Source organism: Ursus arctos, unplaced genomic scaffold (genome assembly GCF_023065955.2).
Source record: "Ursus arctos isolate Adak ecotype North America unplaced genomic scaffold, UrsArc2.0 scaffold_36, whole genome shotgun sequence".
In the NCBI taxonomy this organism is placed as follows: Eukaryota; Metazoa; Chordata; class Mammalia; order Carnivora; family Ursidae; genus Ursus; species Ursus arctos.
In genome coordinates this window covers 4,937,690-5,226,047 of record NW_026623050.1, presented here as the reverse complement: position 1 = coordinate 5,226,047, position 288,358 = coordinate 4,937,690, and the positions used below count along the sequence as shown (strand labels likewise).

Below are 288,358 nucleotides of genomic sequence, written 5' to 3'. Positions count from 1 at the left end.
AGAGCCCAGAAGCCAGCCTACCATGTTCTCAGTGCCTGATGAGGGGCTGAGTGAGTAGGACCAAAGATGTCTGTTGTCTCCAAGCAGTTGTGAGAGGAGCTCAGTTTCCTATCCATTGTCTGACTCACGTATCTGCCAATTCCAAAACCTAACCAATTCCTACTGTCTTTGGATTTTGAGAGACTTGTACAGGAGGGCCAATTCCAAAACCTAACCAATTCCTACTGTCTTTGGATTTTGAGAGACTTGTACAGGATGACAGAACATAATGTTTCCCATATGGCTCCTCTTCTTTACTCTGAGCCAGGTGGGGGAAGGAATCATTGAAAAACAGAGTGGAACCCAGAGACTCATAGCTCTCTTCCCTCACGCGGGCTTAGACCCCTGGAAGAAGAGTCCAAGTGCAGGCATTTCTGGCAGTGGGGGGCATTTGTCTAGAGGTTGCAAGTAAATGCTGACAAGAAACAAGACTCCTGATAGGCATAGCATCTGTTTTTACTCAAAGGCAGATTGACCATGGCTAAATGGTGGCTATGTTCTTGGGTTTCCAATGCCTAAGTGTGGACTTAAAGGAATGGACCATAACCCTAATGGAGGGTCAGAGCAGAGATCCTGACTTTATCTCTCTCTGGTGTCTCTGGTCATCGACTGGGGAGTAGACAAATCAGCCCTCACCGTAAAAGAGAGGGGACTGAGTTTCTGCTGCTTTTTATGGCTCTTGAGGCCAATTAGACTAGGAAATAGCACATGGGCTAATTTTCTTCAGACCCAAGGCCAGTCACCATCAAATCTTACTCCCAGAGACAGCCAGCAATGCTGCCAGAGTTGGCTGAAACGCCTCTAAATGGCCACCAGTTCCCTTCCAAACACACACACACACACACACACACACGCACACACACCATGACACAAGATTGGGCACACTATATTAAAATAATTAAACCTTCCTTTATTCTATCACCTAAAACCACTAAAACACCTAGAATTCCAATTAAATAAGAATGACCATGTAGACAGTTTTATTTGAAGTCAAGTCTCAGATTTTAAAACTGATTCCAGTTCAGTTTTGCTTCTTTCCCTGGGGGCTTATTCTGTTGATTTCTGGGCAGTTTTACACGTCTCCTTCCTACCAGCTAAATGAAGACGGTTTAATCAACCTGCCAGCCATCTCCACTAGCAGTAAGTACAGAAACAGAATACTAAGTCAAAGCCAAGGGCTTCTATTTCCTTTTTCTAAATTTAAAAATGAGACCAGATGAGACAAAAAATAAACATCTACCAGTCAAATTCTAAATCCCAGCTTAGGCCCACTTTAGAATATATTTGTATCACATAGTAATTATCTAGTAAGCTGAGCGGTATGAAAGTCTACATCAGTGAGGCTCCCAGCTGGTATACTGAAGCCAACTAATAAGTGAAAAACCTAGCTAGTCACTAACTTCTGTGGCACGTTATCCAGAAAATCTACAGGCTTTATCAGTGGGAAGGAACATGTCGTTCAATGGCACTGACCCACTTCTACCCCCTGCTAAATGACATCACTGGGGCCTTGGTGAGAGTGGCCAAAGCTGGTGAGAATAAAGAATAATATTTCCCTGCAACATGGAGAGGGGCTCCTTGAGCTCTGTCATTCAGAGAAAAACTAGTTCTCAAGTAGTTTCAAAATTAATTTCCAAAAAGTAATTTTTAAGTCTGGTCCAGTATGATCTAGATAATCACTTCTGTTTTCACTTCTTACTGTCTCGATAGATAAATTCTTCCTAGAGTTTTCTGCAAATATGAGTCATCTTGGGTTTCAGTTATGATGTCATTCAGTGAGGAATCTTTACCAAACTACACCCCAGTACCAAAATAGAGACCATTTAATATAAAACTGTGTTTTACCCAAGACTGTGCTTCTTAAAGTGTGGTACCTGATGGCGTCGTTGGTTATATTCAAAATCACCAAATAAACAATGTGCAAGATTATCAATTTTACTTAAGTATTTGAAGGAAAATATATACTTCAATGCCGCACACCAGATCACCCCAGACTGCATGTCTACTCTTGCCTGAGGTGAGGAGGTGGAGAAATAGAGAGAAATAGAGAGCATGCCTCCTCTCTTGTGCTGTGTAGAGTATTTTAGTAGAGATGTATAAGAAATACTAACAACATCTTTAAGAGTAAGAATATTTTAGAGGAAGGAAAATGATGGCTTTATGAAAGCCCTGGAGCCATGTTTCCTAAGAGTGCCCCACTCACCATCAGTCACACAGAAATAATTTTAAGCAATATAGAAATAAACACTTCATATTTCAATGTGTTTGAACGTTGTTCCTCTATTCAGGAATGGCAAGTTACGCACGTGTTGCTAATTTTCTTTTAAAAAATTTTTAAACTATTTTGAGTAAAAGAAATGAGTTGAGCTAAAAAAAAAAGATTAAATAATAGTACATGTGGTAACAGATACAATAAAATCATGAAGGTGGCAAGTGAATGATTGGACTTATACAACCTAAATCGATCTCTGCCCTCACAGTATTTCTCTTTAGAAATATTGTACATAAAAGCATTAGGAAATGCCAAATTGCATCAGCCCCATGACCCATCTATTATATCCAAAAATAGCCCCAAAGAATACTTATTTCCTCATGAAACTGTGGAATGCATACTGCATCCTACGGACAGCCTTGCTTAAAGTAGCTACAAGTCCAGTGAGAAGACAGACTCATCCGAAGCCACTGCAAGGCAAGGTCACCATTGTCATGACGGACACACCTAAAAAGTTCAGAGACCAGATGGAGCAACAAATTTGCTGAATTTGGGTCAGGGAAAGCTTTACAGAGGAGGCGATATTTGAGTTGAAGCCTAAAGAGGAGTAGAAGTTCACAAACAGCATTGCCTGAGAGAACATGTTTGCCTTTCATAAACAACAATGACAGAAGTTAATGGGTAAAACTTAAATATTTGTAAATTTTTTAAAAGCTCCTGATTCTAGTTCCATTACAGATTAGCTTTTATTAGTTTGTTTATTTTTTCCCCAGTCCAAACCGTGGTAATTTCTGTCCCTGTCAAGGAAGAAGATTTAGGAGAGCTAGCAGTCTCCTTTCTTATGCATGTATTCTCCCCTTAACTTACTCAGCTGACATCTTGAAATAAAGACCTGAACTTGTGTATCTACAGTCAACCCATAAACGTCCCCCTCTGTGTAATACTAAGATAATGGAGTGGGCCAGGGGTCCTCTACCCCCCCCCACACACACATACACACACATCATCACCTTTTAATACATGTGTCCTGTTAATTTCCTTCTTCCTACTGCTTTAAACCTGCTTGATGCTTTCATAAAAAAGAAAATTAGCACTTAATATGTCAATACTATAGAAATAAGTAGAAGTAACCTTCATAGAGCTTATCATTTGTTGATCAAGACAAGAATGTAATAACTGTAGAATACAAGGCAAAAGGAAAAAGTCCTAAAAGGGCCACAGGACAAAAGAAACCATTAATTCTAAACAGACATCAAAATGTTGAGGAAGCGAGGAGGCAAACTGATGAAGCTAGGAAAACTGTCCTTTGGATGGAATCTGCTAGAGATGACTCTAGGGTCGGCAGGGTCCTAAATGCAGACATGGTCAAGGCAACAAATACTACTTATAGAATATTAATTATCAATTAACTTGATTTCATTTCCTATTGTGTGACAGTGACATATTCCCCAAGTCACATCTGGCCAGCACTTCAGAGGTCCAGAGGTCCTCTCAGTAGCTCTACAAATAAGCACACTGGCAAGAAGCTCTAGGGGAGAGACCACGAGTCCTCGCCTTGGTGGGAGGGTTCTCCTTTAGGCATGATTTGCGGTAACTCCTCTGCCACCACCAAAGAGCATCCAGAACGTACATTCTTGTTTTCACTAAGGATCTGTTGAGTACCCAAAAAAGGTTAAGAGACTGAAGATTCCTTCATGACCTCATCCTCAAAAACAACTATGGATAGAATGAGTTTTATTTCCAAGGACCCTTGGAAGAAGTTTCCCTTGGAGGAAGTTTCCCTTGGATGAACCAGAAGAGTTGAAGAGATCAAATGAGATCAAATGAGTTCAAACACTAACCTCAAAACTTTCAGAAGCTCAAAGCTGCCTCCCTCTTTCCCAAATAGATATAGATATAGATATAGATATAGATATAGATATAGATATAGATATATGAAATGCTGGTGTCAGCATTTCTGAGTCAGACGCCAGCATTTCATATATCCAAATTCCTTTCTTTCTGAATACCAAAAATGGCTACTCTGAAGACATGTAACAATGGGACATCTGATGACTTAAGCATATTTGCATTAGAATTCTCCCAGGCTAGGGGTGCCTGGGTGGCACAGCGGTTGAGCGTCTGCCTTCGGCTCAGGGCGTGATCCCGGCCTTATGGGATCGAGCCCCACATCAGGCTCTTCCGCTATGAGCCTGCTTCTTCGTCTCCCACTCCCCCTGCTTGTGTTCCCTCTCTCGCTGGCTGTCTCTATCTCTGTCAAATAAATAAATAAAATATTTTAAAAAAAAAAGAATTCTCCCAGGCTAGCATCCTTTCCAGGAATGATCCACAAGGAAATTCCAAATAAAAGGGCATATATATCTGACATATTGACCTGGTACCAAATGCTACCAGCCACCTACTCAAACTCAATGCCAAGGAGCTCATAAATTGAAAACCCACAGGGTGTGTTCCAGATGTCTTTGTTCTCTGTGTATAAAAGGTGGCAGAGAACATTCTAAATTGTCAGCCCTTATGTCCACTCACAATCCCACCTTCTGTAACCATAACACAATGAATATCTCTGCAAAACTGTGAGCCAAGGAGCAGCTGGAAATACCTCTTTGGATGCCCACCTGTGTCTCCTTACCGTCTTGCTCACTAGATTGCCAGCTCTTCATCATCCTTAGCTTCCCCACCCAGAACCAGCACAGTGCCTGACGCAGAGTCGGGGCTCAAGAAATGTAAGGACTAAAGAATGATTCAATTCTAATTCCTTTATTTGGTATAGTCCCCTAAATTCAGTTCAGTTCAACCCATTTTTCAATATGTAAAATTTACTTAAATTTATTTAGTACAGATCAAACCAGAGATTGGACAAATTTGCAGATGGTGCCAAATCATATGCAATAACAAAATTACAGGCAGAAGCCACTGGAATGATTTGAGTTTCTAGAGTTTCCTACTATAGTACTATATGAGTTCATCTGGTACAATCTATTGCTCAATACCATTTGTGTGTATACAAGATTTAGTTGACATTCATAATAAGAAATCTTACTTTACGTTCTCAAAAGAACGTAAACTAGGTTGGTATTAGAACCAAATTGATTTATCTGGCTTAATGTGGCCCTTGACAATGTCCTTATGTATCCTTTTCAAAGACTGTACACCACACCTGGGAACTGTGTGTCCAAAGTAAGAGAATAAAAAATGGTTCTGTTCAGAAAGGAGAACCATAGAATTAAGATCTCAGCAGTGGAGACATTTCTAATAATGGTCATGCATGTAGGGAGATGTAGTGGAATGAAAAAGAAATAATCAAAAGACAGAAACCATAATGCGAGTATTGGAAGGTCAACGTGGTTGCTGAAATTCCTGAGAAAAATGGCAATGGAGAGACTAGAGGGGAGGACTGAATCACAGGCTCAATTCTGTCAGGGTAGAATTATCTGGGAAGTAGACAACGGGTAAGATACTAAGATATGAAATCCTAAAGTGGAAAAATTGCTAAAAGCTTATGGTGTAACAAAAGTTTAAAAGCAATAATGGAGATTATTATAATGTTTTATTGATATATTATAATGCTGCGTCACCTTTCTTGCCTAGAAAATTTCCTAAAAATAGAAGTAAGAATAGGAAAAGAAGTAACATTTATTATATGCCTACCATGTGTCAAGCCCTGGACCGGTAGTTTTTACCATTATTATTTCATTTAGGTTATCATTGAGTTGGCATGGTTTGTGCTTGGTCTTCAAATGTGAATAGAGATTCTTCAAGTGTGGTGTTTTTAGTGTAATTTCTTCCTGTAGTGATTTAACATAATTATTCCTCTCTGAAATTAAGTGCGGAGATGTGCTAAAGAAAAAAAAAAAAAACAGCAATACTAACACCGATCAGACAACTATTCTATTCCTGACACTGGCCTGTATGTTTAACCTACATTTATTTTCATATCCGCTCACTAGCTTTTTAAGGTAGATGCTACTGTTTCCACTTTCCATACTGTGAAACAGAGAGTCAGAGATGAAGAAACTTGCCAAAAGTCACATAATTCATTAACAGATGAGGGATTCAAATGGTTCTGTTTGATTCTTACTTATCTTTTTGAAGGACAGCACACTACCTTTCAGCTGGAGGACTTTCAAAGAAAAGTGATCATGGTGCCATTTATAGCTGCAATGAACAGGTAGAAATAATTTTCAAAGGGAAAACTTGAGACCGTTAACTCTTCTTCACAGTGGAACAGGAGTAGCACTAGTAGCCGGAGGGAAAGGACTAAGATGAATTGGCCTTCTTATTTCAAGATCAGAAAAGAAAGGCCAAGGATGAGAGAGGAATTCTAGAGGTATATATATATTTTTTTGAGTAAAAGGGAGATTTTATTGTGATAATTTAAATTGTAAGCTTTAGGAGGACAGCATAGTTTGTTATATCTCTTTAAATATGAGCAACACTACGTCACTATATATAGGTACATACATGGTCCTTTTGCTTAAAGAGTATTCCAGTGAGAAATTACTGGAGCGTTAAAGCCTAGCTCCCATCCGATAGCATAATTAGAAATTATCTTTCACTCTGTAAACAACCCTGATAGGACATTTGCCATTCTCAAAATAAGTGTACTGTCAAATGGTCTCTTTGGTGTTTAGTATTTCTGTTGGTAGTTTGAATTTTAATTTGTGGTCAGGACACTGTATTATACTTTCCAATAGTATAGCTTAATAAGACAGAACTTCCCAATTGAGGTATAAAATCCATTGATTTCCCCCAAGTTTTAACTAGAGTTTAAACACACATGAATTCTGGGAGGGGGGGCGCCTGGGTGGCTCAGTTCATTGTCTGCCTTCAGCACAGGTCATGATCCCAGGGTCCTGGGATTGAGCCCCATGTAGGGCTTCCCTGCTCAGTGGGGAGTCTGCTTCTCCCTCTACCCTTGCCCCTCCTCCTGTTCCTCCCTCTGCCCCTCCCCCTGTCCCAGCTAGTGCTCTCTCTCTCTCACTCAAATAAACAAATAAAATCTTTATTTTATTTTTTAATAATTTTTTGTTATGTTAGTCACCATACAGTATATCCTTAGTTTTCGATGTAATGTTCCATGATTCATTATTTGCATATAACACCCAGCGCACCATGCAATATGTGCCCTCCTTAATAACCATCACTGGCCTATCCCAATCCCCCACCCCCCTCTGAAGCCCTCAGTTTGTTTCCCAGAGTCCATAGTCTCTCATGGTTCATTCCCCATTCTGTTTACCCCCCTTCATTCTTCCCTTTCTTCTCCTACCGATCTTCCTGCTATTTCTTATGTTCCATAAATGAGTGAAACCATATGATAATTGTCTTTCTCTGCTTAACTTATTTCACTAAGCATAATCTCCTCCAGACCCGTCCATGTTGCTGCAAACGCTGGGTAATCGTTCTTTCTGATGGCTGAGTAATATTCCATTGTATATATGAACCACATCTTCTTAATCCAGTCATCTGTTGAAGGGCATCTAGGCTCCTTCCACAATTTAGCTATTGTGGGCAATGCTGCTGTGAACATTGGGGTGCATATGGCCCTTCTCTTCACTACGTCTGTATCTTTGGGGTAAATACCCAGCTAGGCTCTTTGAGCAACTAATCTTTGACAAAGTAGGAGAAAACATCCAGTGGAAAAAAACACAGTCTCTTCAATAAATGGTGCTGGGAAAATTGGACAGCTATATGCAAAAGAATGAAACTTGACCACTCTCTCACACCATACACAAAGATAAACTCCAAATGGATGAAAGACCTCGATGTGAGACAGGAATCCATCAAAATGGTAGAGGAGAACATAGGCTGCAACTTCTTTGACATCGGCCACAGCAAATTTTTCATGACACGTCTCCAAAGGCAAGAGAAACAAAAGAAAAAATGAACTTGTGGGACTTCATCAAGATGAAAAGCTTCTGCACAGCCAGGGAAACAGTCAAAAAAAACTAAGAGGCAGCTCACGGAATGGGAGAAGATATTTGCAAATGACACTACAGATAAAAGACTGGTATACAAGATCTACAAAGAACTTCTCAAACTCAATACACGAGAAACCAAAAAATGGGCAGAAGATGTGAACAGACACTTTTCCAATGAAGACATACAAATGGCTAACAGACACATGAAAAAATGTTCAAAATCATTACCCATCAGGGAAATTCAAATCAGAACCACATTGAGATACCGCCTTACGCCAGTTAGAATGGCAAAAATTGACAAGGCAGGAAACAACAAATGTTGGAGAGGATGTGGAGAAAGGGGATCCCTCTTACACTGTTGGTGGGAATGCAAGTTGGTACAGCCACTCTGGAAAACAGTGTGGAGGTCCCTTAAAAAGTTAAAAATAGAGCTACCCTATGATTCAGCAATTGCACCACTGGGTATTTAGAGGTATGTATTTATAATGGATAAAGAAAGAAGGCTTATTTCTGATATGGCTTACTCCTTCCTGTGTACACTTCTAGAATACCTCTGAACATAGATACTTGCTCCGGGCCTTCCACCTACGGTTCTAACAGGAAATCAATCCATTGGCAACACACATAATTAGTAGTCACTTCTGCCAAAGATACCCGTAGTGCACATTCTTGGGGGTCCCTGAAATTGTCTGCCTCCCTTTATTTCAAGATTAACTATAGTCTTGTATTACTTCTCCCAAAGATAGTACCAGGGAAACAGTTTGTTTCTGGCTCTGGTCTGGTTAGTTTTCCTACATTAGTTGTTTCAACACCAGAGACACATGAGAATGACCCGAAGCGTTTTTTTTTTTTAATATCAATTCTCTTGGCCCCATTTCAAGAGATTCTGATTCCATTGGTCTGAGCACTTTTTAATTCTCCCCAGGTTATTTTCATGTATAGCCAGGATTGGGAATCACTGGCTTCTGACCATTACCTCACTTCTGCCATAGACACACATACTCCCACCATCTAATATCCCAAGCTGCTGGAAAATGCTGGGAAATAATGAAGGGCCAATTACCCCTCTCCTTGAATATTCTCCTTTTCTCCTCTTTGACTCACCACATCTCTGTCTTTTGCTTACACATGTCACTCAAAACTACACTCAAAAATTTTACAGGCAAGTAGCCGAGAGACACAAGAAATACCTTGCTTACCTGCCTTTTCATATGTCCCCACTATTGCCTATTTTTATAATACTTTTGGATAGCTAACAGGAAGATTAAACTTCCAAGAATCTGAGGAAAATGTCTACATAGTTTGGAAACACGTTTGATGGTTCCATGGACTTAATTTCCTGGAGTAGTAATATTGTAGTGACAAGCTTCCATTTGAGAAAGAATGCAGTAAACAAGACCAGACAGCCCCATCCCACAGGATGGACAGTGTGTCACAATGCCATGCTACTAGGCATATCCAAAAGGACAGAATGAGAATCTAGAATTATTACAATCAGGTCATCCCCTTGTCTTTACATGCTGTGTTACACTACTAGCTTAAGACCTACAGAGTTTCTATGAACTAGAGCCACCATATACAGAAAAGTTGGGATCTAGGTGAAAATTCTGTTTTTAAACATGAGAAGATACATGATAGCTTATGATAAAACTCTAAGTGGGGGGAGGAAAGGGTTACATATACATATTTTTTGAGATTTTATTTATTTGAGAGAGAGAGAATGTGTGAGCATGAGCAGGGGGCAAGGGTCAGAGGGAGAGGGAGAAGCAGACCCCCTGCTGAGCAGGGAGCCCAACATCAACACGGAGCTCAATCCCAGGGCCCCGGGATCATGACCTTAGCCAAAGGCAGACGCTTAACCAACTAAGTCACCCAGGTTTCCCCATATACACATATTTCTAAACCAGCATTTTAGGCTTTCTCTCTCATTGAATTACTACAGTTGCCCAAATTTCTCTGGTTCAAAGATGCAAGCACTAAGGTTCAGAAAAGTTAATCTGGAGTCAGCAGAGCGCAATAGGTGAGAAATCCAGGTTCAGTTCCGACAGCATTATCACCTATAAGCCATGTGATTTGAGGCAAGTTTTTTCCCTGAACTTCTGTTTCCCCATCATAAAAAGTAAAGGTAATAAGAGCCCCTATGCAGTTGTGATGAGAATTAAATACAAATAGAGAAATAAGATAACAATCACCGATCATTTAGTAAGCCCTGTCTATATGGTTATGGTAGCTCAAATTTACTCAAGATAACATAACAAGGGTCCTAGCTGAAATATGAACTCTGGTCTATGAAATCCCATTTCCTTTCTGCAGCACAAGAGATACAGACTGAGAGAGTTCAAAGGAGGGAAAGGGGGTAGACTGAGAAATTCAGGGAAGATCCCAAAACTGAAGGGGTAAGAAGTTAGCTGGGTTTCCAAGAAAGAACATAGATAAACAAGAAGACTTGTATGCTGTCCCCTTTGGAATTGGGCTAATGCCAGCAAATACTGCTTTGTGGCATCCCACATCAGAAATCATATTTTAATTACTCTTTGATACACAGCTACCAGCTTCAGCATGACATTAAGCAGCTGTGAGAAAGAGCAGAGAACAAAAATTAGGATGGCAAACTCACCAATCCCAATTCCAAATCTCTCTGCTAGATCTATTAACACACCAGACATTTGTTCCCCAAATTCTGGTCAGTGTGAGCCAGGCAAAGGGCAAGGTGTGGCCACACTTCCCTCTGCGGGCAGACACAGAGAGAACAGAGCCCCCTGGAAACTCTTGACATCTGTGAAGTCTTTGAGAGAAAGGGCAGGGCGAGTCTTGGAGTGTGCCGGCTCTCGCAGCTACCTTCCAAGGTGCCTGAACCACTCCTCGGACTTAATGAACTCCACATGCTGCCATAGCTATTTATAGAATCAGCCCCGTGTGTGTTTTGTTAAAGCCTCTAGACCATATTTTTTAGCTTTGCAAGTTTATTTCCTACAATTGGTCCATTACATTTTGCCTCCCTTTCCTCCTCCACCACATTCTTGGAAATCCATGGTCAACTATACAAACAAATGTACGGGATTATCAAAATATTTTTGAGCCATTATTTGCCCTCTCTGTTTTTCTTGTGCTCCCAGAAGTGTGAATTTCTATAGCATCACTCTTCCTGGAAACTTCGATCTGACAGGGCAATCTGACAGAAGGGTAATTCAACCCAAGGGGGTGGGGGAGGAAGAGTCCTAAGAGATCAGCAAGGTTGTCAGTGACCCTGCTCCTACTAAGTGGAACTAATCATGGAAAGAGCCACAGGAACACAAGAAAAATCTTCAGACAAAATCAAAATGCATGGTGATAGGTATTAAGGAGGGCACGCATTGCATGGGGCAGTGGGTGTTATACCAACGAAGCATGGAACACTACATCAGAAGCTGATAAAGTACTGTATGGTGACTAACATAATAAAAGAAATCAAAATGCGAACAAAAGGGAAAACAGGCTGAAGTGAACTAATCGAGAAACAAAAGAACATTTACCTGCAGGAAGATGGAGAAACTGACAGTGAGGTCCAGGCTCTAATGAAGCACCAGAGAAAGGAGCCAGGTGTGAGTAATAGTGTAGACCATGTCTTATGAGTGGCCTTTCTCTCCCTTTTTGTACAGTCCAGAGGAATGTTTGTACCAACTGTTTTGTAAATGCAAGTATCTTAGTAGCTTTAGAAAGCCATTTTTCTCAGGAGGGAATTAATTCCACCTCATCCCACTTTTAAAACATATTTAGATAAGTTCATGTGTTTTTCTTTTCCCTTTTTTTCTTTTGTCTTTAAATTCCGGTGTGGATAACATACAGTGTTATGTTAGTTTCAAGTGTACAATATAGTGATTCAGCACTTCTGTACTTTACTCTCTGCTCATCATGATAAGAGTGCTCTTCGGTCCCCATCACCTGTTGAGCTCATCCCCACACTTACCTCCCTCAGGTAACCAGCAGTTGGTTCTTTTCAGTTAAGAGTCTGTTTCTTGGTTTGTCTCTTTTTTTCCCTTGTTTATGTATTTTGTTTCTTAAAATCTGCACATGTGTGAAACGGGATTTGTTTTTCTCTGCCTTATTTCACTTAGCATTATACTCCCTAGCTCCATCTTTGTTGTTGCAAATGGCAAGATTTCATTCTTCTACGGCTGACTAATATTCTAGAGTGTGTGTGTGTGTGTGTGTGTGTGTGTGTGTGTGTGTGTGTATACCACATCTTCTTTACTCATCCTTCTATCGATGGACACTTGGGCTACTTTCAGCTATTATAAATCATGCTGCAATAAGCATGGGGCAGCTTATATCTGTTAGAATTGGTGTTCTCATATTCTTTGGGTAAATACCTGTAGTGGCATTATTGGATCACAGGGTAGTTTTATTTTTAATTTTTTGAGGAACCTCCATACTGTTTTCCATATTGGCACTTCGCATTTCCACCAACAGTGCATGAGGGTTTCTTTTTCTGCACATCCTTGCCAACACTTGTTATTTCTTGTCATTTTGATTTTAGCCATTCTGACTGGTATGAGGTGGTATCTCATTGTGGTTTTGACTTGCATTTCCCTGATGACGATTGAGCGTCTTTTCATGTGTCTTCTATATGTCTTCTTTGGAGAAATGTGTGTTTATCTCTTCTACCCATTTTTAATTGGATTGTTTGGTTCTTTGGGTGGTGAGTTGTATAAATTCTTTATATATTTTGGATACTAGCCCTTTATCAGATATGCCATTTGCAAATGTCCTCTCCCATTCCATAGGTTGTCTTTTAGTTTTGTTGTTCCCCTTGCTGTGCAGAAGCTTTTTATTTTGATGATTTTTTTTATTTTGTTGATTTTTGCTTTTGTTTCCCTTGCCTCTGTAGATATAGCTAGAAAAATGTTGCTCTCTTCTACAATTTTTATGGTTTCAGGTCTCACATTTACATCTTTAATCCATTTTGGGTTTATTTTTTTGCATTTGGTGTAAGAAACTGATCTGGTTTCATTCTTTTGCATGTAGCTATCCAGTTTCCCAACACCATTTGTTGAAGAGACTGTCTTTTTCCCATTGCATATTGCCTCCTTTGTCTAAGAGTAATTGCTTATATGATTTTGAGTTTATTTCTGGGCTCACCATTCTCTTCTTTTGATCTGTGCATCTATTTTTGTGCCAGTGTCGTGCCATTTTAATTATCCCAGCTTTGTAATATACCTTGGAATCTGGGATTGTGACGCCTCCAGTTTTGTTCTTCTTTTTCAAGATTTCTTTGGCTCTTCAGAGTCTTTTGTGGTTCCATACAAATTTGAAGAGTGTTCTAGTTCTGTGAGAAATGCTTTTGGTATTTTGGTAGGGATTGCATTAAATCTGTAGATTGCTTTGGGCAGTATGGACAGTCTAACAATATTCGTTCTTCTAATCCAGGGGCATGGAATATCTTTCCATTTGTTTGTGTCCTCTTCAATTTCTTTCATCACTGTTTTACAGTTTTCAGAGTACAGGTCTTTCACTTCCCTTGGTTAAGTTTATTTCTAGTTTTTTAAATTATTTTTGGTGCAATTTTAAATAATTTTGTTTACTTAATTTCTCTTCCTTTTACTTCACTCGTATATATAGAAATACAACAGATTTCCTCATATTGATTTTGTGTCCTGCGACCTTACTGAATTCATTTGTCAGTTCTTGTAGTTTTTTGGTGAAGTCTTGAGGGTTTCCCATATATAGTATCATGTCATCTACAAATAGAAGTTTTACTTCTTCCTTTCAAATTGGATGCCTGTTCTTTCTTCTATTTGTCTAATTGATGTGGCTAGGATTTCCAGTCCTATATTGAATAAAAGTGGTTATAGTAGACATCTCTTCATTTTGTCTTACTCTCCGTGTCTGTCTCCATGTGTTAGGAAAGTCACCTATGTCTCTTGCTCTCGCAAGTAGTGGCCTTGTGAATAAGAGGTCCCACAGTGTACTGCACTGCATTGTCCTCTATTCACCAGAACCTGGCCCTTCACGGGTGTTTCCTGTGTGTGTTGTGTGCCCTGTTATTGTGGCTGAGCGACTTTTGCCTCCGGTCCACTCATCTGCAACGGCTGTCTTTGCGCGATGTGAGCAGAGTTTGGTCCTGTGTTGTTAGCAGGCCGGTCTGAAGTTACCTTGGGCTTGAGTTGAGTCAGACCACGCATTTGCCAGAGATGCAGTAGCACCAGATTTCAGGGTCCTTTCCCTGTGTCGTTGGTGGGTGGGGCCTGCAGGCAGATCAGCTGCCTGCCCCCAGTCCACTGCTGGGACCACAGTCAGACTGGTGTGTGTGGTTATCTTCCCCTTCTGAGTGATACTGGCCCCGTCCAAACTGCTTGCACACTGCCAGGCTTGTGGCGCTGCTTTGGATGGGCTCCGGCCAAGAGCGTATTGGAGGGGGAGGACCACAGGAGAACATGGCTCAAATGCTTTTTTTTAAAAAAAAAGATGTGAAATCTTCTGCTGGTTGTTTATCATTCTGTATCACCAGAAAATAGCAGGATACTTGGGGCGCCTGGGTGGCACAGCGGTTAAGCGTCTGCCTTCGGCTCAGGGCGTGATCCCGGCATTCTGGGATCGAGCCCCACATCAGGCTCCTCCGCTATGAGCCTGCTTCTTCCTCTCCCACTCCCCCTGCTTGTTTCCCTCTCTCGCTGGCTGTCTCTATCTCTGTCGAATAAATAAAATCAAATCTTTAAATAAAAAAAAAAAGAAAAAGAAATAGCAGGATACAAAATCACAGGAAGCCTCAACTGTCTTAGGTGTCAAGTTAACATTCCGTAGGTTGGGGCGGGGGCAAGTTTTATGCCATATAATACAAAGCATACTAAATGACGATTTAGAGTCATAGTCAGGCCAGTGATCCCTGGAAATCTGGTGCTGTCCTTCCCCTCTGCCTCTTTCTAAGCCTCAACCACCACCACATGCTGACAGTTCAGTCCACCACCTGCACCTCCACAAAGGCTCCTCATCCTGTGCCTCCCCCTGCCCTGCAGCAGGCTCTCCTGAGTCCTCACCTAGACCATTGTAGTAGCCCTTACATTTGAAAGATGTCTCTGGATTTCCAAGGACCTCAAAGTAGCCAAGGCAAAAGGGAACTTGATTGGAAGGACACAGGTTGTCTACAGACAGAAGGCTGGGACACCCCTTGGGATGGGGGGGGGGGGCTGGAGGTGAGGAATGTTCACTCCCTTGCCTCCCTACCCTTGTCTCTGCCTCTCTGCCCACCACCTTCCTTATCTCTGTGTAGATGTCAAGAAAACTACCACCTAAGCCTCCCAGGAGTGCCATCCCACAGTTTCTGTAACCAACAGAGATACCTCATTCACAGCATCTGTTTGGAGAAAAGGAAAAAAAATAAAACAATTCCAGAGAAACAGACCTCTAGATCAGTCAAACATGGTCAAGGAGCAAGGTCAGGTAAGGACATGGAAGCACATGCTTGGAATTGAAAGACGACAGTTCCCCACACAGGCTCCATGTTCTTCCAGCCACTATGGACTTGCCCTGCTGCTCCCTCCTCACAGCCTTTATAGGCAAAGCCTATGTTCTCCAAAGGCCATCTTAAATAGCACTGGACCAGGAAGCTTTGCACAGTCACCTCCAAGAGGCCTCTCTTAAAACCCTCAGCCCCTCCTCAGTTGTTTCTCCCTTCGGGCACTTTTCATCATTGACCTTAGGGATAGCGTTCGCAAGCTTTCTAGCACGAATAAGTTCCTAGAGGGAAGAGGTCAGATCATAGTCACATTTATATTGCCCCCGCCCCCCAAAAAATGCCAAGCAAAATCTTTGCCTGCGACAGGTACTCAATAATTGTTTGCTAAATGGTGAAGTGGAGGAAGATAAATGACTGAGAGGAGTTTTAGCAACCACCCTGGAATAATGTCCTTTGCTGGAGAGAGGGTGCACCTGACTTTTCTCTTGAGGAAATTAGCAGGACCCGAATATTCATTTACTAATCTAGGCTAGGTTAGAGTATGGTTTGACAGCCTGGCTCACACATTCATTGGTAATAGGGAGATTCTTTTGGGTTCACTTCAATTATAACTGGGCTCAGATGTTACCTCTGCTTTTACAGGGCATGATGGAAGCTACGTAAGGTCTGTTTCCTCTTCTGCCTGATAGGAATAAGAGTAGCTGTCTTACAGCATGACCCTTGGACCTCATGAGGTTATCGGCTGGGCAGGCTTCAGGGCGCGAGAAATGCGTAGCCACACAGGACCTGGTGCTGAGGGGCGTCCCACATGTGAGGTTTACCACTCTGCAGTCATAGTCCCAGAATTTGAGATTTGTAAGTGAAGTCCAAAAAGGCAGTGAAGCTTAGAGCCTCAGTTTAACTCTGGGTCTGCCTTTCGTCACCTCCCAGGAACAGCATCTTGGCTGCCAGCTTCCCCACTATCTACCGCCCTGGCACTCTGCCTGATCCTCCTCTCCCCACCCCTACCCAGCAAGGTTTTGCAGAATGGCAGGGGTGGGTCAGGGCCAGGCGCACGTGCCAGAGCAGCCCATGGCAATGCCAACCGGGCCTCAGTCTAGCGGAATGGGAGTGCTTGTATTGAGCAACACAGAAGGGGCCAACCTCCCACCCACCCATCCAGATCACCTTTCCACCTTGGTGTGGAAAAGCATAGATGCCAGACTTCACTTGCCCAACTCAGTCAGGCATACACATCAGCCCAGTATTCGGCGGACCTTCCCACCACTCCGACCCTCACCCACCTGCTTTTGAAGACTGTACTTACTCTGCAAGTATCCCCATGCCTGAAGGAGTGCAATAGCAAAGAGCGAATTAGAAAACAAAAACAAAAAAACATGTTGATAGGTAGAGAGAGCTCATGGATGAGAAATAAAAGTTTTATTATTTTTAAATTACTTTTTAAATTGAGATATAATTGACATGTAACATTGTATTCGTTTTAGATGTATACGGTAGTTATTTGACACATGCATACATTATGAAATGGTTACCAGAATAAGTTTAATTAACATCCCTCACCACACAGAATTACTTTTTTTTCTTGTGATGAGCATGTAAAAGACCTGTCTTTGCAACTTTTCAAATATACAATACAGTATTTTTAATTATAGTTTAATATTTTAATAAGTTTATTGGCACTTTTTCCTTCTTTTTGAACGAAAAGACTCACATTTTTCTTTTGTGCTGAGCCCTACCACTGTGCCAAGTACCAAAAAGTGTTTAGCAATTGATAGCTATCATTTTCTTATTATTAATAAATGTTCACACAAAGACTGACAGTTTCACATGGTAAGAGGTTTCCAAAAATCTGACCGCTATAATCTCACTTGATCCTCTAAGGTGGGTGGGATATGGATATTATATCTATTTTGTAAAGGAGGAGATTGAAATCCAGACAAGTCAGGAGGCACACACACACAAAAAAAATCATGTCACCCATAAGCGGCAAAGCAAGCCCTGGAATCCAGGGGCTCTGATTTGCAGCCCCATGTTCTCCCCAGGGGACCTGCCCGGCAGTGACCTGTGGGGCAGCTGAGCGGCCTTTTCCTCCCTTCTCTAGAGGGAGAAGGAGCCAACAGTGTCTAGCCACCCTGGAAACTCTGCCGGGTGCCATGGCGCTATGAGCATTTGCACCGGCCGGAGCAAGGAGTCCCGCCCTTACCCTGCATTTATTTTCATTCCCAAACCTCACAAAACCATAAAAATCAGAGATGACTCCTAAGAAGCCAGCCATCTGACTCTGAAAACCCAGCCCACGGCTGTGGATGGCAGGGCCACAGAGCTGTTTCTGCACTCCTGTTGACTCAGGTCTGTTTACCTGGCTCCATCATTCCCATTTCCTTGCCTCGGAACTTGTACAGCCCTCGGATTTATGCTCCAGGCAGACAGGGAATTTATGGTGTGTTCATCACCCATCCCACCTCAGGACACAGCACCTCTCCCTGCAGCTGTCAAAACCACCCACTCGTACCCAGCAGAGTGTCAGGCAGTTCACAGAGGGAAACTCCTCGGAAATAGTGCCCAGTTCTGGCCCAAAGGTTTTGCCCAGTTGCCCAAGCCCTGGTCATAAAAACGCCAAATAGACTGTGGAGTGAAAAACAGAGGTCAGACTCGCCCAGAGGGCAGGATGGGGCAGGAGTCGTAGGCTGGGACTAAAGGACGGAGCTGATGGGGCAGATGCTATGCTCCTCGGTTTGCCCTCATGTGCCCTGGTCTTGAATGGAGATGTGGGGCACAGAGGGAGTTGCACTCCAGGTGGCCGCACTGGAAGCAGAGGTACTCTGGGGATTGACCGAAACCCAGAAGCTGGCTTCCCTGAGTCCCAGGAAAATCCTTTAAAAAAAAATAAATAAATAATAATAATAATGCCTTTGACTTTCATTTGGGGACCATTCAGTGAGAGGAGTATGGGCTCAGTGGCTAGAATGTGACGGAGGCAGCCATCAACACCAGTCCTTAAGCTGGAAAACAGGGCAATAAGAACTACACATACTGAAGGTTAGCCATTTGCCATCCATTGGACTTGGCATGTGTCATTTGCATATATTATTCCTGACCCTCACAGCAGCTGTGGAATCACATTACTTATTAAGCCCATTTTCAAGATGAGGGAAATGAGGTTTGAGAGGTAGCAGAACTTGCCAAGTTCACACAGTAAGTAGACAGCATTTGAAACCAGGAGAAATATTTCTCCGCAAAGCAAGTTCCACGCCTGCTGTGTCTACTGGGCCTCTTTTTGCTAATCACATGGAAAGAGGAACGGTGGTCCTCACTGCTGATATCATGAGGACTTATCCAGCCTGCTTTGCAGGAAGACAGCCAGGCTCTCCGTGGCTGACAGTTCTGGGCCTCTCTCTGGAGGACGGAAGTAGAGGGTAAGCCTCTCTATCACTGGAGGAGAGTGGATGCAGATGTTGCCAGTTTTCCATTCACCAATTTGTTCTGCCCCTTATTTCTTCTCTGCATTTCCAACCGTTTTCTCTACTTATTTAATGTCTCTTCCAGCGACATACCAATTAAGGCCAAAGAGATAAATTAGAAATGCTGTGATTCTAAAACTATGTCTAGTGGGACTTGGCCAATAGGAAATGAAAATAAAGATCACACCCCTGTTACCACCAGAAAGGAATTTGTGTCTGTTGAAAAAAATACCCATTTGAAAGTTGTCTGAATTTTATTAATCCCCGTTCTTACTTCCCTTATCCCTCAGCTTAGACAATTGAGAAGCTTTGGTAAGTACATAGACAATCAGTAAGGTAGATCCCTATAGAAGAACAGAATTTTTTTAAAAAGAGAGATTTAAAGGCTTTACAATTTACATGGAAAATGAATTTTTTGGCTTTCGTTAACCCTCGTGTTCAGTTTTTTCATCTATAAAACAAGAATCCAATTCAGCAAGTACTTATTAAGAGATTACCATATAAAAGATGTAAAATTAGACATCACAGGGAAGACAACAGTGAAGAGGGTCTGGGCTCTGCCCTCCAGGGTGTGACGGGCCCACTGGCAGAGCTTACACCTGCGTGGTACTTGTAACACTGGCCTGACTATCATCAGGCTGTAGTAGGATCCCACACCAATGTGCTGGGCCTCCAGGAATGACAGCACCTGCTCTGATTACCCTTGGTCCCCAGGGTCATTAGAATGTGTTTGTGATGTATATAAAAGTGCTTGGTAAAGAACTATACAGAACTAAGGGATTTTTCATCGTTATTCTTTTTTTTTTTTAAGATTTTATTTATTTAATTTGACAGAGAGAGAGAGACAGCCAGCGAGAGAGGGAACACAAGCAGGGGGAGTGGGAGAGGAAGAAGCAGGCTCATAGCAGAAGAGCCTGATGTGGGGCTCGATCCCATAACGCCGGGATCACGCCCTGAGCTGAAGGCAGATGTTTAACCGCTGTGCCACCCAGGCGCCCCTCATTGTTATTCTTATTACCAAGCATGGTGGTTAAGAATGCAGCTTCTGGGACCAACCCACCTTGGTTGGTCTCCCCACTCTACTACGTACACTATGTTATCTTAGGTAAATTGCCCAAACCCTGTCTGCTTCAGTTTCCTCAGCTGTAAAAAGGGGATAATGACAGGATCGACCTGTACGGATGTTGTAGTAATTAAATCAGTCTGTATATCTAAAGGACTGTGCACATCGCTCAGCATAATATGAGGCCACCCACATGTTACTGGTGGTGTTATCGTTAATCCACACTCACCGGTACTTCTCGAAACTGTTAAGGTCATCGAAAATGAAGAAAGTCTGAGAAACTGTCATAGCTAAGAGGAGTCTAAAGAGACAGGACCAGTAGATGAGGTGTGGTATCCTGGATGGGACCCTGGAGCACATAAAGGGCATAAGGTAAAAGCCAAAGATCTCTGCATGACGTATGGGCCATAGTTAATAATGACATATTGATACTGGTTCATCAAAACTGACAAATGTTCCAGACTAATGTAGGACATTAAGAGTAGGGCAGGCTGGGTCTGGGGAGAATGGAAACTCTGTACTATATTCACAACTTTGGAAATATAAAACGATTCTAAAATTAAAAGTTTATTTATAAAAAAAATAGTATGAGAATGTAATGATATAAGGAGAGCTTGAGCAACCACAAGGGAGAGTCAGTCAGGCTAACCACTGCCTGCATCACAAATTTTCAAGGAGCCGACACTGGCCAGGAGAATTTTCATTAGGAAAAAAAAAAAAATTGAATAGCCAGTATTCATCTATGTTCTTAAAAAAAAAAAAAAGCCATATTGAGCAATTCGAGAAATAGCCAAGGTCAAGTTCAGTATTATATCACCAGTCAGTATACGATGGCCCGTAGCACTGAGAATGATCAAGAAGTATTTTCCTCTCACATATGAGTAAGCCCTCTAAGGAAGAGGTTAGGAGCTAGCAGAAACTAAAAGTCTACTTCCAGTTGGAGACAGCTATTGAGTATACCTTCCACTTTATTTTTCAGGAGATAGTGAGACCTAATTCTATCATAAGGATCAAAAACACTTAGCCCAAACACTTACCTCCCATCCTGCCTTGTTTTTGCCTTAGAATAGTTTGTCAAAACATGATTTTAATTGCATTGTTAAAATCTGCATCATCTCTTTTCCCGTAACTGCCTCCATCTGGCGCCTTGGCTGGCTCCCTGGGAAAGACAACTGGACACCTCATGGAAAAGTCACACAAGCTCAGAAACAATTCTGCTTAGAGATACTGAACCAGAGCTCAACCCCAGTTTGCTCGGGATAATCTCTGTCATTGTCAAATAAGCAGTTCATAGAGGGGCTTGTATATTTCCAGATAGGATTATAAATGCGCTAAGTTTACAGAATGTTGGATCTGGGAGGAAACTTACAGATTCTCAATCCAATTCAACTCCACATTCTATGGGGAGGAAATAGAAATAGGGAAAGTCACACAACTATTTGTATTCAGGATGGAAACTAGAACCCTGATTCCTGGCTTCCAGAGGAGCAAAGTTGGCTCTAAGAATAAACTTGTTACCCTGAGCCCTTGAGCTGATAACCAGAGGAGCTACTTGACCATGTAAAGGTCACTGAAAAGAGTTTTTCTGATGACTTGCTCTGCAGACACATTCCGGCAGCATCTGCAGTGTTGAAGACAGAGGTAGGACAAGAAGCAGATAAATTATGAGGGATGGGGAAATCTCAGCCGGGGACAGCCATGCCACACCCAGCCCATGTGTGGATTGGGTAATCTATATGTAAGACTAAATTCCGGTTCCTGACTTCCGAAGTGCCCCAGTGGCTATAACTGAATGGCATTCTAGCCACATAGTCATTTCTCCCTGCTCCTAAATTCCGCAGAGCAGGTCTTACCATTAATTCTTCTAGCACTGTGAAAAAGTAAGAGTCAGGGCAGAGAAAAGCCTGGGTCATTTGGCCTGTTTAAAAGTCATAGTAAGATCTCAAATCTTAGCACTAACTCATTTGCCAGTATTACAGGTGGTATATGACATGAATTAATCCATTTCTGTGAGTCACTGATTTCCCTAAGTCCAGCCACACCTCATGGCCTGCCTAATTTGAGTCCTGTTGATCCATCACCAGGAGTCAAGGTAAGCTTGGTATAGTGAGATTTTTTTTTAATTATGCCAATATCAAGAACTCTTCCAGTATTAAAACCTCAGGCAGCAAGCGTGCCTTTCTAGTTCCCCTTTGAAACAGTTTCTAAATGCATTAAAAATGCCCAATTCTGTTTTTCTGTCATACTTTCTGTTTCTATAAATACACAAGCATGTGTCCTAATTCAGTTCTTATGTGGATTGTGTTAAGTCTATGAATTTTGGTGACTGTTGAAATGTTCTGTGGTTTTGTCTTTTATTTCAGGAAATACTTTTCCAAGTTACCCTCTCTGTGGTTTATATTCCTGTATGCAGGAAGCTCATTTTATTGCCAGCTGCTGTTGCTCATTTTCCTCTTGACTGGAGGAAGATGGGTTGGGTCTCCAGTTGTGAGATATGAAAGAGGGAGACATGTACTCTCTACAAAAATGACAAGTAACATCAACATGGTATCAGTTATCAGCTTCCCAATGGATTGTCACTGATAGTTGCCAATGATAGTTGAGGATACAACAACTAGCTCATCTAGAAAGGAATGAATAGAGCAGCCTTCAGTTATAGGCTGTGGAGTCTCAAAGGAGTGGCCAAGATGTCAGGGCAGTTTTTTAAAGCTTCTAAATAGATTTCAGTCTACTTTACTTAATCTTTACACATACACATTATCAACTTGGAGTAGGTAAACTCAAAGACCATGACAGCAGAGGTAAAGTTATGTTCACTATCCTGTTCTAGGCTTTGCCCAGTCCCCTATAAAGTAGACATGTAAAAAGAGGGAGAAGAGAGGCATTTAATGAAATAATTAATTATTGAATATTTATTACTCAGAGAACTCAAGCTTTTCCAAACTCACTTCTCCATTTCTGCTTCTGCCTAGCATTGGCACCTCTTGATGCTTTTCTAAAAGCTCGTCAATTACTAGGGGCTGGAGGAAATCCATTCATATCAAGTCTAAGCCTCTTAAGTCTCTGCCTATTCATGTCTTTGATCAACAGTTGATAGAAGCTGTAGCTTTCACCAGTTTTGGCTCCACTGCTAGAGTTATGTCAGCCTGCCTTCTTTTACATCCTTGTGTTTGGTGGCCAAGGGCACACAGCACATTGAATGGGCTGCTGGGTGTGCTAAGCTCTCAGGCCATTAGAGTGATGGCACAAATAATAGTGTAGTGGGAGGGCAGGGTGCTGGAAGGGAGAACAAATCGTTATGGAAATAATGGGACCAAAGGAATTTCCCTGTTAGGGACGCCTGAGTCCCCAGTGAGTGATGAGGGTCTTTCATAAAGAATCCTAACCATATTCCCATGAAGCCACTCATTTACTGAAAAGTAAACTGGGCAGTGAGATTTCTATCCAAATTAGACCTTGGAAAGTGGAGAATTAAAATATAGTTTGTAATTCAGATCTTCCTCCCTTGATCTCTCTAATGCAGCCCCTCAAATAAATTGAGGTTTGGTAACAGAAACAAGAGCATTCTGTTCTGTAATTTCTACTGATAGGGTGACCAACCTTCTTTGTGTGCCCAGGACTCTCCTGGTTTTAGTGCTGAAAGTCCTGCTTCCCAGAAGCCCCAGAAGCAAACCGGGAAGGTTAGGCACCGTAAGAGAGAGAAAGGGATTGTGCGTACCTTTTAGTGACACAGTCCTCACTAGCAAGAAAATATAGCACCTTGCAGCTGGGTTCAGCCCACCCTAAGGTTTCTAGGTAGTTCAGTATCATGTCGTCCAGCAGGGCCACAGAAGGTAATGAGCATGAGAATCTGTGTCTGGGAGGTGGGGGCACAGCACCTCCCTTTTCAGGATCTCCAGGTGTCTGGCATAGCCTCCCACTGAGACTCATTCTCATGAGGGAAGGCAGGGCAGAGCTAAGGTTCCCTTTCCCTCCATTTTGTAGGTGAAGAAATGGCAATGGGGAGATAGTGCAGCTTGAGATTTCCCAGGTGGTAGCAGAGCCCACACGTGAAACGCAGTTCTGAATGCTAAGTCATGCTGGCTCCTAACAAGCACCTGATATGGCATGGATTCTTTTTTATTTGTTTTAGTTAACATATACTGTGTGGGATAGTTTCAGGGATAGAATTTTTTGATTCATCAGTTGCATTTAATACCCAGTGCTCATTACATCCAGTGTCCTCCTTAATGCCCACACCCCCAACAATCCTATTTGTTTCCTAGAATTAAGTATCTCTTATGGTTTGCCTCCCTCTCTATTTTTATTTTATTTTTCTTTCCCTTCCCCTGTGTTCACCTGTTTTGTTTCTTTTTTTTTTTAAAGATTTTATTTATTTATTTGACACAGAGAGAGACAGCCAGTGAGAGAGGGAACACAAGCAGGGGGAGTGGGAGAGGAAGAAGCAGGCTCCCAGCAGAGGAGCCTGATGTGGGGCTCGATCCCAGAACACCGGGATCACGCCCTGAGCTGAAGGCAGACGCTTAACGACTGCGCCACCCGGGCGCCCCACCTGTTTTGTTTCTTAAATGCAACATATGAGTGAAACCATATGGTATTTGTCTTTCTCTGACTGACTTATTTCACTTAACATAATACTCTCTAGTTCCATCCACATTACTGCAAATGGCAAGATTTCATTCTTTTTGATGGCTGAGTAATATCTGTCAATGGACTTTTGGGCTCTTTCCATAGTTTGGCTATTGTAGACATTGCTGCTATGAACGTTGGGGTGCATGGATTTTTAATGCCTAGAAAAAAACCTATTTGGCTGGACTTAGGAATGAAGTAAAGTAGAATGACCCACCTCAACCCCCTCAATCTCTGGTCTAACGAAGAAGCATTTGCCTATGGAGGCAGGACACACAGCCCCCATCCTAATTTGCCTAACACAATCTCTGACTCAAGTTTTAAGGCATACATTGACACGCTGTATGAGCTGGTCATTATCCTACCGTCAGCCTGAGGCCTTAAAGCTGTAGATTATATTACAGGAGCAGAGGCCTCTGGGAGTTGATGACTGGGGGAGATATGAACCTCAGTGCCATATGCACATCTACCTACTTGTGCACCCACCCGGAGTCTGAACCCCAGATGCACCAGAATCACAGAGCCAGGGACCAGTGCCCTTCATCCCTCCAAGCCTGAGATGGCTTCCCCACTGGGCACCACACTGGGGTCCTGCCAGCCAAGCTGTGTGGGATAAGCATGAGTCTCTCAGATGGTTTCCCTCGGAACTACCGGGTGGCCCACAGACTATTTTGCCTTCATTTTCCACTGGTGTATTTATCCTCCCTTTATCATGTTTTCAAGAAAATGACGTTCAGGAGGACGCAGTGCACCCAGTGTGCTTCCCCAGAGGTTGGGCAGAGGCTTTGCACTTCTGGAATTCACTTCCAGAAGAAGGTGGTGGCTTCCAGCACCCAGGGCCCAGCAAAAAATATCTGTACACAAGTCTAAGGTGGCAGCCATGTTGATCCTTAGGAGGCTTGAAGGGGGAAGCAGCCGAACAGCGTGTACGTGGCTCCTCGGGGTGGGGGAGTGGCTTCCCTGTGAAGGTAGGCTACGCTCGATGAGTGAATTAAGTGTTTTTTTACAGCTTACAGTATATAGAACCTCAGTATATAGAGCTGAATGGAAAGAATTGGAAATTACAACTGAAATAAGTAGACAATGTACTTCCTCAAGGAGTTTTGAGTGCAGCATTGGAAAAATCAAGGAATAATCAAAGGAAGGATTTGAAAACGATGGCATAATGTAGGTTGAGTTTGGGGGTTGTGATGTCAAACAACACAGGGCAAAAATCACAAATTGATCTCAGCCCCAACTCTAGGCTGCCTGGTTTCTTGGGCTCCCAGGGAACTCAGACCAAACTGGGAAGTACTGTGGGCCCCTCTAAATATTATGGCTTGTCAGATTTCTCAGGTTTCAAGCTACTTTTCCCAAGGACTTTTGAAACGAAGAGGAGGCTAGGATTCTCTGTTATCCTGCCTTGACACAGAAGAGAACTTCTTTTGAGAGAAGAAACTGTTCTCTCTCCTTACCCACACAAATTGGAATACAGTCATTTTACTTCCCACACAACTCTTAGTCATGTGCCCACTTCATCTGCTTGACGTGTGTGTGTGTGTGTGTGTGTGTGTGTGTGTGTGTGTGCCCTGTGCCAGCATCTCTGCTGTACTAGAGATAGAGATGAAAAGACTCAATTCCTGCTTCTTCTGAAGTTTTACCACCAAATCGTCTGCCCTCAGGGTTTCCCTGGCCCCAGATCCTAAGACCTTAGAGCTTACTAAGCTGGAAGGTAAAGTGAGGGTAAGAAGAGAGAGAGTGTCCAAGCTATTGCCAAGCTCAGCTTCTTAGTAATGAATTTGCGGACATCCCTGTAGGGACAGAGGCTCAGTTGTAACATAAAATGAGAGGCCTGTGACATTTGATACAGTAAGAAATACGTATTTGACCTTCGTCTCTGGGTCTTGGTACACGGCTCCTAAAACCCTTGTAATTTCCTGAGGGATGAGGGTAAGAGGAGCATCTTTTGTTATTTATAATAAACCTCTTTCAAATATACTCACATTCATGCTAATGAGGTAACTTTCTTTGTTTCTAATGAGGTGACTTTTGATGGGCGCCTGGATAGCTTCAGGATGGGGCATGCTCACCAGAGGAATCAAAATAATGTGTGATTGGAGGGTTGGAATTTTCACATACATACTCCCGCCTACCCTTGACCTCCTGGGAAGAGAGAGGGACTGGGAATTGAGTAGGTCACCAATGGCCATTGATTTCATCAGTTGTGCCTATGTAATGGAAACTCCATAAAAATCCTGAGTGAAAGAGTTTGGAGAACTCCCAGGTTGGCGAGTGCATCCATGTGCCAGGAACGTGGCACACTCCACAGGGACAGAAGTTCCTGTGCTCAGGACCCTTGCCCTGTATATCTCTTCATCCGGCCGTTCATTCACATCCTTTATAATATCCTTTATAACAAACTGGTCATAGTAAGTAAAGTGTGTCCCTTGGTCTGTGAGCGATAATAGCAAATGATGGGACCTGAGGAGAAGGAGGGATGGGGAACACCAAATCCGTAGTCAAGTCGGACAAGCAGGGTGACCCACTACATGCAGTTGGCAGATGAAATGGGGGGCGGTATTGTGGGACTGAGCCCTTCACCTGTGGAGTCTGCACTGATTCCACGTAAGTAGTGTCAGAGTTAAATTATATCACAGGACACCTGGTTAATGTTCAAAGAGAAGCGGAGAATTGCTTGGTGTGAAAAACCCTCACATTTGGTGTCCGAAGCGTTATGAGTAGGGCCAGAATTCCATCCATGATTCTGTCCTTTGCTTCCCCAGGGAAGATTTTTCAGTTGGTATTATAGCCCTGTTTAATCAATAAACGTTTGAGTTCTGATAGTGTCTTCTGGCACAGGTGAGCACTTTGTACTGGGCACCATTTACAACGATGGTGATGATCGCTGCCACCTTCCCAACAGAAAGTCAGCCCCTGTCTACCGAATACATCTGACCCGATCCATCAGAGCCTATGCTGTGGCGAACTACCACCACCGCCCCTGAAGGCCATGAGGAAGGGGTCCCTGCCGTGCAGCTCAGGGTCCAGGCTTCCCTGTCCAGCCACAGATGAACTCCACGATGCCTTCCTGCCCAGGGTCCTCCGTGGGACCGCTGGGATTCCAGCCATCATGTCACACGTTCTCATGTGTTGGCGTATTTCCATCAGAGCACTTGTCCTGCTTTTTAATACAGCTCTATGGGAGCAGGGCTAGATCTGTTTTTATTCTTCATTGCATTACCAAGCAGAGTGTCTCAAAAAAATATATACCTATAACAGATACTTAATAAATTGGTGTTGAATGAATGAAGGAATGAATGAACACGCAAAAGAATGAGTGATGGGTCAAATGAGCTTCTCCAGAGGCATTTCAGTAAGCGAGGTGGGAGTGATCCAGGAAAAACCCCAGCCGGCAGAGTTAGGTAGGCTCTGTTTAGCACAGAATGTGCGGCTTGGCGAATGTCGTTGATCAGAGAAAGAAAACATCTCAAACATGTGCTAGTGAGAAGTAGCGATGAACTTATTTTTCTTCTAATAAAATCAGCCTCATCAGGGATCCTGCGGAGCCCCCAGCTTGTGTGATAAAGCCACAAAATAACTGCAAGAATAGCAGGTGGGGCGGACCTCGTCCCACAGAAGCCCCAGTCCAACCCACCAACCTAATTACAGCACATGCCGTACCCAGCGCTATTCACTGTTTGTCACCCGAGGCATTGGCTGGATCAGTTTAGGGACATGAAAAACAAAGCAGCATTTTTGCCAAAGCCCTTGAATTTCTAGGCCTTGTGGTTTCCATTCAGACCATTCGTAAAGGATTGCAGGCTTCCAATGCCTTTGTTGTTTCAGTCTGTGGTGAGTCCAACAAAAAGAGAAACCTCGGGCCCTCGCCAGCAGAGGCCGAGGAAGGAATTTCTGTGCCTGGGCCGGTGGGCAGGAGGGACAGGGGCCTCTGCTAGAAACCCCACACTCCCAATGCAGCCTGGGTGGTCTCAGTGAGGGCCTCTGCAGCTCCTTCTTCCGCTTAGAGACCTGCAAAAAGGAAAGCAATCTTCACCACGGAGACCCTCTCCGAAGGAAGCTGTGCTATTTAATGAACCTTTGGAAAATGTTTCACTTTTCACACCTGCAAATGGTCCTTCGGTATTTGTCTTATGCCACAGGACTCCCTACATTTCTTCTCAAACCAAATAAACGTGAATGTTAGGGTCTCAGGGTCTTTTCCATCAGGCTCCTTTTTCCTTGGAATTTCTATCCTGCTTATCATATAGAACTAAGGATGGGACCTCTTTGCTGGATCATTACTCTTCCCGGTATGTAAGAATAGAAGGTTTCTTCAAAAGCAGGCTCGATTTATGTCAGTCATGGATAACTTTTGCAGCACCATCTTATAAAAGAGGAAAGAGGAAGAATTTCATCTGTGCTCCTGGCTCTTGCTTTCCCAGCAAGTGCTTTGGTTCATACTGGTGTATCCTTGAGGTCCTAGATTTCTTTCTTTCTCTTTGAGCCTGTTAAACTCATGCTGGCCACATCACTGAAGGGTCTCTAATTTCATAAACATGGTCTGAGAGTCTCATTAAGAAGCAGATTTTGTGGTGGTTAACCAAATCTGAGACGAGTGTGGAATGGTTAAGTTAATGATGGGGAGTCTATGTGATTCTGTTTTTTGAAGAGCTTTAATGACATAGATGAATATTTTTGTGTTAACTAGAAAGGAATCAGAATAAAAATTGTGTCTATGGTATGATTTCAACCATATCCATAAAAGAAAGAAAAACATCGACACATTAGGATAAAATTATGAGTGATTTTCATTCTCTGTACTTTCCTGTATTTTTTAATTTTGCACAGTAAACACACATATTTTCCTTTATTAAAAAATATTTTCCTGATTATAGAAAAAATGTATTCATTACTTTTTATAATTTATTTCCTAAGGCAATATGATAATAGTCTCAAAGATAGTAGAATTTGTATTTAATATACTTGGAATGAGAATCTAAGCAGTCTTTAAACACAAAAATATGTGAATAGAAATATAATAAATTTAGAAATATATTTAAATTTATATATATATATATATATATATATAAAACATAACTCTTTTCCCGAAAGTAACCATGGTGAACAGTTCAGGCTGTAAACTTTTCTATAAATTTACATATGTATATGTTTATATTTGCATATATATGGGTTTGGAGTTTTTAACACTAATGGGATCCTATCATATGCATTGATCTGTAACTTTCTTTTTCTTAATATATCTTAGAAGTTCAACTTGTATCTCTCTGCAGAGATCTACCTTGTTTTTAACCACCATGTTATTACGTAACAGAGATGTGTCATGCGTTCATTCATTCTGACATTGATACACATTTGCCCTACTTCCGAGTTCTTACTTGAGCATAAGGACAGCTACATATCCAAGGATGGTCCCGACAGTATTACAGGGAACATCTTCTACAGTGAACCTCCTCTACATGTAGCTTTGTGCATACACGAAAGTATCTCTGAAAGTTAGGTTTCTGGAATTGGAAATGCTTGGTTACCGAATTGTCCTGCCAAAAGGATTGTATTAACTAAGTCTCTAGTCAATAGCATCAGCACATTATCTTAGAAAAATTTTCTTTTCAGATTTAGAATCTGAAATCCCGGATTTCTTCTGAGCAGTGTAATTTGTAGATCAAGACAATAATTGAAACAAATGCAAACGTGGAAACCATCATCAAGTCCCTTGAAACAAGGTGACAGTACAGTAAACTCAAGTAGTAAGAACACAGAACTGTTCTGGGAGTGGCTAAGGAATTGTTAACTTTTGAAAAATTCAATAATCAACACTTCAGTTCTACCAGTCATGATTTAATAGCTCTTAAATGATTCAGAAAATATGTATTTTTTATTTTACAAGGCCTCAAGAGAAAAGCTACTTGCGTTTCTTCATGTGTTTTGGATAAACGGGCAGAATCCATCCCCCTGTTGATTAAAAGCAGCTGAGGGCTGTGGCAGCCAGGTCGTCTCTGCACCTAGAATAAAGCAGCCACAAGAAGTGTGGAAAAGCCTTGGTGAGCAAGGAGGCTGCATCTTCCAGCGTCCGTCCATTTAGGAGGTACGACATTTTCTGCTGTTACCCACGGTCTGCCTTCGTCAGAGTGCTGGCACAGTGCTTTATGTACATGTCTTCACCTCCTATTCACATTTACAATGTTTTACTTATGCAATAAACTCAACATAGGAGGCTAATAAAACAGACACTTAGCTACCTACTATCCAGATTTAGAAACATTGATCACGTTGTATAATTTGCCTCAGACCTTTTTAAATTTTTTTATTTATTTTTTTTATTATATTATGTTAGTCACCATACAGTACATCCCCGGTTTCCGATGTAAGGCTCGATGATTCATTAGTTGTGTATAACACCCAGTGCACCATGCAGTACGTGCCCTCCTTACTACCCATCACCGATCTATCCCATTCCCCCACCCCCTCACCTCTGAAGCCCTCAGTTTGTTTCTCAGAACTTTTTTTAAAGAAACAAGATATTACTGTTGAATCTTTCAATTCCCAATCTATAATATCTCCCTCCAAAGAGGTAACCTCCATCCTGAAGTCAGTATAGTATCTTTTCTATCCATGTTTTCTATTTTCACAGCATTTGTATATATCCATTTGCAATAAGCATTATTTTATGCATTTTTAACTTATGAAAATAGTATCATAATACAGATATTATGAAACCTGACTTTTTTTACTCAAAAAATTTTCCACGTCATTTTTTTTCCAATGTTGATAGTAGAGTCAGTTCTTTCACATTAACCATTGTATCGTTAGGTATATGACTATACAAATCTGTTATTATTGTCTATTGATTCACATTTAATTGGCTTCCAAAATTTCGCTATTACAAGCTTAGTAGGTTTTACTGCTATTTCAAATGGGGTCTTTTAAAAATATATGTATATTTTTATATATTATGTATATATACTCTACATAAATATATAATACATTATGTCTATGTATATATATTATGTATATGTGTGTGTATATTTTATACATATATACACACACAGTTTTTAAAATTGGCATCTATTAATTTATAAGAATGACAGAAACTTCTTAGTGTAAATAGTTTATAGGATTCCTTGGATTCTGCGTGTAAACTATTACGGTGTCTTCAAATAATCAAGTTATTTCTTCCATACCAAGGTATAGCTCTTACTTTTTTTTTTTTCTCGTCTCACTGCAGTGTCTTGAACTTCCAACAAAATTTTAAGAAGTGCTGGTAACAAGTAATTTTGTCATGGTTTCACTTTAAAGAGAATGTGTCTAACATTCAATCATTACCTATGATATTTGCTGGAGGATTTTGGCACTGATTAGATTTCTTTAAAGGTTATGGGTTAAGACTTACAGGTTTCTTCAGATGATCTATACCTTCAGATTATCTATATACATATTGTCTACATTTTCAAATTATTAGCATGAAGGGTAGTCAGTCTCACAATTATTTTCAGTCTATATGTTATGTATAGTATGTTCCCCTTTTCATTTTATATTCCCTCTATATTTTTGATGGATTTTTCCAGAAGTTTGTCTATTTTATCAGTCTTTTTAATAACCAGCCTTTTTTCTTGTTAATATTCTTTATTGTTTCTTGGATTTCCAGTCCATCGATTTCTGCTCCCATCATTTGTATTTACTCCCATCAGTTTGTTCGTTTTCTTCCTTCTGACTGACTTCAACATTTTGGCAATCCTATCTACTCTTCAGGCCTTGTATTTAACTTGCCTCCTCCAAAAGCACCATTGAGAAGCCCTAATCCTTGGAGAAATGACAAATATCCAAATGTTCTACAGAAGGACTCTACAGGTCAGATACAAATTCTAGGAAAGCTTACTTCAGAAAACCAGGAAGGTGACAGGCTTGGCTCTGCCGGTCCTCTCTACCAGATCCTTGTCAAGATAACACTTGACTGCAAATGGTTTTATAAAGTCAGTCTCCTGGAAAGCCAATTATTTTCCTCAGAAGCTGGGAGAGAGGAGACCGTTCATGCAGCATATGCATTCTAACCACCCAGGGGAGAATCTTTGTGAGGAGCAAACTCTCTGGTGGTGTTTGCCCTGTAAATATAACACTTAGGGCAATAAATGTAGTTTTGTAGTTACTCACTCATCAGACATCTTGCCATCTTATTTTGTGTGTGGAAGCCAGCAGAGTTCCATCCAGTGCGGCTCAAAATGTCCCATCTCCCTGAAGCCCTAGACCTCTTGCAAGTTACTTTGCCCCTTGATATCTAGATTGTCCATCTTTAAAATGTTGGAAATAATGGTTCCTCCCTACCTCACTGTATTTCTTTCAGGCTCTCCTGAGATAATGCACGTAAAGAATGAATGCCAGGCATATGTAAAGTGCACAGTAAAAACTGGTGATTAATGAAAAAAATAAATAAAAATAAAACATATAATTTCCTTGAACTTAGCTCCCCAAATTCAAATAGTCATGCAGTGCTTCCAGTTTTGCTTTAGGTATTTCTAATTCTATCCCCTTTATTGCATCCTCTCAATTACTGTGTTTGTTTATACCCTCAGCCTCTCACCTGAAGTACTGTGAAGTCCTAACAGATCTCCCTACCTCAAGTCTTGGGGTGTCGCCTCCTCTAAATCCACTCACCACACTGCATGCATAGAGGTATGTGTCTAAAAGTCTGCTATGACCAATCATACCTCTGCCTTAAAGCCCAAAGTCTCCCCAAATCTATAAGACCAGACTTTCCTAGTAAAGCATTCAAAACTGTACAGAATTCTTGGGTGCCTGTCTGTTCTTGGCTTTCCAGCTCATCTCCTACTACATCCTCCTGCAAACTTTAGAGTCTAACAATACCTAAATACTTGTAGTTCCCTACATATTTCATGCTATGACATACCTTTGAGACTTTGTTCATGGTAGTACCTTGTACTTAGTGTCTTGCAACACCCTTCCTATTTTTTTAAACACTGAGTAACTCAATCCTCCTAACACTGCATGAATTCTGAGGCTCCTTATAAAAAGCTTTGCAGATTCATCTGGATCTTTTGAGATACTCACTCACTGGTAGTATCCAGCCAGGCTCCATACTGTGAGAAGCCCAAGGACATGGACAGACGAATTATAGAAAAATCAAGTTAACAGTCCTAGCTGACCTCCTAGATACTGACCAAGATCAACTGCCAGCCATGAGCCATCTTGGATAACCAGTCCTGTTGAGCCTGAAGGTGATTCCACTCCTGGCCATCATCCGACTGCAATCACATAGGAGACCCGCCCCAAAGAGAACTTCCCAGGTGAGCCAAATAAACATATGGTAACATGAAATATAATAATAAATTGCTATATTAGCCAGTGAGTTTTAAGGAGGTTTGTTATTTAGCAATTGATAACCAGAGCAGTCTCCTGAAATAGACACTCAATAGTTAGTGGTTCAGCTGAAAAGGAAACTGATGCCTCATATACTTGCATTGGGGTGGCTTACATTTTTGAGTTTCCCGTAATTTATAAATGTAGTTTACCTCTAGAGAAGGTAACTCATGCACAAACTCCATGTCTGTGAGAATGTATACTGAATATATGGACAATTTGTCTTTCAGTGACTCCTTAGATCATCACATTCCTTGAGAATGACAAGCTAGACACCATGTAAAAGTCATACACCTCTGCTTCCCAGTTTGGAGAATTAAATGGATTTTATCCACATGTGAGACAATTGAAGTCCAGGACAATTGTTATTTTCTTATCTCTTTTCATGGTCAATTCTAAAACAGAAATGTTCCTTCCCAGTGTTGGGGTCCCAGTCAGCTTTATACCTCATATCCTGAAGTGTCTGCTTAGAAGACCAGAGAAGGCAAATGGCAAACTGGAGATAGAAAGAGATATCCTTAAATTGTTTGGCTTTACTTTCAAAAAAATGATTTGGAAAATGCTAAGTATTAACTTCAGTAAGAATGAGCATGCCCACCATAAAGGCAAATGGTTTGTAAAAAGGAGTCCTTTATCTACCAACATCGTAGGACCATCAGTAAAACACGTAACTGCAGCTGGGCTGTGAATAAAGTTGAGGTGGTATGAATGTGACGTTCTCCACATAGCTGAAACACAAAGCTTGGCCTGGATTCTGAGGTTTGGTGTGCTAAATATCTTCTTCCATTTGCCCCTTCAGGTTCACTTCTTTCTACCCTGCTACAAACCCAGGGCGATTCCATCAGGGGGTTCCACTGACACCTGACTTCCCACTGGTTCAGACAATGGAAGGCTCTAGCAAGAGGGTAAGAAGTAGAAGGAAAGTGAAGTCGGAGTATTAATTCTCCAGCTCCCCTTTTGATGGAGCTTCGTTGCTGTCATTTGGCTGCTCCCACTCCTGAAGACCACAGCTCCTGTTGGGTAGCCTTACACATAGAGTTCTTTCTGTCTTGGTTCCAACAACCAGTCCTTTCCTTGCTCCTTCAGATCCAAGGGTATTACTACCTCCATCCCTGGTTGCTTTCCCTAAATCCTGCTCACACTTGTATTAAACTCTTTAAATAACCCAAATTGAACACATTGAACCCTGACTGCTATAGATGGTGTATGCTGATGTGGCATTCTGTCCCTATCTCCCATCCCCCCACGACCAAACCTATTTTCTATGCATGTGGTTGAGAGGACCAGGAAGGAGGAGACATGGAGTTTCCTGCCACAGCTTTTGGCGTAGGTCTTTGAGAATCCCCTACTTGAGGATGACACAGGTGGGTTACTGAGGGGTAACCAGACCTCCCATTTTAGCCAACAGACCACAGCATCTAGGTCTTCTGCTCATGCACACTCTACAGTTTGGTGCTATTCCTCCCCTTGCCAAATGGGGACTGGATGAAGTGTGAACCCAGCTGCATGTAACCAGCAAATCAAAAACCAGGTCACTAGATCTGAAGAAGCAGGGGAGTGAAGGAGGATCTAAGACATAGAGCCAAAACAGAGAAATAAGGGGACTTAATAGATAAGGCACATTCCAGTAGGTGGAAGGGAATTGAGCTAGGAAAGTTCCTTGGCATTTTTTTCTATTGTTCCTGGATTTATTATGTGGATGTAGCATATTTAATGGGGCTAAAGAGACTGGACATTGTTTTCCCAGAATTTTCCAATTTCCTCCTTCTTTTCAAACCCAAGAGATTTCTCTCAAGACTCCCTTTAGTGGTTTCGGACTGACTTCCAGGGAGCCCTGGTTCCATAGAGATACCACAGAAGCCTCTTTGAGGGTGAAGGATCTCAGCAGGTGGGACTCCCAAGTCAGTGGCTGCCCCCAGTCCTGACCACTCAAATTAGTTCTTTATTTATCTTCCAAATTGGGTTCTATATAGCATTTCATTTTTCAAAGGTGGGAGGGGGAGGATTCTGCTACTTGAAAAAGAAAGAAAAGTGAGAACCATTGCTCCTCTCTCCTCTTTTGAAGTCTCCTTAGGGTTTGCTGGTTCCGAGGGCTAAGGACAATCTCATGATCCTTTTTTTCCTTATTTCAGAGCCTCTCACAGCCAGAGGCGGAGCTGCAAATACTCAGAAGCTGAGCATCTCCGAGTTGAAGCAACCCTGTGGTCATCTGTCATCTACGTTGTCACAGTATTCCTCACAGCAGGACAACCAGCCTGTGTTTGAACACCTCTAAGGACAGGTAGTTCTCCCACGCCAGCAGCCCACCTTTCATTCAACAGCTCGAATGAGTAAAATGCCCGCAGTTAGATGGTTCCAGATTATACCTCTGTATGATTTGGGTCATTTTGCCTTCTAGCCATATACAAATACAAAGTAAGTCTATGGACAATGCTTCCAATAATTAACTAAAGCTATTAAAGAGTAAGTCTTTCCTCCTACCTAAAATTTCCAGTTAAGTTCTTCACTATCCTCACATGAGTCCTTGTTTATCCATATCCGCTTTAAGAAGGCCCAAACTGGAATAATTTAGATGTGCTGTGACCAACTAGAACTAACCTGGATACCACACTAATTTTAAAAGAGCCTAAAATACCTTGGTTTTAGCAGCCACATCACACTTAGAGTTCATTCACAGTTTGTGGGAAATAAACACCAAAGTCTGCTTTAAAGCCATATACCTCTTGTCCTTAGCCAAAATTTGGGGGGGGGGGGCTAAATGTAGAATTCCATTTATCCATATTCTAGTCATTCTACCAGTTTCAGTCCATCACCATAGCTTATTGTAATCTTTTTTTTAAAGTTTTGATTCCATTATTCAACAGATTCAACATAGTTTTGTGACATACCCATAATTAATGAATAATAAAGTGAATTTATAGCACATGCTTCAACTAACATCCAGGTCATGAAGTTTCCAATCACTGCCATAGTGTATCTATGTAAGAGGTTAAGCAAATATATTAGAAAATGACCATTAATTGTTGAAGGGGAATGAACAAATGAACTTTAAAATTAAATAAGACCCAATTACAGCATGACACCCACAGGGAACATTATCAGGTCTTCTTTAAAGGAGATAAAGAGTTGGGGAGCTTTAGCCAAGGAGCCGAACCCGCTGTAAGGAACAGACAAAAGCATGAGAAGAACTGTTATTCCCAGGCCTGTGGTCCATGACAGCTTCCGGTCAAACAGCAGAGAATGCTGCCTTGATCCTTTCTAATCAATCCACTGAGGCTCCGGAGAATAGAAAGACGGCATCAAGCTGATGGACCTGGCACTAGGTGAGAGTAGGGGGAAGCAAGGTGACTCTTGTCTAGAACCCTCTAATAAGCTGATTTTTGAGTCACTAAAAGAAGTGATGACCTCTAAGATCCTTGTAGCCCTGGATTTGAGGATTAGATGAAGGAAAAAATAGACGAAACGGATTGGACTACATATGTGAAAGATAAAAGAGAAAGAAACGGATAATGGAAACTTGACTGGGTGTGTAGCTCCCTGTGTTTTTCCTCTAACTGGGTTTCTCCTTAAAAATATGGCTGGAAGTACATTATAGGGATGGGAGAAAGCCTTTGGCAAAATTCAACATTTTTTCATGAAAAAAAAAAAACTTTTAACAAATTAGGTATAGAAAGAATGTACCTCAACATAATAAAAGTTATATATGACAATCCCACAGTTAACATCATACTCAATGTGAAATGAGTAGGCACTCAAAGAATAAAGTGAAACTGGTGTTGTGTGTGATGGTTTAGGTGTAGGAACCAAATTGCCTGTGCTTGAATCCTCTTCCATGACGTTATTAGCATGACCTTGGAAAATGTTCTTAAGTTCTCTGATTGTGACCCTTGTCTTTCAAATGATGGTAATTATTGTATCCACCTCACAGGTTTTTTTGTGAGGATTAAATGCAGTAATAATCCAAAAGTGCATACACCAATGTCTAGTGCTTAATGAGCTTTCAAGAAATTAGCTGTTGTTAATTATGGTAAAGCACCAGGTGCTAGAAAAGATTTTGAAAACCCAATCTTCGATTCAAATTCCTTTCAAAGGAAGCCATGGATAAGGTGGATGGAGAGAAGATGATATGAATAAATGGGGAAACTCGCTCTCTTCGGACTCTACCAATTGTCTCCATCGGGGCATTTGAAGGTTGCTCAAGAAACCAGAATGCATGGTAGTTTGAGGAGAGATGTTGGGTGTTACTGACGTGGTAAGGTCCTGAGGAGACCTCAACTTCAGAAAGATGAATTAGATGAGGGACACCATCTTCTACCAACAAGGTAATAAGCAGTGCTCTTGCAGCCCTAGTTAACTCTCTTCCTTGGGTATTTTTCCTTCATGGTGTTTGCCAACAATTAACAGTTGGCAGAGGTTGTCCTAGGGTTTGAGGTGAGGCTGTGACATAAATGAGCTGCTATTTGGTTTTCTTAGAGAGTTTATAAATGTTACTCTTTACATTGAGAGACCTTTTGGGGATGACCTTTGTGTTATTGAAGACAGTCCCACTATTGGTTCTCCATACTCTTCCTTTGTACATACCGATCCTTTGTATCTTCTAATGGAGGTGGCAATTTCCTAAGACACGGTGGGAGGGAGTCCTGGCCTGCAGGTTAGGAGACCTGGGTTCCATTCTGGCTACTTGTATAGCTTTGAAGTCATTTATTTTCTGTAGGTCTCAATTTCCACATGTGTCCGATATGGAATAAGATTAGAAAGCACCCATGGTGCTTTCAGCTGTGATATTCTACCCACTCTTTGTGTAAAATACCCCAATGTCTGGGGTGCCCAGTCATTATTAATTTATTCCATCTATTAGTTATCCCTTGATTATATATTTAGTATTTTCCTTTTCAATATTTTTAAGTTCGTTACACACAAAACACAAAAAATTACAGATTTTCATACATCTGCCATGTAGATCTCACAGATGTTACTATTTTGCTGTATTTGATTCAGATTGGTTCTTTAAAAAGAAATGAGACATTAGAGATAATAAACCCCCATTTCTTCTCTCCCAAGAAATAAGCACTATCCTTAAATTAGTAATTATTCTCAGTATATAGTATTGTTTTTAAATTTTAAAGTGTACATATATAATATGCTATAAATTTCCTCATTTTTGCTGAACTTTATATTTTCCAGATTTATTCACATTACCACCTATGGAATTATTCATTCATTCATTTTAACAGTGGCTTAGTATTCCAGTGTATGAATATACCACAGTTTATCCATTCCCCATTGATGGCCTTTTAGACGGTTTCCAACATTTTGCTATTAAAAATAACATTGCAACAACCAACTATGTAGAGCTCTCCTTGAGCACATGTGTGAGAGTTTCCCTAGGGTAATTACTTAGAAGCAAAATTACTTGGTGGCTGGGTATGTTTATTTTCAGTTTTTCTAGATAATGTGAAATAGCTCTCCAAAGTGCTTGTAGATATTTACACTCTCAGCAGTACTAAATGACATATTGTTTTCCCATATCCTTGCCAGCATGTGTGTTGTAAGACTTTTAAATTTTTTCCAATCGATGGGTATGAAATAATATTTTCTTGATGTTTTCATATATTTATTGGCTATTCAGATTTCTTTGTAATTTTCCTGTTCCTATCCTTTGCCCATATTTTTTTGTTTGTTTTGTGTGTATGTGTGTGTTTGTTATTGACCTGAAAGATATCTTTGTATATTTTGGATACTAATTCTTTTTTTATTATTATTTTAAGAGTTAGAAATATCTTCTCCTAATTTGTAGCTCATCTTCTAATTGTTACGTTGGTTTTTTCACCAAAAATTTTTCCAGTTTTTTGTAGCTAAATTTATTAATTTTTTTAAATTTTTTTATGCCTTTTTTGCCTTGTTCAAGAAAACCTTCCTTATGCCAATATTATAAACATATGCCATATATTCTCACAAATGTTTTACAACATTGCTTTGTTTCAATAGCTAGGCTTTTAATCCATATGGGATTCAGTTTTGCATAGAAGACTAATTTTAATTTATTTATTCTACATGAATAGCTAGTTGTCCTGGCATCATTTGTTAAATATCTTGTCCTTTCTCCATTGACTGGTATTGCCACTACTCTCATTCACAAAGTTTCTACATAGGTGCGGGTCTATTCCATTGCTGGGCTGGACTAGTCCCACTTTAATTATTGTAGCTTTAGGGCAATTCTTGATAGCTAGTATGGTAAGAATTGTTTTTATTCTTTTTCTTCATGGCTATACTTTACCCTCCACTCATTCCTGTGAGTTTTACAATCTGTTCACTCCCACCAAAAAAAAAAAAAAAGTGTCTAGTATTTGGAATGGCATTGAATTTATAGGTACATTTGAGCAGAATTATTATAATGCTATTGAAACGTCCCATATCTCTTTATTCAGATCTTTTTTTCTTGTTTGTAAAATATTTTATAGTGCTTTCCAAAAAGTTTTGTCCATCTTTTGTTAATATATTCCTGTTTACCTTATAATTTTCGTTGCTGTTGTGCATAGGATCTTTATCTAAAATTATACTTTCTAATTTTTTTCAAAAACGAGAAAGTCCATTTTGTGGCCCCTGGAGTAGAAAAATGTTAATGATTTTTTTGTGTATTGATTTTTAGCTTGCAAACTTGTTCTCTGTTCATGCAAATATTTTTGTCTGTAGAGTCTCTTGAAATGTGAATCTCTTGAATTTTCTATGTAGGAAATCGTATCTGCTGATAATGAAAACATTGTTTTTTCCTTTCCATATCTTGTACTTTTTACCTTTTTTCCTTGTCTTATGCTAGCTGGGATCTCGAATACAACATTGAGTGGAGGGGATACTGGTCAATTTCCTGGTTCCAGAAGACCCTCTTGAATATTGTTTCATCCTTAAGTCTGTGATTCAGGCAGGTTCTTGATTGGGATTCCCTTTAAAACAATATAAGCCTGGAGAGCCCCTTTTCCTCTTCTCTCTCAACAGTTATTCATGGTGGTGGGTGAGTACTGATTAGACATACATTGGACACTTCGAGTTGTGGAATTATTGATGAGCTAAGCGATCAGTTGTTTGGTTTTTCTGCTTGTGATTTGGGATAATAAATATTGGGCCAGATGAAACCTACACTGGTGAATTTCCTTACAACAGAGAAGTCACTTTTCTGGATGCTGTAGCTGCAGAAGAATGTAGGTCATGAGCCGAATGCTCGGTTTTGTCTCCAGGGTCTGACTACACCTCTAGATGGAACGTGAAGGTGGTTGTAATGTGGAGGGCTCAGCCTGGTAGAGGACTGGCTTCCTTGGGCCCACCCAGGCCACCAGCCTTCAGTTATTTTGGAGAAAAAATTTCAGGGAGTTTTAGATGATGATTATTTTTATACTGTATGTTGAATGATGGAGCTAGGGAGTAAACTCATATTATGAAAGATCCAGCATCTTTAGCAATGAGTGCAGGAAAGAGAACATCTTGATTACACATGAACATAAATCCAACATGTGTTTAATTCCTGAACCTAACTGCCTGGCAGAAGAACTTTGGACTGGGGCTAATGGTGCAGCAAAGTAATTTTCTACACTAGAAACTCAAAAATCATAACAGGGTGTAATAGTAAAGTCAGGAGGATAAAGAGCCACCATGGCAGACCTGAAGAGAAGAAGTTCATTATAGAACAATCTCACCTGTAATCCAGTCTTCTGGGGTTGGCTCCATGGATGGTGTTTTAAGGGCTTTACAGTGAAGTGCACTGAAATTACCAGAAGAAAGTTTAGGCCAATGGATTCCCAAGGGCACAAGTCTTTCAGGGGATGGGGCACGTGATTCCCCCACAGAATAAATACCAAGAATGCTAATGCTTTTATTATGTTAAGATTCTCTTAATAACTAGTTGTACTGGGGAGCCACTTGTAGAGGAAGGAAGGGAGGGAGGGAGGTTGTGAGGAGGGAAGGAGGGAAGGAGAGAGATCGGGAAGGAGGGAGGGAAGGAAGGAAAAAAGCGATGAACAGCATGGTTTGCAAAAAAATCATCACCAGTCATCTAAAGAAGAAGTAGAAACTGTTGTCGATTTTGTGTCAGTCCTCACCTAATCCTTTGGGGTGAAGGTCTTACCTAAGTACTGTGTGGCCCAGGCTCAGTGGTGACATCGGGGGCTTAATAGCCACGCTTTCTCTTTAGCTAGAATGACCCTGTGTGCTGGTTTGCCCGTAATGGACTTGGCTCATGCATTTTTGTGGGCATATTAGTTAGTGTTGTAACTCTTCACTCTAAGCAGTAGTCCTAGTTATACTCTAAGCGATGGGTGCATCCCATGGAGACCTTGCCCAAACCTCTCTTGTAGATATGTTTTGTGTCACTTACCTGACTCCCTGCTGAAGAGTGACCTCTTTAAGGCTAGAGACTACACATCACTCATCTTCGCGTGCCCAGTTTTTATCACTGTGTCTGACAGTTAGGAGGTGCTCTGTATTTCAACAATGGACGGATAAAATGCTACATTAAGGAGTCCTTCTGTAAGTATTCGAATTAATGAAAGTACCTTTGGGAGGTGATATTTTGTGTCATTTATGAGCACTTGAATGAAGTGCTTAAAACTAGATCAGAGGATGGACCTCCCCACCCCTTACCCAGGAGGAGGAGTGTGGGAACTACATGGGCAAGTACTTCAAAAAGCTGATGTGTACGATCAGAGGCAAACTCTGTACGCTTCTCAGCTTGGCATCAGTTCTGACTTTGAGCCTATCTTCTTCTTGATGGTAAAAAAAAAAAAAAAATGCCGTAGTAAAAATGATTCAAACAGCACTTTGAGATCTTAAAGAGAGCTCTACAGTTCTTATGGGGTCCCAGCTCTAAGCCGTGCAGTCATTCCCTGTGCAGTCAGCGAGAGCAGCTTGGGAAGGGCACGGTCCTCTCTACACTCTGCAGACAGAATCACAGATCTGTAGCTGGAAGTGGTCTTGCACTGTCTAGTTCCAATCTCTCATCCCAGATCTGAGAAAACTGGCTCAGGCAGGCTGAGCAATTGGCGAAGCCCACAGAGCTGGTTCGTGAAAGGAGCCAGTTCAGGTAAAGAAGAACTCCCCCTCGAGTTCCTCCTGTCCTCAAATATCATTGTAAAATCTAATTTACATCTCTTTTTCGAGTATCCTGATTTCAACCCCTTTCCTGCTTTCCAAGACCTCCGGGGATTAGGCTCTGCCAGTTGGCAAAGTCCTGCCTTGATCAGCAGAGCTCAAATTTGCACCAAGTGAGAATTCAGGCTCCCAATGGCAGAGGAAAATGTTGCAGACCAATGTCCAAATAATTTTGGAAGCACTGAGTGGCTCGGGACCCTGCTGACTCTCCCGAGGGCAGGTTTCTTGTCCTGTACAACAACAAAGAGAAGAGTGAAGCGAGGCGTCAGACTCATTTGAGGGTATAGGAGGGCGAGTCATTCCCACAGGGCGGGGGAAGGAGGATTGTGTTTCCACACACATATGAAATTGACAGTAGTACTCCCGTGCGGCTCTTGAGGTGAAGGCCGACACTTTCTTTTTGTGTGTAACCCCAGCACAGAAACCGACGGGAACACATGTTCCATCCATGAATTCTGAAGTTTGGCAGCTAATAAAGGGTCCTGAGACATGGCATAAATGAAGGCAGATCATCTTGGCTGCCCATGCCGTCATGCGGATGGAAAAATGTGCTGGGTAGAAGTAAACAGCCTGCAGGACACAGGCTGGCTCAGGAGGGTGGTCTCCAGGGTGGGTCGGGAAGCTGGCCTCCCCTCCTGTCTCCCTCAGACCTGTCTTTATTAACGACCTCAGGGAGTGAGCAAGGGCTTGAAGATGAAATTCACAGATGATGGGGAATGGAGAAATGTGACAAACACCAGCATAAGCGAAAGGACAACCTAAAGGAATTAGGAAAATGGGAAAGGCCAGGGACAAAATGCGGATCATCATGGAAAAATGCAGATGGACACATCTGAGGCGAAATGATCCACAAACCAGATATTCATGGGGCAGAAAAATTTTAAAGCACATTAAGAATAGAAACATCTGCTATAAAAGGGTTGCTTCTGACAGTTACAGAGACCGAGGTGGAGTGTGCAGGCAGGGAGGGAGGGGGCTGGGAAGGTGGGGGCCCTTAGAGGAGGCCTCCTTACAGGTGTGAAGTGACCTCACTCTAGGGCCTGCTGCATCTTGCTCCTCACCTAACACCTGCGTGGCCTGTTCCGATGCCCCCAGGGGTCGGCTGGGGTGCAGTGCATGTCTTGTTGGTGCGGGGAGATGTGGGTTGGGAGTAAGCAGATAACACTCCAACCTCCAGACATCGGCTTTGGAGTGAGTTTTCCAGACTGTATTCTTTTATTCACTCTTATTTTTATTAGCTTTTTCTTTCTTTTTGTAAAATAGATTTCCTCTATTGAAGAACATCTATTCTTTTTTGTTTTACTTGAGGTAAAATTGGCATATATCATTATATTAGTTTCAGGTGTACAACACGATGATTCAATATTTGCCTACACTACAAGTAATCACCACAATAAGTCTGGTTACCATCATTCACCATACAACCAAGCCTCTTTATCGTTTTCACCCACCCTCAACCCCCTTCCTGTCTGATAACCACCAATCAGTTCTCTGTATCTATAAGTTTTGTCGTGTTTTCTTGTTTGTTTCTTTGGGGGTTTTATTAGATTCCACATATAAGTGAAATCAAACAGTATTTACTTTCACTGTCTCACTTATTTCACTTAGCATAATGACCCCAAGGTCTATCTGCATTGTCACAATGACAAGATTTTCTCCTTTTTATGGCCAAGTAGTATTCCATGTTTACATATACCACATCTTCTTTATCCATCTATCTATTGATGGACACATATGTCATTTTTATATCTTGGCTATTGTAAATAATGCTGCAAAGAACATAGGGGTGCGTATATCTTTTCAAATCAGCGTTTTTACATTCTCCGGATAAGTAGCCACAAGTGGAATTGCTATGGAAGTTCTATTTTTAATTTTCTGATAAAGGTCCATCCTGTTTTCCACAGTGGTTGCACCAATTAACATTCCCACCAACAGTGTAAAAGTACTCCCTTTTCTCTACAATCTCTCTAACACTTATCTCTTGTCTTTTTAAAATAGCCGCTCTGACAGTTATGCGATAACTCGCGGTGGTTTTGATTGGCATTTCCCTCATTATGAATGATGTTGAACATCTTTTCATGTGTCTGTTGACCATCTGTCTGTCTTTTTTGGAAAAATGTCTGTGCAGATCCTCTGCCCATTTTTTAATCAGATTGTTTGGCTTTTGTTATTAGATTATGAGTTCCTTATATATTTTAGATATTAGCTCCTTATCAGATATATGATTTGCAAATATCTTCTCCCATTCAGAAAGTCGCCTTTGTATTTTGTGGAGTCTTTCCTTGACTGTGTGCAGAAGTGTTTTATTTTGATGTAGTCCTGTTCGTTTATTTTTGCTTTCATTGCCACTGCTTTTGGAGTCAGGTCAAAAAAAAAAAAAACCAATAGTGATGTCAAGGAGCTTACTGCCTATGATTTCTTCAGACTATTCTTTAAAAAAAAAAAGGAGTGAAAAATATTTCCATCATAGAACAAACATGTCCTATTTATGTCATGCAGAATAATAAATTTGGGATAATTTTGTCTTTGTTATTTTGCTTTGAGAAATTTGTTACCAAAATTCTCTCTTTTACCCTCACTTGTAAAATTTCAACAATTACAAACTGATGATGACCAGAGATTCTCACATTTTCCAAAACAGCCAGCATGTTTATAACTTTGGAAATTGCTCTGTTTTGGAAAGTCCTGCCTGAGACCCCACTGAAGTGCTCTGTATTGATGGGGCCTTCAGCCTGAGGAATTCTGAAGAAAACCAGAGCCCTCCACTCCTCTCCTATTATAGTGGAGTCAGAGGTCCCTGGCATGGGACTACTTTCCCTGAAAGTTTGTCATCTTGTTTTGAGCAGCTCTTCAGTTTAAGAAAGCGAGGCCAGCAACGAAGGTCTCATGACTGCTGATCAAAGTCACTAAAGAAAGTGCGGGTTCCTGGGAACTTCTGTTACCCCTGCAATATTCTCCAGAGGAATTATTCCAAACATATAAACTGAAATGGCATATTTAACCCTGCATAATTGAAGAACACACCTCTCACTGCAACAGGAAACCGCTTAATAGGATGTTGGGGTTTTGTTTCCAGATCTTTCCATCTTCCTTTAATCACAGTAATTCCCGACAGGGCAGCAGATCAGAATCACCTGGGGAGCTCCTTGATGACTGGGACTTGGCACCGCCCAGAGCAGGGTTGGGGGGAGTGAGGCGGGGCCTGGTGGTCCAGGATGTGGTGGAGAAGAGAGACGGAGGCCGAGTTGCTGTGTGCAGCTGAACCTTCCCAAAGCTACTCCACCTCCCCATTCATGACTTGACCGGGGCTAAAGAACACCTAAGCTAATTAACTCCCGGGGAGTCGTCGGATGGTGCAGCTGGAGATGCAGTTTGGGGAGCCTGGCTTTAGGACTCCCTTCTGAGGCACAGCGTCAGTAGGTGACCATGGGTTCAGGAGCCAGAGGAGCGTGGAGTCACGTGGCTCAGCTTCCTGCCTCTCATCCCCACCCTCTCATGATAACCCTGGAAAGCCCATTCCTGGGCGGTGGCTGGGCTGGCCCAGGCTGGGTTGAACGGGGTCTGGAGGAGGGAGAGAAGGTGAGGGTTTATCTCCAAGAAGTCTAAATCTGTTGTCAATTCCAAGGGGCCAAGAAACAAGAGGCAAAACAACAGGGTCTGAGCAAGGGAAAACACAAGCAGTTGATGTGGGAATGAAGAAAGATAGAGAGGGACTTGTCCTCAGGAGTGAAGGCAAGCCTAAAGCTCGGTTTGTGTTCTCGGAGTGGATGGGGAACAGCTGTTGGCCTGGAGAGATTGGATGCGCACGTCTCGTGTAGAAGTTCAGCGTTAGGACGACTGCAGCTGACTGCATCTTGGCTGAAAGCCCACTTCTGCTTCCGCAGGTCCCACTAAGTATGGCCTGATAGAAAGCCCTGGACCCCCGCGGGGAAAGAAGCGGGAGCAAGGTCAGTCCCAGGTAGCCCAGTATCCGTGGAGTGGCCCCTGAAGTGTCAGAGTTTACACCTCAGGACCAGTTTACTTGTGTTTCTTCTGTCAAAGTTAAAAGCACTAATGATGGCTCTTGACAGACTTACATGATTCTGTTTTTTCTCCAGGGAAGAGGTAACCCTGAGGACCAGCCTCTGCCATCAACTTGTCTTACTCCCAACAGAACACCTGTGGCTACCCTGATATTTTATTTATATTTGTTCACTGTGTCTTCCTCACCCTGTCAGGTTACCTTCATCAAAGAGGAATTGCGAGTCTTTCCCACTGTGTTCTCTTGACATAAGTCCGATAAATGGTTTGATGCCTCGTACGTTCAGAGCAGACGCTGCTCTACCACAGTCTGAGTTCGGGGTACTTTCCTCTGACTAAAAGCAGCTTACAAAATGGACACATGAGGCACTTCCTTAGGATTTTAGTCTGCTTTCTTCTCTTTGGCTCCGTACATATTAATTTATGGTTTTTGTAAGGATCCAAGAGACCGTCTGGTGATGACCTTTTTCCCTAGATAACAATGAGCTAGTGGAGGTGTTTCTTCCTGAGAGTCTGTGGAACAAGGGCCGTGCTGACAGCCACATCCTCACTTCCTTCGCAGGGTGAATGTCTACCCCGCTGAGAGGCCCCAAGCATGGTGTCTGAGTGCAGACTTGTAGTCTCGGGACAGGCTCTGCTTCTTACAGTGTGAACACTGACCCCCGCCTCCAGTTCTCTCACCTGGAGCACAGGATGATAACAACCAACAATACCTACTTCTCGGACAGGTGCTGGAGACGACGTGAGTTAGTCTGTGTGAGGTGCTGTGCCCCAGAAAGCACTGTGCTTCCACTCACCCTCATCATTATTAGTGTGGGAGCAGCCGACATACGGGCTGTCTCATCAAAGTCATTATGGTACTTGTGACTCCTAGGTATTGAAAAGATTTTCATGACGCCCTACATGGTCATTAATGCACATTTGTTTCAGAGCCTCTGTGTCACTGAGTGAAAAATGGTGGAGCAGAGCAACTTTGGAGCTGCTCTCCCCAGGAAAGCTATTTAATGGCATTACCTTAAAAAACTCGTGGTGCTGCTTTTGCTTAGTAGAGGAAACCCTCTTCCAGTTACTATCCTACCTTAAGGACCCTTGTTCACACCCTTGTACAATACCCCTCCCCACACACCCTCAAATGTGGATAGGACATGAGACTTGCTTGTAGCCAGAATATAGCAAAAGTAAAGGAATTTTGCAGATGTAATTAAGCTCCCAAATCAGTTGACTTGAGTTCATCAAAAAGGAGAGCACCGGCGTGAGCCTGACTCAATCAGGGGAAAACCCGTCAAAGAGACGTTGAAACCCTCCCTCAGATGAGAGACTCATTACAAGACTCTGGCCTTGAAGGCTACGAGTTCTCTAGCTGCAAAGAAATAAATTCTGCCGTCCCTCATTGCAGGCTAAGGAAGTATAGAAGTGGATCTCAGTCTAGTTGAGCGAGCCTCTGAGGAGCACGTAGCACAGCTGATTACCGTCTTGTGCGACTCTGCGCAGACGACGCAGCTTAGTCATGCCCAAACTCCTGATCCCTGGAAACTGTGACACAACAAGTGTGTGCTGTGTTAAGCCTCTACACTTGAAGAAATTTGTTAGGCACCAATAGAAACTAACACAGCTTCAATTAGGAAATGACTCTTTTCTCCCCCTACAGTGGCCTGCATCCTTCTTTTTGTTACACAGATAGAGAGATCATACCCAGACCAGAGCACAGCTGTGGGAGAAAATACTGAGAGAGAGCTGTATTGTCAAGCAAGACAAAAACTATTAAGTTAAAAAAGCAGAACAGGAAGTCAATGTGCTGAGGATTGTACTGTAGTAAGAGACCACTGTGGTAATACGCAATTAAAAGTGCGTTTGAGAACGTAGCGAGAGAACTCTTGCAACTCAGTAAAAAAATATTTTTTAAATAGACATCTCTCCAAAGAAAATATACAAATGATCAACAATCATATGAAGAAACCCTCAACGTATTAGTAAAATGCCGATCAGAACTGCAGTGAAACACCACATACAGTCTAGGATGGCTGTAATAAAGATGGACAATAAGAAGTACGGTGAGAATATGGAGAACTAGAAACCCTTCTACATGGCTGGTGGGAATGTGAAATGGTGCAGTCACCTTGGGAAACAGTCTCTGTTTGAGGACAGGTCCTCAAAAAGTGAACATAGCATTATCTCCTGGCTTGGCAACTCCACTCCCACGTATACAGCCAAGAGAATTTAAAACGTGTGTCCACAAAAACGCTTGTACAGCTTTCGAAGCAGCATTATTCCTAGTAGCCAAAAAGAAGAAACAGTCCACCTGTCCATAGACTAATGGATGGATTAAAAGTGTGGTGTATTCATCAATGGAATATTATTCACTTATGAAAAAGAGGAGCGTCTGGGTGGCTCAGTCGGTTAAGCATCGATTCTTGATTTCAGCTCAGGTCATGATCTCAGGGTTGTGAGAGCCAGCCCTTCATTGGGCTCTGCACTGGGTGTGGAGCCTGCTTAGGATTCTCTCTCTCCTTCTCCCTCTGCCCCTGCATACCAACTGGTGCATATACTCTCTTGCTTGCTGTCTCTCTAAAAAATAATAATTATGAAGAGGAATGAAGTAGTGATTCATGCTACAATATAGATAAACCTTGAGATGTAAAAGGCTACAGATTATAGGATTTTATTTATTTATTTTTTATTAACATATGATGTATTATTTCAGGGGTACGGGTCTGTGGTTCATTAGTCTTACACAATATACAGCGCTCACCATAACACATACCCTCCCCAATGTCCATCACCCAGCCACCGCTGCCCCAACCCCCCTCCCCTCCAGCAACCCTCAGTTTGTATCCTGAGATTGAGTCTGTTATGGTTTGTCTCCCTCTCTGGTTTCATCTTATTTCATTTTTTTCCTCTCCTCCCCTATGATCCTCTGCCTTGTTTCTCAAATTCCATGTATCAGTGAGATCATATGATAATTGTCTTGCTCTGACTGACTTATTTCACTTAGCATAATACCCACTAGTTCCATCCATGTCATTGCAAATGGCAAGATTTCATTTTTGATGGCTGCATAATATTCCATTGTATGTATATATACCACATCTTCTTTATCTATTCATCTGTTGATGGACATCTGGGCTCTTTCCATAGTTTAGCTATTGTGGACATTGCTGCTATAAACGTTGGGGTGCAGGTATATAGGATTCTATTTAAACAAAATGTCCAGGGGCACCTGGGTGGCTCAGTTAGTTAAGCATCTGACTTTGGCTCAGGTCGTCATCTCAGAGTCCTGGGATTGAGCCCCACATCAGGCTCCTTGCTCAGCATGAAGTCTGCTTCTCCCTCTCCCTGTGCCCCTCCCCACCCCTACCCCCCCTACTTGTTCTCTCTCTCTCTCTCTCTAATAAAAATCTTAAAAAATAAATAAATAAATGTCCAGAAAAGGCAACTCCATAGGAACAGAAAGTATATTAGTAGTTTGTGGGAATTGAGAGAAGGGAAGGATAAGGCATGACTGGTAATGGATATGAAGTTTCCTTTGTGGGTAATGAAAATTGACTTATAATTAGCAGTAGTGGCTGCACAACTTTATGAATATACTAAAAAACCACTGAATTGTACATATGAGAAGGACGGATTTCATAGCATGTTAATCATATCTCAATACAATAAATAAATTTTGAGTACTACAGCATAAGACCTTCCAGACAAGGAGGTGATCAAGTCCATTGTGGATGGCCTGGAATACGAGCAATGAAAGATACCCAGAGAACAATTTGCAGAGGCTGCAAGAAGTTTACATTGAAACAGATTTGGTCATCCTGACCCAGTGTTTGTTCCCAAAACTTAGCAAGCTAGAACTGGACGGACCGCAGATCAGTGCTGGCCGGCCACGCCCATAGCAGCCTGTGATGGCCTCTGTCCCTCACTCCACCTGGGGATATGCTTCCTTCTTCTCTTCCCTTGTTTGCATTGATTACCACATCATCAATGGCAGAATCTGTTTAGGCTTCAGATGTTCTGTGCGTGAGCTCCGAATCACAAATTAAGTATGTCTTGAGTTCACTGCACATTGATTAGAGAACCAGTGGGTATCTAAAAATTAAACACAAAGGAATTTGGGTATTAGGACATAAAAAATGAATCATCCATGGTCCATCCTGTCTCTCAGCGTTTGGGTTAGTTTGGGAGGTAGCTCGCAGACAACACTTACACAAGGCAGCATATCCCACACAGTGCTAAAGTTATTAATGTCACTCAGGGAAGCCATGGCAGCTAACAGGAGCCTTTCAACTAGACTGTGGTGCCAAGGGAAGTTCCTCTGAGGCAGAGATATTCAAGACACATCTGGAAAGCTGGATTTGATTTAGATAAGCAAAGAGAATGGAACAGAACTCTAAGTTGGGGAAATGGCAGGCATGAATGTGTGGAGGCCAGAATGTTCACAAGATGTCCTAGAGAGTGTGATCTGAGCAGCTTGCAAAGGAAGATTTGCTTTGGGAGGAATAACATAGAGGTTTGGAAAGACCTGGAAGGGGAAGAGAGAAGGGGGCACGGTGAGATGCAGGTTCTGTGACTTCTTTTGTAGGTTGGAACGCGATTGAAAATGCCCTAGGAGGTTCACCCCATTAGTTTGCTCTTCTCTCTCCCTACATGGAGGAAAAATGAATGTAGGGCTTCCAGAACCTTGGGATTAACTACATTTCACCAGAGAAGACTTCTCTGCATATATGGGGAAGAGAAAACCTCAGGCAGCACAAATACAGCACTGTCTCATGTTCATGATGACGTATGTTGAAAGCTTTCTCTGGAAAAGTCTTGGACTGTGGTGGTATTTGAGCCCAGTATTTATTCTATGATGCAATTGTCCTCACACAGGATGCTCTCGCTTACCAGCTTCATCCACAATGACGCCATGCACACATGTTGGTGTGGGTATATAGAACAGGTTTTCAGCCATGCTTGCTTACAACTGGCTGCCAGTCAGATCCGTGATCCACCCCATGCACAAGCAGCTTCCAAAGTCCCAGACAGAACAGCTTTGTACCTACTGCCTCACCTTGAAAGAGAAATGTACCTTTTATGGCCTTTCTTGACCTAAGTTCTTGGCAGTTTGGGGCCTTTTTCCTTGGAGACATGTCACATATGGCTGTGACCATTCGGGGGACTCTGCTTTTCCATTCCGATCCAGGAAGGGTGCCATAGAACACTGGGAGATTGAGTATGACTTCTCTAAGCGCATGAGTTTGTGAATATTTCCTTCAAGTTAGAGATCTGTTGTTTACCGAAGAAACTTACCAATCCTTTAGCACAGGAAAATTCTTAATTTACAAAATTGCCTGTGGAAAATTGATGCTTTAAGCAAAGGATGAGGAAATGAGCTCTTTTCTCCTAATTTCTATCCTTGATTGCTTTATGATGGTGGGAGGGATGGACAAAGGGCCACATGAGTTACTTTCTCCACAAAACAAGTTCTCTGAGCCCTAGAGATCGCGAGGTGGTGTCTCTGGACAGAGTATCTGGATTTCCATCCAGGCAAAAGTCAGCGCTCCAGGTGAATCATTCTCCTTACCACTTCACATGCCACGAATACTTCCGCCTCTACACCTGTACTCAGACTCCTCCTCTAATGAAAATACCCTCCCTCAGCCACATGTCGTCTTTCTTTCATGTTCCAAATCCTATGCCCTCCCTTTCATGAACAGTCACTGGTTATCTCAGCCCACAGGAATGCCTCTCATCTGACTCCTGCCACCTCATATGGCCCCGCCCCCAGATGCTCTCATGTTTGTATTTGTTGCTTCATTGACCATACAGTAACCATCCCTGGCACAGGATCTTTGTTGGATTGAATTGCAGAGATTAGAAGGAAGGTGAAAAACTGGGACTTGTAAGATTCACACATTTATTTTGCTTCTATGAAGAAATGTAAGTTATGCAGACTTTGCAGAAACTATTACCATTAGGAAAACATCACCAAATGGTTATCAAAGAGTGTTGTCTATAGCAACACATTCTAGTTTCGGAAGCAGGTTCTTTGCCCTGCCCAAACATCTCTCTTAGAAAAGCCAAAACTGGGGGCGCCTGGGTGGCTCAGTCGTTAAGCGTCTGCCTTTGTCTCAGGGCGTGATCCCAGGGTCCTGGGATCGAGCCCCGCATCGGGCTCCCTGCTCCACTAGGAGCCTGCTTCTTCCTCTCCCACTCCCCCTGCTTGTGTTCCCTCTCTCGCTGGCTGTCTCTATCTGTCAAAATCGAAGAAAGGAAGGAAGGAAGGAAGGAAGGAAGGCCAAAAATGGAGGGGCTGGAGCCAAGATTGGGCTGATTCAAAAATACTAAGTCACAGTGTCTAGAGGGAGCGATGGATAAGAACAGCAGTACCACCCAGGCTCTGGAGCCTGTGGCCAAAGGTGTGGCATCAGAGGGGCTCCCTGCTTTATGGTGACTTTTTGTTTGTAAAGGGCAGGGACCTGGGACTACTTTGCTCACCATTATTTCCCCACTAGGTAATAAAGGACCTGGCGCATATTTAGTGAATATTTCTTAAGTGAATCAAAAATGACAGAATGATCTATGAGAAAGGACCATGCTAATGCTAAGTTAAGGAAAGGTGGTAGCCCCCGGGGTGTCTCCGTGTATGCAAGTGTACTCTTGAATTGTGGCTTAAATAAGAGTGACCTTTCTGATCCATCCCAAAAGAAGAGCCCGGGTGACTATTTCAAGGTTTCCCTTGGGGAAATTTAGGTCTAGCATTTGCTCGGTCAATTAAGTGTCTATTCAGAACATCAACTGTTCAACCACTGCTTTTGTCTTAGCCCAGGAGACCCTGAGAACTCCAGTGAGCCCCAGAAGGCCTTTACCTTTCAACCTCAAAGAGAACTAAGAAAATGGTAGTTGATCTTGTAAGTCACGTGGACTTGTGGACCAATGCATATTAAAAAGCTGGCTTTTAGAGTGAGCCAAAAACAAATGATAGCTGCCCACATATCTCTGTCTCGATTGAGATTTAGGCTTTCTCTGCCATACCCTAGAATTTTACAGTTGGTATTCGTGTGCGTTATAGGGAATTGGGGGCTCAAGAATTCCCAAGGATTTCCGGTGACCCACTTTTACACAAATGTCTTTGTCGCTCACAGAAGGCATGCGTCCCTGAAGCTGGCTGGTGATCTCAGCAGCCAGGTCTCTCAGGAAATTCCAGGTTACCCACAGACATTTCAAGAGTCCTGGAAATTCTCTAACAGACTAACCCAAACACACACAGGGGCCGGATTTTAACACAGCCAGATTGACCCAGAAGTCACAGAGGTATTTACTCTGTTGGGCTCCTCTGTGGACAAGGGTTCCAGGAGGGGGGGACCTCATGCATTTTGGGGGCCTTTCCTTGGTGTTCAGCAGCTCTCTCTGAGGAAGACCTGTGTTTGCTTGGTGCTCTCCCTTTCTTCCAGGATCTCCAGAAAGTGTTTTTAGTTGCTATTTCCGAGCACATGGCAGGCAGCAAGAGCTGGCAAGACTGTCTTGGCTCTTCTGGCCACAACTCCTATGCTCCCTGACCCCAGCCTGAGTGCATACCTGGGGAGGAGGGTGTCTGGAAGGGTGGAGAGCGAGGGACAAGCTCCCATGCTGTTGGCTGCATCTCGAACCACAAGAAAACTTTCCACCACTTCCCATTATATCTGGCACAGAGCCATGCTGTAGGAAGACAGACTTTCTGTTCTGAGAAGAGGAAAGATGGGGTCTGGTGAGGAAGACCATGAGGCGGTTAAAGAGAAAAGGAGAGCAGGAAAGCAAGAAGAGAGAAAGGCAGAAAGGAAAGCAATCTGTGCTGGCCACGGACAGGCAAGTCCAAACATCTGGACAGGTCTCTGAACAGCATAGTGTGTATAATGAAGTTAGAGTTGTCTAGTTAATTATGAATCGTGTTCAGTCAATGTGTTTTGACTTACCTACACTATGATAGAAATTTCCTTTAAATTCCGTGTCATTCAAAATAACTTCAGTATTCATGAGGGGAAGGGTTATGGAGCTCAAGGTTGCTCGATTCGTTATTGAACAAAATCTGGATATTTTTCCAAGTAGCTCCATGATGCATTTCCCACTTCCCACCTCTAAAAATGATAAACACACATGTGAACACACTGCCTTGTAGGTACCCAGACTGACTGTGGGTTATGCTCATTTCTGATTACTTCTGCAAATTCATGGCTTTCTCTTCTATTCCAGAAAACATGGGAATGCAAAGGGTGAGGATTGCTGAATATAGGAATAACTTGCAATCCTCTCTGATTTTATTTTTCAAGAATCACCATTCACACGCCTGGGTGGTAAGATTATTAATCATTGAAATTATTTGCAGTGCACCTCAGGAAAGATTGAGACATGCAGCTCTGACTTAAGATCCGTAGCTCATGGAGTGGTTGGTCCTAGATGTTCGAAGCACCAAGATTATTGTCGTGTAGACACAGGGGACACAATGAGACACTTTTTTCCCATTCCCAACAGGAACTACAACATAAATGAAGTGATGCCATCTTGAGAGTTAAACTTTAAGATAAAATCGTAATGGACCAAAGCAGATAGGAGCAAAATTCTGAGGCACTCTATGTCCTGAAAAAGAAAAGTGAGGAAAAGGATAGAGAAATATACAACGAAAGAGAGAGAAGAAGGGGACGCCAACGTACCAAACATTTCCCAGACAGAAGGGAAGGATAGTACTTGTGTACAATTATGCAGGACAGAGAAGAATGGAAAGTTGCAGAACAAATTAGGGTCTGGAGAACAGCTCCATCCCGCCCTTGAGGAACTTAAAAATTTCTTCAGATCATGTGCCATCCAAGGGTGAACGTCTATGGTTCTTCTCAATACACAGTCTACCCAGGAAGACATTTCTGGAAAAGACTACTAAGAATTTTGGTCATTAAGACAATTTCTCTATGTTCTTTCATTAAAGATTCACTTCTAACAATTAAACGTTTACCTCTAAGGTACATACTGTGATTGCCTCTATGAGTTTTTTCAAAGTTTTAAATTTAACCAAATTAATTGTTATAATGAAGTAATAAATTAGGCTTTGAAATGTAAGTCAATGCTAATTTTAGCATTTGTGAATATTAAATAAGATTTTCTCTTACCTCTGACACCTCTGTTTGCTATTTAACCTGGAGGCTATGGGATGCTCCCAGGCCTGCCCTTAACAGTTTAAGTCCATTAGGATCCCATTGGTTAGAACTTCCTAATCTACCCAAAGGGCAGTCCAAGTCTGGGTTAAAACTAGGAAGAAAAAAACAAAGAGAGAGGGTTTATTTAGCACTTAACACCACCTAGCGGAGCGAGGGCTCAGCTTGAAGAATCCTAGCAAATTAAACCAACAAAAGGGGCTGGTGCCAGCTCAGTGGGCCAGGGGGATTTTTAAAATATAATTAGAGTCCGTCACCTTTTATCTTGGGTCAGTGGACACATTCGCCCCATTGACAGCCCGTTTCATCATTCACTCTATTCACTTGAATGTTAGAGAATTATTTGGTGGAGGCGAGCTCAAATACTTGATTTAAATAAAAAGAAATGGGAGAGAAAATGGTTTTTAAACTCTTAGGACAATTTGCTTAAAACTCATAACCTAGTGGTAATGATGGCATCTTTCCTGCTACAATCAGGGGTCCTCAGGCTCTATCCTCAGCCCTGTGCAGATCACCCTGTTCTCACTGCCTATGAGGGGGCATCCCCCAAACACCACAGCCGTTGATGGCTCCACAGTGTGCCTCCCACCTAGGACTGGGTTTCGGCATGAGGAAACACCAGAACAAAACTCTAGAAGGTCCCCATCCACACACATCTTGCCCGTTTACCAGTGTACCCCCAGTACCTACCATAGTAGCTCATAGCAGGTATTCAATAAATATTCACTGGATGAATAAATTAATGACTATTTCTAGTTGTCTGTCACCAAGTCTGTTTGCCAGACATTTCCCGGCTCAAACTCCTCATCTTCCCATTTCAACCCCTGTCCCTATTCTACGAGCACCTGAAATTTGCAACTTGCAATCAGCCTATGTTCTTCTCTGGGCCCTATACAGAGTCCTACCAACTTCTCCACTCATGTGTCTGATTCTCTCCTTTGTCCCCCTCCCAGCAACCAAGCCCACACCATACACCTCAAGCTTTTAATATAATAATAGTTCCCCTTCTGGTTTCCTATTTTCTCCCTGTTCAGTACATCCAGCAGAGTGGAACTTAAGCATGGCAGGGCTTCTTTACTCCCTAGCCTTCAATGGCTTCATGTTTATGACCAGACCAAGCACAGAGGCAGGAACGTCTTGAGGAGCAGGCACTGAATCCCTTGAGACCCTGGGAGAGTTGCCTCACCACCCTGAATCTCCATTGCTTCACCTGTAAGATGTGAGGTTTGGAATAGATGGTTTGTAAAGAGAAGCCCACACTAAAATACTGCCATTGGTATCCTGCCAACTTCATAATATTTTCCATTAATTTCATATTCCTCATCCATTTAAACTATGTCCCTACCCTCATTGCACACAGACCAGTTACCTTGTGCTTCTATCAGGCTTCCTGGTCTATACCAAGAGAGACAATTCCAGCACTTACTCTTGGGTCATCTGACTTTTTTTTTCTCCACATGATACACCCCATCCCACACCACCCCCTTCCTTCAAACCTGCACCTCCTCAAGGTCCCACTCAGGTCCAACCTCTACGAAACCTTGCCTAAGTCACCTGTCTACACTGACATCCCCTTCATCCAAGTCCCTGTAACCAAGCATCCCATTGTCTCCCCAAGACGGATACTCTAGGGCAAGAAGTTCTCTGCAAGGAAATGTCAATGACTCTCCAAATGAAAGGAAGTGGCAGTGGGTTCTAAACTTCTCGAGCATGTTCCCAAGTTACACATTTGACACCAACTCTTGTTTGTTTATGTTGTGCTTCGAAGCTATGTGCATAAATGATGTGGAGGAAGAAATTATCCTCTTGCTAGTGAATGTAGAAGAATTTTCCTTTGCAAGAATAGTGGATGTGTTTCAAGAGATAAGGGGGAAACTCAGAAAGGATGAAACCCCAGAGAATATGCTCAAGTAACAATAAATCCCTAAATGCCCTTTCGGGAGGGTATTTCCCGTTAACTATAGGGTTTTCGTTTTGCTCAGCACGAAGGAGAGTGTAGTATTCCACCGTAACAGGATATTGAGTGGGTCTTTTCCTGTTGTCTAGAATTTTTGACATAGTCCCAAGCTGAGAACAATAGAGGAAAGATAGCCTCACATTGCAAGGAGAGATGTTCAGCACACACAGGACTGACTAAAAAGCAGGACCACTGACCCTGTGATTCTTGACCTCACTACATACCAGCTGCCTATTGAAGAGAAGCATGGGGGCATATCTGAACACAGAAATTGAGGCCTACTTCCCATGGACAGAATTAAAAGTATGTAGTCCTGTTTGGGGGAAAAAAAAAAAGAAGAAATCAGATTGCTACTAGGTTTTTCAGATAAGCTATAGACAGAACAGGAAAGGATGGTGTTTAAGAATGTGGCCTTGCGGGGCGCCTGGGTGGCTCAGTTGTTAAGCGTCGGCCTTCGGCTCAGGGTGTGATCCCAGAGTCCTGGGATCGAGCCCCACATCGAGCCCCACATCGGGCTCCTCTGCTGGGCGCCTGCTTCTTCCTCTCCCACTCCCCCTGCTTGTGTTCCCTCTCTGGCTGGCTGTCTCTCTCTGTGTCAAATAAATAAATAAAACCTTTAAAAAAAAAAAAAAAGAATGTGGCCTTGGAATCATATAGGCTGGGCTCAGATCATGGCTCTGCCTCTTACTACCCAGAGAATCCCGGCGAACTAACTTCATCTTTCTGAGCCTACTTCCTCATCCTCAAAAATGCAGTTCTGAACAACACTTACTTCACAAGGTTTGTGCGGATTAAAAGAAGTGATGCTTATACTGTGTTAGCACAGAGCCCATCCCTTGGTCAATGAATGTGTGGTATTATTATGTCCCAGACAGTCAACTAGCCAGCGGCAGAAATTCAGCTCAGGAAGGCACTTTCTTCTTCCTCTAGAACACAAATATTTATTCTTTAAATGAAAAATCCCTTTCCGGTTTCATAAGAGATTCCACTTCCCAAGTAAACAGCTATAAATCTCAAGTACACATCTGGATCGCAGTGGCTGATGGAGAGACCCAGTAGAAAGCATGCACAAAATATGAAAAACCCGTTCGCACAGTTTCCCTAAAATTTTGCAGCTGATGGGGGCCCTCCAGTGGGAGAATCGTCCACTCAGGATTAAACTGTTTCCATTCTGTTAACAAGCATAGTTATCTTTTCATTTCTTCCTAATTGTGGTGTGTAATGGTAAAAAAAAACAAAAACAAAACTTAGGAGACACATAGAAAAAACTCTGAGTCGGGAGCCATAGGTTCATACGATGTTACGCTTGGGCAGGTGGTTGCTCTGTAAAGACAAGATCGGCGCTGCTCTGCAGGATGACATCATAGAATGCCTGTTCTGTTCAGCATCAAGGAACATTGAGTTATGCTCATTATGTTTTTCCATGTTACCAATAAGTCCCGTTTTGCCTGGGTGAAAGCACATTCCTCCTGGTGCCTGGAATACACAGGCTCTCTTTTCTAACTTGACTGATCTTGCCACAGATGGTCACGGTGACCTTGGATGTCTCAGAGCCAGGCTCAAATCATCTGAGCTAATTGGCTTAGACCCTCTTAGGGATGAGGCAGGACCCCCACCTCAGGGATAACAACACCCCATTTCTAAAATGGCCTGTGGGAAATTTACAGGGTCATGGTCATGTTATTTATATGCAAATAGGAAAAGAAAATCCATTCCAGCAGGCCGCACTCTAACTACAAATACCAGAAGAAGTTATAAACACGCAAGAGGAAAACCAAGCAGTCTGTTAGCATTATCTCAGAATGCCTAGGAAAGTGAGCCAGCTGCATCGGTGGTTACAAAGGGCTTGGGCAAAATCCTATGGCCCTTGGCATCAGATGTTTTCCTTATGCTAATTTTGTACATAGCAACTTTTGCCTTACATTTCCATGGCTAAGCCAAGGACAGCATAATGTACACGTATTCTTTAGAACTCCATTTATATTGTATTCACTTCTTTGTGCTGCTCCTAGAGCAGCAGGAAGCCCCAGATCGGTCTCCAGGCTTCCTCCGAAGTTTTTTCTGACCTCTTTCTTAACAACCGGAAGTTACCAGTAAACACTCCTCTCAGACCTCCTACAAGTTCAAGTTCAGTGTGAAGTTCAGATCTGGTGGCTTTAAAAGCTGAGTTCAAAGTCAGTCCATTGTCATTTTTCATCCCTAGCAAAAGTTAATTTTTTTTTATTTTAAAGATTTCGCCTAGCTTGCAGATTTGAGCAGTTTATTAGCCCCAACAGAAAAGGAATGAAAGCTTTAGCTCTTGACATTTCACCTGGCTTCTTGGAAAACCACCCGCCTTGCAGGGTGTGGATGCAGAAAAGTTGACCCACAGCACCATCTCCTGGTCCCATCTGGTGCATTGCACTGAGAGGGAAAAGCATCTGGGAACAGCTGAACCCTTCTGCGTGACATTCAGGCCCTTAAAGTGTGCCAGGCCAGCCATGGTGTCAATGATCCATCCTTCAGATATGAATGTGTGAGTGTGGCCTTCCCATAAATGCCCAGGACATTGATTAGTGCCAATATTAAAATCCAATGTGGTTGTAAAAACAGGCACACTAAAAACTGGCAAGAACTCGGAGGAGGTAAGAGGGGAGATGAAAAAAGCCTCTGTAACAATGTGAGAAAACTTCTAGATGAATACTTGTAAGAGAATAGAGTATTGATTATGATCCTAAGCTTCAGGAAAAGGAATAAGGACACGTGAAAAGTGGGAGGTATGAGGGTGGCAACCAACATGGTTGATCTCTTTTTCTAATATCACTTAATAATGCACATTGCATGTGCATTACATGAGGACACATCGGTAATCAACGAGTCATTTGCATGAAATTGTACAAAACATACAAAAAGGACTGATCCTAATTTTACTTCATGATGGTGTATCAAGGTCACAGGAAACATCCTCCCAAAGGGAAACAAAGGAAGCACACCCGACTGACCCATGGTGACCCACTCTCAACCCTGCACAACACACCATTCCTTTTATCCCCTAAATCGCAACAGATCATGTGGGTAAGGACATCCCTGAAACTGAAAGGATGCAAGAGCATTAATACATATCACTCATCTCCAGGAAATTTTACCTGCCAATCATATAGTCCCTGAAACAGTTATTTCTAACTGGCTTCTACAGAATCCCCTGGAGAACTTACTAAACAGATTTCCAGGTCCTACTCCCACATCTGCTGTAACAGAATCTCTAGGGCGGGAACCCAAGAAACTTCACGTTCAAAATACTTCCCAGGTGATTCTAAGTGCAGCCAGTCCGTGAACTCACAACGAGAGCCCACGTGGGGATCACAACTGTATCTTATTGAGAAGGGAAAACAGACCCAAAATCCTTGTATCGTCAGTGCTGCGTGGCTTACAAGAGACATGGCTTCAGCTCCAGATCATCAAAGGTAAACATTTTTTTACTACAAAAGTTTGCTTATAGTTAACAGATTTTCTTTTAGGTAGACCATTTTTTAATGAAGAAATAACCCAGTTTGTATGTAATCTATGGCTACTTTCTTCCCATAAGCCTTCCATTCGAACTATGAGTTAAGATCATTTTAATGTTGATGAAAGTCTGAATTCAGGAAGAAAAATGTCTTGGATGCTGATGGTGGGGTGCACAGTTACCCAAAGGAGAGACCCTTTCTGGTCCAAAAACTGTGTGGATGATTCTGGAGCATTAATTGTGGTGCGGGGCTAGAAAGCAAGGCTGGGGGCTGGCAGATTCTTTCAGGGCACTTGCAGCAAATTTCTTGCAGTGAATTTGGAATGAATGAGTAAATGCCAGAGCTAAGAGGGTGAGTGAAAGGAGGCACGTTTCCTTCAAAGTCCATGAATCCCCTTCCCAAGAAAGGTCCACCTATGTCCCCTTGTTGAAATTACTCTATCCCACCCTTCGTGTTTCGCCCATTCTCGCGGGTCTATCAGAGTCCCCGTGTCATAGTATTAGCGTTGATTGGGTGATGTACATTCCAGCTCCTAGTCCAACAGAGTCTGATGCCTCAGAGGACAGATCTGCTCTCTCACCTTTGCATGCCCTGACACACCTAGAACAGGACTTTGGAAAGCTCATCAGTGTTGGTTGAATGTTGCAAAGAGGTTGATGACTAATTTAGTTAAGGAGCAAGAATGTGTTGCCCCTGGCGGCGTTGATTAGAACCTGCACTTTGTTTTAAAAAACAGGAATCAAGTTCCTAATGGTATGAGTTCCAAGGGAGATCACAGATGGCCTTAGCAGAGGCTGTCGCGCGTACCCTCAAGAATCTTTTTGGCTGTGGGTTGTTAGCCATGACTGAGAGAGGAGTGTGAGTCCGGGACAGTCTCAGAGACACCGTCTCATCCGGGCATGAGGCAGAACAGGAATTACGAGACTTGTGGAAGCCTCTAGCTTTCCCACCAACCATCTGAAATCTCACAGCTCAGCATACTGACAATGAAAAAAGAAGGAGTGTACATAGAGGTTTGGGGAGGTCCCAGGGAGGGCCGTGGAACAGACGTTAAAATAAAGAGTGGAAATCATGGGCTTTGCAAGCTAACATGTTGTGGCAGTCACAGGAGCTCCGTGGGTTCTGTTGAACAATCTACTAAAACTGCCTATGATTCTGCATTTCCTCATGCTGGTGGGGAGGATGAGAGGAGAGTGACGTCTTCTCTACCCAGGAAATCCAGAAGGAGCAAAACAGATCGAGTTGTTATGACCATAAATCCTTAGTTGTTCTCCTGTCAGTGAAAACATCAGAGTAACCTACCTGTGTACCACTAGTCAGTTTCACGGAACACCATTTTCATTTATTTGACTGTTTCTCCACGAAATCTCTGCTAAGCTAGAAGACCTTTACTTTTGTAACATAATGTCATGTAATCAACGGACAAGTACGTACCCTGAGCACCTACTGTTTTTACCATGTATGCTGGGAACCACAGCTTTACAGAGAGTGAGCTGATTCCTGTCCCAGAGGGCCTTCATTGGTAACTAATGAGACACAGGTTTATGAAACTATCAGGGAGTAAACACCACCACACAGGCTTCACGTGTGATCTAGTCAAAACAGGACAATATACAATAAAATAGACATCTAAAGTACTTACTTGTCAAAGATCATTTTAAGTCACTGTCGCAGAATGCTCTCATCTATTATAATCCGGCCTAGAGGAATGCCCTCCCCCCCACATCAGGCAAAGTTGATATATATAGAACTTTAGATTTATACCAGATCTAAAACAGGGAGAGGTAGTTCTGTTTATAAAATAAATATTCATCTTAAAGGAGGACTTCTTATAGCTCCTCTGAAATTGTGAGCTCATGGGACAATTTGAAAGCAAGTTTTGGTGATTAAGAGCCCAGCCTCCAGAGCAAGACAGGTGGGTTGGATTGTGAGCTCTGCTGGCTTCCCGCCGTGGGGCTTTAAGGAAGACACGCCACATCTCTGTACTTCTGTGTCTTCATCAGTAAAAAGGAAATAATAAAGCTATGTCTCTGTGGGGAAGTTTCAAAGATTGAATGAGCTCATGTAAGTTCAGGTTCTTGGCACTGAGCCTCCCACGCATCAGCCGCAGAAAGCGGGGCGCAGGACTGGCAGGAGTTCTTGGCACTGAGCCTCCCACGCATCAGCCGCAGAAAGCGGGGCGCAGGACTGGCAGGACCGGGTGAGTGGGAAGCATCTGGACAAGTAGCAAAGTTGGTCCAAGATAAAAATTTATTTTCTCCGGAATCACAACATAAATGTTTATGTCTCTCTTTTAAAAGCAAATCGAAGTTATCCCTTTGAGAGATGCCAGAAGAAATCCCAAACACTGTTACTCAGATACGTAGTTTCCCCCTTTTATCTCAATCGGAAAGCAGATGTGCTTCCTCTTTGACATCAAATTGATGACGGGATCTTGCCAGCCACTCCAGAGTCAATCCTCACCAGCTGGAAAAGGAAGGAAATTTCCAGGGAAACCATAGAAATCACATATCTAATCCGATGCTGAATTTCTTTCCATGAGGAATGACAGACAGCCTTTCCATCATAAAGACAGACAGGTGGTTGGTAGATGATAAATTGTTCCTTAAGTGATTGATGCTGGATGATTATATGTAATTTCTGTACGTAGAAAAGCCATGCTTTCTGACCTTCCACTTGTTAGCAGTAAACATTTGGTTGGGGAAAAAAATGACCTTAATAATAAATTATTTTCATTGAAATGAGGCCAACTTAAAACTAAATGTAAAGATAAATTTAGCAAAAACTCACAGCAAATGAAATACTGGTTTAGAGGATGTTCCTTGTGTTTTGATTTTGTCCGGGCCTATTACAGTTCAAAAATCATGGTGCATTTAAGGGTGGGTGTTTTCTTAGAATAGCAAGTAGAGTTCAAAATGTAATAATTTCATAGATTTTTTTAATATTGGTTCAAACCCAATTTATTCTGGGTTTTTATTTCAGTTCCTGATGCTTGTAACTGTGTGTGTGTGTGTGTGTGTGTGTGTGTGTGTGTGTGTCTTACCCCAGCCAAGTTGTCCTTAAAAAATGGGTAGGGGCCAAGTGTTCTATCTTTATAAAATTTTGTATTTGGGTGTAATGAAAACATAGGACAATGTGCAGATCATAAACATAGTACTCAATCAATTTTCACAAAGGGAACACAACAGTGTAATTAGCACCCAGATCGAAAAACAGAACTTGCCCACAACTAAGAAACCCATTTCCTGCCTCCTTCAGGTCATTGTGCACTTTCCAAGAGTAACCTCTATTCTGACACTTAACTACATGGTTTAGAGTATCGGTTAGTTCTTGCTGTATCACAGGCAACCACACAACTTTAGTGGCACACAAAATCAAGACTTTAGGGTTCACTCACTTGAAGTGGTTATATAGGCAACTCTGCTCGTCATGGCTGGGCTCTCCCGCATTTGTCGGGGTTGGGGACAGCTCTCCTCCGGCGGGCTAGCCAAGGCACAGCCGTGGTGATGGCAGAGGATAAAAGAACGTACAGAAATATGCAAAGTTCCTGTTTATGCTGGGTAGGGTCTGACAGAGCCTGGATTAGTGTGGGGCGAATCCAGTCAGTCGTGCAAGTGCAGGGTCAGCTCCTGTCTTTACTGAAAACTCATCATTTGTTTGCTATGATTTTTTTTTGCATTAATTTTTATTAAAAAAAAATTACATTTGAGGCACCTGGGTGGCTTAGTCAGTTGAGCATCTGTCTTCGTCTCAGGTCATGATCTCAGGGGCCTGGAATCTAGCCCCTGTCGGCCCCCTGCTCAGCAGGGAGTCTGCTTTTCCCTCTCCCTCCACCCCTCCTTCTCTGTTCAAGCTCTGTCTCTCCCTTTCTCTCTCTCAAATAAACAAAATCTTTTTAAAAAATTAATTCTTTAAAAAAAATTACATTAAAATCTGATTTCCCTTGACGACCGGGGTTTTGGCCAACCCCTTAAATTTTGTGCCAGGATAAATGTCTTATTTGCATCACCCCGGGGGGCTAGTAATGCAATGAATTACCATTGGTTTTGGCCATTTTTGTGTTTTATTAATGAGGATGGTACAGTATGTATTCCTTTGAGTCCGGTTTCTTTCTGTAACATTATGTTTGTGACGTGCATCCGTATTTTCATGTGTAATTGTAAATCATTCATTCTCATTGCTCCATAGACTTCCATTGCACAAAGACACCACGGTGTTGGTGGGCATTGGAGCAGTCACAGTTTAGAGCTATTATGGTTAGTGCTGCTTTGAACAGGGTAGTGTAAATTTCTGTTAAAGATGTATGCATTGTGGTTGGGCGCATACCGAAGAGCAGAATTGCTGGGTCAGAGGGTATGTATATGTTCACTTTTAGTAGATACTGAACGTTTTCCAGCGATTAATTCCTTTAGCTTTATTTTTTTAAGATTTTTTTTTTTTTTTTTAGAGAGAGAGGAGGAGAGGGAGAAGCAGGCTCCTTGCAAGCAGGGCTCAATCCCGGGACCCTGGGATCATGACCTGAGCCAAAAGCAGATGCTTAACAGACTGAGCCACCCAGGTGCCCCTCCTTTAGCTTTATTAAAGGTCTTGATATCTGGTAGTATAAGTCTTCTAAGTTTTTTTCTTCTTTTTTGAGATTGTCTTGGCTATTCTCGGCCTTTTGCATTTCTAAATGAATGTCAGAAGCATCTTGTCGGTTTCTACAAAAAGAAAAGAAAAACCTGATAGGATTTTTATTGGATGCACTTGGAATCTCCAGACTTACTTGGAAGAAACTGTCATCTTTACAACATGCCCCTGTATCTTCTTACATTTCTGTCAATGTCTCTATACCTTCGTGTATCTACTTTGAATGAAATAGGTAGCCAGTAAGTACCTAAAATAGGTGGTCAATAAATGCATTGTTGGTACTAGGCTTCAGACTGAATTATATTTGTCAAACACGCCACTAGCTTGCTGACACCCGACCTTGTCCTTTTCCTCCACCCTTCTGAGTCTTGCCTGTGCTCTTCCTTGTCAGATGGGATTCCCTTGCTACTCTCTATCCCCACTGCCTGAACAAATCTAATCTTCCTTGATGGCTCAACTCAGATTTCATTGCTGTACAACGTTGGCAGATCTTCCTGTGGTCTCCACTGCATTCTCCTTTCACTGAATTTAAATCACCACATTGTATTGTGATGAGCTGCTCCATGGAACTCTTGGATGCTAACCACAGCCCGCCCAGTACTTGGTAGATATGTGTTGGATAATGAAAGCAGCCGTTCCAGTTTTGTTCGTTTGTTTGGTTTAGGTGGTTTATTGGCTGGTTGGTTTGCCCGTGTGGGACTTCATTTAGATATAAGTATAGTCAAAAAATGTAGTGTCCTGGTTTGGCCCTCCGGTGCGTGTCGATCTAATGTTGTTTCACTATTCATTTTGATTTGAAAATATTCTTACACACTCAGTCTCCTTCCAGCAAGGTTTTGAAGCACATACATTGTTTGATCTGATTCATGTCACAGCGTCTACGTTAGATGAAAAGAAAACCAGCAGCTGAATTATTTTCAGGTACCATTAGCAAGGTAGCTCCTGAAAAGGCGGTCACACCTCCGATGACCACTAGGTGGCAGTTTCACGCTCAGTACGAACAGCTTGACAATGTCGGGTGCTGTCATTTAGGAAGTCTGGGGTAGGCAGGATAAACCATGGGGTGAAGGTAACTAGGCCTCTTAAAGGAATAATGAAGGTCAGAAATCAGCCCTGAAGAAAATGGAGTTACAGAGAATACAGCACATGGAAAATGGAAAGCAATGCTGGTAGATATTATTTCGCTGAAAGGTTAGTAAAAAGCTGAACTAACCATATTCAACAAATCAGTAAAAAAGGTATGTAGGACTGGAGACAGATGGTGTTGGAGGGCGACGGAGTCTCCTGTTGGCCCCCCACAACCGAAGCCCAGCCCCATGGGGCAGGGGAAGGGGACAAAGACTGAGGGGGTATCACTGATAACATTCTTGAATCCTCCTGGGGGGAAGGTTTCCAGGCTTTAGGCAACATCGGATGGGGCTCTGCCCAAGTGTTTTCAGTTGAAACTGCTATCAGCCACAGGGTTGTAGGAGTGCGGTGCCAGAGTTTGCTCTGCCTTTGCGAGGTGGGGGCAGAGGGCATGTATTAATCACCGTTTCCACACAAAGACGTTTATGGATTTTATTGCATTTAGTCCTCACAACAACTTTATGGTTAAGTAGCCTCATCTCCATTTTGTAAACAAGATACCTGAGGTTTAAAGTGAGTATATATCTTCCCTAAAGCCACAGAGTGAGAGGTTGGGGGTTGAAACCCAGTACTCTGACTTGTGCCATGACTGCAGGCTTATTCCCCAGGAAGCCCTCCTCCCTCTCCTGGGAATAATGAGAGCATCTCCCTCGTTGACTTGCTGTGGGAAGAGAGGGATCATGCTGGAAGGGAGCGTTGGTACAGCGTCCGGGGCGCAGTCTCACTCGGCATACGGCGCTTCCAGAGGCACAGGGTCCCTCCCCACCAAATGCCCTCCTTTTCTGGACCCTGAGAAAGGACAGCAGCCTGCAATGAGCCTCCCTATTTTGCCCATGTTGATCTCTTCTAAGAGTGACCGCTCCACCAGCCAACGGAGAATTTCTCCGAGGTCCTTGAGGCAGGAACGGAGCCAGGTAGCAGTGGCTGAAAGCGTCGACCATCTTCTTTCGGGACTGGATCTTCTGATGCCACAAACTCCTCCTGGCCCAGAATAAGGACACTGAGGCCTGGAGGAAGCAAGCGCCGGGGTAAATGGAACCTGTGTGACCAAGAAGGTCACTGACCGCTTGGACGGGCCTGAGGAGATGGGCGCCAAGGACACAGCTGTCCTGCTGATTGATGACTTGGGACTTAAAACACAACATCCACTCATAAGCCTGTGGTGGGGTTTTAATTTTTGCACACAGAGAATCTGAGGAATCAAATGAACTCTTTATTCTTTCTTTGCTGCCGAGCCCACAAAGACTGCTCAGAACAAGGACACTAGAGTCTAGACCACACTGCCAGCTTCAGCTGTGAGTTACTAGCCACTAGGGATTACAGTCTCAGGGAACAGGAATGGCTTCTTTGTTTGTCCCCCTGCTGCCATGTGAGCTGTAAAAGAGACGAAGGGGATGAGGGAGACAGAAGTTTAAAAGAAGAGCTAATAAGAAGGGGCAGGTAGCTTCTGCCCTGCATCCTCTTCACCACCACTGACAGAACCCTTAGGCCTTGCCCTACGTGGGGTGGTGGGGAGGGAGAAAATAGGCAGGACTCCCCACAAAGGATCTGAGGAGAGGGGAGACTGTATGCTGTCATTCGGTTGCAGTTCCCTAAGTAGCAGTCCCCATAGACACCTCTGCCACTGTGTCCTGGGGAGAAAGGAGCTGGGAGGGGGCAAGGCACAGTCAGGTGGGAGGGGCTGGAAACCCCTTCCAGGCTTCCCTGGAGTCATGCGTTGTCATGGAGGAGAGCCACAGTTTCCTTGGACCCAGTGTGGTCTGAAGACATTCGCCGGAACCCGACACAACTTGCCAGCCCCAGGAGGATGTGTGCCAGCCCCTTGGAAGAGAGAAGAGGCATGTGGGGGATGGAGGTGGGCCACCTGCCTGGGGTGAGGGGCCTCCCTGGGCAGCAGAGATGACAGGAAGCAGTGGAGGGTGCTTCATGAAGAGGGCAGCCTTTAGCGGCATGCAGCCCCGGGCCACGTGGGTGGGGATGCCAGTAGCAGATACCAGCAGAGACGTGAACGCAGAGGTGCAAGGAAGCGTAGAGCACCAGGAGGAGAGATGCCCTCCCTGCCACCAGAACACGGACAACCATGAGAAAGGACTTTACCACCGGCAGCCACCAAGCAAATGAGGTGTGTTGGAGGCAAGAAAATTACATTCCGTTATAAAATATACTCCACTTTGTAGCCATGTGTATTAGTATTCTGTGGCTGCCATAACAAATTGCCATCCTTCAGCCCAAATATATTATGTCTCCGTGCTGTGGGCCAGGAGCAACATCAAGGCCTCAGCAGGGCTATGGGCACTCCTGTGGACACTCTAAGGGGGAACTCTTTGCTTTGCTCACTCCGCTATTGGCAGTTCCGTGAGGTTGTAGGACCGAGGTCCCCATTTCCTTGCTGGCTGTCAACTGGAGCTGCCCTTAGCTCTTAGAGAGCCCTCTCTGGTCTTTGTGTGTGGCCCCTCACATCTCAGTTCCAGCAGCGGGGTGTGGAATCCTTCTCACACTCCTAGCTCTCTGACTCTTCTTCCGTAGTCATATTCATCTCTCCAACCGCCCCCAGGGAAGGTTGTCTCCTTTTAAGGACACATGATTAGAATGGGCCTGCCCAGATAACCCAGGATAACCTCTTCACTTCAAGGTCCGTAATGTTAATCCTACATGCAAAATCCCTTTTGCCATGTAAAGTCACATATTCATAGGTTCTGGGAATTAGGACATGAACATCTTGAAGGGGTGGGCATTATTCCGTTTACCACACCATTGTATATTCAACAAGTATTTATCTAGTGCCTTAAGGGGCCAGGGAGATGGCCAGATGCTGATTTGAGTGCTAGGCACTCATTCTAGGGAAGTTAGGCCAGGGTGGAAGCTGGGGTGGGGGTGCAGCACACTGGGACTTGTGTCCTCGGGCTCCTCTGTAGGACTCCAGGGGGCACCATTTATATAAAATGCAGTGTGGGTTGTCCCCACACCCCCACACACCCCACTAACCCCTGGACTGTCCAACCCTTATCCCTGAGTTATGCAGGCTGCAGCCTGGTCTAGAAGTTGCTGGAGATCTCTGGAGGGGGTCCATCCAGTTCTGCTGGATCCAGGCTCATCCATAGCAGAGAGGCAACAAAAGCAAAGTAGGGCTTGCAGCATTCCAGAGAACACTAGAGACAGATGCTTCTGCTGCCTTTTACCCTGTTTTCTGACCTGGCTTCAGGCCCCTCCCCCTGCCCCAGGAGACCAGGAATGGAAATGCTCAGTGTCCTCCTGAGCCCCTTATAACTGCACATCATAAAAGAGTGATGGTCAGAAAAATGTTGGTTTCTCACTCAACTACAGACCTTTCCGGCTGAGGCTCCCTGACCTATAGTTTGCAGCTCCAGACCTCATGGGAGCCACCAGTAGGCTGGTTTTTTCTCAACCACAATCACAGTGAGTCAGCATGGTGTCTGCTCTCAGCCGGGAGGCTGCAGCCCCAGCAGAACTCCAGGTGGAGCCGCCTCCTGATGGGCCTGTCCCCATTGTTCCTTCCAGTCCTGGGCCTCCCCGAACTGACAGGGCCCCCATGTGAGCGGCAGTTCCTCTAGCTGGGTGCTGTGCTTCCAAAGCCAGGGCGTGAAGGGTGAAGGTGACAGATGACACAGAAAAGAAGTCATCAGCCCAGTCCGACAAGCACAGGCTAGCATTTGGCCAAGAGCATCTCAGGCTCTTTGCTGGAGGCCAAACTTGAGATGGGAGGAAGTTGGGAGGGCATTTTGCTTTCCTCGGCTCTAGAATCTTAGGTCTGGAAGCCACGCCCTGACAACTAATATCCTTCAGCTCTGTCCACATCACACCACCTCATTCTGGCCAACCAGACTTCTGGTGGCAGGAAGAGCTACCATAAGGGGGTGCTCAAGGCCCCTCGTTTACATGGCTCTTGGCCACTCACACGGCCAAACCCAAATGCGAGTGGAGGTTGTCACTGCTCCTTCTCCTGCCTAAAATTTGCTGGCAGGGGACACCTTGGAGGGTGGTGGGAGTGATGCCTTCATGAACATAGCATCCCTTGGTTAGGTTTCCTGTATCCCCTCGTTAGGGCTGAGCTGTTGTCTGCCACACTGAGTGACACAAAACCAGTTGATAGTGAGGAGGAAACCTGTCAGCAATTATAAGCTCCAGACCAGCTCCCTTTACTATTAGGTCATAATAAAATAATCAAATCTCCAGTAAAAAAAAAAAAAACAAAAACAAAAAAAAAAACAGTCACCAAAAACACAAGGGTTTCTTGAAAGGTCTTGTACCAGATCCCTACAAGTGGCCTAAGGAGCGGTGGTTGTCCATTTCCACTTACCCGTCAGGGTGTTAAGATGACCCTAATTTCTGCTGCAACAGTACTGAGGAATGGCCTGAAGGGGGCGCCTGTGGGGGTGCTAACAGACCATCTCCTCTGGCACTTTGAGCATCTGGAAAGCAAAAAAGTCAAGGCGGGTCTTTCTTTTCTCCCTGATGAAGTTAATTGTCTTAAGTTAACACACAGCATAAGACTTTGTGGCACAAAAAGGATAACACAATTATAAAAGGTGTAATTTGGAGGCTTTGTCACAGCTGTAATGATCACACCCTAATAGGCATGAACGCTCTGAAGCGCTCACGGTGACGGGTTTCTGGAGGAAGAACAATGCCTGCATTAGTGTTCGGGCTCCGGAGAGGGAAAGCTTTTTGGTCTGCAATTACTAATCTGCTATTCTTTACTTTGGAACACATCGACTTGATGCTTGCTCTTTTCTCAGGCTCAGAACTTTTCCCCTGATAGATTCACATGCACATTCACGTGAGTAAAAGATGCTTTTTACACTTTGCTGGGTGTTGAAGTCACTGCCTGATGGAAACACTCAGATCCTCGCCTTGCTGTGGCTCTTCCTGGCACAGGCTTTGTGAAGCTTCCAAGTTCGAAACGCAGTCATCCAGATGATACCAGAAGGCCACTAAGTTTGCATTTTCTGCCCTATTTCCCATCCTGAATCCTCATGTGTATCCGCTCATATTCTCCCCGCTGAAGCCCTGTAATGTGTGTCCTTGCTTCCACGGAGAGCACGCTGCTTCCAGAGCAGGAACTGTCAACACTTTCTCTTGTATTACTTTGGCAGTAACAGAACTCCGGCCTCCCTTCTTGGTTCCACATTGCCACCGTCCCACACCCTAGTACTTTCCCACCCTGGGCTAAGACCAGCGTGGTGTAATGGCACATCCCCCCACTCTTAGAAGGTCCCAAACTCTGAGCTAGGCTTGCTCTGGTTCTTGGATTCTTCCCTTAAAGATCAAGTCTAATCCTCCTGAGGAGAGCTTTTTGGGGGAAGAAATTGAGCTGAGGAATTCTTTCTGATTCCTTATATCTTTAAGGACCCTGAACTGAGCTGAACTATGAATGCAGAAAGGTGGGCAAAATGGAAGCCAATAGAAATGGACTGCCAGTTGGCATTGCTCCAGCCTTACCCCTTCCATAACTCCTAACGCCACAGCTTCCCATAGGAAGGAAGACCTTCCCTCTGTCTTCTCTCTACCTCCATGGCCTATTGGCCTAGCCTGACTTTCTCTCACCTGCCCCCTTCGTTTCTTTCTTTCTTTTTTTTTTAAAAAAGATTTTATTTATTCAACAGAGATAGAGACAACCAGTGAGAGAGGGAACACAAGCAGGGGGAGTGGGAGAGGAAGAAGCAGGCTCATAGCAGAGGAGCCTGATGTGGGGCTCGATCCCATAACCCTGGGATCACGCCCTGAGCCGAAGGCAGACGCTTAACCACTGTGCCACCCAGGCACCCCCCCCCTTCATTTCTTTCAATCATCCTCCCAGGGTTGCGTCTCAAGGGAAGTAGTTGAAAATGAGGGAACTAGAAAGGCAGACCTGTGGAACAGTGGTGAGCCACCGGGGGGGCCCAAGAAGCCAGGCGGCCTTGGCTGAGGAATGCCTTTCCCCCTCAGGCCTCAGTGCGTTCCCCTGCTCCACGTGCATGCTTTGAATAGAGAAGTGTCAACACAACTCCCAATTTCTCTTCTTTATGACCAATACTTGTCTCCCAGACTAACCAGAGGTCTTTGGAACTAAAGTTTTGATGCACTCGGAACAGAGCCACCCCACCCCCACCCACACTGCTTCCTCTCAAGCCCCTCATCCGGGTCAGGTTGTAACAGCAGTCGTGTCCAGGATAACGGCTGTGTCCCCTCGCACTCCTTCCGGAACCTCTAGCTGTACCCCTGGGAATTGTTATTACTCCCAACTGAGAGACGAGAAGACCAGGGCTCGGGTTAGCTAAATAACGTGTACAGATGCATTCGGCCTATAAGGGAAGAATTTGGGGCCCCAGGGAGGGGGGGAGATAAGGCCAAAGTCCAGCTCCAGAGCAAGCAAGGAAAGTGTGGGCATCAGAGGCAGAGGAAACAGCCTGGACGGGAGTGTGAGGAGTCGTCTTTGGTCACAACCTGCAGACAGGCGGGTGTGCTGGGCACACAGGGCAGGGGAGAGGGCTGAAGGAACATGACCTCTCAGTTAGCTGGTGCAGACACTTGTATGTCATGCTGAAAGATGACTGTATTCTGCGAGCCCAAGATTTTTAAGCAGAGTTTTGTATGATCAAATCTACTTAGTATTAAGACCTTTGACTGGGATATTTCCAGATAATTTTCTATTTTTTTTTTAAGATTTTATTTATTTATTTGACAGAGAGAGACAGCCAGCGAGAGAGGCAACACAAGTAGGGGGAGTGGGAGAGGAAGAAGCAGGCTCATAGCGGAGGAGCCTGATGTGGGGCTCGATCCCAGAACGCCAGGATCACGCCCTGAGCCGAAGGCAGACGCTTAACCGCTGTGCCACCCAGGCGCCCCTAGATAATTTTCTATTTTTGACTGATTCCATTAACAAAACCCATGAGACAGGATAACAGCACTGTCCCCCCCCACTCATTGTACCAATAGGGAAACTGAGGCAGAGACGTGCTTAGGATCATAGACTGTCACTGACAAAGCAAAACCTGATGCCTGATCTTCCAATTCCTGGTCCTAAACCCTGTCCCTAACAGTGACCCAATGTTTGACTCCAAGATCACCACCAACCCGGGGCGTACTTACCCTGTGCTAAAAAAAATACAAAACCCCTGGGCCCCGCCCACCACACCGCTGCCTCGTTCAGTGCCTATTTAACACAACACAGCCTCGGTGCACGCTCTCCACAGTCCTGCAGAGAGGTTCCTGCCACCCTCTGTCTTGTCGTGTTTGTCGGTGCAAACATTTATTCACATAGCAAGAAAGCAAGCTCTGAGCCCCACTGACCTTTATCGTCTGAATTACCTTTTGCACTTGCCCTGTCCAGGTCAGAGCAAACACCAATTGACCTTCAGAAAACTGAGTTTCAACAAGTTTAAAGCATTTCACTGAAGAAGATACTAAACTCTGATGTGGTGTTTGAGTGACACCCTGTAACCCTGCAATGTTGTGCTTCTCCTTTGAAGAATTCTAAGAACCTTCTCACAGGAAAGGGTGGCTCTAGGGCCTCTGGCGGTTCTCTCTGCTGTTCCTTTGAGCTGGGAGTTTTGAAGTGTGAATAGGGCCAAGAAAAGTTGGTTGGGGGGAGGGGAAAGAGTGGGAGGACTGGCAATGAAGAGACACGAGAACCAGCCATGCAAAACCTAGGTTAGCCAAATATATCGCTCTGGGGACAGTGGGTCCCTCCTTCATACATGGCTATGTCTCCAGTCCCAGGGAACTGCGGAATAAATGGGTTTTGATGATGTTGACTGTGGCTCTTTATCACCAAGTAGGCCAGGAAGAGTGGAGGGGTGCAGGAAAGGTGGCATTGAGGAACAAAACGAGTCGCTAGGAACTCTAATGATGCCAAGATCTAGGAGCTGGGATTCAGGGTGCAGGGAAGGACAGAGTGACCACCGTATGAACCCGTCGTGAAGGCCAGGACTCTGGGGACAGCAGGCCTAGAGTGGAGTCCTGGTCCCAGGCCTCCTAGCTGCATGACTTTGGGCAAGTGATAGAACCTTCTTGAGCCCACTACTCCCCTATGAAAAGGGGGTCAAAGCAACATCATAGCAACACAGAGTATCCGTGAGAACTGAGGAATAAACTATCGATTAGCACTGATCCTACTACCTGGCCCTACCAAGCACCCCAAAAATGTGAGTTTTTATTGATTAAAAATTCAAGATTGTCCTCCTTGATTCCAAAAACCCTGCCACCTCCGTGAGCTTTCTCTCATCATTTTTTCTTGATTTTTTTCCAGAGATGGTATTTGCAAGGAATACACATTTGTAATTCTCTGTCCCCCAGCTTATCCACCTTCGGTTCGTCGGTTCCTCCCAAAACAAAGCAAACTTCTCCGCCTGTTGTGCAGTCCGAGGGCTGTGCTGCCCTCTCTTGCTTTCCTCGTTGTTTAACTGCATTTTGTTTCTTATATTCTGGGAAATGGTGTTTGCCTGAGGTTCCTCCTCCCCAGGGCCGGAACAGGGCACTGCGGTTATCTCAGTGCATCCCAGGGCGTCCCGGGGAGATAATGGATTCTAGAGCGCAAGGGGCCACTTACACGAAGAGCCCAGAGTCTCTGGGTAAAAGATGACAGTGCAGAAACCTCCCTAATGCACTCCTTCCATTACTGTTCTCCAATTTTCCCTGTCTCCCACTATTACCTTCAATTAAGCTTTGCTCTTTAAAACCCTCTGTCCGCCCCTGGGGTCATTAGCTTTCATCTGGCACAGCAGCTGGCCCCGGCCCTTCTCAGAAATCTCCAAGTTCAGAGCCAGATCATTGCGTAGAAACCTCCCGAACGTGTTCTTTACCTTGAATGTTTTCATCTTTGACAAAAACCTCTCAAACGTGGATTCGGAAGGAGTGACGGACTAGTGGGGGGTGGGGAGGAAGTCACTTATGTCATGTGTTTTCTGTCCCTGTTGCTGAGGGTGGGCAGGCCAGAGTTCAGGTAGACTGAGAAATGAGTTGATTTTGCAACTGATTTATCAGCTATGGGGAGATTTTGAAATTTTGTTTGGTATGAAATTGAAAGTCCTTTTGTCCCCCAACAACTGTGAAAACCCAGGTTACCTCGGACACCAGTCACACTGGGAAAGAGGGAAGACTGGCTTGGGGGGAGGGGGGGGAACTGAGAGGACAACTACCCATGATTTGCAGACATTCTCACTCTAGGGTGTTTGTCTAGTGAAATCTTGGAGCATCTCTCATTTTCAAACACTCTGTTCCACTTCCCCAAACACCCACCTGCACCCCCAAAAAGGGTTGAAGTTCCAGAGTTCAGTCGCTATATAATTGAAGACAGTGCTCTGTAATACATGGATTTGGCCACCAGATGGCATCAAAGGTCACAGTTCTGTTGGTGTACTTTATGCCCAATACCTTGCTGAGGCATTAAGAACCCAGTGGTGTTATACGTAACTAATGGATCATTGAACGCTACATCAAAAACTAATGGTGTACTATAGAGTGGCTAAATGAACATAATAATAATGAACAAATCCAGTAGTGAACCAAGAAAAAGTCGCAATCCTTCAAAAGGTCCACATCTAGCAAGAAAACAGACATTAACCAAAATGTTATAATTAACTAATTACAATACTGGGAGGCAGCGTCCAGACTTGGGCTGGGAGCAGGCAGAGACAGCAAAGCTTACCCCATGGTCTGTGGGCTTCTCCACATTCTCCGGGCACCTGACAGTTAGGTGGGACCCTGCGACTTGTTCCGGGCAATGGGATGTGAATGGGGATCACATGTGACACTTTAGAGCCAAAGCGGAGAAAAGTGAGTATAATGTCTCCATGCTTCTCTCCTTTGCTGTAATAGCTAGTAATGTGACAGAAGGTAGGCCTCTGTTAGCCCGTGTCCCTGAGCGCCTGTGTGGAGCAGTGCTGTCAATAGTCTCCATGCTTCCTGACCTCCCCTGCTCACGGAGGCTAGGTAGCATAAATCTTTACTGAGTTAAGCCACAGAGGTTTGGGCCTTAATTTGTTTCTGCAGCATAACCTAATAACTTTCTAGTTACAGAGCTAGACTAAGAATGAGTCTTTTAGCTCTAAGGGAGTGGCCTTTGTGCAAGAAGCACAGGCTTGGGAGAATGGAGAAAATAAAAGCAAGCTCCATGGCCACCACCAGGCCTCCTAAGACCAATGGGAGGAAAGGGGAGATTCATAACCAAAGAGGCTAGCTAAGGTGACCATTTCTTACCATTTCCAGCAGGCTATTGAGCCTGTGATAACACACCAGGATGGTATGATTGTTCCAGGAGGCCCGGGTTCAGGCCAGGGATAGGCAGGGGGCACTAGGCAGCTAGTCTGGGCAGAGGGAGCGCATAGACTTGTCCCAGGCTGGCCACAGAGATAGCAATGAGGTCTCTAGCTCCAGCAGCCACATGCATAGTAGAAGAGAGTAGTCAGGTACTTAGTGGTTGGGCTGGCCAGGCACCAGTCACCACAAGGCAGCTTTCTTTTCAGTTACATATATTTTTGGAACTTCTATTTTGATATGATTTCACACTAATGCACAAAAATGAAAGAACAGTAGAAAGAACACCAATTTACCCTTTACCTAGATTCACTAGGTCACTTAGAAAAGGGTTTCTGAAAAGCAGCTCTTTCATAGCAAACATAGATTTAATGCTTAGCTCAAACTTCAATATTAAATTTAAGTTTCATAAGCTAGTTTTATATTTAAGACTTGTAAAACATACAGGATATTCTGACCATATAAAGAGTTGTTTCAAATCCGTAAAGCAAAAGTAACCCCTCCTGGAAAAATACGCAAAGGCCATAAGTAGCCAGTTGGTCAAAAGAAGTAGAATGGACAAATAAAGCTATGAAAAAACTCAGCATCTCTAGTTATTAAATAAATATAAAGTCGAAAACTTATTTCCACCTAGCAGACTGACAAAGCTTTCCATAAACGATAATAGCTGTGTTGGAGGAAATGGACATTCTCATGCAGCAGTGCTCGTTCTGGAAATTGGTGCAGCATTCTGATTGGTCTATCTGGCAACAAACATCAAAAGTTTTAAAAATGCACTTGCCCTTTCACACAGCGACTTTAATTCTAGGAATTTATCAGAGGGAAATAGGCAAATAAACATCCTAGATTGTCCTCCAAGTGGAAGGGTATTCATCACAGGATTATCAGAGAAAATATCAAAAAGTAGGGACTTAGGTTAAATAAATAACGGTGTTTCGTTCAAAGCACTAACACCATCTACACAGCACTCCCAGAGCGCCAGGCCTGTATCTAAACACCTTACATGTGGGAGCTCATCTAATCCTCCTGAAAGACAGTTACTGCAGTGCCGTCAGCCTTTGGCTGCAGGACACAGAGCCTCCCCCAACTCACCCTGCCTCTATGGAGCTAACTCTGGCCCACGGGCAGTCTGGTTCCAGAGTCTTCCCTCCTGGACAAATGCCATCCAGCCTGTCATACGATGTGGAAGCCTTCCTCTGCAGCCATTAAAATGACAAAATAGGTTTATATTCACTGTCGTAGAAAAATGTTCATAAAATAACAATGAGAAAAGGAGATTATGACATGTAGAGTGTGAAACCACTTTTTAAAAAGGCATTATGTATACACTTCTATAAGAACGTATGACACATAGTCCTCAATCAAAAGATTAGCGGTGTTAGGATTGGGGGGGGTGCGTGATTCTTTCTGCTTCACTTTATTTCCTAAGTGTACTACAATGACAGGGTCATTCTTGCAGTGTAACATTTTAAATGACTTCTCCCACTGCCTGGTCCTGCTTTCTCCTCTCCCCTCCTGTGGATATTGGTCCTGTGGCCACTCCCTAAGAAACATGCTAAAGTCCATCTCGGGCTCAGCTTCCCAGGGAAGCCAAGCTTTGAAGGTTGGCACCAGGTGTGGTCTGAGAAAGCAGGCAATGAGATGATGTTTCGAACAGAGTCGCTCGCACTCGGCTGACTGTGCGGACCCATCACTAGAGGTCACTGGGACACAGGTAGACCCTGATCCAACTAGGATAACTCCCCTGCGGTGAATTAGGACAGTGCCTGGGTGAAAGGGGGCGCAAAAGCTGGTGCTCTCTATTTAGCGTTAGAAAAGAATCGGGAGGAGTGCCTGGATGGCTCAGTCAGTTGAGTGTCAGCCTTCAGCTCAGGGTCCTGGGATTGAGTCCAGCATCCGGCTCCTCGATCAGCAGGGAGTCTGCTTCTCCCTCTGCCTGCTGCTCCCCCTGCTTGTGCTCTCTCTCTCGCTCTCTCTCAAATAAATAAAATCTTTGAGAAAGAAAGAGGGAGAGAGAGGGAGGGAGGAAGGAAGAAAAAGAAAAGTATCAGGAAACTGGAGGACAGAGAGGGAGGGTACCTGTTCCCGTATTCTGTGGAAGTTCTCCTAAAAGAAGACAGCTCAGCAAAAGGCTGAGAGCAATTACCAGTCCGCTGAAAGCCAAGACAGAGCCAGAGGTTCTCCGTGAAGGCAAATGAAGAGGTTTTGCTCCCCTGCGTAGGGAGGACAGGGAATGTGGAGACCCAGGCCTTCACAGTAAGGGTAGCTCAAACTCCAAGGAAGGTGAAAACTCCAGTCAAGGCAGGGTTGTTATGCCAAAATCAGAAATTCGGTTGGGGGAAAATGAATCTTGACTCATGAGATGGAATGTCTGGGTTGATTTCCTCCAAGCTCTCAAATTAATTTCCAGATTCCTCTAAACCTTCTGAGCCTAAAGAAATGGGCCACCTGTCATTAAAAGCCAGGACCACTCCCTGCTTAGACACAATGCAAAACCCTCTCCCTCCCCTGCTCATCACCTGGCCTGTTCCTTGGACGGAGTCGCGGCTTAACCCAGCAGATACGCTGTGCCTAGACCTCCTAGCAGGTATACCCGTGGGACTGCGTTCTGAAGGTACTCGATCAAGGAGGCTAGGACATAACACTGAATACAGGGACATATATTGATCTGAAGTATAGCTTTTAACGTCCTGGCAAGGCCCCCCAGATATGGGACGTACTTGCTACCAGGCTGTTTCCTAGATGCATGGACTAAGCAACGGCTCCTAGCAAGGGAGGGTGAAAGGTCAGAACCATAGCAGATGCTGGAAGAAAGGGTCTGGGCGTGCTACAGTAGACGCTCTTCTCTAGGCTACGATACCCACCCAGGGATTCTATTCCACAGGAAAGCCCTAAGCGCACCTGCGAGAGGCAGGCCGGCATCACTAAGAAGTACAGCGGTGGCGCCCCTTTTTGACCAATCTTCAAGTGACAACAATATGAGAAAAACTGCTGACATTACTTGTCATCTCAGAAAAATGCAAATTAAGATCACAGCAAGAAACCATTTCTGACCCACTAACGTGGCTGTTACCAAAAAGACTGACATTACCAAATGTGGGCCATATTCTGGAGCATTTGATTTGGGGATCAAAACGCAGTCTCAGTGTCATCAGATGGCAGGCCTAGCGCAGTCAGAGCCCTGATCGGGCTAACGCCCCCCACCCCCAGACCCAAAGTGTGCAAAGAGTTCGGGTTGTGGGTACTTTCTTCCATGGCTTCTTTTTTCCATTTATTTAAAAAGTCTTTATTCTTATCATGAAGATATATAACCTCTGAAAATTCTTTACTTTTCCTGAAAATATTTTGGTACATAACCTTCTAGACTTCTTTCCATGCTACGCAAACCATTTTTTAGACTTAATTTTTTAAAGATTTTATTTATTTGAGAGAGAGAGCATGAAGGAGATGGAAAGGCAGGCTCCCCGCCGAGCAGGCTCGATCCCAGGACCCTGAGATCAGGACCTGAGCTGAAGGCAGACACTTAACCAACTGAGCCACCCTGGCGCCCCTAGGCTTAATTTTAGATTTATAGAAAACTTGAGAAAATAGCACTGAAACGTTCCCATATACCTCTCCCCCAGTGTCCCCTATTATTAACATCTAACATTAGTATGGCCCATGTATTATAATTAATGAACCAATATTTGTACATTGTCATTAACTAAAGTTCATGTTTTATTCAGGTCTTCTCAGTTTTTCCCTAATGCCTTTCCTCAGTCCCAGAATCCCATCCAGCATACCACCTTCCATCCGGTTGTCATGTCTTGACTGTGGAGTTTCTTAGACTTTCCTTGCTTTTGATGACCTTGACAGTTTTCAGGAGTACTGGGCAGATATATCCCAGGATGTTCTCTATAGAAATTTGTCTGATGTTTTCTTCATGGTATAACTGGGGTTAATGGGGCTTCCTTGGCTTTTTTTATCCTATTTTGGATAACTTTGAAAACAGTCCCAATTACTCACAGAAGACAGAGTTCTTTCTGATCTCTAGAAAATCTCAGTTTCTTGCTGCTTTGGTGGGTTGAGCTAATGTTCAAATTCTGAGCATCAGAAATCGTAGAAGGAAAGTCTCAGAATATTTGCTTTTTAAAAAGACCTACTCTTTGCCGTGCCGCACCTATAAAGAAACTTCGCAATTATCATTTGCTTTTATTTAATTCCTATTTGTTTGAGAGGTACTGCTTGCCCCATTGCAAAAGGCACATAAGTCTTATTTCAACTCAATAGAGATATTGGGCTAATCACTTTATAATCCTTACATTTTAAGAAAATACCAATGAGCAATTCGTTTTTATGAAGGTAATTGGCCTTAATATATTACTTGTGCTTGAGGGTTTTTTTTTTCCCCCTCTTTCAATACACAAAAGCAGAAAGAATCACATGATGGAGAAGGCAGATTCGTGCACGCTTAATTGACTAACAATAGGAAAGCCGGCAGCAGCTCTTCACACACATTTGTGGCACTTCTGTTATCTTACAAATACCACAAGCTGAACAAGTGGCAGGTGGATTGAGGGGAAGGAAAGGTGGCTTGCTGTATGACAAATATGAGTTTTCTTTATCTTGAGGTGTAACTTACTGTGAAATACACAGATCGGTGATGAGTTTGACTACCCCAAACAAAACGAAGAACTTTTCCATCACCCCGGAGAGTTCCTTTGTGCCCCTTTCCAGTGAATTCACCCTTCCCCTGCGGGCCAGACGAACCACTCTCTGATGTGCATCATAGATCTGTTTTGCTTATTCTTGGGCTCCACGTCCATGGAACCCTACTGTCTGTAATCATCTGTGTCCGTCTTCTTTCACTGAAAGAGCCGTCGCAGCAGCTCAGTGCCCGGCTCCAGGGAGATCACGCCCCTCGGCCTCCAGGCTAGGCCAAGCCGGTCTGTGATAGTTATTTGTCCAGGACGAGGAGCGCTGCCAGCCTAGGGTGTTTCCAGAAGAAGAGTCCAGAAGTCAGTGAGGAACAGCGGAGAGAATCCAGACCTAGACATTCAGACCCGAGGAAGAACAGAGAAGAAAATGAGGGGCAAGAAAACGGTCATGCAATATTAGAGGGCTGTCATCTGAAAGAGGAAATAGATTTTGTGCGTGTGGTTCCAGAATTAGAACCTGTGGGTGGAAATTACTGGGAGGCACTCTTCAGCTCTGTATAAAGAGGAACATCTTTGAACAACAGGTCATCGGGGTGCCCCGAAGCGCCGTTGAGTTTGTCATCACGGAGGCTGTTGGAAAGGAAGCCACTAGCCATATATCATGGACGCTATTAAAGGAAATCCCCCATGAGGTGGGAGAGGACATCTTCCTATGACTTGTGGTTTGTTATTTAGGCAAAGCTGGGCTCTACTGCACCGTATTCTGGTTGGTCCGTGTGGTTTGTCATAGCGTGTATTGGCAACAAGGTCACGTGGGTCTCACTCCGAGTATCTCACAACGAGCTGCAGCCCAAGCATTCAGGACCCAGGGCGGATTTTGTGTTCTTATTTTCAAAGCATTCTCCACAAGAAAGAGTCCTTCCCTGCCTTGGTCCCCACAGATCCTGCTGGCTAGCCACAGGCAGTAGGAGGTTTTCATCCCCCACAAACAGGAGCATATCATCCACAAGGGCCAAGGCCGCCGGAGGATTTGCCTGACCCTCCTTCAAGGTCCCGCTTGCAACTACAAATTAAAAAGCAGAGCTTTGTAACTCTTGTGAGCTGCCCTCCGTGAGTTGGGTAAACACAGGAGACAGTAATGACATCTGCCCTGGATACCAGGATGCAGGCTCCATCCCAAGCAACTGTCCTCAGGAGAAAAAACCAGCAGAGGAAGTAAGTGGGTCATCATCTAGCAGACCCTGAGCTGACCTCTCTCCCTGTCTACAACCTGTTTCAACAGCACCTCCATCGTCCCCATAGCTTATTCTCTGTGCGCTCCCTCTCCCACCTACTCTTTTTTTTTTTTTTTTTAAAGATTTTATTTATTTGACAGAGAGACAGCCAGTGAGAGAGGGAACACAGCAGGGGGAGTGGGAGAGGAAGAAGCAGGCTCCCAGCGGAGGAGCCTGATGTGGGGCTCGATCCCAGAACGCCGGGATCATGCCCTGAGCCGAAGGCAGACGCGTAACGACTGCGCCACCCCGGCGCCCCCCACCTACTCTGAAGCTCCAAGCCATTAGTATCTCTGCCATGCCTGGCACTGCCTTCTCTTTTTCCCAAAACTACCGTCTCAGAGAAGCCAGCCAGTGAACCTCACCCCCTTCCCTCCGTGACCCCACCTCCTGCAGTTTGTCAACAGCCAGGGTGTGCCCCGTGACCTCGTTTTATATATTGCCTTGTGAGCACGGCAAAATCTCTTTCAGAGATTGATGCTACTGACTCAACCAAAACCTCACTTATGTTTCCATCTAGACAGTTGACAATGTGCTCTTCAGGGGCAAAGCAGAAAGGCCTCCAACGTTGCAGCCCTCAGCTCTTCACAGAGAGAACACACTTCCAGTGCCTCGTTCCAAGGAGAGTCGGGTCAAAGGTGGCTGTCTAGGCCAAGACAGATTCAATTCTTGTAATGGCTCCTTCCTCCCACGACATTTGCATGAGACTCTGCCCCCGCCACACCCCTCAGGAGAGCTAAGAGGCAGGAAAGGGCTAAATAAGCCTTCAGATGGGCATGCAAAATAGCTAACGCAACCTGGGCTTTCCCAGGGCTTTTCACATGGTCCCTGAGAGCAGAGCCCAAGACCACTGGAGCAGTGGGGGCGAGGGGCTTCTGCAGGTGCTCCCTGGGAATGACGGGCAGAGCTAGGGCCAGAGCCCGTATTCCCCAATGGGTGCATGACTTAACCTTCATCAAGGAGCTGACCAGGATCCAGAAAGGGAGCTGTATCAGCAGGAAGCTGGTGTAACACGCGAAGGGCTGGAATTGACTTGGTCTGTGACTACATGCGTCACCTTGACTCCCTGAGGCCGTTTTCCTATCTGTGGAATGGGGTATTGGTCCCTCACTCAGAGCTTTTGCGAAGGACGGAAAGGACATGGCACACAGAGATGCCTTGCTGCTTCCCGACATTCAGGGCACGAAGAGTTCTGTCTTTGGTTGTCATTTAGCCAGCCTCTGGCATTTATTTCAGGTTTAACGTCACCCCAAAACACACAAAATTGTCTTAAATATTGGAAATCGGAAGGTTTGTGCCACATTAAAATCTACTCGTTAAAGTGAGTGTTTATTTTACGTTATTTTGCTAGATTGTCTGGGCTGGAATCAAAGTTGGTGGAGATTTTTCAAAGCATTTTGTGGCTCTTAAATGCTGTTGGAAACATCTGGGGCTTGTTCGTCACCTTTGAAGAAGATCTTACCTTGTAATTTTACATCTTAAGGCATCAAATACATTGACATGTTGGCTGGAGATAACAAGCATGAAGAAAACCATCCTGATTGAGCGATACCTGGATGGAAACTTCTCCCCCCTGAGAATCTCTTACTTTAATTTTGAAATGCATTTGTAGAGCGGAAAGGCCCTGCCAGCATTGTGAGGGGGGTGGTCAAGAGAGTGGGAAACAACGACTGAACTTTGTTGGGGTCTGTAGTCACCCTTCCGGTGGGATGAGTGGGCCCAGAGCCTGGCTTGGGGTGTGGGGCATCCCCACTGGGACCCTGGCTGAGCTGTGACCCAGGCAGGAGGCATGAAGGAGGTGAGGCCAACAGCTGATAACCTAACCGGCCATCCGTCAAGGCTGAGTAGGTGGGCCCGCTCTACCATACCCCTTCCCCAATAACCGCAGGTCCCCAAGCTGTAGCCTGTCCTTTTATGACTTTCCCTTTCAAGCAGCCTTGGTGCTCTTTGTAACCTGATTTCACGTCTAAAAAACAGGCTGTGGGGGATGAAACGCCCAAAAGGAATCTGCCCCAGCTCTGTGCCACCATGTCTCCCCTCTCCAGATGGTTCTAGCTGCAAAAGCTTACATTCTGGGCTCTCAGGTATATTGATATCCTGCCTCGAAGAGCTGCTGCGCTCCACGTTCCCTCTACCCTTAGTCCTTCAGAAATCCTCACTCTCTGCTCAGAGGGACCCTCCACGTGTGTGCTCTCCCGCATAGGCAATTTTGTCTCTTGGCATCCTGCACACGTTATCACTTTGAAATCCCAACACCGAGACGCATGTCCTCTTGTCTTAACTTTAGGGAGAGAAAACCGAGAGTTAGATCACTTAGTACAGAAACAGAATTCTAACTAGGGTGCCTCCTAATGTTGCCCATTCTACAATCATTTCTCCCTAAGCTCAATCCACAATTTTAAAAAAAGGCATTTTCTATCTTAAAAAAATAAATAGATGCCATGGATTTATTTTTAAAGCAATGCAATGGCATTCTCGGCTGCCTATCCAAAAATCTCTTGACGTCTTTCTTCTTCCCTAATAAAACCCCAACTTCACTTTCCATTCCACGTAGCTCACGTCTCCTGGGGAAGCGGCTCCCACCCTCGGGTCAGCGATGGGACAGATTGGAAGGAATAACCCAATTCCTCTTGTTAGTAATTGGCTCAGAAGTAGGCATGTGACCCAACCCTGGCCAATAAGATATGAGGAGAGATGTGACGGGGAGCTTCTGAAAACTTTCTTGCGCTTAAGAAAGAACCACAAATAGTGACTGTCTCACCCACTGAATGTGAACAAGGAAGCAAGCAGCCACAATTACTACTGGCAGCCTTCCTGCTGTAAGAAAAGGAGTTAGAACAAAGCCAATACTGCAAGTGTCACGGAAGAGGGACAAGAATAATGACATCACCCGGGTACTGGATCAGCCAACCCTGAAGGCAGCCCTCCACCTCTGGACTTCCTGCCTAAGAAGCAAACATGTTTTCTTATGACCTTGACAGATTGGAGTTTTCAGTTCTTCACAACCGAAAGCAGCTTTAACTGAAGCTGGGAGCACTCACATCTCCTGCACCCATGCAACAGTGCACTCACCGTTCGCATCTTGAATGATGGTCAAGAGACACAGCATAATCCTCAATCAACAACAAAAGTTGGGTTTTAAAGGTGGCAAGTTTTGTGCGGTGCATTAAAAATAGCTATACATTCTTTGTCATTGGGAGGTCATTGAGAGACTGAGTCAATGTACCCTTCTCTTGAGTCTGGGCTGGCCATGGGGCCTTTTGACCAACAAAGTGCAGTGGAGTGATACTGGGTAATCCTGGACCGTAAGAGATCTGCAGCTGCCAACATGGCACATGGGACACTGCTTCTCAGAGCCCAGCCACCCTCCGACGACCACGCTATGAAGGAGCCCGAGCCAGCCATAATGGGAATGAGAGAGAGAGAGACCCTATGGAGCAGCCCTGAGGTGCCAGACATGTGGTAAAGTCTTTTCAAATACAGCCAAGTATTTGAAACCCCATCAGACACCATATACATCTAAAGAAACACCCAGCTGAGCCCTACCATATTCATGACTCACAAATAAAATGGTGGTTGTTTTAAGCCGCTGAGTTTTGTGGTGGTTTGTTATACAGCAAAAATGACTGAAACAAGAGGAAAATAGAGAAGCTCCTTTTTCACAAGCTTCAGTAATGGAAACAAAAGACTTTCTGCTGAAATCTTGTTTATCTAGAAACTTCATTAGTGGGGACACTATTCCCCAAGTGCCTCCGCTAATCCCAGTTCTCAGAATACGTGACGTTATAGGAAGCTGTGTATGCGTAGCACGAGAATGTCTGTGAGGAAGGACAGTTCTGTTCTACCGCCCCCCTCTCCCTTCTCCTCACCATAAACAGATCTCGGGTTCTTATCAAAGTTTTCAAAACACTAAAGAAAATGTACAGGGGACTGTTCTACAGCCAAGGGGAGCCTACTTCGTTGGCCTCACCCAGCATTCTCCGTCTACACACGTGCGCATTACGTTCCCTGAATTCTGATTGACTCCTCATCACTGCGCTCGGCTTGGCAGGACAGCAATTGTTCCAGCATGTGTCCCATAAAAAGTCAGAATTTGAATTAGCCACCAGTTTCTTTTTAAGCTGAGCTGATATTTTGAGCTAAATTTATTTGAACTAGGGATTTATGACAGAAAAGGAATAGTTCTAATTAAATAAGTATTAGCCTCAAACAGTGTGAATAATGACCCACTGGAAGTTTCCCAGTCCCCTAATAGCTAATTAACAGCTCATAACTGGGTTCCCTTTGTGTCCCAAGGCAAGTGTGAAAAGGAGGCCTTGATTGATTAATGAGATCGGCTCAAACCAGATTAAAAATGAAAATTGGCTCTAAGGACTCCAGACCTGCAAATCCACTCCATGTGAAAAGAAGGGGTTATTTTTAAGGCATCCTGGGCAATCACTGTGGGAAAAGAGAGGGCACAGCCAAAGGTATTGATCTGTTAACACCCTCCCTGCGACCCCTGTCACAGCAGCCTGGAGGAAAGACAGCCTGCATGAGGAAAATGGCCTCATCCTTGTCGTGGAGGCTACGGGGTTTGAGCAAGAAAGCCAAACAGCCTTTGTGAAGACCCGCTCTTCCTCTGTCGTGTTTGTCTTTCAGATAAATACTAAGGCAGGCAGACAGCAAATTAGAAGCCGGTAAATACCAATTTCCTCTCCGCGATTCCATATTACGATGTGTTAGAGACTCTTCTCCCTCAGCCGTAGCTGAAGATGGGCTCTTCGTTATTAAGGGAGATTGGGCTTGGCTTTCCTGAGGCAACAGTAAGGCCATGTCGCCTCCCACATCACACTTTCTCTGACACTTACCAGAAAATGGTTCTGAATAGGCAATCATGGATTCTGGAAAAATACTGCAGGTGCTTTCAGAAGCCCCTCTCAGCTGGAGAGAATCACGTGGGTCCCTTCTGATAGTTGTGGTCACACTGGCTAAGCCCCAGACAGCCCCCTGCTTTTACCACCACCCCCTAGAAACTTTAAAATAGTACATAGAGCCCATATCTATTTGCCCCCTAAAATTCCGTTCAGCGCTTGGGAACCGCTTTCAGTCCAGGTGGGGAGGGGGAGAAAGGGGTTCCTGTATGAGCATGAAATGTAAACTCCTCTGCGAGCAGCCTGCCCTCTCCTGTCCCCCATTTAAACCGCGGACGTGATCTAAGGGTGCGCCAGAGCAAGGCCACACATGTAAGGGTGCTGATTTGGGGTCACCACAGAGCAGCTGTGGGTCTTCATCCCACGGCTAGCTTGCAGAGGGCGGATTACATGTACAAGGCGGAGGAGAAACACCTTCCAGAGTTTATAAGTAAAGTTTATGATCCGCCAGAGTCAGGAAATGGGATTCTTTCTGTTCACCCCATAGATTGCCACTGTTCAAAGACTAGGAATTATACAGAATGTAATTTAATCTTGATTTGATGGTTTTAAAAAGGTATTGGAAACTCTGTAGTACTTTCAATTCTTCATAACAAACCTTATAAAAAGGTAGGAGCTAGTTAATAGAGAGATTAAAAGCCTTCATATGCCTACCCTGCGTCCCAGGAGAGTCCTAACCTTCCAGCATCTCCAGTTTCCTCCCCTCCATCTTACCATGGCAAGGAGAGAACCACAGCAGGGTCAGACAGTCATTTTTCCTCTCGTCCGACAACGTCCCCTCCAGTCGGTGTGCGTCACTGTCGTCCACCCAGATCAAAAGATGGGAGAGGAATCAAGAACCATCAGAACTTGTACCGGACAGGCAGCCCAAAACACAAGTCCACATGCAAGAAGCAATGTGTGGACAATGCCTGGCCTTTACTTCATCCTTGCGAGGCTTAATGCCAACCTATCTGGCTGACTGCCAAGAAGGCTGTTTGCTCTCAAGCGACGATGGAGACACTAGAAATCCGTTAATTCACGCTCCCTCAAGGTGAACAGAAGTGCTCTCCTAGGCTGGAAAGGATCTCATTTTCTCCCGAAACTGTGACGTAGGACTGACACTTCAAAGTGTCAACGGTAATTCGGGGGGTGGGAATGTGTCTCCTTAGTTATTTTAATCAGCACTGTGTACTGAGCTTCCTTGGCTCGGGGTTCCGTCTGCATGAGCTTCTGTGGGCAGATGAGAAATGGTGATTGTGTCTGCCCTCAGTTAATGGGTCAGGGTAGGCGGGAAGTTAGGACCAGCACGGGTCACGTCGTAAAGAATACGGGCAGGTCCATACATAACGAGCAATATTAGTGTTGTGCGTGCATGGGGTAAGAATGCTTACAGAGGGGCGCCTGGGTGGCACAGCGGTTAAGCGTCTGCCTTCGGCTCAGGGCGTGATCCCCGCGTTACGGGATCGAGCCCCACATCAGGCTCCTCCGCTATGATCCCGCTTCTTCCTCTCCCACTCCCCCTGCTTGTGTTCCCTCTCTCGCTGGCTGTCTCTCTGTCACATCAATAAATGAAATCTTTAAAAATAAATAAATAAATAAAAAGAATGCTTACAGGATGGCCATCTCTTACATTTTAGTTAAGGTCAAGGATGAGGACATCTTAGAATAGTGTACTGGAGGAAATGGTGGGTGAGGATTAAAAGCAGACAAGAGAGCCAGTAAATCCTGTGCAGGGATTGGCCAGAAAATTTGATAGAGTGAGAACATTCAAGAAGTCCATGGCTTTATAGAGCATGAAATAAAGAGAAAATCACAGTATTTAAGGTGCCAAAAGCAATAAAGAGAAGAACAAAAAAATCAATAGCATTAGTACCCAAAATTGGAAAAGGCATAGGAAGTAGGGAGACAGTAGGAACGATCTGATCCTTACCGTTCGTAGAAGGTAGTACATATTTTCCAAAGTGAAGAAATCAGGAAAAAGACCCACTAAGCGCGTGATTTATTTATAGAGGTAACTGCCAGGATGGCTAAAATTATCAATCGTTACAAGAAGGGGACGAGGAGAAGAAAGGAAGCAAACAAAAATTGGCGGTGGTTGTTTTGAACTTTGCCTTTTACCAGTCGGTGTTTCACCGCGTGTGGATATTGCCTTCATGGTTTATAACACGCAGTGGCGGGCCCTGATGTTCCAGGTAACGTTCACGTGTTTACCGTCCCTATGACCACCTTCTTGGTATGCTAGGTATGGGTGGTGGAAAGCAACAGCAGTAACTCCTTCGAAATTCAGTACTTACTAAGAAAAAGAGAAGCTTCGGGTGTTCTTTTTCTATTATTCCTGCTAAAAAAAAGTCCCAATATAGGGTGCCTCGTGCCTGACAGTATATTTTGAATCCTTTACTCTTTTTTTTTTTTAAGATTTTATTTATTTATTTGACAGAGATAGAGACAGCCAGTGAGAGAGGGAACACAAGCAGGGGGAGTAGGAGAGGAAGAGGCAGGCTCACAGCGGAGGAGCCTGATGTGGGGCTCGATCCCAGAACGCTGGGATCACGCCCTGAGCCGAAGGCAGACGCTTAACCGCTGTGCCACCCAGGCGCCCCTGAATCCTTTACTCTTATTTCCCTTTTAAGGGCTCTTGGTTATGGCCCAATAATAAAATTGAGTGCTCTCATTTAGAGCAAAATCAGCAGCATTTCTGGGGCACTTGGTAATATTAGCATTCTAAAATCCTTTATCCCATTAAAACAGTAAATCCAAAGTGAGCCAGAATGTTCCATTTTCTCGAGGTCTCTAAAAAGTTGATCTGATGTTTGGTTTCTAATCTTTTTCTTAGCTCCCTCCTATATTATATTTCCAGAATCCAGAACAGAATAGAATTAAATAAATAGAATTACAGCGTAGAACAGAATAAAGAAAATTCTAGTATTTAGGAGTTAATTTTAAGGGTCATCTGATCTAGTTTCCTCATTTTAAAGATGAGCAAACTGAGGCCTCTCTTTGTCAAGAATATGAACGAATTAGTAAACTTTAACCTCTTTCAGGGGGCTTTTGATACCTGCAGTTCTTTTCCATAGGTCCCTTTCCCCTCTACCCCAATGAAATCCTAGGAGAAAAAGTTTTTAAGAACAGTAAAAGTTACCTTCGCAAGAAAGAGGTGAGTCATATACCAGAATTTCTCCCCCACCCATCACTTCCCATGCACTTCAGCTTAGAGCCTCACTTCTATTCTGTGAAGGAAAAACAGCCTTTAACGGTTGGATATTCTTACTTCAGTCAGTGTGGAAAGGGGGAGGTGAAAAAGGAGCTCTCTGAAGATAATCACAATGAGAACAAAAGCTTTTCCAAATTATGCAATGCATTATAATTATGCCACAAAATTGCTCTTTAGCTGGAGGTGTCAATGGAGAGCATTACAATTTTTAAATAGTTCTGTTCTTGATGTGAATTCACGAACACTGGAAATGTTCACGTGTGTGCATACGTATTTAGGCAAACCATGGGGCTATAAGCATTCATCCAGAACTCTGGCATCCTTCCCACCCTCCACCCCCCACTAAAAATAGAGAAAAAGCAAAACAAAACAAAAAACCAAACCAAAACAAAACGAAACAAAAAACAACTGTCTGGATGTACTGGCCGGCATTGCCCTTAGGTGGGTTTCTGGAAGGCAGAGAACTATAGCTCTAAATTCAACACATCTGAAGATCTGCAGGGCTTCCCAAAGCTGTTTGATTTGAATTTTTTTGCCGTAAGCTGTCTGTCCACCCACAGAGAAAGCCCACTGAGGAACAAGCAGGTGAGTATGTTCCCTAAGTGAATGGAAAAGAATATTAGAAGCAAAGGGATTGATAAATGAAAAAATGCAAAATATTGATGTTAGCTAAGTAGCTCTCTGAGCACAGCTCCATGCTGGACACTTTAGGGAGTACAAGAAAGCAAAGCTTTTTTTTTTATCTGTAAAAAGGAGGAAGTCAGTGATTTTTAACTACTGGCTCTTGCCATGCCTATCGTAAGAGAGTCATGCTTTACAAAGACACTATTTTGAAGGGTTGTTCTGAGTTTTAAATTCCTTCCCTAAGATCTCCCATTTTTCTCCTCCTTGCCTCAAGGTTGGACCAAATCAACAATTTGTTGTTGTTAATGTTTTCGTTCTTATATATAAACGGTACCCAACCTGGCCTCACATTACAGTCTCCGAGGGAAATGTTAAAAAAAAAAAAAAAAAGGCTTCCCCCACCCAACTAATACCAATTATATCAGAATCTCTAGGTCTGGGCATCAGTTCTTAGAAAAGCTCCTTCAATATTTCTGATGTGCAGCCATGAGCGAGAACCCCTCCTGCAATAAATAGTATAAAAAGATTCTGTAAAAACTTCAGTTAAAATCGGTTTTGCCTATTGATTTAGTCAAAAGTTCTGGATATGTGAACACACCTTGTGTGGGACCTGAAATTAATGGTGCCTATTCCAAGACCTCAGTGGATGTCAGTGGATGAATCTAGGGTCCATAGAAAATTCCAGAATTTTCAGGCTTCAAGTCTGGGGCCATTTTCTGTTATGGATAACGCACTCTGATTTGTCTCTAGCAAGCACTACATTTCTACCCCATTATGTGGTTTTCTAAGACAGTCTCTTGTCAAAATCTTCTTCCAGACTGATTACAAGCTGTTTTCTTTCACAATGGCCCTGGAACTCTTTTTGCAAAATGGACACGTTCTAGCCAGAATATATCTGGTAGCAGATATAATGGATCTCGACCCAGTGGCTCGGTTTTAGAACAATTTAAATTGGCAATGTTTTACTTCCAGAATTGGGGCAGAGCTCATGTGATATCAGTTGCTGCCTTCGGAAGCATTTCTGTCTCCACCTTGACCCTGCAAACTGAGTCTGCACTGAGTGTGGGGATGTAAGACTCTAAGATCAGGTGGAGACAGAGGACAAGGAGGACAGTGCTAATGACAAGAGGCAGCAGCATGGAATGATGGCCCATGGACAACACTCTATGTGTGAGTGGCCATGGAAATCTGGGCTTTACGTACTTATGTTAAAATCTTTCCTTGGAATACTTACATACTTCTATTAGAATCTTTCTTTGGAATATAATATTTTTACATATATATTTCTAAACACATATGAATATGTGTGTGTTATATACAATGGGCTAATAGATAAAGAATGGGCAATAGATAAAGAATAAATAAGAAAAGGGGCGCCTGGGTGGCACAGCGGTTAAGCGTCTGCCTTCGGCTCAGGGCGTGATCCCGGCGTTCTGGGATCGATTCCCGCATCGGGCTCCTCCGCTATGAGCCTGCTTCTTCCTCTCCCACTCCCCCTGCTTGTGTTCCCTCTCTCTCTGGCTGTCTCTATCTCTGTCAAATAAATAAATAAAATCTTAAAAAAAAAAAAAAAGAATAAATAAGAAAACAAAGATCAAGGGAGCTCCCATCTCCACCTTTATCCCTACCATCCTCAATCCAGGCTAAAATGCTACACTGAGCCACCACTGCTATTCCTGTGCATTAAATCATTTCACTGATTTAAAAAGAAACAATTTCCCCTTTATCTCCCTTCTTCCTGGGAAGAAACTTAAGTGCTGCCTATCGCCCGGGGTTATAAGAGCAGAAGAATGGAGGATATTTGCAGAAGATAAAAAATGTGTTATGACATCCTGCGTTTGTATTATGCCTTATACTTTTTTAAAATAGACTTTCTTTTTTAGAGCAGTCTTAGGTTCACCACAAAGTTGAGAGAAAAGTACAGAGGTGTCCCATCTAGCCCTCCCCCTCCATATGCAGAGTCTCCCCATTCTCAGCATCCCCCACCTGAATGATGCAGGTGTTACAATTGATGGTTCTCACCCAAAGACCGTGGCTTCCATTAGGGTTCAGTTTTGGTTTTTTACATCTTGTGGTTTGGGACCAATGTACACTTGTGTGCAAATGTATACTGTGCACTTTTTCAAAGTATGTTTACTACACCATTTCTGAACAATCCTCAAAACAAGCTTATGAAGTGAGTAGGAATTTTGTCTACCTTGAAATATACAGGCCAGTGAAGTGACTTATCTATCATTATGAATGGAAAGAGCCAAGACAAGACCACTTGTCACCACGGTGAGGGGTCTTTTAACCACTGTCATTGTCTGGTTATATTGCACGTAGGGATGAACTTAGGTGAGTGCCCTCAATCACCACACCAGACATGAAAGCACTCAGTTAGTGCTGAGACTCGGGTCAAGAAGAGCTGCTTATAAATAGGTTACATTGAAAATGCTATTTCTGAATTGCTATTGGGGGGAGGGAAGTTAAACAAAATGTAATTTCCCAGGTTGTTTTGCTTTTTTTTTTTTTTTGTAAATTTCATCAGGTAAGATAATTCTGTACTGCAGAAAGAGCTAGAAGTAGAGGGGGAGAAGGAAGGAGAGATTGACAGAGTATAAGAATAGAACATTCTAATTAAAAGCTATAAAGTGAGGATCTTACAAGGCTTTTCAGGGGGAGTTACATTCCTTGAAAAGACATATAAATTGAAAAATTCAGAGAGAAACAATAGATGCTGGTGTAGGGACTTGATTCTTGTGGTTTGTTCACATTTATCACCCTAGAAATGCTAGCCACTTGAATAATCTCAGGACCCTAGTTTCCCCTCAACTCAAGCTTCATGACAAAGGAGACACAGATAAAGAAGGAAAGAGTTAATGCAGGGGCACCAGTCCATCAGCAGAGATAGACAACACGGTCATCTCAACCTCCAAGGAGTTACTAACAACCTGAGAAGTGAAAGAGAGGCAGTACCCATGTACAGAACAATTCAAGCCAACAAATAGTCAAGGGCTTTGGAATATAGACGAGGCCAGGATTCCCCAATAGGGGACACATATGCCAGGATCTTTACCTAGACCATATGCCAGATAGTCATGGTCCTGAGGGAAGAATGGAATTCCTACAAGGAGGAAGAGTTGACAGTGGCTGTTGCTTTCCAATAACTGTGACAAATGGAGTTCTGTGTCTCTACTTGAATGGATTTATCAACTAGTTAGTAAAGACCGGATAATAGAACTCCCACGAAGTGGACAAATGCCATGAGCTTTTCTTTTTGTAAATTATCCAGGAGTTGAAAATAATCTTAATAACTTTAGCACAAATTAGCTACAAGAAAATGGCAGAGCTGACATGTCCATCTCTTCTGGTACAAGCGCTTCATCAGCTTCAATAAGAGAGAAACTTAAGGGTGATCTTTTCACATCTGGCAGGGTGTCAACAAAGTTTTGAAATTATCAAAAAAGATGAAGTATTCGAAATGTCCATTTACATGCAGTATTATTAATGAGCCCTACCCCTAAAAGAATATTTCTCCTAGAAATATAAATTGATGAGAACACGAAGATATTACAATTAGCATAATATTTTAAATATTGTTTATTTCATTTTTTATCTCATCTTTTAAAATGTCTCTCATTTCTGGAAAAAGTTTTAGAGCACTTACACGTATGTAGTTTAAAAAATCAGCAAATGGACGTTATCAGAAGATACGCTGAGAAACCCTCTACAGGTAGGGATATGCAATCAGAGAAGCAGAGACCGCTGGGTTAATAGTGAAGTGGCAGAAACTCAGAAGGAGATAAATCAGTTGGAGCCAAAGTCAGGGAGAGTTTCACAGAATTTGGATTTGAAGGATGAGGGGGCATAAAGAAGTTAAGTCCAGAAAAGGAAAGAAGTGTCGACAGGGGCATAAAGAAAAGAATGTTAGATAGAAGACGTGACTGATCTGGGGCTGACACTGAGGAGGAAGAGAAGCACAACAGCTCAGTTTGGGACATACCTGCCTCCCAGTACCAGGAAGTCAGAAAATCGAGGCTTGTAACTCCAACCTCACCCTACAACTCTCCCTCAACTCTGTCCCCCCATAACCTCAACTGCGTCCTACAAAGAAAGCCCCACAGGGCACCTGGGTGGCTCAGTTGGTTAGGCGGAGGGCTCTTAATTTCGGCTCAGGTCATGATCTCAGTGTTGTGAGATCGAGCCCTGCGTGGGGCTCTAGCTCAGACGGAGTCTGCCTAAGACTGTCTCCCGCACTCCCTTTGCCCCTCCCCGTGTGCTCTCTAAAATAAATAAATAAATCTTGGGGGGAAAAAAAAAAGATAGCCCCACAGATATGTCTTGATCTCTAGGCTGGCTTTGCCAGGTGCCTGTTGGTTATCTCCTCAAATCTCTGTGACTCCCCAAATTCCAGAAGTCCAAAAACTTTCATCAGTCTGGAAGAACTTCTTCGCCAACCTCAATCTTCGAAGATTCTACCTTCTTACATTCAATCAAGTAAAGGGATCGTTGCACTAGTATCTATTTATTGTTCCAAAAGCTACAGTTTACATCTTTTTATACAACTAAAAGCAATTATTTATTCAACAAGTACTAAGTACTACATGCCAGGCACTAATCAAGGCCCTCGGGATACAGCAGTGGAAAGAACCGTGGCAAGAACATCTAAATTTAAGAAGATAACTAAATAAACCTATAGATAAAATGAAATGTCAAGTCCACCAATTAACTGATCTTTGAGAGCCATGTATGACCTATTTAGGAGCAATGCCTTTTACTTCATAGGGGCAACATGCTGGGTTTTTTGGTGTCAAATTGATCTGGGTTCAGATCTCAACTCTATCACTAATAAGCTTATCCTCTTTAGGCAAGTCATCTTAAGTCTATTTTCTCATCTTCAAAGTGGGCATAAAAATACAAAATTGGGGCGCCTGGATGGCTCAGTCGATTAGGCATCCGACTCTTGATTTCAGCTCAGGTCACGATCTCAGGGGTGTGAAATCAAGCCCCTCCCCCACCATGGGCTCCACCGTCAGCAGGGAGTGTGCTTGAGAGTCTCCCCCTCTCCCTCTGCCCTGTTCATGCTCTCTCGCTCCCTCTCTCTCTGTCTCTCTCTCTCTCAAATAAATAAATCTTTTAAAAAAAATACAAAATTGAGATATTTTAGGTGTCTACGAAATAAAGTCTGTAAGTGCTTTATACATAGCTGGTGCTCAATAAATGCTAGTTTCTTTTTCTTTCATAAATATGCTCCTGTTGGTTTCACTGAGAAATGGCGCGTATGTGTGGATGTCATACAAATAAACCAAATTGAAAGGACAATTTAGGATGGGAGTGTTGAGAAGCCCTACCCAACCACTGCTGTCTCCTCTATGGAAGCTTCTCGACTTCCCAGTCAGAATTCATTTTCCCGGACCCACAGTATTATTTTTACACACAAGGATTTTTTCCTGTGGTGTCTCTCTATCTCCAGTCTACACTTTTTGAAGACAGTGTCTTGTGCTTCATGATTCCTTCAGTGCCCAATACAGTGCCAACCATAAATATAGGCCTGGTTGAATTCGGGTAGCAATCGACTACATCAGTGAAATATCCTGTTCACTCTACCCTAGTCAGACATTCTGTATGACTAGAGGAGAGAATTGTGGGATGGGCTCTGTATTAGTCAGTGTGAGTTGTCATAACAAAATGCCAGAGACTTAAATATGGCTGTTCCTCTGTGCAGAGAGCTCTTCCTCTTAGAAGGACACCAGTCCTACAGGATTAGGGCCCCACCATTATGACCTCATTTGACCTTATTTTAAAGACTTTAAAGACTCCATCTTTAAAGACTCCATCTCCAGTTACAGCTACTTCCGGGGTTAGGGCTTTGACATATGAATGGGGGGGGGGGTAGAGAGGGACAATACAATTAGGTCCATAATTGGTCCAGAGCTTTATTTTTTGTCTACAAAGAGAAATGTTAATTAAAGAAAACAGGGGATTTTTGGCCCTTGACCTCATGAAGCTCACATCTATCTCCATCTATTGAGACATGAAGACAGAGCTAGAAATGAAGAGAAAGGCAGGAAAAAACGAGGACCCGCTGATTCTGCCAGTACGTAAATTATGTCACCAAGATAGAAAAAAACATTAATCAGGGAATTAGGAGTTCAGCACTAAATGCCAACCAGGCCAATGACTTACAGTGCACTAATCTCATGCAATGCGTCTAACCTCTTTTACCTGATTCTTCTAATCTATAAAATGAGGTTAAGACTTCCTGCTGCAAAAACGATGATTCTGTGATTCAAAAATGATGATTCTGTGATTCAAAAATAAGGCGATATTTTCCATTTTAAATAATCACCTTTCCCCTTATTAATGTCAGCATACTACCTTTGAAAATATATCCAAGCTTGGTTATTTTTTTAGTGTTTAATGCTTCAGATGAATTTGCTCCCCAAATACAGGCAATGCTTTTGTGTTTACTTTTGTTCCTTGACCATATCTGGTATCTGAACAGAAATCGTCGCTCTTGGCCCAGAGCAATTATGAAGCTACGTCTCTGATTTCTTGTCAGAGGAAGGAAAGAATATTGCTCCCCTGTGTCTCCTATTTGAACTTCACCTACCTGAAAATGTGTCTTTCTGGGCCTTCCCTTCCGCAAAGCTCAACATCGAGCTCCTTTCTGTCCTTGGATATAATTTGAGTTTACTTCGCAACAACAAGCCAAGGTCAAAAAGATAGTCACAAGTCCTGTTCACCAAGTGTTCCACCTGTCTGCTTGACTTTTGGGTACATTGCAGAATTGCACTTCCTGGTCATTTTCGGATTGGGTGTGACCATGAAACTGGTTCTAGCTGATGAGGGGAAGTGACTCATGTCACTTCTGGGTCCATCATTAAGTTGTGAGCCTGTCCAGAGCACTCTTCTCCTCTACACTGGTGACCACCAGTGTTTCAGACAGCAAACGCTCTTCACACTGGATCAGGAGCAAGCCTACAGAGCAGTCTCCGTACCCCTCCAGACCCCCTCTTCACCAGTCCAGCTTGGATGCATACCCAACTTTTGTTGGGGAAAGCCACCAACATTTAGTCTATCCTGACTAATAAAGACAGCTATGTTTCTGACCCTTTCGCACATTCTTACAGTCTCCTAAAGGATAGTCTCTCCATCTTGGACAGCACAGCCCCATATATGGTTGTTCAAGCATACACAACTAAATTCTACAAGAGAAAATAAACTCGGAGGTTCAGGAAAAACATAGATATTCATATAATTCAGTTTTCTGGATCCAAATTTAAAGTGCTAAAAGGTTCCATGATTTGAGGGCTCTTGTTCTAGACCTGCACTGTCCAACATGGTAGCCACGAGTCACGTGTGCTATTGAGTACTTGAAATGTATGCAGTTAATGCAACTGAGAAACCAAATTTTTATTTAAACTCATTTTAATTAACATTAAAATTAGTGTAAAATATCTCAAATATTACTGATATTGGTTATGTGTTAATGGTAATATTTTGGATATATTGAGCCAAGTAAAATATATTAATAAAATTAATTTTCCCTCCTTCTTCTTCCTTTTTTAAATGTAGCCACTAGACAATTTAAACTTATATATGTAGCTCACATTGTATTTCTCTTGAATGGAACTGGTCTGGAACCTTATCCTCAGGGTTGCAATTTCTTTATTCGAATCCTGCTCTGTCTTCCAATCCCTCGTAGAACTATGCTGTCAACTCACTTTAGTGTCTAGAGGAGCGAGTTCTTTCCCCAGAAACCCCTCCTTGGCTAGCGATTGAAAGGAGTGTTTCCCCTGCTTCACCAAGTCCTGAAGGACTCCTCCTAGGAATTCTGTGTGGTTCTCCTTGTGAGGTCCAAAGGCCTTCTCAGTCCTGCTGATGGGCCCTTCCCCAGCTCTTCCTCCTTGGACGGAAGATTTCCTCTTTCCCTGTGTGTCCTTTTCTCCGAACTACTGCCCAGATTATCCTGCCTGGACATTATTCCTGTTCATGGCGACGCTATCACTCTGAGACATCGTCATAATCTTCTCCTGAAACATGGAAATTACAGACCCTTGTGTTTATTTATGTTTCAACCTTGGGCTTGTTGTGTAATGTGGGTGGGGGAGAGTGCCTGTCAGCTCACTATCGGCTTTTAGGAAAGAGGGGCATTTAGTCTCCCCTCCTTATGAAGAGATTTGACTTACTTTGCTGTTTTCCTTAGATGGGTCTCAGAAAATAGGATTCTCTTGGAAACATTTCCCCCTGTCAGAATAGCTAGAGAGTAAAAGATTTCTGTTAACCTTAATGTCACAACCTTGACATTCAACAACAGCATTCTGGCATCTGTCCATAGATTTCTCTTGAAGCTCTTATGGTCTCTTGCTCTTCACAGTGAGAATGTAAAGGATCCTGGATGGTTTAAAGTCAGGTCACTAGAGCACGCTTCCAGAATCTGTCAGAGCCTAGGGAGGAGCTAGCATGTGAAGGCCTCGGCCTCTTTCATTACTCTCCTTTGCATCAGATATTTATGTGGCCTCTGGAGCTTGGTCCCCTTTCAGAGTGGCCCCTCTGAATGTCAAAGAGCTGACCCAGTCCCACATTCTTCAAAGATAGGTAGAAAGGTACCCCCACCATGGCCTATCACCTACCAAAGGCCCACTGGAGGTGGTTATCATTTCTGAAGCCTGCAAAGATCAAACAGTTCTTCTACGGTTGCTCAGACAGCCACAGAAAAACTCCACCCCCCCCTCCCCGACCTAACTTCCTGACCCCAAAACCCAGAGTCTAGTCACTGAGCCAATAGTTTTAAGGTTGGGGTTTTGACAGCTACAGAAAGCCAGGCTGCAAGAAAGTGGCTCCCAGACAAGGGCACAGAAGAATGCACAAGAGGGCCTGTGGGTTTACTGACTTACTTGTAATCGGCTGGTTCTTCTCATCTGCAATGCTGCTTTGCACGCACTTTCAGTTTGAGTACCTTCTCCTTCCAGCCCTTGAAGTTACTTCGTTTCAGGGATTAAAGCCAGGGAGTTATTTATTTTATGAATTAATCAGCAGGGCAAGTCTGAGTAGACCCTGCGTGTCTTCTGCTCCAAACGGAGGGTCCCAGAACACAGAGGCCGACGCAGGGCAGAGATTCAGATCCAAGCAGGTTGCACCATGCTTTGGGCCGCGTAACATGTTGAACGTGAGGAAGTAAATGAATGAACTGGATGAATATTGTTATGTTGAGAGGTATCACCAGGCTTCTGACCTAAGCGCATTGACAGAGCTTCATACGACATAAACCTCAAGACTGGGAGGCTAAAGCGACCAAGCGTGCCAGTGATGGATGGCTTGACGGCCTGGGCCCGAGTCGTTGCATCTGCGTGCCAGTTTCGCTCAAATCAACGGTCCCTTGCCTTTCTGCACAGGAGCGTAGGAACAGAGGCCACTTAACAGGGAGTGTTTTATGCATGTTTGGAATGTATTTCGGGCTGTGGACTGCTGTGTTTTTGCACACGTATGTAGGTAGCCTTCATACACGTTTAGAATCCAGAGCACCCTCTCCTCACGCTATCTCCCATTCAGGAATCTCTGCTACCTGTCATGCCCCGCAGAGGAATTTGGCTTAAGGTTAAGAGTATCCCTGGAAAAAAATCATACATAAAAGCTCATTCATTATCTACAGTATAAATGCCTCTATAGTATCTTTCTGTACCATCATGCAAATGCATTTTTATCACACCCGTGCTAAGAGCTGCTTTGAGAGAAGAAAAAACAGGTTTAAGGGACCTGGGGAAGTACTTTAGAGAGAGAAAATGGCGCTGCAAGTTCCCTGCCATCTCTGCACTGGGCCAGCTCTGGGTGGAGTTGGTGAGAGCCGGAGAGGCTGGGAGACAGGGAGTAAGTGAATTGGGCAGGTGGGGAGGACCCCCAGTTCTGCTTTCTCTTCCCTGCCCTTCACTTCAGCTTGCTTACTGCTGGAGCGTTGAGGCCAGACCAGGGGAGGTTATCTTTGTCACCTGGAGGGGAAGGAGGTTTCAACTTCAGCTTCTTTTGCTTTCTGAGTGCAGTTCTCACAAGCGTTCGCTTGCTTTGCCCGTTGGAGTTGAGTAGTTACCACCCGAGCCCACATATATTGCAGCAGAGAGAGGAAAAAACTATCCCTTTGAAGAGAAGGTGGGTGAAAGAGAAAGCCACATTAAACAATGAGCCAGTGTTAAATTTGGGTTTGCTCCTATTTGTAAGAGGTTTAAAAATACCTTGGGCCATTTTCTGCTTTTGCACTTTCTTACCTAGCTACTTGCCCCATTTCCAAGCAGCCCCACGTAAAGGCACTTCCTTTGACTCTCTTACACCTGCCAAGAGCTTTGATATCATTCTCTGAAGGTTCAGGGGCTCTAGAAACTCCTGTTGGAAGCTTGAAGACTCTAGCCCCAGCTAGTGAAAAAGATCGGAATTCAAACATAACAAACAACAATAAAGAACTATCCATCCTGCCCCACCCACCCAACACACACCCCCATCAAACCAAACTAAACCCACACTCGAGGGGTGTGTCCCCCAAAGTGCTTACTCAAAAATAAGTTGATTTCATTGTTATTGTGGGAGAATCGTGTAGTGCACTCATTTGATGGTGGGGTGGGTGGGGGTTTACAACTGGCAAGAGAGTGTCTTGATTTGTTTCTGACAGCTGAACAAGTTGGGAGCCAAGGAGTGTTTGTGGGAAATAAAACCCTTCCTGTGTCCTATTGGAATGAGTTCTTCTTTTTTTTTTTTTTTTAAGATTTTATTTTATTTTTTAAAGATTTATTTATTTATTTATTTATTTATTTATTTATTTATTTGAGAGAGACAGCCAGCAAGAGAGGGAACACAAGCAGGGGGAGTGGGAGAGGAAGAAACAGGCTCCCAGTGGAGGAGCCTGACGTGGGACTCGATCCCAGAACGCTGGGATCACGCCCTGAGCCGAACGAAGGCAGACGCTTAACGACTGCGCCACCCAGGCGCCCCAAGATTTTATTTTTTGACAGAGAGAGAGACAGAGAGGGAACACAAGCAGAGGGAGTGGGAGAGGAAGAAGCAGGTGCCCAGCAGAGGAGCCCGATGTGGGGCTCGATCCCAGGACTCTGGGATCACACCCTGAGCCGAAGGCAGACGCTTAACAACTGAGCCACCCAGGCGCCCCATATTGGAATGAGTTCTTAAATACTGCACTCAAAATGAAAAAACAAATGGGAACAGATATCAGTAAAAAGTGGGTTAAATATACTATGGCATAACCATAAGTGGAAAACAGAACAGTTGCAAGAAAAAAACAAACCAGAATGAGGAAGCTCTCTGGGCACTGATATGGAACAATTACCAAGAGATATTATTAAGTGATACAAAGTAAGGCACAGAACAATGCGGATAGTCTGCTACTATGATTTAAAAAAAAAAAAAAATGTCTCCTTCCGTTTTTACACACACGGATTCTCTAGTATCCACAAGGGAAGTTCTTCTGTACTGTCTCCCAGAACTCCAGAACGCCCAAGCCCCAGATCCCCTCAGGGACCCATCCACTGAGTGCTTACTATTTGCCAGGCACTGTCTTGAACAAATACAATCCAGAAATACTCAACATAACGAACAACACATAAACATCCAGCTACTACAGCCAGTAACTCATCGTCCCTCTAATTTTATCTGTAACTCCATCCATTGCCGAACTTCCCCTGCCCTCCAACGTACTCACACTTAGGATTATTCTGAAGGAAATCACAGACATCATATCATTTCATCCATAAAAATTTCAGTATAAACTTAAAAAACGTAGGGACTAAGGTTTTAAACCTAACCACAATATCAGGGTTATACCTCCAAAAATGAACAGTTCTTTAAAATCACCAAATATCCAGACCATGTTCACTTTCATAGGATGACCAGAGAAATTTGAAAACTAACTAGATTTGCACAAAATTTTTAATTTTGTTCATTTTGACTTGTTCAAATTAGGATCCTTTTTTTATTTTTTATTTATGTAAAGTTCGATGATTCATTAGTTGCGTCTAACACCCAGTGCACCATGCAATACGTGCCCTCCTTACTACCCATCACCGGTCTATCCCATTCCCCCGCCCCCCTCCCCTCTGAGGTCCTCAGTTTGTTTCTCAGAGTCCGTACAGGGTACGGTAGCATCTTTGATATTGACCTTAAGGCTATTTTCATCTGTATACGGCCTTTTTTTTTTTTTAATGCATTTGTTGAATAAACTGGTTTATTTGACCTTGGAGTCTCACCTTCTGGATTTGGCTGATTGCATTCTCACGGTTTTGTTTCAGTTTTGTCTATTCAACTTCCTATGTAAATTGATGTTTGATCTAGAAGCTGAGTTCGATTCAGATTTAATCTTTTCACAAGAATACTTCATCGGGGGTGGTGTGTGCAACCACCGTTCGTCTCTCTTTTAGTGATATTAGCAGCTATTGATGGTTATTACCCAGATCCATTATTTCAATTAGGAGTTGTAAAACAGTGCTATCCCAATTCTGTCATTCTTCCTTATTAGCTGGAATACTCTCATAAAGAGAAAATTCTTCTCATTAACTACTTGTTTACCCTGCGATAGAGTTGTCACGTGATGGCAAGATAAATGCTTAACTTTCTCCTACTTGTGAATAATCGAGGACACTGAGTTGGTCCTTCGGCATCCTCCAAGCATGACCAGTTAGCTTTAGTTGACTCCTGAGAAAGTTTGACACAAGCCTAATAGTCTTTGATAACTTCCCTGCAATCGAATATGGCAAGATATCCAGGCTCCTCTTGTCTATTTTCTGCCTTTAGACCTGGAACATGCACTTCTCCAAAAAGCCCTGGTTCCTTTCACTGGAAAACATTCTTTAGATGCTAGAGTGTGAGCACAAGGGGTATTTACTGCTATTGGGTTGACAGAACCAGGCAAGAAGTATTTTTTTAATGCATCATAAATTCATATTGTTATTTTGAATTCAACTCTAGGATTCCAAGACTTTGCTTCTGTGATTTTGTATCCTTTCTCCATTTATATGGCAAATCTTAGTTTCTAATCTCTTTAACATCATCATTTACTTGCTTTATACTGTAATATACGTCACCATTTCTGGGAACACTACAGACGGTGCCACCCTCGAGTTGTTTGTTTGTTGTTATTGTTGTTGTTTTTTTGCAGTTCTTTTTATCTTCACAGTTTACCACACTAGGGCTATAATATAGTCATATGACCTTTTTAAATAACTTGTTTTTTATTTTAAGGAATTGCCTCTTTAATTTTGATTTCATTTTTTTAATCATTATATAAGACATTTACATTGTACCACTGTTATACCTACAAAACAATGTATATTCAGAAAAGTCTATCTTCCATCTCTAACCTCTTTATCCTCCTCCTTCTTATTCCTTTAAGCAATTATTTTATTTATTTTATGGTTCCTTAATTATCAGCAAGTATGCACACATATACTCATATCACCCTTTCTTACATAAATGTTAGAATACTATTATACTTTGTCATCTTAATTTTCTTACTAAGTATCTTATTGAGCTGATAGCTCCATGACAGTATGTCGAGATAACCTTCCTGTTTACAGCTGCGTAGTATTCCACGGGGTGGGCATTCCATAGTTTATTCAATTAGTTTCCAATTTTTACTATTACAAAAAAATTCTACAGTGTATAGTCATATATAAAAGTCTTTTTTGTATGTTTCCAATATATGATTAGGATAAATTCCTAAAAGTTGGATGACCAGATCAAAGGGCAAATGCATATGTAATTTTACTAAATCTGTCAAATTCCCATCCATGGGATCTGTGCCATTTTGCACCCGCCGGCAATGTATGACTTCACCACAGCCTCACCAACAAAATATATTGTCAATCTTTTATACCTTTGCCAATCTGATAGGTAAGAAAAATGCATCTCAGTGAAGTTTTGGTGTGTATTTCTGATATTGAAAGTAAGGTCTTAACCATTTTCCTATGTTCAAAGACCATTTTCTTTCTTTTTCTGGCAACTGCCTGAGATTTGGAGCACCGTTCGTGTTCTTCCAGGACCTCGCGGCCCTTCTTCCTGGAGGACAAAAGCCATGTGCATGTTGCTTTTAACATATATACGCACTCGCCTTTGCACAGAAGGAAAATACTTGTTCACACTTGCTAGCACGTACACCTGGTCTTTGTCCGGCACAGATCAATAAAGATCCCTTGTACCTTTGCAAGTGGCTTCTTGTGCAAAGTTTCTCTAGGCACTTTCTAAGTTTCCTGTGGGAGTTTTATTTATCTTTTGCACTCTGTGAATTCTTAGAACAGTATCACACACTCAGTAAACATTAGTGGCTGCCTATTTATTAATTAATTTTACTTGTTCAGCTATCAAGAATCTAGTTTCAGCTGCCATGCTGTTCTTGCAAGCAGTAGCAACAATGAGGGAAGCCAAGAAAATGATTCAAAATAAACACTGCTTATGGTTTACCACCCCTGTCCTCCAGTCCCCCACTGCTGATAATAAATGAGCCTTTTTCTACATTAGAAACACCTGTAGAATCTGGACGGGGCAGTGAAGAGCTAAATGAATCACTATAAAACAAAGTATACAACCTGCCAAGAGTACAAGAGACCTAGGACAGAATTTCAAATGCTGGCTCTTTTTTAATAGGATGCTTGTTTAATTTGGGATATTATATATTCCACTTGTGAAATGTATTCCCTAAGCACTTTTCATCTTTGGCTATAAGTGATATTCCTTTTCTTCCCGATGACTATTTCTAACTTAGTAATTAATTTCCATTCCAGCAGACACTTACACACAATTGAAGTAACTATTTACAAAGAAAGCCAAAATATAGATGTCTTCCTTAGATCTAATTAATACTTAATAAGTGTCTACTAGATGCCTGGTACTTTCACAAACACCATTTGATTCAATTTTCACCTAGAGTAGTTGAGTTTTTTTCGGTAAACATTTATCGAGCACCACAAGTGCCAGCACCACGCCAAACGCTGAGGACAGATGTCAGTCAGGACAGACTTGCTCCTGCTGTGGTGTCCCACAAGCCCACATCATAGTGGGTTAAAACAAAGAAAGTCTATTTTATATTCATGCTTAATGTGCACCACAGGTTATCTGGGGATCTGTTCATCTTCATCCTCACTCTGGGACTAGGTTGACAGAGCAGGCAGTACCAGTATATTGCCAGTCAGCTAAGAGAACAGCCAGAGTATTCTAGAAGGTCTCCCACTGGCAATTCACTTTTCTGGCCCAGGGCTTACACACATCACTTTCACACATAAGTCATTGGCCAGAACCGGTCACATGGCTTCAGAGGGATCAGAAGTACAGTCCTACCACAAAGCAGAGAGCTAGAAATAGTCAGCCACCCGCATTAAGGACGTTACAGGATAAACAAACTAACATGGTTCTTGCATTTGCTGGAGCAATCCATCCAGATGGGGAGATAGGCATAAACAGAAAATTTCAAATGCTGTGTGCTAAGTGCCAAAACCGAAGTCTGCAAAAGTGGCTATGGGGTCTAGAGGGAGGGTGGCGAGTTCAAGGTGGGAGGCGTGGAGGGTAGCAGAGGCTACCTAGTGAAGGAAACACCCGGAAGAGTAGTGAATGACAGGTACCATCTAGCCGGTGAAGAAAGCAGGGAATGGTTTAGCCCTCCAGGCAGGTGGAGCCAGGGCCGAGGAGAGAAATGGCAGAGTGTATGGGAAACAAGAAGCAGGGCACTGGAGCAACGTTGCTGAGTGTATAGTACTAGAGCAGAAATCACAGAGGAGAAGACTGTAGCCACAGGCAGAAGCCATACTGTAGTCATCGTAGGGAGTGTGAGCCTTAACCCAGGGAAGAGGGAGCCATAGAAGTACTTTAAGCAGGAAAGTACTATGGTCACTGTGTCATCTCTTGGGGCATACGGTCCAATGTTATTCCTTAAGGTCTTTGGAAATAAAAGGCAAGATGATGCTTGGAGCAACATTATGAAACCAACCCAAATTTGATCAAAGCTAAGAAATGGAAAGTTACCGTAAGGAGACAGAATGTCTCAAGCCTTTGCAGACTAGAACCTCTATTAATCAATCTAAAGGTACTTGGAAGTAGAGGGAATGGAGAGGTATTGTTCAGCTTTCAATACCTAAAACAAGACGTTCACAAAGTCAAATGTAGACTCTGCCTTTCCAGCTCTGTCCCGAGGAGAGAGAAACTTTGCAAATGGACTTGGAGAATTTCCAATCACATTGCCAAGGTCAATCCAATTATGAGACGGCCGCCTCAGGTGTTATCAGAGCCTGATGCTGTTAAAAAAAAAAAAAATCATTGTTTAAACAATTCCACTTAGTCTAATTCGGTATGCACTAAACAAACTTCCCCTTAGGACTTTTCTCCCAGCATTATATAAGCCTGAGAATGTGTCCAACAGCAGGAACATTAAGGTTGCCGAATGCTCTTTTCACTATGAATTGATTTGCTATCAAATCAAAATTTTGAGCCTGAAAGATCTAGGTCCGTGGTAGAATCACCAAGATAATGTCATTCTGTAAAATCCTGTAAAAAAGGCTTGTTATGTCTTCTTCCCTGGTCAACAAACTGACTCTGAATTACCCATGGACATGAATCTCATTCATCGATAAATTTATTTATTTTTTTTAAAGATTTTATTTATTTATTCGACAGAGAGAGAGACAGCCAGCGAGAGAGGGAACACAAGCAGGGGGAGTGGGAGAGGAAGAAGCAGGCTCATAGCGGAAGAGCCTGATGTGGGGCTCGATCCCATAACGCCGGGATCACGCCCTGAGCCGAAGGCAGACGCTTAACCGCTGTGCCACCCAGGCGCCCCGATAAATTTATTTTTTGTTCAATCTTTAAAATACGAAATATTTCAAATATACAAAAGTACAAAAATCATATAACAGCTCTGCACTCATCTATGACCAGATTTAAGCATGTTGATACTTTGGTGTATTTGTTTTATTTACTTTTCAGAAATAACAGAACCATTGTTCTGTGTTCAAATGACACGAATATAGTATATGCTCCTTTTATAACTGGATTTTTTTCTTAACATTAGCTTCAAGAGACGTATCCATTATCAATATACGAAAAAAAATAGTGCATTTTTTAAAAGATTTTATTTATGTGTTTGAGAGAGGGAGAGAGAGAGCATGAGGGGGAGAGGTGCAGAGGGACAACCAGACGAACTGCTGAGCACAGAACCCAACGAGGGACTCGGTCCAGGACCCTGAGGTCATGACCTGAGCGGAACTCATTTGCTTAATCATCTGAGCCACCCAGGTGCCCCTAGTGAATTCATTTTTTCAAAATTCTTATTATTTTTTTAATTCCAGCATAATTAACATACAGTGGTATCTTAGTTTCAGATGTACAATATAGCGAACAGAAACACTAATTCGAAAAGATATATTCATCCCTATTTTTATTGCAGCGTTATTTACAATAGTCAGAATATGGAAGCAACCCAAGTGTTCATCCCTAGAGGAATGGATAAAGAAGACGTGATATATACATATACAGTGTGATATTACTCAGCCATAAGAAAAGAATGAAATCTTGCCATTTATAACAACATAGATGGATCTCGAGGGTATAATGCTAAATGAAATAGTTAGAGAAAGATAAATACCATATCATTTCACTCATACCTGGAATTTAAGAATCAAAACAAATGAACAAAGAGAAAAAGAGACAAACAAAAAAACAGACTGTTCAATATAGAGAACAAGCTGGTGGTTGCCAGAGAGGAGGCGGGTGGGGAGATGGGTGAAACAGGTGAAGGGGAGTCAGAGTATATTTATTATGATGAGCCCTTGGTGCATTCATTTTTAATTGCTCTTTTATAGTGGTTCTCAACCCCAACTCACATTAGAATCTCGTAGGGAAATTTAAAACAACTGATCCCTGAGATCCACCCCAAATCAACTCACTCCAAGAAATCAATTTTTGTAAATGCTATAATTGCCCTTAAAATCAATGTATATTTTCTAATTGATGGATATAGGGTTTTATAAAAATCCATCAGATCTACTATATTAATTGTATTCGTTCAAATTCCTGTGTCCTAACTCGTTTCTTATCTTTGTAAGCTATCAATTTCGAAGTCATATATGTATAAAATTTCCTACTGTGTGGTTGCCGATTTATCAATTTCTCCTTGGAGTTCTTCAATTTGGGGTTTATATACTTTGATACTGTGTCGTAATACCTTTCTCAAAAATTGTTTCTTCTTATTGCTTTTTATTGTAATAACCTTCACTTATAATAATGTGGGGGGGGCGTGATTTAAAGTCTGCTTTATTTTCCTGGTGTCACTTTCACCAGCATTTTATTTCCAAGACACTGTACTTATATACTTTGAAGTCACAGTTATGACTATGAAGTCATTAGATTATGGAGTTGTGGTGATTTTTTAATATAATCTGAGCCTCTGTATTTGAATTTATGAATTTAGCCCCTTTACATTTATCACGATTACTGATCTATTTGGCTGGATCTATTTCTGTGATTTTATTTCGTGCTTCTTATTGACCCTTTTCATTGCTGCTTTTGCTTTTCTTAAATTTTTCTGGGCTTATCGTATTTTCTACTTCCTCTTTGCTTTCTTCTGCTTTTGAAAATGTTTTTATTTCTATATTTTGATTACTCTTAAAATTCTACATACATGATTAATCAACAAAATCTAAATTTAACCAATATTTCTAACTTCCTCATACATGACAGAACACTAGAACTTTTAAACCCGTAACCTCTCCTGCGTATCAGCATTTTCTTCTACTTTAATCCCACCTTGAAATTACATCCCTACAGTAGTTATCATCTTGTTGGTGCTGTTATTGTTTATACCACTGCTTGACAATTTATCACAAAGTTTTACATCATTTATTATGCATTTTGAATTCCTGGACCATGTAAGCAATATAAATTTGGATACCGAGCCTATGCAAGGCATAGGTCTGTAGTTTCATTTTCTCCGGTCAAACTTTTTTTTTTCATCAAGAACCATATAGAAATAGAGAAGTTTCCTTTTAGAGTCTTTGGCCACTATGTAGATTTTTTCATCTTTGTCCTTTTACTGAGATTACAGAGTCAGCCTCTGAATGTCCCGGCGTTTGCAGGTTGATGAAGTTCACTCTCCACATCCCGTAAACTCTAGCTCGATTCACATCGTCTAGTCCTACAAGCCCAAGGCCCTGGTTGCAGGAACCCGTAATTCGCACCCCAAGGGCAGCCAATGTCCATTCATAAGCTTACTGATCTGGCTTTCAGTTCCCTCTTCATTTCTGGGATCTACGGATTTCCCTTTTTTTTTTTCTTGTAGGCTCAGATATAAATTTCAAAGAATTTTTAAACATCTTATTTAGCTTTTCTCAGAATTTGTAGTGGGAGAGTTTCAGGTTCTCTTAGTCTGCTCTTTTTCCAGAAGCCACAGATTTTCTACGTAGTTGAGTGTGTATATATTTATGTATACATCCACATCTTTGTACATGTTTTCTATGCACTTAGATCTTATATATTTTCTATGTCTTCTGTACACTTATGTATACATGTGTGTGTATGTAAACATATATGTAAAAGCATGTATACAACATACCTACATAGCTGTGACAATGACACGTGAACTCTCACAACTGCAGAAGGTCAAATTGCTGTAAAAAACTCCTTGTTATGATAGAATGATCTAGAATCGCTCCTAGTGGTTTCTGCTTCTCTGATTGAACCTTGACTAATACCAAATTTGTTTCTGGAAGTGATTTGGTTGGCTGCTTCTAAACGCACTGGAGGACTTGGAGAAAGAAAATGATGAAATTAGGGCAAGTTCTCCGCTCACGATCCGCATAAGTGGCCCAAAATATATGACTTCCCTAACAGAATCCTTTATCTCCTACAGCCTTAGGGCCAAGATTTCCAAAACCACAAGTCTACCCTTGTAGGTGGCCGAATTATGATGCAAATTGACTTCCCTGTCCCACAGCTTTCCATATTAGAGTATTATTTGGCAAAGAGTGGGACGTTGAATATCAGGATGGGATTTTATGGGTAAATTCCAATGAAGCTGGGCAACTTGAACCCTTGAATTTTACTAAGCCTCCTTTGCCAGGAGAAGCAGCCCATCATTCCCTGTCTAAGGACGTCAGTCTCCTTTTGAGTGAAGAACTTGTAATTACCTCCCCTGAGGTCTGTTGCCTTGCAGAGAATTGCCCATCTTCCTTCAGACCTAATCCCACCACCTCTTACTGCTCCTATAACTAGACTCAAGTCCCAGAAGATCTAGGAGAGCAGGGTACAAAGCATGAGTCGTGAGGAGGTACAGTAAATGCCAAAAGAATTGAATGGTTTTGCCAGTTTACATCAACAGAAATCTAACAACCAATTCCTAGACTTGAGCCAGCTCACAGACCCAGAATCCCCTGAATAAAGAGGGGTCCCCTTGAATAAGAACCCTGCTACACACACAATTTGCATTGTGAATCTTCCCCACTTTCCCCAAAGGCACCCATGGCCGTTTACCAAGGCAACTACACACTGGAGAAGGAAAACGAATCATATTTTCAGGGATTACTGGACATACACTAATTTCCTGGAGATCCAAAGCCCCGCTGTGTCCAGTAGTCAGAGTAAGATTTTATAGGAGATTGAGTGATGAACAGAGTTTTGACTCCAGTCTGTCTCACAGTAGGCACAGTGACTTTTGACAAAATCATCATTGCATGCCCCGGAAATTTTTGTGGTTGTCTGCTACACAACCTTAGTGTGGCAACAGGTACCTGATACAACTGCCTTAAGGAAACGTAGGGTGGGCCAGTTCGAAGGGCCGAATTTTTCGATGTGATAAAGTGGCATCAGCCCTATTTACAAATAATGAGACTGAGGGATAAGGGAAGACCTTACTTGTGTAAGGTCACAAAGGACAATATTAGAAAGTGTCGCACTGTTATTCCCTGGTGTGATGACACGTAAACGTAAGGTATAATTATATTGCAGAGAGGTTATCGTACCCCATTTAACTAATAGATGTTTGCAAAGTAGGTGGTAGGATTTAAAAATCATGTTCTAACTTTCTTTACATTGTGCAATAGGCTAATTACTTTTGGCCATCATATTACTGGTTACCCATCTCTATCTTGACTTCTCTGCTTCGTATCTCACAGAATGGGTTATAACTATAAGACTAGACTGCTAATTTACTTTATATGAAAACATCTCCCAAACTATGAGTTACCTTTTTTCTTTAAGACAAAGTAGCTGTGTGCTTTGACAGAGTAAGGGGCCAGCTACAAGGCAGGATTTTCAGAAGCACAAGAAACTCAATTTATCCTAACTGAATTCCCCAATTAGATTCCCTAAGTACGTGCTTACTACCATTAATCACCTCTTGGGTTCTTATATTAAAAGGAGCTAGTAAAATTAAAATATTCTTTGAGAAGCGTAACATAAGAGGTATGAAAGATTTTCTGCTACTTGGTTAGGTTGTGGGGAAGGGAAATTATGTGGAGGAGAAAGGTCAGGTCTGGTGAGCTTGGCAGAGGAGAAGCCCAAGCTGATGGGCAAGCCCTCTGCTCGGAGTCAGGCAGACCTCCACGAAGCTCCTCAGGATGGAGCAGGGAAGTCAGAAGCAGGTTTATCTTCTACTCCATTTTAAAGAGACAGGTGCTTCCTTCTGGGAGTCAGAGTGGGATATGATCAATTTCAAGGAGCAGGAACAATAGCGGTAAAATAGTAAAAATAATCAATAGATTGGAAATTAGGAGACCTAACTGGTGCTAAGCTCCAACTTGATCCCAAACAGCTGTATGACCCGGGGTAGTCACTTCACCTCTTTGCCCTCATCCTCATCCCCAAAGTGGGACTCCTCAGAGGACCTGTCCTGCATTCACACACCATAAAAAGTCCCCTGGTGGAGCCCCTGGAGCTAGACAAAAAAACACAGCAGAATTTTTTTTAAGTAGGCTCCACACCCCACATGGGGTTTGCATTCACAACCCTGAGATCAAGAGTCACACCAACCGAGCCAGCCAGGCACCCGTGTTTAGTTTTGTTTTGTTTTAATCCACACAAGTCCCAAAGTCTAACTGCAGTTTGTGAGGGCAAGTTTTGTGTTTAGCTCTCAGGACAACCACATTCAGCACTAACAGACCCTGATTCCGTATCACTGAGGCCAATGTGCATGTGACTCATGGGGTCATTGCCATCACTGGTATTGGCGGCCCCGGTTGACTTAACGGCACTGTTTCCAAAAAAGATGACTGCAAAGCCATCCTCGCTGTGATGTTCAAGGTAACAGGTGGTTGTGGTTTCAGCATGGGTCTTTGTACTCAAGCCCTCGCTTACTCAAACTTCTCTTCAAGTCATATCGTCTCCTGGATGATAGAAGCCCTGAATCTTACTACCAGCTATAAAACCAGCCACTGCAGGTCATGCCAAAAGTACTGTTTCTCATCTCTTTGGTCCCAAGCTTCAGAGTTCATTTACCAACGAGGCCCACAGCAATCCATACCCCCCCACCTCGGAGAAATGGCTATTATATTGCACCCTCTAGCTGCTATCCAGTTATCAAAGGTCTTTGTAAATTCTCTGCAAGTGCTGATTAATTTTCTCAATAGACCAGGAGGGAAATTTCTATAGTGAAATATGACAAAACTGAGATACAGAGAACATGAATTCACTGCATCACAACATCGCCAACAACTAGATCACAAGACACCAAAGGAATGCGATCCTGTCTCTCGTGACTCTAAGTCTCTCCCCGATCTATTTACAGGTTTCCCAAATGGCATCATCACTGTTAAGAATATAGACTTTGTAATTCTGCCAGACAGATGTGGACGACACCAATCTCATTCTATGAATATTTCACATTCACAAGTATCTATTAGGCTTTGTTGAGCCTACTCCCACATGCAAAAAACACACCTTTGTTCCAACATGTGGGCATGATACTAAGTCTGTAGCACCTCCCCCCCTTTGGCAATAACATGCCTCCTCCCAGCAAATACATTAATGTATAGACGATGCCAGATGGACCCAAATTTTGCTAGCCCAACTCGTGACTTCAGAGTGAGGAGAAAAGTCTTCCAAACCTGTCCTGCTTGTAATACTCATGTTAATTCATATCTCGTGGTAGAAGCTGAAAAGATTTCTCAGGAAGCCTTTGCCTTCTTTCAACCAAGTGTTCCATAGGCAACCTCTGAACTTCATCTGAGAGTTCTTTAACCAAAGACGCCCACAGCTAATCCATACACCCCTAACTTTGGAGGAAATGGCTAGAGCACGGTCAAAGAAAGAGAAATTATCTACACGTATGCAAAGGGAATGTTCTCTCGAAAGCAGGGTGGGACACCCACTTAGGCTCAGTGGTACCCCGGCAGGCATTTGGACAGTGGATTTGCCCAACATCGTATGGAGTAACTTGAACTTTTTCCAAAGATCCAAGAGGAGTGAATAATGAGCTCTGCCTGGAAATTCAATCAAGTTAATCCAACCCTTCCAGTCGGTGGGCTTCCTGGCTTAAGGCAGGCCTAAGTCCACAGTGGGAGGCTCTCCCTCCTTATACATTCCCTTGGTAAACAGAGAAGTTGTTGCAGGAGATAGTCTCAAGTTTAAATGGATCTTCTTTCATTGTCACTGCCTGTGCCCTAATGCAGGCCCTTGTTACATCTCACATGGACTCTTGCAAAGTCTCCTGCCTGGACTTTGGTCTGTAGTCTTGCCTTCTTTCATCCATGCTCTGCATTGTCACCAAAGTATTCTTCCTAAAATGAATTGTTCTGGGGGACCCACAGATTGAAGCCTGAACTCCGTAACTTTGTTCTCAAGGCCCTTCCAAATGTAGCCATGACCTGAATCTCCAATCTCATCGATCATGTCCAATCTTCATGTGCCTTTTCTGCTGACATGTCTAAGGGGACAGCATCAATCATTTATCGCCACATTAATTCTGTGTCACAATCACCCTAAACTTCATGGCCTGAAACAATAATTTGTTCTCAGGCTCCCCAGGTTTGCAAATTGACAGGAGTGGCTCTGTTAATGTGTGCCCTTTATGGGGCCCAGGCTCAAAGGGCATCAGCTACCAGAGCAGTGGCTGCCAGCTCCTCTTCATGGAGGGATATGGAAGTTCCCAGAAAGGTGGGCAGAAACACATGATCCATCTTGAGGCCTAGATGGCCAAGAATGGACATACTGTCGTCTTCGCCCAGTTTCCCTAGCCAGACCCCGTTACACGACCCGGCTCAACATCAGTGGAGCAGGGAATATAGTCTACCCCTACTAGGAGAAACAGCATTATTATGTAGCACAGGGCATTGATGCAGGAAAAGGCAAAGAATTGGGAATGAATATCTATTGCTGCATAATAAATTATTCTTAAAACAGCAAATATTTATTTTCTGGAAGCTTCTCTGGATCAGGAATTCAAAAGCAGCTTAGCTAGGTGGTGCTGGCTCAGTGTCACTCATGAGATTCCAAGTGAGCTGTCAGCCAGAGCTGCAGCTATCTGAGGCCTGATGGCTGAGAGAGGCGCTTTGAAGCTCACCCCATGCCTGTGGGAGAACTGATCTCCTCCATGTGGACTCCCAAGGCTGCCTGAGTGTCCCCACAACCTGGAAGCTGGCTTCCCCCAGGGTAGGAGAGAGCCCAAGGCAGAGCCACTGAATTTGATCACTTCCACTCAGAAGTGAGGCTCCATCACATCTTTCGGATTCTATGAGTCCCCCCGAGCAAGCCTGGCATAATATGAGAGGGGACTACAGAAGGGCTTGGAAAGCAGCAGCCAAGGATCATTGGGGGCCATCTGGAAGGCTGCCTGTCCCAGTTCTGATTTAAAAGATCTTACGTAGTTGCCCCTATAAGCTGCCAAACTCTTTCTACACCTCTGTTCTACAGGGTCTAAGCCATTGTCACGAGCCAGGGTAAAAAGCAGTTGCACAAAATTCTTTGTCAAATCCTGTTAGTTTTTACCAAAAATGGTAGCCATACATGAATATCAATGTTGTTCATCTTTTGGCTTTTTCCTTCATATCTGTCTTCCTGTCCATAAGCGTATTTCACACTGGTACGTTGTACCCATTATCACTACTCTCCCTCCCCCAGTCAAGCAGATGAGCTCTCAAATAGCTCTCTCTCTAACCCTTTCCTGGCTCCTACACACCTGTGCCATTATCCTCCTACGTCCCCACAGCGCTTGGTATGTCTCTCGATTAAAAACCCTTAGCCCACTGCGGAATATTTGTACTCCTCTCAGGCTCCTTCATGTCACTGTCAGAGTTCCAAGGCCTGGTGTTTGGTGTGATAGCAACTCAGGAAAAGTTTGAAGAAAGCTTGAGAGGGAGGACAGGAGAAATGGAGAGAACACAGGGCCAAATCCCGACAGGCTTTCCAGACACGGGTTTCCTACCATCTGCTGGTTGAGCTCCTCTTAGGGGCCAGACAGTGTCGGATACTTTCCTAGCCGCCCCTCATTATGACCTTGCAATAATCTAGCACATAAGAGTGATTTGGGGGAGGACTTGGTTTTCTTTTTTTTTTTTTTTTAAGATTTTATTTATTTATTTGACAGAGAGAGACAGCCAGCAAGAGAGGGAACACAAGCAGGGGGAGTGGGAGAGGAAGAAGCAGGCTCCTAGAGGAGAAGCCTGATGTGGGGCTCGATCCCAGAACGCCGGGATCATGCCCTGAGCTAAAGGCAGACGCTTAACGACTGTACCACCCAGGCGCCCCAGGACTTGGTTTTCAAGCTCAGAAAAGTTAAATAATTTTCCATGGAAGTGGTAAAACCAAGATTTTATTTTATTTTATTTTATTTTATTTTATTTTATTTTTTTATTTTTTTATTTTTATTTTTTTTTGACAGAGAGAGAGACAGCCAGCGAGAGAGGGAACACAAGCAGGGGGAGTGGGAGAGGAAGAAGCAGGCTCCCAGTGGAGGAGCCTGATGTGGGGCTCAATCCCAGAATGCGGGTATCACGCCCTGAACCAAAGGCAGACACTCAACGACTGAGCCACCCAGGTGCCCCCCAAGATTTTATTCTTGACTCTTGCATTCCAAACCCATGCTCTTCATCGCCGCCCCCCCCCACGCCCACCAGAGACTCTGCTGGGAAGAGACTCATTGCTTTTACTGCCCTGAAGAGTGCATTCACTACCTACTAGAAGTAGTTCTCTCACTTAGTGATCTAGCTATGTCAGTCCCCGGAAGTCGTTCGTTAGGCTTTTCCTTGATTGTTCTCTCTTCCCTGGTGCCTTGATTGGGTTCCAAACCCAGGTAAAACCTAGAAGTTTCCTTTTCATCTAAGAGAGCAAGCTGTATCTAGGGGAGCAGACATATTGCAAAAGAGCCTAGAGAATCCCAGAGCCCCCACAGGGCAGCAGAGCCCAACAACAAAGCCCAGCTCCCCAACACTCTCCCACAAAGAGGACTGGTGGCTGGCTGGCTGCTCCCAGCATTTCCCTGCAGATATCCATCACTGGGGCCAGGCAGAGAGCCATGTGGGCTTTGACATTTAAAGGTCACACCTCCCAGGAAGTCATGAGGATGAAAAATAATGGTATACATAATAGCATTAAGAATTCTTTGAGAGAAAACAGCTATATAAACTCATTATAACATTAGCTGTTTTTGAAAATCACAGTTTGCATTAATTTCTTCTTTTACCAGTTACACTGGGCACATATGTGTGCATACATATAAAAATAAATATGCACATAAAAATATTAATATTTTTAAAGTATAAATTAAATCATGTCACAGATATGGGACTGGGGGTGTGTTGCAGTCTTTTCTTTCTTTTTTCCTTTTTCTGGCCTTCTCTTCCACACTTCCTCAGCCGTGGAGTGCTAAACCTAATAAGAATCCTTCTGTATCTTTTTCTCCATGCTGACATGCTCACTAGTACATATATTGAGGATGGGTCATTACTTATTGGACAGTAATGGAAATTCTATTAAAGGAGCTTTCTAGCATCATGCATTTCTCGGTCCACAATATGTCATAAAAATCCCCCCAAGTCAAATTCTTTTTTTAATTTTTATTTATTTTGTTTAAAAGGTTTTATTTACTTATTTGAAAGAGAACAAGAGCAAGAGAGATCACAGAGGGAGAGGGAGAAGCAGAATCCCTGCTGAGCAGAGAGCCCGATGCGGGACTTGATCCCAGGACCCCCAGATGGTGACCTGAGCCGGAGGCCGACACATAACCGACTGAGTCACCCAGGCATCCCTAAATTTTTCTTTTTAAAGTTGCACAGTATGCAATGGTGTGACGGGCCCATAGCTTCTGTGTCCATTCCCTTCTTAATTGGCCCTCACTGGTCTCCAGGTTATTTTAACAGTACAAACAAGGCTGCGGAAAGAGCTGCAGGGAGAGCTTCACCCTGGATGCTTTACTTCTGTGAAATATACACGCGGGAAGGGGATTGCTGGCTCGGAGGGCACGTGTATTTTGGCTCTTGGAAACTGTTTCCAGTCTGGTGGGACGAAAGAGATAGCTTTTTGTTACTGGTGTATTTCCTGAAGTGAGAGTGAGCCCCTGTTCAGGTGTCCGTTACCATTTTTATTTTCCTGTAGTGAATTGCTTTTCCATTTCTTTTGCCCTTTTGTTACTGTTGTTGTTGGATGGTCTGTGTCTCATGGACTTACAAGAGCTCGTCAAATATTACAGAGAAAATCTTGCTCTGTCTTCTACATTGGAGCTATTTTTCCATATTTATCATTTGTTTTTGGACATTACTCACGGTCTCGGACGTCACTGGTGTTTTTGTATACATATGTATACATTTATCTATTCTTTCATAGTGTCTGGTTTTAGTTATGAAAGTGTCCTCTATCCTGGATTATTCATGACGTTTCTTAGATTTTATCGCATCTTTTGTGGGAGCTTTTTTGCGTGTGCGTCTTTAATCCATCTGAAATTGATTGGATTTTTGAACATTTTCGAACATAAGATCGAGTCTAATTTTATCTCTATCCAGATGAAGAAACAGTTGTACCAGCACCATTTATGTGAAAATCCATCATTTCCCCATTGAATCACCTTTGAGGTATATTAAGTCCTCACATGTACTTCAGTTGTTTTCTGATTTCCTTATTCTGTTATGCTTGTCTATTTCTCTATTCCGAAGACAACATTGCATTTATACAATTACAAATTGTTCTGATATCTGGGAATGCAAATCCTACTCTAGAAAATCCTCCCTTTTATTCTCACTTTTTAAGCTATTTTTGAACATTTATTTTGCTATGTGATATTTAAGATTATATTATCCACTTCCAAAGAGAAAATCTATTGAGGTTCTCATTAAAGCTTGATTCGATTTTTATATTAAGCTTAGGAAAATGTATTTATAATTCTAAGTCTTCTTCTCCAAGAACAAAGTATGTCTTTATAAATCTCTTATCATTGTTATTGCTACTGAGAATAGATTGTTTTCTGCATATTTATTTTAGGGGCTTATGGTAATATGGGAAAAGCTCATGATTTGTATGCACTTATACACAGCCACCTACACAGTCCTTTTATTATTCTAGTATTTTCTAGACACTAATTTTCCAAGTATACAACTGCAGATCCAGCAAAAGGGGTTATTTTTTCTTCTTTTCCAAAGTTGATACAAACTATTTCATTTTTTTTAAAGATTTTATTTTATTTATTTATTTGACAGAGATAGAGACAGCCAGCGAGAGAGGGAACACAAGCAGGGGGAGTGGGAGAGGAAGAAGCAGGCTCATAGCGGAGGAGCCTGATGTGGGGCTCGATCCCATAACGCCAGGATCACGCCCTGAGCCGAAGGCAGACGCTTAACCGCTGTGCCACCCAGGCGCCCCCAAACTATTTCATTTTTAAAACATCATTTCACTCGCTAGAATCCCTAAGCCAATATTAAGTAGTAATACTGATGACAAGCAATCCTGTCTAGCTCGTGATTTTTACTGGGATGGCTTTAGCAAGGTCGCATGATTTGGGAAAATGACTTTGTCCCTCTCCGGGAGCTCACTCCCTAAATACTCTTCACTTGCTGAGAGCTGCCCAGGGACCTTCCAGGAGACAGCTTGTTACTGCTTTCCTATAGGTCCATCTAGAAGGGAGACTTGGAAGAAGAGGTAACCAGAGGGAGAACCAGGAGTGGTGGAAATCCTTCTCCCTCCTTGGAGGAGGGGATGTTCCATGGACCACCACACGTTGAGCAAAAGTGGGCGTAGAGACCAGAGCACATGAAGCCATGTGTGACTAGTAAGAAATTCTTCACCTGCCCCCGAGGCACCAGGCATTCCGTTGCCCCCATTTATAGGCTCCCTTCCTTTCTATCAAACTCTCTTTCCGTTTGTCCCAGACCAAAGGTTTCATTCCACATACCTGTGCCTCGAAAGCCTCGCCCCCGCTGCAGACTTTCCCCTCCCTCACACTACAGACTCCTGAAGTCCTACCTCTGCTTGCAAGGGAGACCCACAGAGAATGGGCTTCGCAAGTCTCACTGCAAGCACATGTGTAGTGTTACCTGGCTGTGCAGACGGATCATCAACCATCATAAAAGAATTGAATTCCTAGGACAGGGTTCTCACCCTTGGCACTATTGGCATTCTTTGTTATGGGGTGCCGTCCTGTGCACTGTGGGATGTTAGCAGCAGCCCTGGCCCCTTTAAGTGCCAGTAGCATCCCCGTGTCCAGTTGTGACAATCAAAAATATCTCTAAACATTGCCAAAGATTCCCTGGTTGGGGGAGGGGAGTACAAAATCACCCCAGTGAGAGAATCACTGCCCTGAGCTCTATGGCCTGAAGCACACTCCCTAGGGTTGCCAGTGTATGAAATAGCTCATTTGCAAATCATTGCCTGTAAACCGAAGCATCTGCCCTTGTCACTTTCAGTTTGAAACTTATTTGAAACTACTGCTTCTTTCTTCTATTCAAAGAGCCTTAATACATATGGCTTGCTTCTCTTGATTGGCAGTCATCCAGGCCTCTCGTTGAAGGATGATGGCTCAGAGATCCTGAAAGTTAATTCTGTGTGTGTCACAGTGGGGTCGCTTCCCATCAATGTTATCTATTTTTGGCGGCAAGAGTAGGGATCATTTTTATTTGGCTTGCCGGCATATCACTCAGCGTGAAGATGCATGTTCTTCAGTTCCTACTGACGATGGCGATCAAGTATGTGCACCTCTGAGAAGGGCAATTTTCAAAAGGAAATTAGCTTTCCCCTGAGCAGCCTGGCACTGAGTTTGGCTGGTGACATCCCAGTAAACAACCTCCAAACAAACTCTCAACTCTAGAAATGAGTAGGAGCTATTTATGTGTAAAAATTGATTTTTGAGTGGGTAGGTCAAAAGAAAAAACAAGCTGAGAAAAGTCAGCAAGGAAACTCCCCTCCACCCAGCATCTTGAAGTGAGGAACCGTAGGGCCATTCACCAAAATGGAAAGTCTGCATCACTATTACTAATGGAGGGATGATGTTTTGGGGCATTTTCAGCTTGATGAAAATGTCAACTCATTTCGTTTGACACAACCACAGACTCCATTTAAAACATACAAACCTGAAGACTTAGCCTTAAGACTCAGGAAACAAAGGGATTTCAACCAGGATCCTGGAAACATCAATCAGATGGCAAGTATCCTAGCAACAGGGCTGCGGGTAAAAGGCCGTCTGCCAAATGTGAGGTTCCCCACTCAGGCTGTTTCAGATAGGTCTCCATGTGCGTGTGAATGTACAGTCACTCAGCATTCTGAAAGGGGGTCGTGCCACTGCCGCTCTGCTTTCTGCTAAGGAAAATCAGAAAACTCTGAACTGTACTTGGAGGAAGTCCGATCTGAGACAGGAGATGGGGTGGCAAGGAGACCGCGCTGTGAGCACAGCAGTCCTGTGGGCTCTGCAAAGGCAAAGATTGGTTCCTGAGGAAGCTGAGCTGTGTGGATGACAATCTCCTTCCCAGTCAGCCTTCCAGAGCTGCGTATCACGGCTTCGACCATTTATGGCTCCTAACTTCGCTGGAATTGAGGACAAGGCTCAAGGCAAACAGCTGCTGGTCGATAGGAAAACTGCAGTCTTGGTTCCCAGACGATTGGCACAGATCTCACCGTCTCCTACAAAGCCACTGATCTGAGTGCCAAGTCCTAGGATATAGACATGTTGTTAATCTTGATGGGGTACCAGCGAACTTTGTAAAGAGTAAGGAAGGAAATCTATTTGGCTTTTCAGGCCATTGGGTCTGGGTCACTACTACCACCTAAGGAGCCACGGACAATATGTAAAAGAATGGGTGTGGCTGTTTCCAAATAAAACTTCACTGACAAAAATCAGGGTGGGCCAGATATGGCCCATGGGCCCTCATTTGCAGACTCCTGATCTTGATGAAAAACGTAATTCTCTCCATCTGAAAAGGCCACTCCTGCAAATCTCTCTTGTCTGTTGATACCTCTTCCTGACCCCAGTCTCCCCCTCCTCCAGCAAATATTTTCCATTGCTGACAGTAGTATCTTCTCAGAATATGCAATTTACCCATCACTCTCCACCTTAAAAACCTCTCATAGCATCTCAGTGCTTAGAATAAAACACCAAAGTTCTTCAATACAGCATTCAAATCCCTCCACAATCCACAGTGCCTTGGCCAATGCATCCTGAGCTCCAACCGTGATGGCCAAGCTACCACTCCCCAAACATGCCGGGCAGCCACCATCTCCAAACTTTTCTTGACATGTTCTCTGCCTCGTGCAACCATCCCCACAGTCTCCATTTGTCAGTCACTCTCATGCTTATGCTGTCACTTCAAATTCACCTTCCCAGGGACACCTTTCCTTTCTGCCCCCTCTATGTGAACGGTCGTTTCATGGGCTCCCATAGTATCCCTCTGGTATCCCTCTCTTAAAACAGTATGCCTTGAATTAAAGTTATTTCCACTTGCTGGCCCCACTCAAGAAATCATGTGCTTCCTGGCCATCCCTTGTTTATCTTGATTTATGCCACCATATGCTCAATTCCATCATTTGATCATTCACCCATTAACAGATATGTTTTGCATACCCACTGTGTGTTTTGTGATATTCTCAGTGCTGGGAGACAGACAGGCTTGAATGGCTGTAGGGGAGGACAGATAGAAAGCAAGCAAGCAAGAAACCAACATGTAAGATCATTTCAGATGGAAATAATCACCACTGAAGAAACCACGCAGGGTAATTACTTAGGAAAAGCGAGAGTCTGGGTACGTGCAAAGCTGCTTTTGCTGCAGGGAACAGAAAGGCTCCCCGGAGAGGATGCTATTTGGACTGATACTGGGTATCGATGATGAATTGAATATGAATGATGAGAAGCAACCATTTATGGCTCCTCACAGAGGAGACTCTGCACAGAGAGTCCCTTAAATAAATGATAAGTGGAAATATTCCTATAAGTAAATAAAATACGGTTGTCAAAAAATTAGGTCAGTACTTCTACATGTGCATATAGGAAAAGATATCTAAGATTACCATTAAGTAAAAGCAAAAGCACTTGCAGAAATGTGTATAAGTTTTTAAAAAACAGAAATTTAAAAAAATCAGGGGCATCTGGGTGGCTCAGTTGTTTGAGAGTCCCACTTGTGATTTTGGCTCAGGTTATGATCTCAGGGTCCTGGGATTGAGCCCTGAATAGGGCTCCACACTCAGCGGGGAGTCCACTTCTCTCCCTCTCCCTCACCTGTGCGTGCACTCTCTCTCTAACAAATCTTAAAAAAAAAAAAAAAAGAAATTAAAAAAAAAAATCTTACGTATACACATTAATTCACAAAATTTCTGGAAGGATACACAAGTGAAAGTTAAGAGCAGTAACTTCTAGGGGTGATAATGAAAGATTGTGACACATTTGCTTTCTATTTTATACCTGTGTGCACAGTTGGAAATTTTTATAAGCATATATCCCTTCCATAACTTTATGCACACACAAAAATCAATTTCTCATGAAAAAAAAAATCTTCATGAAGCCTTCTTTGGTGTTTTCAGTCTATAACTTATGGGTGAAGTTTTCCTGGCATACTGGGGAAAAATTCTTCTCATTCCCTTTACCATTAGTGAAGTTTTCATCCCTCTCTCCCCACTTCCAAAGGCAAGCATCCCCGCCCCTTCAATACACCACACACACACACACACAGCCACTCACCCTCACAGTTCACCAAGGACAACTTTTTTTAATATACCATTGTGTCCAGAAGCATTGATTGAGATTCACTATTCTAAACAGGTGAGGGTTGCCAGATAAAATACAAGACCCCCAGCTCAGTTTGAGTTTCAGAAAAACAGTGAATGATTTTTTAATGTATGTCCCAAATATTGCATACTAGAAAGGTATACTAAATAATTATTTTTTGTTCATCTGAAATTCAAACATAAGTGAGTGATGTGGATTCTTTATCTGCTAACTCTGGCAGCCTTAAAACAGGCACGTGCCCTAAATAAAAGATGCTAAAATCTTGAATGAAGAACTTTAGATCTTCTCCAGAAGCACTCCGTTCACTGAGTTGGAAGAACAGTGGTGCATTTTTTCTAAATCTTGACTCTGTCTGAACCTCGTCCCCATGGCTCCCTGTTCATTGCTTTCTCAAAAAACAAAACCAAAAAACCCGCACAGGATAGGGCTTCATTGTGCACTTCAGTGCTTATTCTGTGGTCCTTTCTGGAGCCTTGTCCACATCCCTGCCGACTTAGAGTCCAGCAGAGAGAGCCCTTGTCCTCGTACAGACCCCCATCCTCATGACGTCACAGCCAATGCTCCAGAGCCGGGACTCTGCTTTCTCTGGGCAGTGGGGCTAAGCCCTGATGGCCCCCAAGAGACTTTTTCGGATATTCCCGCCCTGGGTAAATGCACGCAGAATCCGCAGCAATGGGGCCCAGTCTTTGACACGTTCTAGAGTGTCCCAGGTGATGCTACGGGCCGGCCAGCCTGGTGAGCAATCGCCTTGGCACTAGGCCCTCTGTACCCCACGCTCAAGCTTTCAGCCCCGGAAACCAGTGCCTCTCAAACTTCCGGTGCACACGGCAAGCGTGGGCCGTGGGCAGTGCAGTTCTGATTCCGTCATTCCGGGCGAGGCCCGGCGGTCTGCGCTCGTGACAAGCCCTCGGGTGCTGCTGCTCGCGCCTGAGACCCGCTCTGAGGAGCAAGGCCCTTCCGTGCAGGACGAAACCGCCTTGAAACAAAGTCATTGCCACTTTATCATTCGTATCGGAAGCAGAATAAATATTGTAATGAGGCCGGTAATAAAAACTCTCTCCGGCTCCCCGGCGGTCCGGAGACGGGCACCGTCTGTGCGCTGCGGTTTCCAGTCGCAACTTCTCTGGATGCGTCTCCTGTCTGTGGGAAGCTGACGACGGAATGACACTGGTTCCAGTTCCAGCACACAGATTGTTCTCAGACGCAGACAGTCAGGAACCGCGGGCTGAAGCTCCCCGCGTCGGGGTCACGGAACCCCAAAAGACCGGTCAGACTTAGCCGTGGAATGGCTTCACCCCCAAGGGTGTGCAGACAGGAGCAACGGCAGCCTGGTGTCCCTGTGAGGGGACGGGGCTGGGCCGCAGGAGCTCCCCGGACGAGGGGGTGCCTCCCTGCTCCCCGCGGTCCCTCAGGGAGCTCCTGCCCAACGGGGAGGCAGATGGGCCCCTAGAGGGGATCACAGCGGAGAGTCAGTCCCGGGAAGTCCTCGCTGGCTGTCGGGACGGGTCCCCTCTATTTAGAAGTTAGATGGCGACGTGAGCCTTGACGCCCCTTGCCGAGAGAAGCCGACCGACGGCCCTGGAGCCCCGCACACACCGAGCCCTGCGGCCCTCTGCTCCGGCGTTGGGTTCCAGCCCCAGTGAGGGACGTCGGTTGTGCCCACAAAGAAATACGGTAATAACTGTGTCAAATGGGCCCACACGAAGAAACCACATGAAGCTCGAAAGCAAACAAAATCCAGCAGTTTCTTCCCCCACTTCGTGGCGAAGGAAGCTGCTCTTGTGACCAGGGCTCCTTCCTTTTAAGGCCACGGAAGCGGGACCTGGGGACAGCTTGCCTTACTCTGCGCCCTTCATAGGAGCAGAGCCTTACGGTGTGATGCTATTAGTGGGGTCTGCAAACGGCAGGGGAGAGGAGCCAGTGAAGAGAAAAGTGCCATAGCTTTTTAATATGGATGAGAAGCTGCCTGCTCTCTCCTGAGCTGCTGGGGAACAAGAGCAGCAAGGAATTCGGCCGTGTTTACAGGTAGTCTCTCTGGAATAAAGGGCACACGGCAGAGGTGCCGTTGTTCAGAGCCCTGTGGCAGTGGGAAACCTACCAGTGTTGAGTCTGGCTTCTGGGAGACAATCCCTGATTTGTTTCGGCAAAGAGACAACAAAAATGTAAAAATAGCAGGTAACCCTTGAAATGCCAGTGTCGGCCCCAAAGAACAGCTTCCAGAGATGAGGAGTGGGTGGGCTTCCAGAGACACAGATTTGGATTCTAACTTTAGCCTGGACTTTCTGAAGCTGCACAGCAGTACCCGGGGAAAGCTTTGGTGTGAAGGTGGCTAAGAATAGTAGCTCAAATCAGGCTGTGGAATTAGTGGAGTCTCGATCAGCCGCCTGCCCCCCCGCATCTCTCCCCTCCTCCCCAGCCTCAGTGGGACAGGAGCCTCCGCAACGCTGGAGAGCCGAGACCCAGCAACAACAAGAGCTGACATTTGAGAGAGTAGGACTGCAAGCCTTAGGCTAAGCGCTCCACATAGACTGACTCATTTGAAACTCACCAGAATACTAAGAGTATCACCAGCTTGCAAGTGGGGGTATTTATACTTAAAGATACCCGCACAGTCCTCCAAGGTCACTCGGCTGGCCAAGTGGTAAAGCTGGAAAAAAAACAATGGAGTTCTGGGGAACAGGAAGAAACATGGAAAGAAGTGGAAGATCCGGGACCTGGAGAAGGAGGGCAGACGTCAAGTATAGAAAGGGGTGGACAATGGGGAGAGGCCAGGCTTCATAGGGCTCCAAAGTAGGAATATAATGACTGGACCAGGGCAAGAGTACCAGGATAATGGAAAACCACTGTATAATTTAATGCAGAACGTGACACAATTTGATTTGCATTTTTATGAGAAGACTGGCTGCTATGTGAGAGAGAGACTGTAGAAGGACAAGAGCAGAAACAGGGAGACCAGTCAGGGGCTGATGCAACAATCTTGCACTAAGGTGGAGCTCTGAGTACTGAAGGACCATGTGGAATATTCCTGGCCTCTCCATCCTGCTACCACAGGGGAAATGCAGTCGAGTATCCTCACAGCCCCTCTGTCCAGTCAAAGAAATACATCTGAATTTAGGCCTTTGCAGAGTAGAATATTGCCCTGCATGTCTTTTTTCCTTTTATTGGGTTAAGGTAATGAGAATTAGGATAAAATTTTTCCTACATATCCTTTTGTACCTAGAAATGTGGTGGCTTCGTTTCCTTCCTTAATCTTCCAGGGTCTTGACCTGAACCCAAATTGGTCAGAATGAGCAGAAGGCGAGTGTCATACCGCAGTGAGCTCTGGTGGCAGTTGATGACCCCAGCTGACTAATATGATTTATCTTTGTTCATGTTTTGCATATTTTGGCAAGGTCATTTCTGCTAGCCTTCCGAGATTAAGCAGAAAGAAGCTGCTATATGATTCCTGTCTTCCGGTTTGAACCCAGAATGTCCACAGATGCCTTAGCTAGTGCCCACCCCAACCCCACAGCTACTCCTGGGTTGTGACAGCACTAAGTGACAAAGTTTGCATTTATTGTTTCTAAGGTCATACTTTTAATCCTTTACCTGTTGCAACTTCTGATTTTGCAAGCCACAAGCATGACTTTACATGTTTAATTTTCCGAGATCACCCCAACTTTTATATACTTATTCTCTGCAATAAAGGTGACTCATTCAATATATAACAAAACATAGTTCATATTTATACTGTTGTCGTTTCATGTAAGTTTCAAAATAGGGAACAACTACTTGTCAAGCCCTCTCTCCCAATCTTCTTTCTCAAATATCATCATCATCATCAATAACCTCTGCCCCCGAGAAAGTTGCAAGAAGTGTAACTTTGTACATCGTTGACTCCTTCAAAAGAAAGCATTCGTTGTGTACTTGCTACTTGTCAGGCTTGTGCCAGGTGCCCTCAGGAAATTCACAATCTAATGCAGTTTCAACCAGTATGCTCTAATCAATAAGAACTTAGTAAATAATCTTTGGTTGTCATAAGCTAATTTCTTTCAACTCTGTTGGGTAGAAGTTATGACAAATAGCCTAGGAAAACTACATGACAAGGAGAGAGGCCAGGAGAATAAAAGATCTAGCAAGATATAATTTATTCCTGCCTTCACTGATTTCCCCAAAACCTCTTTTATAGTTTGAAGCTAAGGAGAACAGGCAGTTTGGGTTCTCAACCCTAATGACCACTTTTCTACGAATTGGTAAGACACAAGGGACTCAGTTTCCCCAGGAGTTCATCAATAAAGGCAAAGTGTGGTTTTCTCTTCCTTATTCCTCTGGGAGCTTGGAATAACAGTCATGCTTTTTGTGCATTGTGTTCTAGAAGCTGCTACTGAGAAACAAAGGCAAGGAGGTTGATGGTCAGCTGGGCTGAGAAGGGGAGAGGAGAGAATGAGGGAAGGTGGCAGGGGAGAGAAGATGGTTAAAGAAAGAGGGAAATAAGAAACAGTGATGAGAGAAGATTAGAAGTGAGGAGATTAGGATCACAGGATCCCAATGGGCACAAACTCATTTCTCCAACCCTCTCTCTTTTTTTTTTTTTTTTAAAGATTTTATTTATTTATTCGACAGAGATAGAGACAGCCAGCGAGAGAGGGAACACAAGCAGGGGGAGTGGGAGAGGAAGAAGCAGGCTCATAGCAGAGGAGCCTGATGTGGGGCTCGATCCCAGAACGCCGGGATCACGCCCTGAGCCGAAGGCAGACGCTTAACGGCTGCGCCACCCAGGCGCCCCTCTCCAACCCTCTCTTAAATCATCAAGAGACTAAGGCAAGTGGCAGAGGTGGGACCAGAACTGGGCTCTTCTGACTCTCAGAGCTTTTCTTCCTCCACATTTACATGATTACATTGTGATTTTGAGGATTTTGAGAAACTCTGCCTCCATCTGTAACTGTGACACAGCACCTTGTGCTGGCGGGACTCTGTGTTTAATGACACGAACCTAGGCAGTGATGACAAGCACGATCTATCAATATTAGCATGAAGGTTTCTGCGGGTCCCAGAATAGTTTTCAAGAAGGCACAGTTGATGAAAAGGACGACAGCCAGGGTGGAGAGCCTTGTGAAGAGCTGTGGTTTGGTTTTAGTTTAGGATTCCTCTCACTTTCAATGCTCTCATTCCATGGGCTTTTCTCCCTGCTGGCTGCTGTGTGGGATGCAGGTGCTTGTCAGGAAGAGAGAGAAAAATCTAAAAACAAATGAAAGCCTGATCTTCAACCGCTCAGGGTCCATGGCACAGGCACCACTCTAACTAGTGGCAGCTCCTTGCCGAGGAGCCGGACTCCAAAAGATGAAGGTCTCTGGAGAACACCTGGCATAGAGCATTCTATGAATTTTTGAAAAACACACAAATAATCCTTCCCCCTGCTCCATCTCTCCCAACACAGTCCCGGGTACAGAGGAGAGGCCTGAACATGCAAAAAGAGAAGCAAAAAAAAAGTGGAAAAAATAATAATGTGTTGGTTCCTCTATTGCCTGCATGTTCAGTTCAAAGGAGATCTATTTAAAAGCTAGGAATGTCCCTCCTGACACTGTTAAGAACTGATACTTAAGCACTCAGTGGGCAGCGGAAGGTGTGGGTCAGTCTGTAATGTGTGGGGCAAACACATGAAACCAAAGACAAACAGAAGTAAGAGCTGCCCCACATCTCCCAAGGCAAAGAGATCCGAGGACCATGGTGAGCTAATGACACCTGGAGAGTTTGGAAGTCCAGGACTTGGTGGAGAAGAGGAGGAGCCAGTAACAGGATCCCTAATTCCAGGTGGAGACGGGAGCAAAGGAAGCTCTGCCCGCCCAGGCTCGGGACTGCGGTCCCAACGCTGACCTGAACAGGTAGAGCCCTGCGGGGTCTCTAACACCTTGACTCACACATGGGAAGGAGAGTGGAGGCTTAACAGAGAAGGAGAAAAGGCAGGGAGTGACAATTTGTTTTTATATTGAGAGGCAAACGTTCACACATCCAAGCAGACGGTAAAAAAGGAAACCCAATTTGCAGTACATGAGATATCTGAAAACTCATTTCTGACCCCTTTAAACCCAGCGGGTTCTATCTGAGGGAGAACTCCACGAGGCAGGGATGTACGTGTAGCTCCTTAACTCTTCCATCTCTGAGACCCTGGGCTCTCGCGGTCCTCACGTCGTCTCTTCTGAGATGGTACGTTCCTTGAGCGCAGGACTCAGGTCTGTTTCATCTCTGTATCTTTCAGCGCAGGGCTCGGTGCTGCACAGACGGGCGCTGCTGGTTGGGCGGCTTACCATGGAGGAAGGCTATTCCCATAGACTTTCCCCACTCACTCCGTATTGTATTCCACAGCCAGATTCACCCTCGTAGTATATGATTCTGAGAATGTCCTATCTGTAGTCAAAACTGTCCATGGTTCCCTAGAGTGCACAGTTTATCAGGTGCACTGTCACTGGCGGAGGGGCACGACCGGTCTACCGTGCCAGCCTTGTCTCACACCTTCCCCTTTAAATGCCCTCTGCTTTCCGCCCTCTGCCTGCACTGCTCCCTAGTTCCCAAACACTCGCCATGCTCTCCAGTTCTATTCCTTTACTCACGCCTTCCTTTTGCAGGAGGAGTCTGGACACTTGGCTTTAAATCCCACCTCTATTAGTTTGTTAACTGTGTGACTGATGGCGATTTTTTTTTTTTTTTTGCCTGCTGAGTCTCATTTTCTTTTTTTAAGATTTTATTTATTTATTTGACAGAAAGAGAACATAAGCAGGGGGAGCCGCAGAGGGACAGGGAAAAGCAGGCTTCCCTCTGAGCAGAGAGCCCGACTCAGGACTCGATCCCAGGACCCTGGGATCATGACCCGAGCCGAAGGCAGAGGCTTAACTGACTGAGCCACACAGGCGTCCCAAATCTCATTTCTTCAACTTTGTGCACATGCCGTAGGCAGAAGAGCCTCTCCCTGCCCCAAACCTGAGCAAGCGGTTCTGGGGACGTGTAGGCAACAGTGATGGAGGCTCCGTCTTCAGTGAGCCACAGGGAAGCAAGTGGCCAGCGGATGACACGGCCGCATGTCCCCACACATAGAATCCTAGCAGATTGGCCAATCTCCTCTTTCCGAGATAAGGAAACCAAAGCTCAGTGAGGAACCAAGGCTGGACTCCTGCCTTCTCTTCCATACTTTTCACTGTGCCGTGAAAAAAGAGCCCAAACTCGCTGAACCGACCGGACGCCCAGCAAAGCCTCAGGCCGAGGCTGCAGCTGAAATCACAAGCTAAAGGACTTCGTCAGAAGTGCCGGGGTCATCGCCTCGCTCCAGACGGGCCCGCCCCTACTACTCACGCAGCACGCACTGGGCTCCTGCAAAGTGCTAGGTCCACGCCTACGAGGACAGTAACAAAATATCTGAGACGGACATCGTCCCGCCCGCATTCACAGCCCCGCTAGGGAGGAGTCCTGTGTTCAGAGAATTGCCATGCGGTGTGGGAACTGCGTCCACCCCGCCATAGGAACACCAGAGGACTGAGAGAAGCTCCCTTTTGGAAGAGCAGAAAAATCTTCACGAAGGAGACAGATGACTTAGGCCTTGAAGAATAAGCCTGTGAAGGGTGCGGGTGTCGGGAAGGGCATTCTCCCTCTGTCACTGATTTTCACTGTGCAAACAATTACAGTAGCATATGGGGGAGGTGAGGCCACACACCTGTGTCTGCTGGGGACGATCTGGCTCCATGAAAGGGAGCCAAGGACTATCCCAGGCTGTGTCCGGCTCAGGAACATTTATGAGCCAAATGCCAGTTACCCGATATCACTCCTAATTTATTTGTTTTACACAGATTACTTCCAAGGGTCCCTCATCACCTCCTTTATTGCTGGCACTGATGTGGGCCTAGATCAAATACATGCAAATCTCTAATTTGGGAGTTTTCATCGGGGGGGGGGAAATGCCAAAAGCAAATGGAAAGTCTCTTGAGTGAGAAATAAGTGGGTAACCTCTCAAAAGAAAAGGCATTGCTGCACAACGAACTGGTTGCCTCCTCCAGGAAGCCGCACCAAGACCACGTCAGGGGTCCGAGCGATGTGGCGGAGATAGGACCCGTGAAAGAGAAGGAGGAGAGGAAGCGGGAGCTGGTAGGGAAAGACATCCGACCGTGACAGAGGCCTGACCCCTGTGAAAGGTAAAGAGCAGAAAGGAGGATTGGGTAAGAAGTTCAGGTGCAAAGACTGGCGGGAGTGATGAAACACCTGGCCCCGGGCCTCGCGGAGCCCGGTCTTGGCTGGGGCTGCCGGGCCCCACTAGCCGGCTCCCAAAGCCGAGGCGGATCCCCAGGGAACCGGCTGCGGACAGCAGGCCTCCCAGCGGGTGCGCGCTGCCAGAAACATCTCAGCAACACGTCTCCGTGGGTGCTGAACACATGCAACACCCTGGGAAAAAAGAATCGAGAGGGGAATTTTCTATGCTGCTAGTTAGAAACTAGTTCTATCTTAAGATAGCATTAACTGTAGGCTCTTATTGTTGGTTAATTATTGGTGTCTGGCCAGGAAAACTCAGTCGGTAGCATTTATGACTGGCCTGGGTTGAGGGTAAAGCTTTGGTCCTGGAGCTCTTACTTAGCTCCCTAGGAACCAAATTCTTCACTTGAGCAAGCCACGCAGCCTTCGCTAAATGGAAAGAAGGATAAATCAACGCTCCCAGCCAGAGAGAGTGGATGGAGGAGGGAAAGAGGAATGAGCTACTAGACCGTAAGCACCGTGAGTGCAGGATCCACCGGTCTTTCCCCGCGGTGAACGGCTCGCTGCTCCTGGTACCTGGCACATGGAGGCCCTTACGAAATATGGAAAGAACGAATGAGGAACAGATGAATGTCACCCAGCACTTCTCGCATTGAGCCCTCCCGGTGCTGAGCTTCTCAGACATGCTCATTTGACTTTGTTTTCTGTATTTTTACATTCCGCGCTACACCCATTGGGGTTAAGCGGTAGAGGACAGAATTCTTTCAAACTCATTTAGGCAGGAAGGACTTCAGTTCTGGGTATTTAACGGCTCGGAGACTCGTTGGGCAGGCAGAAGAAACAGACTGCAGGTCGATCTGCCCAGACACTCTTGAAGCACGCTACAGTCCGCCCAAACCCCGGCTCTCCTTCCTCCTCTGCAACCGGGAAGCTACCTCCGCCAGCACTACGCTGCCACGGCAGCAACCAGGAAGCTGCCGAGTTCTGGAATCTTCCACCGCCCGCTCTGGATCACGCCACACCTGCGGGGATACCAGCGAACGTCCCATGCTGCCTTTCACCACCCATGAAAGTAACAAATAGACTCTGGGAGGGCCAGATGCCTCCACGTGCTTGGTGGTCCTCAGAAGCAGCCAAGGCATGGCCCCTGCCCCAGCTCTGTCTCCTAAATCTACGTGAGAGCCCCTGGTGGGTCAAACCTGAGGAAGCTGGGCTTCCGGGGACTTGAGAAAATGTCATGATTTTGTTTAGTTCCAGCCGCTGCAGGAGAGAGGCAAGCACTCTCCAAGTGGAGCAGAATGAATTGATGAGCCATTCCAACACACACACACCCCGGAGGAAACCGCAGAGAAGGGCTCATTCTCTACCTTCTATCAATTCCAACCGAGGCGTGTGGGGGCCAGTCTGAAGGTACATTTGCGTCCTCTCTTGTGAAAAGACTGAAAACAACTCCAGTGCATTTTCTAAGAAGACAGAAGAGCAGGAATCATTGATCATTAGCTGTCTTCCACAGAGGGACATCACCTACGGGCTTTGGCTCCCTGGATCTGCTACCCCATTCAGAATGGCATATGGCCACAGATGTCACCCTGTAATTGTGACTTTTGTGAGGTCAAATAGTTAACAATCCCAAATACTTCATAGCAACCCCAAACCACAACTTCTAGGTTTGACTTTCGGTGCTCTTACAACTTCTGTATCTCCGTGTAGGGAGTTCTGGTATCATCATCATAACCTTGTTGCCATTACTCAGGAAAAACACCCGCCGCAGGTCAAGCGCTGTTTATATATGTAATAGGCATGTTGAATAAGTATGACTCGCGACATACTCAGAATGTACTCAGAACTGTTTTTGTCCCCTGTTGTCCCATAATGGTTTTTTTCAGTGGGTTAACCTCCCCTGCCCTTAGATAAAAACCCTGGCAGGTGTTTGGGCTTTTTGACTCACTTCTGGGTGATAGCACAGTATTGGTCACTTTAAGTCACAAAGACATTCTCATTTGGGTCACAGTGATGTCTAGTCCCATGTAATGATCAAGAGGCTGATCTCAACTTAGTATTGAACCCTCTCTCCATGGGCCAGCCTCAGGGGAAGTGGGGAAGGAAGCTTGACATTTCAGCTCTCCTCTTCCTACCACAACCTTGTCCACTCCCTCACTGTCAGATCTAAAGGAGGAAAGGAGGGGGGAGAGGTGAGGGGATAGGACCATACTTACTTGATGGATGGCTGTGTGCTCCCTGAGCCCTGCACATGGTTCAGGTGGTGTCCCTGGGTAGGAGAACTCTTTCTCTCATGAGGTGCTTTTCTAGTTCTTCCTGGGTCTTATCTGTCCTGCAGGCCCTTTTGACCTGTGGAAGGCACTTCCTCTCTTGGTGGCCTCTTCCAACTCCTTCCTCATCCCCTGGGCATTGGGCAGTGTACCTCTGGCTGTTTTCTATGGGGTGTCTCCTCTCTCCGGAGTTAGGACCATGCTTACTGGATGCAACCCGAGGTGACTCCACCTCATGTCTTTCCCAAGTAGCCTCTGTCTAGTCCACAGGAAATGCCTCTCTGCCCTGAACCAATCTTGATCTGACCGAGGGGCTGAGAGACAGGAAACATGTCTTCGGAGTTACTTCTGTAACTCTGCAGAGGGCATGGAGATGGTGGGCTTTGTTTTACAATTTCATTGGTAGGTAATAACTGTTGTGTTGGTGCTTCAGTCAAAACAGAGGCAGGAATGATCTCATTGTAACATCCTGCAATGCATGCTTGCTAACCCCCTTCACAGAGGGTCCCTGACCCTCCCTTTAGACAGCGAGTTCCTCAGCAATAGAAATCGTGCTTGCGTCGTTCTCCCCCATCACTATCCAACCCCTTTGCATCCTTCAAGATCCAGCTCATTCTTTACTCTTTTGGTGAAGCATGAAGTCTTTTTAGATCTTTCTGACCAGCTAATGTTTCTCAATCTTCCACACTTCTCAAGCTTTCACATGTCCCCTCCATGTTTGCCTCCTCCATGAAGTCCTGACCACCAGCATGCCCCCCCAACACAATTAACTCCCTCCTTGGAGCTCCCTTAGGACTTTTACATAAACCAATTATCACATTTTATGTTGCTTCTCCCCCAACTTTTTGCCTTACATACTAGTCTAAGAACTCTGCAAGGACAGCACCCATGTCTTAGCCAACACATACCTCTAAGTCAACTCATACCATAACATACTTAGCCCATACCCCTAGCACCATACTCCGTCCATGGAAGGCAATCAATTTATGCATCCAACACGGGCTTATTGAGCAAACACTGAGGACACCACGGTGAACAAGATAGACAAGTCCTTCATGGCACTTAAAGGAAACTGTGAACATTGATGGCACCTCATAGAATCTTCCTTACTAAGATTCTGGCCTGTGCTGAGCCCCTTGCAGGTGCAGCCCAGTAAACAGGCACAGTGAGATGTTCAACTACTAAACGTGGAAGCCAAGCACACTTCTAAACAGTTGCCACAAATACTGCTGGAGAAGTCTGACCTATTTCCCTAATGTAGATTCACCCATTCAATGACACAGTTTATTCAAAACAAGGCCTGTGAGTGACCTGAAAGGCTAATACTGGGGACTCTTTTAAACTTCATGAGAGAGCTTATGCTCCTCAGAGGGGTGTGGCCCTCCCCATGAGTCACCTGAGCACACGCCCCACCCAGGCTTCCCCAGCAAATGATACCAGTCTGTGCATGCAGAAGGGGAGAGAAAATAGGCTCCCATAGCAAAGGTCCTGCCCGCACTTCTAGTAAGAGCGTATGGCTTATTGAGGTTCTAGATTATGGGGCCACTGTTTTGTTGTATTTCTTTATGTGAGGTGGGGGAAGGACAATAACAATAAGGCAGATCACACCTGAACACTGGAAGCGAAGAGTATCTGAGTCTAAATCTATACAGCTAACAAATGTTATGCAGGAAACTCACTGACAGCAGCAGTCTCCTCATAGAGGGTGCCCTAAGTGCAACAGAGCCTGGAAAGGACCTTCTATCCGGAACACATTTCTTCCCTCACTCTCCACCACAAAGCAAGACATTCCCACTATGGAACTCTGCCTGAGGTAAGATGTTTCTAGAAGCTCCGTGTTTAGATAGCCATGAAGGGCAGCGGACATCAGAAACGCCAATGATAGTGATTGACAATAGTTTCCCAAGCCCTAAACATTTTGATTCATGGAACTGTCAGAACCCAAAACACTTTTTTTTTTCTGTTTTCTGTCACTTTTTCTGTATTTGTAGAATTTATTCTGCATAGATTCCATTTGTCAAGTGCCTGTGCTTGATCTCAAAGGACACAGGATAGGAGAGACCCGACAAGGGAAAAGTTGACCCACCATGTCCAGACGTTGGGTAGACGCAGAGAAGAGCAGTCCCAGGGAGGCAATGAAGTGGGAGAACCAGGTTCCAGAAGAAGGGAGCCCTCAGCAAAGACAAACTCCACGTCAGATCCATGCACAGGCTGCTGGTTGCTGGGAGGAAGGGAGGTGCAGTCCTGGGTTTAACATAGAGTTACGTATAGCAAAGGCACATGGCAACTTCTTCCTTTAAAATCTTTCTAGTTTCTCAGAAGTCTTCCTAGCTAGGACCCCTCTGTCCTGCATAAACCTTTCTTATAAAAGACAGTGTCAGTACCACAAAACCAAGTTGTGAGTCAGCCGAGCTACCAACTTCCTGGAGGCCATCACGGAGCATGAGGCTGGCCCAGGTTGTACAGAACTGGCTTTTCCAGGTGTCTTGACTCAACCAGCTGATCCAGAACTTCCTTGCAAAGATGAAGTGTCCCTTCAGTAAACACCATTGGTCTTCTCCTTGCATTTGGAGCTGGGTTTGGCTTTGCAGCACTGACAGTGGAGGCCAAGAATAGAAATGAGACATCCTCAGAGCTAACCAGAGGTTACCTAGCTTTGCTACCAGGACCGGCAGGAGCACTGCTCTGCCTATTTTAGAAGAGACTGCTGCAAAAAATAGGCCAAGACAATGCTGAATCTGCGAATGGCAATGCAAATTTTCAGCCTAACACTCTGCCCTCATGACTCTCCTTTTTGGACATGCTACTCCTGTTTCATAGGTTTCCTTTCACCTTCCATTCTCTGCCCCCCAACAGTTCACAGAGAGCCCAAATTCCCTGCATTTGCCCCTGCTGTTTCCCTAGTCTGGAATGTTTCCCCCTTTTGTCTCTCTGTCTCACAGCTTCTAAGATCCAGGTCTAATTTTCAACCTTCTATCAAGGTGTTGTTGAGAATTCCAAACTCCAGAAATTGTAGCTGTACTTGTAATCTCTTGGGGGAATTCCAAAGTCTGGGACAAAACAGAAGTTTCTAAGGATATTTATAAATATTTACTATCGCCCTTCTCAGACTGTCTGAATTTGAAATTTGGGAAGTGAGGCTAGAAAAATCTGTCTTTTGGTTTTTGGTTTTCGTTTTGGTTTTGTTTGTTGTTTTTTTTTTTTTTTTAATGTTCCAATCGACCCTTCTTTAAGAGCCATAGGTTTGTAAAGAAACATGTCATACTTGACACATATACTCTTCCAATTGTTTTGAGTTTGCTATTTTGTTTTTTCTGCCAACGCATCAGCTCCTCTGGCCAGGGGCAGGGCTATACACACACACACACACACACACACACACACACAGCCCAGTGCAGTATTAAGTACATGATGAAGAGAAAATAAATCATTCTTCTGGATTGCCACACTTGATGAGGAAAGAAGGAAATGGAATGGTGGGAGAGTAAATTACTTATATTGTCCTTTTTGCTGTGATTCTATGAAGAACAAATCCTGCTCATGACCTAGACCATTCTCTCAAGAACTAGTCTTAAGAGGGGAGGGTTGTGGCTAAAATCCAGAGCACGGACACACCAAACTGTGGTGAGGATGGAAATTCGCAGGAATTCTCATCCATTGCTGGTGGGAATACAAAATGGCACAACCACTTCGGAAGACATTTTGGCGGTTTCTTATAAAACCAAACATGCTCTTACCACACAATCCAACAACGGCATGTCTTGGTATTTACTCGAGTGAGTTGAAAATTTATGTCCACACAAAAACCTGAACATGGATATTTATATCAACTTTATTCATAATTACCAAAACTTGAAAGTAACCAAGATGTCTTTCAGTAGGTGAATGGATAAATAAACCGTGGTCCACCAAGACAGTGGAGAATGATGTAGTGCTCAAAAATGAGCTATGAAGCCCTGAAAAGACAGAGGACACTTAAATGCATGTTACTAAGTGAAAGAAGCCAATCCAAAAAAGATACCTACCATATGAGTATAACTTATGACATTCTGGAAAAGGCAAAACCATGGAGACAAGGAAAAGATCAGTAGTTGCCAGGGCTGGTGGAGAGGGAGGGATGGATATATGGAGCAGAGGATATTTAGGGCAGTGGTGAAACCACTCTGTTATGATCTGGTAATGGTGGATACATGTCACTATTAACTTGTCCAAACCAACAGAATGTACAACACCAAGACTGAACCCTAATGTAGATTATGGACTTTGGGCGATAGGTCGATGTGGGTTCATCAAGCTTTAGCAAACGTGGTAACAAATGTACCGCTTTGGGGGCTGTTGATAATAGAGAGGGCTACGCATGTGTGCGGGGAGGGAATATATGAGAAATCCTTGTGCCTTCTGCTCAATTTTGCTGTGAACCTAAAACTGCTCTAAAAAATAAAGTCTATTTTTAAAAAGCGGGGGAGAGGGTAAGTTATCTCTGTACCATATGACAACCCATGCATTGCCGTCAAGTCTCACTCTAGTAACAAGAGGGTTGTGATGAGGATACGATGCTGGAACCTTATAGGAATGGAAATTAAGTAAAGTCAGACCTCAGGAGAACTGAAAAGGCATCAGAAATATTAATAATAATAATAATAATAGCTACCATGTAGTGAGGGCTTACCCTGTGCCAGGCACCATGCTAAGCAGTTCACCTGATAGCAACATTCCTACTTTACAGATAAGGAAATTGAGTCCTAGACAAGTTAGGTAATTGGCCCATTTTCATAACTAACAGAGTCTAGATTCAGACCCCAGTCTATCAGACCCCAGAGTTGAAGTGTTTGTTTGTTTGTTTTTTCCATTTCTTAGTATCCTATGGCTCTTTCTTTCATCTGCGTTTCTCAGTTCAAGAGTTCCCTCCACTTCCTCATCTACTACATGGGACCCAAAATGGCTGCCTCATCCCCAGAGCTTTTAGAGAGTCTCTTATCTCTAGGACTCCTAATTCACTTGAAAAAGTATGACTAGCCAATGAATTGGTGGGCATTGAGATGGGTATCCTTCTCAGCTATGGCTGATTGGCGCTTGGATGGATGCCTGTTGGCTCACCCCAGAGCTACAGGTAGTCCGGGTAATTTGCATGATGTGTCCTTCATACCAGGACATCACTCACTATCCTTGAAACCAGAACCCTGGAGTGGACTCTGTAAACCTGATCCTTTCCTCACATGTAGAATCAGGCTAATAATGGTACCCCCGCATGGTGTTATTATGAGATCGAAGGAGGTAATCCATGCCAACTGGAAAGAACAGCACATAGCACACAGTAGTTGCTAGGAATGACATTATTATTCCAGCCCTACTACAAGTACTTTTGTGCTGGTCTTCCAGTATGCTATGCCTTTGACTTGCAACTTAGTTTGTGTGCCTGACCCACCCCTTTCAAGAACATGTGTCTCAACAATCGCCAAACTTAAATGTCCCCGGAAACAAATCCTCTTCTAGTGCAGGTGTGATAACACCCTCAAACAACGGTGAAAAAAAAACAAAAATTCAACTGAGTAAATTTGAAGCTCTAATTGTCTTTATTAAATGATTGAATCCAGCAGCATCCATCCCTTCTAGTAACTAGAAAGGCCCTCTGAGGAACTGTACAAAATGGAAGGTTTTTATAGGCAGAAGGAGGATGGGGCGAGGAAGGCAAAAGAAAAGAAAAGATGGCTTCAGGCCAGTTCATCTTTTGGGGGGAAGGGAATGGCAAGGTCTTCTCACACAGATTACCACACTAGTGCAAATCAGGAAATTACAGATTGACTGTTTAAAGTTCACATTTTGGGGAGAAGCCTTGGCTTGCTGTAGAGGGGCAAATAACCCCATTTGGGGCCATTGTTTCTTTTCTTACACAACAAAGGTAGGTGATTCCCAGTCTGAAAATGTCCAGGGCTATTATTCTAAAATGACCCAAATCAATGCTAGCCTTTTTGTTTGGGGAGGTAGTTATAAAACCAGGTCCTTTTTTGGGGGGCCAATGCAGGGCCCAAAATCGTGACCTTAAGATCCGGTCCTGAGCTGAGATCAGGAGTCAGATGCTCGACCAACTGAGCCACCCAGGCGCCCCACAAAGCGAGGTCTTAAAGGAAGAAAGCAGAGTTCACAGAACTGATAGGCAGAAATGCCCTGTAGCAAACTCTGCCCTGAAGTCACGTTTTGCTCCACTGGTCCATTTAACAAGGAAACGATTCATTACTGACCGTGAATAACAGGGGAAAGGATGATCGGACTGAACTTGTCCAGACAACCAAAGTGACTTATGCATTTGCACGATATCCCCAACAATGCCACCACGGCAATCTTGGGAATTTAAGTATTTCCAGATGATTGCTATGAATCTTAGCATAGTTCTTCTAGAATCAGTTCAAGCTGTGCTTTATACGAAATAGGCATTCAGACTCCCGTTGACTTGGTAAAGAGTAAACAAGGAACAAAGAGGAGCGGTGCTGCCATGAAGTCTCATCCAAACCAACAAGATAATGGATTTCCCAGCCCATCTATCATAACGATTACCAAGTTACATGGATGTCATTGCAGAGCCCTCCTCTGATATTCCCAACTGTTGTCTTGCAAGCAAAGGCCACTATTATTCAATTTTACAGATGATAGAATTGAGGCCCAGCAGCTTGCTACTTCTTGTCACTGCTAGTAAGAAGAATACAGGTCAGAACTCCAGCCCCCTGACTCACATGTTGACTCGCCCCCGCCCCATGATGGCTCAGTGGTGTGCCCTGGTGAAAACGGTGGAAAGAAACTTCCAGATGGTGAAATCAACTAACTGGCTGAGAAATAATCAGCGTCTCTTAAAGTGTGCTCCTTAAATCCGTAATGTGCCATGACACTTCGAGAATAAGCTTGGGAATTACTACTCACTAGATAATCTACCCTGATGTATATACAACATCTGAGACCCTGAGCAAGCAATCCCACCACACAGAAACATGTACAACATATTAATCCTGTATTGCTGAAACTTATTTGACCATAAAATTCTTTTTATGTGTGTTATTAATATCTCATGGAGGAATATTCTCTGGAAAATATTTTAGATTATGTTTTTTTTTTTAAGATTTTATTTATTTATTTGACAGAAATACAGACAGCCAGCGAGAGAGGGAACACAAGCAGGGGGAGTCGGAGAGGAAGAAGCAGGCTCACAGCAGAGGAGCCTGATGTGGGGCTTGATCCCATAACGCCGGGATCACGCCCTGAGCCGAAGGCAGACGCTTAACCGCTGTGCCACCCAGGTGCCCCTATTTTAGATTATGTTAAAAACAATTATTCAGGGACATAAGTAAATCAAAAAATTATGCCTCATTCCATTTTGCCTAATCCCTAGTTTCTTAGGCCCTAACTAATTTCTAGAAGCAATACTCATTGTAAGCTACATTTCTGGACACGTCACATGTTATTAGGAAGTATATAAGGAGGATGAAACTTTCAAAAATTGAAGTAGGCTTTGGGAGGGCAGGTTCATATAAAAATAGAGTTTCCATCTCCAACCTCCCAGTGGTCTACAGAAACTCCAGGAGTTTCTTCATTTTTCTTCTCTACCTACATAATTTTTCGTGTATCTGCAGCTAGGTCAGTGGTGTGAGGAGTAAGATATTTATCCTTCTCTTCCTCATCTTGTGGCTTTCCCCACAAAGAGAACTTGCTCTAATTTGGAGGAAGAAAACGTTGGCTTCTTGGAGACCAGCACTGTATGTGTAGAGTAGAAAGGTCACCCCGCGGTTGCCAGGAACAATGGCTGGCAGCGTTAAGGGAAAAGGGACTGTAACTTACATGCCTTTCAGAAACATTATCGAGAGTCAGTTAACCAACCAACTGAAATCCACTGCACAAACAGAGTGAGCCCCTTCATTATCAAACTGCTTTCCAGGACCTTCTTGTCAGGGGCTGCGTGTTTGGTTTGAGGGAGGCAAATTATGCTCAGAGACCGGATTTGAATTTCCAGCCATTGATTCAACAGAGGTTCACTGTGGATATTTTGTAAGCTAACAGTATACAGGATAAGGTCTTTTAATAAGCCAAGAAAGAAATAAACCTCCAAACCAGTGATAGATTAATCACACTATTGTTTCAGGCAAGGAGCAATGAAAGGAATAGTCCAAATCTAGCTGAGGTGTGCCTCAGCCCGGAGCTGACGTCCAGCTGCCAACGCAAAAGGAAGAGTCGCCTGTGGCTAGAGCATGTCGCTGCAGAAGGATGGAACCAGTGTCCACGGGCAAGATGAGCTTTGTGGGGCCACCTCATGGCCTTTGCCTCTGTCGGTAAGAGTCGCCTTTACTGCTGCAGGAGTCAATTGCCGCAAGGTCTTCAGAGAGTTTAGATCTGCGAAACGCAGCCTTGCTCAGACAGAACATTCTCAGATGGTCCTTACAAACTCTTGATATTTATAGTCTAAATGTCCCCTTGCTTTTGCATCTGTTTTTACTGAGAAGCCCCCAGTGGGACCCTCAGCAGCCGAGCTACTGCTGAGTTCTCATCAGCTACGACAGATGAAATGGTGCTCGCTTTGGCAGCACATAAAGACTGGAGCGATGCAGAGATCAGCGTGGCCCCTGCCAAGGTCCTAACAAGTGGATTTGAAATCACATCAAACCAGTATACAGCCCTGCGGCTCCCCAGTTAACTACTAAAGCAACCTCCCTTGAGAGAATTAATTTTGATTCTCCTCCCCCCCCACCCCGCCTTTATATCCAGATTAAGTCGTTGAACCAAATCGCCACATTATGGCACATATTTCCCTTCCTACTTGGGGAAACACATGAGCCTCCTTGTCTGTGGCCATTCCCCGAGGCAGCGGTGTTTAAGATATTTTCTCATCCTTGGCTTTGCCCTGGGCCTGGGGTAGGTTTACGCAACGGGCTGCTTTCTGCCACATTGAGTTTTCCTTCATATGGGATCCCAGACGGCCTCCCAGAGACTTTCCTCCTACTCAGGTTCTCATGTCTAAGGTTTCTTCTTCGTCATCAGGACAGTTCTCTCAGGAAACAGTCTCGAGGCTTAGGACAACATGCCCCAGAGGTCAGCCCCTCCTCCAGCCCGCAGGCGTGGGCATCACTTCCTCAGTGGCCTCAGGCCTCTCTCCACAAACAGGGTTTCTCAAGAGTGGCGATGGGTTAGCGCCTTCCTGAGCGCTGGCAGATGGCTGGGGGTCCACAGCCTCCACTTCCACCTGCCCCACGTCCGCTATCTCCCAGCACCCTCGAAGCAGAGCTTTCCCAGTGAGATTGTGCTCTCCCTCACAGCTCCCCTCTGGGAACGTGGGCCCTGAGCAGAGACCACCCCGCTCCATCATCTGGTCAGAACTGCATGGCCGACACTGAGCCCTCTGGAGTCACCTTCCTGGGAAGGCCCATGCGCTACTGTTTCTTTTACCTCTGTCTTGCTCAGAGCAAGAGCAAAATTAGCTCTCTAGGCATTACAGAGTGAAGCGTTCTTTCTTGAGGATTTTAACCACCGAGGGCAGAAAAAAGCACACCCACTCAAATGATTCCCCTTCTTAGCTGCTGGTAAGATCCTTTGTGCCATTTACATCACTCTATCTAGGTGAGAAGTGGCGCTTTTCTTAAAGGTTAAGAACAACACCTTTAAATAAAACAGTTATTTAAATAATAAAATCAAACGTGTAAAATGCACACAAGTGCTTTATAAATGTTACTGTTTACAGTGTATAAACATAATCCCTATTAATAAGCTCACAAAACAATGCTATGAGATAGTTACTATTATATCCATTTTACAGATTGGAAAACCGAGGAAGAGAAAGGTAAATCCCCTCTACAGCCAGTACAGTGAGTGGGAGAGCTGGTGTTACTTTTTCCCTCCGAGACTCTCTGTCCTGCTGTCCTCACTGCAAGGTGTTACTCCCTCTGGAAAAGGTTCTTTCTCTCTCTCCTTCTCTTTCTGTCTCTCTCTCTCTCTGTCTGTCTCTGTCTCTCACACACACATACACACACTGTTAAAGAAAAAGTAATTCTGGCTTATTCAAGACGATTACAATAGGAATATTGCGGTGGCCGGGGTTGGGGGGGGGAGCGGTGCTCAACTCCAGCTACAACAAGGACGTGTGGGGATTTAGAGCCAAGGAGCAGAGTGAGGGGTCGGTGGATGGAACATTACTAAGAGGAGACTTAAAGCTAGGGGGATTCTTGCGAAACTGGCTAACAGGCCCAAGACAGGACGAGAGCCTAGGGGGAGGCCTAGTTGAGAGGAAGGCTGAGAGAGAGGAGCCTGACTAAAATTTGATCAAGGAGACAGTCTTTGCCGACACATGTACACACACACACACACACACACACACACACACACACACACACCAGGTTTGCCCTCTGCCAGTCCCACTAGTGTTATTCCTCTTCTAAAACTTGGGGGCAGGTTAGTAATCAGAAAACTTGAATTCTAAGCATTGCCTCCCCTTGCTTTCCTTCTGTCCCTTGAGCCCTCAGGATAAGTAAGGATACACTGAGCAAGCATTCTCCTCTTCACAGGACTCCCAGAGAACATACTGGGTGGTGGAGAAAGGCAAGAGCAATCATCTAGGGTATCCGCCATTGCATGAGGTCTGAGCAGGCGCAGTCAGGTGGAGAGCTCCAGGGGCAGCAGGAGGTGGAAGGCCAAGGAAGCCTGTTGCCCTGCGCAGGTCTTGAGGAGCACGTAACGCTCATTGGAACTGGTTTTCAGCTACATAATGATGTTGCCAGAGGGGTCAGAAGGGCTGTGAAGTATTTCCTGTCAAGATTTCAAACAAAGGACATCTGGCCCCTCTGCAGATTGAAGCACACAGTAGGGTCAAAAAAATGTGAAAAAATCTTTGAAACGGGCAAGATGATCATGTCTCCTTTCAATGGAATGCTTCATATTGTCTGGAGGACCCTTCCAGCGTGGGCAGATTCATTAGAGGTCTGTGCCTTCCTTGGGCTTCAATGATTGCGCAACTCTACTTTTTAACTCGCAGAGACCTCAGATTTCATGCAAATGATTTCTGTCCATGAAAAAGCAAACAAATTTGGTCCCAGGAAATTATGATTGATTTCCACCCTGTGGTACGGGCTGTCTCTGCATCTATGAGCAAGTGAAAATCAGCATTTCCGGTTGCCCATATAAATGACCGTCTTTGGCTTTGCCTTTGACGTAGTTCTAACATCTTCCTAGTTCTCTCAATATCAGTGAGTTAAATAAAATCTTTGACATGTGTTCATTCCGTATTTGTATAGGAGTGTCATGACTGTACTTTTAAAACAATTACTCTCTAGCAGGAGAGTCCACAATTTGATAGCTAACTATCAAATCCTTTCTCACTCCTCTGTTCTCAGCCGTGACCCTAAAATTAGACAAGATGCCAGTTCACGCTGCTTCTCCAAAGGACTCAGCTTTAAAAGTAAGTAAATGAAGATTTAAAAGGTTCCTTGCAAGGGAGAATAGGACTTCATAAGCCATGTTTCATTCATTGCTAAAACTGCCTGGCTCACTGGGCTTGCACCAGGGCTGGCAGGAAAATACTGACCAGCAGCATCTGGCCGGAGAAAGGTTGGAAGGGGTGTGTCTGCAAGAATACCTCACGTATGCTAACCCTACACTGGGAGAACTTGGAAAAAATCTTCTTAAAGAGAGGGGTGGAGAAAGCGGAAGTGCAGAGAGCAGGAGAGAGTTCTAACTCACATCATTTAAGTGATTTGAGAATTGGGGATTCTTTAACTGATCGGGTCTCACTTGTCTATTTTTGCTTTTGTGGCTTGTGCTTTTGGTATCATACCCAAGAAATCAGTGCCAAGAGCAGTGGGATATTATTCAGCTTTAGAAGGAAATCCGGCCGTATGTGACAACTCTGATGAAACTGCAGGACTCGATGCAGAGCAAAGTAAGCCAGGATTGGGAAGGACAAATACCACATGGTTCCACTTACATGAGGTATTTAAAAGAGTCAAACTCATAGAAACTGAGAGTAAAACGCTGGTCGCCAAGGACTGGCGGGGGAGGGGAAATAGGGGGTTGCCATTCAATAGGTATAAAGTTTCAGTTACACAAGATGAATAAGTTCCGGAGATGGGCCGTACAACATTGTCTATAAATAACAATATCATATTGTACATGGTAAAATTTTGTTTTGGGGTGCCTGGGTGGCTCAGTCGGTTAAGCACCTGCCTTCAGCTCAGGTCATGATCCCAGAGTCCTGGGATCGAGCCCCACATCAGGCTCCCCGCTCAGCAGAGAGCCTGCTTCTCCCTCTCCCTCTGCCCCTCCCCCACCCCACTCATGCTCATGCTCCCCCCAAATAAATAAATAAAATCTTTAAAATAAATAATAAATAAAAGTTTTGTTTTGATAAGAGGATAGATCTTGTTGGGGAGCAAGAATGTCCTGTCCCCACAAAGTCCTTAGCTGGACTAAGAATCAAATTAACATGAGACAGATTTACAGGAGAAAATCACATTTAATAGTGTATGTATGGGGAATCCACATAGATATGGAAATGCCAAAGACAGGCAAAATAAGGTATATATATATGTATGTGTGTTTGTGTATATATATATATATATATATATATATATATATGTCATCCTGAACTAAGGAGAAGGGGGGAGGGGTCTGGGGTGTCAGAGGAGGGGACTGCAGTTCACAGGGCAATAAGAAGAGATGTTTGGTAATTAGGTGTTGTCCCGCCATACAGATGGGTCACTCAGATAAAATTTATCTGTGGTAATAATCATGATTCTGGGAACGATCTCCAATTTAGATATTTCTATGTAGTTAAGGGAGGGCCACAATTTCTCCTGAGCCTGCAGGGTCTTGATTGCCTTCAGCTCAGAATGATCTACGTGCCACAGCGGCCATCCTGGGGTGGCCTGCCCTTGGCCCTTGCAATGTGATGTTACCACAATTAAGAAAGAAGGCCGGCAGGCAGGTAGGAAGGAAGGGGGGGGGGGAGGGAGGGAGGAAGGAAGGAAGGAGAGAGACAGATAAGAAACTTAAAAAAGAAAAGAATCAGGGGCTCTTGAAAATTCCGACTTTTCTCTGCAGTGTTATTAACTCAAACCAGAACGTGGCTACAACGATCAGGGGTGGGCACCGACATTACCTGGTCAGCTACCCCAGTCCATGCCCCCGAGTTTTGAGCTCTTTTAGTTCTACTTTACATAAGAAAAAAGGGTCAGAGGCAGTGAGCTGTGAGTGATCCACCACCAAACCACTGCCCAACCCCCACGCGTGATTTTTTCCCCAGCCTCTGCTCCTCCCCACAGATAAAAGCAGACCAGAAACTCCACCACCACCACCACAAGGAGCCTGGTGTCATTCAACAATGAACAGAAAGGAGTCCAGAGAATCAGATGTTTCTGATCATGGTCCAGACTTCCCTGCAACACAGTGACCTGGAAAGCTTGTCAGAAATGCAGATTCCCATTCTCCACTCCAAAACGTGCTGAATCCATTGATGATTTGTATGTACTTGAAAGTTTAGTTCAAACAGCAAACATCAAAAAGAGGGGAGTGTGTTACTTATCCTCTGTGGGCCTTAAAAACCCACCAGAGCAGAGTCAGAGCTGGGCTCCAGCTAACCCACCGCACAGGCTTTCCCAGCCATGCCCTGCTGCCTCTCGGGCACAGCTAAGGTGGAGAAATGAAACTAGCTTGGTAAGTGTTTTGCTGTTCACCATCTGTTTACCATTTTCAAGCCATCTGTTCCTTCCTGTGAACTATTTTGGCTATTAAGGCACTAGGCAGTGGTGATGAGAGCTGGATTCTGGACCTAGAATACCAAGATTTATTTCCTTTTTATTTAAATTCAATTAGCCAACATATAGTACATCATTAGTTTTCGGTGTAGTGTTCAATGATTCATTAGTTGTGTATAACACCTGGTGCTCATCACAACACATGCCTTCTTAATGCCCATCGCCTGGTTACCCCACGCCCCACTCACTCACCTCCCTTTCCACAACCCTCAGTTTGTTTCCCCGAGTCAAGAGTCTCTCATGGTTTGTCTCCCTCTCTGATTTCTTCCCAGTTTTCCCTCCTTTCCCCTACGGTCTTCTGTGCTATTTCTTATATTCCACACATGAGCGAAACCATATGATAATTGTCTTTCTCTGATTGACTTATTTCACTTAGCATAATACCTTCCAGTTCCACCCATGTCAATGCAATGGTAGTTAGAATACCAAGATTTAAATGCTGAGTTTGCCATGGGGCGCCTGGGTGGTGCAGTCGGTTAAGCGTCTGAGTGTTGGTTTTGCCTCAAGTCCTGATCTCCAGGTTGTGAGAGCGAGCCCCGCAGCAAGCTCCGCACACAGCATGGAGTCTGCTTGAGATTCTCTCTCCCTCTCCCTGCCCCTCCCACCCGTGTGCACACACGCACGCGCTCTCTCTCTCTAATAAATAAATAAATAAATCTTTAAAAAAAATAAATTCTGACTTTGCCACTTCTGAGCTTTGAAACCCTGGGTAAGTCACTTAACCTCTCTGTGCCTTGGTCTTCTCATTTATAATTATAGTATCTCTCCTATTGTTGTGAGAGGTATACTAATTAATACAAGTTGTGACAGTTTAAGGAACACAGGTTGTGTGAATTCAAATAAGAATGCATGCAAAGAGCTTAAAGAAAGCCTGGTATGTGATAAGTGCTCAGTGAATAATAACCATCCCTCTTACAATTATTGGCTTCTCTCCTGTGATTATTTCTTAAGATAGGAGGTGGCTTTAACAATTAATTTGGCTATCATAGATTAATGCTGAGAGGTAATGATCCAGCTATATTCTGAGCCCACTGGCTTAAACTCCTTCATTTGGCCACGTTAGTCAAGGTCACTGACTCAGGTGCAGGTACTGTGAGGACCCAGCTTGGCGGGCACAGACTGTACGAGGTAGGGACATAAAGGGCCACCCAATCATGCCTCTGTGACTGTGAGCTATGTCCTTATTGGTGACTTTCCCCTTGGCTGGCTTTCAGTAGGATTAAAGGTGTGCTTTAATACCCCATCCCCTGACAAAAGTCAAAGAGGCATCTATTAAGGCAGGCAGGGCTCCTCGGGTAAGAAGAGTTTGAGACATCCCTCTCCCACGCGGACTGGACCTTGTTCTTACATACCTCACCCCAAGCTCTCCTTCCAGATCCCAGGGAAGAGGACTTTCTTAGGGTGGAGATGAATGCTGAGATCAATTCTGCACAACTGCTGCAGAAAAGGAAACGAGCCTCTTCTTAGGCACTTACAGCATGAATCTTGTCTTTAAGTAAGTAAGTAAGTAAGTAAATAAATAAATAAATAAATAAGACATTAAGAAGCTGCAACTACCAAACCAAAGTCTACTGTTGAAAGAAAGAGCAAGCACGACTTATGACAGAGCTGAGTGTGTTGCAGTATGCCCTAGAAATGAGAACCACTTTAGATCATTGTTTCTCTTGCTTTCAGGAGGACTCATGAGACTCAGCACGCACCCTGGGTTGGAAAGTCGTGAAAACTGCATTAGCATGGCGTGTTACCGCGCTGTGTGTCCCAGAACCCCTCGACGACCCGGAGGCAGCACAGATTGGTAAGCATCACTGTCTCCGACGTGCAGTCTGTGCAGTAAACAACCAACATTTGTCCCGGGACGCCCCGGGCCCTGGAGGCCACAGAGCACGTAGGAGCTCCGCTCGGCCTGGCCACTTGCTGTCTGCCTGACTTGGAGCAAATACTGCAAATCTCTCCGAAGTTCCATTTCCTCATCTGGGACACAGGGAGCCAAATACTTCAGTATATTAGTCAGGATGCTTTCTTTGGGCATCAGTTACGCAAAAAGCCTGACCTGAGTGCTTTGATAACCAGGGGAAGTCCCATCTCAGGTAACAGCAAGTACGCAGGTGTGCAGGTGTGCCAGGAGCAGGGGCCTGCCTCTGCTTGGCTCTGGCCTCCTCCCTCTGTGCTGGCTTCCGTTACAGCTCTAGAAATTCCAGGCAAACATCCAGACACCACAAGGTCCAGAGTAGGGAAGACCGATGTCTCTTTCTACGTACCTCTCTTTCATCAGCGAAGAAAACTTCCCCTACCCCGAGCTTTGCTCGGGCCTCACTGGCTTGAACAGGGTCACATGACCGCCTCTGAACCAATCACCGGGGACGGATGCCGTGCGTGGTTTCTTCGGCACTTACCCCTGGACGGAGGGCTGAATCACCTTTCCCAAGTCCAGGGTGGTCGGACTCTGCAGGCAAGGAGGAAGCAGAACCCGGCTGGCGTGCAGATAACCGACAGTGTTTGCTACAACACCCTATCAAATTCTTATGAATAGATGAGATCGTGGATGAAAGTGGCCCACCCAGTGTCTGGAAAGTGGAAATAATAAAATAGCAGCTGGCATTTTTGAGGACTTACAATGTGCCGGGCACGGGACATGAATTCTCTGTATGCCCCTTTTACGGATGAGGAGACTGGAGCACGGGTGAGTTAAGTAACTTAACCCAGGCAGAGCCTGCATTTAAACTCAGGCAGTCTGACTTCAAAGTCCTACTCTCATGCCTGCATTCTCTAAGATTTCCTGCACTGGAATGGTAGTCAAATTCATCGCCCCATCTCTTCCCTAAGCTCAAGAACTGTGTAAATGTTGAGTTCAATGGGATTCACACACATGAAAAATTTTAAAACAATACAGTACAGCAGCTACTGACAATCTCGTGGTATAATAGAGGAAAGAACCAACCAATGTGCTGAGCATCGGGAAGACTGTAGAGGGTGATGCCATCAGTCGGGAAAGCAGCAGGGCCTGGGCCCTGGTGGAAGTGGAGGAGGGGGCACAATGGAGAGCACACCAGACTGGTGTAGCAGCTTGTAGTTCTCAGGAATAAAAAGCTACTTTTGGGGCACCTGGGTGGCTCAGTCACTTAAGTGTCTGCCTTCGGTTCAGGTCATGATCTCAAGGTCCTGGGTTTGAGGCCTGCATCAGGCTCTCTGCTCAGTGGGGAGTCTGCTTCTCCCTCTCTCACTCCCTCTGAGCTCTCTCTCTCGCTCTCTCTCTCAAATAAATGAAACCTTAAAAAAAACAAAAGCTACTCTTATGTGACTTGGGCAAAGGGAAGTGGCTTTGGAATCCATTCAAGAAGTGGGGAAGCAGAGTAGGACTCGAGCTACATTCAAGAGAAAGTTTGAAGGCTGTTTTACTCATGAAAACTTGGGCTCATGAACTGCAATACAGTGGACCTCCTGAGTCATACCGCTTTTGTGCAAAAGACACCAAATCCCATCAGTAAACTTAAGAGTTTTCCTAGTGTTCTTGTAACTCATGCCTATGAACTCCGATCTATAGCATTGTAAACTTCCAAGACAGTTCGACATTGATGGAGAAGGCCTAGAATGCCCCCTTCTCCTGCTCCCCATCATGGCAAGACCTCCAGTAGATCCGAGTTGGATGAAAACAGGTGCTCAAGTTCAAACTCATGGTAACTATGCACCTATCCTCAACTCCCCAGTTTGGGGGCCCACGTGTTCTGAATGACTGGAGATTTGGACCCAAGCCTCCCATTCTTATGAAGAATACCTTGGGTTTCCCATTCAGCGAGGGCCCTACAGCGTCGAACACTAGATGGTATTTCCCAGAGGAATCTGATTTGAGGCAGAGGATTTCTCTTTATGTGCAAGACCTTTCCCCATAGCACCAACTTTCATGCCAAGAAAGCATCTCCAAGGACATGTTCTCGGCAGAGTTTCAGGTCATACCTGTTCTCAAGTTGATGTGTCTGGATCAAATTGCTACCTCTAGATCCTATTTAGAGTTTTGTCTGTTATCAGGTCTTGTTTATCATCTTTTACTTTATTTGGTCTCAAAATTACTTCCCAAAGTCCTCTGCAATCTGATATGTAGGCAACAGGTACCTCTCTAAGTTAGCAAAATAGATCCACGTTGGAGAAGGATGGTCTTTGGTGTCAGAGATGCAAGACGGCATAATGCTCCCTCCTGGCAGGGTGAACAAAGTCACGGGAGGCATCGATCATTGTTTGGCACATCCTTGGTGTTTTAAATGTTGGTTTCTTCTCCCTTCTGTCCTTTTCCCTTTATGGGGAGGGAGGGACGTTCAAATGTAGTAAAAGCAGGAGAGGACATAGGTAGCTTGCAGGATGCTGGGTTTTGCTACCGAGTTGCTGTGTGCCTTGGGACAAAACCTTTGCCTTCTCTAGTTCCGTGTCTCTCATCCGCAGAAAGAGGAGGTTGGATTTGATATTCCCAAAGTCACCTGTATATTTAGAATTATATTTTTATTCTGTACTGTCTACATTCCCCGAGTTCTGAGTCACAGGAATTTCCCCAATTCATCTATCACATCCAGGCTCCCCAGTCACCTCCCTCCAGCAGGTGTGACCTGTGGGACCCCTCCTTGCTTCTGGCCTGTTGTGAACTGGCTGCCATCTAAGATTAACAAGTACCTACCGACCACCTCTTGGGGGAGGGGAGGGGTCTGGCGGGGACCCAGCGACAGTGATCTCAGCAGGGTCTAGACTGCTGGCAGTTCAATCAAAGCACCTGATAGCAGAGGAGTCAGTGGAAAGGAATGTGAGGTCACCTTGCCCTGTGGTTTGCAGCCTGTGTGTCTCAGAGACCTGAAGTTTCCTCCGAGCCTCTGGCAGCCGAGGGGCCGGGGAGGCAGAAACAGATGCGCCCAGCCCCGCTCCACCGCAGTGGGTTCACCTCTGATTTATTTACTTCCCAGCTGCTGCAAAAGTTTCTGCTGGCAGAGTCTGTTGGCTGAAAAGAAAAGAAAAGAGCTTGAAAGCCACCAATTTCACCTCACCCTTTCCTTTTACAGATAAGGAAACTGTACTTCATACTTCAAAAGCCTCAGAATGATTCCTGTACCCTTGAGACAGCAAGTCCACTTTCAGGTAAGTTATCCTAAGGAAGTAATCGTGGATTTGTGGAAGCTTCAAGAATGTTCACCATAGTATGACTTTAAATGGAAAATTGGGAACCCTAGCAAGAAAGGAGTAGTTGAACAAGTACTGGCACATCTCCAAACATGGAATATGGGGAAGTCCCATCTATCACAGAAGGAAATTACTTACGTGGAAAAAGTGATCAAGATATACTGCTAAATGGAACACACACACACACACACACACACACACACACGTTCAGCCTCTAATATCTCCATTTGTGTCATAGGAGGACTTTCTGGGAGCCTCTAAATGGGGCATCATTGTCCCATGATCATCTATAGTTGACCTGTGGCATGCACCTGTCCCTTCCCTCCCCTCCCAGCCCTCTCTCATGCACAACCTCTGCCACTGCCACCAAAGAACGAGCGTGTCCCTACCACACTGTCCTCGCCAGCTGCCCCCATGCTTCCATCCCCAGTGCATGGGAAATCTGCTGGGTTCTTGACTAGAGAGTTAACTCTGAGCCACATTTTTTTCCTGGTCCTAAAGCAGGTCCATGTGCCCAGAGGCACAGAGTCTTTTCTACATAGTTCCATCCATTTCTGGTCATCACTGCCTCTCCAGCAGGTCTCAAGTCCAGTACTCCAGCCAGAACTAGAATAGACCTCACCAAACCTTCCATTCTCCCCTTCTGCTTTTTCTTTTCTCCCACAAAACAGCAAAAAAACCCACTTCTCCCTATTCCTGATATCGTAACAATAACCATTTGCGTGTACATAAGTGCAGACAAACAGCAGAATGTGTTTTGAGGGTGGGAAGGTGTGATAGAAGAGTGGACCCCCCCCCCCGAAATGTCCATGACCTAATTCCTGGAACCTGTCATTCTGTTACCTTACATGGCAAAAGGGATTTTGCAGGTAGACATGAGAGATCTCGAGATGGGGAGGTTATCCTGGTAGGCGTAGTGTGGGCACAAGGGTCCTCATAAAACGAGGCAAGAGGGAAAAAGTCAGAAAAAGGTGATCTGGCAATGAAGTAAGATCGGAGTGCTGAGCTGTGAAGATGGAGGATGTGTCCACAAGCCAAGGAGTGCCAGCAGCTTCTAGAAGCTGGGAAGGTTAAGGAAACGGATTCTCCCCTGGGGCCTCCAGAAGGAACATGTCAACATGCGATTTTAGCCCATGAGACTCAACTCAGACTTGTGACCTGCTCAATGGTGAGGTTATAAATTTGTGTCACTTTAAGTCCCTAAATTTGGAGTAACTGTTAGATCAGCAGTAGGAAATGAACATTGGAGCTTCAGGAAGATGGCTGCCATGCCGGGAATAGCCGCCAAACTAGCCGACGGTATATGGTCAGGCCAGAGTAAGAACATTTTTTCCTTATCTGTATTTCACATCTTTACTAAGATGAACACACATAACTTTTGTAATAAAAAAATGAAAAGTTGCTGTCTTCAAAGCGAGATGTCTGATGACCCATTGCCTGACCGTCCTGGCAGGGAGGTGGCCCCAGGGTCAGCTGTTGGCCGCAGTGGGGAGGGGGAGAGTTAAGGGGAGGTCCTGCCTACAGCCTGCTCCGTCTCTAACACCCCTTGATCTACCCAGGGCAACAATTCCAGGAACTCCTGGGAGATGGCTAAAACAGCACTGCAGAGCACAGTGAGCTGAGAGGATGAATTTAGAAGTGAGCAGGCACAGAAAGGAAAAAGAAAGAAAACTGAGGGGAAAAAATTCCACGAGCGGAAAAAAAAGAAAAATTAAAATATGACATGAAAGTGAATCCTCAGACACTTTCGAATCTATATGAAGGAGGCAGATAGAGCAAAGGTCAATCCACTGGCTAGGCCGAGCAAATGCATGGCGTGGAGGGATATTTGCAGCACCTTCTTTCAGCAAATTCATTGGGGTTCCTCCCATCAGGACATCCATCCAGGCCCTCCCAAGAAGTAACCCTTCCTGCTGGTTTTTCTTAGCCCTTTCTTTCCCACTAAACTATATCTGTCATATTCTAAAAGAACTGTCAAACATTTAAGTCAATGTCATAGGGCAGAAAGGAACGTGGTACATTCTAGAACCAGCTCTGCCCAATAGAAACGCAATGCAAACCATATATGTCATTATTAATCTGCTGGTGGTCACATTTAAGAAATAAATAGATGAAACCAATTTTTATAACATATTTTATTTAACTCAGTTAGCCAAAATATTATTTCAACACATCAACATTAAAATCATGCTAATGAGATATTTTACATTCCATATTTTATGCTAAGCCTTCAGGATTTGATGTATGTTTTGCACTTAAAGGACATCTCAGAGGCGCCTGGCTGGCTCAGTCAGTACAGCATGCAACTCTTGATCTCAGGGCTGTGAGTTCAGGCCCCACATTGGGTGCAGAGATGACATGAAAAAAATTTTTTTTTTAGGTAAAGACACCTCAGTTTGGACTAGCCACATTTCAAGTGCTTACCAGCTACATCTGGCTAATAGCTACTGTATGTAAATGCAGGTCTAGATTAAAAGAAATTAAAGAGATATAATGACCAAGGCCAGTGAGTGATTCTAGTCTGGATCCTACTTCTAGAGAAAAGAGCTGTAAAAGACATTTTTAGGGGAATTGAGAACATTTGAACCGGAACTAGACAACTGAGGAAAAAAGGGACTATAGACTAATTATTAGATATTATTATAGAATTATTGTTGTTTTAAATGAAAATTATGGGTATATGGGGCGTGTCCTTATACTTAGGGGATTTAGGCTGATGTGTTTAGGGGTAAAGTATCACGATATCTACAAATTATTTTTAGTTTTTATTTATTTATTTTTAAAGATTTATTTATTTGAGAGACAGAAAGAAAGAAAGCACGAGTAGGGGGCGGGTGCAGAGGGAGAGGGAGAAGCAGACTACCCTCTAAGCAGGGAGCCCGACACGGGGCTCGATCCCAGGACCCAGAGATCATGACCTGAGCAGAAGCAGACACTTAACGGACTGACCCACCCAGGCGCCACTACCAATTATTTTTTAAAAGAAAGAAGCAAAGAGGGCAAACTGTTAATAGTCGTAAAGACCAGGCAGAAGGTAGATGGATGTTCCATGTACTGTTCTTTCAACTTCTCTCTCTTTCTGAAATTCATTATAAAAACTTGGGGAAAACACATCCACACACATCTGCTCTAGAATGTGTTCTAAACAGGGACAATTTATCTGTTGAAGGCCATTAATCTGCTGAACTAATTGTGCTAAAATATTTCTTAGGGTAGAATATTTTATGGAGGAAGCAACCTGGTTAGTAGTAAAAACACTAAATGTGAAGGCAAAAGATCGAGATCCGGTCCCAGGTTTCCCATTTACTCGTTCTCTAACTTGAGTAGCCCTATTTTAGAAGGCTTCAATTCATACACGTACCATATGTATTTGGCTCTTTCAATAGGAATTCCAGGCCTTGGAGCCAATGAGTGAGGAAGCTACTTTTGGAGGAACCCCGATGATATCATTTTGTTATGTGTCCACTTGGTGGCATGCTGGAAAGAGAAAGTTTTGCCGAAGCCTCTGTCCCCAGCCACATGGTCCTAAGCTATGGCAGCAGAGCCTCTGGCTAGCCTGGTGGCACGCCGTTGCTGCACCGGCAGGAGATGGATGGGCAGGCTGGCTTATCCGAGAGCTGGAAGTGGCCATGAAACTATGAAATGACAAATTATATCTGGAAGTAGAAGTATTCAAATAATGTGGGAAAGGGTCATCCCTGTGGACAAAGAACACCAGACAGCCACAAAAATAATCTGTTTTGGAATAGTGTCCATTCATCCTCAGAATACCATAGTCAGTGTAAGATAAAGATGAAGCAGGTATGTGGTGTCCACATCTGTCATTTTAAATCAGCCTCAGAGGAATGAGGCAATTTGCCAGCATCAAAGAAAGAAGGAAAAATAAGAAAGATTCTACTAACTACAACAAAAGTTCTCAGAGAAGTTTTGCATGTCTGTGTTCTCCCTAAAAATTGGTTGAATTGGGTTTTTTTCCTCATTGCCAGAGTCAGAAATATAATACAGGCCTCTTATTCTCAGTGACAAACCTCAAAACTCATTTATTATCCCCAAACATAGACCCTATGCAAATGGAGAAGTAACTATTTCAGAAATTCTATTCTGGTGGGTTCCATTTTTTATTCCGTCAAGGATCTTAATACTTCTGATGAAGTTACATGTGCCTCTAACCTCCCTCCATGTTTTTTCTACGCTGCAAAGTCTCTCTTTTACTTAACTTCAAATTTTTAAGATGATTTCTTTCCTCTTTTCTGTGGGTAACTTCGATTGCCTTTGTTCCCTTCCCTGGGTCTGCTCCATTAAGCGCCTTCAGGACCAAACATCTGTCACCATAGCACACACACACCTGCGTGGGTGCACACCTTTACACACACACACACACACACACATGCACGCACCTGAAGAGACTCGTGCATTTGAAGACCACACTCAAATCCCAGAGGTTGAGACTGCCCTCAGAAATCATGATTCATTCTGTCCCTCCAAACCTTATAACATTATGACATCTGGTTAAACTTCTCAAGTTTGGACCAATTGATGTAAAGAAGGCCAATGCCTTATTTAAAAAAAAGTCTCATCTATAGAATATCTTTAAGGATATGGAGTTTTGTGTTATTTCTATTTTTTAACTTCACAGGACATATTAATTGAAATCCTTTTAGAATGTTGCTCAGTCTACTTTGTTCAACTTCCCTGTAATTAGTAGCCACAACTTTAAAAAGTATTTGGATCTTCAAAGAGTTTTCTTCTTAGCAGTTGAGCTCTTTGCTCCTACAATCATATACTTAGGCTTAATAAACAGTTTCTTCATACGAATGTTTTTTAAAATAGTAAGCTTCATCTCCTACCTCTGGAATGACTAATCTCTAAAAGGAGTGAGTGTGGATTAATGGTGTTTAACTGTACCACGTATCTAACTGGAGAGCGTGGAGTTCAGTCAAGATTAAGTGAGAAGGAAGTTATCCCAGATGTTACTAAGTACAGCGCTGCTGGGCAGACCAGGATTTCAGGAGTGACCCGTCTGGTGCGCAAAGCAAAGAAACAAACCATTGAACTAACAACCTAACAACGTTTACTTAAAAGCTAAGGAAAACTCTACAAAACTCAAAGTCTGATGGCCCCTGACCTCTTTGGAAACTAGTTTTAGGCTGTCTTGGCTGGTGCATCTCCAAAGAAGGAGAGGGAAGAGGGGTGTACCTCTGAGACCTTCTGGCCCCTCCAGAAATTCATCAGATTTCTGATCAATGTTCTTAGGGATTTTTTTCTCAGCAAAACAAGCTATGAAATTCCACAGATTTTTGACATTTATGTTCATAGTCTGAATGCATGCTTCCAGTTTATATAGACAAGTCCCTGTGAAAAAACCAAAAATGGCATATTCAAGATCAGAACGAGAATTGCTCTTAGACATTGAGCTGAGTACTTGCTTCCCTTAACTATGGGAACAGGTGCAGCCCAGAGCAAGGGCTATAGCAGGGATGGTTTCCAGGGTATAGACAATCTTGATATGTCATTTTATTTTTTATTACATGGATTTCTGTATTTTTACATGAAACAACTCAGCAGAAAAGGAGCATATAAAAATAAAATTGTATGATGCAGATCAATTATGAAGGTTAACAGACTTTTCAAATAATACCTGCTAGTAACTAAAAATAAGATGAACAAAGGCAGAGACCAAAGATTTACCACCTGTGACTTGATCTTTTCAAGAAAGACTCAATGCTGTTTTGGTCAAGGGGCCAAGTTAGACTTTGAAGGCACGGCGCAATTCTCAATTTGTTAATGACTCACCCTGCAGCCCAAGACAAGTCACTTATCTCTGTGCCTTGGGAAGGACTCTTGTGAATAATAAAGACACAAAAATGGAAAGTCCGCTGTGAACCAAGAGACACCACCCATCTACTGAAATCCCGGGAAAAATTCAGGAAGGTTTGGGATTCCCCACCCCTCAGCCCTGAGAGCCTAGAACTGCTCTGTGTCAGGTAGTCTCCAGTCATGAAGACTGAGTCTAGTGTGTTTCCAGAGGACCCCCACAACCCTAAATCTCCCCCAGAAAACCAGTCCATCTTTCAATGTCCATAGGGTTTGGAGGTGTCAGAGTGCTGGGCCTTCCAGCCATACCAAGAACAGGATTCATCTCCTAAGGTCAATGTTACAACTGATAAGACCCTCCTGAGTCCTCCGGATCAGCCCTGGCTCAGATCTCTGAGTTAAACCTCCTTAAGAAACATCTAGACTTCAATAGCTTTCCAAAGGAGTTTTTAAAAAAAGGGGGGGGGGGGAGAAGGAGCCTGGTAAACTGGCAGCCATTTCCCTGAGTTCTATTCTTTTTTGGGATCCTGTTGTGCTTGGTACGTACCTGTGACTATAGGCATGTCCCTCATGAAGCACAAGGTGAGAATCGGGGCAGAGAAGACAAGAGAGGGTTATCTGTTTCTTCCCCATCCAGATGAAATTTACGCAAAACAAGGGGCACCTCCGATCTGTAAGTGGCGGCTGGCCTGCCCATCAAAGTGCAGTGCGCTTGGTTGACCAGCCTTGGTTGAGGGAGGATGAAACCCTGAATACCAGGGACCGAAAGATTGCTTCAGACCATCTTTTGAAAGCCTAATTTCTTTAGCTGTCCTCCTATTCATGTCAGTCCGCAAAGACTTAGCGTTCAGGTAAAGCTGCACCTGCCGAACACCTGGGGCCTTGACGCTGTGAGTCAGAAGTCGTCCCCCACTCTCAGAAGCCTGTCGTAGGTTTGGGATATATGACCCTAGTAAAGTTGTGGCATAAAAAATATGAAGACTGCTGTCAGTCTCAGGCAGCTCAGTCCCCTGTCTCCAAGTGACAAGGGCAAGAACATAAGTCTGAGTCGAGGAAAAACCTTTCCCCACAGCATGAAAGAGGATGGGACACAGTTATTTTTCAGGAACCTGGACCGATCACGATTTTTTGTAGCAGAAGCTAGAAAGTAGGTGAGCCATCCTACTGGGTGCATTTCCACGTCTTTCCTTACGTCTAGCCCCCGTTAAAGGTTCGTGTTACAGGTATCCTGAGGAGGTGGTCATCTGACTCCTCCTGTGTGTACCCCTTGTTTGCAAGAACAGGATTGGTACGCGCTCCGGGGCTGGCAGAAATGCCAGACAGCACACGAAGTAGAAATAAAAAATGGTCCTCAAAGGTCCTGGAAGAGTACAAGGAAGTGCAGGGCACTAATGGAATAGCAAGAAAAAGCGTTCGTGTGTCACCTCTGAGTCTTCCAGAGAAGCTGGGGACCAGGAAGAAAAGCAGCACCGCTGAGACAGAAATTTCTAGCATGTGATTTGCCTGAGTTGAGAGCAAGGAAGTGAGGGACGCTTTTTCTCAGGACCGGGTCTGTATCAGAAGCTGTAAGTGGGATGGGTATGGCAACAAGGTTGGAAGATACTGAGAACACTGGCTTTCTGGAATGCTCCAGGAAAGGGGGGTCCAGGCTAGGCACTTGAGGACTGGACAAAATAATCCAAAACCCAGAAAAGTCTACATCAGTCTTCATCCTAACTTAGCATGTTGGAACAAATACCTATATTTATACTGGCACCCCCGAAGGATATTCACACTGGTTGAGAGTAGTAATGTTGGAATGCAATTCCATTTATAGCTCAGTCGGGAAAACTTAAAAAAGAAAGTGTGACGACAGCTAAAACTCTTTTCACGTAAATAAACAAACAAATCAAACCTTTGGGGTTATAGCAAGAAAGCCCTAATGAATAATGCTTCAATCACTTGATCTAATAATCCCCCATTTCTTCAAGAGAAGATCAAAGCCTCTAAAAACAAAAAGGAATCATGGAGAAGAGACCATAGTGGGAACAATGTTTTAGCTGTTCGGGAACCATTCACATGTATAGACCCACACACTCAAGAGCTATGGTACCTGTCACGTGAGAACCGATGCAAAAAGGTAACCAGCATATTAGTAGCACATTCACAAGGCCTAGACTTTCCTTTTGCAGATAACCTACGTTGAAACCTTGGGGTAGTGTCTGAAGAAGGCTTAAGTCAGTGGCTCTCCCTCCCTACATCAATGGCCAACTCTTTTTTAGGGACAGTTCTAGCTTGCGCTGGACCAGGGAGCGGCTATAACCAGACCAAAATTCTGATCCCTGTGATGCTCTGGTTTGTAACTTGTGGTTGGTAAGACAGCTGAAGAGTAGCACTTCACTGAGACCCTCGACAATGTGGTTAGCACTGGTTCCCCATCCGGAATTTCGTAGCGGGTAATCGCCGACAAACTCAACTGTTCTGGGGTGCAAAATCTACCAAGTTGTGAGTGGGCAGTGTGGTAAATGGTGATAAACTCCAGAATCACACTGACTTGAAACCAGACCCACCTTCCACTAGCCATGCATCCCTGGGTGAATTACATAACCTTCTGAGCCTTAAATCCCCATTGAGAAGGTGGGGACAACAAAGGTAAATCATAAAGGTCTTTTTGTGAGGATGAAATAAAATAATGTATATTTATTTGTTGGCATAGTGATTGATGGGTAGGAAGTACTCGCCATGTTGGCTCATATAATCATCATTAGGCATTTAGGGTAAACGGAAAAGTAAAAAGCATTCTACAAGATCCTCAGATCTGTCCCAGCATAGTTTAACATGTCAGTTAGCCCTTTTTTTGTCTGCTTGTTTGTTTCTGCCTCCTACCAATTGTGCCCAGGGTGGAGCCTACTTTCTGCAGTAGCTCAAAGCTGTCAGGCCCTTTCTGGCTGAGCCTCAGCTACAAGAGCCCCAAGTTCAAGTCTGACTTGGAAGCAATAGGTACTTACTTTCTGGTATAGGACAAATATTCCTTAGCCGCTAAGCCAGTTGGTCGGTAAGTACTACTGTTGTGGTCCCTCTAGCCTGGACCCCCTGGCCTTGAATGACCCTTCGGAGCCCCTCGTTTTACCTCTCCTCTCCAGGCAAGCCTTCACTTTCCATCCCATTTCTCACTTTACTGCTCTGCAGGTAATCTTTCCCGTGCCTCCCTATTGCACGTCCAAAAGGAACAGAGGGAGCTCCTCCTAAAGCTTGCTCTGTCCCTTATTTTACACCAACATTTTTCAACAGCCGGAAGCCACTGACTGTCCTCGAGCCAAGAAAGAGCTTCTGTCTTTCATGAAGACAGCCTAACTCCCAGAGCAGACTAACCCAGGAGCAACAAGTGCCTAGAGCCCACAGTGCTGAGGCCCATGAAAATGTTTTAATTTCTTTCAAAATTTGAAGGAAAAAAATTGATAAGAATGAATATATAATAACAAATCCAGCCTGGACTATATTTATATTTATGCTAGTACAATCATAAAATACATTTTTTAAAAGATTTTATTTATTCATTTCAGAGAGAGAAACAGGGAGCACAAGCAGGGGGAAGGGCAGAGGGAGAAGGAGAAGCAGGCTCCCAGCTGACTCGGGGCTCAATCCCAGGACCCTGAGACCATGACCTGAGCCGACGGCAGATGCTTAACCATCTGAGCCACCCAGGACCCCCATAAAATACATTTTTAAAGTATATTTTTGTGGAGGAAGGGGCCCACAAATATCAAAATATGGCCCCTCATATGGGGAAGGCGTGATGCAAAATCATCCACCACCCATCCCCACCTCCTCCTCAACCCATCACCTCCCTCTGGCTGGAACAGGACACAAGTTGTAATGACTCAGATTTTTAAGAGGACTTTCTAAACAACTGCCAACATTGATTATACGTAACTTGTCTCTATCCATCTTAAGTCTAACCCAGATTCCTCCCCCTATGCCCCCGGCCAAATACAAACTTCTGACGTCAAACCAGTTCCACTCCAGTGGGATCACACCTGCCTGGGCCAAATGAAGGTCCATCATGGGGTAACCTTTCTCAAGGAGCAAAGCCTCACTTCTGGGATACTAGAAAAATCACACCTAAATGGGTGCTGACTGGATTTATCACAACATATGGCAATGGTTTTCACTGATTAATTTGAACTCAATTAAGCTGAACACCCGGTTGACGAACTTGGTTGGCAATGAGGTCTCTATCCCTACTTATGAAGCCATAATGCAGGCTTCTCCAGCTGCACACTTGGTTCAAAGTATCCTCAGTTTGATGCAAGGTACAGGAAAAAAAAAAGCAATATGAAACAAAAGAGACGGTTTTCTTTTACAGTAAATTTTGGCCATGATTTGGATGGATGCTGGGAAATTTCTTTGACCAAAATGTTCGAGTCAGTTGCCAATTAGGCATAGGGGCAGATCAATCTCGATCAATACTTGCAGCAAACTTAAGCTTTGAGGGGCGCCTGGGTGGCACAGCAGTTGAGCATCTGCCTTCGGCTCAGGGCGTGATCCCGGCGTGATGGGATCGAGCCCCACATCGGGCTCCTCCGCTATGAGCCTGCTTCTTCCTCTCCCACTCCCCCTGCTTGTTTCCCTCTCTCGCTGGCTGTCTCTATCTCTGTCAAATAAATAAATAAAATCTTAAAAAAAAAAACTTAAGCTTTGAGCTTTGTGTTTTAGTCAGTGCATTTCTAATTGTCATGATGCTCTCCTGGGTGTGACTCTGTTATTCATGAAACACTGAGTCTGCACTCAGGGAACGCAATTACCCGCAAGGTCAAAGATACACCTTCTTCGTGGGGCCGACAGAGCCTCACTTCCTACTTCCAAAACCAGAGGAACACAGGAGACGAGTAGTCTGTCTCAGTTTGTACTTTCCTAAGACTGCTCTCTGCCCAGAGGAGTTTCACTCTATTCCCACAACAAAGAATCAGACTGGATAAAGAGATACCCCCCACACTGGGGAGGGGAGACTGAGCTTTGGTAGGAGCAGTGGGGTTGGTTGTCAAGAACCCCACCTATCTCTTGTAAGTTGTGTGTGAAAGAAGTTACATTAGTATTTCCTAAATATGAGCGAAGTAGGACCCCTTTTAAAGGGAAAAAAATTTTCTTTTAGATTCTTAACTGTGTCTGCAGATGATCCCAGTGTGAAAAGCACTCACCCCCATTAATGTACAATGATTTTCTCCACTGCTCACATGCATCTATTAATAATCAGGCTTTTTCATTTCAATACTATACTTATTACAGTACATGACAGTACTTTTGTGAGTGCATATTAAACAGTTTTTGTACCCAGAAAACCACATCCTTTGACTGGTCCAGGCCATTTGAATCTTTCTATGAACGGTTTTTTTCCATCTTTTGCCCATTTGTCTTTGTACGCGTTAAATTATTAAGTAGCATTAATGAGGGTATGGTGCTGGGTGCACAATAGGGGTTTTAAAAATAGTGGTTGCATTACAAAACTAGATTTAGCATTTAAGTTATTGCCCTTCTGTTTGCAATGCCGGCCTTTTGAAAAGGAGCCCAGTGTTGGGTTTTAATTAACTCGGTCCTTTTTCAACAGTTCATTTCAAGCACCCAAAGGCAGACTTGAAGAGTGGTGTTAATTAAATCACGTCTAAAGTGGAGGGGATTTTAAGAGCTCATGGGGAACTCTTCAAGGTGTGAAGCCTCTCAGATTCTGCCAAGGCAATAAGATTAACTCAGACTTGAAAACCTTATTTATGCATTGGCAGGGGCAGGGAGAATCAGAGTAAGTTCCCAAGGGTCGTAGTTCAGCAAACCTCTCGCTCTCCCTTCTCCTCACTTCCACATCTTCCTTTTCTCTGAAAGACTCTCCCCTCCCCCTTCCTCCCCTCCACGCCCCTCCCCTTCCCTCCCCTCCCTGCCTCCTCTCTTCTCCTCCCCCATCCTCCCCTCCCCTCTCTGTTCTGCTCACTATTCATCTTACCTTTTGCATACTAACCCAGACCTCACTTCCTCTGAGTTGGCTCCCTATCAGTCAAGAGCTATGGTACTGTCCCTTTGGTGTGATCGCTCGGCCCTTACTAGGTTCTCAAAGCATTCAGTTGGGTATGCCCACAACTTGGCACAGAGTCGTCGCTCAAAATATATCCTCAATGGTTACTGCGTGCTAGGCATAGGCCATGCCATATCATCCTTTAGCAAAGTCCCCTGAGGTAGGCCTTGTTTGTGTCCATTTTTCCAGACAGGAAAACTGAGGCTTAGAGAAGTTAACTTGCTCCGGGTCACATTAGCAGGAGGCATGAGGGCTGAAATGCAAAATCAGTTGAACTCCAGACCTTGTACTTTTAACAACTGTGCCATTCTGCCTCCCAAGTATTTGTGGAAAACATACTGTTCGATTTTTTTTTTTTCATAAACTTGAACAAAACAGATTCACTGGCAACTCACCTTTGCTGGCCCCAGCCTCTGGTTTTTTAAAGCCATGCAGGTCAGAATCAGAAAGTGCGTGCTCTGCCAGAATGATTCAAAATAGGATTTATTTATTAAATAGGTGCTTGCACCTAATACAAAAATTAAAGTCATGAAAGGAGAAACAATGAAGATTCCCGACCCCCACAGGCGGAGCCAGCCAGTTCCCTTTTCCAGAGGTAAATATCAAGATCTGTTGTGATCATGACAGGTAGGCCGAGGAGCTGCATTTCGTAAACTATGATCCCAACCCAGTAATGGATCAATTTCGTGGGTCCTGACCAGAATTCATTTTGTAATGTCATTAAGAAATATACATATCTGAAAGGATTGTGTTTCACGCAGCTTGTGTTTCGGTTTCACGTGTGGCGTCAGTGTACATCCGAGTCACACTCTGTCTCAGGAGGTAATGTTCAAAGCACTTGGAAAGCCACTGGCCTGGTTGACCTAGAAATTGGAAATTATGAAGGCCACTTCCACGAGAACCTTCATTCCTCCCCTCTCATGAGTTACTTTGGAACTCAGCGACCTAGTGACCCCATTAAAGCAGAAGTCCCATTCCTCCTCTGTTCAAAGCCCTTCAGGGGCACCCATCTGAGGAGAGTAAAAGCCATGAGACAACAGGGATCTCTATTTGTTTGTTCTGTTAGCAGCCTAAAAAAAGTCCAAAGTCAAAAATATGGGCTGTGTGATATAAATAAAGCTGACTCTGTGGGGGAGGGGCTCTGGCAAGCGTCCTTCAAAGCAGCTGAAATTAAGAACGGATATTCGCAATTAGGGTCTGTATCTGAGATGAGCTATCTTACAATATAATTATAGGACATTCATGAAATCCCCTTTGGAGAATTCGGGGGGGGCCTCAAGGAGACAGAATACTGTCCATCATGGCTGGCCCATAGTCAGAGAGGCTCCCCGGGAGGTATGCCGCTGCATCCACGAGAAGATACCAAGGAGAAAGAAACGAGCAGGCGTCCCACCACAAGCCCCCAGCTCACAGGCACGGAGTGAACCGAGGCTGCTTCTCCTATGGGCAGTTCCTGTAGCCTTGGTCCGAGTGGAGCAGCAGCAGGAATTTCCAGGGCTCAGTGTGCTGTTGCATGGGACAGCCAGCACAACAGCAAAATAGTGAGGCCAGCACTCAGCAGGGGAGTGAAGGATGGTTCCAGGTTGGCTCCTTCCTTTCCCTCTCCATCTCTCGTCACTCTCCTCTGGAGCTGTGCGCCCCTAAATGTGGCAGCTGCGTCCTCACAGATCCATGTGGGGGCCTCAACTGGGACACTTCATGGTGTCCCCATTAGGGTGGGGTTAACCCAGCTCCTGGAAATCAAGAGTGTAAAATCGTGGTGTCTTTGTTCATTTGACTTGATTCCTGACTGCCTGTAAGCTCCTGTGAATGAGGATCTTGTCTCTCTTGTTCTCTACCCAATGCTCAGTGCCGAGGACAGCATCTGACACCAGTGAACATATCTGTAATGGATGAATAAATGTTAGGCAACAGAGTGGAAGCTGTGGTAGCCGATCGGTTCTCCAAGCACAAGCAGGCAGATCGTGAAAAGTGCGTTTGCACCCCTCTGCACCTGGGACGTAGCCGTGTACGTACCCTCCGGGGTGACTTGCCGGTCTGACGTGCTTTGGGTAAAACTGGGCCTTTGTGTGTTTACCAGCTGAAAAGAGATGGCAGGCGGAAGTGCACAAGCAATAGCACCGAGGCTTCCAAGGGCACTGGGCACAGCAAGTACCAAGAGTGGCACGGTGCAACCGAGGAGGTCGGGTGCCTGGGAGGGCACAGCCAGAGGCTAGGCTGGACAGCTGAGGTCCAGTTGTGAAGGGGCACAACGTTGACGAGTTTGCACTTTATTCTGTAGGCGTCTGGGGATTCCTTGGCAGTTTGGAAGCAGCGAAATGATATGATCAGGTAACTCTGAAAGTGATACGAGAGAAGGCTCAGAGAGAGGAGGTCCTGTAATTAGGGAAGCCAATAACGAGTCTATTACACATGCTCAGATTCAGAGAAGCTGAAGGAAGCCGTCTGGGGTGACCAGTTGGAAATATGGGTGTGGATGTTAGATATTCAGACGGTTGGCTATTCAGACAGAGAGTCACATGGGTCCTGTTGAAGTTATGGAAGAAAATACAAACACCTAATCTGAGTAATGTATCATTTAGAAAATCTGATGAAAGCAGGTGTTTTATGTTTCAGAGGCTTCGCAGATACCCACCAAAAAGCCAAGTAAAAGGTCCGTGGACATCAGTTACGAATACCTGATTGAAAAGAGGAAGAATGACAGAGTCTGAAGGAATGAGCTCACCCAAGAAGTGGGCAGAGGAAGACAGTGGTCCCCTACTCTTCTCAACTGCTAGAGAGACGTTGACTACTGCCATCAGAGAGGTAGGAGAAGCAGAAGAGAAAACAAGAGAAAAGGAGAACTTTGTTCTTGAGGTCAGAGGTGCCTCAGACAACACCAGGAAGACTAACCACGTGGTAGAAGATGAAGAAAGAGATAAAGCTAACTTCTAATTTTTTAGATGTTTGGAAAAGACAAATTACTTAAGTAGGAATAGCTAGAAAGCCTCATCAAAGAGCTGAGGGTGGGCCCAGACACAGAATTAGATGCATGCGGAATGCAGCGCTCTCAGGAAGCCAGAGAGAGATGCTTCCCAGGCAGAAGTAGGCCTCTTTCTTTAAAGAAACTCAACAAGACTCGATTACGGAATGAATAACTAATAATTTCTATACTTATATCCATAATGGACTCAGATGCACAGGTGTGTGCAACTGCCCACATGTGTGTTTAGTATTGTGTGTACACCAAATAGCCTATTTATGTAGATAGGAACCCATAGTTTCATATAATTTTGCACTTACATAAAGGCATATTCATCCATTTAACATATATTCATAGGCATCTACAATATAGGATAGAAGAGTGTTACAATCTAATGTCTGTTAAATATCCACATATATATATGGCTGTGACTAGAACTTGGTTCTATTACCCAATGTTCATGAGGATTCTCTGGAGAAATTTCTTAGTGGTCTCACTCTTAAGAAAAGTTGACCAATCTGTTGAACAAAGAAAATTTTTTTTTTGTCTTGCATGTGACAGACATTGAATTTTATACAGAGCTCCCTTTTGAGCATGACTGCTAGAAATCTGAGAGACAAATTTTGGTCCCACTTGTAGCCAAGTGCATTGGACTCTATGGGGTGCGTTTAAGGAAATGACTTTCACTTCTGGCTCCATTTTATGTGCCTTATTTTTCACTTTTTATTTCGCACACTTTTTGGTATGTTGTGTACCTTTGTAAGTTACCTTTGTAAGCTTCTTTTTCCAGGAGGTGGCATATAAACATGAAGAAATATAGAAATGAATCACAGAGGGAGACTTTAAGGTCCAGAACATTATGACTGGGAAGAGATCTATTATTGTGGCCAGAATTAAGGCATGTGACAAAGATAATGGGTGTGTTATTAGGACAGCCCAGCAGCGATTACAGGAGTCAGACAGACCTCAGCCCAGGTCACAGTTGTCTCTGCTGTTTACTAGTTGTGTGACTGGAGGCACGGTATTCTCTAAGCCGTAATTTTCCCATCCCGAAAACAGTGACCTCTCGGGATTTGGGGGGATGGCTTAAATGAGGCAGCTATAGAAAGCACTTTAGGACAAGGCACTCCAACAATTGGCTACTGCGATCATCACTGTGTTTTGGACAAGCCGAGCTAGAGCACCATTCCTGGCCCCGTCTGCTGTCAGAAAGTTCTTCCCACCCCTCCCCGCATCTCCCACACCCACAGACGCCAGGCAGCTGTCTCCCGCCAGATACGGATCACACCCCAGGCGCGCACCTCCACACTCGCCGCCTCCCGCAGGGTGCGGGGCGCCAACCTCCAGCTGAAGTCCTGCAAATTGCTACCAAGAAGGCCTGGAAGGCGCAGGCTGAGGCAGAGCCACACCTGAGTTCGTTCTTACCCCGCCCCCGGCGGCGCTCCGATAGATACGAGGGGCCCTGCGAAGGGGCCAGGGGTCCCCGCGAGGCGGGACTGAAGCGCGGGGGGCCCCCTCGAGAGCCGCTCCGCGAAGCCCGTCCCTCGGGCCCGCACCTCCTCCGCGGCGCCCCCCGGAGCCTCCCCAGCCGTCGGCTCCCCTTCGGACTGGAGCGTGGGGCCGGGAGCGGCGGGCGGCGCCGCGGGGCGCTCGCGAGTGGTGGGGGCGGGTTTCGGAGAGGAGCCGGAGCGCGCCACACATTTCCTCCGCCGACAGCATCTGCGCGTGTCAGGTGGTTGGTGCGGGCGAGAGTGCGCGCGCGCGTGAGGGCGAGAGGGCGCGCGCACAGAAACTTTGTGCCTGCGGGTGCGCCTCGGGCGGGCTCGCCGGCTCGGAGCGCGGCGGGTGGGCGGCCGGGGGCGGAGGGGCTCTGCGGGCGGCGGCGACGGCAGTGGCGGCGATGCGCCGCGCCCCGCCGAGCCCGTCCCGGCGCGCTAGGTGAGGCGGCCGCGGGAGCGCCGGCCGTGGCCATGGGCACCCTGGGCAAGGCGAGAGAGGCCCCGCGGTGAGTAGGGGCCCGGGCCCTCGGCGGCGCCAGCTTCCTCTCTTGGGTCGGGCGGCCCCTTGAGCCCTCTCGGGGGTGGGAAGTGGGGCGGACGACGTGGGCGCCTCCTTCTACGGGAAGTTGCTGTGCCGGGGTGCGAGCGGCGGCAGGCCAGGGCTCGGCTCGGTTCAGGTCCCGGGAGACCCGCGCGCTGGGCAAGTGGGGCAGGGAGCTGGGTTCTGCGCGCGGCGAGCTCCGGAGTTGCACGGATCCCCCCTTCCTCCCCCGGCTCCTCGGCGTCCGGCACCTGGGTCTCCCACTCGCGGACTTTCCGCAAAAGCCGCACCTGCTGCGGGCGCGGGGCTCGGGCAGCGCCCCCTGGCGGCCTCTCCTGGCCCTGCGGATCCGGGGCCGGGCCCAGAAAGGCCGGCCGCGTTTGCGGCGGCGAGCTCTCGGAGGTCCCCGAAACATACAGCCTTCTGGGGGGAAACTCTACCCCCTACCCCCCCCCACTGCGATTCTAGAGAGATCCTGTTTTAGGAGGGTCTTGAAGATGAAGGAAGGGTGATAGTGCAAAGTCTCTTGGCAGGAGAAAGAGGCCTGGAGGGGCCAGGCAACTTTGAGTGTGTCCCCCTAAGAGCAGGGAGGGCCTGGGCACAGCATACCAGTTGTGCTCTGCCCAACTCCCTCCACGTGGACTCCGGTGTGACTGCGCCATGCCCAGCCCGCACAGACAGGCCCGGGAGCGGCAGGAAGCTTTACCCTGCTGGACTTTCTGGAGCCGAAGGTTCTTGGCCCTTTCTGCACTCCCCGGACTAGGGGGTGTTTGCCCCGAGGTTACAGCACTGCACCTCCAGCTAGACTGGGGGGAGGGCAGGAGGCGTCGGTAAGTTGCACTGAGTCTATACTAGAGGGCTGAGGGAGAGGACAGGACTGGAAAGAATCCTCACCAGAAGCCAATTAAAGCCACCTTCCACTGCAGAGAAAGTTGGGGAAATCTGTGTTCTTGTCCTCCATTTCATCCCTTTCTCTTCTTGGATAGATTTCATAAAAAGTTCAACCCAAAAGTGTGCGTGTCCTCCACGGAGGCACCTGTGCCCTGGAGAGGATTTGACCTGAACCAGTTCAGAGTTTTGACAGCCTCCTGCGGCAAACCCCACGCGGCTGTGGCAGCTCATAGTCTCAGAAAACACCATCAAGTTAATCTGTACCTCTTGGCCTTTTTTTTTTTTTTTTTTTTTTTAATTTACAGGGGAACATTTGGCTACAATCCTTTAAAAGTATGCCTTTGGAGATTTAGACTGTTCTTTCTGTGGATTATTTAATACCCTTAGATATGCCTATAATGAAACATTTTATACATCCTTACCTACAGCCATTTCACCAGGAGAGAGAGTGGTTTGCAGGTTTGTCAGGAAGCAGCCAGTCAAGAGACTGCCAGCAAAAAGAGCAGAGTTTCCTAATTTATGGTGCAGCTAACCCCATTTCCCCAGACCTCTCAGGTTGCAGTTTGGTTTTTAGTAGCCTCTCTTCTCCCTGGTGTCTCAGGCCCCGAGCCTCTGAGGCTCTCTGGCCTCCATACTCCCAGATTAGGTCTCTCACTTTCCCTTCCCCCCAACCTGAATACTCCCTTCACACTCCCTCTTTCTCCTTGAATCTCCCCTAGTCGCTCTTAATTCTGGTAAAAGCATCTACCTCTGAGAATCACCTTGGGAACCAAAGTGGTTTCCCTTATGGCTGACATTAGGAGACATGACTAGAATTAGAGCCAGGGCAGTTTTCGGAGACCTCAGTGGTCGATACCACCAACTGAGAGAGAGAAAATGGAATTTTCCCTGGATCCAACAGTTCAGAGACTGAAGTTAACACCTCCCAGCCCCAGGGGCAAAAGCCATATGTGGAGACCCAGCCTCCAGTAGCAGCTGCCTCCTCTGGGGGGGGGGGGGGCTGAGGAAAAGTAATGGGGAAGGCCTAAGAGAAGAAGACTCCTCCTGAGAAGGACTTCATTTTCATCTTTCCCCGCTTTGCCTTGGGTGGAGGTCTTCATGGTGAACAGGCAGCAATGAAGGCAGAGGCTGACTGTTTCCACTGGACCCCCAGCACCAGGTTTAGAGAGTTGCCAGTACTTTTAGGAAGGGAAGGGAGCCTGGTTGGGGAGCAAGGCCTGGGGCACAGGAGGCCTGGCCTCTATCAGTCTCCGCACTAGTGGCCAGTGGCATTGCCCTTCTGAGTCTGGATCTCCCCACGTATATATGGAACTGGAAAATGACCCTGAAGAGTCTCCCGGCTCTGGGGTCTGAGGATTATTCCAGGGGCCTGCAGGAGGAAGAAGGCCTGAGATTCAGCCTTTAGGTTAGCAGCTGTGCTTTGGGAGGATTTTTTGTCCTGAATTTTCTAGCCCCTCTGTGACCGTCTGCTTGCTGATTCTTGTGCAGCGAAGGGTGCATGGTTTCAGGCCCAGTAAATATTTATTAAATAAAGCCAGAGAGGCACCAGGTACAAATCCCAGATCTAGCACATACGAGCTGTATAGCCTTGGCTATGTCCCTTAGAGGCTTTTCGATTCAGTTTCAACTTCATGAAATGGAGATAAGATCTTTCTGGGCTGTCAGCTTTAAAAACCATTTAAATCCCCAGTACAGTGCTTGCCATATCATAGGTTCTCAACTGATTATGCTCATTATTTTCTCTTGGTTTCAGATACTGATCTGATAACTGGGGTTATCACAGGACCTGGATACAAATCAGTAATGGTCAGAAACTTGATCTTTCAGAACTCACTTCCTTGGGAGATTCTCAGAAGCCAGTCGTTGATGCAGTTCCCGTAGGCTCACCCCAAGTCAAAAGCAGAGTCCAGTGGCCACTGCTAGATAGCGCCCTGGAGCCGGTTTGAAACAGAGCTCAAAAGGCATGGTCTTCCTTCCACTAGTCTGGCTGTGGACTGAGAGTGGCCCAGAGTTCAGGACACTGTCTTTTAGCTGGTTTCCCAAAATCCACGTGTGCCCCAGCATTTTATTTTGATCTGAGTGTTTCAGCTCCTTCTGGATGAGATTCTTTCGTCTTGGAGCAGCCTCCCCCACCCCTCCGCCTGGAACTGGTTCTGTCTCCTCTAAGAACATCACACTTCCTAGGCTTGACACCCACAGGACACTTGAGATTTATAGAGTTGTCTTTTCATGGTCTAGGTCTGATTCTGCAACTAGATTTTTGAATTAAGGAACTTCTCGTTCACCTTTCTACAACAACAGGAACTAACATAATGAGTATGTTTTACAGTTTACAGAGACCCTTCACATAGACTCTCTCACTGCGGTCCCCTGCCCCTCTGGCCTATCCCAGTGTCTTATAGAGTGAGCACTTCTTAAATGATGCCGTTATGTGTTTATCAAAATACAGAGTGAGTAGCTAAAGTTAGGGATCTGAGGTACATTTTTTTTGGGGGGGTCTCCTCTTTGGTAGTAAACTGTGAAATAACCAAAGCCACAGAATTAATTATATGTTCAAAGAAGTTACCAGAAACAACACCCATCACTATTAAACCTGAAAAGATTATAGATATGTATCTGTGTGTGTGTGTTTAAATGGGAAGGAAAGTAAAATGCTTAGTTAACTTTTATATATCCTATTGCAAACAACTTGACCTGTACTGTTGAGGTCAGGACCAAAGATAAAGCTAAGTGAGAGTGGGTGAGGGTGCCCTCTTAGACTCCTAAGCCATTTCCAGATCCAGACTTGTCCTTCTACATTCAGTTCTGGCATACAGTTCCCTTTAGTTCTGCTTTTTTTTTTTTTTTAATCAGAAAGGACTTAATAGAATGATATTTAGTGGTGAAAATGACTCAGTGATTGCCTATATTATCAGCAATGAAAAACAGAATCTTAAATTCCAAGGTTCGTGAGAAAGGCAGGATTAGCTTAAAATCCAAACACCACCACCATAAATCTTCTCCCCTGCACACGGGTCCTTAGTCTTCAACTTCTCCCGCAAAGTCCAGAGGTATTTCTGGGGCTACCTGGCCTTCCGTAGCATCTCTGGTATGGCTCAAGATGAATGAATTTAGCTGAAGATGAGACCGAATTAAACAGTTCTTCAGAACCAAGTCAGTGGGCCCCCTGCTGAAATCCGTTATTGCTAGGAGCTAAGGACTGCCAAGAGGGTCTTGCCTCTGCCTCTCCCCTTCAGGAGCTGGAGCCAGCAGGCCAAAGCAATTCCAGCCCCACGACGAAGAGCCCTCTTGCAGCCCTGAAATCTCACCTCGTTATTTGCTTGGGAGATATCTCTTTAACAACCAGCCAGTCCGTTGGGTGCATTTGCCAAGTGGGAGGGGTATGTCTTCTATCAGCCCAACTCTCAGGATTAATTGTCTTCTCTCTACTCCTTTCCTGTCCAATCTGCCTTCAGCGCTTGGAGCTGCCAGTCTGCGTGTCCCCTGGCTGCTCGGCTCACACTCACTGCCACCTCTTTTTCCCCAGGAAACCTTCTCATGGCTGCAGATCTGCCACTAAAGCTAGACTAGAGGCGAAGCCAGCAGGCAGCCCCGTCCCCTCCCATCCCAGCCTGGCCCAGATCACCCAGTTCCGCATGATGGTGTCTCTGGGACACTTAGCCAAAGGAGCCAGCCTGGACGATCTCATCGACAGCTGCATTCAGTCTTTCGGTGAGTTGGCTAACTGCCCACATGCAGAAAAATCTATTACTTTGTTCTTCCCTGAAAAGTTGCTTTGTGGAATAGCAACCTAGATTGTATTTTGGCTTTAAAAATATCTTTTGAGCCTTTGAAATGTTGGAGACCGTGTGCAGTGCCTATGGCACATGACTGCGTGGGTGTAATAGGTCGTGATGAGAGGTGTGATTTCAAGTGAGAAGAGTTACTGGGGAGAGTTCGCATTTCCATTTTTCTTAGGACGGAGGTTTTTCTCGTGATGAAAAATCTCATAAAATGCTACTGTGCCTCTGGTGCTTGGACATTTTTCTGCCCTTGTGTTCTTAGGGTGCACGAAGGCTCGGTCCCACGGGCAAACAGTTATCAAACAGGAATTTGAAAGCCTTTGGGTCATGTGGACAGCAAAGTTTCATAATTCCCCTTACAATGGAGGGTAGTTGTGGTGGACTAGGGAAGGACAGGTTAAAGCCAGAACGGCTGTGACTGGAAGATACTGGTTAGTAAGTATTGTGATTGAAGGTCAAGGATCTGGGAAATGAGCAGACAGACGCACACTGACAGTGAATTATCCAGAACGCTGCACACTGTTATCGCCGTCCTCAGCGTGAAGGATGCACCACTTAGGGTAGCTCACAAGCAGTTATCTGCAAAGATGCTCCGTTGTTTTTTTTTTTTTTAATTTTATAAGCACTGTCTTTTTGGGGATTGTTATTTGGGAAAGAGTGATTGGAAAGTACTAAATATTGGCTCTGCTCCAAAAAAGGAATGGTTAAAATTGATGGAGAATTTGTAGATTTCCAGCATCCCTGTCCCCTCTCTGTGCCCCCCTTTGAGTGCCTCTGTCTCCCACCGTGAAGTGGATGTGTGCACGCGGCTCAGCTCCGAAGCGCCTCCCCAGCCCAGGCCCTCATGGAGCCTCCTGGGGAGTGTAGGGGAGGCTCGACCAGACCCCAGGCAGCACGACCCATAGATGGGTTAGATTCAGAACGAGGCATTATTAGCTGGACATGTGTACTGCTCGGTCAGACCTTATTTATCGAGTTAGGAAAGATTTGACTTTTAGGGATACTCATTTAGTATACTCCAGTACGACATTGAATAGTTCTGATGGTTTCAACATTGGTTTAAAGCACTGGTCCTCAAATGTTAGTGCAGAATCACATGGAGGTGGTTTTTTTTTTTTTTTTTTTTTTTTTTTTTAATAGATTGCTGGACCCTGCCCCCAAAGTTTCTGCTCTGGCGGGTCTGGGGTAGCACAAGAATTTACATTTCTAACAAGTTCCCAGGTGATGCTGATGCCGCTGATCCAAGAACCCACTTTGAGAACCACTGCTTTATTGTTGTAGACTTTTTTTTTTTTTTTTTAGCTTGGAAAAGAGGGGACATTTTTATTATTCCTGGGTTAGTCTCAAATTTTAATTAAATTTCCATTTGCACTCTAATCTTTCAGTTACGAATTACTTTGGGAGCAGAGTGAGTGATTTTCTATTCTTAAATAGTTTTAGAAAACACACAGGCAAGGAGGTGAACTAGAAGTTGGGAGGCTGGTGGGCATATGGCCGTGAGCAGCCTTGTTCGTTGTGTGCTTTACTTTCAGCTCGTTCCCCCTGGAATAGACTGCAAAGTTCCTCACAGAGTCTTGGGAGGCATACACACTAGTCTTTCACAGGGCACTGCGGACTGTTTCAGAAATAAAGATTTTTATTCTTTCTCCATTTCATTGTTGAGAAAACAGGGACGGAGAAATGGTATTTATCATGCTTTCTTCCTCATGTGCCAATCTAGCACCTGCGGGCTGAGGTCAAGGCTGTTTTCCTAACCTTCCAAGTATCATGACATCAACCTGAGAAATCCATGACCAGTTCTGAAGTCCTTCCCCAAAAGAACCAAGCCTAATCCACCCCCCTCAACAACTCCTACAAGGGCAAAAGATGCATTGTTTTCTGGAATATGTTGATCTGAAAAGAGTATGTTAACATCCCAAAGCTGTAAAAGTCCCATTGAGTCCAGTAATCTTTCATCCACTCTCAGGAAGCCTAGATAAAGTCCCTCATTGCATCTGACACAGGCTGGGCCATGCACAAGGGGAATTACAGTGACCGGACAGAGCGCTGTTCCTTTATTAGAGCTTGGAAGAGCTGAGAGTTGCCCTGCTCAGGAAACAATAGATCCACGAGGCAAGCCGTAATAACCTAAGGTGTGCAGGAAGAGCAAATGCTCTATACACGTGGAGTCTGAGGAAATTCACTTCCCGGGTGAGGCCAGAGTAGGGAGAACAGCCACTGTTGAAGCAGTGGGAAAGTCAGATCGCGAGGTTTTACATAGTACGTACTACAGAGTTTCATACCGCAGAAATTTATATGAAAGAGGTGAAAAAGAAAAGACACACCGCGTCTGAAGGGAGCGGGAGATGCACCGTGATTTTGGGTCCTGGGTTGTCGCGGCCATGTGTAGTGGGGGAGGCGAGCAGAGCTGGGGATCGATAGCAGCCCTTGACAAAGAACAGTCCGGGGCAAAATGCCTGCTTGTGCGTCTGCAGGTCTCCCCAGAGGTGATCTGAAAATAGTACAGGGCGAGCCTCGTGTTTCTCTCTTAACCTTATCTTACTGGTGGTTTTCTCAGCTTGGTACCGAAAAGTTTTACTGTAGTATAAAGCAAATCTAGCTTAGCTTTTTGTTAATGAGTTTAGATGCCTTCTCATTTTAAAACCTGTGAAAAGAGGGAAAGAATACAGAAATGTGGGGAAACTGTTTTGTTTTTTGGTAATCTCACACTTGAGACTCTGGCTTCAGCCACCCTCCCACCAACTTGGACAGAAAAAAAAAGGGGGGGGGGGAGCCTGTTTTGAACATTTAGACGAATTCGTGAATTTACGTTGTCCTGCCTTGTCAGCCTCACCTTCATGCAGGTGCTTTGAATTAGCTGCAGCTGGGCTGTCTGGTATGGTAGCCATTAGCCAGATGTGGCTATTTACATATACATTTCAATTCATTAAAATTAAAATCACGCGTAACAGGTAGTGCCTCCCGACATCTCCTAGTAAGCCTCACTAGCCGTATTTCAAGCGCTCGACAGCCACAGGTGGCGGCCGCTGCTGGACAGAGTCGTGGGGACTGTTTCCATCAGGGCAGAAAGCCTGCTGGACAGTGCTGCACAGGGCGGATGGTTCACTTGGAGGGGAAAAGCAACAGAGAGACCGCCTGGAAACTACAGGATTTGCATTTTTCTAGCATCTCTAGGTAATAGTCTGAATACTGTCAAAGGCATCATGGACAGTTGGATTTAGCATCTTTACTGATGCCTCTCTAATATTATTGACCATTAATTACCACCCTACTGTTCTCAGAGGAAGGACTTATTACAGTGCTTTTAAGGGTGGGTGACCAGCACATACAAACTAAGGGTACTCTTGAAGGCCTCCAGCGAGTCTCCCATTGTCACAGACAAGGTTACAGACCCGTGATGAGAAACTCAGAGCCTTGAGTCACAGTTCACTGCTTCAACCATGAGACACCCCACTCCCACCTTGTCTTGTAGTCAGAGGTCATGCTTTACCTTCTCGGTGTATTATTGCTTGTTAATCTACTCTTCAGCTGAGCATAACGAGGCAAATCATCACAACCTGGTGCATTTATGTCAAACATGTGAATCACACCATCTGTTTCAGGGACAGAAAAGACCTATGAGATCATCCGGTTTTTAATATTTTCACTTTTTAAGAGGGCTGCCAGCATTTGGGGCCAAACGGAAGGCTTCACATATCCAAATTCACAAAACTCTTCCCTCGTTCCCTTCTGCATGCAAGACAGCTTTCAACAGCATCAGAAAGAAAGCTGCAAACGTGTCCCAGAAAGGGACCCTCAGCAAGGAGCCCTCCTGCTCCCAGGTGGGGTGTAGGAGGACATTCAGTGTCTTCGTCGTACCTGTGAGTGTGAAGGGAAACACAGCTCAGCTAAGATCTTGTATTTATAGAGGGCTGTTTATTTTTTCTTGGAGTTCCATATGTATTGGTTTTCTTTTAAACTCAAAACAACTCTGAAATCCGCAGGTCAGGTGGTAGGAGAAGATAAATTGAGCCTCTGAGGATTGAGGCAATTTGCCTCACGCCCCTAGTCTCGAGAGAAAACGTGCTGCTCATGTGCTTTTTCCTCTGTCCCCAACAGCCACTTGTGACCTGAGCTGGGGTATGCTCAGACCCCTCGCCTAGGAAGGCCTCCCTTCGTGCAGGCAGTGCAGAACAGGCCTGAAGCCTGTGCCCACATTCTGCAGGGCTGGTCTCCCCCAGATGAGAAATTAAATTCCATTCAATATGAGAAATATTCATTGGACCCCATGTATGTATGTCTACCTGAAATTCTGTCTTGAACAAAGCGTTAATTAAAATTACCGTAGGCATTGTACTAATGCTATACACAGACCTCCCAAACTAATGGGTATATTTTCTGCACCATGGAACATTTAGATATTGAAAGCATTTTATAGACCTCTGCTTATTACGAGCAAAACCCTACACCCACTGTCTATCCTTGGAGCCAAAGAAGGCAATCACACATTTGTTGGGACCACACACAGTTCCCTCTGTGGCAAAGGGAGGGCGAGGTATTCCTCGCCACTCTGCAACTTAGAGTCTGTGCACCAGAGTGAGGTGCCCAGAGGCGACAAGGACACAAGACCAGAAGCCCAGGGCCATGATACTGAAGGATACTCAGACCCAAGAATGGGCAACTCCAACGAATAGAGCCAAGTGTCAAGAAGGGGCTCAAAGCCCTGTCTGTTGTGGATGACAGGTCCTCTGTGAAGAAGACCAGAGCTGACCCAGTAGCCTCCTCAGTGGAACCCCCAGTTTCTGGGGTGTCACATGTAAAGAGTGGTCTTTGGGGCACCCACGTTGTAAGGCTTTGAGGCATCAGAGCAGCTGCCAGGCATGACTGTTGTAGCCCTCTGGAGGGAAGCAGCATTCTGTGGTCAAGATGCTCTTTATTCTAAGGAGTGTCTTTGCTGCATCTTCGACAGGCTGGCAGCACCCCGTGCCCCAGCCTGACATGTCTGCCCTGTCATGGGTGTGAGGTACAGTGATTGCCAGGCTGGAGAAAGGCGGAGGTGGGAGATCCCCTTCACTCTAATCTGTGCTGTCCTATGTGGTGTTCTCAGCAGTCCTTCCAATGTGATAGAGAAATGTCAGTGCGTAAGCTTGACAGTGTCTCTGGAATCCTGAGCATTTTAGTTCGGTAAGTCCATCCAGAGAGATAAGGGTTACTGCTGAGAGACAGACCGACAGACAGGCAGACGGTGGCTGAACACTTACTGTGGGCTCTGTAGGGTGCTGGGCCTTTACCTGAACTGGGCCCGTGAGTCTTCACAACAACCCTATAAGGTGGGTATTATTTTGCTTTTTTAATGAATAGGGTGTTAAAGGTCAGGAATGTTCCATAGCCTGTGGAAAGAGGCCCCACCTCATTAGTGGGAGAGCTGCTGGGATCTGAACTCTGGTTGGCTTAGCTCTGAGGTTCTTGTCCTTTCTAGTCTACCAGAGAGTCTCCAACGTGAACGTGAGCAGTAATCATCAGGGGGTGTGTTCATTCAGATTCTTGAAGGTCAGCTCCAGAGATTTTTCCTTCAGCCCAGTGTCACTATGGTTTTGAGGGAGGTGACCCATGAATTAACTTTGAGAATTACTGTTCTCTCGGGCACTTGCCAGCCCTTCCCAGTTGTGCAGACTGCCTTCAGAACTTCCTGCCTGTCAGTCGTTTGGCTGTGGAAGTAAACAATGTGGGCGTCCGTTACAACTACACTTGGGTTCTTTGCACTCAAAGGCAGGATTCCTCGTCTGCATTTCCACCTGTAAGCCACCCTCCGACCAGTGTCCTGGGTGCTTTAGGGCCTTGCTGCCTGTTGTGCGCTTGTTCCCCAGAGGTCAGCGGCCTGGAGGTAGTGGCTGTGCTGGGAAGCAGGAGAGGTGCTTCGTCTAAGTACTTCCCCAAAGTGCCACTTTTCCAGCAGATTTTTTAAGGCCACATGTTGACACGAAGGTTATTAAGTCCATGGTGGAAACACAGTAGGAAATGGTGTGAAAGCAAACGCACTGTCATCAGCCGTGATTGGGCAGAGGCCAGTGGAGGGCCCACCCCCAGGCCCGCCTCCTGCTGTCGGGACCTGCCCTCTCCTGCCTGGAGCAGTTCTGGCTGCTGGACGGTGCGCCTTGTCCCGCGGGTAGTTTGGGCTTCTCGCTTCGCGGGCACCACGGTCGTTCGGCGCTGTTACGTTCCTGAAAGTCTTAACCTGCAAAAGCCGTGTTACATTTTCAGGAGATTTTAAGCCAGTTGTTAGACACAACCACCATTAAAAATTAATTTATGTAAACTTACAATTATGTTAAACATGAAGGTAAGAAGTCCCCGAACTCCTCGTTCCCTCACGTAGGACCACATGTTGCTATTCTCCGTGCTCTCGAGGTTTCGCCTGTTGTAGCCCCACGGTACGGATGCCCCGGGCGGTATGCTGCGGTGTGTGCGCCTCGTCCTGCCTCATGTTCTGTGAAATCGCGCGAGTAGCTGGAGCTTGCCCGGGTCGGCAGTATTTACACCCCGGGAATAGACAAACGCTGCTCATCAGGGCTCCTGTGGAACCTTCTGGCCGGAGAGGCGATTGTGGGCTGTTTCCCAGCACAGCAGCTCCTCCCAGCCGCAGGGGGCGCTCCCGCAGCACAGCGTCTGTGGCAAGGGGAGCTGAACACCGGAAACGGGACTTTGTATCACCTAATTAGGGGAACGTCAGTGAAGTTGAAAATTTGTCTTAAAGTGACAGTGGAACTTAAAAATTCAGGGAGTCTCATTCTGCAGTTGAAGCTGTTTTTGTTTTTAATTTACCTCCTCTAAAAATTCTCCATCGTTAAACTATCCCCTCCCTCTGACCAGCCAGTCCTCAGGTTTGTGACCTCTGTCGTTCGTGTGTTATATGCGGTCTCCATCTGTATAATCATTTGCCTCCATTTCCCACTACGTGGTAACAGGTCCTAATGATATATGCATAACCAAGCTTCTGTTGAGTATGTTTTCATAAGTTTGTTTGCTAACTGTATTTCTAATTGTGTGGACTGTTCATATCCTTTACCTATTTATCACTCACTATTTAATGTTCTTATTATTAGAAGTTTGCGGAAGCTTTTTATATGATAAAGCTATTAGCTCTTTGAATACCATTTGCTATCGACATTTCCCGCCCCCGCCACCCCATTTCTATTTTTTATGTCAGTTTTGGAATTTTAATGTTTAGAAATTTTACATTTTTATGTAGTTAAGTTTGTCCTCATTTTTTAGATCTTTTCCTTTATAAACTGTAAACTTGAAAAGAATCCCCATTACAAAGATTTAGTGAATGTTCCATTGTCATTTTAATCAAAGTTTTAACCAAAGTAAATCCATTGTATGATAATAGTTACAATCCCACTCTTGTGGGTGATCAATGAAAGTTTGTCAGTAGGTTTTTGCCGAAGAAAAAGAAGCCTCCAGTTTTGTTTCTGAGACTGTCGTTGGCTTAAAACCAGGGAGCTTGGACTTTGTAACTCAGAGCCTCAGTTTCCCCTTACTGTGATGGTATTGAAGTGATTCCTGATATTGACAGGGTCTGGGAGAAGGTGTCATGTGGTCTTGATCATGAATGACGTTGGATGTGAATTTGAAGAAAGTCCTTTACAAATTTATATATTGAAAGAAAGTACTTTTGATCTCTTTGAAGTACCCTTAGGGTGGAGACTTAGATAACCAACCAAATCTAAACCCATTTCTCCTAAATTATTAATATAGAGTGAGTCTATTGTTCTTACATTTTTTTTTATTGCGGTAAAAGAAAACATACATAGCATAAAATGTACCACTTACATAGGCCTTTACAATATTATTTTAGTAGTAGTTAACTTTTGAGTATATACTGTGAACAACATGGTCTTCATATTAATACATCTTAGATACATATTGTCACTTAATCTGCACCCTTTTATCTGTTCTTATATTTACAAAGAACTAACTGTAACTCAGCCCTCAGGTTTACTTTTTAAATTTTAATAACTTTAAAAATCATTCATGCTCACAACAGAAAATTTAGAAAACACAGCCTAGCAGAAAGAAGAAAATCATGTCATCCATTCCATCACCAAGAGCAAGATAAACGCTACTAACATTGTTTGGCGTATCTCCCTAGATTCTCTTCTGTGCCTGTTTACAGGCACTACAATCGGGGTAACCTTTCCATGGTAGATTCACCGTAACTAACTCTTTGTTTTCCATCATTCACATTTTAAACAGTCCAATCTTACAATCAATACTAGTATTTGTAAAGAGGCATGCTCGCACACTGAGTTGCTGTTCAATCCTAAAATGGATTTTTAAGAAATGATTCCTGCACAATCCCTTCAAATGTGGGACATAAAAGTAGAGGTTGTCTGGCAACTAAAATGAGTCTTTAATGAGGAATTAAAGGCATTCCAAGAAGAGTAGCTACTCCTTCATTTCTAATGCTAAGTGCTAATTATAATAACCATGGCTGACCATACTTGTAATAAATCAAGGAAACAAACAAAAAACTGCTTCCATTAACTCGAAATTCTAGATGTGTTTGTTTTATCTTAATGCATAGAGAAAGTCAGATGGCTTTTGTTGAAGAGAAACTTTACTTTCAGAAATGTCTTTATTAATAAACTTTCTGAGGGAATCTTAAGAAGTAGCAACTGGGAAAGATACATCGAAGAAATAAAGATGCTACAATTTGGTTCATTTCCGATTCTTCTGCAGAGTGAAAGAGGTGGTGGACGGTGGTGTGGCAGAGGCCAGGTTTGAGTACTTTGGTTTTTTTCCAGAGAGTAGTCTTGGGGAGATATTGCTGAGGTTCTTACCAAAGTCTTCAAGCAGATGGTACTGCCAGGAGGGAGCTCGGTTTGAGGGACACCAGGGATTCATTTAAATGGACAAAAGAAGTGGGAGCCAGAAGCGCTGTTCTTGGCGGAGGAGGGAGAAGCAGAGATTGCCAGTTTTATAGTGAAGGAGAGAATGGTCTAAGCAGAGTAGTCAGGTGCTCAGAGATGAAGTCATCTGGGAATTTCTGGGGTGGAGGAGCAAAGGTAGCCACGTCTGGCTTCCCTTCACTGATCTCTCTGAACCACCTTCCAGGACTTGTTTTTGTCATCTTGCGAACAGCCGCATTTTAAGGGGGCACCCAGGGCATTTAGGAGGCCAAGAAATGTTGTAGCTTTAGCATTTATGAGTCTATTGTGTTAGACTGGAGAACAGCCTAGGGAGCAGCCTTAAATCTGATGAGCAGGTAATCATTTTGGTGAATTTGGCATCCAGTGTGTCAATGCCAGGTGCATAGAGGCTTTTTCAGCTCATCAGCATCATGGGTGCAGATTTACTCCATCCAAACCTGCTTTGGTGGGTTCACCATTTACTTCTACTCCCAGGTAGTTGAGGTCATACAGTGAGTCCCTCCAGCTTCTGACGTGCTGCTTCCCAGAACCTAGCTGGAGTACTCATGCTGCTGGCTGCCAGGCTCTTCAGTTATTGCCAAGGATAAGCAGAGTGCCTGGTCTCAGTGAGTGACGCTGGGGTTCACCTGTTTGGTTCTGCTTTAAGCCCCAAAGAAAGAGCTCCCCACACTTACTATGCCTGTGGTTCCCCGACCTTGTCTGACCTAGTGGCTTTGAGGCCTGTTAGCTGCTCAGCAACCACCATCGTCTACCTGAGATGGACTTAGCTTTAGTTACCTAAGAAAGTGTGCCCCCAAAATGGCAGGAAATGTGGCGGAAGACCCTCTCAATTAAAGAGACTGAAGGGACACTTCAGTCATAGTGTGTGAATATTTTTTTCTAAAAAATGTGTGTATATATGTATACCTACACACATATACTGATAATTATATTACATTAGTATATGATTGTTTGTGTTTGGAAATTGGTATGCTGACTGGGTAGTCCATGATATTATGGAATTACTATTCATTTTGGTTTAGGCATGTTAATGCATTTTTTTCTTAAGAGTCCTTATTTTTAAAAATATATACGGAAATAGTTACTGATGAAATATCATGTTTGGGGTTTGTTTTAAAATAATATGAGACAGAGAAGTCAGTGGGGTACACATGGACCAAAACTGGCCATGTCCTGGTCATTGTTGAAGCTGGATTAAGTCCATAGAGGTTCTCTACATTGCTTTACCACTGTGGTATATGCTTATTGTTTTCCATGAGATCTTGGGGCTCCTGCTGGCTCAATCTGAAAAGCATGTGACTCTTGATCTCAGGGTTGTGAGTTTGAGTCCCACGTTGGGGATAGAAATTACTTAAAAGTAAAATCTTTTTAAAAAATAAAAAATAATTTTCCATAAGATCTTAAAAAGAAAAGTGTCTTCAAACCTAAGAAAAATAGATGATTAAGAACTACAGAAAATTCAAAGGCATGTATTCTAATTTTCTTGGATGATGAAATAAGAGTATCAAGCTTGTATTAAAGAGAGAAGCAAAGAGTAAAGAATAAGAATGGGATACTTTGGTTCCATACTGAAATAATTTATTCATGTCCTACACTTGATTTTCCCCATTACATTCAACACATTCCCTATTCAACATGGAGACGTTGAACGTCTGGTATCCAGAAAGACAAAAAAATAAAACTAAAAACTTTAATCTTCAGTCCCACCATCAGTAAGTAAGTGAGACAATGTAATACTCTCTTCCCCACCCCATCTCACCCCACACACACCCAGGTTTGATCTGGAAAATGCCATGGTTGTGGCATAGCCTGATCTCGGCAGGGCAGTGAGCAGTTTACAGAGGGGGCTGTGGGAGACCACACAGCATTCAGGGTCTTTGGAATCTACTGCTGACTCTACCACTTACCAAATGTTGACCTTTGACAAGTTATTTTACCACAGTTTTCTCATCTACGGAATGGATGATAATGGTGAAAAATTGTAAAGGTTTTAGTTTGGTTGGAAACTAAATATGGTCACCTTAGTAGAAAGCATTTACATAAAATATTATCAAAATGCCATTACATTGTAGATACTCAAAAATAGTAACAATCATTATTACTATAGATTTGAATGTTAGTGTATCATTCCCTCATATTAATGCAAACTGCCAAGGGAACCAAACCCACATTATAGAGATACAGGATGGAGATACCTGGCAGGTATGAGCCTAGTAGATACTCCTGTATATATTTTAAAATTTTACTTGAGTTTAAGCTATATTAATATATGTTGAGTAAATCCGGCCCAAAAAAGGGATTCTCTTGTTTTTCAAAGTATTACGGCAATGACAGAAATCCAACATGAACTATCTTACGGAATTTATTAGAAGGAATGCAGATAGTTCACATAACCAAAGCACAGGAGGAGTCTCGGTGCGTGTGCAGGCCTTGGGAACATCTGAAATGAGAGACTAGAACAGCATCTGGAGACACGAGCATGTCTCTGTCTCTCTCCCCTCGCTCTGCCCCCTCTTCTCTCTCTGACTGGCTTCTCTCTGCTTGTCAGTTAATCATTCTCTTTCACTGAAGATCTGTTTCCTTGATGGACAGGAAATATGGTACTAACAGCTGCAAATCTTACATCTCTTATCAATAGAGATTTAATTCCCCCCCCCTCAAGTTCAACGAAAAAATTTGCCAGGGACGAACTTTGATTGGTTCAAATTGAGGCAGATGGCTAGCACTTGAGCCCATTACCTGTGGTCACAAGGGTGGAGTAATTTAAGAATGGAGCATTGCTGACTAGAATCACAGGAGTGAAGTTGGGGAAGTAGTGTTTCCCAAAGGAAGGCTGGTGTTCTGGGCACACGAAACAATATCTGTCTGTTGCACCAAGATCTGACCAAACACTGGACTACAAAGTGTTACTGAATTCAGGCTTAGTCCCTGGGTCTTAGGATAGGAACAGAATGCTAGAGAGAGGACAGAGGAGATAAATAGTTAAGAAATGATACAGAAATAGAATCTATGAGGATGTAAGATGGCAGCACCGGAAAAGAAGACAAATAAGAGTGGCTTGTTCTAATTTGTCTTAACAGCGCTAAGCATATGTTTGTCCTGATAGCGTTAAGCATGGAAGAGTCAGAATGAGTTATTTACCTTCAAGAGGACAGATAGAGAGTAAATTGGATTTACATTTCAGCAAGGAACTGCAGCTTCCCCTTTATAAAGGTATTATACATCAAACTAAGAACTTCTAGCTTGGGCCATAATGAAATATTAGATACTGGAATTATTTTCCGTCTGTAAAAACTGGATAAAATATGTGAAGCAAGTACTTTCAGGTATTGGAAAACAGTTCAGACTTGTGATTGTGGAGGAAACCAAAATATATGAGGTAAACTCAAAGTTCACCTTGGCTCTCTGCCTGGGGGCACTTTACAAATTGTGGTACAGGGAACCAGGGCCCAGAGAGGAGCATCTTGCCTGGTAGAAGAAACAGACTTTATGCTTCTGGGCTGGCTGGCATTTGTGGAGTTGTGTCCTGGAGAGAAGGGATCTCCTTTAATCTTTGGCTAAATACCAAACTATGCATGAAGATGGTGGAAATCCATGATACCAGGTAGTTATGGAAGTCTGTGAGACAGAGGAGGGTTCATGGTTTGACAAATATTACAGTTCCAACCAACCAAAATGGAGAGAGAGAACACCTTGGGCATTCACTTGAAACATAAAAAAGATTGTGACAGGGCACCTGGGTGGCTCAGTGGGTAAGCATCTGCCTTCGGCTCAAGTCATGATCCCAGGGTCCTGGGATTGAGCCCCTTGTTGGGCTCCCTGCTCAGCAGGGAGTCTGCTTCTCCCTCTCCCTCTGCCTGCAGCTCCCCTGTTGTGATCTCTGTCCCTGTCTCTCTCTGACAAATAAAATATTTTTAAAAAAAATTTTTTAAATGCAACATAGGCGTTGAGGTACTCTAGCCCTAAAGTAAGAGCTACTCTTGACCCATTCTGACAAAGTCTAAGTCTAAGCCTTGACAGGATCAATTTAAGGCTCCCGTGAATTAAATGCCTCTGGAAAGAAGCATGATCCAAATTTTCAGCTTTGTATCCACCGTGCCCAGCATGTAATATAAAATTACTAGACCTTTCAATAAGTGGGAAAATGTGACCCATAGTCAGAAGAAAAAAGGTTAATAGAAATGAACTTGAGGGGCGCCTGGGTGGCACAGCGGTTAAGCGTCTGCCTTCGGCTCAGGGCGTGATCCTGGCGTTCTGGGTTTGAGCCCCACATCAGGCTCCTCCGCTGTGAGCCTGCTTCTTCCTCTCCCACTCCCCCTGCTTGTGTTCCCTCTCTCACTGGCTGTCTCTATCTCTGTCAAATAAATAAATAAAATCTGAAAAAAAAAAAAAAAAAGAAATGAACTTGAGTTGATGCCAATGTGGGAACTGGTATACAAGGAATTATAGACAGCTGCTACAAATATGTCAAAGGATATAAAATAATGTGAACAGATGGGTATCCTTAACAGAGAAATGGAAACAATAAGAAGAACCAAATGGAAATTCTAGAAGTGAAAAATATACCAAAAGGAAAAATCCACTGGATGGGCTTAATACTACACTGGACACTGAAAAAGCAAAGATCTGTGAATTTTAAGGCAAGTCAGTATCTCAGAAAAGAGTGAAAGTAAAAAAAACAAACAAACCAACCAGAAACTAGAGTTTCAGGTGACACAACTAGAGCTGATATGGGGATGAAAGGGACTGGGACAGCCAAAACAGCCTGAAGAAGAAGAATAAAGTTGGAAATGTTAAAGTGCCTGATTCCAAGATTAACTGTAAAGCTACAATAATCAAGACTGCATAAGGACAGAGAAGCATATTCGTGGAACAGAAGAGTGAATTCAGAAATCCACGTATTATACGGGCAGTTGGTCTTCAGCAGAAGCACCAGAGCACGTCAGTGGAAAAGGAATGTCCCTTCAACAAATGGTGATGGAACCACTCACTGATATCCATGGGCGGGGGGGGCGGGGGGGAGAACTGTTACCTAGATTTGGTACCATACATGAAAAATAATTTGAGAAGAACCGGGGACTTGAATCTAAAGTTAAAACAATAAGGCTTCTAGAAGGAATTACAAAGGAATATTTTTGTAAACGTTGGAGTAGATATTTTTAGGTAGAATGCAAAGGACTTACTTTAAATGATACATTTAGTAAGTTGGACTTCATAAAAATGAAAGACTTATGCTCGTCGAAGGATACCATTTAAGAAATAAATGGCCAAGCCACCATGGGAGAGGAATGTTTGGTAGAACATGTCTTACAAGAGCTTTTACTCAAAATACATAAAGAAGTGGCATGGAACAATTGTGGAACTCCCACTTCACAAAGGAAGACATGTAAGTGTGAATAAACGCATAAAAAATCCTCAGCATCCCTTGAAAATATGAATTATAATCCCAAGCTCCCACACTACACCCCCTGGGAAGGCGAACAACACCTGAAGCCCAGCAATGGCAACTGGTGGGGAGGTGGGGCCTCCAGAACTCTCAGACATTACTGATGGGGTCGTAAAATGGTGTAATCACTTTGAAACACTGTTCAGAGTTTTATAAAGTTAAAGGCACATCTACGCTGTGGCCCGTCAAGTCCACTCCTAGGTATTTATGCAAGAGGAAGGAAAACGTACATCCGCAATCTGACTTGTGCACCAATGTCCACAGCAGCTTTGGACATAAAAGTCCCACACTGGAAGCAGCCCAAATTATCACTCAACATCAGAAAGAATGAGAAAAATATGTGCTTTATACAACAAAATACCTACCCATCAATACAAAGGAATGAACCACCAATAGAGTTAACACTGGTTGACCTCTAAAACATTTTGCTTTGTTACACGCCAAAAAATACATGCTGTATGATTCCAATCATATGATGTTCTGAAACAGGAAAAACTAATCTAGGATATGAAAAAATTAGGATGGTGCCTTCATGGCGGGTGGGGTCGGAAGAACTGACTGGGAAGATTAGGGAATTTGCTGGGCCACAGAAATGTGCTAGATCTTCAGAGGAGTCTGGGTTACATGGGTGTATGTGTCAGAAGACATCAAACTGTACATTAAATATGTACCTCAGTTAAGGTAGAAAAAGTTACTGGGGGGAAAAAACCCAACACCACCCAAAGAGGCTATGAGAAGCCTGTAGAATCTCCTTCTGTAGGAACTTTGAGGGGAGCGCTCCTTTTACCGACCCCCGGGCCTGTGGTAGAGCTTGTTGGAGGCAGACCAAGACCTTCCAAGGCAGCAGCCGGTGGCCAGTGAAGATGACTAACTTCTGGTTCACCTCTGGTTTAATCCTTCGGGTTCCTCTGTGGTTGTGTGTGACCTAATATGTGAGCGCCAAGATCCGAGGGACAAAATGTCTAGTAACTCAGAAACCAGGGCTCCTTTGTGAGGACTCACTGGGCAGGGGCGGGGAGATGAATAAGACGCTGCCGGAGAGGACATCTTTATTTAATCAGCTGACTGGCTGCTAACGAAATACTCTTCAGAACAACCTCGGAACTAAAGAGGTGAAATGCCGAATTACTTGAAGGTGGATTCAGCAGGAATTCCCTGAAATTTACTGGGAACCCCACACATTATTGTTTTAATCATTCTTTTAAGTTTGTTTCAATAGTTTTACCAGAGTTGCTGAAATACTATAAAACAAGTAGTGTTCAATCCCCCCATGAGGCCTGTCTCAGACAGAAGTGTTGTTAGTGGTAAGAGGCCCAAGAGTTAGGTGGTGAGAAAGAGAAGTATTTTAATATCCTGCATAAAATTCCCCAGTTTACACAAAGGAGACCAGGGTCATCCCTGGGATTGAGATTCTGGTGTCCCTTCATTAATGCCTGGAAGGTGATAGACCCCAGCGAACACTTCCTAGGATACGAGGAACAGAGGGGAAGAAGACTGCCCACACACCACCATGGACAAAGACCATTATGGAGGAGGTCCTGTGAAGGCCCCGGGAGAACCGACATCTTTGTTTTGAAGAGTACAAAGGGCCCTCCTCTCCGGCTTCAGGGATGAAAGATCACCTCAGCATAGGGCTTCGCAGGCCCTATCGAGACAAAAGCTTTGCTAGTTGCAGTTGGAAATTCCCTGTGGCCCCGATCAGTTACCTTTGACCCTGCGCCTCTGGCTCACCCCGGATTGTTTCTAATGTGCTGCTGATTGTGCTTTGTAAATTAGAACGAACCCCCCCAGGAACCGGTAATGTTGGTACCAAGTCACCTATTTAAGTACTTCCCTTGTATCTGACCCTGAAGACAACTGAAGGACCTCACCACTGATTTCTGAAAGTGCAAGTCTCCTCATGGGGTCATTCAGTAGACTGTAGACCCAGCCCAGGGCGGGGAATGAGCTAAATGGTTTCAGTCAGCCTAATCAAAAGTGATTGGTCATCAGATTCCCGAAGAGATTTTTTTTTTTTTTTTTTTTTTTTTTGAGAGAGAGCGAGAGCAAGCAGGGAGGGGAGAGAGAATCCTAAGCCGGCTCCATGCTCAGCACAGAGCCCAACGCAAGGCGCTATGTTACCACCCTGAGATCATGACCTGACCCAAAACCAAGAGTCATATGTTTAACGACTGAGCCACTCAGATGCCCCAAGGAAATTTTTAAAAATACAAATTCTGTGCCCCATCCATGGGTGTCTTGATGCCAGCAAACCTGAGATGAGGCCTTGGAGTCTATTTTGGGGGAGGTTATCTGGTTTATTCTTGTTTGTTTTATTTTTAAGCTACCCAGGAGGTCTTGAAAAGTCTGTCAGGTTTGGTATATTCATTTGCTTCTGGATAAGCCCGGACGTCTTCATTCTAATAGAGAAAACCACTGATTTCCCCCATCCCCTACCTGAAACTCTCCATTAACCTTAAGGCCTCCTCACTAAAAAAGGAGAAGAAAAGATTCACTCACCAAAGCCCAGAATTTTACCCTAAATTGCAAACTTTTTCTTTTCATTATGTTATCTCCTCTCAGAATGACTGTTATTATGCAAATATGAGTTGAAGAATATGGAAGTCTCTGACACCTTAACATAGGTACCTCTTTCCTGTGGTTTCCACGAGAAACTAGGTGTGCAGAGAGATGGACACGAAAGGGAACGCGCACCCCAAGTGGGGAGGGCATCGAAGTGCTTACCTGCTTCATGCTCAGCCCGGATCTGTCTGGACTGGCTAAGGGTATCATGTTATTTAAGTCACTAGCGTGGATTGGGCCGTTGTGCCAGGCGGTGCTTATGAGGGGCCAAAGATGAAGTGACGATGTTTACCCCACGGTGATAAACTCAGCCACGCAGGGAAAGCGAAAGCCTTGCCAACCGTCAGCCCCCCTCCTTGCTGACTTCTTATACGTTTGGGGGGGGGTCTGCATTTGTTTGAAAGTGAGTGATCCAGCCTGCCGATGAAAGATCTGGGGAGGCCTCAAGTCTTTGCTCCCTTGTAATCATAGATGCTTCCATTTGGTTCCTGTAAAGCAGGCAAGGAAGGAGACTGGGAGTTACGGTGCTAATGCCAGCAGAGTGAGGCGGGAGAAATGTTGACTGCAAGTAACTGTGCTGCTCTAATAACAAAATCAGTGAGTTCAGCAAAAAAAAAAAAAAGCAACATTTCATACCCTGCTGTAACAGCCAGTGCACACACATACACACACTCACGTGCTTCCTGGCCTTCCCTGGGTGGCTGGGTCTCTTCAGGGGCTATGCGGTTGGGGGAAAATATGCAGTGAAAATTAAAATAAGTTCAAGGTTCTTTGGAAATGATCCGCCTTGACAAGAGCCCTTAGGGCCAAGCTTGGAAGGTGTAACAACCTGGCAACTGGAACAGAATGTGGGGGGAGAGGACCCTGCTCTGCTCCTTCTGTAGACCATCTAGTCTGGCAGAATTTCAAGGTAAAGGTCAGAGTAAGGGCAGCTCCCCGATTCAGTGTGTGAGGTCCCCACCCTGCAACCCTGAGGTGCATTTCCACATTTCTCTCCCTGCCTAACCTGTGCTGATTCAACCAAACTGGACTTCACATCTTTTCCCAGATGTGCTTGGACCTCTCTCATTTCCCACAAAACCATTTCTTCCCCAACCCAGAATGTGCTCACCTCCACCTTCATCGGTCAAAATTTGAGCCCATCTCAGAGGCCACATCTCACGGCCCCTCTCAGAGGCCGCATCTCACGACCCCTCTCAGAGGCCACATCTTCATGAAGATGAAGAGATTGTTCCTGGTCAAATCTGGCTTTCCCTCTCCTCCATGCTGCTTAGTGTTTTGTTCATACCTCTCTGCGGGCCCTTACTGTATTCTGTACCCTATTGTAGCTGGTCGTTTCTGGACACTTACGGGGACAGGGTCCTGGTTATCCCTGCAACCCTCCCCCCCCACCCCCCACCCCCCGCCAGTATCTAGCACAGCACTCTTTAAACAAAAAACCTTTGATCGGTGATGAGAACGTCCAAACCTGAAACTCCGGCTCTGCTGTTTGGTGATGGTGTTATGCACGGGCCAGTTGTCTATCTGGCAGGGACACGCAGAATATTTAACCGGTATGGCACAGGCCCTCATCAGCCTGAAACAGATGCCAGCTGGCCCGACTGAACATCGGCGCTCTCGTGCCATTCTCATCTGTAAGCTAGATTCAGCCCCTCCCCACCTCCCAAGGGGGTCGTGATGGTCAAATGAGATCGTGCGTGTGAAAGTATTTTGTAAAGTGAAAAGTGTCATGCAAATGTGAGTCAGGGCTGTTTAGTGGCATTTCTGGGCTGTACGGGGGCGGGGGGTGCGGGGGGGGGTTGGTTACCCTGCCCTCAGCATTTCCTTCTGCTTTGCTTAGAGCAGAAAGCCAGGAGCTACCTGGGGTGTTGGTGGTCAGTTGAATAGGACGCAAAAATTAGAGAAATCTTGGAATCAACGTATTGGATCCCACAGAAACTCGGGTTATCAACTTGTTCAAGCATCTTCCCTTACCTTTCAGTTCAGAAAATGTAAATTTTTCAGTCAATAAGTTTTGGAAGACCTAGTCAAAATGAAAGGGTTAGAAAATGTTTTTTGAACATGAGTCGAAAGCTTTTCTCACTGAAGTTTTTGTTTTAATTATTTTTTATTGGAGTATAGTTGACATACAATATTATGTTAGTTTTAGGTGTACTACACAGCGATTCGACATTTACATACGTTACAAAATGATCACAAGTCCAGTTACCATCTGTCATCGTAAAAGTGATTACAGCGTCATTAACTATATTCTCTATGCTGTACTTTACAGTCCTGTGATTTATTTATTTTATAACTGAAAGATTGTACCTCTTAGCCCCTTTTTCCCCTAGCCCCCCTCATCTGGCAACCCTGGGTTTTTTCTCTGTATTTATGACTCTATTTTTATTTTCATTTTTTTGTTCCTTTGTTTTTAGGGGTTTTGTCTTTTGTTTTAGATACCACATATAAGTGAAATCATAAGATATTTGTTTTTCTCTGGCTTATTTCACTTAGCATAATACCCTCTAGGTCTGTCCATGTTGTTGCAAATGGCATGATTTCATTCCTTTTTATTGCTGAGAAATATTCTATTATATATATATATATATATATATATATATATATATATATATATATATATACCACATCTTCTTTATCCATTCATCTGTCAAAGGACAAGTAGGTTGCTTCCATACATTGGCTACTGTTAATGATGCTGCAGTGAACATAGGGTTGAATATATCTTTTTGAATTACTGTTTTTGTTTTTTAAAGCTAAATACCCAGAAGTAGAATTGTTAGATCATATGGTATTTCTATTTTTAATTTTTCAAGGAACCTCCATACTGTTTTCCACAGTGGCTGCACCAGTTTGCATTCCTACCAACAGTGCATGAGGGTTCCCTTTTCTCTACAAACTCCACGAAGAGTTGGACACTCAGCCAACTGAGCCACCCAGGCACCCCTTCTTATCTTTCTGATAATATCCATTCTGACAGGGAGGAGGTGGTATCTCATCGTGGTTTTGACTGGCATTTCCCTGATGACGAGGGATGTTGAGCATCTTCTCATGTGTCTGTAGGCCATCTGCATATCTTCCTTGGAAAAATGTCTATTCATGCCCTCTGCCCCTTTTTTAATCAGGTATTTTGGGAGGTGTTAAGTTGTATGAGCGTTTTATATAGTTTGGATATTAACACCTTGTCAGGTATATCATTTGCAAGTATTTTCTCCCATTCATTAGGTTGCCTTTTTGTTTTGTTGATGGTTTGCTTTGCTGTGCAAAAGACTTCTAGTCTAATCTAGTCCCAATTTATTATTTTTGCTTTTGTTGCCCTTGCCTTTTTTGGATTGTTGCCCAATCAAAAAAAAAAAAAAAAAGATATCGCTAAAACTGATGTCCAAGAGTTTACTGCCTCTTGTTTTCTTTTAGGAGTTGTATGGTTTCAGGTCTTACATTTAGGTCTTTAATCCATTTTGAGTTTATTTTTGTGTATAGTGTCAGAAAGTGGTCCAGTTTCATTCTCATGCATGTAGCTGTCCAGTTTTCCCAGCACCAGTTATCGAAGAGACTGTCTTTTCCCCACTATAAATTCTTGCCTCCTTTGTCATAAATTAATTTACCATATAAACATGGGTTTATTTCTGCATTCTCTGTTCTGTTCTATCACTCTAGGTGTCTGTTTCTGCACCACTCCTACTGTTTTGGTTATGATAGCTTTGTAGTGTATCTTAAAATCTGGGATTGTGATACCTCCAGCTTTGTTCTTCTTTCTTAAGATTCCTCGGCTATTTAGGGTTCTTTGTGATTCCATACAAAGTTTAGAATGATTTGTTCTAGTTCTGTGAAAAATTGGTGCTTTTAATAGGGATTGCATTGTGTCATCGAATCTGTAGATCCCTTTGGGTAGTACGGACGTTTAAATAACACTTGTTCTTCCAGTCCGTGAGCATGGTGTACCTTTGCGTTTTTTTGCGTCATCTTCAGTTTCTTTCGTCATTGTGTTACGGTCTGCACAATGCAGGTCTCTCATCTCCTTCGTTAAATTTATTACTGGTATTTCTTTTTTGATGCAATTGTAAATGAGATTGTTTTCTTAATTTCTTTCTGATAGTTTGTTATTAGTGTATAGAAACAGAAGAGGTTTCTGGATATTAATTTTGTATCCTGAAACTTTACTGAATTCATGTATTAATTGTAATAGTTTTTTAGTAGGGTCTTTAGGGTTTTCTATATATAGTATCATGTCATCTGCATATAGTGACGGTTTTATTTCTCTTTACCAATTTGGATGCTTTTTCTTTTTCTTGTCTGATTGCTGCAGCAAGGACTTCTAGTACTATGTTGAATAAAAGTTGTGAGGGTGAGCATCCTTCTCTTACTTCTGGTCTTAGAAAAAAGCTTTCAGCTTTTCTCTTTTGTTTTTGATGTTAGCTGTGGGTTTGTCACATATGGCCTTTATTATGTTGAGGTATGTTCCCTCTATACTCATGTTGTTCAGAGTTTTTAATCACAAATAGATGTTGCATTTTGTGAAATGTTTTTTCTGCATATATTGAGATGATAAGATTTTTATCATTTATTTTGCTAATATGATATAGCATATTGATTTGTAGATATTGAACCATCCTTGAATAATGGAATAGATCACATTTGATTGTGGTGTAGGATCCTTGTAATGAATTGTTAAATTCAGTCACTATTTTGTTGAGTATTTTTGCATAGATCTTCATCAGAGATATTGGCCTATAATGTTCTTTGTGTATTGTCTTTGTTTAGGGTGGGCGTCAGGGTAATGCTGGCCTCGTAGTATTCCTTCCTCTTTTAGTTTTTTGGAATAATTTGAAAAGGATAGGTATTAACTCTTCTTTGAATGTTTGGTAGAATCCCCTATAAAGTCATCTAGTCCTGGGCTTTTGTTTGTTGGGCGTTTTTTGATACTGGTTTCATATCATTACTAGCGATCATTTGATTCAGATTTTTTATTTCTTGATTCAGTCTTGGAAGATTATATATTTCTGGGAATTTATACCTTCTAGGTTGTCCAGTTACTTGGCAAGCAATCATTCATAGTATTGTTTTATGATCTTTTGAATTTCTATGGTGTCAGTTTTAGTTTCTCATTTTTTTAGTTGAGCCCTCCCTCCCTCCTTCCCTTGCTGCTGCTGCTACTCCTCCTCCTTCTTTTCTCTCTCTCTCTGTCTGGCTAAAGGTTTATCAATTTTGTTTACCTTTTTGAAGAACCAGATCTTAGTTTCATTAATCTTTTATATTGTTTTTCTTTTCATTCTCTACTTCATTTATTTCTCCTCTAATCTTTCGTCATTTCCTTTTCTACTAACTTTGGTTCTTGTTCTTCTTTTTCTCTTGCCTTTAAGTGTAAGGTTAGATTGTTTATTTGAGACTTTTCTCGTTTCTTGAAGTAGGCCTGTATTGTTACATACTTTCCTCTTAGAACTACTTTTGCAGTATCTCATGGATTTTGGAACATTGTGTTTCCATTTTTATTTGTTTCAAGGTAGTTTTCTTTTCTTCTCCTATTTCTTTATTGACCCCTTGGATGTTTTGTAGCATGTTGTTTAGTCTCCATGTGTTTGTTTTTTCCAGTTTTCTTCTTCATTTCTTCTTGACATCTAGTTTCATACTGTTATGGTTGGGAAAAATGCATGGTATGATTTCAGTCTTCTTGTATTTATTGAGACTTGTTTTGTGGCCTAACATGTGATCTTCCTGGAGAATGTTCTGTGTGCCTGTCAAAAAGAATGTGTGTTCTGTCTTTGGATGAGATGTTATGTGTGTATCTCTTAAATCCATATGGTCAAATGTGTCATCTAAGGCCTCTACTTCCTTATTGATTTTTCTGTCTAGATGATCTAGCCATCGATGTAAATGGGGGTGTTCAAGTCCCCTACTATTACTGTATTACTGTCAGTTTCTCCCTTTACATCTGTTAATATATGTGTTATATATCTAGGTGCTCCTATGTTGGGCGCCTAGATACTTACAGTTGTTATGTCCTATTGTTGGATTGATCCCTTTATCTTTATGTAATACCCTTTTATGTCTCTTGCTATAGCCTTTGCTTTAACGTCTCTTTTGTCTTATCTAAGTATGATAAGAAAAAAAAAAAAAAGCTGCTCCAGCTTTTTTTTTTGTTCCCATTTTTGTGGAATATCTTTTTCCATCCCTTCAGTTTCAGTTTCTATGTGTCTTTTCTGCAGTGAGTCTTTTGTAGGCAGCATGTAGCTGAATCTTGTTTTTTTTATCCATTTAGTCATCCTACATCTTTTCGTTGGAGCATTTAGACCATGTGCATTTAAAGAAATTATTGATATATGTATATACTTACTGTTATTTTGTTAATTATTTTTCTGGTTGTTTTTATAGTTCATTTCTGTTCCTTTCTTCTTTGTCTCTTCCTTTATAGTTTGATGACTTTCTTTAATGTTATTTTTGGATTTCTTTCTTTCTTTTTTTTTTTAATTTTTGGTGTATCTATTTTAGGTTTTTGGTTTGTGGTTACCCCGAGGTTCATATATAACACCCTATGTGCATAGCACATAGTTCAAACTCATTCTAAAAGCACTATATTTTTATCCACCCTTCCCTAAATGTTTTATGTATTTGACATCATATTTCACATTTTTATTTTGTGTATCACATAACCAGTTATTGTCGATATTGTTTTTACCACTCTTGTCTTTTAACCTTCATCCTAGCTTTATAAGTGGTTGATCCACTACCTTTAATATATGTTTGCTTTTACCAGTGATATTTTTTCTTTCATAATTTTGTTCTATTTATGGCCTTACTTTTCTTCTTAAAGAGCTCTCCTTAACATTTATTGTAAGGCCAGTTTAGTGGTGATGAACTCCTTTAGCTTTTGTTTGTCTGGGAAATTGTGTCTCCTTCAATTTTTAATAGATAGCCTTGCTGGGTAGAGTATTCTTGGTTGTAGATTTTTTCCCCCCAGCACTTTGAATATATCATGAGACTCCCTTCTGCAATGCAAAGTTTCTGCTAAAAAGAATCAGCTGCTGGTCTTATGTATGTTCTTCCCTTGTATGTAACTAGTTGCCTTTCTTTTGCTGCTTTTAAGATTCTCTCTTTATCTTTAACTTTTGACATTTTAATTATGTGTGTTGGTGTGGACCTCCTTGGATTCATCTTGTTTGGGGCTTTCTGCAGTTCCTGGACCTACCTGTATCTCTATTTCCCTTCTCCAGGTCAAAGAAGTTTTCAGCTATTATTTTTTCAAATAAGTTTTCTGCCTCTTTCTCTCTCTCTTTCTTCCTTTTCTGGGACCCCTGTAATGCAAATGTTAGTACACTTGATGTTGTCCCAAAATCCCATAATCTATCCTCATTTTTTTCTTTCAGTTTGGGTGATTTCCACTGCTCTGTCTTCCAGATTACTGATCTGTTCTTCTGCATCCTCTGATCTGCTATTGACTTCCTCTAGTGTATTATTGGTTCCATCTTATATTTTCTCTTTTTCGAAGTTCTTACCATGTCCATCCATTCTTCTTGGGAGTTCAGTAACCATCTTTATGACCATTACTTTGAACACTTGGTCAGAGGTATTGCTTTTCTCCATTCTCTTGGTTCTTTTTCTGAGGTTTTCTCTTGTTCTCTCATTGGGAACATATCTGCCTCCTCATTTTGTTTAACTCTCTGTTTGTTTCTATGTATTAGGTAGATTAGCTCCATCTCCTAGTCTCGAAGGACTGACCTTATGTAGAAGGTGCCAATCCTGGCTAAGGCCAACTGCTGGGTATGATGTGACTGCCGTTTTGAGGGGGCACTGTCTCAGCCAAGGCTGCCTGCCAGTTGTGGTAGGGCAGGAGCCCCTTTGGAGGAGTGCCACAGGCGAGCTGGTGGGGCAGGTGTGCAGGGGAGCACTGGGGTTGGGTGAGCAGTGCTAGCAAGGTAGATAGTGTCTGAACCCGCACCCACCACCAGTGTTGGGCCACTTAGGCAGAAGCAGGGGAGAAAAAGTGGTGCCTGCAAGTACTTCATTCCCAGAGAAACTTCCTGTAGATCCCTGCCCCTCCAGCACATGCCTGAAAACCAGTAAACTTCCTGGCCGTATATATGGCCCAGACACTTTTTCGTCTGCCATCTCCATGCTGGGTCTTAGAGCGAGTAAGATTATATGTGGGCCCTTTAAGAATGGAGTCTTGATTTCCTATAGCTCTTGAGTTTTTTCGGTGTTAAGCCCTGCTGATTTTCAAAGCCAGACTTTATAGAAGCTAGTCTTCCCAGTGCTGGTTCCCAGGGTGGGGTGTGCCCGATGTGGATTGAGCCCCCCACTCCTCGGGGAGGGCCTCAGTGCCTGTGATACCCTTCTCACTGTGCACTGCCATGCTAGGGGTGTAGGTCCTACCCAGACTGCATCTCTGCCCCACCTACCCTTCTTGATAGGATTTTTTCTTGATATCTTTAGCTGTAAAAGAGCTGTTCTGCTCCAGGTCATTTTCAGAGAGAGTTTCTTAACATGTAATTGTAGCCTTGGTGTGTCTGTGGGAGGAGGTGAGCTCAGGGTCCTCCTACTCTGCCGTCTTGATCGGGTTGAGGACACTTGAGAACATCTTGTTCTATTGCACAATGACCTTAAAATTAAGGATTCTTAAAGCTCTCTGGGAAGCTCTTATTGTCACTGTGTCAAGGGGCTGCTCTGTCTAGATCTGCAAATGGAATTAAATGCCAGTGACATTAACACAGATTGAAAGAACAGTCTAAATCTTAGTTCCTGCTTTGTCCTTAGTTTCTTGACTCTTTTTACCCTTTCTTTTTAAAAACCATGTTAATTTCTTCACCATCATCTCCCTGCATCCTCTCGTGTCTCCTAGGACTAGAAATCCCTGGCTCTTTCTTCCTTCTAAAGGCGTTTAACTCTTTGCTCATAGTAAGTGTGCATGTACTATTTTGTGTTATCAGTGGTTGCTAGTCATTGGCTAGTCTTCTTTACTGCGATTTCGGTGGAGGAAATGGCCCCAGCGTAACAGGTATAGCAGGGGACTAGAGACTGTAGGAAACTGATGCAGTAAACATACCCTCTTCCTTATCCTTGGAGGATTCCCATTTAAAAGGTAAGGCAGGCCCATCGTAGACTGAAAAGCTTGGAGTCAGAATGCTAAGCAGAAAGGTAGTTCCCCTCCCCCCACCGCCTCGCTTTGGGACCACGACTGAGTTATTTGACCTCTCTTGAGTGTTCCTTCATGTGTGACACGGAGATGCATCTTGCACTCAGAGCTGCGGTGATGGAACAGATGTCACATGGCGTCGCCTGCCTCTGGCGCATGGGATGCTCGGTCCTGCTGGCACTCGTTGATGTCGGTGTTGGCATTTACCACGGAGCCGGCTCCAGCAAGCACAGGCGCCGAGGGGAAGTAGTCTTCCCAGCTCTCAGAACAGCAGCGGCGGCTATGGTGGAAAGGGCAGGGCTTGAGGCAGAGGACCAGAACTCAAGCCCCAACACCGTCACTCCACAGCGGTGCGGCTGCAGGTAGACCACATCGCCTTTCTCTGCATTTCAGCACCTAAAAAAAATAAAACTAACACCCATCCCGCAGATTCGTTGTGAGGCTCAAATGAGCTAGGGTGCAAGGAGGCCTTAGCTGGAAACAAGCGCCGATAAGCGTATGTTAATAGTACTTCAGCGAGAGAGCGAGGGTTTCACGTGCCTACGGGACAACTCTCAGGCAGCCCAGATAGTCAGGACCCACAAGTCTACCAGACGTCACATGGTTTGGACTCCGCTCAGGACCTCTTTCTCCCCAAAAGATATCAAAGCTCTTTCCTTATCTCGACCGATCTCCTGATTATCTCTCTGCTGGGTGGCCCCGGGGCAAGACACTGCCAAGCTCTCATTATGCAAATGAGCAAGTCGAGGCTCAGAAATGATCAGAACTGTCTCAGGCCTCGGCAGCCTGGGTTCAAATCCCAGGTCTGCCACTTCCTAGCTGGACTCCCGGAAGTTAGGCCCTTTCTGCCTCGGTGTCTTTATCTGTCAGATCACACTATACCACCTCTTGCCTAGAGTTCATACACATAAGGCCTCTCTCGTACGCAAGAAGCATTTTGGGTATGTTAACAAAAAGATGCAGAGGAGGAGACGGAGTCAAGCTAACTTTTGAATATAGTTCATGTCTTTTAGTCCCATGCTGCATCTACTCCAGCAATACCAAATATTCCTCCTGGCTCAGCCAGCTTCCAGTTGGTAGCAACATTGTGAGTCTCGGTGTTGCATTGGGGCTATTTCTGTGAGATGGTGACAGCACCGGTTCGTGAGTTGGGGTGTTTTGGAACATTCTTATTTGGTTCTTGGCTCCTGAGTAGAGGGAAGCAGCTTCTCTCCTTCAGACTGTAAGAGAGTCCTTATCCCTCCATGCAGTTCTGTCTGGATAGCAAGGTTATCTAGGTGCGTAGGTCTGTTAGAATCAGAATTGTTTCCCAGGTTCTCCTGCAGATTTCTCTCTAGCATCTCACTGAACTCGAAGCTGTCCTCTTGTCTTGAGGGTCTGAGGGCCAGGTGCACTTCAAACCTAGGATTGTGAGGAAGCTTGGAAAGCCCCCCAAGTGACTCTGCCGTGGAGTGGGAGCATGCTTGAGAGGAAGCCAAGTCCAGTGTCACTGGCCTGGACAGCATGACATACCAGTGGGCAGCCCCTCTGAGTCGTGGTTACAGCGTTTCATGAAAAATCATAGTTCCATCTGGAGTAGCTGAAGACTAACAGAAGCAAAAAGAAAAACAAAATGGTGTTCCAATCCAGCCAGAGAAATAAGAACAGTTGACCAGCTGTTGTAGCGCTTCCCGGGTCACTAAGCCTTTTTCTTTTTTCTTTTTTTTTTTTTTTTTAAAGATTTTATTTATTTATTCGACAGGATAGAGACAGCCAGCGAGAGAGGGAACACAAGCAGGGGGAGTGGGAGAGGAAGAAGCAGGCTCATAGCGGAGGAGCATGATGTGGGGCTCGATCCCATAACGCCGGGATCACGCCCTGAGCCGAAGGCAGACGCTTAACTGCTGTGCCACCCAGGCGCCCCTCTAAGCCTTTTTCTGTACTTAATCAAACTAACCTAATCCTAACTGCAACCAAGGAAGGTGACAGGAGACTTTCAGAATAACTTCTGTCGGATTACAAGACTTTGCTGAGTTACTTTTCCCATATATGGGGAGGTGACGATGGTTTTGTGCAGGACTGTTCATCGCAGAGAATTATAAGCCGGGAATAGCATCTTTGGTGAAAGACTACGCTCGGTGTATTGCTATTTTCTGTCAACATATACTGATTGCTTCAGCCCCATCACGCACTGGAACGAGGTGACAGAGCCACGGAGGTCTGTTAGGATCAAGTCACACATTGAGGAAAGCTTTTTGAAGAAGGTTGAGTGTGAGGCTACCCAGTCCATCTCAATGAGGCCTTGTATCAGTTCACTGTGTGGTATTTGGGACGTTCCCCAAGTTGCTTCTTAGTACCTATTCAGCCTGTCAGCGAACATGCAAAAAAGGCCCAAAATTTAACAGACAAGAATGAAGCAATAGGAATGTGCTCCTGTGAGCAGAGAAAGATGCTGCCCCAGATTTCCTCTGTTTTGTTTGCACTTGTCTCTGTCCTTTGGGTCCACTCCCCCCTTGCTGGCCTCTCTCCCGGCCACCTGCTGGCAGCTGTGTGTGTCCTCTGGGGAGCTGGGACAGGCCTCTGCCAGGCACATTCCTGTGGTGCTGTGGTGGGGAATGAGCACTGTGTGAGCCAAGTAGGCTCTGCTGACGGCTGCTCACCGAAGAATCGAATGGCAGCCTTACTACCCAGGCAGATAATCGGATTGTTCCCAGGGAGTTGGGCCCTGGAGAAGCGGCTGCATGCTGCGTGCAGTCGGTGCTACCTTCCGAGCACAGCTCAGAGCGTCTGAGGTCCTGGTGTTGTCCTAGAGTCAGATCAGTGGGCCTGCCCAGCCCCTGTCACACCTTTCCCTCGCCTGGCCTTTTAGTGCCAGCCCAGTTCCCCAACTCCCGGCTCAAGAACTGTGTCTCATTTGCAGAACTGAAGAGGACAGCTTCCCTCACGACTTGTCAGCCCCCTGATTCTTCAGACGTGACAGGTCCAGATTGAGGCAGCAGTCCCCGAGGAAGGCCGGCTGTCTTGCTCAGCAGAGACGACACAGCTAAAAGCTCTTTTTCACGTTAGGCAATTCATGCACTTGGTTAGACATTTATAGATTGCAGTCGCTCATCCAAAAAATCTGGGTCATCTTTTACATAGAGCTTCACGCTTTGGAAGAAAAGCTGTGCCCAGGGAGGAATGTTCCTGCTGATGGCTTGGCCAAGGGAGCGGAGAGAGCACCTGCTGCACTAGAGAGGGGAGGTGGGCCAGCACAGGAGGGCTGGGAGCTCCCGGGGGGCCTTGGCATTTCCACCCACACAGCCCAGTGGCTCGCTAGGCATTCTGGGTTCTAGTTGTCCTAGCTAAATGGTGCCAGTAATAGCTGCCTTGTGTTGATGTCATGAAAAGCGGTAGGTTTAAGTGTTAGGATCTCCAGGGTGATTTTTAGAGAACGTGCTATAATTGCAGTGAGAGGGTTGTCCGTATGGGGGCAGGGCTTCTCGGGGAGAGAAAGAGAAGTGGGGCTGTGGATAAGGGGGGTTAGCCTTCTACCATGGATGGCTGCAAGGTAGAGCTCTTCCCAGTATAATTAGTCTTCACCGCATTCACCTAATCCCTGAAGAGACTGGTGCCAAGGAAAGAGCCCTGGACTGGGGGTCAGAAGACCATTCCTGTCCAGGAGCCTCCACTCACCAGCGCTGTGACCATGACCAAGCCATGACACCTTGTTTCTTCATCTTTAAAATTGAGCGCATGGTCCCTGCCACAGCACGGAGCTGTGAAACTCCCACGTTCCACACGGGTGATCCTGTTTGTGGAGCCTAAGTGCAATAGAAACGAAGTATTGCTATCAGGTGTTGTCATCTGGAGAGGCTAGCACCGTTCTCCCTCCGCTGGCGTTAGGAGCAGTTTGCGCATGTGCAGTGTGTGTGTGTGTACGCACGCGCGTGCGGTATCCAGGTGCTGTACCCCTTGAAATGCCTGTCCCTCCCCCCCAACCCAAGAGGATGGAGAGTAGGTAGAATGAAGGGAGGAGGCACAGGTGGTTTTCCTCACTGAGGGCTTCCCTGGGCGGCCTCTCTGGGACAGCAGTTGAGGGAGGCCTGATGGCACCAGATCCCTTTATGGTAGCGGATGATTAGGCAGGTCTTCCCCTGGTTTGGGTCCCTAGCCTTAGCTGTCGTCACCCCCCCCCCCCCAGGCTGGGTGGGAGCAGAGAAGAGAGGTGAGCCTGGCCGGCCTCCGCGTCACGTGGAGAAGACTCTGCTTCTAAAGGCCTGTTGCGGAAGTCCGCAGCTGCAGGGCAGCGTCAAACTGAGGCTCGTGTGCCGTGCGTGTCGTGGTGTGCCCTGGCCATTGCAGATAACATCCAAGACACGCGCAGCTCCTGGACGCTCTGCGGGGCCACGGACTAGCAAATACTCTAGATAGACTCACGCGGCAGGCCCCACACCTTCGGCCCGGCCGTGATGGGCCAGGTTATCCCCGAGGGAATAAGCTCAAGGCTGGATTGACGAGAAACTGGGAGTTTCTCTGGTCCCAAACCCTCACCGTACATTAAAATTTTTGTCCCCGGGTTAGAGCAGTAACCGCTTGACGAGCATCGCTGTTGTAGGGCTCCGAGCGGCTTCACCCTGGACGTCCGTCTCCACCGGAGGGGCTTCCCCTCTGGATTAGCTGTTCCAGCAGTTACTGGGCAGGGTCCAGAGGGCGTGAGATGAGGAGTGGGGTGAACGTGGCTTCAGGAGCACCTGGTAGGAAGGAGTACCGCAGGCTGCTGGCCAAGACCAACCTTTCTGACCTCAGGTGGGCTGCCGAGCCCCCCCCCCCCCCCCCCCCCCCCGGCGTGCTGGGGCAGCTGCTCCGGCCCAGAGCCGTCCACCCGCACCTCTCGCGGCTCCACGCTCAGGGAGCGCACGCGGTAGCTTGGACTTGGCCGTAACGGGAGTATTTCGACCCGCACTACAGATCAGGGGCCCCGCCGTCCCCCCGCAGAGCTGTGCTCTGAACGCCCGGCGGCCCACCGCTGGCAGCGGCCGTCCTGACTCGCAGATCCCTCGCTCGCCCCTCATGTCCCGCCCCCGGGCTTGAGGGGCCGAGGAGCAGACGCAAGCCCAGGGGGTACCCGGCACACGTTTGCAGCGGAGCAGGTGGTCGGCGTTGTGAGAGTTCAGGGTAGAAGCACCCCGTTCTGGGGCGCCTGGGTGGCACAGCGGTTAAGCGTCTGCCTTCGGCTCAGGGCGTGATCCCGGCGTTATGGGATCGAGCCCCACGTCAGGCTCCTCCGCTATGAGCCTGCTTCTTCCTCTCCCACTCCCCTGCTGTGTTCCCTCTCTCGCTGGCTGTTTCTCTGTCAAATAAATAAATAAAATCTTTTAAAAAAAAAAAAAAAAGCACCCCGTTCTTTCTTCGCGTGCACTTCCTGCCCTGGCGGCAACGTTGGCAAAATGAAACAAGGAACAGCAACAAACTGTTAACTTTTTTTCGGCTTGCTGATGTTTGTGCCCGCTCCAAACTGGATTTACAGCGTTGCTGTCAAGTATGTTTTCTTTCTTTGGAACATTTACCCGGTGCTGCACATTCACGATTCTCAGTGTGTCTGTCATCTCCCGGGATGCCATCTCCTCACGTCTGGAGACACTGACCCCCACCAGCGGCCTCTACTCTGTTCTAGACTCCAGACCCACCTCTCCCACCCCGTGTGGTTTTCCGACCCTAGCGTTCCCATTTTTTCTGGTCGCTGGTTTTGCCACACGCACTGTTTGGCAGCATGCCCCCAGTGCTGACAGCTCGCCTACCCGCCGTGTGCTGGTTTCTGACCTTCTGCTTTCGGTACACTCCGAATCCTTCACGTATCAAGAGATGTCCGTGGAAACCAGAACAAAGAGGAAGCAAGACCCTGTTCTGGAGTCTCTCCGGTGTTGGTCGTGTTTTATGTGCCTTCTGCTGCAAGTGGTCCCTGCCGCCTCCCCTGACAAACTCGCGCTGTAGGAAAGTCATCCCTGGAATGCAGCTGATGGCACGTTTACTGTCATGGGAGTCTCATCGTTAGGGAGTAGTTCATTGCTGTCAGAGATAAATAACTTATTTAATATTAAACCACAGAAAGGAAGAAGAGAGTGTGCAGACTGATTGAGGGGCAAAGGGCTGAGCCAGATGACCTCTTAAATCTCCAAGTTCTGGGTCACTTCTCCACGGATACCAAGATGCCCCTGAACCATCATGACGAGATAGGGTCTCTCCCTCCTCCCAACGCTGCCATCCTTCTGTGTGCTCACTCGTAACATTTGCTGCCTGATAGTATTGTGTGTCTTGGGTGTGTGCCTTATTCCCTAAGTAGATTGTGGGCTCCTTAATGACAAGCGGTTTCCTTAGAGCTCCTTAGCTCTCCTTTGGGACCTAAGACAGGGCCTCTCACAGAGGAGATTAATGACCAGTAGGTTAGTGACCAGTATAGGTTTTTAGTAGAAGTGGAATGAAAAGTCACTGTGTAGAATAGTTAGGGAGCCATATCCTTTCGCTGGAAAGGTACAAGCAGAAGCTGGGTAGCCACTTACCTGTGATGCTTTTAGGAAGAAACAATGCATGAGATAGAAGGTTGAGGTAGAAAATGTCGAAAGTCCTTTCCACCCCGAGATTTTGTGATTCCATAAAGTGTAGTTATTTTTACCACTGAGCCTAATGATGGAAAATGTTCTTTTGTTTTTTGTGGGATTTTTTTTTTTTTTTTGATTCATAGACAAATGACTATCTAGAAAACACATGGCTTTTCTTTGGTCCACAGGCTGGATGGGTCCTTAACTAGTATACTTCCCTAGCAGCATTCATTACTCCCCAGGTCTGGTGATAGAGTAGAGAAGATTGACATCTTGTACCCCGCTGAGGTTTCAGCCCTTTAAAGATGTCTCCCCTAAAGTGTGAGGAGCAGATGGTACTGAGAAAATATGCACATTTTATTATGCATTGCACATTTTACTTATTAGAATTTTTAGTGTGACACCCTGCATTTTGAAAAGCCTAAAGATGCAAACAAAATGAAATTATTCATTGAAATATTTAAATCAGCTTACAGCAATTATATCAAAATATCGAAATTAAATCCCATAGTCTGGAAGGTAAATTCCCCTTGACCACCCACTTAGAAATCTGACTTTAAAAGGGAGGCTCTTCCTCTCCAAAAAGAAGAAGTCTTGTTCCGTGAGATGAAGTCGGGAAGGGAGTGCACCCTTGATGAGGTCCCACGGAGGCTGAAGACAGCACTGGGGAGAGATGGCGGCAGGAGCGAGGGCAGGTGAACATGCAGACTTTCTCCTGGTGGAAAAGGGGTGCCCAGAAGGGAGTTCTGAGTGTAGGTGCAGACATGCTTCTTCCCTCACCCCATTCCTGCCTCCCTTTGCTGAATGAGTCATCCCCTCCCGGCCTTACCATTTGCCAGCCCTCACTCCCACAGAGAGCATGTGAGGATTACCAGGCCGCAGTGGGGGAATGTCATGGAACTCTGGAAGAGGGGCGCTGCGAGGCAAAAGCAGAGAGCAAATATGATTTTGCCTCTTCTTATCTGAAGGGCAACTTTAATGATCAGTATCAATCAGCCAAGGCATACAGGAGTGTTTCAGAAATCATCCGGAGTGCAAAAGCTGTTCTTCCAAATGTGCATTGCTTCCAGCCCAGTAGCCCAACAGCATCTCTTAGACTCAGCCCTGAGCACTGGAAGAGATCTTAAAGCTGATCTTCTTCAGCCCCCATTTAACACTGGAATTCCCTATTCTGACCGATGGCCATGCGGCAGGCAGCCGAGTATAGTGGAGAGAGCCGGAGTTCTGGAATCAAAGAGACCTGGAGCCAGATCCAGATCCTAGCTCTTTGTCTCTTTGACCTAGAACAAATTACCTTATCTTTCTATACTTTGGTTTCCTCAGCTGTCAGTTTTGAGCAATACCAGCATTGCTGACTTACTTTAAGAATGAGAACATCGTTAAGGTGGTTAGCGCAGCCCCTGGGGTTAGTAGGACTTCAGAGGAGATCAGGCGCGTTCAGGGTGGTATGGCCGTAGACTGGACTTCAGTGAATAATAGCAGTTCTGCCCGTTCCAGATGTAACAGGTGTCGCTCTGCAGCCTCCTCAGTTGTGGGCAGTCCTAGTGGTTAGAAGTTTCTGCCCCATGTGGTGCTCAGTCCACTCCTTCTCAGCCTCCCCGGTTCTGTCTTTTGTGGCCCCACAGAACAAATCTAAACCTTCTCCCACAGATAGTACTCCAGATATGTGAAGACAGTTCTAATAGCTCCTCATAGTTTTTTCTGTGGTAAACCTATTTAGTTCCTCAAATCTCTCCATATGTCAGTTGGTTTTTGATCTCACCCAGGATACTTCTAAGCCCCTTCCCCTAACATATGAGCATCCCTGGAAAGATGCTAGGCAGCCACAAAGAACAGGGGAGATAGCAAGCCTGCCCGTACTGAAGAAGCCTGTCACTGTGTCCATGGCTCCTGTGAATAGTCTCATGCATTCCCTACAAAGATATTTTAGTTTCCCTGCTTTTTACCGTAGTATCCTGGAATATGACCCTACTACCTTGGTGAGGAAAGGAGCATTATAAAAACCATATTGTCAGATGCTAAATTGAAAAGTTAGCCCCCTTCCTCCCCCTGCCACCCCATGGGGCGCCTGGGTGGCTCAGTTGGTTAAGCATCTGCCTTCAGCTCAGGTCATGATCCCGGAGTCCCCGGATCGAGCCCTGCATTGGGCTCCCCGCTTACTGGGGAGTCTCCTTCTCCCTCTGCCCCTCACCCCCTCACCCTGCTTTCTCATACTCTCTCTCCCTCTCTCTCAAATAAATAAAGTCTTTAAAAAAAATGGAAAGTTAGCCCCCTCATAATTGTGGTAGATTTGATTACATGTTACACGCCCCCCACCCCCACCATTTTTCACCTTCTGTGTGTCAGTGATATTCTTCATGCAACTTGAACGTTCCCACTCTTTCACCGGAGAGTCAGCAGCATGACTTGCTTTGGCCAGCAGAACGAGGCAGAAGTGACAGCATGCCAGTTCCAAGCCTAGGCTTAGAGGCCTTCAGTATTTCCAGTTGCCTTTTGGTGCCCTGCGGTCACCATGAAAGAACATGCCTCAGCGAGCCAGCTGGTCCAGGGCAGCCGGGGGGCCTGTGGAACAGAGGCCCCCAGCAAAGCCCAGCCTTTCTCAGCTGACCTGTCGGCCAGTTCACAGACACTTGAGAAGAAATAATTGAGTACTGTTTTAAGTCACCGAGTTTTGGGGTGGTTTGTTTTGTGGAATTTTTGTGGCAAGAGATCATTGTTACAGAAATTGGGCCAGAAAACAGAGTGCAACACTAACCGGTTCTGGGCAGTTTCAGCACCAACACCTGTGCAGTAAGCATTTTCCCCACAAGCATTTTTGCTGCATAGCTAATCAGGTGAAAAACAATTTGGCTATAAAAGATAAAATCGCAAAAAAAAACAAAAGAGGGATATTCATTTAAAAGGACGTGAGAAAACATGAAAAGTGAGTAACAAAATTAAGAAGACTTTATTGCAAAATACAAAATATTTGAGTATCTTTAACGTGCAGAGGCATTACTGTGCACGGAACGGAGTGTCCTGTGTGTCCTAACTAAGCACAGTCTTCAAGGTCTTTCATACTATCACACTTCTTTTTTTTTATTTTTTTTGGCTTATGGATTTGTCTCCTCGCTAAAATGTCCTCTTTCATTAAGACAGGTATCCGTTTCCAAATTCTAGGATGCGTATTTGTACCTGAGCTCCGTATCACGTTGTGAAGCCCTTCTCCACTGCTGTTTGTTCTTGGCATATTGTCACATGTCCCCTGACGGACATTCCAAGTTCTGTGGGAAACAATGGGTTCAAAACTCGGTGCCACCATATAGACCATTGTGGGCGCTGAGCTTCATCTCCTATAAAAAGGGGGGTATGGCATCATGGAGAAATGAAGCCAAAATGTCAACCGGGTATTTTTTTTTTTAATCTTTTACAACAAAATTGCCTTAGTTTTGCCTGTTATGTGGCGAAAAAGCGTAGGGCAAAGATGCTAATGGTGAAAACACCCAACATGATACTGACCCGCCTCACTAAGTTGAGAAGAATTCATGAAAGATTAACAAAACTGGGGCACCTGCATGGCTCAGTCGGTGAAGCGTCTGCCTTCAGCTCAGGTCGGGATCCAGGGTCCTGGGATCGAGCCCCACATCGGGCTCCCTGCTCAGTGGGGAGCCTGCTTCTCTCTCTCCCTCTGTTCTTCCCCGCTGCTCGTGGTTGCTCGCTCTCTTTCTCTCTCAAATAAATACGTTTTAAAAAATCTTTACAAAAAAAAAAAGATTAACAGAACTATAACCAGCCTAACTGAATACTTGATAAAAATGATTTGTCAAGTTGTAAACTGGGGTTTTTTGGTAAACGTTGGCCAAGAAGAAAACAAGTACATATATTATGTATATCTTCGGTGAAATAGGTAATGACAAAAGCAAGCTCAATATCCAAAGACATTTGAAAAGTTAAGGTGTGTCCTATTTGATATCGTTCACTCATGTACTCAGCAAACTTAATGAATACCTGACATGTATCCTCACTGTTCTAGGCCCTGGGAATAAAGTTGTGGAAGAAACAGGGCTCAGGTCTCATGAAGCTTATATTCTAGGGGAGACTCAGAATAAAAATTGAAATGATAACTTCTAGTCATGATAAGTGCTATGAAAAATCTCAGGCAGGGTAATGGCTACCTCAGGCAGTTTAAGGAAGACCTCTCTGAGGGTGCGACATTGAAACTGAGACGGGGGGGGGGGGGGGCACCTGGGTGTCTCCGTCAGTTAAGCATCTGCCTTCGGCTCAGGTTACGATTCCAGAGTCCTGGGATCTGCTTGTGTGCTTGCTCACTCTCTTTCTCTCCCTCAAATAAATAAATTAATAAAATTTAAGGAAAAAAAAAAAGAAACCAAGACTGGAATGACAGGACTAGGCCAAGGGAAGAAAGGCCACATTGTAGGAAATGTCAAGTGCAACGTCTATGAGTTAGGAATAAACTTGGAGGGTCTGAGGTATAAATGGAAGGAGAGGAGTGATGTGGTATGAAATGAAGTGGGAGATATTAGAAGGGGCCAGAACATGTGGAGTCCACTGGCCACAGCAAGGATTTTGTGTTTTATTACAAGTGGAGTGGGGTCCATTAAAGGATATGAAGCACATGACCTGGTTTACGGGCCCTCTCCTGGCTTCTATGTGGAAAACGGACAAGAGAGGATGTGGCGTGGCGGGGGGGGGGGGGGGTCATTTGGGTTCGTGCAAGATGGTGCTGTCTACAGCTAGTCTGTGTAATGGCAAGGATGGAGAGAAATGGACTGGTTTGAGGTACATTTTGAAAGTAGAATCAAGAGTCGCTGATGGATTGGTTGGGAGGGAAAGTGAGAAATTAAGGAGGACTCCTAGGTTTTCTGTTCATGTAGCTGAGGGAGGTTGGTGGTGCCGTTTCCCAGATGAGGAAGAATGGAGGAGGGCTGGACTGGGGGGAGAGCGAGGTCAAGAGTTGCGGTGCGGGGGATGAGTTAGTTAAGTTTGAAATTAGACCTCTGTGTTGCTTTGCCAAGGAAGGATGTAAGACATGTTAATTTGGTACTCAGGCTAAAGGTGTCAGTTGGGCAGTCGTCAGCAAATAGATGGTGTTTTCGCCAAAGGACTAGATACGTTCACCCCAGAAAGAAAAGTGAAATTTTTTAATTTAAAATTTAAGAAGTTTCAAAATTTTTAAATTGTTTTTTAAAAAGAAGTGGGAGGACTAAGCCACAGAGCATGGTGACATTTAAATGCTCAGCAGAGGAAGAGGAGACAGAAGAAGAGTGTGAGAGAGAAGCTGAGACAGTGTGATGTTATGGAAGCCAAGAGAAGAAAGTGTTCCAGGAAAGAGGGTTGTCAGCTGAGGTTGGGTTGGGTTGGGTTGGGTTGAATGCAACCTGAATCATGAAGTCAGACGAAGCCAGTGAAACAAAGTGTTGGATTTGGCAACATGGGTCTGGGTGGTGACCTTGAAAATAAACTGCTCACTGCGAGAGCAGAGGTAGAAGTCGACACGGACCGGTGGGAAATGGAATGGGAGGTGGGACATTGATAGCAGTGAGGCTCTGCTACAAAGGGGAGCAGAGAAATGGAGAAGTCCTCGAGCTGGCGCGAGCCTAAGGCTTGGCCACGTGTGTTTAAATGCCACGAGTGAGGAAAGCAGGAGAGAGAGAGGAAAGTGGATGGTGCGGGAGAGGATGTGGGCAGAGGCAGAATCAGCATCCTTGAGAGAGGAGGAGACCGTGCGCCCGGTGGAAGCCACGGCCTCTGAAAGGCCACCCGGGGAAATGGAGGCAGGCCGGCGGGGGGGGGGGGGGAGCAACACATGCAGAAATCCCTGAATTTCGTGGGGGGAAGGTAAGGGATCCGGCCCACTGACGTGCAGCTTCTCAGTGAACTGTGACTTCAGGTCGCCGTCTGCGGGGGGGCCAGGACTCCTGAATCCAGAGCCCAAGTGCCCGGCACCCTTCATTTGCTGTTTGGTGCGTTTGGAAAGAGTGAAAATGACAACCTCTCTTGCGTAATGTGTTTTCAAGAGTTCCGAAGTGCTGCTTCTTTCCGTGGATACTTTGCCCTGAATCATCCAAGTTTCCACCAGAGAACCAAATTCACACGCTGGGTTAGATGGGAGCACTGGAGCGAAGGAACTGCTGCCAGAGACGAGGGCGGAATTAACAGATGCCTCACCCAGACCGTCAACAACCAGATGTCATCGCCCCTCCCCCACCCATGGGCCAGGGGTCAGTGGAGGTCAGCAGTGTTAGATCTCTGGAAGAGCTGGAGTCATGAAGGACAGGCCAGCCAGTGTGATCATTCACCGAAGAAGAGACCCGGAGCTGCTCTCAGGGAGGGGCGCCAAAGCGTCCCACCCCTGCTGATGCTTCCCCATGGCTGACCCCACCTGGAAGCTGGCTGGCAAGGGTGAAGCAAGCCATGGTGAGGGACAGAGAAGAGATCTGGCCCCAAATAACCAACACAGCCACTAACACTTCCTGCCATACGTGTTGAAAAGATTTTGGAAACCACTCCAAAGGAAGTCTTCATACCCCATGCCCGTGTATGGAATGCATCTGTTTGGTACCAGCCATCATCTCCAAATGTCATGTTTGCCTATAGTCTTCCTCCTTTATTTTCATCCAGAGGCATTTTGCCCATAAAACTAGGAAAGCTTATATTTCAAGGCCCCTCACTGGCAGAAATCCCTTCCACGGCCGTGAGAGAGCCCTAGAAATGTATTCCTATGATCACATGTTCCTGTAAATTTTTCAAAAGTAGGTTATTTAATCTCTTAAGACTATATATTTTTCACTCTGGCCCTAGATAGGACCTCCCCCCCCTCCCCATTATATGCACTTTGGGCCCCATAAAACTTGTCTGTGTTTCTGCTTTCACCAGAACGGGAGTGTAAAGGTGCAAGTTTTATTCCTTTCCTGAGACTCTGCCATCTTTCGGGTGGGGTGGCTAATGAACATTGAAATGGACATCTGGGCAGGGGGAGAACACAGCAGGAGGGTAAGAAGCAAAGAAGGGAGGGGTGCGTGGTGCTCAAGGCGGGGGGAGAAAGGCACTGTGTGAAGCACCCCCACTCTGGCCGTCCACCTTCGGGGAATGGAGGGTTGTCAGGTGTCCCCGCGGGGGACTCATTTCGCTCAGGGGGCCTCGCTCAGATGCTGCTTTTTGTGTTTCAGATGCAGACGGGAACCTGTGTCGAAGTAACCAGCTGTTGCAAGTCATGCTGACCATGCACCGAATCATCATTTCGTCGGCCGATCTGCTCCAGAAAGTTATCAGCCTATATCCTTTAGCACCGGGACCGCCGGCGCCCAGGGGGATTCTCCAGAAGTCTCTTGCAGTTTGACATTTGCTTTCCTTTGGGTTGGTTTGGAATAACTCTGAGTGGTAAATGGGTTCAGATGTCCTTTCAGAGATATGGAGGTTGTGTGTGTGTCGCCGCTGTTGGGCGGGGCAGTATCTTCAGTGCTGATTGCTCCGGCCCGTCGTCAGAGAAACCGTTGGTCTTCAGTATGCCCGGCCAGCAAGAATCCTTTTCCTGTAGGTTAGTCAAATTTGTACTCGTCCCGTGCAGACTGACAAGGGTGCAGTCATGACTGCAGTGATAAACGGTCTCTCCTGCCCCGTTCTTCCCCTTTCCCCAGCTTCTAAAGAAAGCTTCGTGGCCCCACGGTATCTGAACAGTGCCCTGGTGCTTTTATGCTTCTGCTGCCTAGGGGCCAAGCAAGCCCTGCTGGATTTTAACCCTCTTACGAGGTGTGAATTGAGTGGGGTGGAGAAGGAGCCTGCCCTCTCCCTCTTGCTGGGGACACTGTAAGCCATGGCCTCGGGAGAAAGGACTGTAGGTGGGAGGGGACCGCCGAGCACCTGCGCCCGGGGCCTTAGCGTTGAGTCATGACTGGTGGCTCTCTCCTAACCCTGTACTCCACCCCTGACCCCTTCCTGTTCACCTTATGGCAAAAAAAAAAAAAAAGAAAAAAGCCTCCAGAAGAGACCGAATCTCTTCTGTCAACCTACTTCCAAATCTTTACTCCTCGTGTCAAAGGGTCCCACGGGCACAGCGTTGGCGGAGGTCTGCGTAGTAAGAGCAGCAGGTAGGAAGCGGCTGTCTGGTCTGCAGAGAATTTCTAACCCATTATAAAGCTGACTCAGAGTCGGTCGACTTTTTATTAACTCCGTGTACCGGCAGTTCTCCTTTCCCCAGATTGTCCCAACCTCCTCAGTGAGAAACTCGTTGCTCGGAGGACTAAACTGTGCCCCTGGCTGCCCTCAGGATGCGCGGAGCCCCTCCCCTCTCCCTGCTCACCCGCACACCTCCCAGCCTCTGACCCCTCCCCCACTTTCACCTCTGCCCCTTCAGTGACACCTGCCCTTCAGCCTGAAACCCAGTCACGTCTCCCCCACCTAAAAATGAACGCTCCACCCTGCCTTCCCTCCATCGTCAGGGTTAGAAATTTGAGGCACAACCCTGCTAACGTGGTCTGCACTCGCTGCCTCCAGTCTCTTGGCTCAGCTGGGGCCCCCACCCCTGCACGCAGACTTCCTCTGACGTCACCGCTGGCCTTCTGGTGGCTCCGCCCCTCGGCCCTTCTCTGTCTCTGCTTGCTCTGGGCTCTGTCCTCTCCAGACCTCTCCCTCCTGGGCAGCTGGTCCTCCGTCTGACTTCCCATCTAGCCCCTTCCCCGAGCACCTCTCAAACAGGGGGACCGCGTCCTGGTGTCCTGCTCACTCTGCCTCCTTCCCTGAGTGCTTTCCTACCAGGATTTCCGCCTCTGTCCCTCTGCGCTGTGGACTGTCAAGTCTGTATTTCTTGTGGTTTCTTTTATTGTTCAATTAGCCAGCATAGGGGCGCCTGGGTGGCACAGCGGTTAGGCGTCTGCCTTCGGCTCAGGGCGTGATCCCGGCGTTACGGGATCGAGCCCCACATCAGGCTCTTCTGCTATGAGCCTGCTTCTTTCTCTCCCACTCCCCCTGCTTGTGTTCTCTCTCTCACTGGCTGTCTCTATCTCTGTCGAATAAATAAATAAAATCTTTAAAAAAAAAAAAATTAGCTAGCATATAGTACATCGTTAGTTTCTGACGTAGCGTTCACTGATTCATTAGTTGTTTATAACACCCAGTGCTCATCACAACACGTGCGTTCCTTAATACCCATCACCTGGTTACCCCAGCTCCCCCCGCCTTTCTGCAACCCTCAGTTTGTTTCAAGTCTGTATTTCTTTAACGCAGACCGTTTTGTAAAAACTCTTTGGACTGGTTTGTGCTGCAGACGATTCCATCTTAATATGCTCAGAACTTAATTCATTTTCTCACCACCTTCATCCCCAATTACTACCCATTAATTCTGCTCTGACACCTGCATTTTCATTTTCAATTTCAGTTCATGGTGACATGGCCCAACCACTTAGCCAAACCAGAAACCTCAGAGGCACTCTTGACTCCTCCCTGCCTTTCACCTCCTACGGAGTCCATTCGTCAATCCCAGGGCTTCTACTTCAGAAATGACTCTTAGCTGCTTTCTTCTCTCCATCCCCCTGCCACAGCCTCGGCGTGGGCTTCCGTCTTCTCTCCGATGCCCCTCTCTGTCCGGGACCGCTGTTCTCGCTCACAAGCCCCGGTTCACTAGCCACCTCTGAAGTCACTTTCCTGAGAAGCAGGTCACAAAGGCCATTGCTTCAGAGCCTCAGCAGACTGCAGGGTAATGCCCAGCCCCTCGGCTGCCAGGACAGGGTGTCCACAGTCTGACCCCAGTGTCCCTTCTACTCCCCCTGCAGCTCTCCCAGAAGCCCTTTCTCCCCCACACTGAACTTCTCAGTGCACCAGCCGGATCGGGTCTTCTTACGATTCCTGTGCCTAGAACGCTTCTTCCTGCCTCATTGCCTGGCAGACTCTTTCAAGATCCCTCTGTGAAATCTTTCCTGACGTTTTCAGCCTTCCACACTCCCCTGCCTTTTAAAAACCCATCTAGTGTGCTTAGACAGTGCTTTGAAAATCTGTCTAATTCCTGTGACTTTAGTTTTTTATTGCTTAAGTGAGTGTCTCCCACATCTCTGATGTGGACGTAATCTGCCTTGAAAAGCTTTTCATCTGTGACTGCGGAAAGTGCCCCGTAGTTTTATTCTGTGAGCTAAATGAATTGATCCCCGCAGACATCAGTCTGTTAAGCTTTGCAGGGTCCTGCATAGGTGCTGTGGTCTCTAGATGACTATGTCAGGTACGCCGCAGAAGCTTGGGGTCTAGCTGCTGCAGTGTGGTTTGTGTTTGTAACATAGTCACTACAGGTTACAAAGGTACTAAAAAATTAATTACAAGTCACTTTAAGAAAAAAATATAAATATATTTTTACCGTAGATTTAAAAATGCTTATGCTGTAACTTACCTGTTTACGTGTCTCCCCCACTAGTCTGTGCGTCCGTCAGCGTCAGGAACCAAGGCTTCTTTATCTTTGTTTCTCTAGAACTTAGCTCAGGGGCCATCTCATGATAGTACATAATGAATGTTGCCTGACTATGGGTGCAAAACACTGGATACTCTTATTCTGTATTGGGACTTAAAGGTGAGAAGTTCATGCGTTGGTCTGGGGCGGAGGACAGGATTCTAAGAAAGGAATATGAAATAAGACTGCCTGTCCTTGAAACCCAGGTTAAACCCTGGCAGCAGAATGATTTTTTTCTTCACACTTAGTGTCTCTGTTTTCTGACCTGGAAGCAGTAGAATTGTTAGTTAAGTAAGCCCATGGTTTCCTGATGTTTCCTGGTTTTTCATCGTCGAAAAGATTTTAAAGCACGCTTTGAATGGCTCAAATGCCTGCCAAGTACAGTCAGAACTGTACTGGTACTTCACAGAACACCGGCAGTGAAGAGGAAGGAAAACGAAGCCTGAAGCTTCCAGCAAACAGTGACATGAGCCCTGCGAGGCGGAGGCCCGAGCCTCTGATAGTGGCCCGTACGTGCTGGGCGTTCGCTTCAGCTCCCCAAGTGAGAGAGCGGAGCCGTGCTCACTCCAGGGCTGCCTTTGCTCTGACTTCGGGGCTCTGATGAGGGGGAGGCCCTGTCCTCCCGCACGGCGTCCTGCCGGTCCCCGCGCTGGGGGCGCTCGCGTGCACACTGACCCGTGCACTCAGGTCCCGCCCACACTCAGGTCCCGCCCACACTCAGGTCCCGCCCACACTCAGGTCCCGCCCACACGCTCGGCCACCGGCCGCGCGCCGCAGGGACGGATGTTGGACGGGACGGACGGGCAGGGAGCGACCAGATGAAAGCTCTGCGGTAAAAGGCACCTTGTTGATTTGTAGGTCTGCTTAGCTGTTTTAAAAAAGAAGTATGTCTTTCGTCCCTTCCTCATTAAAAAGAAAGAATAAATATCTCGACTAGTGCATGAAATAAAATATAGAATCTGGGCCCTACTTATCTAGAATGTGCCTTGGGCTTGAAGCTCTTTGCATCGAGGCAGGCGTTTCCTCAGCGATGTGGCCTGAAGACGCGTCAAGTCCTCGTTTTCACTCTTTTATCTTTTATGCCCAGAGAGAGGCAGGCCCCAGACAGAGGCGTTTACTTCGTCGAGTTTGCCCGTTGCCTGGACTTATTTTTAAAATATTTCCTGTGTTGCCGTGCATGTGTGTTTTTGTGTTTCGTTTTTGTTTTGGTGCTTTTGAGGACAGATATTATAGGCGGTAAATCTATTAAAATTTAGTTTTTAAATTAAAGTGATTTTCTAGAAAGTACAAATTTTACAGCCATAGCTCTTCTTTAGGGCTTCAAGTTGAGTTCGCAAATATGATTCTTTCTCTAAGTCTAGCACGTTTCACCAAGCATTTTTAAGGGGCCTTGAGAAATGTTTGGTTAATTTGAATAATGCTAATTAACTGAATACTTCCCATGGTTGTAAACTACAGTTATGAATCTTACATTTTGGATGATTTTTAAGTACTTCAGATGCCTTCCTGACTTCTGAATAATTTGTATAACTATTAAAGTTATAAACAGTTAACATCATTTTAGAAGTTCCAAAGCCATGATTAGACTTAATAAAATTTCATTTTAAAGCCACAAGTCTAAAGCACTTAATTATGTATTCCAGATGGAAGTTTTGAGACTATCATTCTAATGTGCTCTTAAACATTACAGGGATGTAAAATCCCCGAATGCTCAGATTCCTTCCCAATCAAAAGCACTGATCCTAAGATGTGAGCTTTCACTTTCCTGTGTTTACGTCTACATTTTCCGGGGTTTGAAATACACGTGCCCATTGAAGGAAGACCACTCCCGCCCAGTTCCTTGAGCTTTCTGCCAGCTTGCTCACTGGACTCCTGGCAGGGGCCCTGCAGGAATTCACTGAGCCCTGTACCACAGGTATGACGCCACGGTGTTTAGAAAGGAGAGAGGGTACAGCCTCGCAGGGCACACGGTGCCTGATTCCTCAGTCTGGTGACCAAAGATGGTAGACCCACCCAGGGTACCACTGGATTGGATTTTGCATTTCTTTGGCTTGTAAAATAAATGAAATATTCTCTCCACAGATCTCTAAAGAGGTCAGCCGTAATGGGATCTTACTGTTCTTTCATATTCTTAGATGGCACCATTCTCATTTGGAATATTCCGAATGCCACATGATCTCTGATTGCATTTTGGATTATTCACGTGGCCTTCTCTGACTTGCCATCATGACTTCCAAGGTCCACGTGCTGACCTCCCCCAGCGTATGTTATCATCGTTCACATTATTGATCTTAATTATCATGACAGTATATCTGCATATTTATTCATTCCCCTTCTTCTAATTTACCACACGAATTGTTTACCCATTCCTCAAAACACTTGAAAAGAGAAGAAAGGTCTCCTCTTTTTAAGTCGTTTCAGTGGGACTCTTGATCTCTTGGACACGGGCAGGAGGTCATGTGTCCCTTCTTCAGTCCATATAGGCTGCTTGTGCCAGGACCTTCTCGCACTGTTGGCTTCCTGCTTCCCTTTCTGCGAAGGAGATGTTGGGACCTCTTCCCATAAGGAGGTGTGGGCTCCGCAGGAAGTCACCATCATCACCCTTCCAGGTGGTAACACGCACACAGCTGCACACATCAAGTTGGGTTTTATCCTACGGCCAGAAAAATAAGAAAACGTTGGGGGGGGGGGGGAAGGACGTGGTTTTAGCAAATACTTCCAAAGATGAGAAGTTGTTTGGTTTCTATGACAGAGGCTTCTGTTTCCCTTAACCACAGCCCTACCTATAAGGGTGCCTTGGCAAAGAATTCACCAGGGCTTTGCCTGAAGATCTGCTATTTTGTAAGGTAATGTTTCTACGTACAGTTGCGACTTGTGGAGTGGGGTGAAACGAAAGAATGAAGCAGGGGATTTTAGTTCTTTCCTCATGCTCCCCACCTTTCCTGTCCTGTCTGGAGAACACTGGGCAGACTGGAAAGGCAGTGCTGCCAGGAGGCTCCTTACGGGAGCACAGTGTTTGCTGGCGCGCCTGAGCTTGATTCGACACCCACATTCGCTTCAGTCCGAAAGCATTTTGGTGTCAGAGGACATAGGAAAAGATACAGAGACAACGAAGGACCTCTTTGTCATTTCATTTTTATTCCTAATGATTAAAGTAATATAACTCGTATTAGAGCATTTTGAAGATACAGTAAAGAGTATAACTATAGTAATAGTTATTCATATCCCACTACCTAGTTTGGAATATTTCCGTTGTCATTTTTCTAAGCAGTTTTTTTTTTTAACATAGTTGAGATCAAAATACATTTTTGTATCCTATATTTTTCACTTAATATCATAGGCATCTTCTTTAGTCATTAAAAACGTTTTTGTGGACATTATTTTTCATGGTCCTGGATTGTAAGATATGAGAAAGTGTAATTTACAGATTCACTACCCCATCTTTGGACATCTGGTTTGTCTGTAACCGTATCCCTTATAATTATCTCCGATACACATGACTGTGCCTAAATCTTTGCCACCGCTTTTTCTGTTGTGCTGTGCCTATCCTGTCAAAGCATATGGTGTGTGGAGGGGCAGAGGACTGTCAGCAGGTGGTTTTCTTTCCATCCCCCACACCGTCACCCCACCCCCTTATATTCTGTATATAGAATATATATGCTATATTCCCAGGCACGTAGAAGGCCAAAGCAGCCTCTGTCTTTTTCTGATTCCCCTTCGTGGGAAGAACCCACCAAAGCATGAGTCCTTGGCTTCAGTTTTGGATTGTTTTTTTTTTAACTCCCACCTTGTAGGTACTGGATAACAGAATTCTGGATCATGTTTAAAATGGATGCCAGCTTGACAAACACTATGGAAGAGTTTCAGGAACTGGTGAAGGCTCGCGGCGAGGAGTTACACTGCCGCCTGATCGATACAACTCAAATGTGAGTGTCAAGGCTCGGAGGCATCTTTCCAAACCACCTCCCTGCCGGGCTGCTTGGCCCCCTGCTGTGACGGCGCGCTTTCCCCACTCCCAGTAGCCCCTCGACAGGCTCAGGTTGTATCCCCAGAGCGAGAAGACTGATGTTCAAGAGAAAAGCAGAGAAGCCTCCTGGCGATAAAGCTGTGAGTGACTGATATCAAGGAGTAGGGGGAAAAGTTCCAGTGAAGAAGAAATCAGGTAGCCAGATGTGACTAAAACGTAGCCAGCTCATGACACACTGAAGTACTAGATGCTTCCTCGGCAGCTCCAGCCTCGGGGAAGGCACTGCTGAGAAATGCATCGAGCAGAGGGTTTCTATCCTATACGAATGTCTACAAGAGACACTTAGACTTGCAGACATGGGAAGGCTCTCGGGAATAGTTCAGATTATTCCTTGGATTTCTTATCTGTGACATTGGCCCACTCTGGAAAAATGATGGAAAAATGAGGGCTTTTCCTAATTTGGGGAGAGGACAGTCACACACACACACACACACACACACACACACACACGCACACACTGTGCGCTAAGGTGTTTGCAGTGTGGCCACTTTATTCTGGAATCCTAGAAATCCCTAGGATATAGAACTCTAGGAGCGAAGCCTGTTCTAGAGATCATTTCATGCAACATCCTGGGAACCGGAGGCTTGGCAAGGTCATCTGGGGTCACGCAGTTAGGGGCAGAGCAGAAGCTGGACTCGGACAGCCCTCCGCGCACGGAGCCACAGCCTCAGAGAAATGACTTCTGAACCCCATTGCGTAGTCCAGGGCATCGCTCTGGGGATGCCAGTTTGGATTCTCTGTACTTCTCTGCTTAGAATTTACAACTTGAGAGAACAGAGAAAATTTCAAAGTGACCGTGTTCTTATTCTAAAGATGTAGAACCTGGGGCATGGGGCAGTTCTCAGGCCCCGATCTCCTTGTCCCAGTGTGTCCCTGGCGACTGTCCTGTACCGAGATTTTCCACAGTATATTCTTTAGGAAGTAGCCAGTGGGATATTGCCTGACCAGTACCTGAGAAGTAGTGAGTTAGGCTTCCCTTTGGCGTCTCACTCTGTAACATGTTCACCGACCAACAGGGCTACGGAATTTTTAGCCTTTCCCAAACTCACTTGACCACAGAACCCCTTGTCAAGGGACACGGTTCTCATCAACACCAGTTTGGGAAACAGATCAGCACCCTGCTACCACTCAAAATGGCTGCTTCCTTTTGCTTCCTTAGTGAAGGAAATTGAAACTAAGGATCAATTCTAAGAAAACTAATGGATCAAGTCTAAGAAAATATGGGGTGGAGGGCACCCTAGGGTTAGCTAGGCTTCCTTGTTCATTTCCATGGTTGGGAGTATTTGAGGAAAATGCCCCAAGTCTGCCCAGAGTGACCACATGTTCCTACACGACTCCCTGCAGCATGGCTTCTCATCTCTGTGGCTCTCTGTGCTCTCCTGGCATGAAAGCCGCCCTGCTACCTTGAGGCAGAGCCCCTGTCACCCTCCTAAGAATGAAGGAACACACAGAAGGCATGGAGACAGCAGAGACGCCAGAGGCTAGACAAAGGAGCAAGGACCAAAGGCCAGGGAACTGACCGATGCCTGAGACTGTCCTTCCCACAGCCTTAAAGGAAACACATTTTACCCAGTTCCCATGATGTGTTCAGAAGTTTCGTTGAAAACCAGCAAGGCTTTCCTACTTGGTACCATGGGGGGGGGAAGTGACTGGGGGAAACCTTTTAATGCTTCGTTTTGGCCGAGGGAAGTTAGCTAATTAATGGTGCTTTGTGTATCCTTGTGGGAAATGTGAACGGAGGGACTTGAATTAAAAAGTAATTTTGATTTACTTTTCCCCACCACGTTTCCCCACAAAAGCAATGCCCGTGACTGGTCCAGGAAACTGACCCAAAGGATAAAATCAAACACCAGCAAGAAACGTAAAGTTTCCCTGCTCTTCGACCATCTGGAGCCGGAGGAGCTGTCGGAGCACCTCACCTACCTGGAGTTCAAGTCCTTCCGGAGGATATCGGTATGTACTTACGGGCAGGAGAGAAACCTCCCGGGTTATTTCAGAAAATAAGCAGAGAAACTGAACCGCCTGTCCACCTCCTAACCCCGGAGGCCTCCTCGGAGCTGGTGGACTTTCCTGTCAGACTTAGTGTAGTCTAGAAAATGAGTACACTAGAAATTTCTTTGTAGCTCTGCTGTGCGCCCCTTCTCCCATCCTCCGTCACCCCACCACTCACTCAAGGGACAGTACTGTGGGCACACGGGACACACACACGTGTACACACAGCATACACACACACACACACACACACACACACACACCTTACCCCTCATAACCATGAAGCTTCCAAGAATTTTTTTTTTTTAAGTTTTCCTTTAAAAAAAATGGGGATATGTCTCCTCGGAGTTTTATTCTGGGATGGGCTTTGAATGGCTCGGGGAAATCCTAAAAGTAGATGCTAATGGTCTAGCCCAGAATCTACCTGAGTTCTCGAAGTAGTGCTGACCGGGCCCAGCAGTACCCACGATCCTGGGTCTAAGTCATGCTGCCCCAAACCTTGCTCCTTAAAACTCCGTACGTGATGCCAGAGAACACCGGTTCTGTACAGGAGAACTTGTCAACATGTCGGATGCCAACCGACCCCCACTGGCCAGCGTGCTTCCCTGACAGGTGACACCCTCGCCCACTCAGTCCCCACCCCTCCCCGAGATACAGTCTTTGGCTTTGCTCTGAAAATAGAGCGTATGTGGTGGCTGGATGCATTTCTTGGAATGACCTGGGTTCCCCAGATCAGGGGATGGGGGCTGCTCAGAAAGCGGCTTGAACACGGACACTCAGCTCATCGCTGTCAGAGCGGGGGCCGGAGTCCCATGCCTCCTGGTTGCTGAGCTCCAATTTATGGAGCCTGCTTGTATCTGGAAGGAGAACAACAAACCAGGTTTCAGGGTTTGTTTCATCTTTTCTCCGGTGATGTTGATGTCGTGCTGTTTTCACACAGCGGTTGGGCCATTCAGCCGGGACACCCCCCCTCCAGCTCCCGTGCGGAGACAAGCCCCCAAGCATTAATCCCCAGCAGCCCCGCAGGGTCCCCACCGGCACCCCTCGGGCAAAACGGACAAAGCCGCAGCCCCCCCCCCGCGCCCCCGATTAGGAAGCTTCACCTGGGGAGTTTCCATCTGGCAGTGCCTCCTCTGTCGCGTTCGGCACGCGGGCGGTGTGAGCCCTGCGGGGCCCCAGCGGGCAGGGCGGCTCCGCAGCCTCCAGGAGGGCCGCGCTCAGCTCCGCGGAGGAGGGAGTGAGACTCCCTGTAGCACTAGGACCCCCCCAGGGGGAGGCCGTGCTCCGTTTGCAAATGAAAACATCGGTTTGAACTTTCATTTCTTTCGGGTGGCATCATCCCCTCAGACAAGAGGATTGCGGGGGGCGGATTTTTTCATTTTTCCTACCCCGTTCAAAGCAGTTATCCCAAATAGGTTCCTTCAGTGTAGTTGGAGGGAAATTTCTCTCTGCTATGATGGAGTGGCATTTGATATTTTCTGCTAATTATAGTACTTAGTATAGTACTAATTGTAAAAAATAAGTGGATTCGATGTTTTATTTACAGTGGGAGGGGTATATGAATGTATTCCCTGGAGCCCTGGGAACTTTCTCTCAGAACCGGTAAGATTGCTTATGTGTCCCTCTTGAGTCGTTTCTGCTCATATTTTTCCACCCCTCAGCAATCACTGGCTCAGCCGTGATTTCAAAGGGGGGTTCGGAAGCCGAGAGCTCGAAATAGCTGGGAAACCGCACCGAAGCTCCCCACGCAGGTTGGAGCACAGACGGCTCCTCCCTCTTGGTTCTGCCACTTGAAGAGTATGGTCGGTGGGTGATAGGGACGAGACGGCTGCAGTCACTGCACAGTCAGCCATCGTCAGCGCCATTGTCCAGTTGGAAAACTGTGGTCACCAAACAATAGCTAACCACTGGCCTCGGCTCAAGCTGGTGAGTCAGAGGAAATCCAAACAGGTTTGTTGTTGCGCGAGGTTAATGATTATCCCGTCAGTACCACCTCCCGCGTGCAGCACTCTGAAAAGTTTCAGTGCTTTCAGACACTGTTACGTTCCTATCAATTCCGTGACCTAGAGAGGGCAGCGTTTATGATCCCACTGTTAAGTTAAGGAAACAGTTGGAGGTGCAGGGGGTGGGGAGAGAGAGAATTTTGGGAGGATTATCTGTTTTTCCCCTTAACTTCGGCCACAGAGCTAGAAGCAGTACAGCTCTTACTCAGCGTACGGAGGGTTTATCGGGCCAGGAACCCATTGTAAGTTGAAAACATCACAAGTCGAAAATGCATTAATACCTCTAACCTACCAGCATCATGCGTAGCTCAGCCTAGCCCACCGTCAGTGTGCGAGGACACTTACAGTAGCCTACAGTTGGGCAAAATCATCTGTTGCAAAGCCTATGTGTAATAAAATGCTGAGTATCTCCCGTAATTTACGGAAGACTGTGCTGAAAGTGAAAAACGACGCTTACAGGAGTACAGGATGGCTGTGAGCATATCAGCCGTTTATCCTCGTGATCACGTGGCTGCCTGGGAGCCGCCGCTCGCTGCCCAGCATCACCAGTTTCGCACTGCATATGGCTAGTCTGGGAAAAGATCCAGATTCAAAATTCAAAGTATGGTTTCTTACGAATGCATATGGCTTTTGCAACATTGTACAATTAAAAAATCCTAAGTCAAACCATTCTAGTCAAGGACTGTCTATACGGAGATTTCTCTTCTATACTGTATTCTTTAGAAGGGACAGTATCATTATCTACTCAGATTACAATATTTGGATTAACTGCTGTGTGGACACATCCACTTGGGCCTAATGACTTTTGGTGTAGAGAAACCACGCTCGGGTAGAATAAGAAAGATTTCCTTCCCACCAGTCTCATCAAGTGGTAGACACGCGAGAGGGGGGCCAGGAGCTCCTCTGTCCCGTAGCATCAGCTGAACCACCAACAGGCAGAAGTGACGTGCCTCTCGGATCTCCCGGACGACCAGAGGGCCAGTCCTGATGGGTTTCTTTTTCCCTAGTTCTCCGATTATCAGAATTACCTCGTAAATAGCTGTGTGAAGGAGAACCCCACCATGGAGCGGTCCATCGCCCTGTGTAACGGCATCTCCCAGTGGGTACAACTGATGGTTCTCAGCCGCCCCACCCCGCAGCTCCGGGCAGAAGTCTTCATCAAGTTCATCCAGGTGGCTCAGGTGAGTGACTAGAATAAGAATTTGACCTGGGCTATGAGGTAAAGTATCCCCTCTTACCCCCAGCCAGCCTGCCCGTTAGAGATGCTTTCCCCTCCGGAACCACAGTGGAGTTTATGTGACGTGAACTGTCCCAGATTTAGATATGGTGACTTTTCTATAAGGGCAGTATGGTGAGGACCATACTGATTATCTCAGGGTCCAGGATACACTTTTAGATCTGTTTAGATCTTTTAAAAATTTATTACATATTTATTTATTTTAAAGTAATCTCTACACCCAACGTGGGGCTCGAACTCATGACCCTGAGATCAAGAGTCACACGCTTTTCTGACTGAGCCAGCCAGGTGCCCTTTCAGCGTCTGAAAGCACTGTTTGGATCTGTTAACATGTTCAGAGGGTGCTTCCCAGCCCACATCGTTTCCCCAACTCTGGGCCACATGGCAAAGGAAAGGGCAGTCTCCCCGGTTTTACGGAGGCTGGGCCACCTTGGTTGTCTTAGGTTTCTGAGCCCGTATCGTGTTGAGTGGCTGGTTTAATGTTTGAAGGCACGGTTTAAGCATCTGAGGAGAGGAGAACGGGTAATAAGTACACATAACTGAAATTCCCCCGGGATTCTAGCTCCTCTCTCCCAGTGACTGTCCTGCAGGCACTGGCATGGCGTAAGAGAGTAAGACAAAGTCTTTGTCCTTAAAAATAGAAGTCTGGTTGAGATGAAGAATATAAAATATTATTAGCTCTGGATGGTCAAAACCAGTGTTTCTCAAAGTTTGGTACATGGCCCACCTGCTCTGGTATTAACTTAAGGTTTATCCCTAAGCTCAGCCCCAGATCCTAGGAATCAGAATAGCCGCACTTGGATCCAGAAATCTTTGCGTTAAGTACTTGGGTGGTTCTTTGAAGCCACTAATGTAGAGGATGGCCCACTGAACTGTGCAACAAAGGAGGGAGATGCGACTCCTTGCTAGATATGGCCTGAAGTTAAGCCTACGGTGGACAATGGTCAGAAAACCACAGCACCTGACTGCTAGGCTCTGAGCACTATTAGGAAGACTCGCAGTGCAGGGCGGAGAGGCGTGTAACTGACATGTCCACTGACTGCCCTCGTCTATTTTCTGTCACAGAAGCTCCACCAGCTACAGAACTTCAATACCCTGATGGCTGTGATAGGTGGGCTCTGTCACAGCTCAATCTCCAGGCTCAAGGAGACAAGTTCGCATGTCCCGCACGAAATCAATAAGGTCAGTGTCCCTGCCTCCTTCCTCCAGGGCCCCTTAGCATTCCCAGGATCAGCACCGACATTTATTGAGAGGCAACCCAGAGAGCATTTCCAAACCATATCACCCTTCAATTAATTAGGCAAACCCCCAGAAAACCCATAGAATGGGAATATCCCGGGTCTGAGAGTGACTGTGATTCAGTCTGGCCTGTGTCACTGCACATGTCCCTGCTGGTCAGTTGAAATACTGTGTGCCTCTCTCCTGTACTCCCATGAATATTCAGAGTCACGGTCTTTAATACCGACTCCCTTGCTCCAGCAGCTCGTTCCAAAATGTTTTCCTAAGAGTGGTTCAGGGGACCGTAGTTCAGTTTGTATGTCAAATAACGTACAGTGAGTGACACGTTAGAAACTTACCTATCCAGATGTCTTGGAGAATGACATTCTGGAGAGTTGAATTTTCCAGAGAGTTGAAAATGAGCTTTTCAGATGCTGTTTTGTTATAGTGTTTTATTGAGGAATATTTTTCTTAAATGCCCTACGCCCTCTACTCTCTTCAGATTTTACAGAATAGACTTTCGTCCTTTATAACATAGGGCTGTTACTGCGAATACAAGCCACTGAGATACGCTGAAGATACAAATGCGGCTACGTGTGGTATCGGTTAGCTAACAACTGCTCTCTGAGCGTTTTCGTTTCACGGGAGGACCAACCAGCCCTCCCCTTACTGCCCTCAACCCCTGCGCCCCCCACCCGTCCTCCCGAGCTGCGTGGCTCTTCTTAGGGAGACATGTCTGCGCACCATTGTCCTGTGTTCCCAGCTGCTCAGCCTGCTCTCGGGAGGGCTCGGATTCATCGTCCCTGCTCTCAGCGCCGGGAGCTCTGGGGATGCCACCCCACCCCCACCTTCCCGTTCCCTACTAGTTCTGGCGAAACTCAGGGGCGCCATCAGACAACTTGCGCGGAGGGAGACAGTCACGGGGACGCGTGCCCTCGTGTCAGCCCCCACCGCCGAGCCCGCGCTCTCCCGCTTGCAGCCCCCCGGCAGCGCTTCCGCGTGTGCAGTGCGTGGCCCTCAGGGCAGTCTGCCCAGCACCGAGGAGGAGGCCGGGGTGAAAGCAAGAACCCCTCTCTCCTCTGGTCGTCTGTTTCACCTCGCAGGGGGAGCGAAACTCGCTCACTTTTGCCGTTAGGGTCCCGGCTGTGAGCCCCTCCCGCACTTCCCACTGTTGGCAGAGGGGGGGCGGGGCGGCGCCTGCCGCTCCCCGCGGTTCAGGGAGGCGAACGCCGAGCCTCACGGTCTTCGCTGGAGAGAAGTGGTACTTGTTGGGCCACAATTGTATTAAAAGAATTTCCAGCAGCATTTGAAGTAGTTACTTTGTGCTGTAACAGGATTGGGGGATAGTCTTTACCTCCCGCCTTTGCCTCTGAGGAAGCTGGTTGCCACGCATGGGGTCTGGCGTTCTGTGAACTGCTTGCCCCCTTGAACCGGGAGTGTGTGTCCAGAACCCCAGATCTGGCCGCTCCCTTTTTGTGCTGGTGAGCAGCTTGTCCCTTCAGGGCCAGGCAGGGTGCGGGCGCCCCTGAGGAGCCCCCTAGGCCTCCGGCCTGACCCTCCGGCTCGCCCTGCTGGGACCCGGTCTAGTCCTCCGGTCTGCAGTTCAGGGTTTCAGTCTGTGAATGGAGTATCACGTGCTTCCTCGCCTTGGGCCGTCTGAGAATCGGTGAGATAGGGTCCGCAGGGCGCAGCATAGGGGAGGAGCTTGCTAGAGACCACTGAAGCCCCCAGCTTCTCCCCGCGTCTGCAGTACGTCAGTACTCCCAACGGCACACGCCACATGTGTCTCTGGAAGCATTCAGAGGATACTAGGGAGGGGAACTGCGTGGCCGGGGACAGAGGTCACAGGGACACTTGGTACTATATATTCTTGTACCTTTTTAATTTTTATCTCAAGTTTTTTTATTTTAAAAAAGTTTAGTATAAAAATGGTAAGACCACATTTAAAATTTTTTAGTTATGTAGTATAATCAAGTAAAGCATACCTTGAGTTTGTAGATACACTTCGACATTTGAAATAAACTGGAGTTTTAATTTGGGAATCACAGTCTGCAACTTTTAGATAAATCACCTCCCGCCCGACCAGGACAGGATGGGGTGAAATGCTGGGAGGGGCTCAGAGTGTTGCGGACAACACACCCTGCCTGGTGGGTACCTGTGACGGGGTCTCTTCTATTTTGTAGGTTCTGGGTGAGATGACGGAGCTGCTGTCCTCCTGTAGAAACTATGACAACTACCGGCGAGCCTATGGGGAGTGCACCCAATTCAAGATCCCCATCCTGGGGGTGCACCTCAAGGACCTCATCTCCCTGTACGAAGCCATGCCCGACTATCTGGAGGATGGGAAGGTCAACGTCCACAAGCTGCTGGCCCTTTACAATCATATCAATGAGCTGGTCCAGCTGCAAGAGGTGGCCCCACCCTTGGAGGCCAACAAGGACTTGGTGCACCTGCTGACGGTGAGGCTCCCACAGGAGGCAGTTACTAAGGACGAGCTGTGTGCCACCCACCACTCCCTCCAGTCTAGCAGATACTAGCTCAGTTAATCCTCATAAAAACTTTCAGAAGTAGATACTATTATGATCACCATCTTATGGGTAGGGATACTGAGGCACAAAGGTAAAACTGGTCAGGGTACCACACATGATGAAGCAGCAGAACCTGGATACAGACCCAGGTGGTGGGACTCCAGAGGTTGTGCTTTTAAGCAGTGTGCCCTTAGGACTTCTAAAGCTGTTTCCCACCCCTCTGCAAAAGCAATCCGAAACTCTGGGAAGAGGTGATAGCAAATCAGGGTCTAAGGCTTCCTAAGAGATGGAGAGAGTGTATTCTCATTAAAAAAGGGTAAAGCAGTGAGTAAAAAAAAATAATTAAAAAAAAATGGAGGCATTCAAGTCAAGAATAGGTGAACGCTTGTGGTAGAGGAGAGCAGGATTTGTACTTTGGGTCCAGAGTGAGATCAGATGAACTCCCTTCCAGACCCACGGTTCTGTGGTTGCCCAGCTGTGCGACTGGGGGCATGGAACTCTACATCTGTTTCCTTCTCTGTAAATCAGAGAAATTAGTCTCTGGGGTAACTTGTAACTTCCTTCAGTTCTAAAAGTAGTTCTTATTCTGCTTTTTCGCAGAATGGCATAATTTTTATAGCCTCTTCTTCCCTTACATGATGATTCTGACAGAGCCCCAGGGTTCACATCCTGGCCCTTTCGGCAGGTGGCCAGGTGACCATGGCAGGTCTCAGCCATAGACATCACCTGTGAAAAGACACACTGATCTTAACTTTTTTGAATCACAAATCATGTGATGAAACCTGTTAACATTCTTCCCAGAAAAATATACATGAGTTCTGGACCTCTCGAAGCCATCCATAGACTCTAGGTTAAGAACAAGATTATTTCTAAGATCTCTCCCCTCTAGATTTTATGGTTTTAAGATACATGAAATCGATCAACTCTTCATATCATTTCATAATACCTGTTATCATTTAAACTGGGTTCTGTTGTAGAGAACAAGTGAGGCATGGACCATCTAACCAGATAGGGCCTTTTGCCTAAGCTCTAAAGGCTTAGATATTAAATCATATTTTAAAAGAGGATGTCTTGACGTTTCTCCACAATTTAAAAACATTTTAAAACAAGAAGGAACTAATGCTTGCCCTATTAGTAAGTGTTAGACCCTCCAAACTTTGTGAATTGTAAAAACAAACTGCTAGAATGGCCTGGAAGAGTAAAGAAACACATCAGACCTGGGAAAGGCAAACAGCATCCTAGCAAATAACCGTGTTCTGCTTTGACCTGCAGCTGTCCTTAGATCTCTACTACACTGAGGATGAAATCTATGAGCTTTCCTACGCTCGGGAACCAAGGAACCACAAAGCCCCGGTGAGTTTTCGTATTTTCACGCTGAGAGTCCTGCGTGTAACGGGTACTTTCCAGGCTGCTCATCGAGATTGTCACCTTAGGGAACAAACCTCTACTCAGTTTAATAAGTATTATGTTTCCACTCTGTGCCCAACCTTGTGCTCGGAACAGGGCTTCAACGTACGTATGAGTAGTTCCTGACCATAAAGAGCCTACGGTCTGCTTGAGGGGATGAGAGGAATACAGGCACGGTAAATGACTGTGTGTTCTAAGCACATCCCAGTGAGCGTGCCGTCGGTGATTTGCCAAGTAAAGAAGGGAGACTTGTGGGCCGTAGTGACAGCTCCTTCCTATTTATTATGAAGCGTCCCCACATCAGTTGCTTCTCTCCTCTGATTCTTTGATAAGTATACGCACCCCAGTTAGAAAAGACTGAGCATCCTACACTCACCTGGGTCAGAGACAGCGGTGTGTCTGCTGGGGTTTTTGACCTCTGGTGCTGGGGAGTCAGAACAGCGCAGTCCCGGTGCTGCGTGGTAGGACCCGCACAGCTTGTCTGCCCACCACTTCTCCAGGCCGGAGAAAATTTCAGCCTTCCTTCTGAAGGACCAGTACTCCCCTCCCCCCAGTCTCCTGGGAAGCTTCCGAGCCCCCAAACGCACAGTGTTCGGGGGAAAGTATCCGCGCCTACATAACCCAGCCGCTGTTCAGGTGGCTAGGTTCCATTGTCCCTACACAGAAAGATGAAGTTCTAGCTCCCACCGTAAAGAAAACTCTTCACTGCAGGTATTTGGCAGGTTCCGTTTTCAGGGCGTTCTAGCGGGCACTTCATGGAAAGGGTACGTTCTCCCATTTTTGGAAGAGATTTTCACTTGGGCCAAGTCTCAAATAGGGATGGATTCCATCTCAGCTTGTCCAGGCCTCAGACCTTGTTCCTTGTGTCATCCTTTGTCTCAGCTGTTTTTCTCCTCACCCACGTCTTTTAGTAAGTAGAGAACAGAGGAAATTTAAATGACCCACTGCACTTTCGCTGATAGCTCTGACAAAAGGTTTCGTGCAGAGGGAATGGAGAATGGTGAGTTCTCTGTAGATGAAGAGAATACACGTGGGGAGCACTTTGTTAGCTTGTGTTGGCCCAGACTACAGTTCCACGTGGGCTCGCAGCTCCTTGCCCCTGCAGAGCTGACGCTTGTCCACAGATGCAGCCAGCAGGCGGTGGGACAGGAGGGAGCTGTGCCTTGTACATTGTAGTCATGGGGATGTTTCTGAATATTTCATTTCAGCCCCTAACACCTTCAAAACCACCAGTAGTAGTGGACTGGGCCTCCGGAGTATCTCCCAAACCAGACCCAAAGACCATAAGCAAACATGTCCAGAGGATGGTGGATGTAAGTACAGCTGTGTCTCGGCAGACGAAAGCAAGGCACAGCCTGGCTTGGCTTTATATGCGGGGTGGGCAGGAACGTAGAGGTGGGAAACTTGAAACCTGTTCCTAGCGGGCCTGTAGGACAGTTCACAAGTTATATTTTGCAAACACCCATGGGCCTCCTCTTGAAGACCTAGCAGGAGAGCATATATTTAAAGGCTGGCCATTGATTTGGGAGGCAATGAGGTGTTTGAAAAGGTTTAAGTAGGGATAATAAGGAGAATCTAATCCTGAAAATTTTGGCACTCTTGATTCTCTTCACTGTCGAGGAGGGAGTACATACTCTTGTGTTTCTACATTCATCCTTGTGGACCAATCCAGTGTAAGAAAAGGAAAGTGAGAGCCAGCCAGTGACAGAACCCTGAGCAGTCAAGGACTAAGAGGGAAGGAGTACTTCCAGCTGGGCTGTTAGAAGCACTGGAAGGGGGGCAGAGCAGAGGGAGAACAGCCCCTGTGCAACGAGCGAGGAGCATCCCGTAGCCAGAGAGGTGGCCCCTCGATGTGCTAATGGATCCACAAGCCCCAGGCCCCTGCAGATGCTGGCCCGGGGCAGACCTGCCTGTGCCCCACTGCTTCTCTGCCGCAGCCTCGGGAGCACCTTCCCTCGTTCTCTCATTCGGGCTCAGGAGAGGCTTTTCTCAGATGCTCCAGCCCTTCGTCATTTGGCTCAAGGGAGAAATGATTGGTTTCACCTTGGTAATCCCCAAAGAAACTCCTTTTTTTCCCCCACAGTCCGTCTTCAAGAACTACGATCATGACCAGGATGGGTACATTTCACAGGAAGAGTTTGAGAAGATTGCGGCCAGCTTCCCCTTTTCCTTCTGTGTGATGGACAGAGACAGGTGAGCGTTGGTGGACAGGACGAGGAGGCTCTGATGCTAAGGGAGCCGGCATCAGATGAATGAATGCCCGTCTGGTTTGGGTTCGGACCACAGCAGACCGTGGGAAACACATGGGTTTTAAATGCCTCAGAACTGAAGGTTGCATAAACCTGCCAGTTAAGGAACAGTCAGCTATAAATAAGAAAACCTTTAGTGCTATTTCTTGCTTGGGCCTGCAGATCATGAGAAACAATTATTTAATACTTTGCCTATTTACTTTTCGGAAGGTTACATAAGCCCCATATTGGTTCTCGGTATGAAATCAAAGGGACAGTTGGTGGGCTCGTTATGTGTCATGTACTGTCTAAAGTCAGAAACCGCAGCATAAGGCACGTCTCTCCCTATCCAGTTTCCATTTCTTTTTTGAGCCTTTAAATTGGCTAGGAAAACCTACTTTAGCCCAAGAACACGGCTGTGGAAATGAACCCTCTCACCGCACCCACTAAGGACACGCTGTGCGTGCATCCCTACTTAAGAGCAGGCTCCTGGAGACAGTCCCCAGTCTTGTGTACCGTACCTTCCACACAAGGGTAAAAGCAAAGGTGAGTTTCTAAGGCTGGAAGCCACTCTTGTTACCCCAGACCCCACTCACACCTTGTCTGTCCCTTGCCGGCAGGGAAGGCCTTATCAGCAGAGACGAGATCACAGCGTACTTCATGAGGGCCAGCTCAATCTACTCCAAACTGGGCCTGGGCTTTCCTCACAACTTTCAAGAGACCACCTACCTGAAACCTACTTTCTGTGACAACTGTGCCGGATTTGTAAGCTGTTCTTCAAATGCTTCAGGCTGACCTTGGGGAGGGGTAGGAGACTGTTTAAATGATTAAGCCAGGCAGAGACCTCACCCCCCCCCCTTTATCAACTTAGAGCCTAAGCAAGCACCTAGAATAACCTCGTTCTCAAATGTACGTTTTTACTTGAACTCCTCTTTACTGTGTCTCCTGGATTTATTTCTACCTCTGGTACATGAGGCCTGGGACAAAGGGTAAGAAATGTTGAACTGGGGATATATTTTTTAGGTAATTACAATCATATGCTGTCACCATTGTGAGAGAAAGAAGTATGAGACGTCTCTGCCCTTTCCCCCGCAAAAGGAACTGCTTTTAAGAAGTCATGTGGCTCTGCCCCTCTCTGACCACTGCCCCACCCCGGTCCCTCCCCCCAGGATTCTGTATGCTTGTTCTTTAGTTTGGAGTCCAGAGAAACTTAGGGGCTCCTAAGTCCATGCTAGTGAGCTTCTTGAGAGCATTTGACTTTGATCAGCACAAACCCTGTGTCTGCAATTTAAGGTCAGGAGAGTTAAGATGGGGAAGACAGAGCACAATGAGGAAAAATAATGGATGCCACTGTCTGGCCTCATACCGGACAGATGAGTGATGGCTGGTACACTCTAACTCTCTCTTGTCTGTCTCATAGCTCTGGGGAGTGATCAAACAAGGATATCGATGTAAAGGTAAGGCTCAGCTTTGTCGACTGTGTTGTTTTCCCTGGTCTCAGAGGCTCTCCTAATAAAGCATTTTTTACCCAGGGGAGTTGTCCATTGAATCCACAATGGATTCCCAAACTGGTTTCCCTAGAGCACCCACTAAGAGTGACTGCCACCACAGAGAAGAGAAATGCCTGAGTGACCAGTTACAAAGCTCCCCCTTGCAAGGTCCTCTCTCTCTCTGGGTTGTCCTGGAAATAGGGATGGCGGGTAGGAGATGATGCTTTCATATGGTCATGGAAAGATGGGTCTCCAAAGCAAGGCACTTTGGGAGCAGAAGTATTTACCAAAGGCCCTTGCCAGCTTTCCTCTTATCAACAGATTACTCTGGACCTAACTGTCCTTCCTTAAAACTAGAAAAATTCAGGAGTGAAAGAGAGGAGACTTTTATGGCAAGGAAGAAAGAGTAAGACGTTAAGAGCTGCGAGCCTTCAAGGGGTCTCTGTAAAGTAGGCAGTATATGCAGGATGACTAAGACACCCTTCTCTCCAAGACAGTGGATGCTGCTTCTGATTCTGAGACTCATGATAAGGGCTGCAACAAGACTGTGAAATCCAGAGTTGATCAAATGAGAAGACCACTAGGTTCGTTAGGAAGAGCAGGTGTCCTAGCTCCAGACTAGGACAGGCATGGGTGACGAGAGCGCTGCACATATGTGGTTTTGAGACTCTGGAGAAGAAAAGACTTCCTGACCAGGGTGTCTTGTCCACAGACTGCGGGATGAACTGCCACAAACAATGCAAAGACCTGGTTGTGTTTGAGTGCAAGAAGCGAGCCAAGAACCCAGCAGCTCCCACGGAGAACAGCACCGCTGGAGGGCCAACATCCAGCCTTTGCTCATTGGGAGCCAAAGACCTGCTCCATGGTAAGTAGGCACGGAGAACATTCCTCTTGGAAAATGAAGTGGGAAGGATAAAGTTTTCAGGGAGGAAAGATTACCTTTGTCCTTCCCCCTCTTAAAAACCACTACAGACACCATTGTGTAAGACACATTCCAAGAATTACATATCCCTTTTGGGGACCACAGTTCTGTCACATAAAATACAAATTGTCATGGGAGAAAGGTGGCAGAGAGCAGTACGATGGTCTGGTTGTAAAATGGGAGATACAAAAGAATCCATCATCCATAATACCCCAGAAAAATGCAGGGTGGTTATTTTAGGTAAACATGGTAAATATTCTGATACTTGAATAACAGTATAATTATTGAATAACAGTATAATTACAATGTTGAGCTTTATTTGGGTAAATACTTCTTGGCAATTTATGTTCCCCTGGGGAAAAATTAACTAGGATCCTTATAAGCTTTCTAGTATTAGAACTGTTGGTTCAAATTATAAATGCCAATTGGAGAACTTTTTTTGTTATACAGAAGCCATTTTGACTATACCAATCCAATGTCTTGGCTACAAAGCTTTAAGAAACATGCATTTCTATTAAAATGTTATATATTTTTAATACTTTATATAATCATTTCCCCCAAATCCTGGAAGGTAACCTTTTCATCCTCAAAGACTAAACAGCATCTAAAATCTGTTTATGTATAAATGTATAAGTGTTGTGTTTCAAACAGCCTAGAATTACTGTTGAGTCTTTGCAAAACAATAAATTGAGATGATCTGTAGTCTACCAATCTCAAATATATCCATTCTTTACTTTTCTAAGAAATTGCTCCTAATGGTTAATATCCAGGCGGGGTCCAAGGCAAGGGTGTTGGTTCAAAGAAGAAAACCAGAATGATTTCTCTCCCCTTTCCAATTAGCATCATACGAAGGGCAATACATTTTGAGACACAATTCCACAAAGCTGCAACTTCCCTCTCACAGTTAAGCTATGCCCACTGTACAAATAGGTCCGAAAGAAAATTCCTACCAGCTCCTGGAGGCCACCTGCAAGAGGACCAAAACTTGAATGCTGACAGCTACCACATCCCAATGTCCACAGAAAATCTTTATGGACCATTTCTCTCTACAGCACTGAAGCAGGGCCTCGCTTCAACTCATCTGCAGAAACTGAAATCCTGCAGGCAAATAGAAAAATGCCCTTTCGTCGGGGTAGGTGCAGCCTGGCACCAGGGGCTGTGGCTTCACCAGCAAAGCCCCTGGAACTCCTATAAGAAAGGTCTCGTTTGAAACTAATGTGTCAATCCTGATCTCTGCTTTTCTGAGAGTACTAATATGTCATGTATCTTTCTGCAGCGCCTGAGGAAGGACCTTTCACATTCCCGAACGGGGAGGCTGTGGAACCCAGTGAGGAAAGTAAAGATCGGACCATCATGCTCATGGGAGTGTCCTCACAGAAGATTTCTGTTCGGCTGAAGAGGACTGTCGCCCACAAGGCCACCCAGACGGAATCACTGCCTTGGCTGGGCAGCGAGGGTCCTTCCGGTCCCTTTATGCTGTCCTCCCCAAGGAAGACAGCCCAGGATACGCTGTATGTGCTTCCCAGTCCCACATCGCCGTGCCCCAGCCCCGTCTTGGTCAGAAAGCGGGCTTTTGTCAAGTGGGAGAATAAAGAATCCCTCATAAAATCAAAGGAGGATCTCCGCCATCTCAGACTCCCAAGCTACCAAGAGCTGGAACAGGTACCTCCCTTTTCTTTTCTTTTCCAGACTCTGAGAGAAGTGGGGCTAACCCAGGGAAGAAGAGGCAAGCTAAGGATTCTGACCAGGTTGATTTCTAGCAGGATAAAGCCAAAAAAGAAGAGAGGATTCTGGCTTGCTTTCAAACAGTGGAGGCCACGTCTCACATTACCATGAGTAGAACAAGATAGACTGGGCTCCCTATTACCATTTCAAAGCAGTGGTGCCAGGACCCAAATCTGTTTACAGTAGGTGCTTTGAGGGGAAAAAAAAAGTTTCTCCTGATCAGCTTTCCTGTGCTGACACCACAGCCTTTTTTCTAAATGAAACTCGAGAACGTGCTGACCTTCTGTATACATTAGACGCACGTGGCAGAGGCACAGCTGAATATAATCTACAAACTGGTAACAGCTGTACCAGGAGCTGCTTTTTCTTCTGTTCAGCTTACCATGTCCTATTATAAGGTGCCCCCTCAAGGCATTATAAAGTTTACCAAGAAGGAAGAACAGGAGTTTGGGAATATGGTTCTAAGGTTAAGGAAAAGGGCATAATGAAAGAAGAGCATAAGAAAGGAAAGGGGTCAACAGGCAGTTGCCCGAATACTCAGTTCTGTAGAGCCAATTACTACTGTACTGTACAGGGCTGGCTCAGACGGCTTCCTACCAATGATACGTAACTTAGGGAAGCTGAGATCCAGCATCATCGTAGTTTTTTAAAGGTTTTTTTCCTAAAACATCAACGTTGGCAATATGTTTTTGGAGGCCTAGCAGTACAAACACAAACGCAACATCACCTAGCTAGAATCCCTTAAATAATTCAACATATTACATAGGGAAATTGCCCAAAGGGCCTCGGAATTCCCTGCCTTATTCTCAGTGTTGTACTTTCCTAGAAACTGAAATACACAACATCTGAAGAAGCAAGTTAGATAATACATGTGAAAGTCTTGGCTTGGTGCCTGGAACAAAGAATACTGGGAGGACCATATGAAAAAATAACAGATTTTCTGGATGAAAGGTGTTCTCTGGCTCAGAGTGTTTAAGACCTGCTTTAAGAATCAATCAGAAAGTGACAAAATATGGGTTACACAAAGCCCTTTCTCTTTCCTTAGGGGTAGAAACTGTCAAAAGCAACTTAGAAGAACTCATCTTGGGGACACAGATTTGTGATTCTAATCCCAGATATACTGTGCTTTACTTAGTCCTCTGTAAAAAACAGGCCAGGATTCTGTGTTCTCTACAGTTTGCTTCAGATTGTGAATAATTACTCTATTATCATGGAACACATTTACCTAGCACATAGCGATCTCGATAATTTCCATTGAGAAACAACTCATTGTATCCAGATTACCCAGAAATTGCCTACACTTGCAGGGAGTAATCAGTATGGTATAATGTAAGAAGACTGGAGACATCAGCATGGCAGCGGGTGTTGTACCTTTCTACTTTCCCCCCATTATTTGCAACAAATTGGTTATTTATAACCAAACAAAAAGGAGATTTGTACCCACCTGTGCTCCAGAAAGTAGGTGGCTAGGTCTCAGATCCAAGGAAGTGGTGAGCCTGCTCCACCCCGTCTTGCCACGATCAGGCAAGAGCAACACTGGAGAGTGCAAACCAGGTCGGACTTGCAAGGAAGGTACAGAAGTTGTGGAGGCCCCACCAGCTGGGGCACCATGGGAACTGAGCCAGACCGAGGAGAGTTTGGGTGCAGAGGCTGAGGAGAACCTTAGGAGTCAGCCTCCATCCCCAGGACAACATTGCAATGCACTGGGCTTCCTCCCTCACAGAGAACAGGGAAAGCAAAAGTGGTAACTGATCCCCCTACAGCGGGAGGGACCCGTTTCTCTCCAACAGCACCCAGATTTCTGAGGGACCTCTGGGACTGGGGGAAGGAGGAGGAAAGGGACAGATAAGAATAACCAAAGGGCACTGAAGCAACACATCTCCCCCTCCTCCCTCGGGGTTTCAGCAGGTTTGCCCAAGGACCTCTGGGAGGACCCCCCCCATCATGCCACGGGCAGCCCTCCACCACAGCCGCCAGCACGCTATACACGAGCTTTCTTAATGCACACTCCCAGGTGTAGCACCAGAGCCAGCTCAGGCAAGAAGAAACCCAAAACCTGCACTAGTATGTGGCCACCTTATGAACAACAGAAGGACGTTAACTGCCAGTCTGTTGAACGGTAACAAAGTAAACAACTCAGAAGGGTGTACGCTACTTCAGATACGGCGGCAGAGGCTCATTCCATGGGACACCGGAAACTCACGGTAATAGGGTATCACAAAGACAAAAGAATTCCAGCAACCAAACTCAAAGGCATGGAATACTGGGATCTGATACAGAATTCAAAAGAGCTGTTATGAAGAGATTAAACAGGCTACAAGAAAACGTAGAACGGTAATTAATTCAATGAACTAAGGAATAAAATTAATGAACAGAAAGAGTGCTTGGTCAAAAAGATTGAAATTTTTAAAGAACCAGACAAATTCTGGAGCTGAAGAATTCAGTGAGATGAAGAATGCACTGGAACGCTTAGGAAATAAGGCAGATCAAGGAAAGAGCTAGCAACTTAGAGGACAAGAATTTAGAAATGATTGAGAAAAGGCGAGAGAACTAAGATTTTTTAAAAAGTGAATAAGCCCTGTAAGAGCTATCAGTTATGATGGGAAAAATATAGAAGGAAAAAGAAGCAGAAAGCATATAATAGCTGAGAACTTCCCAAACGTGGAGAAGAAATTGGAGAACACAAGTCCAAGAAGCTAATGGACCACCCAATTATTATTTTTTAAGATTTTATTTATTTGAGAAATCAGGAAAGAGCACAAATGGTGGGGAGGGGCAGAGGGAGAGGGAGAAGCAGATTCCCCAAGGAGCAGGGAGCCCAAAGCAGGGCTTAACCCCAGGGACCCTAAGATCATGACGTGAGCCGAAGGCAGACACTCAAACTGATGGAACCACCCAGGTGCCCCTGGACCACCCGATTATAATGCAACTGTCAAAAGTCAATGATAAAGGATCTTAAAAACTGGGAAAAGAGAAACCTATGAAGGAACCCCATTAGCCATTAGCAGGTTTCTCAGCAGAAACTCTACAGGCCATGAGAGTGTGAAATGACAAAGTATTAAAACTGCCAGCCAAGAATACTTCATCCACTAGTCACCTTTCAGATATGAATGTGAAATAGAGGCTTTCTCAGATGAAAACTGAAAGCGCTCACCACCACTAAACCTTCCTTGCTGAAAGGAGTTCCTCAAGCTGAAGTGAAACGATGCTAATTAGTGACATAAAAGCAAATGAAAGTACACCATCCGGCAGCAATGATGAGAAGTAAGCAGAATCCGAAAACTGTAACTATATTTATTAGAACGGTGTGTTCAACCTCTTACTTGTAGGAGAAAGGCCTAAGGAAAGGAGCATTAAAGATAACTATAGCTACTAAAATTTCTCAATGAACTCACAGCATAAAAAGATAAATTGTAATGTCAAAAATGGAAAGGAAAAAGAGTGGCTAGCACTTTATCTTTAGTCACTTATAAAGTTTCAAGATAAAAAGGACTATTGTAATTATGAGATGTTTTAATGTAAGCCACTTGGTAATCACAAAGCAAAAAGAATGAAATTTTGCCATTTGAAACGACATGGATGGAAATAGAGGGTATTATGCTAAGCAAAGTCAGAGAAAGACAAATACCAAATGATTTCACTCATATGTGGAATTTAACAAAACAGATGAACATAGGGAAAGGGAGGGAAAAATAAGGAAAACAGGCAAACCATTAAAGACTATAGGGAACTGACTGTTGCTGGAGGGGAGGCAGGATGGGGTAAGTGAGTGATGGGCATTAAGGAGGGCACTTATTGTAATGAGCACTGCATGTTGTATGCAACTGATGAATCACTATATTCTACCTCAAACTAATACAATATATATCAATTAAATTGAATTTAAACAAAATTTTTAAAAATTCTCAAATCACCGTGGAAAATCACACTTTACAAAAGTAAGCAGAAACAGAGGGAAAAAGAAAATGGAGATATAAAACAACCAGAAGGCAAAAAAGATGACAGTAGTAAATCCTTACATTAAAAGTAACCACTCTAAAGAATAAATGGAATGGTTTCACCAATCAAAAGGCACAGAATGGCCGAATGGATAAAAAATAAGACCCAATTCTATGCTGCCTACAGGAAACTCATTTCAACTCTAAAGACCTATTGGCTTAAAGTAAAGGGATGGAAGAGGATATTCCACGCAAATAGAAGCCCAAAGAAAATAGGGCATAGCCATACTTATGTCAAACAAAAGACTTGAAGCCAAAAATGTTAAGAGACAGAAGGGCATTATATAATGATGAAAGGCTCAATACATCAACAAGATATAATAGTCATAATATATATGCACCCAACACTGGGCTTCACTGGTGAAATCTACCAAACATTCCAAGAAGAATTAACACCAATCCTTCTCAAACTGTTCCAAAAAATTGAGGAGGGAACACTTCAAACTTATTCTATAAGAAGAGCATTACACCCTGATACCAGAGCCAGATTAGGACACCAGAAGAAAACTATAGCCCAATAATGTTTATAAATACAAATGCAAATATTCTCAACAAAATATTATCAAACTCAAAATTCAAGAACATATAAAAGGATTATACACCATGACCAAATGTGATTTATCCCTTGGGTGCAAGCATAGATCAACACATACAGGGGCACCTGGGTGGCACAGCGGTTAAGCGTCTGCCTTCGGCTCAGGGCGTGATCCCGGTGTTGTGGGATCAAGCCCCACATTAGGCTCCTCCGTTGTGAGCCTGCTTCTTCCTCTCCCACTCCCCCTGCCTGTGTTCCCTCTCTCGCTGGCTGTCTCTATCCTGTCGAATAAATAAATAAAATCTTAAAAAAAAAAAATCAACATATACAAATCAATAAATGTAATACGTCGCATCAGTAAAATGAAAGAAAAATCACATGATCATCTCAGTAGAGCCAGGAAAGGCATCTGACAAAATACAACACCCTTTCATAATTTAAAAACAAAACAAAACACACAGCAGACTGGGTATAGGAGTAACATGCCTCCACATAATAAGGGCCCCAAACGACAAACCCACAGCTAACATACTCAGTGGAAAAAAGTTACATCTTTTTCTCAAGATCAGAAATAAGACAGAAGGAGGCTTACTCTCATCACTCTTATTCAACATATTACTAGAAATCTTAACTACAGCGATTAAGCAAGACGAAGAAATAAATAGCACCCAAATCAGGAAACAAAACTCTCACTATTTGCAGATGACAAGTCTGTATATATAAAATCGCCAACCAACCAAAATACTGTTTGAACTAATCAAAACTTTAGGTATAGTTGCAGGCTACAAAATCAACATACAGAAATCAGCTGCATTTCTAAACACTAAAAGGATGAAATATCTGAAAAAGAAATAGAACTGTCCTATTCACAATAGCACCAAAAGCAATGAAATACTTTAGAATACGTTTAGCCAAGGAAGTTAAAGATCTGTACAATGAAAACAAGATTTTGCTGAAAGAAATCAAAGACACAAACAAATGGAAAGATACTGTTAAAATGTCCATAGTATCCAAAGCCATCTACAGATTTAATGCAATCTCTGTTAAAATACCAACGGCAGGGGCGCCTGGGTGGCTCAGTCGTTAAACGTCTGCCTTTGGCTCAGGGCGCGATCCCAGCGTTCTGGGATCGAGTCCCACATCGGGCTCCTCTGCTGGGAGCCTGCTTCTTCCTCTCCCACTCCCCCTGCCTGTGTTCCCTCTCTCGCTGGCTGTCTGTCACATAAATAAATAAAATCTTAAAAAAAAAAATACCAACGGCATTCTTTACAGAAATAGAAAAAAATCCTAAAATCTGTACGGAACCACAAAAGAACAAACCTGGAGATATCATACTTCCTGATTTCAAACTAAACTCAAAGCTACAGTAATAAAATCAGTATGGTACTGGCACAAAAACTAACAGAGAGCAAAAGAAGAATAAAGACAGCCCAGAATTACACCTTGCTTATACAGTGAGCTAATACTTGATAAGGGCACCAAGAGCACCCAAGGGGGAAACAACAAATAGAGACTGCATCAAACTTAAAAAAGCTTTTGCGCAGCAAAAGAATTAACACAACGAAAAAGCAACATACAGAGTGGGAGAAAATTTTTGCAAACCATAAACTGGATAAAGGGTTGATATCCAAAATATATAAAGAATTCATACAACTCAATAACAACAAAATCTGATTAAAAATGGGCAGAAGAATTAAAGAGACATTTTTCTAAAGAATATATACAAATGGCCAACAGGTACATAAAAAGATGCTCAATATTGCTAATCATCAAGGAAAGGCAAATCAAAACACAATGAGCTATCAACTCACACCTGTTAGAATGGTTAGCATCAAGAAAACAAAACAGCAAGTGCTTGCTAGGATGTGCTGAAAAGCGCTGCTGGGGAGAATGTAAATTGGTGCAGCCACTAGGGAACAAGGCGTGGAGGTTCCTCAAATATTAAAAGCAGAACTATCATATTATCCAGCAATTCCATTTCTGGGTATTTATCTGAAGAACATAAAAATACTAAGTCAAAAAGAAAGATACATCCCCATGTTCACTGCACTGTTATTTACAATAGCCAAGATATGGAAACAACCTAAGCGTCCATACCTCATCAATGAAAAGACAACGAAAATGTGTACACACACACACACACACACACACACACACACACACACACACTAGAGTATCATTCAGCCATGAGAAGGGAATTTGCAACAACGTGGATGGACCACAAACACATTATGCTAAGTGAAATAAAACAGAGCAAGACAGGTACTGTATGATACCACTTATATGTTGAATTTTAAAAAGCCAAACTTGTGAAAACATTAGAATAGTGGTTACAAGGCACCTGGGTGGCTCAGTCGGTTAAGCGTCTGCCTTCGGCTCAAGTCATGATCTCAGAATCCTGGGATCAAGTCTCACATCGGGCTCCCTGCTCAGCGGGGAGGCTGCTTCTCCCTCTCTCTCTGCCTTTCCCCCCAGCTTGTGTTCTCTCTCATTCACTCTCTCTCTCAAGTAAATAAAATCTTTAAAAAACAAAAATAAATTTAAAAAATAAAATAAAATGGTGGTTACTACGGGAAGGATGGGAGGTACAGTTGTTTAAGGGTGCCAACTTACAACGAGTGGTAAATAAGCCTGAAAGATATAATGCATGGTACGATGAATATAGCCAATACTGTACTATAATCCTCAAACCTGAGTCCAGAACTTAAATTATTCCAATTAAAAAGAATAACATTCTAACAATGAAAGGTGCTGATTGTCTTTACAATGGCAGTATTATAACATATCAGAATAACATGTTGTACATCTTAAATTTATACAGTGTCACAGGTCAAATATAATTCAATTTTAAAAAGGCAGTAGCCTGGAAGTCAACTGCCGCAGAAAATTAAATAACTAAATCCCAGTTTTGGGGGTAGGATAAAATTCTTTACCAAAGGAGTCCATTAGTTTTCAGTGATTTGGGGGGAAAAAACTTAGGCTAAATGAACTACAATATTTCGTATGACAGTATTCTGAGTCACTGTTTTCATACCTCAGACCTGACCAGAGACTTCATTTCTGCCAAGTTTAGCTCTCCCACCGTACAGCACCCTAAGGTTTTATAGCCGTCTCTTGTCTGAGAATGGTTTATTCCGCCTGCTAGCCATCTTTGATATGATAACAAAAACTAATTGCTGTTTGCACATGCTCACTTGTTATTTTCTATTCAGAACAAAATAAATGTCTTGAAAATCGTTTTTAATTCTCAGCCAGTGAATAGAAAATGCCAATCAAGTGTAGTACCCCCAGTATTGTTAACCGATTTGCTATTCATTGCTGCTTTATTAACATACCTCATTCTCCTTTCCCTTTAGGAAATAAACACCTTGAAAGCAGATAACGATGCTCTAAAGATCCAACTGAAATACGCACAGAAGAGAATAGAAACCCTCCAGCTTGCAAGGAGCAATCATGTCTTAGCTCAAATGGAGCACGGTGACTGTTCTTAGCCCAGAAACTGAAGGAGCACAACAATGTGTAGAGGAGTTTATCAGAGATCGCTTTACAAAAATGAGTAACACACACACCGGGGGAGCCATAGCTCGACCAGTTATTTAGTACTTTAAAAAAAGAAAAGCAAGTTACTGTGTTTTTTACTTGAAAGACTCCTAATGAGTGGAACTGTCTTCTCTTCCAGTCAGTTGAATCAAAGGAGGGGAAAGCTGAAGAATGCAGAATTTTTGCCATTCACACCATAAACTTTTTATTCCCCTGGACTAATACCAACAGCTTGATAAAAATATGACTACAGATTTTTGACGAGGTTGCTTCTCCTATGTGGCCTGTGTAGCTACTTCTTCCTTAGAACTAAAATCCCTGGAAAATCATTTTGCTTCCTTCTGTGGGTTTTCTGTGAACTGAGGGATTTATTTTGTTCCATCCAAAGCTTGCTTACAATGGGAAGATACTCACATTCCAAAAATAGATTCCCTTCCTCTATATTCCAGCATTCTTTTCGAATCTGGTTCCCACTTCACTACCTCAGATATCTAATCAATTAACCTTCTCCCATGCCTTCCTTACTAGGCTCATATTCACATGAGGATAGCTACCTAGACGTAAACTTCTAGAGATGGAGCCACAAACGGGGGGGGGGGGGGGGGGACTAAGACATTATCCAATTACAGGTCAACTCACAGTTTTAGTCCCACAGTCATAAATAGCCAAACTAAACACCTGGAAACAGCTAATACCACCTAATACATGACTGGCCAGGTAGCTAAGAAAAACATACTGCAAACATGGTACTTGTCCTCATATATCTACAATGGAGAGAATTAGGAATTTATGGCTTTTTGAAAGTCTGTTTAACTTTTCATGTGCCATCTTTTTTTTTTTAACTATTTTGAACTGATTTTGTGCTATACTGTCTTCACTATTAATATTATTTAGAAATAAGCTAATTGGATCAGAGGCTTCAATAAGACCTGAGAGCGTGTATATGTGTATATATTATGTATATACAATATCAAGCATGCATTTGACTTGGATTTTGTTTCCTCCTTCAGAAAATGTGGAAGTGAATTAAACAACTTTGTCACTTACACAAATCCACAAATATAAAGTTAGTTACAAGATTAAAAAAATTGCTCACAATGTAAAATGTATTGTTTAGCAAAATCACATATAAGAGTCCTGTGAGTTTTCTATTAATGAAGGTTAATGATAAATGGGCTCATTTAGTTGTCTGGGCAACAGTTTACAAACTCCCAATCTATAAAATTTATCAGACTCTTGATTTCTCTAAAAAGTTCATAGAATCATTTTCTTTTTGAGGGGAACTTACCTTCCACGCTTGGAAAGCTTGGTACCAAGCAGACTTGAAATTCATTCATAATCTCAACTATTAAAAGTTCGAAACCTAAAGCCAACAACACCAAATCTTAATCAGAATACAAAGTATATATACAGTGTGACTTCCTTGAAGGAGTCCAACCATTTAGGAAGTCTCTTTGATGAAAGACCAGTTTCCATTTGCATATCTCCTAGTGCTCAGCTTTACTGACAAAACTAGTGAGCAGCTTTCAGTTAGTGTTTTAAAGAATTACTTTATACACAAATTTATCCTTTCCTAATTCCAAGCTCAGAAATCCCCACAGCAGGCTGCTTAGGCCCATCACCTGGTATGTAAGTTAAGAAGCACTTTGTCCATATAAGTAAGCAGCAAACGTGAATTTATAACAGTCTTTAAAATTCATGTTCATCATTATTATTCTTTCCCTCTGATAACAGACCAAAGGTGGTACAGCTCAATTTCTTTATAAACATAGTCATGTAACACAAATTTTTTTTTTCTCCTTACCCTCCATCCAAAATACAGACCCAAGGTTAATTCCTGTGTACATTATCTGTAATACTAGAATTCCAAAGGTCAGACCTCCCTTAATCAGTCAAATTAATATGGCTGGAGGGTCTCAAGTATTACAGAATTTATCACTGAAATGGGCAGGAAGCAGTTTTATCACAAGTTTTTATAGTCCAGCAAGGGCCAAAGACAAATAGCATGTAAATTAATATTTGCACTGAGCTACACGGGATTAGTAGAATCTAAAGAAATAATGTGGAAAAAATTTTTGGTTTGTCAAGCCTAGGATACAAACTGTTATGTCTTATAAACGTACTTGAAGTAAGTTTGAGCATATATTTATCTGTCAAAACAAGGACAAATCTTATTTTGTCAACAGCAACATCACTTCTCATTTTCTTTGGTAACTGACATGCCTTTTTACTGACCGTTTGTGACTTTCTGTCTAAGGATGTATAATGTAATAGAACTGCAAGGAAAAAACAAGTGTACAGATTGTAAAGGGTTTTTTGTGGGGGTTTTTTGATACCTAATGTAAGTTTTCTTTGTGTAATATTTATATGATAAAAGACATTAGGATCCCTACCACGTAGCTGTCTTGTGTTTCTTCTAGTTCATGAATATGTAGAAGCTTCTCTTGAATTTTTACTATAATCCACAGCTGATACCACTCCCCTATTCTATTAACCAAACTGGGTTTTCCTGGAAGGAAAAGCAAAGCAACTAATTATTCAGTGTAAAGTTTTCTAAATCTTTTTGTGAAATGAAGTAACAGTACAGAAATATTCAACCTTTTCTTATTGCATAAGGACTTACAGTGATCCCCAAATATTAAGTCTACAGATACTTAAGAATGAAGACGACAGATTTAAGGTTGTCATTTCTCTGTGGCTTTTGTCTTTAATTCAACAGTTCTAAGAAAACTAGCAAGTAAAGAATTTTGAAGTTGTGCGTGAAATGGGTAGAGTTCAGTCCAACGTAGACCACCCAGAGCAATTCATTTGTGCTCATGACTACTCAGAGTGATTAAGAGATAGCTACAACTTTCTCTTAATCCTCAGCCAACTTCTGTTTAACCAGACCAATGAAGAGTGGGGGTAAATTCCAATCACGCAAATTCCTCTACGGAATGCACTCTGGTACATTTGGATGTGGGTATATTTATCATTTTGGCAATTTTAACACTTCATACAAAATAAGTCACATTGACAACCTGACCCTGACGGAGAGATTAAGCTGCCTCCTTTCTTCCGTCCCCAGATTCCATCCCAAATTTACCTATCCTGTGCTCCTTTTAAGGTATAATGTCATTCATCAAAACAGTCCGTGTCACAAACCGTTTTTGGGTTATCATACCTTCTTTTGACATAAATAGAGGTAATTAAGTGTTCTTAATCTAAAAGGTTTTTTCTCTGTAGTGAAGCAAGTTCTCCCTAATCTGCAGAACACAAGGCCATCAGTTCCAAGAAAACACCTGATCCTTCTTCTGCTGAGAGCTATGTGTCAAATGGATGGGGACACATATTCTTTATAAGGTCCAGATAAGAGACCAACCCAGAACCTCAGTACAGTCACATCTATAGGTGCTATTAAGATACCAAAGGCAGGGAGGAAAAAAAGGGGGGGGGGGAGGGGATAAATGAGGTAATAGGGAAAAAATGAAACTGAGAACCAGGCAAAAAGGAATGAAGAGGCCCATAAAAAGATTTAGATTGTAGGAAGCAGTAAAGTACCATTCATTACAGTCTGCACTTGTACTGCACTCAATTTATAAAACATTTTCACATTATGGCTGTTGATATCAAAGCCCCAAATTGGCCATTGCTAGTCTAGATATTGCTCGGCACACTCTTCTACAAAAGAAATTTTTACTTAACAAAAGAGTATCATGAAAATCCTACCTTCCAGGGAAGAATAAGATATTAGGGTCTAGATCACCCTGCTTTTCATTCAAGTGAAGTTTATAGGAATGTGTAAATAGGAGTGGTTCTACCTCTAATACGATTCCAAGAGCAAGTGATAAAGTTGGGTAAGACAGTGGGTATAGTGGATAACTCAACAGCACTCCTATGAAGGTACAAGGAAATCTTACAGAAATGGGTCAGTTAATGTTTCTCCCATAGGTTTGCCACAGCCCTTTAGGGATAAAAGTTGAAAGTAGTTGTAAACACCTTCTATATCAGCAACTATACTCCAGTAGTCTTTGATTACATATTTTTAAAAATTATTTATTTTTCAGAGTTTATAGCTACTGAAAAGAACGTTTTTCTTAATTACGGAAAGCCTTTTTTTTTCTAACTATCACAAATGAAATTAAGTATCTTCATTAAATATAAACGTATTTTTTAAAATCTATTTTACAAATAATCTAAAGTTTATGTTTTCCTATCCTGAACAAATTTCTTTGAAGAGTTAGCTTGAAAAATACATGGCAAAGACTGCAGTATACACAATATTTAACTTTTCAAGTTTTAACATTGTTTAGTTTTCACTACAGGGTTTATTGTAAAGCAAAACAAAACAACAACAATGAAACTGCCAAATATCAAATACCATGTGTCCACTGGTAATCAGCTTTCTATCTGTTGAGTTTGCTAGTTCACAGAAAATTGTTACGCACAGGTGTCAAACAAGAGCCCATACTGGGATACACACTTTACAGTGGGAATGAAAAAATGTGACTATCTTATCTGTCTATACTAAGAGAAGAAAGCATTACTGGGCCCACTTCTTAAACCATTCCCAACAAGCCCTCAATAAATGGCACTTGTACTTAGGTCTTTATGAAACAGTCTGAGAAGAGTGCAAGTGTCACATTCCTCACTTGACAAATGAGGACAAATCAATCCTTGAGAGCTATGGTCATTTCAGCCCATAGCACCCCTGGGCTAGTGCCATGATTCAAATTCACAACTCTTGATCTCTAAACCTTTACCTACTCCAACCACCAAACCACATGTAACCGTTCCCTAACCCTGTTTCCGAAATCGAGCTATGAATCAGAATTTCCAAGGGATGCCCTGATCCTACCTCTGATGGACTGAACTGGCAATTACTGCCCTAATCCTGAGCAATACAGCTCAGCCTCCCTTTTTATATTCAAACACCTATGGTGACTGCACAGATGAAGAGACCAGTTTATATGAATATTTTTTACATCACCATGTAAAATTATTACTTGTCCTCATCCCTTTAGAGTAATTCTGACCTCAGTCTTTAACTTTGCTTTGTTAAACAAAACCACAGATTTCAAATCCACCTGGAAAATAAATCAAATACACATAGCAAAAAGTAAGCTTGAGCTTCAATTAATGGAACTTTAACAGAATCCTGGTCAGAGGAATCGCTGCCTTTAAAAGAACAAACAACTCATGACAACTGCCTACTGAACCATCAGATCAGTCCCTTTCCCTATTTCATAAAGTATAATCATCAAATACAAAACAGGCCACAGGAATACAGATGAGGCAACAGTCTATATTCCTTACCATTACAAGTCGGGTAATTTATGTGTTTCAAACCTGAATAAAATACAGGTAACAATCTAAATTCAATCATGACAATAAAATACTTTCCATTTTCCAAGTTTAGATGGTAATAAATATTTACATTTTTAAAAATAATTTTTGCTCATTTTTTGTTTTTTAAAAAGACATGCTCAAGGGTATACAGAATATGGAAGAATCATCACTTTGTCTAAGAGATCAAATGGTAGTATAAAACAATGCTTTTACAGATTAACCCAATTCAAGAATGGTATCAGGGAATCTAACATGGTGTTTACTTCAAAGATGACATTCAAGTATGTTATTTAGAACACTACACCTAATGTCTCTGCCAAGAAGTAAGCACTGCTAATTTTGGTAGTTTTTAATATCTTCTATATCCACCACCACCTCCTCCATATGGATCTCCATAACCTCTTCCACCATAGCCCCCTCTTCCACCATAGCCCCCTCCTCTTCCACCGTAATCTCCCCTCCCCCCATAATCTCCTCTGCCTTGGAAACCTCCTCCTCTACCACCCCCTCCCCCGCTTCCTCCCCACCCTCCTCCTCCACCCCCTCCTCCTCCTCCACCACCTCCCCAACCTCCCCCACCTCCCCAGCCACCTCTTCCACCCCCACCCCCTCCTCGGCCACCCCCACCCCCTCCACCACCCCAACCACCCCTTCCGCCGCCTTCTTGTCTCTTTTGCCAAGGGGGCATTTCAGGGGGTGGTGGTTCGATTTCATTCGGCCGTCCTCCTCTGTCAGGCACCCTTCCCATCAGCACCTGTGTGAAGAAACATGGTCCTTCAGTTTCTAATATTTTAGAAGTTACATTTACATAAAGGATTCAAGTGATATTGAACTTAACTGTTCTAATAAAGAAACGGAAGCCAAATATTTAAGGACATGAAAGCATCAGACATGCAGCACGAATTATTACTGAAAATATAAATGCGATATATGACAAACTCCTTACAGTGTGGATTATGTTTAAACAATCTGGGGAACGTTACTGAAACTTAAGGGCTTCTTAATTTTCTCGTTCAAATTTGTTTCAAAATTCTGGAACAAATGCAGTACCCACTATACTAAAATATTTTTAGCAAACATTTTCAATATACATAAATTATATACCCTATATTCATTAACTTCATTATCTATTTATACAACTCTGGACTTTCCACTGCCATTCATTGGGTCATGGATTATCCAATAAAAAACTATATTCCCAAGCACGTGTTATTTTAAAAGTATGAAGTATATATGGTAACATGTGAATTTAATGAGATGTTAGAGATGAAGAGGACTATAATCCAAGGTATCCCTCTAGAGATACAAGGATTTGCAATGAACTATTCCTTTCTTATGAAACTTAAGCTCATTAACTTTCAATGATGACACTAGTTACTATATTATCAGAGAAAATGAAGTCTTGATAGGCTCTCCTAACCATGCTTCACAATACTTAAAGGATAAGCCAGGGAAGAGTGCAGTTTAAGTCCCCAGCCTTCTGTAGAAAGGAGCTAATTTATATGTCCATAAATACAGACAGTGCTGAGGGAGGAAGCTACCGAGACTAGCTTCCTGCTCATCTCTTTCCGGAAAGAAGGTAAAACCGTAACTGCTTCAACCAAAATGACCTACAAATCAGTTGTGTTCTAGTTCCATTGATCCTCTACTCAAAACCATGTTTTAGTCATTTATATCATAAATTAAAGACAAAAAGTACAACATCCTTACTGTGGGGCAATGTTCGAAGAATGCAAACATTCTCTTAAAGTCACCAATTATGTCCTAATTACCAAAAGCAAAAAATAGGTTTTCTTGTTATTTTCACTGGTCTCTCCACCAAACAAACATGCTGTGTTGGTGGCCACTTGGGGACACTTCTCCAAGAACGGAGAAGACTGCCTTCAAATAGATTATAAATTATAAACTTAGAAAAGACACGGGCAATGCTGCTTAAAGTAAAACTCTTAATCCCATAAAACTAAATCATAACCAGATATAAGACACTAAGTAACATATTTAAAGACAGAATACTTTCAAAAGATAGAGGAGGCTGATCTAAAATAGAAGAGGGAGGAACAAACACTGGTGACTAACTTAGCAATAATTTACAAGCTGACTTTATATACAACCATCTCTCTAGCAAGATACACCGTATCAAGGACACTTTTTTCACCGAGTAACAGTGTTTTAAAATTGCCCAAATCCCTTCTGACTTTTTGCTCTTTTGTAATAAAGTTTGCCATAAAGTGCTCTCAATATAAAGTACGTGCCAGTCAAAATGACAAATCTAGATTACTGCCATTGCTGCTGTTGTGAAAGATTCAATCACTTTGAGCTTGCTTAAAAGCAATGTTGGAGAAATGGAACTATACTCTTAATCAGAAAACGGAACCTCCAAAAGATTCAGTAACCTGCCCAAGGTGACTCCTCTATGTAAATGATAAGAGCTAGGATACGAATCCAGATCCGTAGGTCTCCAAAGCATGTACTCTTCCTTTATACCAAGGTTATAAGGAACCTGTCACTACCTGAAACAACTACTACAGATTTTTACTGACAAAAATATATAATTCTTGGAAAGGAGGCAAATAATTCTGGCTAAAGCTACTGATAAAATCAATTCTTAATTCCTCTAATTCAAATAAAACTGTGTTTGATTTATGAATATAAAAATTCAAATGAACAAGCACACACAAAACATAACTAAGCCTGGATGAACTGAAATACGTTCGCCACTCTCTGTTCTAGAAGTCTACCAGGGTGTAAGAGAAAAATGGACTGAAATCTGTAAAAACATCAAACGAGGATATTATAAATTCATTCTCCACTGTACTGAAAGAAAAACCAACCTTATTAATGGCACATGCCGTGTTCTCTCGGCTGGAGCCGCTACTTGTTCTGATGATCTTGGACAGATCTTCACGAGCAGCAAGTAGATGTGCCAGTGTGATCGTTGTCTTGGGTGATAAAGCATAACGCTTAGGCTGATAAATTCTTGCTATGTCATCTGTTTTTACCTAAATAACAAAAGGTAGGGGGAAAAAGGAGCCAAAGAACATTTCAATGAAAGAACAATGGCAACCATCATCTTCAGAAAGAGAAAAGAGATAACGCACAAGCAAAGAAACAGAAAAGAGCAAAACATTTAAATATCTCATCATTTGGAGGCAGAATGAAGAAGAGAGACCAACAGATGCCAAAAGAATACATAACTACCAATAAAAAGTCATTAAAAAATAACACAAAAAAGATTCTATCAATATTAGCTAACAACAAAATACCCAAAAAAATCTTTAACCAAAAACACATACAGGACCTTTAAGAAGGAAACACTAGTAAAGCTTATAAACACAAAAAGAAAACTTGAATGAATCGAGAGAAATGCCAAGTTTCTGGATAGGGACATTGAGTATTGTCATTTTTCCCCCAAATTATCTTATAGATTTATTGTAATACTACTGGAATGGTTTTTGGAGGATTGGGGGGAGGAGGTAATCTAAAGTTAATCCAGAAGCTAAATATGTAAATACAACTAAAAGAATTTTGAAAAAGAATAGTTCTACCAGATATTAATATGCAATACGAAATCATCATCACTGTTTTAACAGTTAACATTCCTTGAGTACTTATTAAACGTGCCAGGATACTGTCCACTTAATAGTCATTTCTTTAATCCTTACAACACCCTTTTAGAGTGGTTGCTTTTATTATCCCCTTTTGCAGATAGAAAAAGAAATGAGACCTGGAAAGCTTAAACAGTTTCCCCAAAATACACAGAGTCCCAGTTTTGCTTACATACTAATAAAGGTTCTAGTTGACCCCCAGGCAAAGGTACAGATAACAACATACTATCCTACCTCAGTCTAATTAAATGGAACTTGGGGGAAAAAACAGACTGATGAAACAAAACAGGCAATTAAAATTCAGAGCTTCGTAAATATATGAATGCAATAAATAAGAGAAGAGACATCAAAGATCAGTGACAAATGGGGGGTGGGAAGTAAAAAAAAAAAATCAGTAAAAAAGGGATAGATTAATTTTTAAATGGTGTTGGAATGAACTGCTATTTATATAAAAAAGAGGAACAATAATAAGGCATACCATAAAACAGAGAATTCCAAATACAATAAAGAATTCGTTGTTTAAGGTTTTATTTTAAATTGAAAACCTTTAGTATAAAGATTAAAATTTCTATACAACAACATAAAATAAAAAAACTGGTGACAATATTTTCAACAAATAAAGCAACTAGCTAACTTCCTTAATATATAAAAAACTCAATCAAAAGGAAAAAGGGAAGATCCTAAGGGGATAAAAGCAAGATGCAAATATTAAAGTCCCCCAGTTAAAGGCTAGGAAAGAGTTAACATGTCCATGGTGTTTTAAATGGTGTTGGAAAGGGGAAAAAAGCAAGATGCAAATATTAAAGTCCCCCAGTTAAAGGCTAGGAAAGAGTTAACATGTCCATGGTGTTTTAAATGGTGTTGGAAAGAACAACATATTAAAACTCATTTTGGATTTCTGTGTAAATTTAAGGTCAATAGCAAAAACATCCTAAGTTAGTATGTTAAGACACTTTCAATGCACTACATTTCACAATTTTCCTTATATTCTCAAATTCCTTTTTCCCGTTAAAATTCTATCAGGTTAAGGGGCACCTGGGTGGCTCAGTCAGTTAAGCGTCCACCTGTGGCTCAGATCATGATCTTGGGGGTCCTGGGATCAAGCCCCGCATCGGGCTCCTGGCTCAGCAGGGAGTCTGCTTCTCCCTCTTCCTCTGCTCTTCCACCCCACCCACATTCATGTGCACACACTCTCTCGCTCGCTCTCAAATAATCTTTAAAAAAAAATTCTATCAGATTAAACATAAACCAACGCTATTAAGTTTCCAGAAGTCAATAAAAATTGATATCTTCCATACATCTGAACTTTATTCCATTTCTTGAGGTCCCCAATCATGTCATCTACTTCTTGGTAACTCACAGCTCTTAGAGTATGTAGGTTTCTCACATACAACAGTCACTCCAGTGACATGGACACACACACACACCTCTGGAGCTATCCTGGTACACACGGAGAATATAAACAGGCTTACCCCATCTGAGAAGCTGATTAGGTACTGTGGATACAGAGATATTCTAAAACTGTTCTATACCCGATCATACAGAGTACTGAAATGTTCATCCAGAACCAGGTACATCGTAAAGCTTGACATATATGAGGTGCTGCCTAAACGTTTCCTGAAAGAGAATACATCATTGACAGGCTACAGCCCTGCCTTATAGCTATTCTATTACTATGCTACAAATGTTTCTCAGAGGAGGGTTCAGACAGTGGCATAAGAGGACCCCGAAAACTCCTCCCCTGGTCAAAACATATACACAGCTGCAGGGAATAATTCCCTCCGAAAAAGCCCTGAAAACTGAAAGAATACAGCCTCCGCAGGGAGGAACTAAGAGGCAGCGTCAAGAGGAGCAGGAGTGGCAGAGACCTCCTCTCACCAAAGGGAAAAACCCACACCAGGCACAGCGATCCACAGCTGGGAAAAAATCTCAAAAACATGGAATTTCTCCCTGAGGAGTGAAGGGTTAGAGCTCAACACCAGGCACTCCAACCCTTAGATTCTGCACAAAAGAGATAAGCCCCCAACAAGTCAGACTTTGAAAACAAAGATTACATCCAGGAAAACCACAGAGCTACAGGGAACAGAAAACTTGTTCTTAAAGGGTTCACTGACCCCAAGACCCAGTGATAAAATACAGGTTGTAAAAGTACCCACACCACAGGTAAAGGCATCCACTCATTAGTCCTGGGGTACCTGCGAGAGAGGCAGGCAACTGCTGAGATACACTCTAGGGACAGAAACACTATCAGGTGACATTTTTGAGATCACATCCTACTTTGCTAGTGCTGATGCTTGCAGGTGCCATCTTGGAACTCTCAATCTAAGATCACATCCTACTTTGCTAGTGCTGATGCTTGCAGGTGCCATCTTGGAACTCTCAATCTAATCTGCTAATGCTGCTGGTGCTCCACTGAGAGCCTCACTCCCTGGCAGAGTCCCATAACAGGGAGGCATACACAGCTCACACAGAGAATGCCCCTTGAGCACAGGGCCCTGGTGATCAGGAGGGATTGCACTTCTGGACCCTCCAGGACATCTCCCACACAAAGCTACTCCTTTAAGACTGGGAGAGGTAGCTGATTTGCCTAATACATAGAAACAGAGAGTCAGACAAAATAAGGCAACAGAGAAATATATTCCAAATGAAAGAACAGAACAAAACCCAAAAAAGATCTTAATGAAACGGAAGTTATCTATCTGAAACAGTTCAAAGTAATGTGCATAAAGATATTCATCGAACTCAGGAAAAGCACGGGTGAAGTGAGAATTTCAACCATATAAGACAGTACCAATCACAGCTGAAACACACAATAAATGAAATAAAAAAGGCGGGAATCAAATCAAAAGCATATTAGATTATAATAAAGAAGAACCGAGAGTGACCTGGAAGACAAGGTAGTGGAAATCACCTGATCAGAACAACAAAAAGAAAAAAGAATTTTTAAAACTGAGGATAGTTTAAGGGACCTCCAAGACATCAAATGTACTAATATTCGCATAATAGGGGCCCCAGAGGAGAAAAGAGGAAAAAAGAGGCAAAAAACTTATTTGAAAAAATAATGGCTGCAAACTTCCCAAACGGGGGAACAAAATGGACATCCAGGTCCAGGAAGCAAGAAGAGTCCCAAACAAAGAGATCCATACCACAACACATTGATAAGTAAAATATTAAAAGTTAAAAATAAAGAGAGAATCTTAAAGACAAGAGAAAAAACAACTAGTTATATACAAGGAAACTCCCATAAATCTGTTAGCTGATTTTTTCAGCAAAAATCTTGCAGGCCAGAAGGGAGTGACATGATCTATTCAATGTACCGAAGGGAAAACTTACAATCAAGAATATCTGGCAGGGTTATCATTCAGAATTGACAGGGAGGTAAGAATTTCCCAGACAAGCAAAAGCTAATGGAGTTCATCAACACTAAACATTTCTTATAAGAAATGTTAAAAGGATTCTTTAAGCAGAAATGAAAAGCCATGGCTAGAAATAATATAATATATGAAAGAAAAAAAAATTGCACTGTTAAAGGCAATTATATAATAAAGGCAGTGGATCAACCACTTATAAAGCTAGTATGAAGGCTAAAAGACAAAAGTAGTAAAATCAACTATAACTACAGTAATTAATTAAGGGATACATAAAATAAAATGACATAATGTAAGATGCCAAAAACATACAATATTGGTGGGGGTGGGAAGTAAAAATGTAGTGCTTTTAGTATGCATTCATCAACTCATTCTAAGCGACCATCAACTTAAAAGAGACCATTATATACACAGGTTGTAATATATAAAACTCATAGTAACCACAACCAAAAACCTATGATACACAAAAAATAAAGCAAAGAGAAGCCAAACATAACACTACAGAAAGGCATCGAACTACAAGGAAAGAGAGCAAGGCAAGAAGACAAGACAGGGAAGAACTACAAAAATAACCCGAAAACAATTAACAAAATGGCAATTAAGTACACACATATCAATAATACTTTAAATGTTAATGAAATAAATTCTCCAGTCAAAACACACAGGATGGCTCAACAGATAAAAGAACAAGACCCATTATATGCTACCTACAAGAGACTCACTTCAGATCTAAAGATACTCACAGACTGAAGATAATGGAATAAAAAAGATATTACACTCAAATGTAAATGAAAAGAAAGCTGGATACCCATGCTTATATCAGACAAAACAGACTTTAAAAGACCAGGGGCGCCTGGGTGGCTCAGCCAGTTAAAGCATCTGCCTTCAGCTAAAGTCGTGATCCTGGGGTCCTGGGATTGAGCCCCCCATCGGGCTCCCTGCTTGGCAGGGAGCCTGCTTCTCCCTCAGCCACGCTCTCTCTCTCTCTCAAATATATAAATAATCTTAAAAACAAAAACAAAGACCATAACAAAAGGTAAACAGGGGTATTACATCATGAAAGGGGGGGGGCAATCCAACAAGAGGATTTAACATTTCTAAATATTTACGTACCCAACATAGGACCACTTAGATATATAAAGCAAATATTAACAGACATAAAAGGAGAAATCGAGAGCAATACAATAATAGTGGGGGACTTCAACACCCCACTTACAACTACAAATAGATCATCCAAACAGAAAAATCAACAAGGAAACATTGGCCTTAAACACATTAGACCAAATGGACTTAAAAAATATACGTAGAACATTCCATACAAAAGCAGCAGAACACACATTCTATTCAAAGGTATGTGGAACATTCCCCAGGACAGAACAGAGGTTAGGCCATAAAACAAGTATCAATAAATTTAAGAAGACTGAAATCATACCATGCATCTCTTCCAGCAACAGCGCCAAACTAGAAATCAAATACAAGAAGAAAACTGAAAAAAACAAACGTGTGGAAACCAAGCAACATGTATTAAACAACCATGAGTCAATGAAGAAATCAAAGATAAAATTAAAAAATACTAAGACAATGAAAATGGAAACACAACATTCCAAAATCTATGGGATACAAAAAAGGAGTTATAAGAGGGAAGTCCATAGCAATGCAGGCTTACCTCAAAAAACAAGAGAAACCTCAAATATTCTACACCTAAAGGAACTAGAAAAAGAACAACAAAGCCCAAAGTTAACGGAAGGAAATAAAGATCAGAACAGAAATAAATGCACTAGAGACTAAAAAAAAAAAAAGAGCAATGAAACAATGAACTGATTCTCTGAAGATAAACAAAATTGATAAACCTTTAGCCAGACTCATCTGGAAAAAAACAAAGAGCCCAAATAGAATTAGAAATAAAAGAGAAGTTATAATCAATAGTACCAAAATATGAAGTATCATAAAAGACTATTACTGAACAATTACATGCCAATAAATTGGACAACTTAGATGAAACTAATTCCTAGAAACATACAACCTTCCAAGACGGAACCATGAAGAAACAGAAAATATGAATACACTTATTAGCAGTGAAACTGAATCAGTCATCAAAACACTCCCAACAAAAAAAAGTCCAGGACCAGACAGTTTCACAGCCAAGTTCTACCAAACACTTAAAGAAGAATTAATAGCTATCCTTCTCAAATTATTCCATAAAACTGAAGAGGATGAAATGCTTCCATACTCATTTTTAAAGGCCACCCCTACCCTGAAACCAGACAAGGACACCAACAAAAATAAATTACAGGCCAATATCCCTGATAAACATAGACACAAAACTCCTCAACAAATGATTAGCAAAAGGAATTCAACAATACATTAAAATTACATAATTAAGTGGTATTTATTCTACAGATGCAGGATATTTAACATCTGCAAATCAAACGTGATATATCACATTAATGAAGGATAAAAATCATATGATCGATGATCTCAATAGATGCAGAAAAACATATAACAAAATTCAACCTCCATTAATGATAAAAACTCTGAATAAAGTGGGTAACGTACCTGAACATAATAAAAGCCACATATGACAAACCCATTGTAAACATCACACTCAACAGTGAAAAGCTGGAAGGATGCCTATTCTTGCCACTGTTATTCAACACAGTACTGGAAGCCCTGGCCACAGGTATTAGGCAAGGGGAATAAAAAAGAAGGCTTCCAAACTGAAAAGAAGCAGAACTGTCATTATGTGTAGATGACATATTATATACAGAAAACCTAAGGACTCCAACAAAAAAACTATTAAAACCAATAAATGAATTCAGTAAAGTTGCAGGATACAAAATTAATATACGGAAATCTGTTGTTCCTATATACTAATAACAAACTATTTGAAAGAGTTATTAAGAAAATAATTCCATTTACAACTGCATAAAAACAAAACAAAACCTAGGAATAAATTTACCAAGGAGGGGAAAAGACCTATACAATGAAAATTACAAGACACTGATGAAAAACACTGAAGATAACACAAATAAATAGAAAGATGTACCATGCTCAAGGATTAGAAGAATTAATATTGTTAAAATATCCATACTACCCAAAGCAATCTACAGATTCAAAGCAAGCTCTATAAAAACACCAATGGCATTTTTCACAGAACCAAAATACTATGACTAAAATACTAAAATTCATATGTAAGAATAAAAGATACTGAATAGCAAAAGCAATTATGAGAAAGAACAAAGCTGGACATATCACACTCCCTGATTAGAAACTATACACAAGCTACAGACATCAAAACAGTACAGTACTAGCACAAACACCAGACACATAGATCACCTTATCACAACAGAGAGCCCAGAAATGAACCCATGCTCATATGGTCAATTAACATACAATAAAGGAGGCAAGACTATACAAGGGGGAAAAGGATGGTCCCTTCAATAAATGATGCTAGGAAAACTGGACAGCTACATGCACAAGAATGAACCTGGACTACCTTCTGAAATCATACACAAAAATAAACTCAAAATGGATTAAAGACTTAAAATAAGAACTGAAACTATAAAATTCCTAGAAGAAAACAGTAAGCTATTGGGCATCAGTTTTAGCAGTATTTTTTTTTTGGATCTGTCTCCTCAGGCAAGGACAGCAAAAGCAAAAAAATAAACGAATGAGATGACATCAACCAAGAAAGCTTTTGCACAGAAAGGAAAACCAACAAAACAGTAACCTAATCAATGTGAGAAGGTATTTGCAAATGATGTTACTGATAAAAGTTTAACATCCAAAAGATGTTAGATATAAAGATATAAAGAACTCATACAACTCCTATCAAAAAAATTAGATTAAAAAATGGGCAGAGGACCTACATAGACATTTTTCCAAAGACATACAAACAGCCAATAGACACATAAAAAGATGCTCAACATTACTCATCATCAGGAAAATACAAATCAAAACCACAACGAGATACCACCTCACACCTCTCAGAATGGCTATTATCAAAAACACAAGAAATAACAAGTGTTGGCAAGGATATGGAGAAAAGGGAACCCTCGTGTGCTGTTGGTGGAAACATAAATGGTGCAGGCACTGTGGAAAACAGTACGGAGGGTCCTTAAAAAATTGAAAATAGGACTACCATACAATCCAGCAATACCATTCTTGGGTATTTACCCAAAGAAAACAAAAACACTAATTTGAAAAGATATATGCATCCCTATGTTCACTGTAGCATTACTTACAATAGCCAAGATATGGAAGCAACCTAATATCTCAGTGGACACGGACAGATGAATGGATACAAAAGATGTGGGGAGGTTGTCCGTGTATATACACACACATATACACAAATAATGGAACATTATTCAGCCATAAAAAAAATGAAGTCTTGCCATTTGTAACAACCTAGATGGATCTAGAGGGTATAATGCTAAGTGAAATAAGCCACACAAAGAGAAATACCCGATGATTTCACTTAGATGTGAAATCAAAAAAGCAAACACAGAGCTTTTCAGTGTCTTGCTCTTAAATATGAACAACCACGAACCATCTTGCATTTGAAGAAAATCACCATAAGAAAGAAACTAAGAAAAACCAATAAAAAATAACCCTGGAGGAAACAGAGATAACTGAAGACAAAAAAAATTTTTTTTTTAATTTTTCACCTTTACTTAAGAAGATAATACATCCATAAAACAAGAAAAAAATATGAAAAAAGGAAAACTCAAAAACCAAAAAGACTCCCTGGAAAATAACTATGGCAGAAACAAAAATTCAATACCAAGAACAAAATAAAATTGAGGACATTTCTAAGAAAGTTTATCAAAAAAGGAAAAGAGATGGAAAATGAGAGAAAAAATAAAGCAACTTAAGTGGATCTACCCAGGATGTCCAAAATCTAACAAGAATTTCAGAAAGAGAAAACAAAAGGGAAGAAATTAATGAAGAAAAATATAAAGGCTAAGAGTCTGCTGATTCAAAGGTCCACTTAGTGTTCAGCACAGTAAATGGAAAAGACCCATATGAAATTTCAGAACTTATAATGAAATTTCAGAACTCCAAGGCTAGAGAAAAGAGCCCAAAAGCTTCCAAAGAAAAACAAAACGTCACCCAAAAGACATAGAATGACATCAGGTTTCTCACCAGCAACACCAAACATTAGCAAACAATGAAGCAATCAGTACTCTTAGGGGAAAATATTTTCAACCTAGATTTTTATATTTATTCACACTATCAATCAAATGTGGCAGAATAAACATATTTTCAGAACGGAAGGATTCAGAAAAATCACCTCCTATGCACCCTTTGTCAGGAAGGGTTTTTATTTTTTTAATTAATTATTTATTTTAAAGATTTTATTTATTTACTTGACAGAGAGAGACAGCCAGCGAGAGAGGGAACACAAGCAGGGGAGTGGGAGAGGAAGCAGCAGGCTCCTAGTGGAGGAGCCTGATGTGGGGCTCAATCCCAGAACGCTGGGATCACGCCCTGAGCCATAGGCAGACGCTTAACGACTGCGCCACCCAGGCGCCCCAGGAAGGGTTTTTATTTATGGATTTATTATAGCAAAATGAGAGAAGCAGCAATGAAAAAGGGGCCACAGGATCCAGGAAATAGTGGAGTAGCCAAGGATAGCCATGCAAAAAGCCCATGATGGCAACAGGAGAATACTACCTTTTGGGAGGGAAAGTATACAAAAAATGGAAAACTCATTAGAATACTTGATTTTAAAAAGTATATTCAGAAAGAAAAAAGCAGCAGCAGCATATAATAGAGAAATACAATGCAAGAAAAAACAAAATCCAATAGAAGGAAGATGACACCCAAAGATGTCCATATCCTATTCCCTGGAACCTGTGACTATGTTACCCTGCAGATGTAGATGTGATTAACTCAAGGATCTTTTTAGATGGAAAGATTATCCTGTATTATCCAAGTGGGCCCAGTATAATCATAGGAATACTTATTAGACAAAAGGCGATGTGACAATAGAAACAGGGCGAGAGAGAATGGAAGATCTTACACTACTGGCTTTGAAGATAAGAGGATGAAGTCAAGAGTCAAGGTACACAGGTGGCATATGGAAGCTAGGAAATACAAATGAAACAGATTCTCCCCTGAGGCATCTGGGAGGAATGCTAACTTAACCTTAAGTTAACCTTGCTAATACCTTCATTTTAGGACTTCTGATCTCCAGAACTGTAAGAGAATAAATGTTTATTATTTAAGCCACTAAGTGTATGCTAATTTGTTACAGCACCCATAGAAAACCAATACGAGACACCACATGGAGACAGAGACCACATAAAAACCAAGAGGACAACCAAAGCACCCCAGCAATCAGCAGAACCCAGACCTATGAGACAACTATCCTGAATATTCCAGCCTAGTCCAAGCATGAATGAAGCTGCACAAGTGACCCCAGCTAATACAACGTGGGACCGAAGAACTGCCAGGCCAATACAAAAAATGTAATAATAATAGTGATGATGATGATGATGATGTGATGATACCTGAGAGTAAGAGGCACCAAACGTACCCTCTGACCTGAAACTAGCAAAGTAGACAACCCATATGAACCAATGATTTTCAGACACTGGACATCAAGGAGCCCAAAACAGTAATCCCTGAAACAGGGAAAGCAATGTGGTGAACCCTGTAATTGTCCCAGCTTATTGTCTGGAGAGTTTCTAGACTCTGATGCAGAGTGGAGCAGGGTACCCAGATGAAGCGTGGGTACAGATTAAAGGCATAAAATGGGAGGGATGGGAGACAGCTCTCTAGGACTATGTGAAGAGATTCATCATTTCGGAATGCCCCCTGCCCTCCAACCTCTTCAACTAGAACACAGCCCAGAGCCTTAGGACACTTTTAAGAAGACTTGTACTGGTATCAGTACTGCCTGTACTTATTCCAGTATTCTGCTTTCCTGACCAGTTGCTCATTCTATCTATCTCACTGTCTCATATGATGTCCTTTTCTTTATGCATATCATTGCATAAATCACAACATCTAGGAGTTTAAAATAAATGTGAAAGTTCTGGAGAGAAATTAAGATATCTGCAGACAGGAATTCAGAAAAGACTAGGATCATTATATAAGACCAGTAGTTGGCCTGGGCATGTGCTTCAGACGGGAATGGTAAGTGCAAATGTGGCAGTTACACAACAACAGACAAGACAGCGACAGCCTGAAGAGCTGTCAGAGAGTACCACCTACAGGACACAAATGGGAAAACAGTCTTACCTTTGCTCTATCAGACCAACCAAAGGACTGCACGGTCACATCTAACCGTTTCATTAGCATCCGCCGGCGGCACTCATATTCACAAGAAAGAGCATCATTGATTCTTTCCAGTTGTTCCTAAAGAATTCAGAAATAAAAATCGTACACTTTACACTCTTTCTGGCAGAGTCCAGAAAAGAAATTTGAAAACTGTAGTCAATACTTCTTACTGATTCAAAATATATTGTACTTGGTGGCCACTTTCTGATCCCGTGAGACTTTATGGTAAAATTTTTTACATAATAAAGAGTATCTGATAGAACATTTATGATATTCAGAAGACAGTAAATATATGAATTAAACTCTACATTGGGACAGTTTACCTCATCTTCAATCAAGCACGTTTAAGTAAAACATCTACTTGCTCAGTGGTCTGGACCAATAAGGAAAGAAAATACCCCAAATTTCTACCTTATTGACTTTGAGCTACTATACTTTTCAAATCACAACTATACTAACATATTGGGCGCTATACATACTCTTGGCCAGGTATTGTTAAAACTAATGAATTATCTGATTGAAGAAATGTTAGGACCTATTTCTCTAGGGTATCAATCCATTTTAATTCTCCAAAATAATAAACACACGCTACCCCCTGTAAAATTAGGTGTCCACTAATAAAATTAAGCCATATTCACTAATCTAATAAAGGGAGGGAATTTACCGCCTGTTCCAGATTTAAGTCAATTTTCAGCAGTGGTTTTCCCACATGATTTTTCTGGACTTTTGAGAGAATATCTTTCACCTAAAAGGAAATATAGAAGATTGTTTTAAATTAGGGATATACATTTTCACAATCTTATTCTTTCTTAAAATGTTTTGAATGCTAAAAAATAAATGAAATGTTAAAGTGAAATAATTGAAATTCACCTTCACAAACCAAGAAAGAATATCACCACAATGCAGAGTATCTTTTTTAAAGAAGCATTAGTTATATTAATTCAATATTCCAGAATTCCTTCTTTTCCAGAATAAGAAACAATATACACAGACAACTACAGAAGCAGCTACTAAAAGGTTTTACAATGAGACTCTGTATGGTCTTATGTGAAATAATTTTGGGAATTTCTCCTTGAAATGGCACACTATTATGCACACTCTTATACAGAGTACAATTCTAAGCATTCTGGTTTCACGGTTCAGAAGAAAACCTAGGTGAGCAAGCCCTCTAAATTCTAGTCACCACATACACATTTAGTTACTTTTGCAAAGCAACACTTTTATTTTAGTGAACAAAATATCAGACATTTGTTTTTGCTTTAGCAATACCAGCCATTCCAATAACAGTAATTTATCCTGAAGAAAATGGCTGAAAATGACAGCCTAAGTTGGGCTCACCCTCCGATCTGAAGTAACTTCCATTATCTAAAGAAACAATTTCAAAACCAAATGGCCTATTTACAGTGTCTTAGTTATAAGGTAACTAGAGAAAATAATCGAGATTTTGAGGAATATGAAGCTTATTTTACGTTAGGGGCACTTTTTAAGAAAAATAATTAAAAACTGCGAACAGAAAATTAGCTTAGAAACATGGTGGTGAAGGCGAGGGACTGTAAATGGGTACAAGGTTTTTTTTGAGGGTGATGAAATGTTCTAAAATTCTATTTGGATAATGGTTGTACCTCTAAATACACTAAATATAATTTAAAAATACTAAAATTTATCAACTTTAGATGGATGAATTTGATATGTAGAATATATCTTCAGAAAGCTATTTTTTTTAAATTAGCTTAGAAAGAACCTGTGCAAATGAGTGGCCCCAAAGCTTAAGCTTTACTAGCTTCACAGCAAATATGCCTGTACAATTCTTACATATTATAAAGAATTACTTTAAGAGAGTCAACTTCTGTAGATTTCCCAACTATTTAAGTACCTCCAACTTTGATCATTTCATATATTACTAAAAGCATGATTTGTAACTCCTCATTCAAGTAGGATTCTGAATGCATACTTATAGTTTCTTACACATAATCTTCTTACACATAATCACATTCAGCTCCACTCCCAGGATTTCAACACTGGACAACAGTGTTTTAGTAAGTTTAAGAATGAAATCCAAATAGACAGAGAGGGAGTTAAGAGCACAGACTCTGGAGGTTGCCTGTACTCCAACCTCAGGTCCACCACTACTACTCAGAAACATGCTTGTCCCATTTATTAAATCTTTCCTCATATGGCTATTGCAGAGAATAGTAGTAATACCTCACTATACGTGATGTGAGAACTAAATGAGTTATTATATATAAACATTTAGAACAGTAAATCCTGTATGTTTGTCATTAATATTACTATAATTACATTAGATTCACATTTGAACAGCTTCAAGTTAGAAAATAATAATTTTCTTCCCCACTGGTGACAAAGTGTATTCTGGACACATCACCCGTACAATAAGGAAATTTTTGCTTTTGACAGGAACTGAATGGAGAAAAAAAATCTTTTTAAGTAAGTATTTGGCCACAATGGCCAAGTAACAACTACCTTATAATTAACCTGCCAACATCTGAACACAGGCATTACTGCCCTACTTCAAGTAAAGAAACAAGAGGTTTGCAGATATTTTGAATACTAAATGAGAGCCATAAAAGGGAAAAGCCTCTTTGGGATCAACACGTAGAAGCACTGGAAGATTAGCAAGAGCCTAGAAATCTGTCAATGTGAAATTCTCCAAGACATTTTAGCCAATTCCAGATCATTCTTAATCCAGATGAAAAGAGAAAATAAGCATTGAAGAGTAACTAGTTAATTACAGAACAATGTTTTTGAGCAATTCACAGTGTTATTCTTTGGACTGCAGGTTTCACAAAAAGAAAAAAAATGTCTTTAAAATTGTATTTTCATCTTAATGATACCAAAATTCTCTATGTTCAATGAAGACAAATCTTTTTTCAGTTCATAAACTACCAAAGCAAAAGTATTTTATTCAAGGATTTAGCATAACACAACATGTCCAAAAACGGAGTTTTAATACCTATTCTTGACAGTGCGAATGTTCTTTTCCTTTAAAATAAATCCTGTATTAGCCCCCCGAGGACTCGTAGGAACTAGGCCGGAACCTGGTGTACAAGAGCAGCATTCTAATATATGGCTCAATGGGGAAGAACAGTAGTTTAATGACTGAAGAGAAAATTTCAAAAAGTTTAAAGTATACAGTCTGTGGTTGTTTTTAATACATCAGGGTACTCATCCATTCATTCTCTATACAACAAACATACTGAACACCTATCCACCAGAAACTGTGCTTGCTCACTGCCAAAGACAACCACATTACAATTCTATTAACAATTTTTTTTTAAATGTAGTTTGCCTTTCACTTTGGAGGATTACTCTACTTCTTTCATTATATTACAATACAACTTTATTTAGGACAGGGATCCTTTAACTTGCCAAGTGATTTCTAGCACGGAAAATTCTCGAAAGGCCTAAGGGCCCTCACTCACTAATTCCTGAATATTAGCTATAGGCAAATTAAGTCACATGCAATATTAATTCAAAATCCAAAATTTAGTTTATAGAAGATAAACTTCTCCTGAAATGGAATATAGCTTTAAAGGAAATATTTTCATTTTTAATATAACATTTACATGTTAGCATTTAATTCCATTTTTGGGAAATGAAAAATAAAACAAATACAATACCTTTGATTCCACTTGGTTTAGCATAAGCGGAATGTCAGAAGTTGCTGACTTGGGTACACCAAGAGTATCACAGATAGCTTGAACTTCCTGATAAATTTCACTGTTTTTATCTAATTGAGAATCTTTACGTTTCTTGTTCTGCAGTATCTGTAAAGCTTGAAGCTCTGTACTTAAAAATACTATAATAAAAAAAGGGAAAACATAATGTTAAAATATACAAGAACTACTTAAAAATCCCAGTTCTAGGTATACATCCCAAGGAACTGAAATCAGGAGCTCAAAGAGATTTACACTGCCAAGTCCTCTGCAGTACTGTTCACAATAGTCAAGAGAGGGAAACAAGTGCCCTTCAATAGATGAATAAAGAAAATGTGGTATACATATTATATGATTCTATATGGCATGCCCAGAATAGGCAAATCCATAGAAACAGAAAGTAAATTAGTTGTTTCCTAGAACATGGTAGTGGGTGGTAGGATTAGGGGCATGGGATAGGTTGGGGAGGCATGGGGTGTGACTTAATGGATATAGGATTTCCTTTTGAGATGTTGGACATGTTGGAAACTTAGATTATGGTGATTCTTGCACAATTTTGTGGATACACTAAAAACCATTGAATTGTAGTTTAAATAGCTGAATTTTATGATATGTGAGCTATATTTCAACAAAGATATTTTTTAAAAGAAAAAAAAGAAAATGTAGTATATATATACACAATGGAATATTATTCAGCCTTAAAAAAAGGAAATCCAGCCACTTGTAACCACATGGATGAACCTGGAGGACACTATGCAGAGTGAAATAAGCCAAACACAGAAGGACAAATACTATGTGATACCACTTTTATGACGAACCTAACACAGTCCAACTCATAAAGCAGAGAGTAGAATGGAGGTTGCCAGGGGCTGGGGGAGGGGGAAAACGGGAAGTTATCAAACATAAATTTTTACAAAACTGGTAAGCTGTTTTAATAAGGTTTTAAAATCAGAAGGACCTTGGCATAGTACTCATAAGCAAAGTTTGATACATTTTGGTCAGTGATCGCAGGGTCTTGAGATCAAGCCCCAAATCAGGCTCCCCACTCAGCGGGGAGTCTGCTTCTCCCCCTCTTCCTCTCTCTCTGCCCCTCTTCCCGCATTTGCTTTCTCTCTCTGAAAATAAATAAATAAAATCTTTAAAAAATATTTGCTAAGGAGATCATTATGTGAAGTGTTCTTATCACGAAAACAAATAATAAAGAGGGCAGGAGGAAACTTTAGAGATCATGCCTACTGCTGAATTTAAAATCCAGTAGGAGAGACCCACCAGTAAATCAGTAATTGAAGAATGCAGAATGTATAAAATTGAAAATATTCTCTCTCATATGCACGGAGTGTTCAACTCAGGGGAGAATGTATAGCTTTAACGGATCTATAAGCTGATAGAGCAATCTGAATAACCACTGGCCTTCGGGACAGACCACCCCAGGCTGTTCACAAGTGCCTTTACCATCATTTCATTTAATCCTTTCAACAGCCATATATAAGAAAATTACTCAGAACTCTCACATGGTTACAGTTTTGTTTTAAATTAATTTTCACTATAGTAGTTAAAATACTAGATTTTGTTTTTGTTTGAAGTTATGTACACACACTACAAACACACTCCACAACATAGTAGTTTCAACTTCAGCTGAGAAGTACTATCTGAGAAAACTGTTTAAAAGTACAGACAAGGTAATACCTTGTATTATTGCACTTCACTTTACTACACTTCACAGACAATTGCATTTTTTACAAACTGGAAGGTCTATGGCAAGCCTGTGGCAAGCAAGTCTATCAGTGCCATTTTCCCAACATTTGCTCACTTCCTATCTCTGTGTCACATTTTAGTGATTCTTGAAGGGGATTAAAAGTGCTATTCTAGTGAACACACAAATCAGAAAGTGAAACAGCCTTACTGCTGATATGGAGAAAGTCTGAGCAGTCTGAATAGAACAAACCAGCCACAACATTCCTTAAACCAATCTAATCCAGAGCAAGGCCCTAACTCTCTTCAATTCTATGAAGGCTGACAAAGGTGAGGAAACTGCAGAAGAAAAGTCTGAAGCTAGCAGAGGTTGGTTTGTGAGATTTAGGGAAAGAAGCTGTCTCCACAGCATCAAAGTACAAGGTGAAGCAACAAGTGTGATACAGAAGTTGCAGCAAGTTATCCGGAAGAGCCACAGCTAAGATAATTAATGAAGGTGGCAATGCTAAACAGCAGACTTTCAATGCAGATGAAACAGCCTACTATTGGAAGAAGATGCCATCTAGGACTTCTCACAGTTAGAGACAAACCAATGCCTAGCTTCAAAGCTTCAAGGGGCAGGCTGACCCTCTTGTAAGGTGTTAATGCAGTTGGGGACTAAGTTGAAGCCAATGCTCACTGACCACTGTAAAAATCCTGGGGCACTTAAGACCTTTGCTACACCACGCCAACTCTGCATGTGCTCTATAAATGGAACAACGAAGCGTGGGTGACAGCACTTCTGTTCACGGCACGGTTCACTATTTGAAACCCACTGCTGAAACCCACTACTCAGAAAAAAAGATTCCTTGCAAAATAGGACTGCTCATTGACAATGCACCCAAGGGCTCTTGCGGAAATGTACAATGAGATTAATGTTGTTTTCGTGCCTGCTAACACAATATCCATTCTGTAGCCCATGGATCAAGGACTAATTTCGACTTTCAAGTCTTATTATTTAAGAAATATAATCCCTAAGGCTATCACTGCCATAGATGACTCTTCTGGTGGATCTGGGCAAAGTCAATTGAAAACCTTCTTGAGAGAATTCACCATTCTAGATGCCATTAAGAACATCCTTGATTCATGGGTAGATATCAAATTACCAACAGGAATTTGGAAGAAGCTGACTCCGATCCTCATGGATGCTTTTCAGGGGTCCAAGACTTCAGTGGAGGAAGTAACTGCAGATGTGGTGGGAGTAGTAAGAGAACGAGAACTGAAGATGTGACCGAACTGCTTCAATCTCAGGACAAAACTGAACAGATGAGGAGTTGGTTCTTAGGGATAAGAAAATGGTTTCCTGAGATGGAACCCACTCATGGCGAAATACTGTGAAGACTGTTGAAATGACAACAAAGGATTTATAATATTCCATAAACTTAATTGATAAAGCAGCAGGAGGGTTTGAGGATAAACTCCAGTTTTGAAAGAAGTTCTACTGTGGGTAAAATGCCATCAAATAGCAGCGAGTGCTACAGAGAAATCGTTTAGAGTCGATTGATGTAGCAAATTCACTGTTGCCTTATTTTAAAAAACCGCCACGGCCACCCAACCCTCAGCAACCACCACCCGGATCAGTCAGCGGCCATTAGCACAGAGGCAGGGCCCTGTAGCAGCAAAGATTACAACTTACTGAAAGCTCAATGATAGCTAGTATTTTTTAACAATAAGGCATTTTTTAATTAAGCTATGTACATTTTTTTACGTAATACTATTACTGCACACTTAGTAAACCATAGTATATTGTAAATATAACTTCTATATGCACTGGAAAACCAAAACATTCATTTGACTCGCTTCACTGTGATATTCACTTTATTGCAGTGGTCTGGAGATCAACCCGGAGTATCTCCGACATATGCCTATACCGGTGCCAGGGTCCCACCGTCACAGATTCTGAACCAGCAGATCTGAAGCTGGAGTTAAGCACCTGCAAGGTATTAGACCCAAGGTGATTCTCATAGGCAGGCAGGATTGAAAGCCAGTGACTTAAAGACTTTTCCACAAAGTCTACACGTGACAGTCAAAAGAGCTCACAAAAAGTTAAGATCAGTATGTATCAAACTGTGCTTATGAAGATTATGACAAGGTCCTTCTGATTTTAAAAATTAATTTAAACAGATCACCAGTTCTTCAAAAATTTGTATTGTGGACAGAACCTAAGCTGGTCTGCCTTTGTTTTGGGAAATGTGTTCTATGTAATACTACAAACAAGAGTTCAGTCTAATACTTAAAATGCTAATGCATGCCGATGGCCAACAACACAGTGAAAAGTCTTCTTCCCACCAAAGATCTTCAGATTCCCCCTGCCCAGAGGCAATCAATATTAACTTCTTGGGTATCTTTTTAGGCATATGTGTATGTATACTGAGAATACATATCTACCACTCACACACTTTTCTTTCATACAAACAAGAGCATACTGCACGTATTCTGTGTTATTTTTTAATTTACCAATACATCAGAAATCATTCCATATCAGCACATTTGATCTATTTTCATCCTAATGGCTGTATAATGGTATCACTGCAAGGATAGACCATTTCTATTTAACTACTATGAATAATGCCATAATAAACATCCTTTTTACATATCTCTGTACGCTTAGGGAAATAGGTATATATTCCTAGTCATGGAATTTCCAAGTCAAAAGATAGAAGAATTTCAACTGTGATACTGAGAATTTGCCCTTCTAATAGGCTGTACCAGTTATTTATTCTCCCACATTTTCATGCCTATAGTATATGAGAATGCTTACTTCCCCTAAATACAATGACCTCTTTTTTTTTTTGCTTTTACTCACCTGTTAAGTGAAAAATGGTATCCTGTCATTTTATTTTTATAACTCTTTAACTCTAAGAAATACTGTGCATCTTTTCATGTTTAGAAGTCATTTTTTAAAAACTTTTTTCTGTAGAGTGCCAGTTCATTTCTTTTGTAATTTACACATTTTTCCAGTGAGTTAACTTTTTCTTCTTGATTTATAAAAGCTCCTCGCATAGTAAGGACTTTGGCCCTTTTTACTTTATACATGTTGCAAACACATCCAAGAAAAATATGAAGAGGCTTATTATATCAGTATGTTTTAAAGACAGTCAAACTCAAGATAAAGATGGAAGAGATGGTGGTAAGGCTGCGAACTGGTATAATATCTCTGGAGCAAAACATGGCAATATACACCGAATATTTACCTTTAAATATTTATAACTTTGTCTAAGTAAAAGTAACCAAAATTATGAACAAATTAAAAAAAGAATCTAAATACCCATTATATAAAAATGTTACGTACATAGCATAGAATGTTATGTAGCCAATTTAAACTATTTTTTAAAAAAAATTTTTAAGTGATGGGAAAATGCTCACATTAAATGAAAAGAAAAAAGAGAAGGAATTGTATCTACGACAGACTCCAATCTATTTAAATGTATGTGTTTATAGGAAAAAGATGGAAAAGAAAATACACCAAGACATTATTAATGACTCTCTCTGGGGAGTGTGATTATCAATGATTTTTTTCTTTACAATTCTATTTTGTAACATTTCTATGATGAGTATATAATTTTTTAACATATAAAATTTACCATTCTATTTGTAAGCGTACAGTGGCATTAAGTACATTCATACTGTTGTGCAACCATCACCACCAACTCTAAGAACATTTTTATCTTCCCCAACAGATACTGTACCCATTTAACACTAATTCCCTGTTTTGCCTCACCTTCCAGGCATGCATTTTCATAATCAGAAAAAGCTATACCAATTTCTCTTACATCTCCTCTTTACTTTTACTTGTATCATAAGCCTGCATTGCTATTATTGCTCCGATTCTTAGCAGATAATGCAAACAGCAAAACACAATGGAGTTAACCATTCGCACTGACTGACAGAGCATGCAAGTTCCTCTAGGCCATTGCTTCTTAGCTTCCTTTCTGTCCCAACATATCTAAGGGTTACTGTGACCTACCATTATTAACAATGGTTCATTAAATCAGTGACTCATACTAAATGGGAGATGAGGAAACAGTGTAAGAAACGGGGGAGGGGAGCACATAATTTTTATCCCCCAAACACATACAAGGTAATTCGAATGTCAACATTACTATCAGTACCACTCAACATTTATGATTTCTGCACCAATGAAACAAACATTACTAACACTACAGCCTAGGAGGAATATATCACATGGATCTCTTTATAAACAGTACAACCTAAAATAATAGAAATCTTCAATAATAAGGATGCTAGAAAAATTCTTTCAAATGGCCATTGTCTGTAGAACTTTCAAAACAGCATGAAATTTAACTGAATTTTAAAAAATTTTAAAGGACCCCAATACAAATACACTTATTATTTATGGTAACTGTTTGGACGTAGGGTAATCAATACTCCAAACTCACCCTTGACAAAAACAGCCCACACTCACTAGAATTCAAATGTCACAGAACATAATTTTTTAAAAAACTGATATAATGCTAGCACCTACAGTAGTTTCTAGTACAATAATCGGTGATCAGTAAATATTTTTGAACCTACTGTCATTCAATGCCTATCACTAAAAACAAGATGTAATCATCAACTTAGCTGCCTAGTTTCAGAGAGTTTTAAGAATAAATAGGACTCTAAATGACCAACTTTAGTCATTTAGTCATAAATGCTGCGAAATTAATTACATGAAGGAAAAGTAACTAAGATAAGATATAAATCACAAACACAGGGCACTCTATATTGGCAAAATAAATCATAAGTATTAGAAATCTTAGCACCTTAGAATTTATACTACATTTATATAGGTATCTCTAAGTCAGCTTCGGATCTTAAGTCAAAGGTTAAAACCTTTTCAACATACAAAATTTCTAAAGCTTCACTAATGAAATTTCATAAATCTTGAAAATAACAAAAACCACAAACATATGAGTTTAAATGTTCAAAGAAAGATAACTTACATAGAAGCTTCAAACAGTCATCCTTCTTTTTTAAACGGTCTTTAATATCTCCCGACACGAGTACAGAATATGGACATGCCATTTCTTTTAAAAACCCACTTATCTCAAGCTGGAAGCTTTCTAGATCATCTCTCCCTTTAAAGAAGAAAAATCATAAAACACTTACTGAATATTTACCATATAATCTGAAACTATAAAATCTACCACTAGTTGATTTCAATTTTACATTCAATTATACATTTTCAATTTGACATTAAATCCTTACATGTGTGACCCCAATGCTTAGGTAAAGGTGATCAAACAACTTCTACATAAATAAAGTAACACTTAAATTTAAGAACTTAAGTATCTAATCATGACATAAATATTTTTCTATTTCAATCCCTGACGAATATTTTCCAATGGACTTTCCACAAAAACAGACAAATTGGAAATACCTTATGTCGGTAACTGAAATATTAAAAGCATTACTATGGCTGTAATTATTAACTGGCTTCAAAGCAAATGATCTATTTCTATTGTATTTCTACAGATTCAGATAATAAAGGCAATCATCTAATTAAGCCTCATTGCTTATCTTTCTTTCATAATCTTATTATGCAGGAATTTGTGCCACATGTTTTCAATTCAGCTAATTTTACTTTGCTTCAAGTGAATTCTACTGGATGTGGCAAGAAAAGCAAACAATTGAAAAGTAAGGACAGCTTCAGAAGGGAAGGCTATACTGTACCCTATCAAATGCTCAATCATAAAAAATTTTTTCATTTTAGTTCTCTATCTGAAATTCTACCAATTAAAGACCCACAAGGACTCCAGTTACCAAGACAGTAATGAATTAAATAAACATTTCTGAGGTAGCACAGGAAAGTTTTTTATGGTATTCCTATGTGAATCCATGTCCTGAGTTACAGGCTTGCTAATACAACTTTAATTACTTTAAAAAAACAAAAATAAAACCTTAATTTAAAATAAGCAGTATTCAAAAACTAAACTGTTTAATCAAATTCAGACTCTACTTTTTCTAAAGAATAATATTAAGGTTAAGACTGTAAACAGTCACTGTTTATAATCTTATATAAATTTAAGAACCAATTTTGAATTAATATAAAATTTAATCTAAAGATATTTAATATCACATACTGTAGTTCTTCATAACAGTAATGATTTTTCTTCATAGACACATTGTAGGCAAAACTATAAATCATAAGCTATCATTTCACTTTACTATTACACAAAAGTAAAAAAAACACAATGGCAATACCAGCTGAAGTGATACTTTCTTCCAAGTTGCACAATGATTTTATCTGAGAGCCTAACCAAACACAGAGCTCTGAAAATTCAGGTGAAGACAGTCCACCCTCTGCTGCCTTGGTAAGGGCTTGCTCTTCTAACAGTGGTCCCTTATACCTAGAAAGGAAGACATAAAAGGTTTACAAAAAACAAACAACTGATAGTACTCTATATTAAGGCCTGCTGACTATTTTTGCAAATAAAGTTTTAGTGTAACACAGCCAATAAATATATCCATTCACAGACTGTCTCTGGCTGCTTTCACACTGCAATTGCAGAGTTGATAATATGGTCAGCAAAGCCTATCATTTTTATTATTGTGTCTGTTATAGACAAAGTTTGCCAATTTCTGCCCTATATAATTGACATCTGGCTTTTTTCCTTTATCATTCCTTAGTAAAATTATCAACCAATTTTAAGATAAATATTACAACACGAAGTCAAATAGAGCAGAGTCTAATAACCATATACTAGTAACAAAAATAAGAAAAAAGAACAGAGGCAAATTTTAAATTAAAAAATTAAAGCTGAGGGACGCCTGGGTGGCTCAGTCAGTTAAGCATCTGTCTTCGGCTCAGGTCGTAATCCCAGGGTCCTGGAATCGAGTTCCATATCGCACTCCTTGCTCAGCAGGGAGTCTGCTTCTCCCTCCGCCTGCTGCTCCCCCTGCTTGTGCGTGCTCTCTGACAAATAAATAAATAAAATCTTAAAAAAAAATTCCTTTCCATGTGATGAAACTACCTACTCAATATACTGACAAACATTTGTTTCATTTTGCTTTCAACTTTTAGCAATTTTTCTTTTTTTGATTTTTTAATTTTGCTTTACAATTATGTAAAACATTAACATTGTTTCAAAGTATAATTTAAAAACAAGGTACATTCAAACAAATTTAGCTTGCAATCTTAATCTTGTTCCCTCTACTCTGTTGCCCCCCGCCCCCACAGGTAACCATGTTTATTAGTTTGGGGTTGGCATTCATGTTTTTAAATATAAACATACATATACTTCTTTTTTTAGATAGTCTACTATACACTGTTCTTTCTATTCCTTGCTTTCAACAATACACATTCACATTACACACATACATTTACATATACAGCAGACCCTTGAACAACACAGGGGTTAGGGGTGTCAATCCCCACGTAGTCGCCAATCTGCATATAACTCTTGACTCCTGAAAAACTTACCTACTAATATCCTACTGCTGCCTGGAAGCTTTACCGATTATATAAATAGCCAATTAACACATACTTTGTATATGTACTATAGACTGTATTCTTAACGATAAACTAAAGAAAATCATAAAAGAGTTTTACAGTACTGTACATGTTTACTGAAAAAAGTCCACATACAAATGGACCCACATGGTTGAAACCCACGTTGTTCAAGGGTCAACTGTACTGGAGATCAGCAGAGACACTACTCAATTATTTTATAGGTGTACAGTACTCCACTGTCTGGAGTATTATGCCCCTAGTGAAGGATATTTGGGTTATTTGCAGTGTTTTGCTCTTATAAAAAAAAATCTGGCAAATTTTTGCCAGCTTGTACCTGAGATAGATTTCTAGAGGTGGGACTGTTGGGTCAAAGAGTAAATGGATATGTAACTTTGCTAGATACTATTAAATACTCCTCTACAGGGGTTGTACCATCAAGATGTAAGAGTACCCATTCCCCCATAACTGACCAAAGTCGTCAAACATTTAGAGTTTTGACCATCTCGTATCTCAGTATAGTTTTAATTTACATTTCTCTTAAGAGCAAAGCTGTACTTCTTTTCATATGTTTAAAGACCACTTGCACTCCTTTTTCTCTGAATTCTCTTGTCATAGCTCATGAAAGGGGAGTATTTTCAAATCCTCATTTCGCAGGTAAATTAAGGCTTAATGAGGTTAAGATACCTGCCCTAAGTAGCAGGCTAGGCACAGTAAAAAAGGCATGCACAGATAGATACAGATATAGCTAGAGATACTGATAATTATATTAATTCACTTAGTCTTCACAGCAATGCTCTGAAGTCGGCATGATCTTAATTCTGCAGGATCAGAAGACAGTAACTAGGTGATGACACTAGGATTTAAATCCAGAGTTGAACCCACACACTCCATACGAACTCCAATTTCTGTCTATGCTAATAAGGAAAGTTAAGCAAATAACCTGGCCAGATGACACAGCCAGGTAAAGGGAAAGCTGGGACTAGACTACTGTCTCTGCTCCTACGGGCAAGACTGATTCTTCTATACGTTACCTTTCCTCCATATCTTACAGTGCCTCTTACTGAGATTTAATAGTAAATATCGGTCTTTCCGCCGACTTGCTTTCATCTCTACAGTAAAGAAATAATCATAAACTCTTGAATAAATTTAATTAATTCATGTCATTGGTGATAAGTTATTTTTAACTGAAATGCCAATTATATAATTCAATAAAATTTTTCAAATCACCAAAAATACTGAATTTAGAAGGGAAAAAACCCCCACAAACCTTAATGCCTCAGCTCATCACATCAGGTAAAAATAAAAAGAAGAAAAAATGCATTTAACAAAATTGAACATCTAATAACAACCACAATTATAATGGCAACTAACACCAGAAACTGCTCTTACACTAGGCCAGTGCTGGGTGCTTTATGTATATTACCTAATTGCCACAATATCCTATAAGATAGGGATTATTATTATGTTCTTAGTTCATTCTAGGTATTTATATTTAATTAGGAAAGCGCTACTCTTATTCCAAACACTGGGGACACCTCCCCTAGGCCTGGACTGCCCCAGGGCCATCTATATAAGAACCACAGCTGCTGGTCTGACACCGCTTCAAGCTCTCAGTGATCCAAATCTTCAATCCACTAGGGCTATTGGCAAACCCCCCCCCAAAGACACAGCTGGTGCCTAATTTATCTTCTCTTTTCCATCAGCCAACATACAAAATGACACCCTTTCCTTCCCCCTGTCATTTATACACCCTACCGGCTTGCCTCTGATCCAGCTCTCCACTTTCTGACCCAAACTCTTCTGCTATGTTTCATCTATAAACAACAACTTTCCTAGACTGATAATCAGAAAGATCACCCCTACCACCTCTAGCTTTTGTGATTTTACTCTCCGAAGTTCTTCAACGGCAGATGGTAGGGTTTTTTGCCCTCCTTGCTTCCCAAAACAGCATCCTCATCACTGCTCCCCCACCATCTTATAAATACCTCCTTCTCTCTTTAGCTCAGGCCAGTCAAATTTGCCATTCTCCCTCCTGTGGTTTCACCTATTAATTCATTGGACACTCCCCAAAATTCCCTGTGCTCAGTTTTCCTCTCCATTCCTATTTCTGCCACTTGCCTGTATACATACCCTATGCAATACCCTGAGCTCTCAATTCCTGAAATTCCTCTTTTTCAGACCTTTGCCACGACATGTCAGTGAGGCACCCCTTGGATCTCGCCATGACTGGGAACTACTCTACCTCTGAAATCACTAAATCAAACATGTCACTCCCCGACCACAACCTACTACCTATCCTTTCAGCTTGCTCTTTTGACCACTCACCTATCCTTGGATCTCATCTCTACCTCCGTTCCATTGGTCACTCCATATTCTCTCTCCCTGCTGTCTTCATTTTCTTCCCTTTCCAATTTAGATTCCAAGGTGTATCATTTCATTTTGGTCCTCAATAAACACTTACTGAAGAAATGAATCCTTCATACCATCATCCCCTTCAGCTCTAATATCCAATCACTAAGTTCGACAGTGTGCAATTTTTTCCATATCCACTTCCACTGAGTAGTCATCGATTCTTGCCCTGACTACTAAATTCTCCAAACCATTTCCATCTTACCGAAGTAACTTTTCAAACTAAACATCTGATCTCTCCCTTTTTTATTTAAAATCCTTTAATCATGCCCCACTGCTGTTATGACAAAGAACAAAATCCACAAGGCAGCCTAAAAGGTGCTGCATGCCTTGGTCCTCCCCTAACTCTTCCATCAAATCTTCCACAGTCTTGGCCATGCTCTCTGCTCACCAGCCACATGGGCCTCCTTCCAATTATTCTCATACAGCAAGGTCCTTTCCACTTTAAGAGCTTCCATATTTTGTTCTCACTTTAAGGACACCCTCATCCTTCTTTCCTATCAACCTCACCTCGTTTACTCTTGTCCACCTCCTGCTGTCCTATCCTCACAGAGGTCCTCCTGTCATGTCATGTCACCCTGCTCTTTTCCTTTAAAGAGCTTATTACGATTTATGATGTTTGTGTGATCACGTCTGTTTCTCCACTGGACTGTAAGCTTCACAGGTACAGGGATCAATTCTATTTTGCTCAGCAACGACTCTCAGAACAGTGTTCACATACAGTTGTGCTCAATAAATAACTGAAATAAACTTCCTTCCATAATGCTGATTCTCAACTAGGCTGTGAAGCTCTTTAAAAATATGTATGGGGGGCGCCTGGGTGGCACAGCGGTTGAGCGTCTGCCTTCGGCTCAGGGCGTGATCCGGCGTTATGGGATCAAGCCCCACATCAGGCTCCTCCGCTATGAGCCTGCTTCTTCCTCTCCCACTCCCCCTGCTTGTGTTCCCTCTCTCGCTGGCTGTCTCTATCTCTGTCGAATAAATAAATAAAATCTTTAAAAAAAAAATATGTATGCCACACTGCACCCTTGAAGATCATGATCCAGTCGATACGGTACAGAACAGACTGGAACACGTTATTTCACAAGCTCCATACATGACTCTGATGCAAAACCAGGGCTGAGATCCACTCTACAAAATCATACGATGGTCAGAACTAAAAAAAGACTTCTGAAATCATGTGCTCCAGCCTCCTCTTTTCAGATGAGGAAACAAAGTTATTCCCACCGTTTCATGTATATCACTGAACTCTTCTTTCACATAGATTTTCCTTTTTATTTCCTCCCTTTAATTTCCAATTTTACCTGACAATCTAAAGTACTTTCACTAATATCCTAAATGTTTCATTTGCAACAGAAAATGCATTACTCACAATGTTAGAACAGTGTTCAATTACAACCACATATTTTAAGTAAATACTACTTTCCACATTTCATTATCATTGTAAGAAAAATCAAACTTCAAAATTTTGTCCTCAGTTACTCCAGGAAAAATCGATTCTGAAGATATCAACTGTTTTACTTTCCATATTGGATCATCTGAAACTAATTTTCCTTGGTAAAAAAGCAAGATTATAGCAAAGTTCATTTTTCAAAACACCTATAATAGAAACAAATTCGGGGCACCTGAGTGGCACAGTTGGTTAAGCATCTAACTCCTGGTTTCGGCTAACGTGGTGACCTCAGGGTCATGAGATTGAGCCCCTCAGGAGGGTTTGTGCTCAGGGCACTGTCTGCTTAAGTTTCTCTCTCCCTCTCCCTCTGCTTCTCTACCACCACCCCCTCTAAAATAAATAAATAAATAAATAAATAAATAAATAAATAAATAAATCTTTTTTTGGGGGGGGACAAATTCAAGTAATGAAGGAAGAGAAAAAAGCACGGACTTTCTCTTTTTCATAAACTATTTACTGAATCATATTATTTTTACCTGGAGAACCTGGGATCTCAAACTATTTGGTATCTACCCACTTCTAAGTATTTTAACTTGTTTTGCTTACCTCCTTAACCAAGTTAAGTGGTAATTTCCAAGAGATTTCACAGAATAAAAATGTCCCTTAAATAATCACTGGCTCAGTTATTTCATTTGAGAAACCTTTATCCTGGATCTATTTACTAAATGCAAGGCTCTGTAACATCGCAAAGTAGGTATTACTGGGGTCCAAAAGAAGCAACTGATAGAAGAGCCAAACGCAGCTGTAGAAAAAAATAAAGTGGGGTGGGGGTTTCAAGTTTCACAATAGAACTGCAAAGGCACAGCCTATCCCATTCAAGAAACTCCAGCATGCGGCAAGGCAAACAATTGTGCTGATGGCTCCAATCTCTTTAAGTAACGTGTATTTTTTCATCCTAAACTATCTGGCCCTACGTCTATCTCTATGCACGCTCTTCTTTGAACTTCTCTTCATTCACCCATTCATTCAACCGTTATTTATTCTGCCAGACCCCACTGTAGGATGTTGCTGGGAACAAGTCAGGTAAGGCACCTTATTTCCTGGAGTTGCGGGGTAGGGGGGCAGTGCAAGAGAGGATAAATAAATACAGGACAAGACAGTTTGGGATGACAACAGCTGTGAGTAAAAACAGGCTGGGGCTGAGGGAAACTACTTTGCATGAACTGATTCCCGGGCTTCAAAGTATTAACATCATTCCAGGAGTTCTCACAGCGCTTAGCATTCTGCGTTGTAAATGCCGGTAGACTCTTTGTAGCCCCCAACGACTATGTGAGCTACTAGCGACCTGAAAACTATTTTCTTCCTCTGCCTAGCACGTAAATATACATTAATTAATGCACAGCACCACGGTAATGTGGTCAAGGAACAGATAAAACGGTTGAAATGAATGGACCCACACTTAACTTGGACACTTTGTCCAGTTAAGGAAGCAAGAAATTCGCTCCCGAGCGAATTTAAGCCACAGGTTGTACATGGCAGGTGACAACAGTCCCCAGCCACAGTCGGGGTTCCAGCATCCCCCAACCCCGGGCGCGACAACTACGTCAACAAAAACAGCACCCGCAGGGCAGGGACACACTCCCCCGAAGCGCTGGTGCCAGCCCGGCTGCTTCGCGCCAACGCCGCGGCTCTCGGCTACGGAGTTTCGAGGCCAGGAGTTTGGAAAAGGGGGCCACGCGCCCCAGCTCTCCGGCCCTGCTCCACCCCCCAAACGGATTTCTCTCCCGCCTCCCTCTTAACTCCGTCGGCGCCGGCGGGAGCGCGGCGGGGAAGGAGGCCTCCACCGAGATGCCGGAGCCCCGCGAAGGCCCACGGAGAGGAGACCGCGGCAGCCAAGCGGAGAAGGAGCTTACGTTTTCAGGGGAAGGGCGTCCCCGGGAATACTCACCCCAACGCCTCCAGGGTGTCCAGCACGTCCCCCTCCATCGTAGGTTCGGGACCCGACTCCGGCCCTCTCATGGTCCTTCGGCCCAAAGCTGTTCAGCGCTCTAAGAAGCCCGCCGGAAACCTGCGTCACGGCGCCAAGGTTCCGGGCGGAGTCTCAGCCGGGACTGCCTAGGAGCGCCTTTGACCGGGGGCGTAACCGTTCCGGCCCGAGGCAATCGCCTCGCAGGAACGAAAACCGCTTTAGATACCAATGCGAGGTTGTTAAGACAACAGTAAATTATAGTAATAAAAAGGTTTCTTTGTGCTGGGTCTTGTCTGTGTGTTGAAATCAATCTTAGTAAACACCATGATTCTACCCAAGTTGTTCTCAACCTATCAGGCTCGGGACCTCCCTTTTAAAAACAGAAGTCCTGAAATGAAACCATCATCTTGGGCTAAAATTGGTACATAATACCATATATCTACACAATTGCATGGCAGTGCTCCAACTTAAGGGGAAGTAATGGATGACAATATTGTTACTGTGAAACGTAGATCAACGAAGTGATAGATCGGGTGCTTGCACCTATGTGTGGAATCCTCTTAAACACACATACAGACTTTGTATTGCTGACGGAGTGTAGGGGAGTTGTATAAGAAACAAAAATACCACAGGCAGAGTAGGGTAGTTGATGTGATTTTCCAAAGTTGTGACTAACTCTCCATAAAGTTCCAAACAAAACAGTATTCCTCTGTGTACTACTCATGGAAAATTCAGACTTTATCTAAACCATGCAAAAAATATTTTAGGGTTCATATGTAAAAGAGTCAGTTTTAGCACTGGGCACCTGGGTGGCGCAGCCGGTTAAGGGTGGGACTCTTGATTTGGGCTCAGGTCAGGATCTCAGGGTCTTGAGATCCAGACTCGTGTAGGGCTCTGCCTTGGGCGTGGAGCCCGCTTAAGATTCTCTGTCTCTCCGCCCCTTCCCCCCCTCCCCTCTCAAAACAAATCAAAACAAAACAAAAACCAGCTACATCACCTACATGAATATCCAGTGAGACTACGGAAAGCTGCGCAGAAACACAACTATTGGCCCTTGTAAGGGGCTGTACCCTCCCTTGCAGAATATAGCATCCCTTGCCCCAGTTCAGTAACAGTAATGCCCGCACCTATTATTGCTACATATAAAAAGCTTACCCATAAAATTATAAAACTCTGAGGGATGCTTACCCATAAATTTGAATCCATTCAATAATGACTGCTCTACCATATATCCCAGGCTTAAATATAAAATTATTTGCAGTTTAATGTATCTGAATTCATCTCTAAACCAAAGAGAGAGAATGTATGTTGAGTGGTTACTGCCTCCTTCAAACAGTTGCAGAATCATAGGAAGTACTATTCTTAGTAATCTTGGCAAAAAAAGTCTTTACAAACATCAAATAGAAATGAGGTAACTGTTCTTCATTAATGTTGATCTTGAGTGTTCTGCGATTTTTTCTTAAAACAGCAAAACTGAGGCACAGAAAAAAAGATAAAAATACAAGAAAAAAAAGCATGACAGATATGTGGGAAAGATAAAAGGAGAAAGAAAAAAAGCAAGAAAGCAAAGAGCAAGAAAGCAAAGAAAGCAAGAAAGCAAGGAAAGCAAGAAAGAAAGAGAAAAGAAAAAAGAAAAAA

At 43.7% G+C, this 288,358-nt stretch overlaps 2 protein-coding genes and 1 long non-coding RNA gene across 4 annotated transcripts; 1 reads left to right on the top strand and 2 right to left on the bottom strand.

Annotated features, from left to right (window-relative positions):
• The first annotated feature begins 171,822 nt into the window (after positions 1-171,822).
• On the top strand, positions 171,823-250,893 carry RASGRP1 (RAS guanyl releasing protein 1). Of its 2 annotated transcripts, XM_026480052.4 has the most exons (17): positions 171,823-171,909; positions 176,362-176,546; positions 216,391-216,496; positions 222,434-222,496; positions 223,445-223,576; positions 225,477-225,630; positions 228,680-228,853; positions 229,975-230,091; positions 232,311-232,586; positions 233,928-234,008; positions 235,271-235,375; positions 236,146-236,255; positions 236,911-237,055; positions 237,711-237,747; positions 238,493-238,645; positions 239,979-240,364; positions 248,317-250,893. In XM_026480052.4, exons 1-17 carry the CDS (start codon positions 171,875-171,877, stop codon positions 248,449-248,451), a joined length of 2,394 nt encoding a protein of 797 aa, XP_026335837.2. In that variant the 5' UTR covers positions 171,823-171,874; the 3' UTR covers positions 248,452-250,893. The 2 variants fall into 2 exon arrangements, with proteins under 2 accessions (XP_026335837.2, XP_057162200.1); XM_057306217.1 differs by lacking the exon at positions 248,317-250,893 and having other exon boundaries at positions 239,979-241,828.
• On the bottom strand, positions 231,988-237,426 carry LOC130542502 (uncharacterized). The gene is made up of 3 exons (XR_008957103.1): positions 237,020-237,426; positions 234,439-236,404; positions 231,988-233,381 (listed from the first exon to the last, which is right to left on the bottom strand). It is a non-coding gene; the product is annotated as an uncharacterized LOC130542502 (long non-coding RNA).
• A 1,894-nt stretch (positions 250,894-252,787) lies between the features above and the next one.
• On the bottom strand, positions 252,788-286,822 carry FAM98B (family with sequence similarity 98 member B). The gene is made up of 8 exons (XM_026480053.4): positions 286,700-286,822; positions 279,701-279,846; positions 278,440-278,574; positions 271,727-271,905; positions 268,753-268,833; positions 268,050-268,166; positions 256,660-256,827; positions 252,788-254,582 (listed from the first exon to the last, which is right to left on the bottom strand). Exons 1-8 carry the CDS (start codon positions 286,768-286,770, stop codon positions 254,178-254,180), a joined length of 1,302 nt encoding a protein of 433 aa, XP_026335838.2. The 5' UTR covers positions 286,771-286,822; the 3' UTR covers positions 252,788-254,177.
• Positions 286,823-288,358: the final 1,536 nt, after the last annotated feature.

What these genes read in the sequence shown, in the direction of transcription:
- RASGRP1 (XM_057306217.1), top strand. Translation starts at nt 171,875, where the DNA reads ATGGGCACCCTGGGCAAGGCGAGAGAGGCCCCGCG. An exon ending in ACAAGGATATCGATGTAAAG is followed by an intron (nt 237,748 to 238,492) that starts GTAAGGCTCAGC and finishes TCTTGTCCACAG; the next exon opens with ACTGCGGGATGAACTGCCAC. An exon ending in AGCCAAAGACCTGCTCCATG is followed by an intron (nt 238,646 to 239,978) that starts GTAAGTAGGCAC and finishes ATCTTTCTGCAG; the next exon opens with CGCCTGAGGAAGGACCTTTC.
- FAM98B (XM_026480053.4), bottom strand. Translation starts at nt 286,770, where the DNA reads ATGAGAGGGCCGGAGTCGGGTCCCGAACCTACGATGGAGGGGGACGTG. An exon ending in TGACTGTTTGAAGCTTCTAT is followed by an intron (nt 271,906 to 278,439) that starts GTAAGTTATCTT and finishes TTTTTATTATAG; the next exon opens with TATTTTTAAGTACAGAGCTT. An exon ending in TAAACCAAGTGGAATCAAAG is followed by an intron (nt 268,834 to 271,726) that starts GTATTGTATTTG and finishes ATTTCCTTTTAG; the next exon opens with GTGAAAGATATTCTCTCAAA.